Below are 288,358 nucleotides of genomic sequence, written 5' to 3' on the forward strand. Positions count from 1 at the left end.
TTGAGTTTCATTGCTTGAGCTATACAAATTTGTAACTATCTTCTTTCGCCCACACTTTATAGAACTTACGTTGCAAGCAGGGCTCTAGAAGAAAGTGGGTTTTTATTATCTTTTTCAACAGTTATCTGCATTTCGAGTCAGAATGACTCAGGAGCTTTGGACAAAGACTCCACACACTAAAACGACTGGTTTTCTGTTTGAGCACCTTCAGGCAGGAGCCTTTCACATGCATGCAATACAGACTTGTGTCCTCCAGAGTCCGCTGTGCAGCGCCCAGAGCTTTCTCAAACCTGGAGCGTCTGAAACACTTTGCAAGGACACCGAAGAGGGGGCACGTCAGCGCTCCGACTTCCTCCCGACGCCGCCTCTGATTGGCTCCTGGGCACATAAGACCCGTGAATGAGTGACAGCCCCTGGCAGAAACTTGCTGGAGGTCTTTGGGTGGCGCTGTCCTTTCCTCCTCGCAAGCCCGCTCGGCAGCCGAGCCCGAGGAGGATGAGGTCGTCCTGTGTCCTGCTCACCGCCCTGGTAGCGCTGGCTGCCTACTACGTCTACATTCCCCTGCCCAGCTCCATATCCGATCCCTGGAAGCTGATGCTGCTGGACGCGACTTTCCGGAGCGCACAGCAAGTGGTGAGACGCAACCCACTGCTGATTCTCTCTCCCTTCTCTAAGGAATATTTGCAGGGGGAAACAAAATTTCCAATGTTTGTCCCACGAGAATGCTTATTTTTCTAATACAATGAGGTGTTCGTTTTAAGGTTGGTTCATTCGGGCATTTTCAGGTTGTCGCATTCGCCTCCTTTTTCCTAACATTGGGCTAGATCCATGTTTCATCGTCTGCGTTGGGGATGGAGGAAGCGAAGTTCTTGGATAGAAATTCGTACTGGTTAATCCCTTCGTCTGTCCTAAATGCCCTCGTCTTTGTTGGTGTTCAATGTCAAAAAAACAAAAACCTTCCGTATTTTAAAAACCACCCTCCCCCATCCTCCTTCTTCTATAGGAGCCGGCTCAGAGGGAGTTAAATATTTTAGAAGGGCTGGGAAAAACAGGCTCCGATTGCGAAGACTGCATCCACCTTAAAAGCAGAAGCGGCACGGGAGATCTGCCAGTGTCCCCTGATTATGGCGCTCACCGTTCCCGGGGGCAGCAGGCAGGCTGGGCAATTCTAAGCACTTGAGGAATCACACGGTTCTCCCACTTCATCCACCGTAAGGTGGCCGGGAGGCCTGGCTGGCTCTGGAGGAAGAAGCGGCAGGGCGGGGACAGCCGGTGTTTGCAGGATGCATTTTGTTTTCTGCCTGCCCTGCAGCATTTATTTTCTGTCCCTGGCTGTCAAGGAGATAACATTTGCCTGAATCAGGCAGGGTATCCTGGCCTACTCCATAAGGGCTGCATTTCTCTACTGTATCATGGGTGTGTATTTTTTCCACTCACAGGCAGGGAAATGTAACTGTCTCCCTTGATTCCATGGTAAGTGGCATTATTTTTAATGCCAGATAATCTAAAATCTAAACCACAGTCTGCAGCCAAGGCTGAGACCTATGATTGGACAGTGTTTCTGAGCAGCCTGTTCTACCTAAACTCCTAACCCTTCCCCCCTCCTCCATCCAATAAAAGCAAAACCTAGTCTCCTTCCCTCCCCCATCTTGGGCTTTAATCTCAAGATATTTTTGTAAACTCCTTCCAGTAATGACAGCTAGAGAGACAGACAGTCAGACATCACTTTTCTGAATTGTGAAATACCAGAAAGATCATTCAGACCAGAAAGAATCATATTCTGCCCAGTAAAACAATTTGCCAGTGTTGCCTCAAATTTTCCTGGAGAAAAGGCTATGTGGTATAGCAATAAAAGCATGACTGTTAGGGTTCTTTGAATCCCATCCCAGCCTGGCCCATTGCTGGTTGTTGAAGCCAGACAGTTTACTTACCATCTCCCTGTAAAACCTTCTCCTGGCTTTTGCTGTAAAATATGGCTAATAGCATCCTTGTAGGGTTGTGCTAAGGTTTAGTAATGTATTTAAATGCCTGGTTCTTGGAAAATAGTAATTGTTGTAGTTATTCTAACCGTTTTCTCCAAGGGTCCCATAGGGATTTTGGGGGGAAAACTTCAGGATTGCCCAAATTTGTTGACACAATAAAACAAATGTAAATTGAAAGTAATTTATATCACTGAAACCTTGAGAAGTAGCATTTAAAGTTTGTTCCCCAAATAATTGTAGTTTGAGTTGATTGGCTCAATTGCAGAGGTATTTAAAACTGCTTCAGGTGATTGCATTGTCTACTACCTAACAATGGCAGTCACCTGCCTAGCATTAAGAAATGGGAATGCTGCTTCTATTCTGTTATCATTGGTAAATGCTTTCCCTCTTAGGCCTCCTTGACGTCTTTATCTTGCTCAGGTGAGTCAAATGATTGAGATTGTGTTCATCACCTTTTTATATCTTGGGGCCCTCCAGTATTACCTAAGAAGAAACTACTTAGGATCTCCCTTTAACACTCTTCTTAACCTTAGATGCTACATTAGAATCACCTGGAAAGCTTTAAAAATTGACACCCTATATTAAATTTTCATCATCCCTGGGGATGAGACCTAAGCATCAGTGTTTTTAACAGCTCCTCAGTTTATTTCAATGTGCAGCAAAATCTGAGAAATATTACTCTATAAGATAAATAGAATGCATTGCAGATGCAGATATTATATTACCAGATTTATTGCATACTTGTTGCTGGGAATGAGTCCTTTTATATTAGCATGGATTGGTTTATCAGATTAGTTGGTTGATACTTTGGCTGTGAGAGTCTAAGGGGATAAAATACTAGCTAGGCAATTTTCAGGGTGTATAGCAAAGCCCTCGTAAGACTTGAGTAATGGAAAAGTACAAACAAAAGTAGGACTGGAAAGGGCAGGGGAGCGGTTTTAGGTGGTTAGGCAGCAGAAGACTAGAGGGACAAAAGGAAGGAGTTGCGGAGGTTTTGAAGACTGATTTTAAAATGCTATGGAAGCAAAGATTTAAACATATGGTAATCTCAGTGCCAGTGAAAATACTGGGAAATGTATACTGCTGGAGGAAATGTAAATTGGAACATTTTTTGAGAACAGTTTGGCAGTATCCATCAGAAGCCTTAGAGGTGTATTCTTTGATTTTTTTGGTCTCTGGGTAGAATTTTTTTTTAAGTAAGTAATCAAGAATATAGGCAAAGCTGTAGCTGTAAAGATGGGGACATCTTATAGGATTAAAAACTTTGTTCAACTAGTCCAAGCACTGTCATCCATAAGAAATATGGGGAACACGCAACAGAGATAACCTTAGCATCCTTTCTTCCTTCTTTCTTTTTCCTATTTTTTTCAGTATAAGAGATTAAGTAAATTTTGGCAAAATTGATATTTTGGAATATTATGCAGCCAAAAATATTAGATAGTAAAATAATAATGGCCTGCAAAAGATTTCTGTTGTATGTTAGGTGGGAAAAGCTTACAAAATAGGATGTATACCATTATCCTGTTTAAGATTTTTATATATCAAAATATAAAATGGTATGTATACATATGTATGTATAGAAAAAAGCAGAAAGGTATAATTCAAAATACAGTGATTTTTTTTCTAGGTTGTAAGGTTACATCTTCAATTTTCATGTCTGTATTTTCTAGTTTTTCTACAGTGAACCTTTAATAATAAATTGTTAATTATTCTATAAAGAACATAAGATTTCTTTAAAGAGAAATCCTGGGTTACCTGTATAGTTATCTCATTGCCATGTTTCATGCTCAGTCGCTTAGACCTAACACAGATGGAAGACTTGTGTGACTCTTTGCGGAGACATTGACCCCCAAATGACCTTAAAGGAACTATAGTCTAGTAGAATGGAGGACCCTTATTACTATATGGCTATAAAAGAAGAGGTGGCAGTACCTAAGCTCATAGGAGGGAGAAGTTATGTACAATTCAGAGGGGTGATGAAGATGGTGACTAAAGGTAAAAGCAGGGTCTCACAGTTGTGTAGAGCAAGAGCCCGGCTTGTCTTAACGTCATTTCCTTGATCATCTCCTAATTTACTAGTTTCTGGAACTGTGTTTCTTTTCAATGACGTAATGTAAGAGGAAGGTTGCTGAAACTGGTATTTCTGCTGAATGTTCCACTGTTCTTTATGGGTGACAGTGCTTTTGGACTAGATGAGCAAGGTTTTTCATCCAGTAAAATATCCCCAAACTTGTTGGGATTTAAAGTGACCTCACCTGAATTCTCTGTGTGTGACATGCCTTTGGGCTGCGTGGGTGTGGTTTGAATGTCTATTCTGCTGGAAACCAGACAGGACTCTCCAGCTCATTAACCTTTTCAATAAGAGTTTTGAACTGGAATGTGTACTAATGTAAGGTAAATTTAATTTTAAAACATTGGTATTTTTGTCAAGTGCCTTCCCTGACTTGCAGTGAAACATATTTCTTTAGGTAAATTAGAGATTTCACCAGCCAAAATAATTTTTAGCTGATTTGATGGTACTTTTCTTTAAACACACTGCAGCAAAAAGGCATTAAGAATAGTTTCAGGGGCAGAATTAAATTAGTATAAATTCTGACAGGTAAGTAGTCAGAGCTGATCTCCGTATAAAAAAAACATCTCTTGTTGGATCCAGTTAAACATTAAGGTCAGATAGATTCAGCTACCAGGCATGTAAGACAATGCCTAATTTATATCTTCTGTTTTTTGGTTAGCATTTCTATACATGTATCACTGGGCATCATTATGTTCTTATTTTAATTGGACATCCTATTTCCAACATGTGGCTTGAGCTCAATCTGAAGACATTTCTGCAAGGTATGAAAGTGCAGTTAATCATTCTCAAATGTTCTATTAATATATAATCACTTCTTTTTAAAAAAGTGATCATACATTTACTTTTACTGCCAAATGAAAATGTGGGAATTGTCCACCACTTATTTTCTCCTTAATTTTATATTTATGAAGAATGAAGGAGTGTAATGGAATTCCCAAGTAGGAAACTTGTCTATATTCCCTACCTAATCTAAGACGTGTCATACTATAAACTTTTAATAGTCTATCTTTCAATAATTCCTAAAGAAAATTAAAACCCTACCACCTGGAATTCATCATGCAATCAATAAATACTAATTGAATACCAATGTTAGGAGCTGATAAAACAAAAATGCATAAGACACATACCTAATCTTGAGCAGCTTACAGTCAAGTGTGGGGGAGATAAATCAACTGACAGTTACACAGTGTACAAATGAACGACAGAAGAAGAGTTATGATAAAGGAATTTATCAGTTATGTAGAAACATAACTTTATGTTAAAGTTCACAATAAAAAATGCATTAAAAAGCTATGCAGCCATCTTAGAATTTACGTCTTAAAAACGAAGTGAAAAAAAGCTTGAATAATAATAATAACTAGCATATTAAACATATAGTGAGCATTGACTCTGTGTCAGATACGGTGCTATGTGCTTTGCATACCATACATTAATTACATACTATATTCCTATGGGGCCAGTATGCTTATTTTCCTTATGTTACAAAGGAGGAAACTGAACTGCAAAGAACAGTAACTTGCTCAAGATGACACAGCTAATGAGAGTTGGAGTCTGGATTCAACCCCATCCCATCTTACTCCAGAGCTCAAGCACTAGATTGCCTTTCCTTAGGAGCTAGCCTGGTGAGGGAGGTGGGGGAAGAGAAGAGAGGGGAGAAAGAAGGGTGGAAAGGGCATTCCAGATAGAGGGAGTGGTATGTGAAGGTTCCATTAGGATAGTATGATAAATTAAGGAACTAAAAGTGGTTTAGACTGACAGGGCATAAAGTTCAAAGGTCAAGGAGATGAGACAGGTGGAAAGCACAGGCCAGGTAATGAAGGGCTCGGAGGGCCAAGAAAGGATCCATTGAAGGAAGTCACATGGTCAGATCTGTTTTAGAACAGTACTTCTCAAGTGGCAGTGTCGAGACTGGAGTTTAAAAACAAAAACAAAGGCAAGAGACCACTTAGAAAGCAGTAATTCAGGTGAGTGGTGAGAGCACCAAGAGAGGCTGTGGAGCTGTATGGAGAAAGGCTGACCAGAGCTGCTGATGGAGGGGAGAGTGGGGAGTAAAGGAGAGCAAGGAGTCAATGATGACACCTGGGACAGACTCTGGTGGGTATCTGGTGAATGGTGATGCTGACCCTGATGTAGGAGAAGGGCCTTCACCTGAGGGTGAAGACCCAGTTTTGACGTGTCAGTGGGGCTACACCAAGGATAGCTGTTGTAAATTAGCTACCTATAAAGGCAGCAGCACAGGAGAGAGATCTGAGCTGGAGATAATGGATTTGGGAATGGTCAGTGAATGGATAGTAGTGGAAGTCATGAGAGTGAATGTTTTTTGGAGTGAGAGTAAGACTGGGTCAAAGTTAGACCTCTGGAGGATGCCATTTGTGAGAGAAAAAGGCTAGTCTTAAGATAAATGAGACCTTGAAGAACATGATTTTTGTTATACCTTACATTTACTTTAGGTTTTACAAAAGGTTTTCACATATAAGTCTCATTTTATTCTTACAGTAAGTAACTGACTAGCTTCAGTTATTTCCATTTATTTAGGAAAGGAAATTGAAGTTCAGAAAGTGTCAGTGACATGGACAAGATCACATGATTAGTTATTATGCTGGTAAAACAGGTTAGAATTGAATTTTCCAGATACTTGTTTGGGCTGTCACTGCTGGACCATGTTGAGCTAAAAATGAGGTCCTCTGTGATGGATTTGCCCCTTTTTTGTCTGCTAGTGCTCTCTAACAGGTCCTTCCTACCTTTGGCCATGCATGTGGGAATGTTCATGATATCTTTGTATCATGACTTTTTTTGAGCACCCACAGTTAAAATAAACTACACCCATGCTTCCCAATCTTTTTCATATCATAGAAGAAGATATATTTGTATGGCACAATGGGGTAAACTAGAAGAAATTTGGGGGAAATCTATATGGGCTTGAATGACAGAACTCATAAGATTTATAAAGGGAGTTATACAAATAGTTTCCAAGAAAAATGCCAACTCTGATAAATTTTGAATAGTTGTAAAAATGGTTTTAAATTTTTATCTAGAAAACCCCTAAACAGCAGTATTTTCTGGCACATCTGTAACCCATTTGTGGAGTATCTGTTGGGAAGCTCTCCATATTATATATGTTTAATATAATGAATACATGTTTATTATTATTGCTGTTAAACACAGATAGAGAGTCCCCTCACATATACCTAGGTTTGTAGCTACCAGGGCACTTTTGAGAATGAAAGGGGTTTCTATTAATAATCATGCTGAGATAACAGTTTTAAATTGAAACTATTCCCGGACAAACCTGAATGAATACTCAACCCTTACTTGCAAACATTTAGCATCATCACATCAAAGTTGTAGAAGGATCCCTGAGCTGCTTGTTCTGAGTGCTCAAATCTCACTGACTCTCCAATTCATCCCACTCTATTCCCACCCCCACCCCAGCTCTTATCCCAATAGAATAAAAGTACTAAATCCCTTAACTGGTTCTTTGGACCTGCTACAGCCTGATTGCTCTGCAGAATCCAGCCTCATGGATCCACACTGGTATCTGACACCTTTTCTCCTGCTGTCCCCTTTGCCTTGCATACCCTCTGACCCTCTTATTTTGGCCAACATCTCGCATATCTTTCAACACAACTCAAAAAACATCTCTTTTGAAAACTTCCTATTTTCCTCAGTCAACTGTAATTTCTGTCTTTATACTCTGGTACTGCTTTGTTTTTCTTTGGTTGTCTTAAGTTTTTTCCTTTATATTGATATTTCTTTATGTACAGGCTCCCTACCAAATTATAAGCTTTCTCACCTATCATAGACATAGTTACATGATTTCCCTCTTTCTTTTTGATTTCTTATTTTTTTTTTTGTTTTGGTTTGAAGATCATTCATGATAGAGAAAAGAAAATAGGAATTCAATAGCTACTTCTTTCTGTTCTGCTTTCTTTCAGTCTTCTGTGTTACTCCATCTGCCCCAAGGGTATGGCCTAACACTGCCATGTGTTTGTGACTTGCAACTTAGCAAAAAAATGGCTTTTTTGTTGTCCTTAGCAGGTTTGTTTGTTTTTTAATTCTCATTGGTTTCTGGGTTTTTAATGTCCTCGTAATATCTTTACAGATTTATGCTTATTTTTGAATTTGTAATGAATTAAGTGCCTGTTTTCAGCTAAACCTTAGTTATAATTATAGGCCATCTCCTTTAAGGAACATTGGCAAATTCCCACATTCATTTGATATCTTTCTACCTTTCCTCTTGACTGGGGTAAGTGGTGAATGGCCAATGAGAAATTAATTGGAGAGACCCTCTTCCCAGTTGCCTTTACTCTATTACTGTCCCTGGCCTGGGACACAGACTACCTTCCCTTTGAATGTCCTGTTCTACTTTTCTAAAGTGTAAGATGTGTATCTCACTGCTCCTTGGGTATGCATCAGTTCTAAGAGAGGGTCACATTGTTCCAAGGTTTACTTCACTTCCATTTCATGGCACAATCTTTCCTTGTTAGTGAAAGACAAGTCCAGAGCAGCGATTCTCCCTGTTTCCTTGACCTTAAGGGTAGAATAAGACGCTGGCAGATATCTGCCTAATAATGGATAACGTCTTCTGAATAATAATCACAACAACCTTGTGAAAATTGAAGTTAATTTCCTCATTTGACCAGAAAGGAAATAGAGGCTCAACAAGGTTAAGTAACTGGTTCACAGACATGTAACTGCCAAGTGAGGTCTCCAGGTGGACCCAGGTCTGCTGGAATCTGCTATTATGGTTGCTCAGTCTTCCCCCATCCCCTTTCCCCTCACTCCCTTCACTCTTTTTTTTTTCCCCTTCACTCTTAAATCTATTACACATTGAAAAGTGTTCCATGGTCAAATAAGATTGGGAAAGCCTACATTAATCAGAGTTAATCACGATTTCTTTCTTAACTGTAAGGCATTTCAGAATTCCTACCGTACTAACACATATTTTGAATCTTAAAGAGAGAGTAGAATATATAGTGAGTCCCAAACCTAATTGTTCACAGAGATCCCTTACTTCACAAAATGCCTCACAGAACTGATGGTATGTTTACCAGACTTTGAGGAACACTATCTTAGTGTTTAAGAACATGGACTTCAGGATCAGGGAGACATGTGTTCAAATACTGACTCTGTGCCATTCTAGCTGCGTGACCTTGAATAAAGTATTTAACCAGTGAGTTTGTTTCTTGATTTAATAAATTAGTCATATACTGAATCAAAAGTTCATTAGTATGTAAAGCACTTGGAGCAGTACCTGGCACATAAATATAGTTAATCCATAGTTGATTTTTGGCCATTGTCTACAGTATACTATAGACAAAATAGTAATATTTTGTCTTTATTCTTTTATTTTCACCACTATTCTTGCTAATATGCTACTGCTTTGAGGTTTGTGAATTTCTACACAGATGTAGATCTTTTTAACATGCACTTCTCTTTGTTACGTTACTGGATTTGAATACTGCCTTAACACTTACTAGTTGTATGACTAATTGGGCAAGCAACTTAACCTCTCTGAGCCTTAGTTTCATTATTGGTAAACGTGGGAATAATGATATAGTACCTTCCTCACGGTTTGTTATAAGGATTAAATGAGAGTGTGTATGTAAAATTCTTAGCATGGTGATAAACATATAGCAAGAACTCAAAACCTCTTCTTGTTAAAGTTTTGGAATCCCTGGGCATAGTTTGCTGATGCTCTGACTGGATATATGAGTTGTCGTGTCGTAGTCATCATCATCATCATAGCTAACTTTTGTTATTCTAAATGCTATTACATATATTAACTCATGCTTCATAGCAACTCTGGGAGATAAGTACTATTATTATTTCTTTATCATAAATAAAGAAATTGAGGTACAGGGAGATTAAGTAACTTGCCCCATCACATACCTAGGAAATGTCAGAGCCAGAATTCAAATTCAAGTAGTCCAGCTTTGGAGTCAGTGCTCTTAGAGCTGGAGAAATTGCATGTGCATTAGACTATCAGTGTCTTATAGCAAATATCTCTATCAAGCTTTGCCAGGGTATGAATTCGGTTTTTAATTTTGTGTGTCACCTGAAAAGAGTTCCTTAAAATTTAGGTACTTAAGGAAGGTACAGTTGGTGACATCTTTAAAGCACTTGATTTGTATTGTAGTCATGATGGTGGGCCAACTAGCCACAGTGTGAAGGTAATGAAGAGGTTCTGGCAAACAGAGCTGATATTTTCCTCAAAAAAGGGCTTTGTTTTTGCTCATGGGATTGCAATGTGAGGTGCCTGGAGATCTGGCTTAGGGAGGTGGTCTAGGGAGTGTGGAGAAGATGACTTGACTTCTAACATTATTGATGGCAAGTGTCTTCAGTTGAGCACCGTAACAAAAGTTTACCATGGCCTCTGTCATTCATTCATCGAGCAGCCACTATGTACCAGGCACTGAGAATATAGCAATTCACAAGAAAGACAGTGCCCAGCCCTCCTGAAAACTGGGACTCAAACAGATACTTGTACACAAGTGTTCATGACAGCTTTATTCACAATAGCCAAAAGGTGAAAACTACTCAGGTGTCCATCAATGGATGAATGGATAAACAAAAGGTGACACACACACACACACACACACACACACACACACACACACACACACACACACACACACACACACACACACACACTGGAATATTATTCAGCCATGGAAAGGAATGAAGTTCTGATTCATGCCGCAATGAAAACATTATGCTAAGTGAAATAAGTCAGACACAAATATTGTATGACTCCATTTATATGAACTATCTAGAATAGGCAAATTCATAGAGATAGAAAATGGGTTAGAAGTTACCAGGGACTGGAAGGAGGAGGAACAAGGAGTGGGAGTTATTGCTTGTGGATATGGAGTTTCTGTTTGGGATGGTGAACATTTTGGAAATAGATAGTGGTAATGGTTGTACAACATAGTGAATGCAAATAATGCCACTGAATTTTACACTTAAAACTGCTTAAAATGGCAAATTTTATGTTCTATAGAGTTACCACAATATAAATGAATGAATGAATGAAAGAAATAAGGACACATCTCCTCAGTAATTTAACTTCAAATTTATGTTGGTTGGTTCATTTATGTGGAAACATTTTAACTCTGTACTAATCCTTCCTGTCTGCTTCAAAATAAAGTTCACATCACATGAATATTAAACTTGCTCCATTGTAGATTGATAGTAGTGTAGCACTCAAATATATGTACTCTACTTTTGTCAAGGACAGTGGGTCAGTATTTTACAGGACATACTATGTGTCAGATTAATAGCCACACTGACCAAAACCAATAACTTCTCTCTTTTATTTCCTTATATAGCCAATAAAATTGCATAATTCTATAAGTTAAATGAAGAAAGATCATTTCCTGGGTAAAAGAAAAACAGAATTGTTACTGGTTATATTTACTGAAGGAATTTGTTTGAAAGTATTTTTCAATTACTCTAAACATTTTCTGTTTCTGTAAAAGCATGTTTTTAGGCAAATCACAGAATTTTACCTGCTTAAAAAGTTGAACTTTGAATTGGGTGCTATTGGTAGTAAAGATGTCTTTATGCCATCTTCCTCCTACCCTTCTTCTTTTTTTTTTCTTTTTTCCTTTTTTTCCATTTTCAGGTTTCAGATTGTTGCAAGCACCATGGGTAGCATTTCCAATGTCAACACACCTGTGATCCTTAAAGTTGTTGCACAGCTTTTTGAGTAAAGATTGATTCCTGGGTTTTATGTGCACATGCGAGAGCAGATGTATTTTCCATGTCTGTTCATACAGAACTGAAGTTACTCTTGAACATAGAGTGTTACACTCTGGTACAGCTCTTTGATTTTCTGTTCATGGAGGAAAATGATGCATTATTTGTCCTCTGTAGTGCCGATGTATCTTCAGCAGACATTTGTTGATCTCCCACAATGTGCCAGGTACTGTGGAAACCTTGAGGTGCTAACAGTCTGGTTTGGAAAAATATGCTGAGTGCTACAATTTGTGGAACATAGTGCATAGTGGGTAAGCCCAGAGGAAGGAGCCCCTTGTATGTCGGGGGACACAAGCAGAGCATCCCAGAGGAAGAGTTGGCTGAGCCAGGTCTTAAAGCATGAGAAGAAGCACATTAGATGGACGGGGCACTCAGGAAGCAAGAGCAACAAGTGCAAAAGTCTTGAGGTGGGAGAGCATGGCACAAATGGGGAACTACTTCTATTGAGTTTCTGAAGGTGATCTTTACTGAACATGTTTATCATTGAACCATGGTTGAAACAGTTTCAGTGTTGGGTTGTTAAGGTGTATTTCACTGTTTTAATTGTAGCGACTTTAAGTAAGGCTATTACTAAGATTGTGAAAGCATACAGTCAGTGTGTGAGTTAGGAATAAATACTACTTGGTGAAATAAGCTTTCAACTACTTATTAAAAATATTCTGTTACAAACCCTCAGAGTAGCATCAAATCGTGGTGAACAAATATATAACTCAATTAAAAACAATTTGTTTTTCTACTGTTGTTTGGTTTTAGTTGTTTCTTTTTTGTCTTAAAAAAGTTATTTGCCAATCTTTTTTGTTTTGTCCCTAATATATTGCTTCAGAAAGTTGTTTAAAAGTTTGAAACAAACAACCCCATTATTGGCAGCTGTGGTGCCATACTTGAGAAAAAACTTCTTGTATGTTCATCAAAAGGGTTGAGTCTATAGTTAGAGAACTTGACCTCTTGTTTTAATCACCCAGTCCAGTTTCTCTGTCATCCCTACGTTCTTCTCTCATTCCACTTTATTGATTTCCTCCATATTACTTAACTGCTCTTTGTGATTGTGTATATTGTTGAGTTCCTCCTAAACAATTTGTCTCCCTAAGTAATTCTGTCTCCCCCACCTGGCTGTAAGCTCTGTGAGGGGAGGGGTCATGTCTGTTTGGTTCACCACTCTGTACCCAGCTTCTAAAAGTACCTGGCATAAAGTAGACACTAAAATATTTGCTGAGTGAATAAACGGATGAGCCACCAAAAGTCCCCTGGCAGCTTCCAGTGCCAAGAGGGTACTGATAATATCCTGACAGGAAGTCATCCTTCTACATCTTGTTTCTCAATTCAGGCAGCTTCAGTTCAACCAGCAAAATGTGCTTGTATTTGCCCTGGATTCCTGTTTTCTGTCCGTGGAGAGCCAAGTAGGAAAATGGTAAGAGGTAAGCTGCCTACTTCTTCAGAAGTCATAAACTTAGGTGCAAGAGTAAAAGGAAACATAAGCAACAATATATTCATTCATTCAGCAATAATATTGCACACTTATTGTGTACCAGGCAGCATGCTGGACCTCGGGGAACAAAGATGAAGGAGATAGATTAAAAAACCAATAATAACAATACAACAATCTTCAAGAGTAGAAGTTTGAACCAATTACTAGAGAACATCATGGCAGGAGTGACATCTGAAGGGTGAGTTCAACAAGGTGCCCCAGAGATGGGTATTAAAGGATGAACTGGCTTTTGGTCATGAGATGAAGCCAGGAAAACATCCAGTAAAAAATTGATCCCTATAGTTCAGCCTCCTGTATCTTTGAAGAAAGTATATACTGCATGGGGAAGACAGACAAGTTATGCAGGCGAAGGTGTATACCAGGAAGTGGTGTGTGGGAATATGAGTAGATTAAGGGTGTGTTTGGTCAGAGGGTGGAGAATGTCTTTTAAATTTTATAATCCCTAGCTGTCACAGCTGCTTTTATGTTTTTCCCCATAGAGGCAGAAGTCCTTCAGTAAATTAGAAGTGAATTATTTTTTATTATAAAAGGTATATAATCATGCTTTAGAAAATTTGGGAAATAGAAAAAGTCACCCACAGTCTCACCTTAACACAACCATCATTTGCTTTTCATTGTACTTCTGTTCAGACTCTTTTTGTATATATGTGTCTTTTGTTAGAATCTGTCATACAGTCCAAACTATTTTTTTCATAACGTATTTTACTTAGCCTTATGCTTAAAGGATTTACCATGTTATATTGCATAGTATTCCCGTCTTCCTTTGTAATGGATGCAAGGAACATGTGGCATTATTAACCTAGCTGTTCCCCTATTATCAGATACTGAAAACTGCTCAGTTACTTGCCATAATAAAGAATTTTACAGTGAACATATTTATGCATATAAACTTTTTGTTTTTAGGATTTTTCCTCAAGAGTCTCCCAGAAGTAAGACTTCCAGATTAAAGGGTATAAATAATTTTGCAGGCCCTGTTACTTATTTCCAAGTTATTTTCCAGTTTTATATGGTTAACAGCAATATGTGATTGCCAGTTTTGCTATATTCTTAACAGCTTGAACTGTTGTAATTGATTAAAAAAAAAAAAACTTGTTAATTTGATAGTTTGAATGGGTACCTTGTTTAATTTGAATTTCATTGAAAACAATTGGCATACATTAGACTTTGTTCATTCCTTCAATGAATATTTATTGCACATATACTTCCTGCCAGACATCATTCAGGGGAAATAGTAGTAAACAAGTGTAATTTCTCCTCTCATACTTAAACTTAAAGAAACTTTCATTATTAAAAAAATGCTTAAGAGGTTAAATAGCATTTTCCACAAATGCACATAGCTGGTAAGTGGCTAAGAAGGGATTCCAACCTGCTTTGTCTATTTCAGTCCCATCGTCTTTCCAATCTGCTGCCTTGCCCTGAAAGGGAAATGTAGAGTCTTGTAAACAGAGTGCTTGTTTCTCCAAGGGTGTTGGTTCTATGCCTCATCTAATGATGAGGCCATTGCTAGTACTCAGCGCATATCTAAACCATGACTTTAGAAATCTTTAGGAGATACTTCGTAATGGATATAGTGGATGTAATGAGGTATGTGTGAACATCAGTCTCACTGCTTTATAGTGCCACCTTGTTTATGATCAAAATGTGATCCTTCAGCTTCACACACACCTTGTTATCGGATTACCTTTGGCTTTTCCAGAAATTAAATTCAATCTCAGGGAAGGAGGATTTTCTCTTGTTGGAAAATTACATTCCAAATTCAGGCTTTCACAAACGGCAAATTAGACAAGCCTTTTGTGAAAAACTCCCTGGTGGCCAGAATAACATGCTGTGGCCACTGCATCTTGCCCAAAACCCCCTTTCCCCAACTATATACATTCCAATCCTTAAAAAGACACTAAAAGCCACTACTCTCATTTTTCCATTGGCTCAACGCCATTCCCTCTCAAATCCCACCCTGACAGGCCCCCAGGTCCAATCATCATTTAACCCATTAGCTACATGACTGTCCATCTTTACCAACTGTCCACCCCTGGAAGCTGAGCATAAATACAGCTCTCCCTTTGTCTCGAGTGGGCTGAAGCTTTACTTCAGACACCCGCCATGCTAATGGCACTTTTCTTTCCAACCCCCACCCTGCTGCTGCTGCTCGAATAAAACTTTCCTGCCTGAAAGTCGATTAGTCTCCCTGCCATGTATGACTGCACCCCAAAATTTCTAATAGCTCTCATTACAGGTATTCCAAGGAGTGAGCCACAGCCTCTGAAAGCAATTGTAAAAATACTCGAGTTGGCAGCAGCCATGTTGCTCACGCGTGTGAACTCCATGGTGGACTCCTTTGCAAGGATTAAGATATGTACATGCTATGGAAGTTGCTTTGGTTTTCAGTTTGTGTGAGAACCATCAGCTTACACTCTTGCTTGGGTTGCAGGACCCAGCATGTCCAGGGCACTGTGGATTACCACCAAACATTTATAATATCTGTCAACCTGTCAAGGAGAAGGGCCAGTGGAAATACCCTTTAGCATTGCCCGTGACCCTTAGCACAGTACTGGGTACTTATCATTGTAACACTGAGTTATAAATAGCCCATCCTTGGTATGCTGTAGATGTAGATAGCAGCATTCTTGGTGGGAGGCGAGAAAGACAGCATTTCAGTAGCTCCAGTTTTCTTTCATATGTATCTATATGATGTATTCTCTTTAATCTGTTTCCCTTTCATTCTCTCTTCCAACTCTAACCCAGTTAATTATCTTAGAAAAATTAATCCTTGCCCCCTATTTCTTTTGTGATCCCTCAAAAGTGACCATAATTACCTCTGGCAAGAAGACTATACTCAAATCAAGGAAAAGGACATCTATATTTTGGAAAAAGAGAGAGAGAGTTTTTAAAAAGAAGCAAGCACATCATCTTCTGCAGTCCTTGAGAGGACCCATATATCCCCTTCAGATTCTCCATAATCCCTCTGTCCATTTTCATTGCTCTCTAAGCTTCTTCTGTGCATTAACAATTAAAAATATAACATAAACAACTGAAAATCAAATTATTTCTAATTTTATGTCTTGGTTTTGTTTATCATTCAGATTTGGGGATACAACACCATTAGTAATGCATATTGTTTGTATTTAAAAATGTGATCTGACTTTCAGACAACCAACTTGAGAGTCAGATGCTGGCCCGCAGATGTGTTATTTTTGACCTGCACTTATATTAAACATTTTAAAATTTATTGCCAACACTTAAAACTCAGGATATTTTATCTAACAATCTAGACTTCCTGCTTCTCTTGAAAAATCAGATCACCTGGAAACGCTGGCTGAGAATTCCCCCATCATGCCATCACCTTAGTCAGCACAGTGTTTTTCCAGTTTGCCACAAGCCTCACCATTCCTAGATGTTGCACCTGTTTTACTCATTTACATTAGTTGTCCTGGCCCCTGAAGCCACCCCCTCCCCATTAATTTATAACATAAATTCTATAGTAAATACTTACTTAATGGTTATATAATTAACAAATACTTATTGAGTAACTTTTTATCTCCCCATAAGTGTTCCAAATAGTTCCTTTACATAGCAAGTAAAATGATATAGGCATATAAGCCAGAGGTGTCAGTAGGCAGTAAGTTGTTAGGAACAGCATGCTTGGGAACTGTGAGTAGGCCTATGGCTTGGAATAAAGGAGCTGTGAAGAGGAGCACAAGACTACCTCTTGTTCCTGAAAGCTATCTGACATCTGCCCTTTTAATTCTTAGGTTGTCCATTCACATCATGAATGTTTTGGAAATGCCTAAGTAGAAAGGCCGCAAACAGTTTGTGCAAATACTGACCCACCTCTCTTTATGCAAAGCAGGTTTTCGGCTTTCCTAAAACTCCTTCTTTGTGATACTTCACCCTAGGTTCCCCTCCCCCAAGAGAAAAAAAGGAAAATGCTAGGTTAAATGATTAATACACATTTTGGTTTTTTTATTTTTATTTTTTGTACTCCTTTGTAAATAGACACTATCAAGAAAACACAAACATAAGATTTTAATAATGAATCAATGTGTGGAAGATATTATACAGGTTATACACCTTCCTTCACTGAACCCTGTTTCCCTAAATTCAGATAGTCAGAACATTTTTCGGAAGTGACAGCTTTCTGGCCTCATCAACAGCAGTGTCATGTTCTCCATTCCAACACTGTCCTCTAAAGTGTAAAACTGGTCTCTGGGTTACAAAAGCAAAGTCTTAAAGATAGCATTTTTCAAGGGTTCTGTTTTTTGTTTTGTTTTGTTTTTGTTTTTCAGCACTAGAAATTTCAGGCAGACTGAAGCAATTGATGAATTAGGCATTGCGTAGGTGTTCAACCTTGGCTTGGGTGTTCCAAGGTATACTGTGATAGTGTGGTGAATGGGTTTAAAATGACATTCTTTACTTCACTTCTCTTTTACACTCTTTATAAGCCTCAATTTTCTAATCCTCACAGAAGAGATCAAGAAAAAATAGTTCTACGTTAATTCGTCTTCAACCCCTTATTTTTGATATATTTATTGTGTTCAAAATGAAAATCAAATCTGAAACTTATGGGCTATCCAGGATCTGATAACTTCAATTTAGTATATTTTAGGAGCGTCAGAATAGGGTCACATTTTATTTTAAACCTGGGCCTTTTATTTATCTCCACCACTATTCAAAAAGATTTTAGGCATTTTTTCCTTTCATTTTCTTTCTCCTCTCCAATCTTAGCCCCCACTTATTTCTCGGTGTCATCAGGCACCTCAGAGTGGAGGTCCTCATCCTTCGACTCCTCCTCCTCCTCCAGGTCCTCAGCCGCTAAAGTCCATGCACACCCCTCCATTTCCCCGGTGAGTTCATGAATCTTGGCGAGTAAGGGTCTATAGATATCATTATATATTTTTTCCAAAGCCTGAAATTCCTTATCAAATTTGGCTTCTATCTTATCTCATTGGCTCTGCAGCTTTTTGAGGGCAAGGACTCGGCATTTCCCTGAGCTAGGCAGTCATTTCTGGGCTTTGGCGCATTGTCTGCGGGGAACGGGCTCCGCCGCCATCTGACAAGCGGCGCTGTCAGGGTCTCCACCTTGCGCAGCGGCTTCCGCGATCACATTCTCCGCAGCCGCCAGGCTTGGCTCCGTAGGTCCCTTGTTCTCAGAGTCTGCCGTAATACGGGAGAAGCGGCAAACGTCTAGGGAGGCTCCGGCCGAGGACATGCACCCGAGTTGGACCTGAAAGTACTGGCGGTTGCCGCGGCGGCAACGTCGGCCACCGCCGGGGGGAGCTGCGGGCCGAGAGCGCAGGAGAGAGGCGAGGCGGAGAGGGGCGGCCGGTGCCCTAAAGGAGGCTGCAAATCGGCCCAAAGCCCGGAAGTAGACGCCTCCTCTCTCTCCTACTGATTTTGAGCGAATTTCATCCATTCATCTTTGCGCACCAGCCGCGCGTCGGCCTCGGTGCTAGGATACCGAGATGACTCAGGTCGGGTTTCTGCCCTCAGAAAGCTCACAGGGGAGTCGGCACAAACAAAACCTCACACTGAGGTAGGAGAGGTGCAAAGACGGAGAACCGTTCAGGACACTTGTTGACTCCCTCAGTATAAAGATCAGGTCTGTGCGGAGGAAGAGGTGGTCGGGGGCCTCACAGAGGAGGTGGCTTGAAAGATAAATAGGAGTTCAGGAAAGGGTGCATTCAAGCCTGAAGGAGGACATTGAAACGTTCTACTGTAGCTTGTCATCGCTAGCCCTGCTCTTGGCATCACTGCCCCCAAAACTGTTCATCCATATTCACCCATTACCGTTGCAAGGAAAATCAGTCATGAAATAAAACTGCTCAGTGAAAAACTGTTTCACATTTTGAATTGACTAGGCCAGTGTTTCTCAGACTTTGAAGGGCGAAAGAATCACCTGGAGAGATTCCTGGGCACCCCTAGGGATTCAAATTCAGAGTTAGGGCATAAGAATTTGCATTTCAGGTGCTCCAGTCTATAGACCACCCTTTTGTGTAGCAATGAACTGGACCATTTGTTGGGAGAAATGGTGATGATAGAGGTAAAGAGATAAAAGAACTAGTTCTCAATAACCTTCTATTAAAACAGATGAATTTTAAACATTGATAATTTACCAAACTATTGGTGAGCCAAACTCCTTTTGTCCCTTCTGTTGGGAGCTGTCTCTTAATATAATCAGCCTTCTGCCTCCCTAGGTATTGTCCCAGAGTGGGGGTTGGGAGTGGGGAGTAAAAGTTCTTAAAAATTATCCCCTCAAACCAGATTCAAAATCATCGGATTAGGAGTATTTAATATACTTCTGGCAAATTGTTCTTTGTTCTTAAAGACCTACCTTGTTCAAATGTCACAATGTTGTTAGCTCCTCCAGGTGAAAACTGTTACTTCTTTCTTTATGTATGTACCCATAGTACCTATCATACTATTGCGTTTCAGTCTATACATATGCCTAAAACACTGTCAGCTTCTTAAGGATGGAGCCCATCTTTTTGTTTCCTCTTGTCTCTACATCAGTTATGGTGTCCAGCATACAATAAACACTCTCATGTTTGCTGAATGAGTGAATGAAAGATAGGTATAAACTCTTTTCCTTATAATGGAATATCTAACCTAAAAATCTTCCTCAGGAGGACTATTCAGTTATCTCATAATGTTGTACAAGTATTTTGATTGGGACTTAATATGTTAGAGATTGAACAAATTAGATTGTTCAATGCAGTTCTGAATCTAGACTAAACACTTGAGAGGAATGAAGTGTTTAATTTCTTGAATCCATTTGTTTTAGTTTCCTGGGCTGCTCAAGCAAATACCATGAAATGGGCCTGGTTAGACAATGGGAATTTATTAGCTCATAGTTTTAAGATTAAAAGAAAGACCAAATGAAGGCACCATCAACGTGCTGCTTTTCCCCGAAGACTGTGGCCTTTTGGGGCTGGCTGTAGGCAATCCTTGGTCCTTGGCAACTCTGTCACCTGGCAATGTACATGGCAGCCTCCCCTGGCCCCACAGTTCTCTTCCTGATTCTGTTGAATTTCAGCTTCTTATTCCATGGCTTTCTCTCTGTCTGCATTTCATTCTGCTTATAAAGGATCCAGTTAGAGTATTAAGACCCATCCTGACTGAGGTGGCCCACACCTTAACTGAAGTAACCTCATAAAAAATTCCTACTTACAATGGGTTCACACCCACAGGAATGGATTAATTTTTAAGAACACATTTTCCGGGGTACCTACAGCTCCAAACCACCACACCATTCATACAAGAAGCCTTTCTTGGGGTAGATGTAAAACCTCATTGTTAGGGAATATGGATTCTATCCTAACAGCTAGTGCCTTCCTTCTTGAGCCACTGGAACTGGGGGTCTCCTAATACCTCAGGCCAAGGAATGGCTGAGCTGCATTAACATGAAACTGCTGGCTGTAGAGATTCTAATTGCAGTAAGGCACCACCTTTGCTACTGATGCTAACTTTCTCATGTTGTTTCTGTAGGCAAACTGGCCGTGCTAACCAGCTGGACAGAGATAATATGCTGCGAGTAGGCTAGAGTTTGGGATACCTTTCATGACCTACTTCCCTCCCCCACCCAAATTTTAAAGCTTTTACTCTAAGTGCAGCAAAATTTGTGTGATGAGAGAGGCTTCAGCTTTAAATGATAATTTGGTTAGTGATTGTCTTCTGAGCTCTGAGTTTACATTCAGGGTGTTGGGGCAGAGCAAGTTGGGCTTTGTGGTTCTGATCCTGGCTCTGTCACTTAGAGCTTTATGATCCTGGGTAAAGAATTTAACTTCTCTGAGTCTCTAGAGTGTAAAATGAGTGTAATACCTGCTCTTCCTATTTCACAGGTCCTTGTGAGATGAAACAAGTGAAAGTTAAAGGGGTCATGCCATAAAGTTCAGTACTAAAAGGTTCATAATGCATTGTTATATGAATTAATATAACTATCTGAGTATGTACAAAAGGGTATATAATTTATTATAATCATCATCTAAATCTGGCCTTCAGACATCTGTAGGTATCTATAAAAATAATTTACAGTATATCTTTTGGGCTTACATGCCATTTAAGAAACCATTTTTTCGAAGGCCACGTCCAATTTGCTGCTTCCGGCAATTTACGTAATGTGGAAGATGATCACAACTTCTGGAATATCCAGTGTAACAAACTTGTGAAGTCAAAGCAGAGGGTGTGAGTGGGCAAGCTCTGAATCACCACAGAGCAGAAGGTAGTTTGGAAGGTTTTGTTTAGAAGTTTAAAATTCTTTTGTGCTGCCTTTAGTCAGCTGCTATTTGGAACACTCAAATGAAAACAAATGCCCTTTGTCCTGGCAATCAAGAGAGGCTCCAGCAGCTTGGGTAGCCTCATGGAGGACATTTGTTTATGACCAGTTGTACATGATACACTGGAAGAAAAAAATTGCCAAGTCCCAGATTTTGTCCAGAGAAACTCACAATCTAATTATTGATAATATAGGTGACAAAAATGGGTAAAGAAGAACTCAAATTAATTTTTAAAATCTCATTTCAGCTGTTGTGTGCATGTGTATAGAAGGCAAAGGAGAGTGAGATAGGAAAGGATAGAGAAAAGGCACTACAAGGAAAGGCTTGAAAGAGAAATGTGCTGGTGAGGAAGGGCTAGTGAAGGGGGGATGATGGGGACCCCTTCAGTCCAGAGCAGACAAGGTTAGAACTTCTTAGCCTCAGCTGCTAACCCTGGGCAAGTCATTTATCCCTTCTGGGCCTCAGTTTCCCTTTGTGTAAATATGGGAGGCTAAGTGTTCATTCCAGATGTAAAATCCCTAATTGAATGATGTAGATTCGAGAATAAACTTATTTGTGAGTGGCAGTAGAAGGTGATGATTGAGGGTATGGAGCCAGAATGCTCATATGCTGCCTGTGTGCCTTGGGCGATTCACTGGACCACTCTTAGGCTGAGGCTACTCTGCACCGAGAACGGTGAATGGCAGAGAGCAGATATCAGTATGTCAGCACTTACTCCATTTGCTATATGCCAGTAGGAGGCTTTGGGAGCTATGCCAGTACTTATGCAATATGGAAGCTACGTTTTTTTCCATGACAGTAAAAAAAAAAAATAATTTAGGAACTAGAAAGAGACAAGGTTACCTTCCCCCACCCACCCTTGCCCCCCTGGATTGAATTGCTGTCCTAGAGGTTTGCTGGGAGTGAGAGAACAAACTGAAGGTTTTAGGGTGAAGGGGTTAGGGTGTTGGGTCTTGTGTGAGCTTTTTCCTTTGTCGTCATTTAAGGTACCCTGTATCACGTGGTGGTAAGTTTCGCTGCAGGTTTGCTTTGTAGCTTGTACTGAAATCCTGGGATATTGGACTAAACAAATTTGAAATTTTGTAAGATCAAGCTTCTCAGAGAACCAGCTTACTGTTACATAATTATATCTGTCCATCAGAGGTTGGCTTAGTATTTCCCTCCAGGGCTTTGCTGTGTGGAGGGAGGGCACCTGTGCTCTGCATAGAACTCTTTTGCCTGTTCATATGTTTAGAGTGACACAAAGGTTTGTTCTACAAAACTAATGCTGAGTAAAAGAAATGAGGGAAGAAGGACAGGTATAGGAAGGGTCCCTAATTAGGAGGGATCTACCAAGAGCTTGGAGTCTGAGCAAAAGCTCCTGCCAATTCAGGGCACCCTGGGGCAGGGGCTGGGGGTGAGGACAACAACACATAATGTGATATCCTCCTCACATGCATTGCCTTCCTCTGGGAAACTGAGGCCAAGAGAATTATAGAGCTTGCCCAGGTCATACAGTTATTAAGTAAGTGACAGAGTCAGGATTCGAACCCTGATCCCTATCCAAGCTCTGTGTTCTTTCTTCTCCACCATATTCCCTTAACCCTTTCTGCCCTTGTTCAAAGGATCACAAAGCAGGATAATGAAAAGTGATTCTTTACATTCTTTTTTTTTCCCCTCAAGGAAGGTTTAAAGATGGGGTTTATGTCACTTAAAGGACTATGCTACCCAAAGTCCTTGTATAGCTCTCGGTTTAGGAACATGCATCTGGTGATTCTGTTTCCAAGCCAACATGACATTCAATTTGTTAGTTACTAGAGGTAAGCTAAGGTAGTGAGCCTTCGTTATAAAGAACATGGTGAAAATAAACATCTTGTATCTCATAATTTAGCCTGCAAAGGAAAGGCACTGTCTAGCTTCATATACTGATCTGATGATCAACTGGAACACGGCATGACAGACTGAAATGCTATGAAGAGCAGACATAAGCAAATAAAAAGAAGTAACACTCACTGAGCACTTACATGTTATGTTCCATGCCAAGTTTCCTCACAAAAGCACTATGAAGTAGGTACTATGATCACTCTGGTTTTACAGGTGAAGAAACTGAGGCAGTGACAGGTTTGGTGACTTACAAGGAGCCATCCAACTAGTTCTAAGTGTCAGAACTGGGATTGAATCTCGGCTGACTTCACAGTCCAGACCTTGGAACACTGCTGTGCTCTGAGATGAAGAGGGAAAAAAGAGGGGTGAAGTAGAGGCCATGGAGTGCTCTCTGGAGGGAGGAAAAAACCCTGATGTGGAGCATTTGCCGATTTCCATGATGTAAATAATCCCAACAAGGCCAGTTTCAAGCTATGAACCTATTATCAACAAGCTTTCAGAATTCCTGTAAATTTAACAATCAGTTTTGCAACCTAGCCAGAGCTGGTTCTAGCACACCACTGAAGGGCATTGCCACAGAGAATAGCAGATACAATAAAAAAATAAAGTTATGCTTGAGTACCCTTGACTCTAGAGGACTGGAATGTACAGAGGATGGGTGATTAGATATGAACCTGAACATAGAGTGAGATCAGATTGTAATGCCAAGTTCAAAGGGGTTTTTGTTGTTCTTGTTGTTCCCTGTAGGAAAAGGGGAGTAAACAGATGTTTTTAAGCAGCCAGGTAACATGATCAGTCTTTAAGAGTAGGGACTCTGACAGCATTATGCAGCAACTTATAGAGAAAGAGTGTTGTCCAGAATTTGTTAGGAGGCATGTGCAAGAAACCAAAGCAGAGGTGGGGGCAGGGGTGGAGATCAGGGGTAGAACTAGATTCAGAAAATGTTGGCAGGCAAAAATAATATGAATTGATGATTGATTGGAGGATGCTATGTAAGAGAAGAGAGGAGCTGAGGAAGCTACCAAGGTTTCTAGCTTTCCTGGAACCTAGATTTTGGGTCACATAATTCACTGGGAATTTAATGGAGTGAGTTGCTGTGTTGGTGGTGGAGAAGGGAGAATAGAACATGGTTTGAGGAACTTGTAGGCTAGATCCAGAAGACATTTGGAAGTATGGATCTGGAGCTTGAGAAGGCAAATCAGGGACTGGAGATGGAAATGTAGAAGTCACCAACATATGGTTAGAAGCTAAAGTCATTCAATGTAATTTAATAAGCTGCTAGTAAGGACTTCCTATTTGTTGAGCATTGTGCCATGGTGTTCCATGGGCTTGGTCAGGGAAAGCAGGAATTGTGAAAATTGAAAAAAATAATAAATGGAGCCTTGAGGAACACCATCATAAGGAACCAATCAATAAAAGAAAAAACAATGCAGAGAAGAGAGAGGGGAGAGATCCTTAGTGTGAGAAGAGAAATAAGAGACTGGAGAAGCTAAGGGGAAGAGTTTTAAGAAAGCCAATTGTTGTCAAATGCCTGTGGAGAGGCCAAGTAGGTCATTGGTGTTGGCAATAGGGCCATTGTTGCCCTAATAAGAACAGGTTCCTCTGAGGTATGGGACTGGAATTCAGATTGTAATGGGTTGCAAAGTAAATGGGATTTGGGGAAATAGAGATAGTAAATGTAGACTGGCTACTTGCACAGTTCGTGGAGATAAGGAAGGCCACAGGATAATAATCTGAGGGAAAGAGTAAAGAAATTTTTTTTTTTTTTTAAAGATGTGAGAGATTGAGCTTGCTTTTAGGGGAAAGAGCCTCTGAAGAGGAAGAGATTAAGGTTATAGAGAAGAAAAGAAATAACAAGTGAATTGAGACTCCCGAGGAGGAAGAAGATAGTTTAGAAAACAGGTGGAAAGGTTGACTTTAACAGTAAGTTAATAGGAGGCAAGGAGAAAAGTTGAGAGATTTTTTCTGTAAATAGAACTTGATTTATGTTGAGGCCAGTTCTGCCTTTATCCTAAAGAAAACAGTCTCTTTTCAGACTCCCAAATTGACTTTCTCTTCCTGGTGGAATTTACCACATGGGCTAAAAAGTTCCAGAAAAGGTGCTCAGACTGCCCTCTCCTTGATCAGAGTCAGGTTGGATTAGAGATCCAGACCTCAACAACTGAAAACATTTTAAAAAATGTTGTAACCTGGGTGGGATTAAGAAAGAGAACTTGGATGCCATGCATGCTTTCTTTCTATCCTTACTGGGGGTGGTGAGTATGTGTATGGAGGGGGTGCTGCTTAACACTTGTAAAGCAAAGCATGTGTGGTGAGTGGAAGGTTGAAGAATGGAACATCTGCCCCACAACTAGGAACATCTGTATGCCTTTCCATATACTTCTCTCCCTCAACTCAGCTGTTACATCCCCAGGTAGCTTCTTTTGACAGCCCATGTCTTTTCTGCCCCATCTGTTTTGCAGCTTCTACATCACATCATAATCATCTATTGTGTCTGGGGCGATCCCAAATTTGTGTGTTCCTAAAAAGAGGCCTTTGTGCCTTGTTTATCTTCTTTGTACCTCTAATGCTTAACACAATTATACCCAATAGGTACTTAATTAATATTGGTTGAATGAGTTTGACTTGATTTAATTAGTGATTCCCAGCCTTGCTATGCATCAGATTCACCAAGGGAGTTTAAAAATTACTCATGCCTTAGGTCACACTGCCAGAAATTATTATTTAGTTGGCATTGGATGGGACTCGGGCACTGGTAATTTGTAAAAGCTCCCAGGTGATCCTACTATGTTTCCAGGTTTGAGAACCATTGTAAAATATATATACTAGTGCCTGCTCTATGCCAGAAGTTTTCATTGAATCTTCACAGTAACTCAGCAAAAGGAGGTGGGGTTGGTTATTAACACATGAAAAAAAAAAAAATGGAGGCCCAGAATGATGTAATAACTGCACAAACCACTAAGGTGGCAGGAGGCAGAGCTAGGATCACACCAGTGTCTGTCTGACTCTTATTACTCTGCACTGCCTTCCAACTTCACAGGCAGCTTTACTCCAGTAGTAGGGAATTCATTCCGTTCTCCTGTCTATTCACTCCATGGTGCAGCATTAGCCAACTGGCTGATTTGTATAACATTTAGAGAAATGTGGTATTAATTCTATTCTACCTCCAAGAATGCAGTTGGATGGGAATCAGCCCATGAAAGAGCCTGTCTGTGTCACAACCACCTGCCTTCCACATAGGTAGGGTAATAAGGCCTAGGGCAATAAAGCCTTTTTCTTGGGGCTGGGCACTCAAATTTGCTTTCAGGTTTCTTTTCCTAGAGAATGGCCATTCCCAGTAGCATCTTGCCTTACCCTTAACACCCCTTCCAACAATCCCTGAAATGAGTCTTTCAATCTAATTTTTCTTTCCAGGTTACCTATAATTTTTTTTAAGGTTTTAATGCTAATCTTTGATGCTTATAATGTAGTTTCTCTTTCTGCAAGTTCAATAAGATGTATGTTTATTACAAAGATAACTAAAAATTTTACTTAGAGTCTTTGGAAAACTTCATAATATCCCAGGTTCACCAGAAGATATTCTGGGATTTTACAAAACTAGGATTCCAAGTTACTGACAGCCAAATCCACTTATACTAGACATAAATATTATAAAGTTTGCTCTGTGGGATATAAACAGAAGTAACACTTTTCTTTTATAATATTAATTGTCAGTTAGTGATTATAATAATAAACAGTTACAGAGTGCTTTGTATGTATCAGGCAGTGTCCTTAGTGCTTTCCATTTGTTAATTCATTTAATCTTCAGAACAACTCTTATGAGTTAAGCACTAAAATTCCCATTTTACAGATTAGGAGATTAAGGCACTTGGGACATTAACTAAGTGCACAGCTAGTAAGTGGTAGATTCAAACCCAGGCAATCTGGCTCCCTAGTCTTGTGTGTTTAACAAATGTTCTATATTTGCCAAAACGCGTAACTTGGGAATTAGGCCAGTTTTGCACATTTGATAGAGAAAGCTTGATATGCTGCTATAATCCTGTATTTCATTTAGCCTGAGCTGATGTTTTCACCATTTGGTATGAGAAACCATAAATGTGGAAATTCTCAGCAGGTTGGAATGGATGGCATGGGAAAATCTTGGGATAGCCGAAAGGTTGGCAAAGCCACTAAATCTCTTAAGGGAGCCATAAAGAGTATAGAGCTGGGGTGTCTTGCACATAGTGAACCATTTTTCATAATGACAATGTTGAAAATATTGAAATAATTGGATTATTATTATTTTATACACCGTCAAAGCACCTGAAACTCTCCGCTATTAGTGTGACTTCCTAGTTATTAAGTTAATGGCATTTTTTCAGGCTTTAGCTTCCTTAAGTGGCCAGATCAACTTTTTCTTTGAATCTCATCCAAATTTGGCTAATGTTATGATTCGCTCTTAATCTCTTGTTGCCACTGTTATCTCTCTACATTTCTCCCTCTAAATTCTTCTTTCTAACTTATAGAAGAATGTTTCTCCATGGTCTGTATCCTTGACACTGTATTTTGTCTCTCTGCTACCTCTCTTGAGTCTTCTTGTCTGAGTTGTCAACAGTTACCTCTAGGCCTGAACTCCTTGAATCTCTGATCCTGCATTTGCTATCTGCCTTCTGAACTTACCCACCTGGAAGTTCCATAAGCTTTAAGTTAATAATTCCAAAATGGAAACTATCCTGCCTTCCCTGACTGCTCTTCTTCCTTTGTTATTTATTTCTCATACCCCAAATGAAGACCCTCAAGGATCTTTGAATCCTTTCTCCATGTGCCCTGTCAGCCTACCTACCTGATCCTGGTTGCTAGCTCTCTGAGCAGTTGCCAAGGCCCATTAACTTGGCCTCAGATATCTCTCATATATGTTCCTTCCCCTGTATTCTCCTGGGACAGATCTTCATTTTCTCTCTTGTGGACAATTGCCAACTTCCTATAACTGCTGTCCTTGCCTCCAGTCTCTCTCTCACCAATCTGTAGTATGCACTGCTGCTGCATAATTCTTCCCAAAGTACAGTCTTAAAAAAAAAAAAGGTCTTCCAAAAATCTTTGTTGTTTTACCATTGACCAGTAACTAAGGTCTATACTTCAGAGTGGCATTTAATTTGCCACCACATTGCTAGCTGCACATTCAGTCAGACTTGACCATTCCCAGTATGAGAGGTTGCAAACTCATGGCCTTTGCCAGATTTGGCCTGCAGACACGTTTTCTTTGACCTGCAGTTTCTTTTTTTAATTACTCTAAGTCAATACTTTAAAATCAGAGGATCTTCCTTGAATATCAAAGTCTCAGAGGATGTTCAGAGAACTATGGAAGCTTGAAGGAGACATGGAAATTTGGAGAAGTAGAAAGAAGTCAGACAAGACAATTTCTTACCTATTTAAGTTCTCATTCCATGTTTTACCCATCTTTTTACTCTTCTAGCATATATCAAGCAAAGTGCTTTACATATAGTAGGTGCCAGATTGATATTTGCTGAATTACAGTTATATGAACTTTAGTAGTTTCTTACCACAAACATTGAGGTTCTTTGTAGAACAAAAGTTCTGTGTTAGTGTATCTCAGGTAATCTGTATAGTGGTCTCAAATGCAAGTTAAATAGAGTGCCAACAGAAAAAAAATTAAATCTTCATTTACAAGTATACTCAATCTTTACAATGTTTAAAAAAATATGACCACAAATCTTCATGCAGATAAATAGTTTTTTCCCTATAAAAGGCAAGAGAGAGCAGAATCTGGAAAGGAAAATTAAAAAGTTGTTTGACAGGATGAAGGGACTGTTACTGGAAAAGTTGGAGAACCACTCATGTAGAATAAAACCCTTTGAATATGAGAAAGGAAACAGGTAGTGAGTTGGAATAGATGCTCTAAGTATATAATGTAGTTGGTTCGCGTTGACGTTTGACCACATGCTAGGTTGTTTATGGGTGGAATTTCAGTGTACTACTGTTTTTCCCCCAACCTTCCCCCTACCTTTGATATACGCATACAAATGAACTTTTTTAGAGATAGTTATTTTACATCTTTATAACCTATAACAATTTCAGAACTTGGTAATTGATGTGGTACTAATAATAAATGGGTAGAATGGGGAAAAAAATGATAGTCTCAGCTTCCCTAGAAACATTGGAATCCCTGTCTCTGAGCTCACTTTTCCTAATGCAATGATATTCTGGATCAGAGGTGTAATAATAATAATGAGAGCCAACTCACATAGGGCTTAATTTGCGAGGCACTGCCCTACATGCTTTACCATTTTAATCTTCACAGCATTCTTTCTTTTTTTTAAAGCAGTTTTATTGAGATATATTTACATACAATATAATACTTCCAAAGTGTACAAGCAATGGCTTTTACTACAATTACAGAGTTGTGCATTCATCACCACAATCAGTTTTAGAACATTTTCATTACTCCAAAAAGAAAAACCCAATACCACTTTGCAGTCACCTCTCACTCTCTCTATCCTTCCCCAGCCCTTCATAACCACTATTCTAATTCTGTCTCTATAGATTTATGTATATTTGCATTTTATATAAATGGAATCACACAGTATATAGTACTTTGTATCTGGTTGTAGCATAATTTTTTTAATTATTGTTTTTTTTAAATTAGAATAGTTGTAGGTTTACAGAAAAGTCATGTGAAAAATACAACGTTCCCATATATCCCCTATTGACACTTTGCTTAGTGTGTTACCTTGTAACAATTGTTGAAAGACTATTAAAATTTTACTTGTAACTGTAGTGCAGTTTACATTAGGTGTATTTTTCCCATATACCATCCTATTATTAACACCTTGTAATAATGTCATATATGTGTTATAATTCATTAAAGAACATTTTTATATTTGTATTATAAACCACAGTCTATCATCCATAACAGGATTCACTGTATTATACAATCCCATGTTTATCTTCTAACTTTCCTTCTAGTAACATACATGACTCAAAACTTCCCCTTTCAACTACTTTCACAAACATAACTCAGCACTGTTAATTACACTCAAATAATGTGCTAACACCACTATCATATTCCAGACATTTACAATCAATGTAAATAGAAATTTGCCCAAATTAAGCATCAGCTTCTCATTCTCTACCTCCATTCTATCCCCTGCTAATATATATTCTAATTCTCTGAGTTTGCTTGTTATAATCAGTTCATATCAGTGAGGTCATACAATATACACCCTTTTGTGTCTGGCTTATTTTACTTAAAATAATGTCCTAAAGGTTCATGTATGTTGTTGCATGCATTCAGGACTTCATTCCTTTTTACAGCTGAATAATATTCCATTGTATGGTGTGCTGGTTTGAATGTATTATGTCTCCCAGAAAAAGCTGTGTTCTTTGATGCAATCTTGTGGGACAGACATTTTGGTGCTGATTAGATTGGAATTCTTCGGGTGTTTCCATGGAGATGTGCCCCAGCCAACTGTAGGTGATAACTCTGATTGGATAATTTCCATGGAGGTGTTGGCCCGCCCATTCAGGGTGGGTCTGAATTAAATTACTGGAGCACTATATAAGCTCAGACAGAAGGAGCAAGCTGCCACAGCCAAGAGGGACACTTTGAAGAACGCACAGGACCTGAGAGGAGCTTCAGCTTATTGAGACATTCTGGAGACAGCCTTTGAAAGCAGACTTTTGCTCTGAAGAAGCTAAGAGAGTACAAATACCCTGAGAGCAACCGAGAGTGACATTTTTGAGGAACTGCAGCCTAGAGAGTAACGTCCTGGGAGAAAGCCATTTTGAACCCAGAACTTTGGAGCAGATGCCAGCCACATGCCTTCCCAACCAACAGAGGTTTTCCAGACATCATTGGCCATCCTCCAGTGAAGGTACCCAATTGCTGATGCGTACTTTGGACATTTCATAAAGTGAAAGACTGTAACTGTGTAACCAAATAAACCTCCTTTTATAAAAGCCAATCCATCTCTGGTGTTTTGCATTCTGGCAGCATTAACAAACTAGAACATATGGATATACCACATTTTGTTTATCCATTCATCAGTTGATGGACACTTGGTTGCTTCCATCTTTTGACAACTGTAAATAAGGCCACTATGAACATTGGTGTGCAAATGTCTGAGTCCCTACTTTCAGTTCTTCTGAGTGTATACCTCGTAGCGGGATTGCTGGATCATATGCCATTTCTATACTTAGTTTTCTGAGGACCTGCTAAACAGTTTTCCACAATGGCAGCACCATTTTACATTCCCATCAGCAGGGAATGAGTGTTCCCATTTTCCCACGTCCTCTCAAACTGGTTTTCTGTTTTTTTGTTTGTTTGTTTTTAATAATGGCCTTTCTAGTAGATGTGTAATGATAGCTCACTGTGGTTTCCATTTGCATTTCCCTAATAGTTAACGATGTTGAGCATCTTTTTTGTGCTTTTTAGCCATTTGTATTTCCTCTTTGGAAAAGTGTCTGTTCAAGGATTTTGCTTTTTCTTTAATTGATTTGTTGTCTTTTTATTGTTGAGTTTTCGGAATTCTATATTCTGGATACTAAACCTTTATCAGATATGTGGTTTCCAATATTTTCTCCCATCAAATAGGTTGCCTTTTCACTTCCTTGGCAAAATCCTTTGAAGCACAAAAGTTTTTAATTTCAAGGAGATCTTATTTATCTATTTTTTCTTTTGTTGCTTGTGCATTAGGTATAAAGTCTAAGGAACCATTGCCATATTGGTCATAAATGTGAGAATCTATTTCTGAATTTTCAATTTGATTCCATTCATCAGTATCTATCCTTATGCTGGTGCCATGCTGTTCTGAGCACTGTAGCTTTATAATGTGCTTTAAAGTCAGGAAGTCTGAGTCCTCCAACTTTGTTCTTCTTTTGCAAGATGATTTTGGCTACTTGAGGCTCCTTTCCCTTCCAAATAAATTTGATAATTGGCTTTTCTGTTTCTGCAAGGTACACTGTTGGAATTTTGATTGGGTTTGTGTTGAATCTGTAAATCAGTTTGGGTAGGATTGACATCTTAACAATACTTAGTCTTCTAATCCATGAACATGGAATGTGCTTCCAATTATTTAGGACTTCTTTTTGTAGTTTGTTTTGTGGTTTTCTGTTTACATGTCCTTTACATCCTTGGTTAAAATTATTCCTGGATATTTGATTCTTTTAGTTGCTATTATAAATGGATTTTTTTTTCTTGATTTCCTCTTCGGATTGCTTATTACCTGTGTATAGAAACACTACTGATTTTTGCACCTGGATCTTTTATCCTGCTACTTTGCAGAACTTGTTTATTAGCTCTAGCAGAAGCTTTGTTGTAGATTTTTTGGGACATTCTATGTATAGATCATGTCATCTGCAAATAGTGAATGTTTTATTTCTTCCTTTCCAATCTGGATGTTTTTTATTTCTTTTTCATACCTAACTGCTCGTTAGAACTTCTAGCACAATGTTGAATACAGTGGCAACAGTGGGCATCCTTGTCTTGTTCCAGACCTTAGAGGGAAAGCTCTCAGTCTTTCACCATTGAGTATGATGTTAGTTGTGGGTTTTTCATATTTGTCCTTTATCATGTTGAGGAAGTTTCCTTCTATTCCTATCTTTCAAAGTGTTTTTATCAAGAAAGGATGCTGGATTTTGTCAGATGCCTTTTCTGCTGCAGTCAAGATGATAATGTGATTTTTCTCCTTTGATTTATTAATTTTATTTTCTTGTATTGAACCACCATTGCATTCCTGGGATAAAACCCACTTTATCATGGTGTATATTCTTTTAGTGTGCTGTTGGATTCAATTTGCAAGTATTTTGTTGGGGGTTTTTCCATCCATATTCGTAAGAGAAATTGATCTGCAGTTTTCTTTTCTGGTAGTGTCTTTGTCTGGCTTTGGTATTAAGGTGATTTTGGCCTCACAGAATGAGTTAAGTAGTGTTCCCTGCTCTACAATTTTTTGGAAGAATTTGATCAGGATTGATATTAATTCTTCTTGGAATGATTGATAGAATTCATCTATGAAGCTGTGCAGTCCAATTTTTGATGACTGATTCAATCTCTACTTTTAATTGGTCTGTTGAGGTCTTCTATTTCTTCTAGAATCAGGATAGAGTGTTCATGTGTTTCTTGGAATTTGTACATTTCATCTAAGTTGTCTAATTTTTTGGCATACTGTTGTCCATAGTATCCTCTTAATTATCTTCTTTATTTCTGTAGGGTTGGTAATAATGTCACACCCCCTCTCATTTCTGATTTTATTTATTTGCATCTTCTCTCTTTTTTCCTTTGTCAGTTTGTCAAACTTTTTGATTTTCTCAAAGAACCAACTTCTGATTTTGTTAATTCTCTCTACTCATTTTTATTCTCAATTTCATTTATTTTTGCTCTATTACTAGATATATTGTGGAGGTTGCTCCATCCCAGGATTCTTTTTCTTTTTCTTGTTTTTTTGTTGACTCCCAGATGTCTATCTACACATTCCTTACTTCATCTCCAATACTCCTTTCTCTCTTCTCCCACCACTTAGTCTGGGGAATAGTTTTCTAGTCTGGAAGTCTTCTTATTCATCGTGTAATCTTCTAAATCATTGTCTCTTCTTTTGTTCTCCAAGGGATTAGGCTTCTGAAAATCAAAGCATGTTTCTTTGCTATTTGTTCTCATATCTCTTCTCTGAAGTAACAGCTAGAGAAAGGGTTGACTACTAATTTTATCTGCTGGTAGTATGGATGGGAGGAGAGTAGTAAGAAGAGATAAGGGAAATGGTAACATTGGAGAAAAAAAGTTGGATGCTGTTCACAATTTTGTCACACCATATCAGATAGAATGTGACATCATCCCACACGGGATAGATCTCAGAGCAGCTTCCTGGACTCATGCTGATCTAAACCAATACCTCTAGGGCAATTCCTTAAAGTCCTGAAACCTTTTATGATTTCGGGAATTCAGCTTCTGCACTGCTTTGAACAAAAGATCTATTGTACATGCACTATGAAAGTCATTTTCTGGTGGCTTGCTTCTGAACTGAGGTCAATCCACATTTGAGACCTTTTTGTTTTGGTGGATTCTAGGTGGTACTGGCACCTCCCAAATGGTAACAGTAGAGCAACCAAGGAGATAATCTGTATATTGCATAGCTTGCTCTCCAATTAACAGTTGTGTCTGTTTCGGTATACCAGTCATGACAGAAGACAGAATAAAGAGCATGGGCTTTGGTGTCAGCTGAATCTGAGCATGAATGTTTTAGCTCCACCATTAGTAACTGTATATAACCTTGGGCAAGTTACTTAACCTCAAATCTTCTCTTTTCTCCTCTCTAAAAGGAGGATAAGAGTGCCTGCCTCACAGAATTGAAGCCAGAATTCAACCACCTACCCAGTAATGATCACTATTATTAATAAAAGTATAAAACTCATTAAAAGTAGGTTACTCTTTGATTCTTTCCATTTTCAAATTTTGAAACCATCTTGTTATTGACTGTAGGATAACTGTTTTCCTTTGATTCATCAGTACATCTCCAAGTCATAGCACAGCTTTTAAAATTAGCTTTCTGAGTTCTCTTCCCAGTTGCCTACCTATACTTTCTAACTCCTGTCTGCTTATCTTTTTTAACTTTCCCAATCAGCTCTTATGTTCTCTCACCCCCACCCTCTGTCAACATTATAAACAATGCAGAATGGTTGCTCAGGAATTCTGTTAATGCAAGTAAATATAAACTAATGCAGCAGAGGTGTTTCTGGAAATGTATGAGCAAATTGAATCAAGTCTGCATGCACTAAGAAAAATGATTGCATAAAGGAAATCTGAGGTGGATTCTCTTGTAAAATGAACAAGCTAATCTGTCTTGTGGGACAAATCTCCTTTTATAACTTTTCCGTAGTTGAAGAAATCCATATATAATTTTTCTCAAATATTTAATAACATCTTCATTTTACTAAGGAACATGTGTTCCAGAAAATGACCAAGCTAAATCTACATTTATTTGTGGATATTTTATTTCTTGCCTAGCAAGAAGCTTGTCGTATGAGAAGTGGAATGCACTCTCCCTGTGTGTTCTCTTTTAATTGATAATGGTGTTGACAACGGTTTCTTGTGTCTACTCAAGAAACTTTGTAAAATACAGTGATTCTTAGCTAGGCCCTAGAAAATCATGATATTCTTCAAGTTAGACTGATGTTTCACCACAGAACTGAAATGATTTCTTTTATCCAGTTTGTTGAAGAACTTAAATCAATAATTCGAATCCTCTCTCTCTTGCTCTTGCTCTCTCTTGCTCTCTCTCACTCTCACTCTCTGTATTAGTTAGGGTTCTCTAGGGAAACAGAATCAATGAGAGGTATCTATGATTATAAAATTTATAAAAGTGACTCATGCAACTGTGGGTATGTATGAGTCCAAATTCTGTAGGGCAGTCAGCAAACTGTCAACTCCAAGGAAGATGTCCGATGAACTCCTCAGGAAACGAACTGGCAACTTTGACGAACTCCTTGGGAAACGCTTCTCTGGGCAGCCGAAGAAGAAGTGAAGGTCCTCTATCTGTCTTGCTTATAAGTCTTCAACTGATTAATTGGATTAAATCCAGCCAATTGCATTCTCTTATTGTGGAAGACATGCCCTTTGCTGAGTCATCAGTCATAGCTGCAGTCAGTTGACTGATAATTTAATAAACCAGCCTGTTGGTTTATTAACCAGCCACAAATGTCCTAGCAGCAATTGTTAGGCCAGTGCTTGCTTGACCAGACAGCTGGGTACTATCACCTGGCCAAGTTGACACATGAACCTAACCATCACACTCTCCCTCATGTTTATTTATTTATTTCATATCAAGAATGTTAACCATTGTTTGACTTTTTCAGCAAATTGGGAAATTGATGTCAGGGTACATATAGAAGTTGACTCTGCTGCTGCTTATACTTGCAAGCAAATGAATATTATCAGAATAACTGAAACAGCTGTTCATGGTTAGATTTATTGCCTCTTGTTCTTGTTTTTTATCAGCACTTGTTAATTGTTTTATAATGCAGTGCTTCCCAACTCTTTTCATGGTAGGATACACACACACACACACACACACACACACATACATACATATACACACACACACGCAATGATACATATATGGGATACAGGGGTAAATGGCTCAGTAATACTGGAAAAGGGCTGCGTCCCAAGAAAAGGGGCACAGTAGAACCAGCTACCAACTCCAGCTCTTGATTGATGAACCTGGGGGGCTGGGGACTGGCTCTGAAAAAAGGTTTTCTTTCTTTTTCTTTTTTTTTTTTCTCCCATTCTAAGTAGCACATGAGAGAAAGCCTCAGCCATCTTCAGTTGTCATCAATTGTCACTACTGACCCAGTCTTTATCTTCTATCTTTCCTCTGGTGTCATACATGCCCCTAGCCTGCCTTTTTTAACCGTATTCATACTCATATGAATATATGAATACTTAAAAATTGTGTTACCATCACAGAGTATTGTGTATCTATTTCTGGGGGGCTGGGGACTGGCTCTGAAAAAGGGATTTCTTTCTTTTTTCTTTTTTTTTTTTTCCTCATTCTAAGTAGCTCATTAGAGAAAGCCTCAGGCATTTTCAATTGTCAGTACTGACCCAGGCAAAGGTGGAGGTAAGATAGAAGGATAAAGGAAGAAGTCAATTGAAGGAGATAATTCCCTAAAGGTCATATCTTCCCTAAGATAAGGGGGAGGCAGGGCCAAGCTCAAATGGCAGCCCTCCATCAGAGAATTGAGACCCCAGGGCCTGGGGCAGGGGAGGGACAGAAACACAGTAAGCTTGGCTTCTGACTCACCCTCCGTCCCTGGCAGGGACAGGATCTGCTGAGAATTAAAGGCAGTGTACCTCTTTACACCAGTGGGGAGCTGTGGGCTGACAAGTGCCACCTACTGGGCAGGAAGGAAAAACACAGATTCTAGAGGCCTCACAGGAGAGTCTGACAATCCACTGGGTCTCATCCTCAGGGAAACTTGATACTGATTACACCCTCCTCCTGAGACATGGGCCCATGTGGTCTGGGAAAATCTGATTGGGGTAATCAGGAAACCAGATACCTAGACAAGAAAAAGTTGTGAGTCACACTAGGAAAAATGAAGACATAACTCAGTCAAAGGAACAAATTTATACTTCAAATGAGATTCAGGAGTTGAAACAACTACTTAAACATGTTCAAACAAATATGCTAAATCAATTCAAAAATCAATTATTTGAGGGAAGGTATGACAAAGATGTGAAGGATAAAGAAGACATTGGGTGAACATAAGGAAGAACTCAAAACTTTGCAAAAACAATTGCAAGAACTTATGGGAAAGAAAGGTGCAATAGAAGAAATGAAAAACACAATGGATATTACAACAGCAGATTTGAAGTGGCAGAAGAATGGATCCATGCACTAGAAGACAATACATCTGAACTCCTACACACAAATGAACAGAGAGGGGAAAAAAATGGAAAAATATGAGCAGGGTCTCAGGGAATTGAATCACAACATGAAGCACACAGATATATGTGCCATGGGTGTCCCAGAAGGTGAAGAGAAAGGAAAAGGGGCAGAAAAATAATACAGGAAATAATTCACTGAAAACTTCCCAATTCCTATGAATGACATAAAATTACAGATTTAAGAAGTGCAGCCATACCCTAAATATAATAGATCTGAATAGACCTATCCAAGACACTTAACAATCAGATTATCAAATGTCAAGCAAAGAGAGAATTCTGAAAGCAGCAGGAGAAAAGCAACCCATTACATAGAAGAGAAGTTTGGTAAGACTATGTATGGATTTCTCAGTAGAAACATGGAGGCAAGAAGGCAGTGCTATGATATACTTAAGATACTGAAAGAGAAAAACTGCCAACCAAGAATTCTATATCCAGAAAAACTGTCCTTCAAAAATGTGGGGGAGTTAAAATATTTACAGACAGACACTAACAGAGTTGTGAACAAAGACCTGCCTACAAGAAATACTAAGGCAGCACTACAGGCGATAGGAAGACAGAAGAGAGAGTTTTGGAGAATGGTATAGAAATGAAGACCATCAGTAGAGAAAAAGAGAGAGAAAAAATAAAAATAGAATTAGATGTGGCATATAAAATCCAAAAGACAAAATGGTGGGCATTAGAAATTACATTGAGTGAAATTAGCCAGAAACAAAAGGACAAATACTGTTTGGTCTCACTAATATGAACTAACATTAATGAGTGAACTTTGAGAGTTAAACTTGAGAACACAGATTATAGGGGATAGAAAGAGGGTAGAGAAGAGGCATTTGATGATGAAGGAGTACAGAATGTTCATGATTGATTATCATAGGTCCAGAAATGGATAGCACAATACTGGGTGATGGTAGCACAATATTTTAAGTACTCTGAATGTGAGTATGAATATGGTTGAAAGAGGAAGGCTAGGGGCCTGTATGACACCAGAAGGAAAGATAGAAGCTAAAGACTGTGATTGTATAACTTAATAAAACCTAGGGTGTCAATGATGATGATTAAATGTACAAACATAAGAGTGTTTTTACATGAAGGAGAACCAATGAAGTCAACTTTGCAAGGTGTTGAAAATTGGATGGTTTAAGGGGAAAAATACATTCAATGCACACTAGAGTTGATAGTTAACGGTAACATTGTAATATGCTTCCATTAGTTGTATCAAAGGCAATATACCGAAGCTAAATGTCTATAAGATGGGTGTGATGGTTAGGTTCATGTTTCAACTTGGTTAGGTGATGATGCCCAGGTGTGTGGTCAAGCAAATGGCCTACTCATTACTGCAAGGACATTTGCAGCTGGTTAATAAACCAGAAGGCTGGTTTATTAACTCATCAGTCAGTTGACTGCATCTGTGACTGATTACATCAACAATGGGCATGTCTTCCACAATGAGAGAATTCAGTCAGCTGGATTTACTCCAATCAGTTGAAGACTTTTAAGGGAGAAGAGAGAACCTTCATCTTCTTCTTTGGCTAGCCAGTGTCTCCTGAGGAGTTTACTGAACACCTTTATCGGCGTTGCCAGTTCACTGCTTGCCCTATGGAATTTGGACTTGTGTATCCTGCCCTATGGAATTTGGAGTCATGCATCTTGCCCTACTGAATATGGAATTGTGCATCCCCACAATTGCATAGACACTTTTATAAAATCTTATATTTACGGATACCTCCTGTTGGTTCTGTTTCCCTAGAGAACCCTAACTAATACAAGGGGGATGTAAGGGAGTGGTATCAGAGTCTTGGTGTTGTTGTTGTCTGAACTTTTATTGTATTGTATTGTATTTTTGTTTTTTCTTCAATCTTTTATTTTTTTATTCATTTTTTTTCTTCTCTTCTTTCTCTGTGAAGGAAATGGAAATGTCTTCAGAGAGATTGTGGTGGTGAATGCATAACTATGTGATTATACCGGGAATCATTGACAGTTTACTAAGGATGGATTGTACAGTGTGTGATTAAAACTATTTAAAAAATAAAAAGAGGATACAAATGCTGGAGAAAATGTGAAGAGAGGGATGTACTCAAAGATAATGGCATTTTGGGGGACATAATACATCAAACTGGTACATTCCACCCCCTGGACCCCAAAATGACATTATCTTTCCATATACAAAATACATTCATCCCACAACAATATCATGGAAACGTAAGTCATTTCAGTAACAATAGGTAAGTACAAGATCCCATCAAAATCAATTATAGGCCTGGTCGGTCTTAAGGCATAATTCTCTTTTAGCTGTGAATCTGTGAGCTTAGAACAAGTTGTGTACTTCCAATATACAAAAGAGGGACATTCATAGGATAAACATTCCCATTGCCATAAGGAGAAACTGAAAGGAAAACAGGGTTTAAGGGACCAAAACAATTCCTAAAGCCTGCAGGGCAAACTCCATTAGATTTTGAAGTCTGAGAGTCATTTACAGAATGATGTTGCATCCTTGGGGCTTGAGAGAGCGGAAGTCTAACCCTTCCTAACGGCCTTTGCAGAACTCCTTTCCTCTCCAAATGCTGGGGTGAGTGCTCCAACATATCCATACACTGGGGAGACCACCTTCTTGGCCCCACCCTCCTCAAACATCAGGGCAGCACCTGGATTCTCTTCCATCTCCCGGGCACATGCTCAACCCCTTCAGAATAGTGGGGTGGTGGCCAGGCTCTCCCCAATTCCCTGGGAATGTGCTCCGCCCTCTTTGGGGCCTAGGGTGGCAACACCTTTCCTGAATATTGGGGTGGAAGGCCCACCCTCGACCTCTGGGGCAAACTCATCTTTTCCATGCATGTGGGCCACTCCACTCTCCCAGCTTGAGACCTCTTGACTCCAGACCTCAACCTCCATGGTTCTCTTTGAAGAAATTTTTCCTTCAGTTTGTTCCTTTGTCTCCTCCAGTCCAGACCAGCAGCAGCTCCATCTATAAAGATCTCACAAAAATTCTGTTGGCTTTGCATGAAGCACACACAGGGATCAAAGCAGTCAGACAATAGGACTTTCCACATATCCTTTCTGGATAACTCCATCTTCAATTTTGGCTTGTACTGGAATGGCAGTCAGGTTCCATGTTTGGTTAAATCCTCATGTTGAGCTGTAGCTTCTGGGGTTCTGCCCCCTGGAAGCCCAGAATTTTCCAAACGATCAGTTTCTGGTTTCTTTGTACCCAAGAGTTCAGTTCTAAGTTTATCTCTGTCCACTTTCATTTTATATAAGCTACAAGTAAATGCTAGGCTACTTCTTCTATATTTTTCTTGGAGATCTCATCTGCTAAATATTCCAGGTTGTTGCCTTCAAATTCTGCCTTCCATCCAACACCAGGACTCAATTTTGCCAATTTTCTGCCACTTTAAAACAAGGATCGCCTTCCTTCCAGTTTGCAAAAATACATTCATCATTTCTGCTCAAGACCTCATCAAAAGTAGCTTTAGAGTCCATATTTCTACCAACAGTCTCTTCAGAGCAGTCTAGGCCTTTTCTATCAAGCCCCTCACAATTCTTCCAGAGTCTTCCCCTTATCCATTTAAAAAGCTGCTCCAACATGTTTGGTGTTTGCAAATTCAGCAGCACCCCACTCCTGGTACCAAAATCTGTTCTAGTTTGTTAATGCTGCCAGAATGCAAAACACCAGAAATGGATTGGCTTTTATAAAGGGGGTTTATTTGGTTACACAGTTACAGTCTTAAGGCCATAAAGTGTCCAAGGTAATGCATCAACAATTGGGTGCCTTCACTGGAGGATGGCCAGTGGTGTCTGGAAAACCTCTGTTAGCTGGGAAGGCACATGGCTGGCGCCTGCTCTGGAGTTCTGCTTTCAAAATGGCTTCCTCCCAGGACGTTCCTCTCTAAGCTGCAGTTCCTCAAAAATGTCACTCTCAGTAGCTCTTAGGGCATTTGTCCCCTCTTAGCTTCTCCAGAGCAAGAGCCTGCTTTCAATGGCCATCTTCAAACTGTCTCATCTGCAGATACTCTCTCAGCTTCTGTGCATTCTTCAAAGTGCCCCTTTTGGCTGTAACAAGCTTGCTCCTTCTCTCTGAGCTTATATAGTGCTCCAGTAATTTAATTCAGACCCAACCTGAATGGGTGGGGCAACACCTCCATGGAAATAATCCAGCCAAAGGTCTTGTCCACGGTTGATTGAATCACATCTCCATGGAAACACCCAAAGGATTCCTAAATCTAATCAACACTAATATGTCTGCCCACACAAGATTGCATCAAAGATAATGGCATTTTGGGGGATATAATACATCGAACTGGCACAGTGGGAAAGTAGAATGGCACAGCCCAGCTGGAGGGCAGTGTGGTGGTTCCACAGGAAGTTAAGTATGAGGTTACCATATGGTCCTGCAACCCTGTTATTGGGTATATACCTAGAAGAACTGAGAGCAGGAACATGAGTGGACACATGCACACTGGTGTTTATGGTGGCAGAATTCACAATTTTCAATGGATGGAGGTGGCCTAAGGGAACATTGACTGATAAATGGAATGGAGAACTGTGGTGTATACATACAATGGAATACTGAGTGGTGGCAAGAGGAAATGAAGTTGTGATGTGGGCAACCAGGTGACTGGACCTTGAGGACAGCATATTGATATGAAATAAGCCAGAAACAAAAAGACAAATGTTATAATGCCTCGCTAATATGGACTAAGTATAATATACAAACTCTGAGAATTGAATCTGAGAGCATAGGCTATCAGGGGAAGTCTTATTGTAAATTTTCCTAGTTTATAAGCTCTTAGAGCAGTCACAGCTATTCATGAGTTGTAACGGTTATTTTAAAATTCTGAGATGCTGAGCTTTTGTGTATACCATGGTCAGCCCCTAGAACTTTCAGTATCTGTGTGACACCCTAGCCAGACTAGCGTTTGGCAGCTATGAATGTCAGCATTACCACATATAGCAAATGTTAAAGAAGTTGAAAAAGAGATCAGACTTCAGTTAGAGATATGAACAAATGGACTTAGTTAGGACTAAGGTAAATCAGACTAAAGGGTAGAGGATGATATTGACTGTGTTTTAAAACTTCTACTTCTAGGTGAGGCCAAAGGAAGAGATGTTTAGCTGGTGCAAAATCTGTATTTTCTGTAGCACACTAAGTATTTTAACTTGTATGGTCAGTTCATTCAAACACCACAATTACATGGAATTTTAAATAGAGAGTGAGATATGATTGGTTGTACAGCTTAATGTGAAGCCCTGTTACATCCCAGTGTAATTTGGGCAGAGAATAAAAATGTATTTGCAAAGCCCCCCTTGAGGGACTGGGAAAAAAATGTGGAAATATTACACTTCCCCACCTGGGGAATTCCTGATATTCTTGCATTGGGGACTACCAGTTTAGTAGGCCGAGCCCTCGATCTTGGGGCTTGCCTTATGAAGCTTGTTACTGCAAAGGAGAGGCTAAGCCTACTTATGATTTGCCTAAAATCACCCCCAGAGAACTTGTTGCTCAGATGTGCCCTCTCTTTCTAAGCTAACTCAGCAGGTAGACTTGCTGCCTTACCCCGCTATGTGGGACATGACTCCCGGGGGTGTAAATCTCCCTGGCAGTGTGGGACATGACTACCAGGGATGAACCTGGACCTGACATCATAGGATTGAGAAAATCCTCTGGACCAAAGGGAGGAAGAGAAATGAAACAAAGTTTCAGTGGCTAGGAGATTTCAAATGGAGTCAGGTCATTCTGGGGGTTATTCTTATGCATTATATAGATATACCTTTTTAATTTTTAGTGCATTAGAATAGCTAGAAGGAAATACCTGAAACTTTGAATTGCAACCCAGTATCCTTGATTCTTGAAGATGATTGTATAACTATATAGCTTATACAGTGTGACAGTGTGATTATGAAAACCTTGTGGCTCATACTCCCTGTATCCAGTGTATGGACAGATAAGTAGAAAAATGTAGACAAAAAGTAAATGAATAATGGGGGTGCAGGGGAGGACCAGTACAGGATGTTTTGGGTGTTCTTTTTTACTTTCCTTTTTATTCTTATTTTTTATTTTTTGGAGTAATGAAAATGTTCAAAAATTGATTGGGGTGATGAATGCACAAATATATGATGATACTGTGAACAATTTATTGTCCACTTTGGATGATTGTATAGTATGTGAATGTATCTCAATAAAATTGCATCAAAAAGGTATATAAAAAGTTGACATTGCTATTCCTCTTTATTCCCTCTCTCATTCTGCAGAGTAACCTGATACATTACCTGGGGCTGAGCCATCATCTGCTCGCACTGAATTTTATCATCGTTTCTTTTGGCAAGAAAAGTGCATGGTCATCTGCTCAGGTGAAAGTGACAGACACTGACTTTGACAGTGTGGAAGTCAGAGTATTTGAAGGTTTCCCAAAGCCAGAAGAGCCACTGAAGCGCAGCGTTGTTTATATCCATGGAGGAGGTTGGGCCTTGGCAAGTGCAAGTATGTCCTGGTCACCTTCAGATGGTTCGGGATTGTGGTTGGCCCTGGGGGAGATTTGTGATTGAGTTTGGTTTTCATACTGGTTAAGGAGAGGGGACCGTTTGTGTCTGTTTCCCTGAATAGACTTAGTTATCCCTGTTGACCCAACAAAATTATTAATAGTGTCCCTTTTTCACTTTCAGAAAGGTCCTCATTTGGATGATACATTATATGGTTACACTAGGTAAAGATGTATGTTTGTTTATTCAGGCAGACAGTTTTGAAAATATTTCCTGTGACTTAAATCCTAATACAGCTTTGCAGCACTCATAAATAGCTTTCTGCATCAAAACAAATTGAAGTTTCGGCGGTCTATAACCACTGAAGGGAATTATGCCAGCTTCTATTTTCAAGATATCTTTCTATGAAATAGAATATGTTAATAGAACATGTTAAGCAGCATGTTAGTTGCTTAAGAAACCAAAGATTAATACATAAAAAATATGTAGCCTTTAACAGGAAGTGATCTTTCAAAGTTTAAAAATGTTCTCTTTAGCATCTGATAACTTTCATGAGCAGAACAAATTCAAAATACTGGACAGCCAAGTGGAGCAGCTCAGGAAAAAGCCTATCAAGGAGGAAGTAACTATCATGGAGCTACTTCCTCATCTTCAGCCTCAGAGCTTGTGGCATCTCCTACATTTAAAAGGCAATGGCAGTTAGTTTTGCTCATTTTATCATCCTATGATCTTCTTTTTAAATGCAACAAAGTCATTTCAAATGGCAAAAGTAAAATATTTTCTAGTAATCCCATTTCATTTAATTCTATATTTAACATGAGCAAGCATCATTTATTCTTTCATTCACTGATTTGTTCATGCTTTCAACAGTTGCTCATTGAATACATAGGTTTGCCCAGGACTACTGGGTTTCCTGAAATATAGGGCTTGCAAAACCCCAGTTAGTCTGGGCAAACTTGATCATTCTATCATGTGCTAGGGCATGGGGATACAAAATAACTTAGACAGAGTCTCTGCCCTAGTAAAGATTGAGTCTGTAGTATTGGACACTTACACCAGAGGACAGGAAGTGTGGGTACAAGCAATGGCAAGAATTACATAAGTCAACTTGGCCTTTTCCATACAATTTTGACTGATCACTCTTGCAAGAAGGAAAGCTAGGGGTGGTGAAAGAATGTAGGTGGTTCTATAATTATTAAACTTCCAGTTCTAAGACTTCATTAGAAAGCCTATAAATAAGGAAATATCTGGCTTTCTGTTGGCACAATCCTGCTCTTAATTTATTAAGGAACATCTCAGGGATTACATTTTTACCTTTTAAAATTGTTCTGTCATTGTAGACCATTGGGGTCCTCTTTCTAAGAAATGCTAAGATTTCCTAAAATTCTTGTTTGTTAATGTGTTGGTTTATACAGAGTACCATTTTTTTTCAAATTTAGGCTTTCCTGAATTACAGCATATAAAGGTGTTAAAAGAGCAAAATTTTATTTTTAAGGGAAGGAAACTATTTACTATGATTTTTTTTTTTTTTGGAAAGGCATATATTTGAAGAGCTATGAAATCAGATTTAATTTGGTGCATTTCATATAACCTCTTATTTTAAATAAATATTTAGTTAATTTAAAGCACATTAAAAATAATTTGATATGGATTTCCTGTTTTGTTTTGTTTTTTTTCTGGTAATTCTGTTTACATCAGAACCAGATTTAATTTTTGCATTTGTACATGTAACTCTTAGGAAGACATTAGTTCACATATGCTTTTTATTATTTGCTTTTATTGTTAACTTAAATCCAAGTCCAAAAATAATCCCAAATTAGAAAAATTTAAGAATGGACAGTATTATGTTGGCCTACTTTATAATGATCTCTCCTTTGTCTCTTTTAGAAATCAGATATTATGATGAACTATGTACAGCAATGGCTGAGGAATTGAATGCTGTCATTGTCTCCATTGAGTAAGTAATTAATACTAAGTCATAGAAAATTTTCTTTATTAGAGAAATTGTGGGTTTACAGAAAAGTCATGCATAAAATACGGGATTCCCATGTACCACTCCACCACCAACACCTTGCGTTAGTGAGGAACATTTGTTACAATTGATGATAGCACATTTTTATAACTGTACTATTAGTTAAACCCCTGGTTTAACCAAGTGTTCACTGTGTATTATAGTTTCATGGATTTTTTTTTAATTTTTTGTGTTACCATATTATATGACTAACAGTTCCCCTTTTAATCATATTCAGATATATATTTCAGTGCTGTTGGTTATATTCAAAATGTTATACTACCATCACCACCATCCATTACCAAAACATTTCCATCATTCCAAACAGGATCCCTGTATATTCAAAGCCTTAACTTCATAGCTTCTAAGCCCACTCTGTCCCCTGGTGATCTATATTCTAGATTCTGAATCTATGAGTTTGCTTTTTTAAATTGGGTAATGTCGGTGAGATCAGGCAATATTTGTCCTTTTGTATATGGATTTTTTCACTCAATGTGATGTCTTCAAGGTTCAAATATACTCGCATGTATCAGGACTTCATTCCTTTTTACAGATGAATAATATCCCATTGTATGTATAGACGTCCCTTTATTTATCCATTCATCAGTTGAGGGACACTTGGATTACTTCCATCTTTTGGCAATTGTGAATAATGCCACTATGAACATCAGTGTGAAAATATCTGTTATACTCTCTGCTTTCATTTCTTTTGGGTATTTACCTAGTAGTGGAATTGCTGGCTCATATGGTAGTTCTATACTTGGCTTTCTGAGGAAACATCAAACTCTTTTCCACAGCAGCAGCACCATTTTACTTTGCTACCGGCAGTGAATGTGTGTTCTATTTCTCCACATCCTCTCCCACATTTTCCATTTTTTCATAGCAGCCATTCTAATGGGTGTGAAATGGTATCTCATTGTAGTTTTGATTTGCATTTCCCTGATGGCTGATGATGGTGAGCATATTTTCATGTGCTTTCTGGCCATTTGTACATCTTCTTTGGAGAGATGTCTATTCAAGTCTTTTGCCCATTTTTTGATTGGACTCTTTGTCTTTTTGTTGTTAAGTTGAGGGATTTCTTTATATATTCTGGGTACTAATCCTTTATCAGGTAAGTGGTTTACAAATATTTTCTCCCATTTTGTAGGCTGTTGTTTCCCCTTCATGATAAAGTCCTTTGAGGGGCAAGAGTTTTTAATTTTTGTGAGGTCCCATTTATCTGTTTTTTCTTTCATTGCCTGTGCTTTTAGTGTAAAGTCTAAGAAACCATTGCATAACACAAGGCCCTGAAGATGCTTTCCTAGGTTTTATTCTAGGAGTTTGATAGTTCTAACTCTTATATTAAGGTCTTTGATCCATTTTGAGTTGATTTTTGTATATGGTATGAGGTAGGGGTCCCTTCTGTTTTCTTTTTTGCAAATGGAAACTAAGTTTTCCCATCACCCTTTGTTGAAGGGACAGTTCTTTCCCAATTGAATGGTCTTTGCCAACCTGTCAAAAATCAGTTATCCACAAATGTAAGGATTGATTTCTGCACTCTCATTTCTATTCCATTGGTCTGTATATCTGTTCTTGTGCTGGTAACATGCTATTTGGCTTTGTATTAAGTTTTAAGATCATGAAGTGTGAGTCCTCGAACTTCATTCTTTTTCAAGATAGCTTTAGCTATTTGGGGCCCCTTATCCTTCCATATAAATTTGATGACTGTCTTTTCCATTTCTGCAAAGAAGGCTGTTGGAATTTTGATTGGGATTACACTGAATCTACCAATTGCTTTGGTTAGTGTTCCAGTTTGCTAATGTTGCCATTATGCTAAATACCAGAAATGGGTTGGCTTTTATAAAGGGGGTTTATTTGGCTACAAATTTACAGTTCTACAGCCATAAAAGTGTTCAGTTAAGGTATCAACAAGATACCATCACTGAAGAATGGCCGATGGTGTCTGGAAAACCTCTGTTAGCTAGGAAGGCACATGGCTAGCATCTGCTCCAGGATTCTGGTTTTAGAATAGCTTTTTTCAAAATGTCTCTGGGCTTGTCTCTCTTTGCTTCTCTGGAGCAAACTCTGGGGTAGCATCTCCAAAGCAGTCAGTTCCCAAGCATCTCTCCAAAAGTCTCTCAGCTGCAGCACTGAGCTCCTTCTGTCTGTGTGCTCTTATAGGACTCCAGTGATTTAATTAAGACCCACCCTGAATGGGCAGGGTCCATATCTCCACAGAAATAATTTAATCAAAGATCCCACCCACAGTTGATTGAGTCACATCTCCATGGAAACAATCAAAAGATGAATGTCTGCCCTTACAAGATTGCATTAAAGAATATGGCTTTTGGGGGACATAATATATCCAAACCAGCACAGGTAGTATTGACGTATTAATAATATTTAGTCTTCCAAACCATGAACATGGGCTATCCTTCCATTTATTGAGGTCTTCTTTAATTTCTTTTAGCAATGTTTTGCATTTTCTGTGTATGAATCCTTTACATCCTTGGTTAGATTTATTCCCAGATATTTGATTCTTTTAGTTACTATTGTGAATGGAATTCTTTTCTTGATTTCTTCTTCTGATTGTTCATTGCTTGTGTATAGAAACACCACTGATTTGGGGGAGTTGATCTTGTACTCTGCCACTTCGCTGGATTCATTTATTAGCCCTAAGACCTTGGTTGTGGATTTTTCAGGATATTCTGTATATTACGCTCATATCTTCTGCAAACAGTGAAAGTTTTACTTGTTCTTTTCCAGTTTTGGATGCCTATTTCTTTTTCTTGCCTGATTGCTCTGTCAGGAATTTCAAATACAATATTGAACAACATTGGTGACAGTGGGCATCCTTGTCTTGTTCCTGATCTTAGAAGGATAACTTTCAACCTTTCATCATTAAGTATGATGTTAGCTGTGGGCTTTTCTTAAATGCCTTTTTTCATATTAAGGAAGTTTTCTTCTATTCCTAGTATTCTAAGTATTTTTCTTAAGAAAAGTTTGTTGTATTTTGTCAGATGCCTTTTCTGCATCAATTGAGATGACCATGTGGTTTTTTCCCTTCATTCTGTTAATGTGGTACATAACATTAATTGATTTTCTTATACTGAACCTACCTTGTGTACCAGGGATAAATCCCAATTTATCATGGTGTATAATTCTTTTAATGTCCTGTTAGATTCAGTTTGCTAGTATTTTCTTGAGGATTTTGCATCTATATTCATAAAAGATAGTGATCTGTAATTTTCCTTTCTTCTAGTTTTTTTTTTTTTTTTTTTTTTTTTTTTTTTTGATCAAAAGGAGTTTTATTGTCTGGCCATGCACGGGTGGGCTAAGCCTAAGAAAATGGCGACAGCCCTGAGCCACGGCAACAATAGGCTTATAAAGGATGGTTGGTGGGAAGTTCTTTGTCCAGGGAAGGGGAGAGAGGCTGGCAGGTCTAGGTATGCATTTTCTCAGTGGCTACTTTGGGAAAAGGGTAGCTGGCAAGTATCCATTGGCCAGTTTGAAAGTGGGGGCTTGGTAGAGGGAACGTTTAAAATTTTAATGTTCAGGATTCCTAAAGGTCAGACCTGCAGACCTGCAGGGTTCCTAGGGCAGGAGCAGTGGCTTATTGCAGAGCTTCAGGGTTCCTAGAGTGGGGTGAGGGGCAGTGGCTCTATTGCAAAATTCCTAAGGGTGGGGGTAGGGTGAGGGTCCAGGGTCTGAGCCTAACATTCCAGGCTTTTTCTTTTATATTTCTAGGGAGGCTGAAGGATGCAGATTGGTGCTTCTGTATCTGCTTCCAGATGGTGGGGGGCATAGAGTTGTCCCTAAGGCCTGTTGCGGGGTTGTAGCTGGTTAAGGGTGTTTTGTTGGAGGAGTAGCTTGGTTTGTCACAGCTGGAACAGTTCTGCAAATAAACCTGTTTAGAAGTTGTAAGAAAAAAGGTCCCAGAATGAACACAGAGGAAATGAGAAGTAGGATAGGAGAGAGCTAAGCTAGAATGTGTTGTTAGCAGCATTTTCTTTAGCTTGTAAAGTTTTTAAGCTTTCAATTATTAAGCAAAATACAGGTTTTTCCCAATTTGACAAGGGAGAGGTGGGGTAAAGGCTTGAGCTTAAGATTTTTATCTACTCCCACTGTAACAGGTTTTAGAGGAGAGAGGGTGGGAGTGAGAGGTTAAGACAGAATAGGTGGCTCCCATATTAATTTAAAAAAATTGACAGTCTTACTCGCCACATCAAGAGACACCCAAAGCTTGACAATCTCGATGTTCTTTGGTGAGACCCAGGGAGTCATTTGCCCCAGGCCCCTTTAGTCCTGGTCAGGGGTGCCAACAGGGCCTTCCCCCTTGGAGGCTCAATGCACTCTTGGGCCCAGTGTTCTGGCTTCCTGCACCATGGACAGGGCTGTGGAGGCTCTCTGTTCTCAGGGCTCCTTTCATCCTTGGGAGCACTCTCCTTTCCAGTGCTCTGTGTCACTGTATTGATGACAGGTTCCTGGTGTCTTCTGCCCCTGAGTGACCTTGAGATGGCTAATTATTATTTATAGCTAAAGCTATGAGCCTTGCTTTATTCCAGTCTCTTCTTGCTCTCTCCTCCTCTGCAGTCTGGTCCCAATTATTAAAGACAGAATGCGCAGTATTTCTAAGGTCATTCATAGGTGTTTGAGGTCCTGAGACTGTCCTATAAAGTACATTTTTAACATGACTTGTTTTTACCTTCTATTAGGCAAGTAATTATACGGTTCTTTGCTTTCAGGTTTTATTGTCCCCTCTGATAGTTCTAGACAGGGTCTGTGATAGGGACAGTTTCAGTCCCAGCCCTATACCATGTGGGCTGTTTCTCTTGCAGTTTATTTGCATGTCTTTGGGCTACTCTTCAGATCCTCCATTTTTTCTCAGGAGTGAAACAGGAGGAAATAATAACTTGAATGTTCCCCCAAGTAAACTCATAAGTTAAGACTAGATTTTGAACTCCTTCATAAATTTGGAGGGGTTTTCAGAAAATTTTTCCAATTTTCTTTTACACTGTGCTAGATCTGTCATAGAAGAAGGGACATGGATGCTTTTAGTTCCCATATTCCCATTTGCTGTAGGTCTGGTGGGCTCAGAGGCTAGGTTTAGGGGATTTTTATTCCTGAGTCTTTTTGATGCTTTTAGTTGTGGAGTTTGACTACCTGAGATAAAAGGATTTATTTTTTATTTGACCTTTGAGATAACATACTTTACGAGCTTTCTTCATGGTCCTGTCCTGATAGAGGATTATAAAATTTGGACATACAGAACTCTAGAATATTTCCCTTTTTTCTTTTAATTGGTGTATAGTGTTGGAGCAATGTGGTGATGTTCAGTACAGAGGGTGAGAAGTCATGTTGAGCAGGTTATAAGGGTTTATGACAAAGACATTACTAAGGGTGGGAGAGCATAGACAAGGGAATAGGGTTCTGTGACATGAGGGTGATGCAGGAAGGAGAGGAGAATTATAGGATGGGGCTTTGTAGGTAACCTCCAGAGTGATAACATGTGGGAACCAGGAAGCAGGTGAACTAGATTAACATTTGATCGTAGGAGTTCTGGAGTACATTTACATCTTGCTCTTTTGTAAAATCAAGAGTTTTTCAGTTCCTGCTTACTTCCCATTTCATGTTTTAAAGTTGTATTTTAAGGTTAATTTACCATCATCTCTTTACTGGCTTACAAAGATGATAGGTTAAGCATTAGCTGCCTAGGTTATCCAGACTGCTGTGCGCTAAGCTCTGCAGGCCTGTTTTGCTCAGGCCAGGGGCTGCCACAATTTACCCCCACACAACAGTTTGCATTGACTATAGGACAGACTTTGCATTTATAATCTACAGCAGTAATGTAATAAATAACAAAGTACAGGTAACTAGTACATATGGACAGGAGTTCTATTAATAAGTGGCACTATAGCCAAGTTAGTGAGTGCTACTATTTAAACAAAGGATTATCAGATAAATGATTAATACTTTGCATGTGATTTTGCATATGATTAAGAGCATGGGTTTCATTTTGTTGTGAATTATTAGGCACATACACACATCAAATATTAATTAGAGCACAAGTACTGCCATGGGTGGCAGTTAGAATATTTAAATGCCATTCTGTTTTGCAGAACTACTTCTTAAGTTGTGAGGTTTTATTATTAAGCAGTGATATCACTAGTTTTTACCATTCTCTAACTTTGGCCACAGAAATAAACTTCCCTTTTCACAAACTTTTTGCAACTTTCTGTATTTATTTTAGGTTTTGTTTCACATCTTTAAATAAACTACTTTCTTTTTCCTTTTAATAAAACATCTTTCATACCCTATACATTTAAGTTATTAAAACAAACTTGGAGACTGTTCTTAAGCAAGCATTTTATAACATACTATTACCATTAAAATTAAACTTGTTAGAATAATGCTAAATACTTAAAACACTTTAGTTAATGCATTATTGAAACAGGAATACATAATTTTTTTAACAGGATAGGGTGAGACATCTTGGGATTATTAAGAAGGAGTGAGAAAAGGGTATACTATGGAAGGCATAAGGTAGTGGAGGGTTTGTAGGGGCTTAGAGATTATACCACTTATTCCCATAATAGAGACTGAGAAGCAGGTTAGTGGCCTGGAGAATAAAGGAATGAAATAGTTTTACCTGTGAGTGACAGATAGCGTTACCCGTGGTTTCGTCAGCGTGATGGTGGTGACTGGAGCCTGAGAGTAGTCAAACTTTCAGGGACTTCACTGTTTGCAAAGCAGACAGGGCTTGAGGATTTTTTTCTTTAAGTTTAGTAATTGACACACCCGCTTTTTAGAGTTAGTCTTGGCTTTTGTTTTCTCCGGCTCCTGCTGAAAGCGCTCCAGGTTTCTATTATTAAACATCTTGAAGGCTAGGTTTTTGGAGTTTGGGGATTAGGTTTTAACATTTGGAGTTTGTGGGGTATATCAGAAGTGGCTTGAGAAATGAAGTGCATAGTAGGGTAGCCTCAGGTTTGTGAGGCTAGAGATTAGCATAGCACCGGAAGACATTTCTGAGATAGGAGAGAAAAAAAGGGCAGAGTTGGGTTTTTTTTTAATTTATTTATTTTTATTGAGATTGTTCAGATACCATACAACTCTCCAAAGATCCAAAGTGTACAACTGCCCAAGGCACCACCATACAGCTGTGCATCCATCAACACAATTATTTTTTTTTTTCAATTTTTAGAACATTTTCACTACTCCAGAAAAGAAACAAAGACTTAGAAAAGGAAACTCACATCCTCCCATACCCCTAACCATGCCCCCCCTTCCATTATTGATTCATTGTTTTGGTATAGTACATTTGTTACTGTTGATGGAAGAATGTTAAAATACTACTAAACTGTAGTATATAGTTTGCAATAGGTGTATATTTTTCCCTATATGCCTCTCTATTATTAACCTCTAGTTATAGTGACATACATTTGTTCTAATTCATGAGAGAGATTTCTAATATTTGTATAGTTAATCACGGACATTGTCCACCACAAGATTCACTGTTTTATACATTCCCAACTTTTAACCTCCAACTTTCCTTCTGGTGACATGCATGACTCTGAGCTTACCCTTTCCACCACCTTCACACACCTTTTAGCACTGTTAGTTATTCTCATTACATGCTGCCATCACCCCTATCCATTTCCAAATATTTCAGTTCACCCTAATTAAACATTCTGCTCATAATAAACAACCGCTCCCCATTCTTTAGCCTCATTCTATATCCTGGTAACTTATATTTCATGTCTATGAGTTTACATATTATAATTAGTTCCTATCAGTGAGTCCCTGCAATATTTGCCTTTATGTGTCTATCTTATTTCACTCAATATAGTGCCCTCAAGTTTTCTTCATCAACCCATTTCTTTTAAGATGGTTTTGTTCAAACACTATACATTCTGTCCTAAGTAAACAGTTGTTGGTTCCCGTATAGTCACGTATTTATGTATTCAGCACCATTGCCACTCTCTATATAAGGACATTTCTTCCACAAAGACAGAGGAAGAGTCAAGGAAGACAGAGGGCAAAAGAAAAAGGCAAGAGAAAGAGAGAAAAACAAACAAACAAACAAACAAAAAAACTTGATAGCTAGAGGGTGACAAAAGGAAAGATACCATTAACCTAAAGTAGAATAAAGAGTCAGACAACATCACCTAAGGAGGGGGTACTTCTCTAGGAAGAAAAGAAAGGTTGAGACCCTGAGGTGGAATCTAGAGACTGGGGGAGGGCTTTTTACTGGCTGTGGTTTAACAGCAGTTTCAGCTTGGCTAGGAGGGGCTGCGTAAGGAGGAGGAGGAAGGGAATTGCAGAGGCTGCAGCTACAGCCTTGGCAGGGGTGGGGAGTGGCAGCAGCAGTGGCAAAGAGCTCCTGCAGGGCTGGGTGGGCACCAAGCACAGCAAAGGCTGGGGGATGAATCCAGGTGGGGAGCTCAAGGAGAATTGAGGAGAAGGTTTTAGAAGCACTGGAGAAAGAGTTGGGAGGAGGAGGAGGAGAAGGATTTGATGAGTGGAACAAGTCTGGCAGAAAGAGGGGTAGAGAGAGAGGGAGAGAGGAGGGGCACCTGCATGGGTTGTGAAAGGCCTGGACATGTAGGACTTCACTCCACTTGCCGAGATGCTGACAGTAATTGTCAAGGTTAAAAGAACTTGGGGATCAAGGGTTCCATTTTTGGCCAAGTGGATATTGTGGCCAGGCAGAATTAAAATAGAAAATGAGCTTGTTAGGTTTCAGATCTATCCTGCTTTGAGGTTTATAGGGTAAGGAGAAATCCCAGCTCTTAAGCTTAGGAACAATCAAGAGGGCATCCCCTCTTGAGAGTTTCCAAGCTCCAGTGCAGTGATAGGGGAGTGGATGGAGGCATCCCACCATCCTACTCACCCCTAGGGTCCCGGACCCGACAGAAGCAGCTCTCACCTAGTGCTAGGATTCCCGTGAATGTTGTCCCAGACAACACAGAAATAGAGTGCCGGAGAGAGAGAGACCATGCTTTCTCCTTACCCTAAGGTGATTTGCCAGTGGTGGGTGTTAGAGTCAGGCAAGTGGTTCTGACCCATCTGATAGAGATTTAATCTCTTTTCTTGGTCCTGGGTTTTGATACCAATAATGTTAGGGTTTTCAATTAAGAAGAGGAGATGAAAACTCGATCAGAAGGAGTTTTATTGTCCAGCTGTGCACAGGCAGGCTGAAGCTTAAGAAAATGGTGACAGCCTCTTCTGGTATCTTTATCTGTCTTTGGTATGAGGGTGATGTTGGCCTTATAGAATGGGAGAGGGTTCCTTCCTCTTCAATTTTTTTGGAAGAGTTTGCATGGAATTGGAGTTAAATTCTTCTTAAAATGTTTGATAGAATTCCTCTGTGAAGCCACCTGGTCCTGGACTTTTCTTTGTTAAGAAGTATTTTTTGTTTTTGTTTTTGTTTTTTAAATATAATTTATTGAGATATATCCAGACACCATAAAATGAATCCAAAGTATATAATCACTGGCTCTCAGTGGAGTCATATAAAAGAGCTGAAAAACAGAAGGAACTCAGTGCTGCTGTAGCCGAGAGAGTCATTTTAGAGACGGCCATTGAAAGTAGACTTTTGCTAGTCTGGAATTTGCCTGGAAGAAACTAAGAGAATTCCTCCAGATGCCTAAAGAGAAAAGCCTTGGGAGAAAGCCATCTTGTAACCAGAACCCTGGAGCAGACACCAGCCATGTGCCCGTGCCTTCCCAGGTAACAAAGGTTTTTCGGATGTCAATGGCCTTTCTCCAGTGAAGGTACCCTACTATTGATGCTTTGGCTTGGACACTTTTATAGCCTTAAGACTGTAACTTTGTAACCAAATCAGCCCCCTTTATAGAAGCCAATCCATTTCTGGTATTTTTTACATGGCATTAGCAAACCGGAACACACCCGAAGAGCAACATTTTGAAGAAATCACAGGAGCTGAGAGAGGTGTGGAACACAACCTGGAATCAGCAGATGCCAGCCACGTGCCTTCCCAGCTAACAGGTTTTCTGGATGCCATTGACCTTCCTTCAGTGAACGTGTACTCATGTTGATGCCTTAATTTGGACATTTTCATGACCTTCAGACTGTAAATTCATAACCAAATAAACCCCCTTTATATAAGCCAATTCATTTCTGGTGTTTTGCATAATGGCAGCATTAGCAAACTGAACCACGTCCCATAGCTGTTTTTGGCTATTTTTACTTTTAATATTTCTTTTTACTTTCTGCTCATCAATCTGAGTCATTTCAATTGTCTCCTCAAGTTCACTGATTCTTTCTTCTGCCAGCTGCAATCTTCTCTTGAAACCCTCCTGGGTATTTTTCATTTCAATTATTGTGGTCTTCAACTCCAGTAGTTTGGTTCCTTTTAAAAATTTCTCTCTCTTACTAAGACTCTCATATTGTTCATTCATTGTTTTCCTGATATCCTTTAGTTCTTTCTCTGTCCTTTCCCTCATCTCCTTGAACATTTTTAAGATCATTTTTTTAAATGCTTTGTTAAATTTGTCCACATTCTCATCTTCTTCGAAGGTGTCATAATCTCAATTATATTTTTTTAATTAGAGAAGTTGTGGGTTTACAGAAGAATCATGCATAAAATACTGGATTTCCACCAACCACCCTATCATTGCCACTTTGCATTTATTTGTGTGGTACATTTGTTGCAATTGATGATAGCACATTTTTATAACTGTATTATTAACCATAGCCCATGGTTTAACTTAGGGTTCTCAGTGCAATTTTGTAACACAGGAACCTTCAAGAAAATGATTGCATCACTTGGTCTGGGTGACTGGCCAGAGGAAAGCAGGCGCTGTTTAAGCAGCTGCCGCCCTATTATGGGCAAAGCCCTATAGCTCAGTGCTAGGGAACCAGCTTCTGGGCCCCTTCAGTGGTTGTCACTGTAGCCTCAGCCTCTTGGAGGCCTGCGAAAAAGAGGAACGGTGGGCTTGCTTTACTTGGCACTCACCCACCCAGGCCTTACCCTCTAGGACTTAAATATCAGCAGTCGACAACACACCCTAACCTCTTCCTACATTCCCTTTCCTCCTGTTAGCATCTGTCTCAAGTAAAACCAGTTAGGTGTTCTTTGAAGTCTAGGTTTATGTTAAAACACAGTGAGGTAGATAAGATGTTTTTAAGAGGACTTTTTCACAGAAGAACTAAACCATAAAATGGACTGCTTTCGTCTTAACCTTCCATTTTGCCTAATCTATACAGTGTAGCAACCAGAGGTTTATCAACTAGGAGGCCTCTCTGTCAAGTACCATTGCTCATGGATCATGTGACCTCAGGCAAGTCATTCAACCTCATGTGGAAAATGGGGTTGGGAAACCTTCTTTTGTGTCCAGAATGTGAGCTACTGGGAACAGAAATCATGTCTTATTTCCTTTAGGTTCCCAGCACTCAGTGCAAGGCGTAGTATGCTAAGTAAATATACTTTGAGTTGGACTGATGACTTCAGAGAGTTGTCACAAGAATCAGTTAAGTCTAGAGAATTGGTGTTCTATCCCATAAAACAAAAGGTTCAGCATACGAGTTTATTTATCAACATGTGTTTGGAAATTACAGCACTTTTCTTTGCAGAAATAATGAGGTGAGATGGTTAGGATTCCAGGGCAGCCTATAAAGAACGATGTAACCTGTACTCCAGTTAAGATAAAGCAACATCAGATGTTAATGATGTTTCTCTTGAAAAGTACATTTAGATCTACCTTGGAAACATTATGTGGCGGTGACTGTATTAAATTCTGGTGACATAACAGTGTGGGTAAGACAGATATGACTCCTGCCTCCAGGGAATTTGCAATCTAGATAAGAAAACAAACCTTGAAAGGATTATGTGTTTGTTAAGTGATGTGAAGTAGAAGGGTAAGTGAAAATGAAGGCATTTAATTGGTAGTATCTTATATAGTTTGAAGGGTGAAAAAAGGCCTCTTAAAGAAAGTTGCATTTGAACTGAGACCCTAAGGATGACCAGAACTTCATTCAACAAAGTGAGTTAATCATGAAAGTTCAATGCAGTGTAATGAGAAGGTTGTGGAGGGAAAGGAAGAGGCCTAGGACCTTAAGGTAATGAAGTATGATAGAAGACAAATGGAAGGACTTAATGCTTCTGGTGATGACTGAGGAAAACAGAAATAAAGTAGGATCCTGAGGGTCTTCAGGATGGTGGACCTGTGGGTCTTCTGGAATTCCATCTCAGAGAGGCTGTATGAGGCCAGCTGGGTCACAGTCCTCAAGGCTCACAGAAGTTCACGTGGATTCTGGCTTTAGGAAAGGTTATGTTCCAAGGAGGATGGTAGGCAAAGATTGGAGCCAGCCCTGTTAATGGAATCACCTCACATGAGGCAAGAACGAGGAATTGGAATCCTCAGTTCATGTCACTGGTGCTGGTTTAAAGGTCTGGAGACAGACCCAACAAATGAGGTAGATAAAGGCCTCTGATTATAGGTAAGAATCATGACTACTACACAGTAGCTTCTCCAACACTGTACTATTTTTACATATGTCGGAAATAAAGTGGTACCTGTAAGGGAATAAACGCTCTCTCGGTTCTGGAGGAGAAAAGAATTTATTTACGATCTTGCAAGATGGGGCGTCCAGCCAAACACGCGGAAGGCTGGCGCACCAGAGGAAGAGAATGGCGATGTTTAAATCTCCTACTCCTAATTCGCAAGTCCCTCCCCTGTTTCCCCATTGACTGGGTACTACAGAGGTTACAGCCTATCCGAGAACACTAATTCATCTTTTGAGATTTTAATTTGTACAGCCAATCCCAGAGAGCCAACTAGCTCATTATTGAGATTTTGAACTGATTAGCCAATCCCCCCCCAAATTTTTATTTTTTTTGCTGTGAGTTCCCGCCTCTGATACTACCTCATGTCTCTTTACATCAGGCAGATTCTCTCTTCTCTTTGTCTGGGGCTTGTTTAAACTGGTTTTGCCTCCATTTCCCTCCCTTATTCCATGCTGTATCTATGTGAAAACGAAACTTATTCCTTTCTTACAGATTCCCTCCTCTTTCTTTTTAAACACTTTTAGTTTTCACATTTTAGATTCTCAAATTTGCTAAGGGCTTTTTCACATTCCTCATCATAGGGATCTTTCTTATTTTTGATTCTAGTGGTTTTGATGGGTTTTTTGAACTAGCCTTTGAGCACACAGGATTATGTAGCACCCAGCTGTTATAAACATTTTGGCTGGAATGATAAGGAAAATTAAAATAGATGTTGCAATTCCTTTCCATTTCTCGAACCAATTTTTCAACCATTCTATGAGTGGGTTGTTAATGCTAGAATTCTTTTCTAGTTTCTGAAATAAGGCTGTTAAGCCTTGTAGGGCTTTGGTGATAGTTTCATTAGGTGCGGTATTATTGGGGATGAATGTGCGACAATTTTCCCCAACTATAGCACAGACGCCTTCTTTTTCAGCTAGCATCATGTCTAGGGCCATTCTGTTTTCCCATGCCATTCGGCTAGTGGCATCTAACTGTTCTGCTATTTCTTTAATGACATTCCTGGTATAGTTGATAAATTTTAGCTGATGATTGACATTTTTATTGATGGTGACCCACCAGAATAAGGACGATTTAAATTCTGCAGCTAATTGATTTTTAGCTTTAAACTCATTAGGAACTTTCTGGGGAACCCCTATACTATCTACAAACATTTTTTTATTGAAGGAACTAGGTACACTTTGTACATTTTTCTTTTCTCCTTTGCCTTGGGTTGGTACTTTCTTATTACTTTCAAATGCCAGGGTAAATGAGATAGCCAATTGAACCAGAGCACAGGTTTCTCCCCACCTTTCAGGTAGTGTTGGCCAGAGGATGCCCTTCCCACAGTACCACCAGAGGTCTGCTCGGGGTATAGTTAGGCTGGAGAAGTTGCCAGTACTATCCTTGCTCACATTCCACACCTGTGTACACAAAGCCATGGTACCAAGATCCTGGAGCCCTTCTTCCCATCTGGAGAGACAGGCAGAGTGGTTTTCGGGACCAAGGTGAGACGCTGGTATGGCTTTGACACTTCCCTTCTGGACTGGAGGGAAAAGGGAGGACAACGTACTACAACTTTCACCAGGAGTAGCATTTTGAAAGAGGAGTGTTATACATTTAAACTCCCTTTCATGCTTTTTCATCCCCAAGGGGAAGGGCATAATCTGAACAGTGGGTTGTTTGGTTGTACAAGCATAACAGTCACTTCTGTTTAGACTCTGGATGGTATGTTTGCCCCATTCTACCCAGGCATTTGTATTTCCATAACCTGTCTCTATTTCTGTGGTTTGCTTTAAGCCTTTGGCCTTAAGTATTCTAATGACCTTGGGGTCAATTTGTACTGGAGAGTTAAATTCCAGCCAAGTTTCCCTTAATGGTTTTTCCTCCAACCTGGGTAAGACCCATCCCTCATACTGTGTGGTCCACCAAGCAGTGTTTCAAGAATAACAGGGGTTAGGTGTCTCATAAGTTATACTCTCAAATGTTCGCCCCCCAACAATCTTGCTTTCTATTTGAACAGTCTCCTTACATAAATGCTTATATTCCTCCCTCAGTTGTTGCTGATGTTTTAGATTTTTACAGCTCATTACTTGACAGACATCAAATTGTACAGTTTGAGACTTTAAGCCTTTGACTACACTTATAACCAGCTTAGCAGAACCTGTTACTCCTTGAATATAGAACATTATGATCAGTATAAGCAATTTCATCATTAAGCTATACACAGAGCACAATGCAAACATAGGGTTTAATCCAGCCCTTCCTCCCTCCTAGTATGTTCTTTCAACTGTTGCCTATTTAAAGTGATCCTTAGGGGATCTGAGGTAGGAGTCACTTTCCAGGATTCAGGTTGAGTTGCTGGATACTTATCGTCTGGTTCAGGCACCGGTCCCTTCACTCGTGTGTAATGAGTCCAGCCTCTTTCTGCTGTTCGGACTGCCGTCTCAGTTGTCAGCAAGACTTGATAGGGTCCTTCCCAGATCGGTTGAAGTTTGGATTCTTTCCACGACTGGATCAGAACCCAGCTGCCAGGCTGATGTCGATGGGCAGCAAATTCAAGAGGCGGGGTCTGAGCCAGCAGTCCACGGTGCCTGAGAGATGATAAAGTAGAAGACAAGGCCAGTATATAATTCTTAAAAAAAAGATCCTTTGTGTCTAGGGAGGGGAGCTCTCCAGTCCTCCTGGGGAAAGGCAAACCAAAAACCAAAGGCCTACACCTTGTAATTGCCTAAGTACTAAATTACACATGGCTTGCACCCCTCTAATGACTCCCCTAGTGTAAAACTGCTAATACCTGCTTTAGGTACAGACACTCCTGAAGTCATGTGCATGAAGAGCAGCAAGAACTTACCAACATTTCAGGCTAGAACAATTAGACTAAAGGACAACAATAATTTACAATAACCTAAGATAAAAAGGCTTACCACTCTTAAATGCTAACTTAAAATTCAGTTTTTAGTACACCTAGTTTAGTGATGCTTGAATATACGTGATTCACATATATGCATACCCTGAACATACACACAAGTTTTGCTGTTAGATGAGTAAAAACCCACTCTCCAGGGAGAGGAGGACAAGCCTTGGTGTGTAGTATTTGACAATATATGTGGTGTCTTTATTCCTATTAGACTTAATGTTAAGATAGCAACCTGGCATTACCAAATGGAGACCTGGGAAGAGATATGAACCATTCACTGTTCTAAGTTTGTTTAATTCAGCTTTAGTGAACCTTAAACCCTTTTTACTTGCACTTTGAGTACGGACCTTTTGCTTTTGCCCAAAATATATCAGAAAAATTATTCTGCTTTTTACAAGAATACACAGTCTCATATATCTGGAATACAGACACATATAACTTATATACACACTCATAACCATACGAAACAGACATACATTCCCATTTACAAGCATGTATAGCCAATACACTACTGTTACACATACATAGAAAACTTTTACACAGTTTTTCTCACTTTTTTTTTTTCATTTTTCACACTATTGTGAAACTGCACACAATTGCCCAGCTTTAGAGTACACACAAACTAGTATATGCTATAAAGACACAAAGAAATAGCTTCAGTTTACTATAGATGAGTACACAGGAAATTTCCCACATTCCTGTGTAAACATACAACTTAAACTCCCATTAGATTCATGAAGTTTTAACTCTCAGAATGCATCCAAATACAGTCCTAAAAAATGTGCATATAACTTCCTGTATACCCTGATACACACATTAAGGGACTTTAAATGTAGCTTCCACATGCCTTAGACTTAATTACACAGCACACTAAAATATGTAAATGTATTTATTAATACCTGTTTAGCCCCACATAAGTATATGAATAGAGAATCACACAAACCCCATGCTACAAATTTCCTTCCTCTTTTTTTTTTTTTTTTTTTTTTTTTAAACTGCTCCAATTACTTCTCTATCTCACTTTTGTCTGTTTCCTCCCTGGCTTGTTGACTCTCTGAATATTTCCTCTAATGGCTTATTCAGCCATTCATCGATTTTTGGATCTTCTCTGAATATTAGGCTAAAATTCCTTTATATAGCTGACCTTTTAAAGTCTGAGTTATTAACAGAATGACATTGTATTCTTGGGGCTTGAGGGAGTGGGAGCTTTTTAGAGGATTTTGTGGCAGCCCTTTTCTTTTTAAAGTCTGGGGTGATGTTGGGGAGATTACCTTTTTGGCCCCACCCTTCTTAAACATCGGGGTGCCACCCAGACTCTGCCTCTTCGGGGTAAAGGCTCTACCTTCTCTGAACAGTGGGGTGGCAGCCAGGCTTTTCCCATTCCCCTGGGAATGTGCTCCACCCTCTGGGTCCTGAGGCGGCAAAACTTTTCTAGAGCATTGAGGCGGAAGGCCCACCCTCAACCCCCAGGGCAAACTCACCGTTTTCATGCATGTGGGCCACTCCACTCTCCCAGCCTGAGACCACTTGACTTCAGACCTCAACTTTCATCGTTCTTTGGGGATATGGGTACAGCCAATTTTATTTTAGGTGGATGCAGTCTCTCTCTTTCTCTCATAGCCACCCTCTTTCCCATTTCCCTTTCTTCTCCCAAGAAAGGGATATTTACATAAACCAGAGTTTAAGAATGGTGGGTTGTAATTACTGGAGCAGTCAGCATTAACTGGCTCTCCAATTGCCTGGGGGCATAGACTGCTTCCACCAAAACCTCAGGCTTTAATGGTTCCCGCCCCAGTGGGGGAGAGGAAACCATAAGGTGGGGGAATGCTTATCCCAGGTTTTAGTTTCTTTTTTTCCCTGCAGCCACCACATGGCACAGTTCAATTCTGCCTTGGAAAAAGGTTTATTTTTATTAACATGACACACGAGGTCAGCACAAAGCCAACTCTTATCTGCCTTATATTTTGGCCAGAATATATTTGGCAGCAAAATGCCTTTTTTTTTTTTTTTTTTTTTTTTTTGTCTAAACATAACAATAATATTTGATCATTTTCTTTTACCCATTCCCTTGGTCCAATTACTTTTAGCCCAATGTTTTAACATGTTTCCCAATGGATTATTTATAGGAATGTTCCCCGGGGACCCTAAAGGTACCCCCTTCCCTTTATTCCCGGCCGGCTGACTGCCTCTATTCCCCATTCTGAGTCTTGCCTGAGCATCTTTCCCTTAGGATCAGCTCTAGGCTCATCAGAATGTCCCCATTCTGAGTCTTGTTTGGGCATCTTTCCCTCAGGATCAGCCCCAGACTCTCAGAATGCTTTAACCACCAAGGTAATATAATATTTCTTTCCTTACCTTGGTCCGTGCACGGAGTTGCCTGGTTAACCAGAGGCAGGCCTTTTCTTTTCCCCCTTTGCTCATCCACAACCGGCAGATCCAAGCATCTGGTCTCGGGCCCTTTAGCTGCCGGAGATGAGCCCCCAATGGCGGAGTCCGAGACCGCTCAATCAGCGGGGCGCGCCTTCCCTTTGTCCACCTCGGGGGTCCCCCTCCGAAGCTTTGGATCCCGGACGAGCCCCCAAGTTGTCGGAAATAAAGTGGTACCTGTAAGGGAATAAACGCTCTCTCGGTTCTGGAGGAGAAAAGAATTTATTTACGATCTTGCAAGATGGGGCGTCCAGCCAAACACGCGGAAGGCTGGCGCGCCAGAGGAAGAGAATGGCGATCTTTAAATTTCCTACTCCTAATTCGCAAGTCCTCCCCTGTTTCCCCATTGACTGGGTACTACAGAGGTTACAGCCTATCTGAGAACACTAACTAATTCATCTTTTGAGATTTTAATTTGTACAGCCAATCCCAGAGAGCCAACTAGCTCATTATTGAGATTTTGAACTGATTAGCCAATCCCCCCCCAAATTTTTATTTTTTTTGCTGTGAGTTCCCGCCTCTGATACTACCTCATGTCTCTTTACATCAGGCAGATTCTCTCTTCTCTTTGTCTGGGGCTTGTTTAAACTGGTTTTGCCTCCATTTCCCTCCCTTATTCCATGCTGTCTCTATGTGAAAACGAAACTTATTCCTTTCTTACACATATTAGTTGCACAGTAAGTACATATTAGTTGTACAATAAGTATTTGTTCAAATAATGAAAAAATGATTTGTCATACATAAGATACATGGGTATATCCTTATTTCTGTAATTTAGGGAGGTCTTGTTTTATATTCATAAACTTCAATGCAGTTTATTTATAACATGGTAACTTTTTACCTCTAGTTTACATAATTAAACATAATACTAGAACCTTAAGTCATAAGGGAATAGGAAAATTTAATTTCCTTTTTTAAGGTAAAATGCAAGATAATAACAAATTAGGTATGTTGGATATTATTAAATTGTACGTGGGATATACATTGTATTTGTGCGTGTGGGAAACTATTTCAAGAAGTGATTTGCTCTCAATTAGATCTCTACTGCACTCATAAACTCTCCATTTTATGTAGGTGAGTTACACCTATTCCCATTCCACCAAATGTCAGGTGGTGCTATGCATAGAGATCTTAAAACTTGACGGAGATGTAAAGAAGAACATTGCAAATGTAGACAATCAAGAAGCTGGAGAGCGTACCTTAGTTTGCTGTTGAAGAGTTATAACTGGAGGAACTTTTATGCCTCCATTTTTTTCATTCATAAAATTAGATGAGTGCAAGCTGAAACAACTCCACAGTGCTTGTGTGAGGCAAAATACAACTCACATTTTGATAAATAGTTGTAAATATAAGATACTCTCAAGAGTGCGTAGCGACCATGGCCTGGCTATGACTTTCCCTTTGTGCCTTTTCCTGATCTTTCTCAGAAATCCTCACTCATCACCCCCATCCTGGCAGCCCTGGAAGGTTAGTAGACTAACTTCTTCAGGACTTCCCTCCAAAAAACAAAATTTGCTCAAAACTTGCCTTTTACTCAGTTCAGGCACTAATATGAAGGCCAGCATCACAAATCACTTAATACTACAGAAAGTATTGTGGCTTCTTTTAAGAAGTAGATTGTTTTATTTTCTTCACTCTAATTAACTAATGAATTGCTCCTTTTAGACCTATTTAAGTACTATTTTCTTGGCTTCCTTTTCTACTGACATAAATTCATCGACATCTTCCCTGTGGTTTATGAGCTTTTAGAATTTCTGGAGAGAAATTGGAGTTTTACAAGAAGCTGTTATGGAACAAAAGTGGGAGGTTTCTCTGCTGGATGTGCTTAAATAACCAACTGCTGTGGCACCGCGGTTTCAAAGAGAGAAAGTTTATCGATAAGCACAAAGCAGGAGAGCAGATGGTCTATGGGCCAAAAAATCTGCCCTCCAGAGTCTAAGGAGTTTAGGGTTTTTTTTGGATTCATACAAGGGAAGGTGGAGTGGTTACTGTCATAACAGCAAGTATAAACAAGGGCTGGGACTAGGTTAGAATAACCATCACAATAGTTAAGTATATATAAGGGCTGGGACAAGTTCAGCCAATTTCTGTAAATTCAGGTATTAACTTCTGGCTATTCTACAATATACTAGAAGTTCTAAAAAAAGGGGGGGGGTCTATATAATGATTCAGTAATCATAATAATTTGTTAATTCTTAACTCTTGGGTTACAAAGCCTCGGCTATAGCTACAGAACACTGCTACAAACCACTGTGAGATACTGTAGCCTCCTCCCACCCACACCTGAACCCCAGGGACCTATTTTTAGCTTCTGAAAGGAGACCAAAACACGTGGGAGTGCCCTGGCTTTCTGTTCCCTGGAGGTCAAAAGCCAGGTTTGCATCTGAATGGGAGCAGTTTAGATGAAACAGATTCTGGAGAGCTTCCTATTTACATAGATGTCTCTGAAGTCCTAAACTCTGAAGGGAGCACTGAGTATCACATCATTTAAATAGATTGCAATTGCCAACCCAATTGCTCTATCCCCTAGAACTTTAATGACATATCCTGGCATCTGCAGTTCTTTTGAACATCATTCTTGTCTGATCAGCCAAGCCTTTGCTAATTTTGGCTCTGCCTGGCTGAGTGCCCGGTGGTCAAAGCTATCTCAAGAGCCATTTTTCAAAGTAGAAGCAGAAAGAAGAGCCTCCCCAAACCTTTATGCACAAACCACATTTTAAAAACTAAAAGAAAACAAAGGGGGAAATTTTAGTAGTATATATGTTACTTAAAAAAAAAAAAAAAAAAACTAAAAGGAAAACCATTTACAATCCTTCAAATGCAACTTTATTCTATTTTCTTTTGGTAGAAAGTTTCTTCTACCTGTTAGAAAAGTAAATAGATGTTTCCTCTGGAGTTGTCTCCCTGAAATAGAGAGCACAACATGGATTTAACTATCACTCTGATTCAGATCCCCCTTCCTGAAGATATGGGAAATATTAATCTATTTATGTTCCCGAGATGGAACTATCGAGCTCTTCTCAGGAGATGGTAAAAGGAAAAATAAAGCTAAAAAAGAGGTAAGGCTTTATCATCTCTCCCACTGAATCTAATAGGAGTATAATTTCATTACAGAATATCACACGGTTACCTTTCACCTAATTGGCATTGTATGAGAACTCATTGTCTTTGTCCTCAGCAGAAGGTTTCCAGGTTAGGTTATTTGAGTCAGAGTGCATATTACAACACTCTTAAAGCACTAATGTCATTCAGGGCTTGACTCCATTTGTTTAGAGCAACTCATGCTTGCCTAAGCTCGGTACTTGTGTATAGTATCTGTCTTTGACTTAAGGAACAATTTGTCAGTCTTTCTGAGCATTGCTCCATCTCCTTGGTCACTGGTAATAAACTAGGCAATAAAGTAATAATAGATCACAGAAATGGGCTGCTTATTTCAGGCAGATGTAAACCATAGCTCTTTGGTGTATAGATATGTCTTCCCATCTATTTCTAGAAAAAGTTGAGGTGTCTATGTTAGGACCTTTTGTTGGAGAGCCTTTGAGGGCTCCAACGAAATAGTTACCTTTGTTTGGGGGCTCAGAAGCTTTCATGGAAGAAGTGACATTTGAGATGAGACTTAAAGGATGGGGATGTTTGAAGAAGTGTCAGGGGAAAGGCATAACAATGGAGAGAGGCACAGTACATGGGAAGAGGGAAACGGGAGATGTGCTCAGAGAGGAGTGAGAATTTGACTGGACTCAGTGCTATCTGAACCTGGCTGTACATTAGTTATCTGGGGAATTTTTCTTTTATATAACAGATGTTGGTTCCACCCCAGACCAAGTGAATTGAAATATTCTGTAAAGGGACTCAAACCTCAGTGTTTTTTCGCAGCGCTCCAAAGAGTATTCTAATCTGCATACAGAGTTGAGAATCACTGAGCTAGTGCATAGACTATGAGTTGTGGAGCCCTTGGAGATGGGATTGAAAGGTAGGTGATTAGGAACACATTCCTTTTTTATATTTTTAAAGCCATATGACCACCACAGATTGTACTGTATCATCTATTTTTATTTGTAAATGGTATAATAAGCCTTTAAAATTGTGCTTGGAAGGAAGGAAAGTGTGCATTAGAGATATACTATGTGCCACACAGTATGCTAGGTGATTTCTTTTGAGAATATTGTAAAGTCATTGAAATTATGAGACACATTGGGATGTCAGAAATCTACAGTTTTGTGATTGTACTGCTCTGGTGAGGTAATCAGAAAAAAATATGTTAATATTTTAAAAGACCCATGGGTTTTGAAGTCAGTTGTGAAGTCAGATCCTGGCTTTGCCACTAACTAGCTATTGTAGTCAAGTACCCAATAGCTTGAGCCGATGTTCTCCTTAAACCCACAGGTTTGCTCTGAGATTTGATTGAAACACATTTGTAAAGTACCTGGTGAGATGTCTCACTCAGTGGGAATACAATAATTTTTATAAAGTGTACACATTTATTCAATTGATTAAACCTCATGCTTGAGTTTACACCAAATTTTGCTCTTCTAGTAGGAGGTATGCCCAGTAATAATCTAGCAGGCATTTCAGAGTGTTCTCTCCCTGAATTGAGTTGGACAAACTGAAATTATATTTGGTATCAATTCATCAGGCAGTTTAACTCAAGATCTACAATTTTTAAATTTAAAAAAATTGAAACACTCTCTCAGTACTTTGCAGGAACCTAGCTTTAAACACAAGCAGCAGGCAGCAAATATATTAATGCATACTTTCTTTAGCCATACTCCCCAGGAGTTTCCTCCTGATGCTCAGTTTTCACAGAGATATTATCTCATGTGGAGATATTATGCAATTTTTATTTTACTTCTCAGGTCAATTTCAAGCTGCTTTGAACGATCATCTTAAACCAGTTGACCTAATAAATATCTGGTTTACTGTATTCTCCAGGCTACAAAAATAGTGTTCTATCTTATTGAGTAAAACTAGAGAATGTTTCCAACTTGAACAAAATAGGGAGAGGGGCGGGATATGGATCTTTAAGGGCACCGGGAAGACTCTTGTATCATAAGCATTTTTACTCTGCAATCTGAGCCAGGTATTGACTAATAAGATTTGAGGCAAGAGGGTGTACTTCAGATTACCAGTTTTCCTTGTTCAAAGTCACTGAGACCTTTTCTGAAACATCTGAAAACTCAATTTAATACACATATGTGTGCACGTAGGAACGTGTTCTGGTCTCCTGGGCAATCCGGGAAAACAGTCTATTGTGGTATGTGAGGATGTTGCTAAGATAATGAAAATAGCCTTTGTTTTCACAATTTGAGTCATGAAGTGCATTTGTTTTTATTTCATTGAGACAATTAACAATTCTACTTGGTAAAAATCAGAAATACTGAAGTTAAAAAATCCAGTCTTCTGTCTTCCAACAACAGGGGCAAATAGAAACATGTGAGATGGCCCCACCTCGTGGACAAAATGGTGTAATCCCACTCTTTTCACCCATTATTAATGAACTTAATAGTAGTAAAGAAGCAGTTTTACAATTCAGTGAAAATCAACTGGAAAAATAAAAAAATTTTTGAATGATTAATTGATCACCAAAGATGAGAAAATAAGAAAAAATTTAGAAAGTTTATTTTATCTGCTATAAGGCAGACCACTAAAGGAATTTTTTGTTGCATTTACAATTTTTGATGTAATGATTCCTGAATTATCATGCCTACATTCACTACTTATCAAAGTATTTCACAAATATTTGTTCATTTGATTGTATCTGCACTGCGTGTCACTATGTTTATTAGCTATGTTTATCAGCTAGCTAGTTTTGTATAAAGTGGCTTAGAAAAAAAAATTGGCTTCTGGTAGCAAATATGCTTATTATAAGATAGAAATCCAAAGACCTAAGACTTAACTATTGTTAGATTTTAATTAAGTAATTAGTTTCTTTCCTACCTTGTTTTGATGTGTTTTACTTATTTTGCAACTCAAGTAATTTTTCTGTGTCTCAGTTTCTTAATCTCCAAAAATGAGAGTAGGTTAATACTCATTAAAGGTTTATTGATTGGATGATTATGTGCCCAGCACATTGGTAGATACTGGGAACACAATGATGAATAAAATAGTCCCAACTATCAAAGAACACCGTCTTTAGAGGAAATACATGGAGCAATAATTTTAATAGGAGACGATAAGTGCAGTGATATACCACAATACACAGAAGTATCCAGGAATGACAGCCAGCTTAGCCACAGCAGGGAAGGGGCATTATAATCAAGGAAGGCTGCCTGGAGGAGGCCAAACCCTCAAGGCTTAAAGGATGAATGAGAATTAATAAAATACGGGAGGAGAGTAGAGACTGAGAGGACATGCCAAACCTAGACTGTCAACATGGATATATGAGGTGATATTATGGGTGGGGAATTTGACAAAACCAGAGTTGTTTGAGACTCTAAAGAGAGTACCCACTAGGTGTACAGAGTAGGATCCCAAAGGACTCTGATCCCACAAACTGGCACAGTAGGAGGAGCCCCAGAAGTGTTCTGGAAGACCTGCGCTAGGCCATCTGGCAGACTTGGCTTTCCTTTTACTGGTTAACAACTGATCTTTTAGTTCCCATCTTCTAGTGAGTGAATACATTGCTTGGGTTTAATGTGAGACTGGCATCAACATCTTCAGTGCAGTACAATTTTACTATATTTATCAAACAAATTATGAAGCATATCATATGGAAAAAGTGGTTAGTGCTGCTTAGTCACTTCTGACCCAGAGGTGTTCTGAACGGAACAATGACTTCCAGAAATAAAATTCCAGAGCCTGCTGTGGTTCTTAATTACATCTTAAAAACCAGTGTCTCACTCTAACTTAGAAGTTTTTATTATTTTGCTGTTGGCAGTGGTGGGTGTTTTGGGGTTTTGTTTGCTTGGTTTTGTTTTGTTTTATTTTGTTTTGTGGCTGATGATTTATTTTAAAAAAAGGATTATTGATAATACAAAAATCATTACATTTTAAATCAAGTATTTGGATTGCTATAAAATAAATGGTTTATTTGGATGTTTAATTCCATACCTGTTTATTTCTGGCTTTAAAAAATCATGTTCCTCCTAAAGTTTTAACTTCAAATGGCCTATAAAGATATGGTGAAGTACTTACATGAATAAAACTTTTGTCTTTGCAGATACAGGCTGGTCCCAAAGGTTTATTTTCCTGAGCAAATTCATGATGTGGTACGTGCCACAAAGTATTTCCTGCAACCGGAAGTCTTGCAGAAGTATTCGGTTGACCCAGGCAGAATTGCCATTTCTGGTGACAGTGCTGGTGGGAATTTGGCGGCTGCCCTGGGACAACAGGTAACACCACTGTCCTGAGGTGGTGGTGGTGGGAGGGGTGTATGATAGTGTCCAACAGACCAACACATTCTCCATCACTGTATGGTAAAGGTTTAGCTGGGAGGGCTGGTCACCAGGTGATTACATCTGGAGATCTCTGAGATCTTTTTGAATTAGGAAGACAGGTCATTGAAGGAAGTGTCATCTCTGAATCTTTGAAAAGGCCCTGATTAGAATCCGTGTTAAGAGGAGGGCTAACATTTTAGAGGGCTCCTTTGCTCCTCAGGGATATACGTGGAAATTAAGTGTCCCCTGCTTTTTTTCCATCTCTTGCTTGCAAAATGGGTCATTTTTGCTTAATTCCCTCCCAGTTACTAAGATTGTTTACTTAGAACTTTGAGCCAAATTAAAACTTCTAATGTTTCCCAAAGTTTTTACTTTAACATAAAAGAAAAAAAATTAAATGGTTTAGTCATTTTAAATGTTATGTTACAAATTAATCTGAGCTTTAGATGGCTAAATTTTTTGAAAACCGTCTCTAGCCCTAATGACACCCAAATTCTTTGGCAGCGCTATAAGATTCACATTTGGCACAACATTTTCTTCCTCTTTTGGATTAAGTAACTTAAGAATAGTATCTGTATCTCCTCTTTCTCCTTTGCTCGAAATCAAGAACCCGATTTTCCACTTCAGATGAGCAAGTGTGCTCTCCATACATCCAAATGTGGTAAAGAAGAAAGTCCTGCTGCAGTGGAGAGAGCGTCATGGGCTTTAAAACCATTCAGACCTGGGGTCAAATCCTGCCCTACCTTTTGAGAGCTAGAGGGCTTTGAGCAAGCCCTTTAACCTCTCTAAGCTTCAGGAAATTGAGGGTCATGTCATCTGACTATAGGATTGTTGCGAGGATTTAATGAGATGATGTGTAAACAATTCTTCGTACATATTAATACTGTGATTTACTTATCATTTCCTCTTGCTTTTACGGTGCAGTTACATCTCACTTGGGGACGGGGTTCTAAAGTCTGAGTATGAAAGAAAATTGTATAGCTAAAGTTAACTTGAAGATCATATGATTGCCTATGAAGGACAGTGACCTAGTTAGCTGCCTCTCAGATGTGACATGAAAAATAGATAATTTTAGACACTGGAATTACAAAATGAGGCAATATGTTCACACTGAGAGTAGGCATTGGGGAACTGAGATCTGCTGATGTGGAGGATTCGCTTTCCCATTTCAACTTCACTTTGAGGCACGTGCTCGTTCATCAGAACGGAGAGTGCATTGCCAGTACTTTTTAGATTTTCATTCCTTCTCCATGTTTGAAGGTTAAATGCAAATCAGAAGGAATACTCTGAGGTCCTACTAAACACCCCTGGAGTCCCATCATGTGTTCATTTATCTTTTCCTACCCTTCTCCTCTGGAAGAGGCAGATTAGTTTTTCTCACTAGGATGCGATTGCCTTTTTCGGCATTGTAAGGACTATAAAACTGAGTAAGTTCACACTTCCCCCATAAAACCCAGCAAGATGTGCTATGTGCCACAAGATAGATATAAGTGAAGTGTTCTTAGGGAGGTTCAAAGATCATTGTGTGTACTTTTTAAGGTTTCACTCAAAATTATGAGTTGCAAACATTGTACCTTTCTTAATAAATATCCAGAAGCTCAATATAGTGTTGGGGGTAGGGGGGTGGGCAACTATTTTTAAAACTTTATTACTTAATATGATGCTTGGTGGAAATATAACACTTGTGCCCTCGACTGATTCAAAGTAACACATTCAGCTACTTTATTGGGTGTGATTTCTGTAAAAGGAGTCATGCAAAATGAAATAAATATGTTTCTCCTTCTCCAGTTTAGTCAAGATGCCAACCTAAGAAACAAGGTCAAACTGCAAGCTTTAATTTATCCGGTTCTCCAAGCTTTAGATTTTAACACACCCTCTTATCAGCAAAATGTGAATACCCCAATCCTGCCACGATATGTCATGGTGAAGTATTGGGTGGACTACTTCAAAGGCAGCTATGACTTTATCCAGGCAATGATCGTTAACAATCACACCTCACTTGATGTTGGAGAGGCTGCTGCCCTCAGAACCCGTCTAAATTGGACATCCCTCTTGCCTGCGTCCATCACAAAGAGCTACAAGCCTGTCGTGCAGACCACGGGCAATACGAGAATTGTCCAAGAGATCCCTCAACTGCTGGATGCTCGTTCTGCCCCACTCATAGCAGACCAAGAAGTCCTACAGCACCTTCCAAAGACCTATATTCTGACGTGCGAACATGATGTCCTGAGAGACGATGGGATCATGTATGCAAAGCGTTTGGAGAGGGCAGGAGTGGAGGTGACCCTCGATCACTTTGAGGATGGCTTCCATGGATGCATGATTTTCACCAGCTGGCCCACCAACTTCTCAGTGGGAATCCGGACTAGGAATAGCTATATCAAGTGGCTAGATCAAAACCTGTAAAGGAGTAAAGTTTCTGAAAGTGTCTCAGTCTCCTGCACCTGCTTTGGAAAAATATGCACTTTTTAATCCCCCTACCTACACCCATCCCCAGTTACTCTGAGCTAGGGTATCTCTATTCCTTGCAGATTTTATGATAATTTAATTTTTAAAAATAAACTTGACTAATTTAAAGTGCAAAACATCTGAGTCTGGTTCCCAAAGTGGGCCAGTCTGTCTGTTCTTGTTGTTCAGCCAAACAACTTCAAATGCCTGCAGCTGCAGAAAGGAGTAGGAACTAGAAATAGTTTTGGGTCCTGGTTCTGTCAAGATATTCTTTTCAGAAGAAATTCTTTCAGCTGTGGATGTTATAGTGACCTTTAATGACTTAAGAAAATATGGTTTCTTTTTCAACTTGTTAGAATTTACTTCAGGTTCAAGGAGTATTAAGAACGTGCACTTTAAGCTTAGTGCTGAGTACTGAGTGCCCTCCCTTCTTTGTGGATGGACGGTTGCTTTTGTTTCCTACAGTTGCATCAAAGGCTTTCTAGCAAGGACAAGTTTCTCAAATGATTTTATTCCTCTAGAGTGTTAATTTTATGAGATAGCTACCGGGAGTCCAGATGGATTATGATGATACTTGAAAGTTATTTTCCACCACTATTATTGAAAAATATGAGGTTGCATGCACTGGATGTCTGTACATAGTTAAGTTTTTGTTTTTTTGTTGTTGTTGTTTTGTTTTTGGTAATGCCTCCTCTCGGGGAGACCTTTTGGGAGCAAAGTTATGTAGATTTAGAATAAATTTTTCAACACTGAACAAGTAAAAACAAAAATAAAACAACCATTAACAAATGCTTCTGACATAAATTACCAATTGACATAGAAAATACATTTCATCTTAGTTTAAAGCTATGAAAATTACCTTTAGAAGGCCTATTCTTGAAAACACAACTTTTTTCACTTATATGGCTTTAGAATGGAGCTATTTTGGTATATATAATGTACTGTTTATTTTTTTAAGTTATTTAATGTTAATATATGTAGTTAGACAGGATTTTTCAAAATAATGTCTGTAATAAATATTAGAAATAGTGATATTTTTGAAAAAAACTACCTTAGGGTAAAAAATTACCTTAGAATTATATCCACATGTAATTTTATGGAAAGAGATAAAATAGCTATTAATACTGTTATATATTAAGCCTAAATATTTTGTTGTTCATATGCATATACAAATTAGAATAATTAGAAATGTGACTGCACATAGTAAAGTTGTCTAAGTTTGTAGTGTAATAGTTTAGGCAAGACTCAGACTGCTGAGCTCTGCTCTTTATGGTCAGAGGATCACTAGCTCATACCCTTCTGGGTGAAGGGCATATATTGGCTCGTCCCCTCATTATCTCCTTCCAACCCATCTAGAAGTTCCAACAGCCTAAGTTTAACTGTATGTAAAGCTTTCACTGCCAGTGGAAACATCTTTGGCACAGCAAGAAATTCTGGTTCTGATTTGATGCCTGTGCCTTGGCCCTCCTTCCTGCCATCCTTATTTCTGCCGCAGTCCTCACTTCTTTTAGGGACTGAGAGAGAGGCAGTATAGCTGTGTCAGTGGAAAGAAAGTAGAACCTTCTCTCTCATTTGAAGGATGGGTGTTTTCCCACTTCTGGCAATGGAACAAAAAATGAAAACTTGCATACTTATTTTTCATTATATGGGCCAATAGCATTTCATGTACAAAAACAGAAGTAAAAGCAACAGTGGGCATATGTGTATGTATAAAAATAATCATATAAGCTAACTTGGTAGTGTACTCAGGCAAGTTATTTGCCATATCTGGACCTCTTCTTCCTTTCCTCTAAAACCAGAGAGTTGGATTACTTGATCTATGAGGTCTCTTCCAACTATAAATTCTAACCATTTTGTCAGACCAGCAAATTATATTGGCCTTTTCTTCTTTGATGATTTTTTGTAGGTCATAATTCCATATACACAGACACATGCTTCAGCAAAGATTTTACTTTCTAGACAACTGGGATTTTAGTCCTCACTCTATAATAGCTACCCTCTTCATATAATGCTATTCTTTTTGACAAAATTTGAAGGAACCAAAGTTTGGACCTCATTTTGGGGTACATCTACCTCTAAGAAAGCAGAGAAAATAATACATGGACAGAGTTCCTTAAAGTGACATTTCCCCCATAATTGTGAACCAAATCCTATAGTGATTACAGGCAGAAGATTACAGATCTCTAAAGGGCTGTCTCAGATGAGTGCAAGAAAAAAAGGGAGCAACCACTATTTCTGATGAAATCCTTGAGTTTCATTAAAAATTTTAAATATGTGAATAATTTGGCTAATGATTTGCACTGTATCCCACCTTGGAACTTGTTAAAGTGAAATTCTCCTTAGAATGACAGTTGGGAATCATGACACATGAAAATTATTAGATATAAGAGAAACTAAAACAACCAAAAAGTTGTATGCTAAAAATTGTAGGATGCCTACAGTGTTTATGTTAAAGATACTTTGGTTTGGGGTGGGCTCGTTGTTTCAGTTATTCTTATAGAAAAAAATGTTTATTCTCTGCAGATTGGATGTTTTTTAGTATTATGCCTTTGTTTTGTTTTGCTATTTTATGAAAAAGTTGATAATCTTTTTGTAATATTGTTCTCTGTGAAATATAAACATGAACATGTGAAGAAAAAATGAAGTGCTGCAAAATACAGTGAAGTATAAATTAGTTTTAATGTTTTCTTGTTTATTTGTGAGGAATTTATTACATAAATCTTGGTGGATATTATATTTTATGCATGGTCTTCTAACCTTTGACTTTTTGCTTATTTCCCAGTGCAAAGGGGAAGGCAGATTTTATGAAGAATTTTAGTAGCAAATATATTTTATAAAAGGAAAATCTGGAGATAGGAAAGCATTTATTGTTTTGAATCATGTTTGGAAATAAAATGGCTCCATCTGGGAATGTGCCTCTTTGATTTCCCCTCTTTCATTTTCTGGTTCATATATGAGACAGCACTCTCTCTTTCTCTGTATCCCAAAGTGGTAGCCACAATCCTGCCCAAATCTTTTGCCCACTGGAGTACTCTCAGTGCCTTCCAATCACTGGGAAGAGGCTCAGAGTTCTCCCTGATCAAATTCATTTCATGGCTGGACACAATATATGCTGGTGTGTTGGGGAAACCTGCCTTGGACTAACCAAGAGCCAGGCAGGCACTGGGACTATTTTGGGACCTTCAAAACAAGCCAAGTAACTACATATTTTAAGAAGGGACAACCAGAATACAAATGAGTTTGGGCTTGAACCAGTTCAGCCAAAGAAGTATCAACATTTTTGAAGGCAAGCTCTCAAACTGATCCTGTCATGACAAGCAAACCTTTATTATGAGTTTATTATGCTTATTCTGCGTCAGAATCATAGAAGTTTACAAAACTTTGGCATTGGTTCTAAATGGTCACACACAAGTAAGTTAGATTTTCCTAGTCAATATTAGTTACCTTTTATCTTCTCCAACAAAACCTCTGGTATATGGCTCTATTTTGCTGGAGAGCTCCACTAACTCTTCCAGCATGTCCCTGGGGGCATTTAAAATATATGAAATATGTTTTCGTAATGTTTTTCTTGTGATTTTCATTTTTTATCCCTCTTGTTTTTTATAGTGTCCCATATTTTCTAATGGACTCCCTATTTAAACATCCAGAAGATACTGATATCTGTACTAGATTCCCCAAATCTCAAAGAATTGGAAATGTAATTTCTAGTGGGTACATATGGATTGCTCAGCCCTGTCATTCAGCAAAAGCATTTTGTGTCATTAGACAGAGAGGGGCTAGTGACATCTTGTGCATGTGTTTTCTCATTTGGAAGGCTCTTCCTGCATATATTCTCATGACTAGTTCACTGTTGACACTCAAGATTCAGATTAAATGTCCCCTCCTTGGAGAGCCCCACCTTCTTGGACAGATGTTCTGCTCAATTACTCCCAATGTCGCCAGTCACCACCCTGCTCTCCAGCCCTAACTGCTCTCCATCTGATCACCTTGTTTATTGTTGCTGTTTTCCATCTCACTCCTCTGTTTGAAATGTCTATTCGTTTGTCTACGTGGTTGATCTCTGTCTTCTCCTGCTTAAACGTAAGCTCCATCTGGACGGGGACTTTACCTGTTTTGTCTATTCCTGTTTACCCAACACTTAGAACAAAGCGCATAGTCAACTTTCAGAAAATGCTTTTGAATAAATAAATCCTGACAGAAAACTTAACCTTGGAAGAATTACAATATTATTTTTCATGTGTTTCTTCTAAAAATAATTTATGTAAAGCAAAAAAAGTTACTTAAGACAAAAAACTAAATATTTTCAAGTAAAATTAAATAATTCAAAGTCCTTTAAGCCCCACAACAAGATTCAGGTTTATACACTCACCCTCCTTCTAGATTCCTTTTCTGGGCCATCCTATAGTACCCCACCCGACCCCCTGCAAACAGAATGTATTTACATTCTCCCTTTGTACCGGCAGCCTCTTCTATAGTCCCTGTTTCACTTGATTGTACCACCTTCTGTCCAGTTACTCAAGCCAGGATTGTGACAGTTGTCCTTAGCAACTCAAGTTCTCCAACTTTCAATCAATCACCAAGTCCCATCAATTTTACTTCCTAAAATTTCTCAAATCCATTCCCTTCTATTCATCCCTGGACATGCTGTTCTAATTGAGTCCTTCTTTACTTCTTGCCCAAACAATTTCAGTAACTGCCAAACGAAGTTTGCTTTCCACAATGTATAGAATTATGCCTCATGCTATGATGTATAATATATTTATTTAAATTCTTAAGATAAAATCTCTGAGGCTTTTTTCTCCTCCAGATGTTTTCTTTCTAATAAAACTTTAAAAGCCTCATTTGGTCCAAGAATGAAACTTCGAAGCCTACAATGGAATTTTGAATTCAAGGCAATTGCCAGCAGAGGGCACTCTTGGAAGACGATGCAATCAGCCGTCCTGCTCACTGTTTATGTTTCATCTGGAATTAAAAAAGAAATAAAGGTTACTGAATAGTTTTCTTTAATTTTTTTATAAAAGGTAAATAAAAAGCCAAATATTTTGAAATATTTCAAAATATCAAAATTCTTTGATATTTCATGAAAGAATACACCAAAATGGGAGATTTTTCTTTATATATGGAGACTTAAAAAATCTCCTAAGTGTCTGACAGAAAATTAATTCTCAGAACAATGTAAAATAAAACAAAAAGGAATCACCTTAGTCATTTGTTAAAACATGACTCACCTCTCTGCCCACCAAAGTGTTTTTTCGCTCTCTTCTTTATCATGTTTTTATTCAAGCTAGATATTTGTCATCTATTTGGGAAAACACTGACAGAAAAATAGTATTCCACATTTTTGAAGGACCATTTAGTGAAGCAGGAAACATCGTACCTTCATTTTTTGTTGTGCCTGATGGCAAACCCCAAGCACCCAGCCCTGCATTGTGTATCTTTAGGCATGAATAAACTGCCTGTGAGAGCAGTAAGCAAGGCAAGGCTATTTGGCCTTCAAAAGCTAAAGCACATATTCAAGTCAAATGACATTCAGCTGTGACATTTGCAGTCTTGCCATACTTTAAAAAACAGATAAAATATATTCCATAGTTCTGGGGAAAAAAGCTCACCACTCAGCTCAGTGGAACAGAGAAAACTGCATGAACTAGAATTTAGGAAACCACAATACCAGTTCTCGCTTGTCAGCAAATATCTCAGTGAATTTTGGCAAATCTTCATTGGTGACTTGGTTTTCCTATTTTAAAAGTTATGTTAAACTAAACCTTCTGCCTATTTCCACAAAAATACTTGAAGCAGTTCATAAAAGACAAGGAAAAGAAAATATTCCAATTAGAAAAATCAGTTGCTGTGATTGAACTTGCTGTGACTGAGCATCCTGGGAGTCAAGGCAAAAAGTCAAAATCATGATCAGGGATTTAGCCTCAATTTCAGAAATGAGGGAGCAATCTAATTCTTCAAAGGAGATGGTCTTTCCCTAGCACTGAATTCTAAAAGAAAATTCCCACATGAGACTTCATGGATCTCTTCAATTATTTAAAACAAATACAGTGAGAAATTTTACATAACTATTTAATGAAAACTGAGGGTATAACTTTAAACCTCAGTATATCCATATTTTAAATCAATGAAAGCAATAGTGCTTGCCCTACTGCCTGCCTCAAAGGGCTGTTTTGAAAATAAAATAAAATAATGGAAGAGCATTTTTTTAAGTGTATTGATAAAAGGTTATTGGTAAGATGATTTTCATTCTTTGTTTATTGGTGCTAAGAAAAAAAAATGGGGGATTATATGTGCATAGGGGACTTGTTGAAGGTTATATAAGAAACTGTTAACTGACTAACTCTCAGGAACAGGAATAGCAGGTGCTAGGGAAAGAAAGATCTTTTTCTCTACTTTGCTCCCCCTCTGAAAATTTTGAATTTTTAATAATGATAAAGTATTATATTAATATTTTTAAACAAGAAAGAAAAGCCAATTTTCCTATATATAATACCCTGTACAAGGCCTGCAAAATGACCCAAATAGCCATTTTAATTCTCTCAAAGATTTAGTCAATCTTTTTGCAATTCATCTATTACAAGAAACAGACCCCTCTCAAGATAGCTTAAGTAAAAAGAGAGTTTTATTGTAAAGACACAACCAGATCTGGATATCCTAGATGAAAACTGAAGGACAGCCTGCCCTCATGGAGTTTTGTACTGAAAATTCAAGAATTCAGGCTACTTCCTTCTTCTCTCAGGGTATCTAGTTTCTGTTTCTTTCTTACCTTCCCCATTTTCCAAGGTCTCTCAGCAGGTAGTCTTTTTTCTTAGCTTGCTTGACAGACTTTATATGATCAAAAATGACCACCAGTTCAGGGTAGGGTTAAAGCCCCCACTACTAAATAAGACGTCTCTATTTCTTAGGCCAGCGCTCCTCAGACTCTGCATATAGATCCCAGGGGATCTTGTTAGACTGCAGATTCTAATTCAGTAGGTCTAGGTGGGGCCTACAGACTCGACCTTTCTAACAAGCTCCCAGGTGATGCCCTGATGCTGTTGGTGAGCAGACCACACTTTGGGTACCAAGGCCACAGCACATGTATATATATATATATTTTTTTTAATGCAATTTTATTGAGATATATTCACATAGCATGGAAACCACTCAAAATATACAATCACTGGCTGACAGTTATCATCACATAGTTGTGCATACAGCCTCATGATCAAATTGAGAACATTTTCATTACTCCAGAAAAGAAAAAAAATAAATAAAAAAGAAAACTCTAATCCTCTCATACTCCTAATCCTCCCCCCATATTATTGACCCACAGTATTGGTGTGGTACATTTGTTACTGTTGATGAAAGAGTATTAAAATATAACTGTTAACTATAGTCCATAGTTTGTGATAGGTACTTGTTTCCCACGTACCACTCTATTATTAACTCCTTATAATAGTGTCATACATCTGCTCTAGTTCATGAAAGAACTTTTTTATACTTGTACAGTTAATAAGGGCATTGTCCACCACACAATTCACTGTGTTATTACATTCCCACATTTTAACCTCCAACTTTCCTCTGGTGACCTACATGACTCTAAACTTCCCCTTCCCCCTCACTTACACACCATTCAGCACTGTTAGTTATTCTCACAATAATGTGCTACCATCACCTCTGTCCATTTCCAAACATTTCAGTTCATCCTAGTTAGACATTCTGCACATAGTAAGCAACCACTCTCCGTTCTTTAGCCTCAGTCTATATCCTGGTAACCTGTATTCTATATTTTATGTCTAGGAGCTTACATATTATTATTAATTCACATCAGTGAGATCATACAATATTTATCCCTTTGGTCCTACTTATTTCACTTAACATAATGTCCTCAAGACTCATCCATGTTGTCACATGCTTCAGAACTTCATTTGTTCTGACTGCTGAATAGTATCCATTGTATATGTATACCACAATTGTTTACCCATTCATCTGTTGATGGACACTTGGGTTGTCTCCATCTTTTGATGATTGTGGATAATGCTGCTATGAACATGGGTGTGCAAATGTCTGTTCTCATCCCTGCTTTCAGATCTTCTGGGTATATCCAGAGTAGTGGGGTTGCTGGGTCTTAAGGCATCTCTGTACTTAGCTCCCTGAGGAATAGCCAAACTGTCTTCCACAGTGGCTGTACCAGTTTACATTTCCACTAGCAGGGAATAAGTAGCACATATTTTTGAAAAAGGATCGGCTTGGATGCAATCGTCTGTGTCCCGGGGTAGTTGTATCATTGTTCTAGTTTGCTAATGCTGGAGAATGCAAAACACCAGAGATGGATAGGCTTTTATAAAACGGGGGTTTATTTCACTACACAGTTACAGTCTTAAGGCCACAAAGCGTCCAAGGTAACACCTCAGCAGTCGGGTACTTTCACCGGAGGATGGCCAATGGCGTCCTCTAAACCTCTGTTAGCTAGGAAGGCAGCTGGCGTCTGCTCCAAAACTCTGGCCTCAAAACGGCTTTCTCCCAGGACGTTCCTCTCCAGCAAGCTTGCTCCTCTTAAAAACATCACTCCCAGCTGCACTCAGTTTCCTCTCTTTGAGTCAGCTCATTTATATAGCCCCACTTATCAAGGCCCACCCTGAATGGGCGGGGCCATGCCTCCATGGGAACATCTCATCAAAATCATCTCCCACAGCTGGGTGGGGCACATTCCAAGCAAATCCAACCAGCACCAAAAACGTCTGCCCCACACAAGACCACAAAGATAATGGCATTTGGGGGACACAATACATTCAAACTGGCACAATCATGTAACCACTTGAGGAACTATGGATGGGAGTAGAGTCTCTGAGAAAGAGAGATACGGGTGAGCAGACACCCCAAATCATGCATCATACATTCTACTCTTCTTTGTCTGTGTTCAAAGCTGCCACAAATATGATCCAGCAATATACAAAGAAAACCCTCTCTCCCTGTTTCCAGTAGGCAGTAACCCAGTCAGGTCCAAAGGTGACTCCAATTCCCCGAGAGCCCACAACTTCCAGGTGATGTACATTCTTTCTTCAGATTTGTTGCTTTCTATTCCAGGTATGTTTTCTCGCAATCTGGATCTAATTTCATGACCAGTGGTTCTCAAATTTGGGATGCTACCCCTAGATATTCTGATTCGGTGAGTCCACTGTGGAACCTGGGCATTGGGATTCTGAACAGGCACCACAGGTCATTCTGATGCCCTCTACTTTGAGAACCACTGGGCTAAAAGGAAAATTAAAAAAAATAATAATAATTCCTCTGTGGTGGGTGCTTCCTCATATTAAAATGTATCTATAGTCATATGTTACATAAGGGGTTTTTTAAGTTTAGTATGCATTAGAATCCTCCGGTAATGTTAAAACACATTACTGGCCCACCCCAAAGTCAGAAGGTCTGGGATGGGACCCAATAGTTTGCATTTAACAAGATCCCAGTTCCCAGGTCCCTGGTGATGCAGCTGCTGGTGCTGCTTTTATTGAACTACTGGTGATCACTGACCTCACAAACAAGATTGGTTAAAGTAATGTATGTGAATATGTATGAAATAATTTAGAGAAATAAAGACATCAAATAGTAATCAATGAATTACTCAGAGAAATGGATTAAAATTGGTTTGTACTTTGCCTTTGCTATTTTTTAAGGGTCTAAGATAGACAGGCCAACTTCCAGATGCATTATTCTCTCTGAACACAAGGCTTATCTATCAGTCAGGGTCCTGGCGGGAAGGAGATGGCATACTCAAACCGGTTGGTTTGTGGAGCATTCAGCAAAAGTACTCTATGCAAAAAATGTCGGCAGGGTTTACGAAAACCAAGAGGGAGCACTGTACTCTGGAGCTTGTAGCAACAGGGAGCTGTTATCTTGTCTAGGCCTGATAAGAAAAAGGAAGGGAGTTATTCCCAGATGGAAGAGAGGGCAGCTGCTGGAAGCCAGACATCAGCTATTTCTTTGGGAAGATCAGCTGGGCAGGCGCCAGGGGAAAAATGTCCCAAACTGCACTTTCCTTCTGCCCTTCATTCTCTTGCCTGTGCCTCGCATGTTCTGAAGTGGCAGTAAGGAAGCCCATTCATGCAGTTCACATCAGAGGGTAGAGAAGGTTGGAGAGTGGATCTGGAGGAACAAATGAAAGACACCCAGCACAAAGGGCCTGAAGACTGAAGCCATCTGGTGCTTTTGTAGCCTGGGGTTTAGCAGCAGGGATAATAAGGGGAGGTGGATGTTTTTCAAGTCCATTTCACATAGGCAAATTTTAGCTCTTTATGCTCTCTGAAGTAATTACACTTAAAAATTTATAGAAGTGATATTTAATTTAGGATTGCACTTGGAAATAATAGGTATAGCTGTATTATGACATCTAGGTCTAGTGGTTATCCCGGCTGAAAATTTCAAAAAAAATTTTTTATAAAAAATAGCACATTTATTGAATAGCTACAGATGAAAACAGGTAATGGCCTAAACCAAGCTGGGTTTGTTTTTGTCATGAATGAACTCCAGCACACAACCTGTTTGGACTCTTCTACAAATCAGAAATACACCAAAAACGTGAGAAAATCAAGGCACTCAGCCACACATTTACTAGCCTCTCCTTTTATGTATGAGTTTTAGGATCAAATGATCTTGCCTGCTTACTCTGGAGCACTAATTTTGGCTTATGGTGGGCAAAAAGTTACATCATAAACTATAATTCCTACATGTGTAGGGATGAAAACTCCACATAAACTGTCAATTTATCTGGTCAAGGCAAGAAAGAAAATTGTGTTTTTCTACGGTCAATGAGGACTGTCCAGTCAGAGAAAGGACACAAAGATGTTATATTCAGCAAAATACAGGACCCCCAAATACCTCCTGGACTGTCACTTGTACATTTATTCATGCACTTAATAAATGTTGCAACTTTACTAAAGCCCCACCCAGTGCCAGTCCCTGGGCATCCTGATGAACCAGGCACAATTCATGCCCTCAAGGAGCTTACAGTCCTGTGAGGGAAATGGAACATTTAATAATATTGATCTAATTATGAAGAACACTAAAAATGTTTTTAAAAATCCACAGTTTACCAAAACATTTTTTTAACAGATGTCTTATTTGATCCTCACTGAATACTGTCCTGATTTTACAGATAAGGAAGCTGAGGCTCAGAAAAGTTAAGTATTGACTAACATTTGGTAGAGATAGGAAAGAAAGTCAAGTCATGGAGCAGACAACTTTGTGTTAGACATCGCTTATAACTGCTATATCAGAAAGGGTTAACTTTAGCTTTCACATAAAGGCAACACGAAATAGGGAAAATGTTGGCAGAACTGGCTTAAACAGTCTCCGTGATAAAGGGAAGGAGAGAGAGAAAGCCATGCAGTAAGCCTAGAATCAGCGCCAGCTCCTATCTGGGAAAAATAACCAGGGTTACTGGAATGTAAAGGGATGTGGGGTATAATCAAAGGCAGGAACTCTCAGCAGGAAATTTAAATTAGTTAACTCTCTCTAATAGGCTGTACAATTCAAAATCTCAAAGGCGGGATAGTTAGCTCTCTCGGATAGGCTATAACCTCTGGAGTACCCAGCCAATGGGGAAACATGGGAGGGACCTGCATATTAGGGATAGCATATAACTATTACCATGTTCTTTTTTTTGGCACACCTGCCATGTGTCTGGCTGTGAGTCTGTTCTTGCAACATCATGAATAAATTCTTTTCTCCACAATCTGGTGAGCATTTTAAGGTATAATGCTTGTTTCTAACATGCTACCTTCACGAAAAACCCAAATACACCTGGAAGGGCAAAATGCTGAGCCAGTTAACTCCAGTATTTAAATCAGCTTTAACTGTGACAGGAATAGAGCACTTTGAGAGAGCACAGAAAAGGAGGGACGTATGTAATGAAAGTTGGCCTGCAAGGAGGAAAGTGGTAAAAATAGGAGATGAAGGTCACTCACGGGCAGCATTCACCTGCTTCACAACTTCACTTGGGTGTGGCCCCATTGCCTCCATGATTCTGTGTCTGCTACACCCAAGATTCATTTCTAGGGTTAAGTCCATAGGCAGGTCAATTATAATCAAACCTGGATTATTTGTTCTAGCTTTGTCCAGAGGGGCTGGGATAGCAGGATACTGTGATAAACAATGTTCGTTCTGCCCTCATGGTCAACATTTGTTCTTTCATGTTTCACTGGGGCCATAATGAATTTGTGCTCCAAACAGCACATGAAGTTCAAATTAAAATGCCCTCTAAGTAGTCCCGACACCATGTTTTGTTTTGTTTTGTTTTGTTTTCATTCTCCAAATTGGCATGACCTAATAGAGAAAGAGTGTAGTAAACAAGAGGGAATGCATTACTGTCTGTTAATGGAGAGACATGCCCTATTTCCTCCTTGGCTTAGCTCACCAAGTTTGTTACACCAGAGACCCAGGCAAGATTCAGGATGTCTCAAAATAAAAGCACATAAAAGAGGAAAATAGAGTATGTAAAGTATTAATATCATTATTTGGTTTAATTTTCAAAATTTTCCTTGAAGTTGTAGATACAGTCAGTGATATTAAAAGAACCCTGAATATATCTTTAAAAATATTACATTCAATCTACTTAGGCTTGTCTTCCATTCATAAATTGTTTTCTGTTATCTAAAGTACTAAGTGCAAAATAATGATTCTTTGGAACAATGCTTTATAAATCCCAAGGGAAACATTAACAATGATATTTATGATGTACTGAATGCTTACATATGTGACCGGCACGTCACACATATTTTTCCTAGCAATTTGCAATATTTTGGGTTTTGTGGTTGAGGATTTTGAGAGGTTAATTTACTTATTCAAGATCACATGGTTGGAAAGTAGCTAAAATGGTATTTGAACCCAGATCAAATTACCTCCAAAGTCCATGGTCTTTCATTAAACTATTCCACTCCAAAAGACTTGTTTTCTTGCACCAAGCTCCAGCTTTAAGGGCTGCATTGATTGCTTTGGGCCCTGGGGGAGATCCTGTTAAAACAACTCTTCTCAGCAAGTATTCTGAGCTTAGCCAACAATTAAGTCTTATCAGGCCATCTCCAAGTCTCCTGTGATAACATTCTGAATAACTCTGATAACATTCTGGAAAATCCCACTATCCTTCTCCGTCAGCATAATTCATACCCAGTTGCTCTGGTGTTACTAAAACTTTCAGGAAATAGAAAGTGATTCATCATCTCCCCAAAGCTGAGGCCTTTTAATTATCTTAAATTAAAAATTTTAAGCATAAACTTTTTATTTTAAAAGCACAGGTTCTCTGGCTCAAAGTACATAGTTATTTTTGTATTTTTGGTTTGCATACTCAGTTCAAGATTTCTTAACAGATAAAATAAAATACACTGCATAAACTACCAAGTATATCTCAAGCTATATGAAACCCATAGGACAATCCATAGGACAGAAAAGGAGAGCATTAAAAAATTGAAATGCATGAAAGTTAAATTGCATAGTTCACCCAAATTCTAGAACCACAATGTGCATTAGATAATATAATCACCTATGCCATAGCTGAGAGGATTTTTTCAACCACTCTCCCAACTCATATCTGCGGGCCTGTGAACCCAACCTGCTGAATATGACTGCTGCCCATGCAGGAGCACCCTGACCTACCCAGGGAAAGTTTGGCTATGCACCTGCCACCAAATGGGCTCTGCCCCTCACTCTCTGATCTATTAGGCATTCAGGAAATTCTCTGTGAATGTGCATCTCCATGGCCTATAGCAGATAATGTGCCCTCAAAGGACAGCAAATTCATTTCCAATGCATTAATGAGATCAAACCCAAGGACAATTGAGCAAGAATCCTATTTTTAAAACCTCAAAATATTTTCATGAAATGAATCTGCAAGTCATTTGCTACATTCAAAAATCCAGGCAAAGGGAAGTATAACTGCCTATTATGATATGCATCCCCAAACTTGTTTCACAAATATTTATTAAAAATATGTACTTATTTGCCTCTGTATTATTAACTCATTCATTCATTCAATACTTCTCCATTAAACATTTCCTATTTTTAATGCACTATGCTATGTAGCATAAGAGATTTTAAGATAAATAATTGACATGTAAGGGGAAGACAAGTACCCAAATAACCAAAATGAAAAACAGAGAATTCTAAGTGCTGAGTAAGAGGAAAAATAAAGGGTTATTAACATGCAAAAGAGGCTAAAATTAAACAGAGCACTGCATGCAGTAAATTAGAAAATTCTTTACAAAGGACGAAGAATGCAATTTTAGTTTTGAAGGATTGTAGGCATTCTGGCAAAGGGCCAATGTGAGCACAAGTGTGCAAATGGGAAACACAGTTTGGTTGATGGGAAGAGTGTGGAGACTGTGGGAGATTAGAGCGGTGGGTGGGCACAGCTTAGACCAAAGGAGAAACCAGAGAGGCCACAGAGGAACTAAAGAGAAAGCTCAAGCAGAAGGAAATGCCCTGTGCATACTGTGGCCAGGCACTGACACGACTGTAACTCAGATGACCTATCCTCTATTCTGGGCAATTCTGAGTCTTCTGGGGAGTCCATTTAATCTCTCTGGGCCTCAGTGTCCATGCACATAAAATGGAAACACTGCTCTGCCAACTTCATGGAGTAGTTACAAGGATTAGATAATGCAGACTAGTACTGATTTCCAACGTAGAGTGGGTAGATAAACTGGTTTGAGCTATGCTACTAAACTTTTTGAGAGCTCAGAACACCAAATAATTTTTAATGTAAAATATCCTTTAAAAATCTCTTTAAACAATGTTGTTAGGGAAACAGAGCAAAACAAAGTTAATTCAAATATTGTAGCAATAACAAAAAAAAACTGCTTATAATTTTTATGAACCTTTTCATTCATGGATGCTATTTTAACTCCTAATTCAGAGGAAACTGAAAATTAAGGAGGCTAAATCAATTGCCTACAAATCATGAACTAGAAGATGGCAGAGCTGTGTCTGTGAACTCAAGCAGTCAGACATAAACCTTAACTGTCAGGCAATACTGCTTTTAGATAATGCAAGGAAGATGCAATCTTTTTCCTTTGTCTTTGGAAAGAGCAGGATTTTTTTTTAATTATTATTTTTTTTTATTAGAGAAGTTTGGGTGTACAGAACAATTATGCATAAAATACAGGACTCCCATACCCTACCTGACCACCAACATCTTGCATTGGTGTGGAACATTTGTTACAATTGTTGATAGCACTTTTTAATAATTGTACTTTTTTTTAATGGTAGTTACATTTGTTACAATTGATGAAAGATTATTGAAATAGTGTTATTAACTATCATCCATAGTTTACATTAGGTTTATTTTTCCTCTATATACCTCCCTATCATTAACACCTCGTATTAGTGTCATACTAATTAGTGTTTCTAGGAATTTGTCCATTTCATCCAAGTTGTATAATTTGTTAACATATTGCTATTCACAGTATCCTTTTATGATCCTTTTTATTTCTGTGACGTCAGTATTAATGCCCCCCCCCCCGCTTATTTCTGCTTTTATTTATTTGCATTTTCTCTCTTTTTTCAATCAGTCTAGCTAAGGGTTTGTCAAGTTTATTGATCTTCCTAAAGAGCTAACTTTTGGGTTCGTTAATTCTCTTTATTGTTTTTTTTTTTTTTTTTTTTTTTAATCATCATTTTATTGAGATATATTCACATACACCACGCAGTCATACAAAACAAATTGTACTTTCGATTGTTTACAGTACCATTACATAGTTGTACATTCATCACCTAAATCAATCCCTGACACCTTCATTAGCCCACACACAAAAATAACAAGAATAATAATTAGAGTGAAAAAGAGCAATTGAAGTAAAAAAGAACACTGGGTACCTTTCTCTGTTTGTTTCCTTCCCCTACTTTTCTACACATCCATCCATAAACTAGACAAAGTGGAGTTTGGTCCTTATGGCATTCCCAATCCCATTGTCACCCCTCATAAGCTACATTTTTATGCAACTGTTTTCGAGATTCATGGGTTCTGGGTTGTAGTTTAATAGTTTCAGGTATCCACCACCAGCTACCCCAATTCTTTAGAACCTAAAAAGGGTTGTCTAAAGTGTGCGTAAGAGTGCCCACCAGAGTGATCTCTCGGCTCGTTTTGGAATCTCTCTGCCACTGAAGCTTATTTCATTTCCTTTCACATCCCCCTTTTGGTCAAGAAGATGTTCTCCATCCCACGATGCCGGGTCTACATTCCTCTCCGGGAGTCATATTCCACGTTGCCAGGGAGATTCACTCCCCTGGGTGTCTGGTCCCACGTAGGGGGGAGGGCAGTGATTTCACCTTTCAAGTTGGCTTAGCCAGAGAGAGAGGGCCACATCTGAGCAACAAAGAGGCATTCAGGAGGAGACTCTTAGGCACAAATATAGGGAGGCCTAGCCTCTCCTTTGCAGCAACCGTCTTCCCAAGGGTAAAACTTATGGTAGAGGGCTCAACCCATCAAACCACCAGTCCCCTATGTCTGTGGTCTTGTTAGCAACCATGGAGGTGGGGTAGGCGAATACCCCTGCATTCTCCACAGGCTCCTCAAGGGGGCACTACATCTTTTTTTTTTTTTTTTTCCTTGTTTGTCTTTTTTCTTTTCTTTTTTTTTTTTTTTTTAACTTTCCCTTCTTTTTTAAATCAACTGTATGAAAAAAAAAGTTAAAAAGAAAACAAACATACAATAAAAGAACATTTCAAAGAGACCATAACAAGGGAGTAAGAAAAAGACAACTAACCTGAGATAACTGCTTAACTTCCAACATGTTCCTACTTTACCCCAAGAAAGTTACATAATATAGCAACATTTCAGTGAACTTGTTCCTACTACATCCATCAGAAATTAACAGACCATAGTCATTTCTGGGCATCCCCAGAACGTTAAATAGCTTATCTGTTCTTGGATTATTGTTCCCCCTTCCTTAATTGCTCTCTACTGCTAGTTCCCCTACATTCTACATTATAAACCATTTGTTTTACATTTTTCAAAGTTCACATTAGTGGTAGCATATAATATTTCTCTTTTTGTGCCTGGCTTATTTCGCTCAGCATTATGTCTTCAAGGTTCATCCATGTTGTCATATGTTTCACCAGATCGTTCCTTCTTACTGCCGCGTAGTATTCCATCGTGTGTATATACCACATTTTATTTATCCACTCATCTGTTGAAGGACATTTGGGTTGTTTCCATCTCTTGGCAATTGTGAATAATGCTGCTATGAACATTGGCATGCAGATATCTGTTCGTGTCACTGCTTTCCGACCTTCCGGGTATATACCGAGAAGTGCAATCGCTGGATCGAATGGTAGCTCTATATCTAGTTTTCTAAGGAACTGCCAGACTGACTTCCAGAGTGGCTGAACCATTATACAGTCCCACCAACAATGAATAAGTGTTCCAATTTCTCCACATCCCCTCCAGCATTTGTAGTTTCCTGTTTGTTTAATGGCAGCCATTCTAACCGGTGTTAGATGGTATCTCATTGTGGTCTTAATTTGCATCTCTCTAATAGCTAGTGAAGCTGAACATTTTTTCATGTGTTTCTTGGCCATTTGTATTTCCTCTTCAGAGAACTGTCTTTTCATATCTTTTGCCCATTTTATAATTGGGCCGTCAGTACTATTGTCATTGAGTTGTAGGATTTCTTTGTATATGCAAGATATCAGTCTTTTGTCAGATACATGGTTTCCAAAAATTTTTTCCCATTGAGTTGGCTGCCTCTTTACCTTTTTGAGAAATTCCTTTGAGGTGCAGAAACTTCTAAGCTTGAGGAGTTCCCATTTATCTATTTTCTCTTTTGTTGCTTGTGCTTTGGGTGTAAAGTCTAGGAAGTGGCCTCCTAATACAAGGTCTTGAAGATGTTTTCCTACATTATCTTCTAGGAGTTTTATGGTACTTTCTTTTATATTGAGATCTTTGGTCCATTTTGAGTTAATTTTTGTGTAGGGGGTGAGGTAGGGGTCCTCTTTCATTCTTTTGGATATGGATATCCAACTCTCCCAGCCCCATTTGTTGAAAAGACCATTATGGCTCAGTTCGGTGGCTTTGGGGGCCTTATCAAAGATCAGTCGGCCATAGATCTGAGGGTCTATCTCTGAATTCTCAATTCGATTCCATTGATCTATATGTCTATCTTTGTGCCAGTACCATGCTGTTTTGGCAACTGTGGCTTTATAATAAGCTTCAAAGTCAGGGAGTGTAAGTCCTCCCACTTCGTTTTTCTTTTTTAGAGTGTCTTTAGCAATTCGAGGCATCTTCCCTTTCCAAATAAATTTGATAACTAGCTTTTCCAAGTCTGCAAAGTAGGTTGTTGGGATTTTGATTGGGATTGCATTGAATCTGTAGATGAGTTTGGGTAGAATTGACATCTTAATGACATTTAGCCTTCCTATCCATGAACATGGAATATTTTTCCATCTTTTAAGGTCCCCTTCTATTTCTTTTAGTAGAGTTATGTAGTTTTCTTTGTATAGGTCTTTTACATCTTTGGTTAAGTTGATTCCTAGGTACTTGATTTTTTTAGTTGCTATTGAAAATGGTATCTTTTTCTTGAGTGTCACTTCCGTTTGTTCATTTCTAGCATATAGAAACATTACTGACTTATGTGCATTAATCTTGTATCCCGCTACTTTGCTAAATTTGTTTATTAGCTCTAGTAGGTGTATCGTTGATTTCTCAGGGTTTTCTAGATATAAGATCATATCATCTGCAAACAATGACAGTTTTACTTCTTCTTTTCCAATTTGGATGCCTTTTATTTCTTTGTCTTGCCGGATTGCCCTGGCTAGCACTTCCAGCACAATGTTGAATAACAGTGGTGACAGCGGGCATCCTTGTCTTGTTCCTGATCTTAGAGGGAAGGCTTTCAGTCTCTCACCATTGAGTACTATGCTGGCTGTGGGTTTTTCATATATGCTCTTTATCATGTTGAGGAAGTTTCCTTCAATTCCTACCTTTTGAAGTGTTTTTATCAAAAAGGGATGTTGGATTTTGTCAAATGCTTTTTCAGCATCTATTGCGATGATCAATTGATTTTTCCCTTTTGACTTGTTAATGTGTTGTAATACATTGATTGTTTTTCTTATGTTGAACCATCCTTGCATGCCTGGAATGAACCCCACTTGGTCATGGTGTATGATTTTTTTAATGTGTCTTTGGATTCGATTTGCAAGTATTTTGTTGAGGATTTTTGCATCTATATTCATTTCTTTATTGTTTTTTAATTCTCAATTTCATTTATTTCTGCTCTAATCTTTGTTATTTCTTTCCTTCTGCTTGCTTTGGGATTACCTTTTGCTTGATTTTGGGATTGCTTCAGTTCGCTGTTCTTTTTCCAGTTCCCCCAGGTGTGCAGTGATTTTAGCTCCTCTTTTTTAATGTAGACATTTAGGGCTATAAATTTCCTTCCTAGCACTGCCTTCACTGCATCCCATCAGTTTTGATATGTTGGGTTCTCATTTTTATTCATCTTGAGATATTTACTACTCTTGTAATTTCTTCTTTGATCCACTGATTGTGTAAAAGTAAGTTGTTTAACTTCCATGTATTTGTGAATTTTCCAAGTCTCAGCCTGTTATTTATTTCCATATTCTTTCCATTATGATCAGAGAAAGTGCTTTGTATAATTTCAATCTTTTTAAATTTACTGAGACTTGTTTTGTGATCCAATATGTCTTTCCTGGAGAATGATCCACGAGCACTCAAGAAGAATGTATATCCTGCTGTTTGGGGTGCAATGTTCTATATATCTTTGTTAGGTCTAGTTCCTTTATCATATATTCAATATCTGTTTCCTTATCAATCCTCTTTCTAGATGTTCTATCTACTGATGAGAGTGGTGTATTGAAGTCTCCAACTATTATTGTAGAAATATCTATTACTCTTCAGTTTTGTCAATGTTTGCCACATTTATTTTGGGGCACCCTGGTTAGGTGCATAAATATTTATGATTGTTATTTCTTCTTGATGGATTGTACCTTTTATTAATACATAGTGTCCCTCTTTGACTCTTGTTCTAGTTTGCTAATGCTGCTGGAATGCAAAACACCAGAGATGGACTGGCTTTTATAAAAGGGGGTTTATTTGGTTACACAGTTATAGTCTTAAGGCCATAAAGTATCCAAGGTAACACATCAGCAATCAGGTACCTTCACTGGAGAATGGCCAATGGGATCTGGAAAACCTCTGTTAGCTGGGAAGGCACGTGGCTGGCGTCTGCTCCAAAGTTCTGGTTTCAAAATGGCTTTCTCCCAGGACATTCCTCTCTAGGCTGTAGTTCCTCAAAAATGTCACTCTCAGTTGCTCTTGGGGTGTTTGTCCTCTCTTAGCTTCTCTGGAGCAAGAGTCTGCTTTCAACGGCCATCTTCAAACTGTCTCTCATCTGCAGCTACTCTCTCAACTTCTGTGCATTTTTCAAAGTCTCCCTCTTGGCTGTAGCTCCTCTTCAAAATGTCACTCTCAGCTGCACTGAGTTCTTTCTGTTTGTCAGCTCATTTATATGGCTCCAGTGATCTAATTTAGACCCACCCTGAATGGGTGCGGTAACACCTCCATGGTAATTATCCAATCAGAGTCATCACCCACAGTTGGGTGGGGTGCATTTCCATGGAAACAACGTAATCCAAATGTTCCAACTTAATCCCCACTAATGTCTGCCCCACAAGATTGCATCAAAGAATATGGCTTTTTCTGGGAGACATAATACATTCAAACTGGCACAACTCTTATAACAGTTTTGCATTTAAAGTCTATTTTATCCAGTATTAGTATAGCCACCCCAGCTCTTTTTTTGGTTACTATTTGCAAGGAATATATTTTTTCAGTCTTTCATTTTCAACCTATTTGTGTCTTTGGGTCTGAGGTGAGCCTCCTGTAAACAGTGTATAGTTGGATCATACTTTTTTTTATCCATTCTGCCCATCTGTGTCTTTTGATTGGGGAGTTTAATCCATTAACATTCGATGTTATTACTGTAAAGGCAATACTTCAGCCATTTTATCCTTTGGTTTTTATATATCGTATCTTTTATTTATTATTATTTTTGTCTTTTTACCTTTTCATTGCCCTTAATGATAATCTTCAATTCTATACTCTACTCCAAACCTCTCTCTGTTGTCTTTTCCTTTCAGCCCACAGAACTCACAGTAGCATTTCTTGTAGGGCATATACCTTCTTGACAAACTCAGTTTTTGTTTATCTATGAATATTTTAAACTCTCCCTCATTTTTGAAGGACAGCTTTGCTGGATAAAAAATTCTTGGTTGGCAGTTTTTCTCTTTCAATACCTTAAATATATCATACTGTTGCCTTCTCATCTCCATAGTTTCTGGTGAGAAATTGACCCATATTCTTATTGTGTTTCCCTTGTATTGATGAATTGCTTTTCTTTGCTACTTTCAGGATTCTCTCCATATCTTTGGCATTTGACATTTTGATTAGTATGTGTCTTGGAGTAGGCCTCTTAGAATTTATTCTGTTTGGAGTACATTCCAATCTTAAACATGTATATTTATGTCTTTCATAGAAGTTGGGAATTTTTCAGCCATTATTTCCTCACATATTCCTTCTGCCCCCTTCCCCTTTCCTGCTGTGTCACCCACAATGCATATGTTTGTATAATTCATGCTGTCACTCAAATCCCTGAGACACTTCTCAGTTTTTCCTATTCTTTTCTCTGTCTGTTTTCTGTCTGTAAGATTTTGGTTGTCCTGTCTTCCAGTTCACTGATTCTTTCTTCTGTCTTTTCAAATCTGCTGTTGTATGCTTCTAGTGCATTTTTAATTACTTCTATTGTGCACTTCATCCCCATCATTTCTGTTATGTCTAATTTTATACTTTCAAATTCTTTATGCTCACATAGTGTCTTCTTAATATCTTTTATCTCTTTTGACATAGTTCCCTTCATCTCCTTGAGCTGATTTGGGAGATTTGTTTGAACATCTTTGATTAGTTGGTCCAAATTTGGTGTTTCCTCTGAAGTTTTCATTTGTTCCTTTGACTGAGCCATATCTTACTGTTTCCTAGTATGACTCGTAATTCTTTGTTTATGTCTAGGAATCTCATTTCTTGATGAGTTTACTCTGGAGATAAGTTTCTCTCTCCTGCCTAGGATTTTATTGGTGTATGCCTTTGTGTTAAGGCTCTTCTTTGACACTTGATTCAATTTATTCTAGTCCTTTAGAATAGCCCATGTTTAACTGATCAGATTTTTTTCACCTTTTCTTCATCTGATTCTTGCCCTGGATATACAGTACAATTTTGAAGTTGTACTATATATGCAATCATTTCACCCCCAAGAAAAAGTTTCCTTTCTTCTGTTCTTTCTTTGGGCATGTTGATCTGTTCATTTGTTTTTTATTTGACTTTTATAGTTTTTAACACTCATTTATTTGTCTCTAGCTGCTTTTGCCTGGAGCAAATTCTGGATGGAGAGTCACCAAGGAGAGGACTTTCCCATGTCCCTATTTCCCAGTCAAAACATGGTCAAGGACCCATATAGGAGGCATAGCCCGGTTCCAACGTGCCCTGGGGAGGAGACCAGGAAGGACACCAAATGTCTGCCCTAAATTGCATGGCACTGGCCTATGCAATCTTGTGTATGGTTTTAATACTACATATATGTATATACTTTCAGTGTTTATTACCCTAAACAGTATTAGCTTAAGAGATATAATTTTCAATTCTTTCTTTTATTAAAAAGTATACAAAATACATAAATATTTAATATTAATGTTTTAAATCAATGAACTCAAATTAAAATGAGAGACTATTTTCAGTTAGCATTTTAACAGATACTTAGAAGTTTTGTTTCCATAATTTTTTATTATAAACTAAGTCAAGCTCATCACAGAAAATGGGAAAATATTGAATAGTATCAAGATAGTAAGCACTATCCACAGTCCCATTACTAACATTAAAGGTCTTACCTTTTTATTTTTTATCAAAGGTTAATATTTTTAGGTTTTTCTACTCCCAGTGGAATATGCTACCTTGTTAAGAATTGAAAATATTTACATTTCAAGGTATCGATTCCTCAGCAATAGATTTTTCATTTGCTGCTTGCTTTTTATTACTTTATTATTGAGATGTAATTTTCATGCAAAGTATACAAATCTTAATAAAGCTCAACTAATTTTTACATGCACTCACATCACCACCATTCAGATCAAGATATAAAAGATTTCCAACACTCCAGAAGTCTTACTTGTGTCACTTCCCAGTCAATACCACCCCCCCTTAGGGTAACTATAGTTTCCATTTCTATTGCTATTGTTTAGTTTTGTCTGTTTTTGAACTTCATGTAAATCATGTATTATATATACTTGGCATCTGTTTTCTTTACTGCATTGGTGCATAGATCAGTTGTTTGTTCATTTTCATTTCTATGTAGTATTCCTTACAGGTGCTACAGCTAGCCAACTGCAAAGTTAGCACAGCGCACACAAGACTACCCTCACTTCTGACACCAATCCCAATTTGGGGGGTTCCCAAAACCACCCTTAGGTTTGATAATTTGCTAAAAGGATCCACAGAACTCACTGAAAATTGTTATACTCACAGTTATGGTTTATTACAGGAAAAGGACACATTAAATGAGCCAAGGGAAGACGTGCATAAAGCAGAATGCAGGGAAATGTGGAGCTTCTGTTGTCCTCTTCCCATGGAATCAGGGCAATGTTACTTACTTGGCATCAGTGTGTGACAATTTCCCAACAGGGAAGCTCCTGTGAGCCCTGAGTGCAGACTCTTTGTCAGGGCTCCATCAGGGAGGCATGATTGATTGATTGTCCATATGGCTGATCTCTCAGTCTCCATCACCTCTGGAAGTCACTGTTGGTCTTTCTGGTGTGACCACTCACTCCTCCTCTACAGAATGACCCAAGGCCCCCAGGCAAGCCAAGACACTCCTATCAGGCAAGACTCTCCAAGGGCTTAGAGATTACCTTCTAGAAGCTAAGGGTAAAGACCAGACGTCGTTTTAGGTAAGGTTAAATTCTTTACTACTCAGTATGAATATAATTTATTCATCCATTCTGCTGTGCTGAGTTGTTTCCAGTATGGGGCTATTATTAATAAAGAAGTTTTAAACATTCTTGTATCTATCTTATTGGTAAACATAAGCACTTATTTCTGTTGGGTATATATTCAGGTATAGAGTTTCTGGGTCATAGGGTATACAGATATATGAGTCACTTAAACTCCATTCTATCCTATTCTCCTTATAAACATGCTGCAAACATATGGAAGAATGATTTTCTATTTTATTTAAAACCGTCAGTAGTTTGATGTCAAACAAAACTGAAAAGTGATGATTCGTGAATTTATTGCTTCCACCAGTAAAGAATACTTTATAATTTGTCTGGTAAAAATCCAATCGTTTTATCAAAAGGAACCACTAAGAAAGTGAAAGACTGGGAGAAGACATTTACAGCATATATATATCCAACAAAGGACATATATCCAGACTTCAGCTAATTTTTTAAAAATGTGCAAGACTTTAACAGGCACCTCATTAAAGAAGATAGCCAAATAACCAGTAGACATGTGAAAAGGTGCTCATCATCATTAGTCATTAAGGAAATGCAAATTAAAATCTAAATGAGATACCATTACACCTGTTCCAGAATACCCAAAATTAAGTTATTTAAGATGTGGAGCAACTGGAACTTTCACGATTGCTGTTAAGAGTATAAATTATCTAATCACATTAGAATACTGCTTAACAGTATCTGCTAAAGCTTTAGTTAAAGAGATGGTGATTTAGATCACCAGGTTAATGAAACTGATCCTATTAGGCAAAGTTAGAAATCCCTAAACCCAGGCTGAGAACTGACAAGTTATGTGCATGAATGGACACAGAAGGAAATTCTTCCTTAGAAAGCAATTCTTCCTTAAATAAAGGGGCATTACCAGGGAGTTCTTATCACATTTTCATTATTCAAATTCCTTTAGGACATGGTTATTACAGGAAGAAAAAGTTTGTAATTACATGAAAATATTCACTAATGAATTCAATTCTTATAAAATTGTTTCCCTTTCACACAAGCCTTCTTGCTTAGCTTACATCACTATCACTGATCAACCAATCAAAATCTTTTTCAGTCTTTCTCTGTGTGTTGGATATTGTAAACATCTGGCAATACAAAGCAAATAGATGGCAAAATGAAGTTGCAATTCTTGCAAAAGATGCAGAATTTCATGAAACTGATGAAAAAATGGAAAGAACACATGCTCCACAACATGTGTTGGGAGATTAGGTAAAAATTGAAAAAGAAAAAAATAGACAAGGCATCATACAAATTAACACTAAAGAAGAGAAAATGGGTAAGGATATGACATAATAAACATTTCCAAAAGGTCCTGGCTTAAATATCAAAAGATTTTTAAAATTCCTTTGAAAAATTGATAAAAACCCTTGATTTAAATTTTGTGTGTGTGTGAAAATGATCCTCCTTTGATGGTGCTGCATAAGGGCAAGATGAACTAAAAGATGTCACATTGTGCCACCCTACAATTTCAACTGAGAAAATGTGTGTCCTTTCCATGCCAAATCAACTCCCCAATATTCTTTCGGCTAAGAATTAGTACACTGTTGGAATTAATCATATGTATTTCATTGATTTCCATTCAATAAAATTAATAATTATTAAGTTTAAGATAATTATTTTCATTTTTACCTTGAAATTTGATCCCTATTGTTATAGGGATGAATTCACTTTGGCCTTGTGCTGGTACCACTCATCCTCAGATAAGAATGTATCTTGTAACTCTGTTCTCTGTGAAGAACATTAGAGATGGAATTTACAGTGTGCACACTGTATCAGGCATTTTGCGAAGAGGTTCCTCATTTTGAAGACAGCATAATAGAAGCATAGAGCAGGTAAGTAATCTACAAAGGTTACAGGGACAGTATTTGAATATATGTCTCTCTGACTCCAGTCTATTCACTTAAGTCTCAGAATGCTTCCCAAGACCTTAAAATCAGAGACAGACAAAATCCAGGGTGATTCCTTTTACTCTCTTTACTCCTCGGTCGTTTGAGCGGGAAAATGTCGTCTGCATTCTTACTCTTTATTAGGCAAATACTACTAATAATGCATCATTTCTGCGTAGGGTACAGGTGGAAAACACCTTCACAAACGCCTCATTTGGTCCTCACTATCACCCTAGGAGGTGGCAGAAAAGTAGGCAAGCAGGAATCAGAGGCTCAGAGAGCCAAAATGTCTAAGGACCCACAGCCCAAAAGAGGCAGAGCTGCGCTGTAACTATCTCCCTCAAACTACAGTGCAGTGTTATTTTCTTACACCTCTCTATCACCTGGCATGAAAAGGGGGGAGGGAAGGTTAGAAGAGAAATTCATTAACAAAGTTAACATCTAAATAGCATCTCCACCTAATAATACGTAGACCTCTTACGGTGACATTCTCCAAGTGAAAATCTTTGATGTGCCTTCCTTCTGAGAGTAGTGCCCACCACACCAGAAGAGTAAGGCATTGAGGTCAGTACTCTCAATGGAGGAGGCTGAAGGACTTCCTGGCTTACGAACTATTTGTTAGTAAGAAAACCAGCAAAACGACCCCCTCATAGTTCTCCGTCGCATCGAGTGCCCTACCTCAGCGCAGCCGACAGAGGGCAGTTACCGAATACAGATCGTGTGTTGTTTTCTTTCAATCTGCTTCCGCAGTTTCACTTCCCATTTCTGGAATTAACGTCTCCTTGTCCGTCTGTTGTCAGAGGAATTCTGAGGCCAAAGCAACACCACAGCCAGGACTGACAAATTCTGCTTAGCCCTTATTTATCACAGAACTCTTGGTTCTTCAAACCTTTAGCATTTATTATAATAAACCTTGAAATTGATTGGATTTACCCCCCACCTTCCCCATCCCCCACACCTCACTTGGCGACAACATACATACCCCTTCTCCCTCCTAATTTACAGCGTAGCCACCCAAAAAGAGACAGGGTCAAATATAGACTCAACAATTGCAGGGCGGGAAATCACCAAACCCGTTGATCTTGCACGATTGATGAGGAGAAGCAGCAACTTGAAATAAAATCAAACTATTTCAAGCCCTTAAATAAATATTCCGAGCCAAACTGAGTGGAAAGCCAGTTTTTTTTTTTTTGTTTTGTTTTTTTTTACCCTCTCTGTTATAAACATAATAGGCTTCATTTGGTCCTATATAACATAATAGGAAAGAAAATTAGGATTTTCTTTCCGTGCAGGGATCGGTTTTGTTTTGAAATTAATGACACTTTTTCTCAGTTTAGTAGTCCAAAATGGGTGTGTATTATAATATAATCTTGAACTCAATTCAACATTTATCTAAAGTACTCCACCCAAGTCCCTGGGAAATTCCATATTAAAATCCTGTCAGTTCTACTTAAGTCAATAATTGTATTAACCTCTCATGCATATAGTTTATAGATAATCAAACTTAGCTTAATTCAAATGCCTGGGTATCCCCCTGAGTTGACACACACATCCCTTGAGTTGGCACCCCAGGAATAAAATCTGAAGAGAAGCTACTGTTTCCATCTAGGAGAACAACACCGTAAAAGACATTTCTGCAGCTTTAAGGATACAGACATGCAAATGAGTATGCATTCATTTTATACAGAAACAAATATATACTAGGTTTAATATATGTATGTATTATAATATATGCTATAAATAATATATAAGTATATAATAGCCTTTACCTTGGTAGCTCATTGTTAAAATAATAATAATTCCTTCTCTGAAGAACACAAAGTCTAGTTGCAGCTGTTACTTTCCTGTTTACTTTGTCCTTGGGAAGGAGGGAGGGAAAGAAGATGGGAAAGAAGGAAGGAAGACAGAGGGAGAAATCAAAACAGTTGTTCACTCTGGGTCACTTGGTGAATTGGGCCAAGCTTGAATAGGAAATCCTGCTTTTGTTTGACTTCGAGGCTTTACAGAAAAACATACACAGTGGAACTATACAAGGGCTGTTGGGGATTGAATCATGTCCCCCACAAAGGCATGTTCAAGTTCCATCCCCCAGTCCTGTGGACGTGAACCAATTTGTAAATAGGATCTCTGAAGATGTTATTAAAGGCCAAACTGAATCAGGGTGGGTGTGGTATGGGACTGTCCTAGTGTGACTTGGTGCCTTTCCCTGGGACCCACAAATTTTTTCTGTGCTCAGTGTCAGCCTGGGGGGATAAAACACAATCCCCTGTTAGATAAGGTGTTGCTGGCACATTCCTTCCCCTGCTGTCCCGAGCAGATGTAAACATTCACTGGAGACAGTCTGATTAAAGTGGGCATGTTGTATGGCATCCAGCTCACACCCTGGTGGCATTTTTGTCTCTTGTAGGGAGGCAGTGGGGCTCCCCCACCACTGGACACACACATAACAAAGGGGTGCTGTGTGTAGAACATCTCTGTGCATCTGATTGAAACCCACTGGCAGTGGGGAACCAATGTTCACTAGTGAAGCTGACTTTCCTCTGTCTATTCTCTATGTGAATAAAACGCTGTTCCATCCAATGCTGGGTGAGTCATGCTTCTCTTGGGACCCCGACGCCTGCAAGTGGTGAAGTGAGGTGGCTCCCCTAGGACTGACTTCCTGGTGGCAGGAATTTTTACATTCTTGCCACCCTCCACGTGCTGAGATTCCACCCCTGGGGGTGGTAATAGGTGCCTTTGTTCCCAACTAACAGTGGGTCTTAATCCAGTACGACTGTGGTCCTTACAAGCAGAGGAAATTTGGACACAGAGTAGAAGACAGACAGGGAGAGAGGTGACCACATGACAGAGGTAGAAACTGAGTTATGGACTGCAGCAAGCCACCACCAGAATGTGATAGAAAGCATGGCCCTGCCAACACCTTGATTTTGGACTTGTAGCCTCCAAAACTGGGAGATAATACATTCCTGTCATTCAAGCCAACCAGTCTGTGATACTTGTCACAGCAACCCTGGCAAACTAAGACTGCCTTAAATGATTTCAAGTGGATTTGAAGGAGAAACAAATTCTTCCTTGGTCTTTGCTGTGCTTAGAACAAAGCCAGCACCATAATCACATTCCCAGGGAGCTCCCTGGAGACTGCCTCTCGGAGCTTCAGAATCATCCTACCTTAGCCCACATCACCATACAGACAATGACTCAGAGCCATGACTGCCAGAGGCCACACATTGCTAGGTACAAAAGGGAGCAGAAACAACCTTTCTCGAGCTTCTAGTCCTCTGCCAGTTTTTCTACATGGTGCCCCAAACTAGGAAAAGCAAAGGCTTTAAAGAAAATTCCCCAACTGAGGCCCCAGTGTGTGAGGAAGCCCACGGGGAGATTTAGCAAAGGATACTTGATGTTTCCTTTCCTTTCATAATTCACTCTTAGAACTTCAAAAAGTTTGTTCAGAAGGGAAAACTGCAGGGAGCTACTGCTGCTGCTCAGTTTACTTCCTGTGGTTGGAGGTCGGTGAGCCAGAGCCCTGCGCCCCACCAGAGGTGGGTACGAATGGCAGCTCGACCAAGGAAAAGGAATAAGCATGGACAGACTCCCATTATCGCACTTTGGCAAATGGAAAAAATAACAAGTCTTCTTATAATTATTAATTTTTTAATGACTATTACATTCTTTTAAATGTTTTGTTCCTTATAACAAACACATTAAAGAAGTAGTTTCCTTATCCTCAGACATAAATCTTTTTCCTTTTTGTTTTCTACTTCTTTTCTCTCCTCTCCTCATCTTGTCTTTTCTTTCCTTAATTTTGTTTTTGCAGATAGAATCAGGAAGAAAAAAGAAAGAAAAAAGCTAGGCATGTACTGACAACTCTTGTTAAGAACTTCCAGGAAGTATTTATATTGGAGTAGACAAATACAGAAAGATATATCTTGGGTGTGTCTAGATTCACTGATAAAACAACAGCTTAAAGTAGAATCAATGTGCCAAAGGTCCAGCTCCCAGAAGGAAAAAAAAATGCCTGTAATACTGCCACATGCTAAGTTCATGTATATCTCACTGTGTTTACATGAAACAAGGTGATTTTACAAGACGTTTTATTCATTGCAGGTATGTCCATTAGGGTGTGTGTACCAAGGAGTGTTCAAGTGTTTATTCAGTCCACATTTCCTTGCCAAATTTTGAGTGCATGCCTGATTTCCGAGAATTATCCACATTTACAAGTATCACGTTTCGTTTCACCAAGCTCTTTCACTTTTGTTTCACCTTTTACCAAATGAGACATAGGAATTTAGAGCTTGAAGGAATGCTAATATTTTTCTATTCTAATACCTTCGCTTTACATATGTAGAATATCGGGACTAATGGCTTGCTCAAGTCCTCCTAAGACCCTATAAGTGCTCTTTTTACCACTTTATTCTGGTTTTAAACATCAGGTAAAAATCCACACTCTCCCGTTATTTGATTAAAGTTTGGATTTCTAATACCCTTGAAGCCATCTGGGAGTCAATTAACTAAGATGCTTGTCCATTAACAAAAAATATATCAAAAGACAGCCTAGACCAGTGTTTCCTTTCCAATTAGAGATGACATTCAAAATATTTAACAACTGGCAGAGCACAGGTACTGGCCTATTAGCTTGGACACCAGCTGTAACCACCTGATGCTAATGAAATATGTCAGGGAAATGACAAATCTGCTTCCAACCTTCCCCAGAAAATTAAGAATTTGATGAAATGAATCCGACTTGGGTACCCAAAAGACCTGACAGAACGACAAGGAAGAGTGAGTATGTGCTTGGAGATAGGGTGTCCAGTATTCTATTAAATAGACAATAACTACTACTGTCAGTCTAATGTGACTATGTCAACTAGGACAGACATCCAACTCGAAATTGCTTGAGTTGTGTGAATGTAATTAACACCACTGAATTGTATATTTGAAAGTGGTTAACATGGGAAATTTTAGGTTGTATATAAATCAGAAGAAAAAAAATATCCGTAGAACTGTACAACACAAAGAGTGAACCCTATTGTAAACTATGGGCAATGTTTAATAGTATAATTATAAAAATATTGTTTCATCAATTGTAACAAAGTACCACACTAATGCAAAATACTAATAACAGGGAAAACTGTGCATGTGTGTGGGGGGGTATATATGAACTCTGTACTTTTTGTATGATTGTTCTGTAAACTTACAACTGCTCTAATTAAAAAAAAAAAAATACCTTAGGCTAAAGAGAGAATGTATTGCTTTACATACCAGAAAAATCCAGTGAGGGTCTTCAGGTATATTCAATCCAGATAATCAAGGTATAAAGTCAGGGAAGCTTCTGGACCACAAACAATTTGCATTTCTCTGTATTGGCTTCATTCTCAGCAGACTTTTCCGATGTGGGAGTAAGATTGCCACTAGGTGGTCCAGGTTTATAGTCCACCATGCTAGCAAGTCATGGGAAAAGAAAGGATCTTTCCTGACTCTAACAAATATTCTAGGACTGACTCTTTCTCATTGGGCCAATTTCAATTACATTCCCATCCCTAAACCAGTAACAGTGGCCACTTGCTCCTGTCTAGACCTGGGGATGGAATTAGTCCAACTGAAACTTCGTCAATGAAATTGGGTCAGGGCAGTTCCTCAAAAATAAGTCAAGGTGTAAATAGCAAAAGGAAAAATGGATCCTAGACAGATCAAAACTATAGATAACTACAATAGTACCACTCATCTGCCCAATATTCCCTTTTCCTTATATAAATAATTTTAAAAATACCCCCACTAATAAAATTCACCAATCCCACATAAAAAAAAAAAAAAAAAAAAAAAAAAACACAGACAGTTCCACTTCTAAAAAAGGAGACAACTTAAAATTGCACCCAGTCCTTGCATTGAAGGTCCAGGATCTCTGAGAGATGGCCTTCTGGACTAAATGACAAATGTATCCATCCCCAAAACCCACAGTATAAAATAATGGAGGGAAAACAGCATAACCATAAAAAGAAAAAATCCCCTTTGGAAATGGAAACAGATACAAAGATCACTGGTTCAGGGGCATCAACTAAACCTGCTAGACAGGGATAGCAAATACGCCCTGCCAAGGTAGTAGCGTGAGTTTCTGAATTAATCAGTTTGGATCTCCCCAGTCCTGTCCTCTATCACTCTGGCCTTGGCTGAGACAGGCACTGAGGAGAATTCCCTTTCTGGGAAACGCACTACATTAGTTTATTTCCACTTGGTTAGGATTGTGAGACTTGGGGGTTGCATCAGGGGCAGAGATTTTTCAGGCTTCGGTTTCTTGGGTAACAGGCTTGGGGTTTTCTGGCAACACGTCTCTTTTAAAGTTTCTTAGTTTCTGATGATTTATATTTGTTCAAACTCCACAGATCATGAATAGTTATAGTCCTTGGATCAGGAACTACAACTGGTGGATTCTGCCAGGTAGCAACAAGTTCTGGAGCTTCATTCATTCTCTAAGTTCTCAGCCTCCAACCTGACCCACTGCCTCTTGACAGTGCAGTACAGTACTCCAGTTGGGGAATAACAATTCAGCTGCTCCTTACCCCATGTTACAATGAGGATAATTGTCACCTTTTTCATAAAAGAGCCCAAAAGGATGTGTTGGGTACTGCAGTATCAGTCTTCTCCAGGTTCCAATCATATGTCTGACCATGTTTCCCCGTATTTACTTCTGACTTGAGCTTGATGCAGAGAATCCAGCTTTTTAACCCTGCAAAGATCAAGCCTATCTGCCAGTCAACCACATTGGACTTCTGGCCACAGGCGGAATGTATCTTTTCTGAGAAAAGCTGTATTTTCCTCCTCAAATTTAATAGAATCTTTATCCCTTATAGGACTTTACTCAAAGTTGTAGGAAGTAGTCAACACACACTACTAGCCTGATATTTTCCCAACAAGTATTCCCAAATCAAGCCTCAGCACAAGGATGTGGTTTGTGTTTATTATAAAATGAGTGACAGTTTTGCCAGCTTCTTTGCTATCACTTACCAGGAATCTTCCCTTCTCAGTCAGGATAGAATTTTCACTTTTTCACAATAAATCTTGTCTTAGAAAAGTGCATACTTATATGGTAACTCATAAGGCAGCGTTTGAAATGAAGTCATCTGGTAGTTTCACATTATATATTACAGTTGATAAATTAAAGATTCACTCCTGAGGAATGTGAAACCTATTCACATTAACAATCATGTAGCACGTAGGGGAATTTGGATTAATCAGTAATATAACCCCTTGAATGTATTTTGGAAATCTTTACCCTACTTTAGAAGAAAAAGTGTCATTTCAGTAAAGTGTAAAATTAAATATACAATTGGCTCATCCACAGTTAAATTCCTTGTCAACTAAAATTATGTAACTTTCATTTCTTTTGTTTGTTTTTTTTTCTTTTTCTTTTATTAGAGAAGTTGTTGGTTTACAAAAAAAAAATCATGCATAAAATACAGAGTTCCCATAAACCACCCTATTATTAACACCTTGCATTAGCCTGCTGCATTTGTTATGATTCATGAAAGTACATTTAAATAATTGTACTATTGACTATAGTCCATCACTTACAATAGTGTTCACTGTTTATGATGTATAATGCTATGCTTCTTATTTTTAATTTTTTCCATAATTCTAATAAGTAACATAATTACAACCTGAAATTTCCCTTTTTAACCACATTCAAATACCGAATTTAGTGTTGTTAATTACATTCACAATGTTGTAAACATCTGTTACTAAAACTTGTCCATCAACTCAAATAGAAACCCTGTGCAATTTAAGCATTAGCCCCCTCATTTTCTACTACCATCCTGGACCCTGGTAATGTGTATTCTAGTTTCTGACTATATGAATTTGCTTATTCTAATTATTTCATATCAGTGAGATCATACAATATTTGTCCTTTTGTGACTGGCTTATTTCACTCAACATGATGTCTTCAAGGTTCATCCATTTTGCTACATGTTTCAGAACTTCACTCTTTTTAACAGCTGAATAATATTCCATAGTATGTATAGACAACATTTTATGTATCCATTCATTGGTTAATAGACACCTGGGTTGCTTTCCATCATTAGGAATCTGTGAATAATGCCAATAGAATTGTCCAGATATCTGTTTGAGTCTCTGCTTTTGATTCTTTTGGGTATAAACCTACAAGCAAGATTACTGGGCCATATGGTAATTCTATATTTAACTTTTTGAGGAACTGCCAAATGGTCTTCCACAGTGCCTGCACCATTTTACATTCCTAAAAATGTTCCTATTTCTCCATTTCTTCTCCAACACTCACAATTTTGTGTTTTGTTTTTTATAAATAATAGCCATTCTAATGGATATGCAATGGTATCACTTTGTGGTTTTGATTTGTATTTTCCTAATTGCCAGTCATGTTGAGCTTCTTTTCATGTGCTTTTAGCCATTTGTACATCCTCTTTAGAGAAATGTCTATTCAAGTCTTTTGCCCATTTTTTTAATCTTCATTTTATTGAGATATATTCACATACCACACAGTCATACAAAACAAATCGTACATTCGATTGTTCACAGTGCCATTACATAGTTGTACATTCATCACCTAAATCAATCCCTGACACCTTCATTAGCACACACACAAAAATAACAAGAATAATAATTAAAGTGAAAAAGAGCAATTAAAGTAAAAAAGAACACTGGGTACCTTTGTCTGTTTGTTTGTTTCCTTCCCCTATTTTTCTACTCATCCATCCATAAACTAGACAAAGTGGAGTGTGGTCCTTATGGCTTTCCCAATCCCATTGTCACCCCTCAGAAGCTACATTTTTATACAATTGTCTTCGAGATTCATGGGTTCTGGGTTGTAGTTTGATAGTTTCAGGTATCCACCACCAACTACCCCAATTCTTTAGAACCTAAAAAGGGTTGTCTAAATTGTGCATAAGAGTGCCCACCAGAGTGACCTCTTGACTCCTTTTGGAATCTCTCTGCCACTGAAGCTTATTTCATTTCCTTTCACATCCCCCTTTTGGTCAAGAACATGTTCTCCATCCCACGATGCCGGGTCTACATTCCTCCCCGGGAGTCATATTCCACATTGCCAGGGAGATTCACTCCCCTAGGTGTCTGATCCCACGTAGGGGGGAGGGCAGTGATTTCACTTTTCAAGTTGGCTTAGCTAGAGAGAGAGTCTTTTGTCCATTTTTAAATTGGGTTGTTTGTCGTTTTATTGTTGGGTTGTAGGATTTCTTTATATATTCTGGATATTAAACTCTTATCAAATATATGATTCCCAAATATTTTCTCCCATTGATTAGACTGTCTTTTACTTTCATGATAAAGTCCTTTGATGCACAAAAGTTTTTAATTTTGATGCAGTCCCATTTATGTATTTTTTTCTTTTGTTACTTGTGCTTTGAGTGTAAAGTCTAAGAAACCATTGCCTAACACACAGTCCTGAAGATGCTTCCCTATGTTTTCTTCTGGTTCTTGTATCTAGGCCTTTGATCCATTTTGAGTTGATTTTTATATGTTGTGAGGCAGGGGTCCACTTTCATTCTTTTGCATAAAGATATCTAGTTCTCCCATCACCATTTGTTGAAGAGACTATTCTTTCTCTATTGAGTAGACTTGGCACCCTTGTTGAAAATCAGTTGGCTATAAATGTAAGGGTGAATTTTTGAGCTCTCAATTAGATTCCACTGCCCTGTATGTCTGTCCTGCAAGTACCATCCTGTTTTGATTGCTATGGCTTTGCAGTAAGTTTTAAGACAGGTAAATATGTGTCCTCCAACTTTTTTCTTCTTTTTCAAGATGACTTTGGCTACTCAGGGTCCCTTATCCATCCATATAAATTTGATGATTGGCTTTTCCATTTCTGCAAAGAAGGCTGTTGGAATTTTGATTGGGATTGCACTGAATCTGTAAATTGATTTGGGTAGAATTGACATCTTATCAATATTTAGTCTATCATTCCATGAACACAGAATGTCCTTCTATTTATTTAGGTCTTCTATGATTTATATTAATGATGTTTTGTAATTTTCTGGTTACAAGTCCTTTACATCCTTGGTTAGAGTTATTCATAGATATTTGATTGTTTTGTTGCTATTGTAAATGGAATTTTTTCTTGTTTTTTTTCTTTAGGTTGTTCAGTACTAGTATATAGAAACACTACTGATTTTTGTGTGTGTTGATCTTGTACCCCACCACTTTGCTGATTAGTTTGTTAGTTCCAGTAGATTTGTTGTGGAATTTTCAGAATTTTCTGTATAGAGGATCATGTCATCTGCAAATAGGAAACATTTCACTTCTTCCAACCAATTTTTCTTTTTTACAAAAAGATATCACTTTTTTATTCATCAAAGAAGTGCAAATGAAAACAACAAACTGCATTACATTGCACCTGTCAGATTGGCAAAGATGTTAAAAGCTGATAATGGCCAGGGTTGGTGAAGATGTGGGGAAATAGGTAAGTTTATGCCTTGAAGAGAGAGTAGAAGTCTGTAAACTTTCAGAGGCTTAACTTGTAATTGCATAGTTTAATAGTGAACAGTTTAAATATGCATATCCTTAGACTGCTGAAACTCTTTCTGTAAATTTATCCTAAGGAAATTATGGACAAGTGTACAAAAATATATATACAAAAATGGTCACTGTAGTATAGTTTATAACAGCAAAGAAGATGAAAATAATCTACATGTCCTTCAAGAGGGGATTGATTAAATAAATTACAGTATATCCATACAATATATACTAGACAGATCTGAAGAAGGATCTATGTACTACATGAAAAGAGAAAAGGGATTATGTTATGTGAAAAAAATAGGTTACTAAAATTACACATAGTACTAACCCATTGGTATAAAAACTTGATATTTATGTGTGTGTTTACTTGCATTAAAACTCTGGAAGTTTATACATCATATTTAAAGCAGTACCCTTTTTTCTAGAGCACAGAAGGTGTTTGCTTTTTACCTTATACAATTCTGTATAGTTTGACTTTTTATTACTAGCATATTTCTTTTGCAATAAAAAATAAGATACTTTTACTTTGGTAAAGAGAATACCAATAAGACTTAATATAAAGGTTTTCATAGTCAAAGTCTTTCCAAATGGTTTGGCAAATAAATTAATAAATATATTAACTGGGGAGAAATCTATGCTTGTGAAGAGTTGGTAGCCACACAGAAAAATGCTTAAATGGTAACTTTAAATGAAAATTCCAAGACACAAAATGAGATCAGCTAGATAAGAAACGTACATAGATCATTGACTTAAGCTTCACTGTAGAATGGACCAGCTGGGCTGTTTGTTGGACTACCCCAATGTCAGCATGTTTAAGTTCTTTTTTCTTGGGCAGTTAGATTCTCCAGAGAAAACCCTTCCATTTCCTGCCTGGAAATTTGAGCACTTATTTTAGTTTACATTGCACATTCATTCACCTGATTAAGTGCTTAAAACCAGTGTCCCCCACACGACTGTAGGCTTCTGAGAGTAGCAATACTATGTCCATCATGTGTCTCCAGCATCGAGCACATAGTATGTGCTCAATGAACAATTATTTCTACAAATGAATGAATGAACTTTTTTTCCAATATCTCATCAAATTCTTCCAATCCTCATGCTTTACTACTATTTCATTATATTCCATACATACACTGAATTATATAGACTAACACCATGATCATCCATGTACTCAACGCCTTGCATAAGAAATAAGCATCACAGTCACTAGTGAAGATACCTGCATAACCCTCCATGATCTCATCCTGTCCCTTCCCACCCCAGTGTAACAGCCTTCCTGAATTTGGTGTTCTTCCCTCTCATGAATGTTGTGTTTTTGTGTGTGTATATATTTCATTCTTTTGAAAGTATATAAATTGTTTCAAGCTCTGTGTATACTTCTGTAATTTGATCCTTTTTTTTTTTTGAACCCACATTATATTTTTGAAGTTTATCCAGGTTCACACATGTAGCCATATTTCCATCAAGTTACCCTATTATTCCATTATAGGAATAAACCAAAAATTACTTATTCTTTCTCATGGATAACCATATAGATTATTTCCAATTTTTTTGTCTCTGTTACAAATGATGTTGCTGCAAGCTTTATTGAACTTGTCTCCTTGTGTACGTACATGAGAGATTCTCTGGGATATATTCCCAGGAGTAAAATTGCTGGGAGTGGCAGTAGGTAGGGTATGTCACCTCAGCTTTGCTAGATAAAACCAAATTGCTCTCTGAAGTGGTCTGTGATTTATATTCCCACCAGCCGCAGATGGGTTCTTGTTTCCCCTCATCTTTGCCTATCCTGGTTATTATCAGAATTTCTCATTTTTTCAAATTAAATGAGTTTTCTTCATTTTTAAAAACAAACTTTTAAAAATTGAAGAAAAAAAAAGTACATAGAGAAAAATAACTAGAACAAAATATACCAAAATGTTAAGAGTGGCTGTTTCTTGACATTGAGTGGATGAATCCCAACAAATTTTTTTCCCCTAAATTTAAATATTTTTGAAGTTTTACACAATGAATATTTTTTTTCTTTCTTTTTCTCTTTTTTCAATTCAACAGTGTTCTAGTCTGCTAATGCTGCCAGAATGCAAAACACCAGAAATGGATTGGCTTTTATAAAGGGGGGTTTATTTGGTTACACAGTTACAGTCTTAAGGACATAAAGTGTCCATCAACAAAGGGTACCTTCACTGGAGAAAGCCCATTGGCATCCAGAAAACCTCTGTTAGCTGGGAAGGCACCTGGCTGGCGTCTGCTTGCTCCTAGGTTGGGTTTCAAAATGGCGTTCTCCAAAATGTCTGCATCAGCTTCCAATGGCCATCTTCAAAATCTCTGTCTCAGCTCCAGCTCAGCGCCTTCTGTCTGAGCTTATATAATGCTCCAGTAAACTAAACAAGGCCCACACTGAATGGGCAGGGCCACGCCTCCTTGGAAATTATCCAATCAGAGTTATCACCACAGTTGGGTGGGGCATATCTCCATGGACACTGAACCAATAGGTTCCAACCCAAGCCACGCTAATACATCTGCCCCCACAAGAATGCATTAAAGAATATGGCTTTTTCTGGGGGACATAAATATACAAACTGGCATAGCTTGGTAATAAATTTGTGTTAATTATCTGTGGCTGCAAAAATATTATCCCCAAAGCATTTATTAAGCTCACGTTCTTGTGGGTCAGGAATCTGGGAGCAGCTTAGCTGGGTGGTGCTGGCTCAGGGTCTCTCATGAGGCTGCGGTCAAGATGCTGGTCCTGTCTGCATCATCCAAAGGCCTGACCGGGGCTGGGCGATCTGATTCCGAGATGGATCACTGAATATGGGGAGGGCCCCAGCCCCAGGCCACGTGGGCATCTCCACAGGGCTGCTTGAGTGTCCTCAGGTCATGGCAGCCACCTTTCCCCAGAGTGAACGATACAAAATAGAGAGCATGGAAGAAGCCACATGGCTTTATATCCTAATGCCAGATCTCTCACATCAGTGCTTTTGTAACATTATATTAGTTAGAAGTAAGTCTACTAAATACAGTTCACAATTAAAGGGGGAATGGGGGCTGGGCTCCTCCTTTGGAAGGGAAGTGTATCAAAGAATTTGTGGACATATTTTAAAACTACAAGCCTTTTAGATATCTTCCTGTCTCCAAATTTCCCTCCTGTGGTCCATCCACAACACGGAAACCCCTTAATCTTCCCAAAACATAACTCTGTTCATGTCATCTTCCAGCTCAGAAACCTCCCCTGGCTGCCCACAGCCCAGGGAACTCCTTAACTAGGCTTCTAAGGCCCACTCACCACTTTGCCCTCCAGCTTCAGCTCAACATAAATCCATCATGCTCCTCATGCATGCTCCATACTCACTGGTCTTGGAGCTTTTCCATGGCCCCCAAATCCTCCTCCACTTCCATCTCTTTCTCATCTCTTGGCTCTTGCACTTGCTATTTCCACTGCATGGAACATTCTTCCCCCAGATGGAAAGATGCATGAATGGCTCTTTTTCATTATCAGGTGATCTGAACTCAACCGCCATCCCCAACATCTTCTCTGTTCCTGTCGCTGATTCTCCAACATCTTGTTTAATTTTCTTCATAGAACTCACCACTATCAGAAATTATCATATTTGTTTAGTTGTTGTGGGTTTTTTTTGTTGTTGTTGCTCCCAACTACTTCCTGGGAAAAAGGACATTGTCTTAGTCACTGCTGTAACCCAATAACCCCATTTTCAAGTATAGTGTGTGGCACACAGTAGATGCTCAATACATATTTATTGAATTCAATGTACCCTCTTCCATGAGGTTGTCTTAGAAAGAATCATGCCCTGAATAAATGTCTAAGGCCTGGAAGGCCACCCAGCTCAGGACCCTTGGCTGGCAGGTGGAAGGTGAGGTGCCCCCAGCCTCTTCATCCACTGAGTTAGGGAGAGAGGGTTTGGACTTTGAACAAAGGATTCGAGTCCTGGTCTGTGTGCTCAGTGTTCCAAATCTGGAAAGTGGGAGTCACATTCCCTTCTTTCTCAGGATTCTTGTGGCACATTCTCTCCCACTGTCCATTGGGCCCAAGCACCCCGCTCCCTTCCATCTAATTTTGATGCCTTAGATTTCTTTCTCTTGCCCAATTGCTCCACCTAGAACTACCAATATAATGTTGAATAACAGTGGTTACAGTGCACACCCTTGTCTTGATCCTGATCTTAGAGGGAAAGCTTTTAGTCTTTCCCCATTGAGTATGATGTTAGCTGTGGGTTTTTCATATATACTCTTTATCATGTTGAGGAACTTTCCTTCTATTTCTGGTATTCCAACTGTTTTTGTCAAGAAGGAGTGCCAAATGCCTTTTCTGCTCCAGTTGAGATATGTGGTTTTGTCTTTCATTCTGTTAATGTGGTGTATTACATTAATTGATTTTCTTGTGTTGAGCACCATTGCAGACCTGGGATAAATCCCAGTTGATTTGGTACATAATTCTTTTGATGTGCTGTTGGATTTGGTTTGCTAGTACTTTTTTGTGAGGGTTTTTGCATATATATTCTGGAGATATGGGTCTGTAATTTTATTTTCTTCTGGTATCTTTATCTGGTTTTGGTATGAGGATGTTGTTGGCTTTCTAGAATGAATTAGGAAATGTTCCCTCCTCTTCAACTTTTTGGAAGACTTTGAGCAGAACTGGTGTTAATTATTCTTGGAATGTTTGGTAAAATTTACCTGGGAAGCCCTCTGGTTCTGTGCTTTTCTTTGTTGAGAGGTTTTTTATTATTGATTCAATCTCTTTAGTAGTTATTGGTTTGTTGAGATCTTCTATTTCTTCATGAGTCACTGTAGGTAGTTTGTGTGTTTCTAGGAATTTGTCCATTTCATCTAGGTTATCTAAATTGTTGGTGAACACAGTATCCTTTTGTAGTCCTTTTTATTTCTGTAGGATTGGTTGTTTAATTTCCACATATTTGTTGAATTTTCCATTTCTCCCTCTGTTATTGATTTCTAGCTTCATTCCTTATGGTCAGAGAAGACACATTGTATGGTTTCAATGTATTTTTGAAATTTATTGAGACTTATTTTGTGACCTCAGATATGGTCTGTCCTGGAGAATGATCCATGTGCACTAGAGAAGAATGTATATTCTGTTGCTGTTGGGTGAAGTTTTCTATATATGACTCCTAGGTCTAGCTTATTTAGAGCATCATGCAATTCTTCTATTTCCTTATTGATCTTCTATATAGATCTTCTATCCATTATTGAAAGTGATGTATTAAATTCTCCTACTATTAATGTAGAACTATTTTTCCCTTCAAATCTGTCAGTATTTGCTTCAAAATTTGGGGGCTCTGCTCCTAGGTGAATATATTTATAATTCTAATGTCTTCTTGTTGAATTGACCCTTTTAACATATATAATGACCATCTTTGTCACTCATAACCATTTTTGACTTGAAATCTCTTTTATCTGATGTTAGTACGGTTACTGCAGCTCTCATACTATTTGCATGGTATATCTTTCCCATCCTTTTATTTTCAACCTATTATGTCTTTGAATTTAAGATGAGCAATTTGTAAATAGCATATAGTTGGGTCATGCTTTTTCATGCTTTCTGCCAATATCTGCCTTTTTGCTGGAGAGTTTAATCCATTTACATTTACAGTAACTACTAATGTAGAACTTTCTTCTGCCATATTTACTATTTAGCTTTTGTAAGTCATGTCTTTTTTGCCCTTCGATTTTTCAGTTAATGCCTACTTTCATATTCTTTTTTTATATTGTACCATATTGAATTCCTTCTCTTTTCTTTCTGAATATATTTTTCATATATTTTCTTTGTGGTTTAACAACCTAAATATATTTGATTTGATACCAACTTAACTTCAATAGCATACACATATACTGTTCCTATACCCTGTCTTCCCTTACCTTATTTTTTTTACTCGTTTCAAGTTGTATCTTTGTAATTGCACAGGTGCCACCTTCTCATAGCACTGGGATGGCAGTACTCTTCCTGACCAACAGGGCAGAAGACCTTCCCTCTCCAAGTGCAGACTCATACCTTCCACATTCATAGGTAGGCCCTCTATCTTTGTTCAAGAGGATGTCTTCAGTCCAGAACTCAGCTTCCATGGTTCTGCCTCTGGAGTGATTTTTTTTCTTCAATATGTCCCTTTCCTGTCCATTTTAGTTCATGCTGGCAGTGGTTCCTTTCATGCAGGTCTCGCAAAAAAACTTGTTGGTTTTTGCATGTAATACACAGGGGTCCAGCCCATCAGACAGTGGGAGTTTCCACAGATCCTTCCTGGATAACTGCACTTTTAATCCTGACTTGCATTGAATGGCTGACTGGATCCATGTTCAGTTAAACTCACATGGTGCACTATTCCCTGGGGACTCACTTTCCAGAAGTTCAGAATTTTCCAAACCATCAATTTTCTGGTTTCCTTGTGCCAAGGAATTCAATTCTCAGCTTACCTCTCGTCTCTCACATTTTTCTATAAGCTGTAGGGAGAAACCAGGCTGCACTTTTCACATTTAGCTTGGAAATCTCCTCAGCTAAATATCCAAGTTTATCACTCTCAAGATCTGTCCTCCATCCAACATCAGAACTCAATATTGCCAAGTTCTCTGCCACTTTAAAACAAGGATCACCTTTTCTCCAATTTCCGATAACAAATTCATCATTTTCATCAATGGCTTCATTGGAAGTACTTTTATCACCCATATTTCTACCAACAGTCTCTTCAAAGCAATCTTGGCCTTTTCTATCAAACAGTTCACAATACTTCCAGCCTCTACCCCAAAACCAGCTCCCATGTCATTTCCCCATTTTTTGGTATTTGCAATAGCAGCCCCCCAGTTTCCTTGTATCCACATCTGTTTAGTTTCCTAGGCTGCTCAAGCAAATACCACGAAATGGTACAGCTTAAACAAGGGGAATTTATTCACTCATGTTTCTGAGGTGTGGAAAATGCCCAAATTAAAGCATCATAAAGGCAATGCTTTCTCCCTGAAGAATGTGGCATTCTAGGGCTGGCTCCCAGTCATCCTTGGCTCCTTTATCCCATGGCAAGGCATGAGGGGGTGTCTCCTGGTCTCTTCCTTCTCTTCCAGGTTCCATTTTAGCTTCTTGCTTCCTGTGGCTTTCTCTTTCATGTCTGACTTGATACCATGTATAAAGGACTCCATTAATGGGATGAAGATCCATCCTGGTTGAGATGGGCCACACCTTAACTGAAGTATCCTCATCAAAAGGTCCTACTTACAATGGGTTCACACCCACAGAAATGGATTACATTTAAGAGTATGTTTTTCTGGGGTACATACAGCTTCAAATCACCATAAGCTCCAGGTGAGGGTTTAACTGAACCTGGATCTTCAGTGCAAGTCAGGATTTCAAATGCAGTTATATAGGAAATATCTGTGAAAAGTTCTATTGTCTGAGGGTTTAGACTTTATGAACTACATGCAAAGCTGATAATTTTTTTTTTTTGCAAGATTTCTACAAGCAGAAACACTGGCAGCCTAGTCAGAAAAGGGCAGAGAAGGGATGAACCAAAGGAAGAATGACTTCAAGGGCAGAATCATGGAAGTCAAGGTCTAGACAGAAGAGAATTCTCCGGCCAAGTGAGCGAGCCCACCCACATGTGTAGAAAAGGTAGGTGCGTCCCTGTGCTTGCTTGGAGGAGGCAAGTCATCTGCCCTGGCACTTGAAGGGGGTGGGCTTTCCACCCCAGTGATCAGGGAGTATTGCAACCCCATTTAAGCAATGATTATACTTCTACAATTTTCCAGGAACAATAATTTCTTCTTATGGCAATAATGACTTTTTCTGAAGAAAAGGTTAGCCTCTGCTTTTTCACCTGATTTTGTCGGGTATAATAACCACATTAAAGTAGCATACACCTGTCCCGGCCCGCGGGACGTTCAACGGAGGCTCCGAGTCCTGTGAGGGAGGAATGGTATGGGACAAGAGACGCGAAGAACGACAGCAAGACAGGTTTCTGATCAAGCTGCAAAACTTTATTGAAGAGGCAGGGTATATATGCCCTGGAGGGAGAGGGGGTGGCTAATAAGGACAGGTAGCGGTCTGGGATTGGTGATTGCTGTTGCTAGGGTGGATGGCAGATGTAGGGTTAGCATTTTTGGCGCGAACTAGCACTTTTGGCGCGAACTACTTCCGTAAAGAAGGCTGAGGGTAACTTAAGCTATTGTTGTATCAGCCCTGGCGGCCATGTTGCACATCTCCGGCATAGCTGAAGGTGGGCTTCATGCATGCTACCTTAATCACCCTCTACATACACCCAAAGCCAAATGCCCTATAACCTCTGATGAAGGATAACATCTGCTTTTCTGAAAGTCTTATTATCTCAGCTCCTTCACTCATGTGTTGGATAAATTTACTTATTGTTTCTGAGTTATTATTTCTTATATAAAATATATAGAGACAGAGACAAAAAAGACAGAGAGGAAACCACCAATCTGCATTTAGCAACATTTTTCATAAAGTTAATGTGGAAAAAAAGGCAAATTACTGTGGAAGTGGCCCCCATCAGTACACCCTGTGGGTCTGCTTGAGGTAGGCATGATAAACATTTGTCATAATACTCATATTAGATATGGTAACTGCCTCCAAGATCACATAAATGTAGTCACAACTGGGCTGGTACCTGACTTCGAGTCCCTACTTTATCGCTCCTTCTTCTACATTATTGCCAGAAGCTTCTGTTTTTGTAACCAAGAAGTTAGGATTTAAGGGATGATTATGATTACTGAATCATTACATAGCTATTCCTTTTTACTTTCTGGTATATTAGAGTAGACAGAAGGAAATACTTGAAATCTCTGAGCTGTAATCCAGCAGCCTTGATGTCTGATAATGATCGTATGACTTTTATCTTGTGCCCTTGTGATTGTAAAAACCTTGTGCCTGACCCTCATTTGTCCCCCATTTTATCTGGTTTTTGGACTTTGGAGTCTTGTGATCACTAAAGACAGCCCCTAATGTTTAATGAAGGGCCTTGAGTCAGCCCAAAACTAACCCACCCCAGGTCCAAAGTTATCTTGATAACCAAAGCTTGATCTAACCAAAATGGGCCCACCTGACATGCACAGTAGCTTCGACTTTAACCTGTAAGTAGCCTATACCTCATTATAATACTAAAAATCATGCCCATCATCACATTAAGGCCACTGTTTTCTTACATATGTTCTGTGATTAAGCATGTAACCAGTCTGCACATGCTCAATAATTAGATTACATCTAATTACATCATCTGGAGCCATTTTGCTCATTATTCTAAAATCTGTCCATCTTTTAATACTATAAATTTATCAAAATTACTGCAGCTTGGGGAGACAGATTTTTGGTCCTATAAGCCATCTGTTCTCCTGCTTCGTGCCTAGCAATAAATTCTTTCTTTCTTTGAAACTCCGGGGTCTCAGGAATTGGTCATTTGAGCATATCGGGCAAAGAATGAACCACCTTGGTCGGGTAGCATTTTCTGCTTGAAGAACTCTTTTCATATTTAAATGCAGATACAGTTTTTTTTTTTTTACATTTTTCATAGATTCCACTCAGATAAAAATGTGACCCTGTAAAAGGTAATAAATGCTTCTATTTAATACCAATTAAATCATTTTATTCCCTTATCTCTAGTGTTTAAAAACTTTTTTCCAACAACATGAAAGGTGACCTGATTATAACTACAAAACAAAGTCATATATCAGTGTTGTAGGCACCAGCAATAAACATTCTCTAATCTAAATTCAGGGAAATTCCTACCAATCAGTCAGGCAGAATATAAAGCAATATTTCTTTCTTCCAGTATAACTACCACTTGACCGGTAATCACAAAACATATATGATTTATTCAACTGAAAATATATCACCTTGAAAAGCCCCATCAAGAGACCAATGAGTCCGTTTCTGTGGCGTTCAGTTTTCTAAGCGCAACTTCACTTCTTCCAGGTTGTTACTCACATCTAGACCTCAACCTTGATGAAATGTGAAGCAAAAATTATTGGTTTTCCTTGCTTTGTCATTTTCTTTGGTTAGGTGTTACACAATCCAGGAATCAAAGGAAATGAGACCATTGTTAAATGTTTACAGACTTAATTGCCTGATAATTTGTGAAAAGGACAGAATTAATAGGAAACCATGCTACTAGGAGTTCCCATTCCTGGAACTTCCCTGATCTCAAGGAACCCACAGCAGGGTAATGAAACTACTCAAGCAGAAATACCCTCCCCTCCCTCTCCCCCAGCGCCCATCTTTTCTCTGCTTTCTGTTTCCTGATTCATACCTTTCATGGAAGCAATTTCAAAATAGTTTCAAAAATGAAAGCTGCATGCTAACTAATATTGAAACAACTTTTGAGAAGAAATCTCTTTGTCCTTTCTCTTGTATGCAAATGTAGATGACACAGTGGTTATTTTTTAATTCTTTAGCAAAACAAGACCGCTGTTGCCAGGATTCTGGATTCTCTCATACTGACTTGGTGTTCATTACCAGAGCCAGCTTGAGGCCAAATTGTAAAATGGGTAAAGTTTGCTTCATGAGTAACTCTAAAAAAAATGTTTTTATTTTTTCCCATTTTCCTTTTAATGACTTTGTGCTTTCAGATTGTGTACGTTTTTCTGTCAATAATGAAAGCACTCTGACAACCCCACACATTCACGCCAGATATGGGGGATTTATAAATTAAATTTGTAATTTAAGAGGCTATATTAAAATATAGCTAAATAGTCACAGATTTAAAGATATGGGGGAAGGGAAAATGTACTACATAAGCCTTAGAAAAAGCTCTGGAAGGATACCAAGACATTAACAGAGGTTGCTTCTGCACTTTAGGGTTTGTGGGGTGTTGTGGATCGATCTGTTCAAGTCCTAACCTTGGTCCCACGAGCGTGATCATATTTGGAAACAGGGTCTTTGAAGATGTTATTAGTTAAGACGAGGCCAAATTGGATTAGCGTAGGTGCTGATCCAGATGACTAAGAGCTTTTGGATCTCATAAGAAGAGGAAATTGGATACAGTTAGTAGGAGACATAGTAGAGATGATTTTTGTTGGAGGAAGAGCTTGAGGTCACAGACTGCCAGCAAGCCACCGCCAGACCCCTACAGACTTCAGAGAAAGGGTGGTCCTGTGACACCTTGATTTCAGATTCCTAACCTTCAAAACTATGAGATAATAAGTCTTTAGTGTTTAGAGCCATACAGTTTGTGGCACTTTCTTATAATAGCTCCAGCAAATTAAGACATGGGGTTTTTATTTCCTCCTTTGTACTTTTCTGTGTATTATCCAAATTTTCAACAGTAAGAATGTAATAGATTCTACATTAGGAAAAGAAATAATATATTAACTAAAAACAGAGGGAAGAGAGAAATGTTACAGCCATGAGGCTAACAACTTATTTTAAAACCTCTCTGGAACAAATTCTTTCTTCATTCATTCAGTCAATCAGTCATTCAACAAGTGTTTGTTGATTGGTTAGAATGTGCTAGACATCTGGCTAGGCTCTGAGGATAAAAGGTGAGCAAAGCAGTTATTTCTCTGCCCTTATTTACATTGGTAGCTGTAGGAGAACTACAGGGTACTATGGCAAGACAGGACTAATTTGGGGGAGAATAAATAATACATGAGCATGAATGAATAAATGAATAAACAGTTATTAACAAGTTCATCTTAAAAATTGTAGGACAAAAATCTCCCATGAGTAATAATGCTAACCAAAAAAAATAATAATTTTTATGCTTATTGTATACCAGGCATTTGTATTATCACATTCAATCCTCCCAATAACCCTTAGTTAGGTAGTCTGGTTATACCCACCGAATAGGTGAGGAAGCTGAAGTTTTCTCTCCAATGACAGGAAAACAATGGGCCTGGACTTCAAAGCATGTGTTTTCAGACACTGCACTTGATTTCCTGCACGAGACTATAGTTCATGGATTTTTTTTTTTTTTTGTGTGTGTGTGTCATAAATCTTCCTTTAATTTTTTTTTATCTTCATTTTATTGAGATATATTCACATACCAAGCAGTCATACAAAACAAATTGTACTTTCGATTGTTTACAGTACCATTAGTTCATGGATTTTTAAAAAATTTTTTGTGAGGCTTGCTCTTATTTTAAATAAGTTGAATCATTGTTTTTTGTCATTCATTGTGTCTCTGGTTTTGATCTGCAAATTATCATCATCCTGTTTACATGCTTGTTTCACTGGCTTCTTTAAAGTGACAGTGGTTAATACCTCTTCTCAATATTAGCTTTTTTTAGATATTTCAACTAGTTTATTGTAGCTCCTGCCAAATAATCATAAACACTGTTTTCAGGGTTTATGCTTTCTCACCTTCCTGAGATGACAAAAAAGCAAATATTGAGTTAAACTTCATTCCTTCAGGGGCAGGGCAAAGGTTATTAAGTTGATCTTGTAAGGACAAGCATCTCAAACCAGATGTGCAGATTATCTGTTCATGGGTCTGTGTTTTAAACAGATAATTGAGAACATCTGGACAGCTAAGAAATGCTTTCCAGAATCTAGGATGGTGGACAGAGCAGTTCCCCACCTTTGAGCTAGAGGAACTCATTGCTGAGCACTGACTCACTCTGTGACCTTAGCAGGACCCTTATTCTCTCTGGACTCTGATTTCCACATCTGCAAATGACTGGTTGGACAGATGGTATGAAACTCCCATCTGTTTTTATGTACAACTATTCTAGAATTGTCATTGATTTTTATATGACAGATTTTATCATGAGAGGATGATCACTAGAATGGATATTCATGTGATCAATTGTGCTTTTGATTTTCAGCTAACTTCTCTTTGTCCCTCATCTCTAAAAGACAGCAGTGGGGTCATAATTAGTCACGGACATCTAAAATCCTGCAACATCCCTAAGTGCTCACCTCCTACGTAACAAAGTGTCTCAGAGGCTTCTCCAGGGGTAGCCCTTGCCATTGTCTGCTTCACACCCACAAGTTCATCCTGGGTTCTTGCACCTGCTGTCCTATGCCTTTTACCAGGTGTTGGTCTCTTACAGCTCCTGAGAGGACCACAATTTGGATGATCTGTTTGATACTCAACTTCAGCTTCCTTTGGAGGCTACGACGGTGGAGCTGCATAGTTTCCCAGCCTCCCCTGGATCTGTAGTCATCAGCCCATGGACCTAACCATTCTCAAGCTCATCCAGGCCAAGAACCCCAGTCTGAGTCAAAGCCCTAGATCATTCAATTCACCTGAGTGGGCAGTATGAACAGAGAAACTCACAGATCCTCAGGTAGTAGATAAAAAACAGCAATAAGCAGCCATAGAAAAAAAAGGCAAATAAGCTAAAGAGTAAACAGACAAAATACCACCTCATTTATAAAAATGTTCATTTTATCCTGCTGCTGCACCCCATCTCCTTCCCAGCAGGCTGCTTTCATGCTCTCAGAAGCTCAGATGTTAGGGAGTTCTGCAGGTTGGCAGCAGCATCCTGGCTTTCATAAACAGAGAAGAAATGTCACCCAGGACCAGATGAGATGACCAATTCACATTCTCTCAACCTTTTGGAAACCTTTGTTTGAGAAATATTTCACTCCACTGGGAAAGCAATTTTCATTTGTCATTTAAGGATGTAGGTGCACAGAAGGACAAGAACTAAATAACATATAAAGATGATGATTAATTTTTAAAAACATTGACCTCTACAGAGATGCCCTTTTCCTGCATTTTGTTTTCTGTTGGTGCACAATATACCAAAGCACAATTAGAATTGGCATTTTCTGGAACCAGCATCGAGGTTATCATGGTAAGAGCAATTTTTTTAATAGTTACCTAGGGACATAATAAAGTACCAGAAACATGTACGGTTTGTTAGGTTCTAAACACAAGCATGAGGATGTCTTTCTTTTTCTAAAAATGAGAAATAATTGGAAAATAAAACCTTTTATCCTAGACTATGCCTAAGCTCCTTTTTCCCCTGACTGTTAGATGCTACCTCTCTTTCATGCTGAGCAAAGCTAGACTCACAGCTTAAGGCCTCTTTGAAGTTCCTAAAGAGAATTCACTTGCACTAAAGTATTGTAGGCTTTCAGAAGATGTCCGATAGGAAATTAAAGACGATAGGTTTGCATTGTACATCCCACTCTCCCTCAGTTTAAAAAAAAAATCCCAATTATGCATTTCTGTTCTCTAATGTCTCTTCTTTGGCTGTTTTTGCTGCCAGAGACTTCTCCCTTGGACCCTTTCCTTTTATGAGCCCAGGCTTACAGGCTATTCTTCCTCTCTCTCTCCTGAATTCCTTCTTGCCATTTTCCCTCCTTTCCTCTATTTTGCAGGACAACTTGGTTCTGCCTTTAATCTGACTCCAAAAGTTGCACAATCCAAGCCATCATGAGATCTAGCAAAAGTTCTCTGTTACATAAGGGTTAGAAACAGTGGCAAAAGTCAATCAAAGACAATGAATAAAAGATAGAAGGGATACTTACATGTTCAAAAGGAAAACTATCTTATAAAACAGAGAAAATCTTAGTTGTACCAACTATAGAGCAATGACATGAACTCCACAGGATATTGCGTGATTCACTAACTTGTCATAGATTTCAAGCACCAGGCACGTCCTTGCTTTCCTTACTGTCCTCATCTGCTAATTCAGCCTCCATCTTCCTCTCTTCATCCTCTTTCTAGATAAGGCTGAGTGTTCGCTCAGCTACTATACCTCTAAAGATCAGGGTTCTTTAATGACAAGGCTCACCCTTCTTGGTTCAGACCTCTCTCTGTTGCCACATGTATCTCGGTCTATGACCCTAGACTCTTCTCATAGACATTTCTGACCAAGATTTACCCTTGGCTCTGCGTCCTCAAACTCCAACTCCACCTCTGGTATGGACCCTCCAACCTGGAAGTTTCTCTCTCTCCCCAATCTCTAATTACTCTCTTCTGGTTTTTTTTTGGTGGTTCCCATGAGCTGCTTATACACACTATCTGTCACTCTCATTCAACACACTCTGAGTCAGTTCCTCTTTCCATTTGAGTTTCCAGAATTCATGACAGGACTAAGTTCTTTCACTGCTCTTTATTCTTTACCAATCCCCTCATCAATTGCTTAGCTCACAACTCTGTTTTGGCCTCTCTCCTGCCCTACCCTCACCGGGAAGCACCTGGAAGAACACAAGCTTACATCTTTAAGGTTCAGATTTAACACATAGTAACTGATATTCTGGGATTAATCCTGCGCTTACAACACTGGTGGAAACTTTACAACTTAACTACATCCAAGACCTCTTTCTCCATCCTGATTATATTTTTTTTAACTAAATTCAGTTTTATTGAGATATATTCACATACCATACAGTCATCCATGATGTACAATCAACTGTTCACAGTACCATCATATAGTTATGCATTCATCACCCCAATCTATTTTTTGAACATTTTCCTTACACCTGATTATATTTTAAAGCCCTTTCAGAATCAAGACAGAAATCCTAAAGTGAAAGAGGGGATATGAGGAAGCTCTGATGTCAACAGTTTTTTCAATTTTGATCCAACTGTTTAGCAGGTGTTTCCTTTCTCTCTTTTATTAGTCAGGGTTCTCTAGGGAAACAGAACACGAGATATATGTAAACATTATGAGATTTTTATAAGAATTTTCTCACTTAACTGTGGGGATGGGCAAGTCCAAATTTCACAGGGCAGGCCACAAGCTTGGAACGCTGATGAAGTTTTTTGATGAATTCCACAGGAGGAGCTGGCTGGTTGAAATAGAGATGGAAACTATCTCTTCTGACGCTGAAATCATCACTTCTCCTTTTAGACCCTTCAAATGCTTGAATGAGACTTCTCTCACTGTTGAAGGCAATCAATTGTAGATGTAATCAGCCATTGTTGCAATCAATTTACTGATAGTTTAAGTCCATGCAATGTCCTCACAGTGACAGTCAGATAAATGCTTGTTTAACCAAACAACTGGGCATCACCACCTGTCCAAGATGACACATGAATTTAACCATCACATCCCTCCTGCTCAGTGTTTTCCAAGTATATCGCTCTCAAAACTTTTAACTCACTGTTGAAGACTGCCTTCTGAGATAGATGAAGGAGTAGTTTTTGCTGGGGTGTGGTGACATGGAATGGGAACAAATCAGAAACCAACTGATACCCAGAGGACTCATAGCAGGACACACCCACATCTTTCTGGGGCAATGACACAGAAATCCCTGCAGAAGCAAACCTGGGAGTACTCAGAATGAAAGAACCCTATGTGTACATTTCTATGTCCATCAGTGCCTAGCCCAGTGCTTTACACATAGGAGGCATGTAATAAATGACTATGGAATTGAGGCCATGATTCCTTGTGCATCCTGGGTTGCTGTTACACTCTGCTCAGTACCTCCACCATGCCCCAACCCAAATTTCCCAAGCTAATGCTCTTTTCAAGATGAAACGGCCCAAAGTTCCCAATAAGATTGGTTAGCAAGGAGTTTTCAGTTTTATCTTAAACTTGTTTGGAATTCTTACCTCAAATATTTCCTTCTACTCATATATTTTGTACTCTTCAACACAAAAAGCCAATTTTTAGAAAAATTTAATATTTTGTTGCACACAAACCTCAGACACCTTGGGCATGCTCAACTCTTAAAGGATTTTTTTCAGTAGATAATGGCAGTTACTGGAAAACTTTTGAGGTAGGTGAGGTACTTTGAGGTACTTCCCACAACCTTACTACCAAGTTATAAAGAAAGCAAGTTTCGGACCAAATTTTTACAAATACAGATACTCATTAAACAAACATTCATTTGCAAGTACAAAATGCTTCACACATTCTGTTCTGAAAAGATTGATGAAGTCCAAGCTCTTTGTCATTTAGGTGCTAGATTCACGTGAGGTGGATGTGACAACCTTCTGTTTGCCCTTATGGTGGCACCAGACAGCCAGAAATCCTAAAGGTTGATACATGACTATTGAGATCAAGACCAAGACACCTATGGATAAAGGCTAAAGGACTTGCTAGGTTCATATACCCTTTTCATGTAAGGGTGATATCAGGAAAATACTGGATTTTAGCCAATGTACATATCTTAAATATCTTCATTTTCACCAATGAGAACTCATTTATTTCATTCATTATGGAAAATAAAAGGCCATTATTTTCTCCAGTAAAAATAACATTTCTAACACTTATCATGCCAATTAACAAATTTTGGGGTATTATTTGAGGTACAAATAAGAGAAAAATTTGAAATAACGACTTCTGGAGTTTAGGATGCTAGCTAACCTGAACTGTGCATTTCCCTTTGGAGTCACAGGATTAGTCCATGCTGAAGTTACTTTAAAGTAAATTATAGATTTCTTAACATAATTTCAGATCCAATCATAAATATTTCCACTGAAAAAATTATCTAGCATTGAACAAAGCTAAATAAGTGTGGGGCTTCTGAAAACCTTTAATTTGCTAATGTGCTTTAAATTTCTAGTGGGAAAAGTGGTAGTAGATACAGTATGCAGGATTTCCCAAAGTTAGTTGATTATGGAACCCTTTTTTGGTAGTGCAGTTCATGGGACTAGTGTTCCTTAGAAATCATTTTGGAAATTATCTGTTGTGCTGGTTTGAATCTGTTATATACCCCATAAAAAGCAATGTACTTTAATGCAGTTTTCTGGGGGCAGACCTATTGTGAATGGACCTTTTGATTAGGATGCTTCCGTGGAGATGTGACCCACCTTATTGAGGGTGGGACCTTTTGATTAGATTATTTCCATGGAGGTATGACCCTGTCCATTCAAGGTGGGTCTTAATTAGTTTACTGGTGTCATCTATGAGAGGATAAAAGGCAGAGACATTTTGAAGAGAGCAGAGATAGACGCTTAGAGAGAAAATGCCCAGAGACATTTTGGAAACAGCGGTTGAAACCAGACGTTTGGTGTTGCTAAGCTAAGAGATGAAACCCAGAGTTTGCCCTAGAGAAGCTAAGTGACGCTTAAAGAGAAGGTCACTGGAATCAGAAGCTGAAAGCAATGTACCAGGGAGCAAAAGATCAGCAGACACCAGCCACATGCCTTTCCAGCTGACAAAGGTGTTCCAGAAACCATCAGTCTTTCCTCAGTGAAGGTACCCTCTTGTTGATGCCTTACATTGGACACTTTTAAGGCCTTAGAACAGTAAATTTGTAACCTAATAAATCTCCATTATAAAAGTCAATCTATTTCTAGTATTTTGCATTCCGGCAGCTTTAGCAACCCAGAACACCTGTCTAGCTGAATTATGTAAACAGATTTCAAGGGAAAAGGCCTAATGACAGGTAGACTGAGTATGGTGCTACAATAGATATGGAATAATAAGAACCTAAGGGAGGGAAAGTGAGAAATCATGGAAAATCCAATTGGACATTTCAAAGATAGAAATGAAATGACCTAGAACATTAGTATAGCTTTAGTACTTTAACTGTAGAGACAGACAAAGCCTTCAGAGATATGCATAATCCAATTTGATGTAATCTGAGTGTCTGTAAGTGATCTAGCCAGACAGGAATAATATGAATTAATATGAAAAGAGTTCAGTATAGAATCCAGCATAAACAAATTAGTTAGATTCAATCAAGTGGTGAAGCTATCAGTATGTGATTGTGTGAGCATATGTATGTGTGTGTGTCGTGTGTGTGTGTAAGAAAGGTTGGTGTAAGAGGGGATAAGCTACAGATTCAGGTCAGGTGGGAAAAGATAATCTATTTCTAACCTCCTTGTCCAACCTCTTGTGAAGGGCATGGATTTGAAGCCCCCATTGGCAACTCTGAAAAAAGGTTTGATATATCAGTGGCAATTGAAAACTTGCCCTGGATGTTTGCAGCCCCGGACTTGGCATGCAAACCAAATATCTCTGCATGATAAACCACCTCAATCTACTATGAGGATAACTTCAATTTACTTGAAGTGACATCCCTAATGGGTTTGAGAAGGTAAAGCTTTTCTATTAGTGAGTATCTTTTAACACTGGGAAGTAAAATATTACTATGTTTAGGTTGAGGTTAGGAATAAGTTTTTGTAATCCTTGAGGCAATCTTTGGTCTGTATACTATCTGTGATATTTAGGATAATTTGACACATTACGATTTCTAACATACCAGCTGTTGCTTAATAATCCACTGAATTTGTCTAGTGAATTCATTCGCACTTTTCTAGACCCCTATTCATACCGTCTACTCTCTCTGCAAACCCCCGCTGCTACTTCTTACTCCTCACTTTCAGTGTTGAAATTATTTTTCATTTCATTGAGAATACAAAAACAATCAAAGAAATAGTCCCTATATTCCCACTAACAATTCAACCAGTTTACCTTCATGGCTCCCTATACACTTTATCTTCTTTGTTACAATGGAGAGCTATCGTTGCTCCTTCCTAAGAACAACTTCTCCAGCTGTACATTGGATCCCTTCTTTGTTCCTTAGATGATTTACCTTTCTCCTACGTTATCAATTTTCTCCTCTCTAGGGAATGCTAGAAGGAAATATACTAAAGACCAGCAAATATTGGTCTGAAACAAAGAGGAATATATTTCTTGCCTGGCAAAGGAGAGCTGTGTCTCTCATGGGGGAATTCAGTGTGTTTCTCCAAGTTCAAATTTGGTAAAGCTATTGTAAGGCAAAAAGGAGTAAGTACACCAAGTAAGACAAAAGTCTGTGTTCAAGTCTCTGGTAGGTTCACAAGCTACATTGAAAACTCTTCTTTGCAACTCTTTGCTTTCAGGTCTCATATCAGTGTTGCCAGGAAGCCTGGCATCAAACAGGTCCAGAATGGGTGAAATAAGCTTCCAGAGAGCTTAGCATCCTTTAGCTTATGTGCTTACTTGCATGCTCATAGCTGGCAAGATTTTTCTTTAAAAGTGCTAATTTTCATCCACCTACACACTGTGGGGACCCAGGGCCAGGAGTCCCCCTCCTTAATGGAGAATGAGGCCCCACAGCACATGGCAGCCTGCTTGACCAGGACAGAAGTTGAAGGTCATCAGACCTCCTCAAAGAAGAAAGTATGTACAGATGGTATCATAAACAAAGCATTGAAACTCCCCTCCCCGATCACTGTTGATAATAAACCTCTAGACCCCTGTGTCATGAGACTCTGCTAAAACTCTGTTCTCATACCCTATGGAATGTCTTTGTCCTAAACTCTTATAAGCTGCCCTTTGCATACCCCACCCTTTGAAGAGTGCTAACTTCCATTTTCTGGCTGGCAGCTGCCAGGAAGAATTCTCTCCTGTCTGTAAGTCCTAATAAACCCATGTCTCATTCTGTGCCTGGCGTGTTCTTTGATCTCAGAGCTGTGCCAAACCAAGCCCTCCAAGAGCTGGGTTGGAACACACACATAATGTAATATCTTTCATTTTAAAAACAAATCACTTGACCCCATATCCCTTTCCAATCTTGTCAAGGTCACCAATGGCCTTTAAATTGCCAAGTGCACTACATGATTTTTAGTCCTCTCAGCAATCTGAGAAAGATAACTTCTCCTTCTCTGTTACCTCTTATGTTTTCCAAGGTGGTTGTACCAATTTATACTCTTATCAGCATTTTATAAGAATTCTTGTTGCTTCACGTAATTTTCTTGATCACTTAAGGGTTTATCAGCTATTCATAGGAAGGGCTTGTTCATGACTTTTGTCCATTTTTCTATTACTTATTAATTTAGATGAGTTCTTTTTTCTGAATACTTGTCTACTATTTGTTACATGTTTTAGAAACATTCCCCACTGTATGGATTCCTTTTCAGTCTTTGATTAACAGAAGCTCTTTATTTTAATTTAGTAGAATTTATCAATATTTTCCTTTATAGTTTATGCATTTATTGCATGTTTAAGAAATTTTAATGGCTTTCATGGTACAGCTTTTTCCATCTTTTTCCATTCCACCTTTTTGTATTCTTGATGTTTTGTTGTGTCTCTTCCAAAAGCATATAGTCTGGATTCTGTTATATGTTTTAATCCTAGTTAGACAGTAATCACTTTTTAACTGGGGCATTTAGTAATTTATATATAACGTAATTATTCCATTTATATTTAATGCTCTTACATTGCATTTATTTAAATCTACCTTATTTTATGCTTTCTATTTGTCCTCCTGTCCTATGTTTCTCTTACATTACTTTCCTGCCTTGTTTGGGAAAATATTCTTTCATTATATTTTTACCTTTATTATTTAAAAGTTATACACTCAGTTCCTATTCTTAATATAGTTACTCTAGACACCACAGCAATGGATATTTAATTTATCAATGTCTAAAGTTAATGTCTTTACCTTCTTGCTAGAAAATACAAAGACTTTCTTCACTTTAACTCCATTTGTTCCTGTCCTGACATATGTGTTATTGCTATTATACATTTTAATTCCATCTTTTTTAAGCTTATAAGACATCTTTGTTATTGTTTTGTAGGTCAATGTTTAATTAAAGTTACCTACTTTTTTCTCACTTTATTTACTCTTCATTTCTTCTTGCATCTCAGACTCCCATCTGGGATCACCTTTCATCCATCTAAAGTGTATCCTTCAGAATTATTTAACAAGGTTTTACTAGTGGAAAATTCTCTCCATTTTTGTTGGTCTGGAAAAATGCTTTTATTTTGTCCTAATTCCTGAAAGATATGAAATAAATAGAAACATTATTTATTATCTAGGTTACATATGAAGTTGCTCTAACAACGATACCCCAACATGCATTGGCTTAAAGCAGAGAGAAGTGCATTTCTCCCTTAGGGATGTAGGTCCCTTTTATCTTGTTGCTTTACCATCTGCTTCAATACTGTCTTTTTCTTCCTGATTAAATGACCCATTAATACTATATTCACAATCTATCTTTAAGAAGGGAGAAAAGAGTAAGGAGAATGCAAGCAATTTCCTTGTAAAAAAACATTTACAGAATTTGTACATATTGCTTTCATGTATATTCCATTGGGCACAATCTAGTCACATAGACAAGTCCCACTCCAAAGGAAATGTAGTGTCTAGATGGGTGGCTATGTGCCCTGGTAGCATTTAAAGAAGGGGAGAACAGACATAGGGATAAGTAGTAGTCTCTGCCACCATTTAGAATTCCAGTTGGTAATTTTTTTCTCTCAGCCCACTGAAGATACTACTTGCGGAATGAGTTGCTGCAGTGCATCATGGAGATGCAGGTTTAGGCATGATAAAGATTCTCAACAAATGACCCCTTTATTACTTCCTCAGCACAAAGGTTCCTAAAGAGCAGGGGAAGAGGTCCCATCATGACCGGTCCCCTGGAGAGGCCAACTGCTTTGGTTGGGGTTGGTAGATGGCAGCTCCACATGCTCCACTTTGAGTCAGAGGGGAGGGATCCAGTCCTGTCCAGGAGCTAGGCGTTTATGCATCCAGGGGAAGGGGAACCTACTACTGAGCAAAAAGCATACCTGTTTGCAGAGTTTCCACTCTGACAAGCAGCTAGAACTTCTTGTTTCTGGTTTTACATTCAAGGTATGGTCAGGCCATTCCGTTAGACCTAAAGTCTGCCACTGGGGCTGCAGAATGGAAACATATTGACACATCTGCACACAAAGAAAAGGAGGCAGATAGATGAGGGCCGGGAGATGGCTATTGAATGTGCCCCTGACTTCTCCAGCAGTCCACTCAACCAGCCTAACCTACTCCTCCACCTTAGCGTTTGCAACATAAGCTCACCTCTCACCTTGGAGATGAAGGCAGAGCAGCTTGTGCCTTCCATCCTGGGGTTCTCAACAATGTTGACAATGAAAGTTTGAGAACACCAGTGGCTGCAGCACATTAAGAGGATTTTGATGTTTCTATGTGTTCCGTTACTCCAAGCATGGTGATCAGGCCTGTCTGGAGTAGTGATCACATCCATGTCCCCAACCCCCAGGAGGTTTCACATACAATGGGTTTGTACACTTTGCAGCCAGTGGGCTTGCCGTTGGATTTTAGTCACCTCCTTTTCCACTTCCCCTGAGGTATTAAACCACGTGTAGCAGGAGGTATTAACAATAACACATATGCCTCCTTGTTGGGCTAGGAGGAAGTCTAAGGCAATGCAATTATCAATTACTCCTTTGGCTACAGAGCCTAATGATTTTTGTTGAGCCTGAGGGCTCGTGCTGTGAACCCATCAATGTCAGTCAAGGGGCTTACAGATTGCATTATCAGGTATTCACTGGTGCTTACCTCCAGCCAGGGAGATAATGATCTGCTGAAAGAAGTGAATTCAGAATCAAGGACTGTCGCCCCCACCCCGCCCCAGGCAAATCATGTTTGCTTAGGATACTGAATTGGGAAGATCACTGAGCCACTTGCCAGTTTCCATATATCAGGAGTTGTTGCATCCCAACAAGTTGCCCAGGGGTGTGGGGAAGAAGGGTGCACAACAAGCGGCTGTGCATTATCCTTGTCACAGACACTTCCTGATGTTAGTATAAATGTGAGGCTGAGGAAATCAGCTCCTTGAGTGGCCATCTGGACTTGGCAAAGAGGGGAAAGGCAGCAAGAGGTCAGATGGCAGATCCAGCAGTCGGTCAGATTCCCTGCCACTGCAATGACCCAGGTTAGCCAGACAGCAGTGCTTTTCTTTCCAGGTGGCCTCCGGGCCAAATCTGCAGAAAACAGGAAGGGTAAGGAGTAACTAGCCCTCAACAGGATGGCTGTGCATCCACCTCCTATGGGAAACACTTTTCTCAGCTTATTTGCAGTTACTTATCTTTTCCCTCTAAGGTCACTCCATCTGTCATTGCCTTGAGCTGTAATCTCAATCCTTTCCTATCGACTGGAGGGCCTTATCCAGATCTTCTGGCCTACTTCTTCCCCTTCTGGATAGATGGGAGTTGTCAGGACTCTGCAAAGCTGTCCCATGACTGTTCCCAAGGGACTGGTGGACCAACCAGGGGTAGGCATCACCCACTAACCTCTAGTATGCGTGTGTGAGGTCCCAAGGTCCAGCCCACTGGATTGCCACCCCATGTGTATTAAGAACTTGTAGGCCCACCTCCATCATCCCCCCCAACCCCCACCTAGTGGCCCTAACCTCTCACCATCCTGGGAATCATGTGGAGGGTATAGTGGGGTAAAAAGTAGGATGATCCCCTGACAGTTGCTCAAAAGGAGCATCCCAAGTGGTGTGTCCTTGATACCACTTTTGGGCCAATTCATCTTGAGGGTATAGAGGCAGCCACACAGCAAAGCCTGGGTCCCTCCCCAAGTCTCATCCCCTCCCTGTGCTGGGAAGCAGGATAAGGCCATTTTTCCATTCTGGAGAATTCTGAGTTCAGCCTCCAGAGGGCCCCAGTAAGGTGGACAGTCCATCCAGTAAGAGTTCTCAGGGTATAGACATGGAAGCTCCTTTTTCAGGCAGCCATTAATGTTCTCCACAATGCTAGCAGCCTTGGGTGATGGATGACGTGGAAGGTCCATCTAATTCTGTGAGTCTAGGCCCAATGCTGAGTGAACCGTGTGGTAAAATGGGATCATTGGTCAGAGAAGATATCATCTTTATATTCGAAAGAGTGGCAGAGCCACTTTTTCAAGGTATCCCATGTGTGTACCATATCTGCACAATGAACTGAATAGGTGTCTACGTGACTGAAGTATGGACATACCTTGGGATGGTGGGAGATGGCTGATATAGTCCACTTGCCATAAGTGACCTGGTACAGCCTATCTGGGAATATCCCTAAATGCCCTTTTTGGGCTCTGGCTTGTATGTGACATCTCTCACACTGGTAAATGGAAGATTGGACCTCTTTTATCAAGAAAAGTACCCAGTGTTTCTAGGTCCATAAGGGCGTGGGTACAGGGAGAGAGGACTATTTGTGATCATTTTTTTTTTAATTCAGTTTTATTGAGATATATTCACATACCATGCAATCATCCATGGTGTACAATCAGCTGTTCACAGTACCATCATATAGTTGGGCATTCACCCCAATCTATTTTTGAACATTTTCCTTACACCAGAACAAATAAAAATAGGAATAAAAAATAAAAGTAAAAAAAAACACCCAAATCATTCCCCATCCCACCCTATTTTTCATTTAGTTTTTCTCCCCATTTTTCTACTTACCTGTCCATACACTAGATAAAGGGAGTGTGATCCACAAGGTTTTCACAATCACACATGTCATACTTTTCCCTGGATTCTTTTTAGCATTTCCAGCACTATCACTTGCACAACTTTAGTTAATAATTGGTGGTTTAGACTATTTACCAAAGCACCAAATAAGAAAAAGAGGTTACAGCTGAATAAACTGCACTCATTGCAGAAATCAAGAGCTCAGGGTACCATGCCAAAGTGCTCATTGGCTGAAAGTCTTTGTGTTCAGAGCTAAAACTCATTGGCCAAGAGTATAAAGAACTTATCATTTTCATTGCCTGAAATGTACCACAGTGTTCAAAACATGGAAACATAAATGTTAACTGTTAAATAAAGTTGATACAATAACATGGAGAGACACACATATTTTTCAACAAAATTATTTCACAGATAAGTAGTAGTATAACAAATCAGGACTTCCCAGGTAGCATATAATGGGGTATGTTTCTATATTTAAAAGACAGGAACAAATATACTTATAAGACAAAATTTCTGAGAACTCAGTAATTTGGATAGTATCCAGACATTGGATAGGACCTGATAAGTTTACCTGAGTAGTTTTTCTCTTTGCAATTTACTTTTGTGAAATTAATAAGTACAAGGCATTGACGTCTGCAGTTAGGTATTGTAGACGTTAATAACTTCTTATAATTTCCTCTGGTAAAATGCGGCAATATCTGCTAACTGGTTGTAGGATACTACATACCCAGTTCTCCACTTATTGAGCTGCTCCTTCTAGGTTTTCCCTGGAAATAATGTAACCATTTGTAGGAGGCACGTGAGGATGACAAAGCTCTTCTGTGCTGGGCTCCAGGTGACAATTGTGACTAGAGCCAACTTGTCCTTTAGACACAATGGGCACAGTGTCTGGGGCCCACAGTACTTTTAGGGGCCCATGAAAATGTTCTAATTTCTTTTAAGATCAGAAGAAAAGAAATTAACTTTTAAGTTAAATAAAATGTTTCAATATTTAATATTAATATTTTCATCTTTATACCAATGCAATAGTAAAATACAATTTTTATTAATTTTTTTAATGAAGGAAGGTGCCCATAAGGCAAAAGTGCATAGGACCCATGCAGGTCATAATGTGGCCCTGCCTGTGGCTCTTGGGGAAACAGTTCTTTGATCTGACTGCAAAGTTTTGAACTAGAAGACAGTACTGCAGGGAGATGGCCTCTTTGGGTTCCCCCATGGCAAAGGGAGGAGCCAGCTCTTCAAAAAACACACCACCCCACCACCTGCAATAAATTGATTCTTCCTACTGCAAATCACAGGGAACATGTATAACTTGAAACAAGTTGAGCCATTCCTGCTCAGGGAGGCAGCATGACTCCAACCAGGGAGTCAGCGTGGTTTGGGTGAAGTATGGAGTGTGCAAAGGCAAAAGGAAAGCTCAAGACAGATGTTGTACCAGCAACATTATCAAACTTTCATAAAAAGAGGCAAACCTATGACAATAATAATTTGACACAGGGGCAATCTGAGAACTGTTCTGTCAAGGACCAGGAGGTCAGCAAGGAAATAGCTTAGGTTATTACAGATGAGAACAGTAAGATGCAGAAGAGTGTCTCTGGATGAGACACTGGATGAGAGTTTTGCAAAGCCAGGGAGCTCAGTAGAAAGTCTAATATCCACTACCACCACCCCTGGGGGAATTTTCGATACTCTCCCTTTAAAAATCTCTACCACAATAAGCTACTATTATTGATGAGATATATTTTATTTCTCAGTGTGATGGATCAGGAAAAAGTCTCTGATAACTGTTGATGTAGAAGACAGGAATCTTGAGAACCAACACTTACCTAGCATTTACTATGTCCAGACACTGAAGTGCTGTACATATTTTAACTCATTTTGTCTACACAATAATCCTACAAGGAAGTTACTATTACTATCCCCATTTTAAAGATAGAGAAACTAAGGCACAGAGAGATTAAGTAACTTGACTAAGATCACACAGCTAGCAAGTGACAGACTGGGATTCAAGTCCCTGCAGCCTGGAGCTTGAGGTGGTACTGTTACTAGTCTCTGAGGAGAGAAATCAGTAGTTAAAATGAAACCCACATACATTATAATATCTGTCCCAGTGAAATATTTAGTAAATCTGTATGTTTTACTCATATCATTTGGGTTTTTCTCAAATAGCTCCTTGTTTTATAAAGCCGTAGGAAAGAACCCCATTCATTTATCATTGTACAGGAATTCTTAAATCCTGGATGGATCCAGCAGTTCATCTGGAGATGCTTATCAAAAGACTATCTTCTCTCAAGAAAAGCCTGCCAAATTATGAAGTCACTAACTTTGTACTTTATTAGAGATGCACATGTGCTGAGATAAGTCTGGACTTGCCAATTTTTGAAAATCATTTACTCTAATGTTTCAACATGCTTTGACTCTCGCTAGACAGAGGATTATGGAATCCAGTTGGAATTGATCTATCAACAATTGGATCTGAACACAAACACTCAGAAGAACATCAAGAACTTTCTCTAACCACATACACCCCAATGTAAAAATGTATTAGAAACCCATTGCATTTATTTTTATTGTCTTATTTTTCAATTACTCTATTGTGAAGTAGAGTAGGCCTGCAGTGGCCCCAACTCCCCCTTTCTTCAGCCATCACCGCCCTGCCCCACAAACCTGTTGACACACTGCTTTGGGGTGCTCAGCCTTTGTGTGCTATACCCTCACTCTTCCCCCAACCCTAAGGAGAACTTTACCTCTCAGTGAAGAAAGCAGTCCTTTTGAAAGCTTTGTACTCTGCTAAAGGTATTTCAGTCATCTGGCAAGCATAAGGAATATTTTTTCCAAAGGCACACATTCCAAATTAACTGTCAACATAAAGCCAACCTTGATTTAAGGATGGATAATAAATTGTTTTGCATCCACAATGATCTCCAAATTTCAGGTAATAAATGAACCCATAACAAGAATTTTGGAAAGCTTTGAGGGGAAGCAAAATGCTTTTTCTGAAGAGCTATAATGGCACAAGTATACTCCACCATTTCTCTTTACTGAGTGGTGTGCATGTATTACCTTTTGCATTTTTATGACTGCAAAAATAATACAAAATTATCAAAGCTATTTGGAAACTACAGAAGAGGACAAAGGTGAACACAAAATAATCCATAGTCCCACAGCCAGAAATTATATGTTAATCATGTTTATATGTACATATATATCCATGCAATCATTAAAATAAGTACATGTTCTATTCACTCTTTTATTATATGATTATTTTTCCTCTAACCAATGTATGGTGATTTTTTTCTGCATCATTAAATATTCTTCTACAAGATTGTTCATTGATATATTTGGTTCATAAAATGGATACAACCACATAAAACTGCCATTTTGTAGGTCAAATATCAGCAATTTTATGTTTTACCTAATATTTTCCTATTGCTGCATTGTTAGCTTATTTCCAATTTTTTTTTAATATAAATAGTGATGCAATGAACATTTTGCACATAAATCTCTTTGCAAAACTCTGATTATTTTCCAAGGATAAATTCCTAGTAGTGCAATTGCTGAGTCAAGGAGAATGGACATTCTTATGGCCTTTGATACATGTTGTCAATGTTCCTTCTAGTGCTGATTTATAATCTCTTTGGCATCTTTTAAGTCCATTATTTTGTTTAGGTAACCCTCATATTAATATCATGAAACTACGTCACTGTTGATTGCCATCCCACCATAGTCTTCCTTCCAAGTTAAAATGCATTAAATAATATTTTTGCCAGCCCAGAGCCTTTGTAAAACCTTAGTTAATGTAGACATGAGGATAAGGTTTATAAACCCAGGTACATAACTTTTTAGTGCTTGACAGCCTCGTTAAAGGACTAGAAGGGCTGTGCTACATTTCCCCTCAAGCTACTTCCTCTAGACTGCGTTATTGGGTATGAATATAAGCACAGTCTCCAATACCTAATTTATGGCGGTCAAGCAAACCTCAGCCAGAAAAAAAAGAAGCCACTATATTGGTCTGTTTCTAGGTTGTTGTAGATGGAGAGATGTGATATAGAAAAGAAAAGCCAGGAGAGGGGGCATGGTGTGTGTACACGTGCACATTTGTATATGTGTAGGAGTGTATATTAGGAAGTCCTGAAGTTCACTCTTCTACAGGTAATGATTGGATGCAAATGAAAAATGTTAGCACCTGCCATTCTTCCCTCTCTAAAGTACCAAGTTGTAAAAAATAATGTGAAACAAGTATAATGAGTCAAAAGCTTGAGGGGCAAAGCCTATGTCTGAAGGTTTTCTTGCTTTAAAATGTCATTGTGCTTTGGAAATTATAGCAAGAGACTTTGGGGACATGGTTGCCTCTTGACTTGAAAAATGTTACCCAAAATGTTTTTACTATTTGGGCGTCCAGACAATTTAGAATCAACATCTTTGCAAAGAAAGGAAACCAAAAGCAATTTCTCTTCACATGTTGTCTGGGTCAACGGGTACTTCAGTTGCTAGTCTCTGAGTTTTCTGAAATCCTTTGCTGCACAAATCATATAACTTATCAGCCCCAAAGGTCTAATTTTGACAGTGGACTTTAGTAATTGCTAGTTTTATAGCTTTCAATTGCTTTGGGGAAATTGCTTTCTGGAGACAAGAAAAAGCTGTTATGATCTTTAGACTAAGATTAAACTACCTAACTTTGATAGAGAGTCTTGCAATAGAAAGTTTACAACCTGATAGAAGATATATCTATATAATGTGCCTTTACAGAAAATAGAAAACATGCACCAGAGGTTACTGATTCATATTAAGAAATTATAGTCAATTTAGTTTTTCTCCTACCCTGAAACAGACTAACTCATATTAGACATTTTCCTGATAAAGAAACATATTTCAAAAATCGTCTGTACCTCTCCCCTACCAAGCTGTGCCTTTGCAAATCTGAAATAACAAATAAGTGACTGTTCTTATTACCAAAACAGGAATAGAGTTGATGACTTAAACACTTGTTAAAACAGCACAAATAATAATCATCAAATCATTGAAGATTTTTTTCAACTACAATATCTCAGAATGTTGGTATTCTTATAAGTGCCGGTGAGAGTGTGAAAGGGTATAACCTTTTTGAAAACAACTTAACTTTAATTATGCTTGAATAAACTTGAAATTTTTTGTATCTTTTAATCTGGTAGTTCTGCTAAAGTAAGGGTGTAATTAAGTATGTGGGAAAAGATTTGTGGACAAAGAAGCATTCACAAGCTTCTAGAATTTGGAAGCAATATAATTGCTGTTAAGAGAATGGGTAAAAAAAAAGATATCTTTGATAGTGTATGGTATAGCCATTAAAATGCTATCATTTTTATAAAAACCTAAATGAAAATGTTAAGTGGGAAAAGCAGGGTATATGAAATATATATTGTATGTACCTAAATTTTTTCTGACAGTACTAATTTCTAAGCACAATTTCATTAACATGCACTTAAATGAACAGAAAAAAGTCTTGAAGGAAACATTAAAAAATCTGTGGCATGTATGATTATTGGTGATTATTACTTTCTATTTTACATTTTTTTGCCTGTCCTGATTCTGTTAAAATGAATATACATTAACTTTCATAAAATATAAGTTATTGTGAAAGAGAAAAATGAAGACTGGAGGAAAGAAGGAAGGAAGGAAGGAAGCAAGGAAGGAAGAATGGAAGGAGGGAGGGAGGGAGGAAAGAAAAATTCAAAGTGGTTTAGAAGTAAATTCTCTTGTCTTCAAAAGAAATTATTATTCTGGAAAAGAAAACAAGAATATTTTGATTGGACTACAGAATATGGGGTACAGATACAATTATTTCCCCTTTTCAGACTTTCCATGGTATGAAGAGCACATGAATTGACAGAGAATTGATGGTTCACATTTGGTGGGCTTCATTCATGGAGTTTATAAGCAAAAGACAATGGGGTTAAATATGGTGCCAGGTTTGTTTGGTAACAAGTAACTGTGGGTTTCATGCCACCACCCTGCACATAGTTCAAGTCCCTCCCCTTTAGTGAGGCCCTTCCCTGACTGGCCTAGTTATCAGGCCTTCTCTAAATGCCTGTCACATGGATTCATCTGATACTCCACTTACTCTATCTTGATCTTGTATTTACCTTTCTTGGGGTTATATCTTTCTGTGTCTGTTACCTAGCACTACCTATCATGCCAGTTGCTTGATTAATATTAACAAACGAACATACATTAGTCCAGGTTCCTGATTGCAAAAACTGAAACTGACTCTGGTTAACTTAGGTAGAGAAGGAAATTATCGGAAGAGTCTTGGGCTGCTGACAGAATCAGTGGGAAGGTTAGAGAAACAGCTCTCAGCAGAAAACATGCAAAACAAGACCCTTTCACAGAAACAGTCTCTTAGGGTATCATCATTGATGCTGTCACCATGGATACTCACAGCTGCCACCTTGGATCTGCTGTTGCTGTGCTCCAGGACCCTTCCACCCCTGGACATTGGAATCTTGACTCCATGGCTGCAACTGCAGGAACTAATAGCTGACTTAACTGACTCTGAAAGTCAAAAACTGGTAGAGGAATCTGTTCAGCTGCTCTAGCTGCCAGGGGCAGCAGAAATGTAATAACCATCTCCCTTTGCTTCTATGGCAGGAGTTGAAGTCTAACCTCTCACTACTGTTGGGAGTCTCCTCAAACAAAAAGGATGTTTGGATGGTGTGCCAGTTTGAATGTATTATGTCCCCCCAAACGCCACTATCTCTGAAGTAATCTTGTGTGGGCAGATGTATCAGAGTTGATTAGATTGTAATTCTTTGAGTGTTTCCATGGAGATGTGACTGTGGGTGATGACTCTGATTGGATAGTTTCCATGGAGGTGTGACCCCACCCATTCAGGGTGGGTCTGAATTAGTTCACTGGGGCACTATATAAGCTCAGACAGAAGGAGGGAGCTTGCTACAGCCAAGTAGGACACTTTGAAGAACACCCAGGAGCTGAGAGAGGAGCTGCAGATGAGAGACAGTTTGAAGACGGCCATTGAAAGCAGACTCTTGCTCTGGAGAAGCTAAGAGAGGACAAATTCCCCAAGAGCAACTGAGAGTGACATTTTTGAGGAACTGCAGCCTAGAGAGGAACATCCTGGGAGAAAGCCATTTTGAAACCAGAACTTTGGAGCAGACACCAGCCATGTGCCTTCCCAGCTAACAGAGGTTTTCTGGACACCATTAGCCATCCTCCAGTGAAGGTACCCAATTACTGATGTGTTACCTTGGACACTTTATGGTCTTAAGACTGTAACTGTAACCAAATAAACCCCCTTTATAAAAGCCATTTCGTTTCTGGTGTTTTGCATTCCGGCAGCATTAGCAAACTAGAACAGGTGGTGGGCAGCCAAAACCTCAAATATCCATTATAAATAGTGATGATAAAACACAGACCTTAGGTTTTGCCTGTGTAAAATAAAATTGCCTGATTTATTTAATGCAGTTTCAAATGAAAACATGAGGATGTGGTGGCTGGAACATCAGAATATTAGAAAGACAGTGGAAAATGGAAATCGTCCTGATGGACAAAGATCTAATACTGCACCCAGTCATGAACTCTGTGTGAGGAGAGAGAGTTAAGGATATGCACAGATCATCTGGAAATTTCAAATGGCTTCACTGGTTGTCAGGAGCCTGAACGGAGAAAGATTATAAAATTGAGTTTAAAGAGATCCAGGGAAAAAGCACATGGATGGACCTATAGGAGGATGGGAATTTTGTATCACATGTTAATGCCCACCAGAGAGCATCCATCACAGAAGAGGCACTAAACAGACAAGTAGACGGGATGACCTGGCCAGTAAATGTCAGCCAGTAACTGTCGTGGCCACCCCAATGCTATGCCAGGGACACCTGAATGGAGTAACCATGGCGGCAGAGAGGGAGGCTATGCATGAGCCCAACCACATGGGGAGCCTTTCCTCAAGGCTGATATAGCTGTTGCCACTGATGAACAGCCATTTCTTCAGCACAGAGATGAATGCTGGGCCCCTGACATGGCACCATTCCTCAAAGACACACACTAGCCAGTTGGTGACAAGTTGATTATATCAGATCCCTTCCACACTAGAAAGAGCAATGTTTCTTCCTGACTAGGTAAGGGTTGCCTTTCTTGCCTGTAGTGCCTGCACCAACATGGAAGCCCATATAATCACCTCAGACCAAGGAGCTCCCTTTACAGCATAGGAGATGAGTAGGTAGAACATTGACAATGGGATCCACTGACCCTACCACATAGTGCACTATCCAGAAGCTGCTTACTACTAACAGAGTGGTAGAATGGCTCCTGAGGTGAAGCTGAGGCACTAGCTCAGAGGTAACACCCCATGGTGATGGGCCCTAAACTTCAAGATGCACCATACACTTTAACCCAGTGGCTAATATATGGTGCTGAACTCAGTAGGTGGAATATATGAGTCTGGAAAACAAGAGGTTGAAGCAGGAAGGGTCCCAATTACCATCAGTCTTGTGACTCACTTTGGGGAATTTATTCTCCCTATTCCCACAACTTTAGGCTCTGTGGGTCTGAATGTCCTGGTTCCCCAAAGGGGGTCAATCATGCTAGGGTACATTATAAGAGTATCACTAAATTTAAAGCTACCACTGCCCCCTGGTCATTTTGGGCTCCATGTGCCAATAGACCAGAAGGCACAAAAGGAGTTAGTATTCTGGAAGGGGTAATTGACTCTGATCATCATGAGTAGGTAGATCTACTATTATATAATGAGGTGGGGTATATTTGACTCTCAGGTGATCCACTAAGCATGTATCAGCATAATTCTAACCATACAATGACCAGTACAGCAACCACAGTGGGTTAATTACAGGCTAACTGGTGCTTCAGACTACCTGGGTTAAAGGTCTGGGTCCTTTAATCAGGCAAGCCACCTAGACCAGCAAAAGTGCTAACTGAAAGAGACACTAATCAAAAATGAGTGATGAGGAAGAAGATATTGAGCATCAGTTACCACACCAAAGCATTCTTTATAAGTTTCCCCAGAAATTATGACCAATGAGAATCCACATGGAGTGGACTTAATATAAGAAGCAGGTGAATCTGAATGCTACACGGGGAGGACTCTAGTGGATGCTAGTGATGCCTTCCCTCTACTGAGCTGGTGTACCCATTACTACCCAACTGTTGTGCTGACTGCTCCTTCTCCAAAGAGTTGCCTTCAGTCAACAGGAAGTGCCTCATCAAGAGGTTGTACCTCACTTCTACCCATGCACACACACACACATGAGGGCAGCCTGAAGCCAATGATGACTGGCACAGGAGTATAAAAGAATAGCCCCCTTGACTCAGGGTAAGACCAAACATGTGGTGCAATTGGTGCTCCAGAACTCACTGTGGGATCAATCTGAAGCTAGGCTTCCATGGGCCTCACCCTTGGTTTAGCTTTTGTCCCCTGCTCTATTCTGCTTCCCTTGACCACCCTGTCCTGAGGGTACTCCCTCAATAAATCACTTTCACAAGAATCCCTATCTCAGGCACTCTTTCTAGACTGACCCAAGATAGTCACCATCAATTTTTTTTAGATTCAACATAATTCCAGTCAAAATTCCAGCAGAAATGGGAAAAAGTCAGTTGTGAAATTCATAAGGAAGAGTAAGGGGTCCCAAATAGTCCCAAATAGCCAAAAACATCTTGATAAAGAAAAACAAACTTGGAGGACTCACACTTTCTCATTTCAAACCTAATTATAAAACTACAGTAATAAAAACAGGATGGTACTGGCCCAAGGACAGGAATAGAGACCAACAGAATAGAATTGAGAGTTCCAAAATAAACCCTCATATCTATGGTTGATTAATTTTTGAGTAAGTTTCCAAGACCACTCAATGGGGAATGGAAAGACACTTCAACAATTGGTGCTGGGAAAACTGGATATCCACATGCAAAAGAAAGTGGACCCTTACCTCACACCATACACAAAAATTAACTCAATGTGGATTAAAAACTAAATATAAGAACTGAAACTATAAAACTCTCAGAAGAAAATAAAGGGAAATATCTTCAAGACCTTGTATTAGGCAATGAATTCTTTGTTAGATTTTACACCAAAAGCACAAGTAACAAAAGAAAAGCTAGATAAATCAGACTCCATCAAAATTTTAAAACTTTTGTGCATCAAAGAACATTATCAAGAAAATGAAAATACAATCTACAGAATGGGAGAAAATATTTGGAAACTACATATCTGATAAGGGTTTAATATGCAGAATAGAAAAAGAATTCCTACAACTCAACAACAAAAAAGACAAACAACTCAAATAATAAATGGGCCATGGACTTGAATGGATATTTCTCCAAAGAAGATATACAGATGGCCAAAAAAGCACATGAAAAGATAATTGATATCATTATCTGTTAGGGCAATGCAAATCAAAACCACAATGAGGTACTTCTTCATTTCATACCCACTAGAATGGCTATTACTAAAAAAAAAAAAAAAAAGAAAGAAAGAAAAAAATAGCAAGTGTCAACAAGAATACAAAGAAATAGGAACCCTCATGCATTGATGCATTGTTGGGAATGTAAAATGGTGCAGCAACTGTGGTAAACACTTCGGTGCTTCCTCAAAATGTCAAACATAGAACTATCATATGACCTGGCAATCTGACTTCAGGGTATTTGTCCCAAATAATTGAAAGCAGGGACTCAAGCAGGTATTTGCACATTGTTGTCCATAGCAGCATTATTCACAATGGCTAAAAGATGGAAGCAACCCAAGTGTCCAACAATGAATGAATGGATAAACAAAATATAGTATATACATATTGTGTAATATTATTCGTCCAAAAAAAGGAATGAAGTACTGAATACATGAATGAAGCTTGAAGACATCATGTTGAGTGCCAGATGCAGAAGGATAAATATCTTATGATCCCACTCATAGGAAATAACTAGAATATGCAAATTCATAGATACAGTAAGTAAATAACAGGTCACCAGGGGTACGGGTGAAGGTGAGCCATTGGTAGTTAATACTTAATGAGTACAGAGTTGTTTGGGGTGATGAAACAAATTTAGTAATGGATAGTAGTGATAGCAGCACAACTTTGGGAATTTAATTAACACCACTCAATTGTATACTCAAAAGTGGTTAAAATGGGAAACATTATGCAGTATTTATGATGTCACAATAAAAATTTTAATTCTTTTTAAAGAAAAAATTAATAAGAAGTTGATATCTCAGAAGGCATTTTAATCATCCTTTTGTTAAAAGGTCCTTCTCACCAATTAGAACAGATATACGTGGGTCATTTTTCTCCAGCTTTTAAGGTTTTCCAGAGCATGGTTTTTGAAAAACAAGTTTTTCAAGATAATCCACCACTACAAAAATAAATAAATAAATAAAATAAAGTTTTGTGCTAAATGCTTCGAGAAACACAGAATTATGCATGCTGTTTTTGGAGATTCCTCATGCAGATTAGCACATCAAAGAATCTGAGGTAGTCTGAGGCGGTCAAATGCCCCTGGCAGACCTGTGTTCGAATTCTAGCTCAGCCAGTCACCATTAGTTGGGACAATAACTTAACTTTTCTGATCCTAAGTTTCTTATCTATGAAATAGATTTGCACACACCTCACAATTATAACTTAAGAATTAAATGATATAAATGCATAAAAAGCACTTAGCCTAGTGCCAGGCACATAGTAATCTTTCATAAAATTGTAACAAGTAGAAGTAAATAAATAAAAAAAGTTCCTTAATTTTATTGACTACAGAATATTTTTTTCTTTTATATAACACTCATGGAAACACCAAAGGATGCATTTTACAAAATGTTGTTTTACTGAAATTGAACCATTCTTATTCATCACAAACTACAATGTATTATCTAAAGAATTTGAGCTGGGTAAAAAAATCGAGCAAAGTAACTTTAGGCAAAATGCCCCTCACTGACAATCCAGAGATCTCTGTAGAAAAATGAAGTTATTATTTTAATTCTAAGAAAATAAGCACATGCTTTGCCCCTGTTTTCCAAATCATCAATTTTCCTCTTTGGTTAAATGATACTCTGAATATTGATAAATGTCAATACTCTTGACATTTGTTCACTTTATAACCTGCTATGTGTCCTGCCTCTCAGGTCTTAGTGACCTTGCTCATTTAGCAACTGCATTATTCGTGAGACCAGTCCCAGTGAGCACAAGGCTCTACTCTCTGGGGGAATGTTGGGCCCAGCAGTCATCTCACCTCAGGAAGGAGAGCAGCCAGAGCGGAGAGCAGCCAGGCTAAGGCGTCTGTGCTCTGTTAACTAGAGAGAGGAGGCACATACAGTACTTTGTACAGAATCAACACACTAAAAAGTCCAGAAGAATGAGAACTTCCCAGAAAAAAGTTTCGATAATTAATAATATGGATCATGAACAACTGCCATAAATTCTACCTCCTGAAAAATAATTTTTTTCTATTTAACTCAAACAGTGAAAGAGTTGTGCCTATGAATATTTACTTCTGTGGTGTGCTACAAGACATGTTTCCCCTCTCCTCACTCCTAGCTTAATGCCATCTGCATTGGGAATGATAGTTTTAGAATCATTTAATCATTTTGGAAAGAGTGGATCTTCTCTCTCACAGACTGGTCCCACAAAGGCTGCAGGGGTCAGATTCAGACATTTCTATGGGAGGTGGGAAGGTGGGGAGGTGGGAAAAAATTCTGGTCTGGAAACCAGGATCTAGTCTTGGTATTATCTCTATCTAGTTAGGTAAACTGAGGAAAGTTACCTTACCTTCTTAGGGCAAGACAAAATTCTACCCTGTAGCATTCACCTCAATAAACAGATTACCTTTCAACTTTTTCTCACTTTAGGTTCAAACTGTGTCCAAAGATCATTGGTCCTTCATTATTTTCATTCAGTTCTGTATATATATATATATATATATATATATATATATATATATATATATATACACACACACAGATATATATATTCCATTTATATATATATATAATGGAATTATATATATATATAATTCCATTTAATATCACAAAACCAGAATAGGAAAATCAATAGGCAGAAAATAAATTAGCGTTTGGGTTGAAGGGAGAATGGAGAGTAACTGCTAATGGATAAGTCACTCAGTTCTTTTGTATCAATGTCTAACATTCAGATGGCATACACTGTAGCAAATAGATTTCAATGGCCAGAGCCTTCCTCTGCTACCCAAACAAGATAAACAAGACAATAGAAACATATATCTTCACAATAGAAACTCTCTGATTTCACTGGAGGGCTTATGGGGAGGTATGGAAAAGTAACACAAAGGAAATTTATTTCCTCATTGGCACAAGTTTTGTGGTTTTCTTTTCCCTTCCAATGAAAATGTTTCTTCAAAAGTGCCTCTTCGAAGTTTTTGTTCGTTCTTGGTTATTATGAATCATCTTGTTTTTGTAACCGAGCAAGTGGGCTCATGACCCAATATGCATAAAAGCTGATAGTATGACACCAGGATTTCAAGAAAAGAAAGAGTTTATATATTGCAAGGCCAGGCAAGAAGACAGAAGATAAGGTTCAAATCTGCCTTCCCTGAGTTGAGGAAGTTTATGTTATTTATGTGATTTGGAAAGGGCTGGCCTAGGGGAGTGGCTCACATGGGGTGAGATGAGGCAGGTCAGGAGCAGTATTAAGCAGAACATGTGCAGTTACAAATCATGCCTGTTCATACATTACATGTTAAAAAAATGGTGGCCTTGACATGACAAGGAGTATTTTTTAGTATTAAGCATAGGTAACTTTAGGTCAAAGTTTTGTACTTTTGCACATGCTCTGGTCTCCAGATCTCGCTGGAACTGGTCTTGACTAGTTTTTACAGGGGAAAAAGGATACAGGAATTAGACTTTTGGTGAAACAAGTCACTGATTAATAAACATGAGTAGGTGAACCCCAAGCAAGTAAGGGAGGGGTTAGAAAGTGGACTTGCTAGCAGCCAGTTTCATTTTGATGGCTTCAATATGCACAGGGAACAGAAAGGGGTGTTGGATTGCATTTCATCAAATGTTAGAGCCAAAAGAGACCTTAGGTCAACCCAGTGTAACCCAGCATACAAGCCTTTCATTTTTATGAAAATTGAGATCTAGCAAATAAGCTGACCAAATCCAGGTATAGTCAGAGGCAGCACTGGGTTGCTGTCATATCTCCCTACTTCAAATATGTGTTCTTTCAGATCAGAAATGGTATATTATGCCTCCTTACATCTCCTTTTGCCCCCGGAAGACTTATGGGCATGTGTAATTCTCTATAAATATTTGTTTATCAACATTATCATTATCTTAAAATGGAGGTAGAGGCTAAAAGCATTGTACAGATTAATTTCATGTGTCAACTTGGCTAGGTTATGGTGTCAAGTTCTTTGGTCAAGCAAACACTGGTCTGATTGTTACTGTAAGGGTATTTCATAGATGGAGTTATCTATAATCAACAAAGAAAATTTCCCTCAGCAATGAGGGGAGTCTCTTTATTCAATCAGTTGTAGATCTTAAAGCCTGAACTGAAGAGGATTGTGGGAAGACAGTGGAGTAGGAAACTCCACGAATCAGTCCCTTCACCAAAACAACCAGTGAATGGGCAAGAATGTCTGAATAAACTACTTTGAAACTCCCATGTTTAGTGGTACACCGTGCAGCATCCAAGGAGGTGCAGGAGGAAGAGGCCGGTAAATTGTAATAAATACTGGTGAGTTTCACCCTTCCTGCAGTGGCTACCATTCCCCTTCCCCTAGCTTTATGACAGGCAGCAGTGGGGTCTAGAGCTTTGGCTTCTGGCATAGTTTGCTGGTGCCAGGGTGGGTCATAAAGACCTAGTCCTCTAAACTCCAGGGGTGTGTGTTCTGATCCTGGATCTCTACCTTTGATCAGCTAATTCAGGTACATGGGAGCTGGCTCTGAGGGTGGCCAGCATTCCAACCCCCTAAGGCAAAAGTTGCAGCGGAATCTTAAAGACGGTGTTCTGGTTTGACGATGGTGCCAGAATGCAAAACACCAGAAAAGGATTGACTTTTATGAAGGGGGTTATTTTGTTACACAGTTATAGTCTTCAAGTCATAAAGTGTCCAAGGTAATGCCTCAATAGAGTACCTTCACTGAAGGATGGCCAATGGCATCCGGAAAACCTCTGTTAGCTGGGAAGGCATGTGGCTGGCATCTGCTCCAAGTTCTGGTTTCAAAATGGCTTTCTCCCAGGACGTTCCTCTCTAGGCTGCAGTTCCTCAAAAATGTCACTCTTAGTTGCTTTTGGGGCATTTGTCCTCTCTTAGCTTCTCCAGAGTAAGAGTCTGCTTTCAATGGCCATCTTCAAACTGTCTCTCATCTGCAGCTACTCTCACAGCTTCTGTGCATTCTTCAAAGTGTCCCTCTTGGCTGTAGCAAGCTTGCTCCTTCTGTCTGAGCTTATGTAGTGCTCCAGTGAGCTAATCAAGGCCCACGCTGAATGGTCAGGGCTACACCTCCATGGTAATCATCCCATCAGAGTTATCACTCACAGTTGGGTGGGATGCATTTCCACGGAAACAACCTAATCCAAATGTTGTAACTTAATCCCCACTAATATGTCTGCCCCGACAAGATTGAATCAAAGAACATGGTTTTTTCTGGGGGACATAATATATACAAACCGGTACAACAGAGTTCTGGTTTGCTAATGCCGCTCTTACGTAAAATATCAGAAATGGATTGGCTTTTATAAATGGTTTTATTTGGTTACAAAGTTACAGTCTTAAGGCCATAAAAGTGTCCAAGCTAAGGCATTAACAATAGGGTAACTTCACAGAAGACTGGCCATTGGCATCTGGAACACCTCTGTTGTCTGGGAAGGCACATGGCTGGTGTCTTCCTCCTTTGCTCCCAGATTGTGTTTCAAAATGGCGATCTCCAAAATGTCTCTCTTAGCTGCAGCGAGTGTCTGGGCCTGTGTGGCTCTTTTTAAAGTACTCTAGTAAATTAATCAAGACCCATGCTGAATAGGTGGGGCCACACCTCCATGGAAATTACTTATTCAAAGGTATTACCCACAGTTGGGTGGGTCACATCTCCATGAAAACAACCTAATCCAAAGATTCCAACCTAATCAACATTCATACATCTGCTCCCACAAGACTGCATTAAAGAACGTGGTGTTTTGGGGGACATAATACATCCAAACTGGCACAGACAGTAACCTTCCTCAAAACTACATAAAACAGTTAAAGGGTTGCATTTACCCATCAAGTGCTGAAATAAGAAAATGAAGCTTCAAAAACCATGAACAAGCTTCTTCTGGCCCCTCCCCTATCTCTCCACAACATAGGCTGGAGCCAGCTTGCACCCACTGTTGGTCATTGGCCCTGTTCCAAAGGGAGCTGAGTAGTCCCTGTGTGCATTCTGGGATGCCTGTATGTCAGTGCCAATCTATCGGTGGAAGTCTGAGAAACAGAGAAGGGAAAATGTCTCTACTTGTCCTTCCAGAGTTTGTCCTGAGGGCAGAGATACCACTTGCAGAAAACTGGGACACTTTTAAGAAACAATTGAGTTGAAGCAATCTGGGGCATAGGAATACCTGCAATAAGTCACTCAAGAGTACCCAGGTGCAGGAGGAAGTCTATTTCAAAGGGAATAAAGAGAGTATTCTTTGGAACTCCTATAAACCATAAACAAGGAATTCTTAAGGCCTCTAAGCAAGCACAAGCCCAGAAAAAGAAGCAGGATCACTGGCTCTTGATTCCCACAGGCTCAGATAAGACAGAGAGGACCCTGCACTTCCCATTTGCCTCAAGCTCTTGTTCTTAATGGGAGACCTCAAGTCTGAAGGAGACTACCAGCCAAAGCATGCAAATTTGTAATGACAGAGAAAAGTGCTTTTTGCCTTGATTTGTTTGTTTTGATTAGCTCCTGGCATTCAAGAAAATCTCTGTCATATAGTGAGCTGGATAAAAATTCAAGGGACAGCTCAGGATCAAATTACAGAGTTAACACTTCAAAATATTAAAATGGACAGTGTGCAACAAAAGATTACAAGACAAACAAAGAAATAGGAAATGATGGCCCACCCATAGAAATCCAGAAACCATCAACAAAGAGAACCAGATTTTGGATGTACCAGACTGAAACTAGATGGAAGATCAATAAGGAAATAGAAGACTTGAACAATGCTCTAAACCAGCTAGACCTGAGAGTATTTAGAGAATACTTCCCCAACAGCAGCAAAATACACACTCTTCTCTAGTGCACATTGTTCATTTTCCAGGATAGACTATATGTTAGGCCACAAAACAAGTCTCAATGAATTAAAAAATATTGAAATCATACAATATCTCTTCTCCAACCACAATGGAACAAAGCTGGATATCAATAACAGAGGGGAAAATGGAAAATTTAACAAAGATGTGGAAATTAAATGAAGTACTCTTAAACAACCAATGGATCAAAAAAGAAATCACAGAGGAAATTAGGAACAATTTGGAAGTGAATAAAAATAAAAACCGATATACTAAAACTTGTGGGGTGCAGCAAAGGCAGTGCTGAGAGGGAAATTTATAGCTCTAAACGCTTATATTAAAAAAGAAGAAAGATTTCAAGTCAGAGACCTAATCTCAAAACTAGAGGACTTGGAAGAAGAAGAGTAAACTAAACCCAAAGTGAGCAGAAGGAAGAAAATAAAAAAGATTAGAATGAAGATAAATGAAATAGAGAGAATCAACAAAACCAAAAGTTGATTCTTTGGAAAGATCAATAATATTAACAAATCTTTAGCTAACACTAACAAAGAAAAAAGAGAGAGAAAGAAAAATAACTAAAATCAGAATTGAAAAGGGGGACACTACTCACTCCACAGATATAAAAAGGACTTTACAAGGATACTGTGAAGAACAGTACTCCAACAAACTAGATAACCTAGATGAAATGGACAAATTCCTACACACAAACACCTATATTTACTCAAGAAGAAACAGAAGATCTCAACAAGCCAATAACTAGTAGAGATTGATACAGTAATCAAAAACCTCCCTACAAAGAAAAGTCCATGACCAGAAGGTTTCACAGGTGAATTTTACCAAACATTTCAAGAATAATTAACACCAAATCCTGCTCAAAGTCTTCCAAAAAATTTAAGAGGAGAGTACACTCCCTAACTCAGTCTATGAGGGTACAATCATCCTCATTTCAAAGCGAGGAAAAGATGCCACCAGAAACAAAAACTACAAACCAATATCCCATATGAATATGGATACAAAAAGCCTCAAAAGAAAAAAAATTCTAGCAAACCAAATCCAAAGTAAATTGAAAGAATTATATGCCAAGATCAACTGGGATTTATCCCAGGTATGCCATGGTGGTTCAACATAAGAAATCAATTAGTGTCATACACCACATTAATAAAATGAAGGACAAAACCACATGATCATCTCAACTGGAGCAGAAAAGGCATTTGACAAAATCCAGCACCCCTTCTTGAAAAAAACTTGTAGAAAACTAGGAATGGAAGGAAACATCTACAAACAGGATAAAAGGCATATATGAAAAACCCACAGCTAACATCATTCTTAACGGTGAAAGAAAGAAAGCTTTCCCTCTAAGATGAGGAACAAGACAAGGATGTCCACAGCCACCACTGTTATTCAACATTACACTGGAAGTTCTAACTAGAGCAATTGGGCAAGAGAAAGAAATAAAATCATCAAAATTGGAAAGAAAAAAGTGAAATTTCCTATTTGCAGATGACATGATCCTCTATACAGGAAATTCTGAAAAATCTACAACAAAGCTTTTTGAACTAATGAATGAATTCAGCAAAGTGATGGGGCACAAGAGCAACATGCAAAAATCAGCAGTGTTTCTGTACACTAATAATGAACAACATGAAGAAGAAATCAGGAAAAAAATTCCATTTACCATAACAACTAAAAGAATCAAGTAACTAGGAATAAATCTAACCAGGGATATAAAAGATGTATACACAGAAAATTACAAAGCACTGCTAAAATAAATCTAAGAAGACCTAAATAAATGGAAGGATATTCTGTGTTATGGATTTACAGACTAAATATTGTTAAGATGTCTATTCTAGACAAAGCAATTTACAGATTCAACACAATCCCAATCAAAATTCCAACAGCCTTCTTTCCATAAATGGAAGTCAATCATCACATTTACCCCAAATAGCCAAATCATCTTGAAAAAGAAGAATGAAGTTGGAGGACTCATACATCGCCATCTTAAAACTCATTACCAACCCACAATAATAAAAAAGGCATGGTACTGGCACAAGGACAGACATGTAGATCAATGGAATCAAACTGAGAATTCAGAAAACAACCCTCATGTTTACGGACAACTGATTTTAGACAATAGTACAAAGTGCACTCAATTGGGAAATAATAGTCTCTTCAACAAATGGTGCTAGGAAAACTGGTTGTTCATATGCCAAAGAATGAAGGTGGGCCCCCTACCTCAAAGCATATAAGAAAATCAACTCAAAATGGATCAAAGATTTAAATATAAAAGCCAAAAATGTAAGGAAGAATCTTCAAGATCTTGTGGTAGGAGACGTTTGCTTAGACCTTACACCCGAAGCACGAGCAATGAAAGGAAAAACAGATAAATGGGACCTCCTCAAAGTTGAATAATTTTATGCTTTGGGACTTTGTCAAGAGGATGAAAAGGCAGCCTTCACGATGGGAGAAAATATTTGGAAACCACATACCTGCTAAGGGTTTAATAACCAGAATATTTAAAGAGATCCTACAACTCAACGATAAAAAGACAACCCAATTTAAAAATGGGCAAAAGACTTGAATAGACATTTTTCCAAAGAAAATAGACAAATGGCCAAAAAGCACATGAAAAGATGTTCATCATCTCTAACAATTAGGGAAATGCAAATCAAAACTACAACAAAACATCACTTCACACCTACTAGAATGGCCACTGTTAAAAAAACTGAATACTACAAGTGTTGGAGAGTATGTGGAAAAAATAGGAAGACTTCTTCACTGCTGGTGGGAGGTAGCCACTGTGGAAGGCAGTTTGGTGGTTCCTCAGGAAGCTAAATATAGAACTGCCGTATGATCCAGCAATTCAACTAATAGGTATACACTCAAAAGAAATGAAGGCAGGGGCACGAACAGACAATTGTACACCAATGTTCATATTGGCATTACTCACAATTGTCAAAAGATGGAAACAACCCAGGTGTCCATTAAGTGATGAATGGATAAACAAAACGTGGTATATACATATGATGGAATATTATTCAGCACTAAGAAGAAAGGAAGTCTTGACACATGTGACAACATGGATGAACCCTGAGGGAATTATGTTGAGTGAAATAAGTCAGACACCAAAGGACAAGTATTGTATGATCTCACTGATATGAATTAATTATAACTAGCAAACTCAGGGTGTTAATATCTAAAACATAGTTCAACAGAATATAGAATAAGGGCAGAGAATGGTGATCTGATGCTTAATTTGTGCAGAATTTTTTTATGACAAGGTTGATTGTAAATGGAAATGGATAGAAGTGATGCCAACACATTATAGTAAGTGTAATTAGCAGCAATGAAATATGGATGTGATTGTGGTTGAAAGTGAAAGATTAGGTGCATGTATGTCACTAGAAGGAAAGCCAGAGGATGAAACATGGGATCATATAACATTGTGAACCCTCTTGTGGGTGAAAATGTTTTAGAATTGATTGTGATTATCAAAGCACAACTGTGTGAATATACTGGAAGACATTACTTGTACACTTCAGATAGAGCGTATGGTATGTGAATTTATTTCAATAAAACTGCTAAAAATTGATTGAAGACCTAAATATAAGAACTAGAACCATAAAACTCCTAGAAGAACACATAAGGAAGAATATTAGTGTTAGGCAATGGTTTCTTAGACTTTACACCCAAAGGACAAAGAACAAAAGAAAAAATTGTTAAATGGGACCTCATCAAAATTAAAATATTTTGTGTATCAAAGGATTTTATTGTGAAAGTAAAATGGCAACTTATTCAATTGGAGAAAATACTTGGAAACCGCATACCCAATAAGAGTTTAATAACCAGGATATATAAAGAGAGCCTACAACTCAACGATATAAAGACAACCCAATTTAAAAATGGGCAAAAGACTTGAACAGACATTTTTAAAGAAGATATACAAATGGCCAAAAAGCACATGATTAGCTATAAGGGAAATGCAAATCAAAACCAGAATGTGATACCAGAATGTGATATCATTTCACACCTGCTAGAATGGCTACTATTTAAAAAGTGAAAAATTGTAAGTTTTGGAGAGGAAGTAGAGAAATAGAAACACTTATTCACTACTGGTGGGAATGTAAAATGGTGCAGGCACTGTGGGAGACTATTTGGCAGTTCCTCAGAAAGGTAAGTATAGAATTACTGTATGATCCAGCAATCTAACTTCTAGGTATATACCCCCAAAGAATTGAGAGCAGGGACGCAAACAAATGCTTGCACTGTGGCATTATTCACAATTGCCAAAAGAGGGAAACCACACAAGTGTCCATCAACCAATGAATGGATAAACAAAACGTGCTATTTACATACAAGGGAATATTATTCAGCCTGAAAAGCACTGAATGAAGTTCTGATACATGAGACAACATGGATGAACCTTGAAGACATCATGTTGATTGAAATAAGACAGAAACAAAAGGACAAATATTGCATGATCTCACTGATATGAAACAATTAGAACAAGCAAATTTATTGAATCAGAAACTAGAAATTAGGTTTCAATCTAGGGTTGGGGTAGGCAATGAGGAGTTAATGCTTAAATTGCAGTTTCTATTTGGGTTGATAGAAAACTTTTGGTAATGTATGGTGGTGATGGTAGTACAATACTGTCAATGTAATTAACAGCACTGAATTGCATATTTGAATGTAGTTAAAAGGGGGAAATGTAGGTTGAATATATGTTACTGAAATAAAAATTTAGAAAACAATAAATAGGACTGTACAACACACACCATGAACCATAATGTAAATGATTAATAGTTCAATCATAAAATTGTTCTTTCATGAATTGTAACAAATGTACCACAGTAATGTAAGGCTTAATAATAGGATGTTACATGAGAACTCTGTATTTTATGCATGATTTCTTATAAAACTACAACTTCTCTAGTTTTAAAAAAATGCTATAACTGAGATTTTAGAAATCAGAAAGAAGAATTTTTATTTCAACTTCAGCCAGTTCACTTTTCTTGGGAAATTGTCACCTTTATTGGAGTTCCTGTTTTTTGCCCTGCTGTTTTAGTTTCCTTAGGTGCTCAAGCAAATACCATGCAATGGGATGGCTTAAACAATGGAAATTTATTGGCTTATGGTTTTGAGGTTAGAAAGAAAGTCTAAATGAAGGCATCATTAAGGTGACGCTTTCTTCCCAAAGACTGGCGTTCTGGGGCTGACTGCTGGCGAGCCTTAGTCCTGGGTGTCTCTGCCACATGGCAATGCATTTGGCAGCCTCTCCTGGCCTCTCCCTTCTCCTCTGGGTTCTGTTGGTGTTCAAATGGTGGCTGCTCCCTCTGTGGCTTTCTCTATCTCTATCTGAGTTTCATTCTGCTTATAAAGAACTCCAAAAACAGGATTTAAGACCCATCCTGAGCCACACCTTAACTGAAGTAAGCTCATCAAAAGTCCCACTTACAATGTGTTCACACCCACAGGAATAGATTAAGTTTAAGAACATTTTTTTCTGGGGTTCATACAGCTCCAAACCACCACACCTGCCTTATGCAATTCAGACTTGCCAAATTGGCCTCATGAGCCAATTCCTTCAATAAATGTGTTAATATATATATGTACAACTGTTAATTCTGCTTCTCTGGAATAATCTGACCAATATAAGCATTAAAACCCCCAAAAAAGGGATGGGGGTGAGCATTAATTCAATCATCCCAGATCCACAAAAATTTATTTTGAAAGACTAATATATTTCGGGAAAATAATTCCTGAATTTGGTAGTATCATCAAAGAAATCCACCATGCGATTATACAACATGCACATGTGGAATAGAATGGAATCAACCTTTTAGAACTGGAGAGAATCATAAATATTATCTAGTACCAATGTCTAATTTTGAAGATAAGAAACAAGAAAAGACAGGAGTATGCAAGACTGTGCTGAAAAAGATAGTGAGAGGGCCACTATCTGTGCTTCAGTCACACTGGCCATCTTTTAGTTCCCTGTGACAAGCCACGCTCCCCATGCCTTCCCTGCTCCCCCCACCCCCCAGCACGGTGCCTTTGCCCATGGTCTTCTTCATGCCTGGAGAACTCCTACCCCCCACCATACATGGCACAACCACCTAGTTACCACCTGCTTATCCTTCAGACCTCACCTCCAGCATCATTTCCTCAGAGCCTGACCATGTCCCGTTGTTAGACGCTGACATAGAATCATGCTCTGCATACATACATATATATATGCATATGAATTCAGTCAACTGCATTCATTTTTTTTAAAAAAAAGAAAGTGAGGGGGCTTTTTAATGTAAGACAGTGTGGTAATTGACAAGACAACAGGCAAATAGATCAATGGATAGAACAGGGAATTGAGAAAAAGACCCATGCATATATGGACAAATAATGATGGGCAGGAAAAGGGTGGATTTATCAGTAAAAGGTTCTGGGGAAGTTGGCTATCCTTATGTGGGAAAAATAACCTGGGACATACTATCTCACCCCGTTCCCTCCACCACCACCTGCCTCCCGTCAATTCCAGGTAGATTAAAAGCAAGAATGTTAAGATGTAAACACAGAGATATATAGCATGTTGATGACTTGAAGTAGGAAAAACATAGAAAGCACAAACAATAAAGGAGTAGATTTATAAATTTGACTACATTAAAATTAAGAATGCCTGTTTATCAAAATATATCATTCAGAGAGTGCAAAGAAAATCCACAAAAATAACAGAAGATATTTCCAACAAATATAAACAACAAAGGATTAGTATCCAGAATACAAGCAGAATTTCAATGGATCTTTAAGAATAAAATAATCCAGTAGAAGAAAATGTTTTTTAAAAAACCTAAAACTTTACCAGGTACTGTACAGAAGATGGAACCCTAAGTGGAGAAAAAAATATATCAAAAGATGCACAGCCTCATTATAAGGAAATGTAAACTAAAACCACAATTACTTCCCATTATACATCAAAATGGGCAAAACTTCCTACAATACCAAGTGTTGGTGGGTATGTGTGCAGAAACTCTTTTACTGCAGATAGAGTACAAATTGATGCTAGCGCTTGGAAACTTTATCTAGTAAAGTGACATGAGCACATAACCTGCAACCCAGGACAATGCACATGTGCATCAGGTATGTTGATGCAGCACGAACCAGCCAAAAGTCCATAGACATTAACAGTAAAGTGAATAAATTGTAGGATATTTATACAAGGAAATATTAAAGAGTAATGAAAATTTTAACAAACTACAGCTCCATACATCCACAAGGATGAATCTTGCAATGAATAAGGTTGAGGAGAAGAAGTAAGTCACAAAAGAATATTTACCTTTTTAAAAAGCCAGAAAATAATTATCACAAAACTCAAGATAGCAATTTTTTCTGGGAACGATGTGATGAATGGGGATAGATCAGGAAATGGGAACAAGGAGTGTCCAAGTTACTGGTAAGGTTCTATTTATAACTGGGTGATTGTTTCATGGCTTTATGATTATTGCTTAAATTATGCATATATATGTTTTATATTATCTTCTGTATGTATGATATATTTTACAATCACAAAAACAGTTTTAAAAGGGAAAAAGACAAGAAACTCAATGGCCTAAGAAATATAGTAGAAAGAGTTCTGGACTTGGAGCTAGAAGGTGAAACAATATTCAAATGTTAAAAAGGAAAGGTTCTCAGCAAACATTACAATGTCACTCAACTGTTCAGCAATGGAACGAGTGTTGTGGGGCAAGGGGAAATAGAGTAGCGGATAGTCTTTTTGTATTCTCTGGATAATATCCCTGCATATTTTTGAAGTCTGGGAATTCTTAAGTATCACTACACTGATTCAAAGCACAAGATTCATCACATGCATCATTTCATGTTATCTTCACAACACATCTATCAAGTCTGCATTATTATACCAGTCTCACAAACAAGAAACCTGAGGATCAGAGAGGTTAAGTGCCTTGCCCAAATTAATACTGTCAGAAAGGGGAATAGTAAAGACCAGAGCTTCTCCAAATTTACTGTGCTTGTGAATCCCAAGGCAGATTCTGATTCAGGAGGTCTGCGTGGGACCTGCGAATCTGCACTCCTAACAGGTTCCCAGGCACTGCCAGGGTTGCTGATCCAAGGACCTACTTTGAGGACCGTGGCTTCTGGAGTCACACAGCCTGGATCTGAGCCATGATGCCACCACTGTGTAGCTTTATATCATAGGATAGTTACTTTACTTTTCTCCATGTTATAAAATAAAATACATAGGGTTGTGGCGAAGTTTAAAAGGATGTAGAACAGTGCCTAGAACTGGGTAGACACTCAATAAATATTAGTTATTTTAAGTAACACAGCTACACCTCTAATGGGAATTTGACTATTACTAAAAGGTGCTAATAAATTATAACAGAAAACTTTCAGCAGAAACATGGGGAAAACTGCCAACGAGTGAATCAAAAGGAACTCAGCCATTCTGACTCCTTACATTCTACTCAGATATCTTGCCTGAGCTTGTTCTTTCATGTAACTTTATAGAAAAATGCTTGATTCCCATTAAACTTACTTATACATCTGTCAACAAATGAGCTGCACTGCGTGAGAAGAGACAAACTTTTCTGGTAAACCAGCTAAGGCTGTGAATCCATTCAGTTATTTAAAACCATCCATCAAATCCAGACTGGCAAACACTGTGTTTTTAACCATATATCATATGGAAGTTAAAATAGTATGGCATTAAACAGAATCATCGGCTAAAGATATTATGGCGGGAAATGTAAATGAGAAATATTATTAATACCAAGTCCTCTTCCCCAACACCCTGCTATGATATCACTGTCTCTGAGATTAAAACTAGGGCTGGTCTTTGCTCATTCCTTTTCTTTATCTCTTGCTTTTTCCATTAGTCAACCTTCAAAAGAAAATTCAGTAAGTTAGAGAGGGCATTTAACACCACCAATAACCATTGTCTTTTGTCAATGGAGAAATAAGCTGATTAGTTCAGTTGTGAATACACTTTTCAAAAAAAAACAATACGTCCTGATTGCTTTTTGAGCAGAAATTTTATGTTTCATAAAATATAAAGTTTTATGAAACTGAATTTTAAATAAAATAATTTAGTAAAGTGGACATGATCAAGTCTAAAAGTCAATTTGGATAAAATATGGACTTTTAATCTACTTTTAAAAAGAAATTAATATTAATGTATTCATTAGTGAAAGCAAAATATAGTAAAAACTTGGTATGTTTCACTCCCCAACACAAATCATATAAACATAATTTTCCTCCACTAAACCCAAAGGATAAATTAACATTTCTATCTTTCCAGAAAATGCATTATTCAGTAAAAGTATTGGCACAGTTCCAATACACCCAAAAGAAAAGCATTTTTAATCATACTTGGAGCTATTTTTATTATAAATCTAGAAATTAATTTTACAATTACTGCTTTATTCACATAGATGATGTGTTCATCATCCTCCAGTAGTACAGGAAAGCTACATAACTCTTTTTGAAGGGACTTATTGGGCTATTATTAAATGGAGTTAGCTGAAAAATAATAAAAATCGTATTCAGCCATTGCAGAAACATAAGACTCCAACTGCTGTCACTGAGAAAATAAATACAACTATGTCACCCAAGTACTCAATTACAATCTTGACAATTTGTTTTCACCTCTGCTACTACTATTGAAGCTCCTACTGCTACTTACAATCATTATCACTAATAGCCTAAGCCACAATATGACTTTCACGGGTCCTAGGCATTTTTCTTCCTGCTCCCCTTCCACAAAAAGAGTATCAACAATTATATTTTATGACTGCATTGGTAAAAAGACAAATATAATCCAGGCAGGATGCATCACTATATATTCATTATTATTATATTCATTTATTTCTTCTGACTTTAAAAGAAACTAAAAATTAAAACATTTCCATGGGCCCCTAAAAGTCTCTGTCTTAGGCACTGTGTCTAAGGAGCCACACCAGGAAGTCAGCCATTCTAACAGCAGCTAACTTTTGCTGAGCCCTTGTAAGCAGCAGGCATTGTGTTAACCTGTTTATGTGCATCATCTTATTTAATATCCACACAATTCTTGTGACATAAATATAAATATTATTCTCTTGTTACAGATGAGAAAACTGCAGCCTAAAGAAGTCACAGAGGCAGTAACCACAGCCCCAGAATCAAATCCAGGCCCTCCTGATTTCAAAGCCCATGATTACCCTGGATTAGCTTCTAGGAACTGAAAGCTCAGCAAGTCCCTAACCCTGAGAGTGACCCGAGTACCAGCCCAGACTTACAGCTGAGGCATCAGGCCGGCCACTCCGACTTCTGAGTTACAAAACTCCCTCACCAGCTATGAAACCTACAATATAACAAAACGTAGTTTGACTGCCGGGAATGCAGATATTGGACATGACAGAAGTGCAGTCTACCTGACTAGATACATACTAGAAGTCTTCTTTAGAAATAAAATCTAGAGTTGCTAGAATTTTTATTAATAAAGTCCAGAATCCTTTAGTGTCTTATAAATTAGTACTCTTCAGAATATTTCTTAAGTTAAATTCACGTTGAAGAATGAAGATATTTTCAACGTGTAGTCCTCATTTTCTGGGCACCCTCCTCCCGCTCCTCCCGTTTAAATTCTCTGCATCGTGTCTTGTGTTGTGCAATTCTAGGAAGCAAGTATCAGAGATTGTCCAGATGACAGCAAAGCCCATGACTGTGCAGAGCAGTTGAGGTATCTTGCAGGAACTATCAAGGAAAGGGAAAATGTAAGAAAATGCAAGAAATTCTTGGGAAATAATAAAATGTTTGCTATAGCCCAGAAGAATAGGGACGGCTATCCAATTCAGTCAAGGGAGAAGCAAAACAATTTAGCCTGGGTCTCCACAGGTACAACTGTCAGAATGACTAACCACAATCCCAACCAGGCACGGTGACCTCCATTAGTTAGATAATGGAGGTGCAAACAGATTGTGTGCCTTGATTTACTGGTCAATTACACAGCCCTATTTTCCTGTGTTCAACAGCAGTGGCCTAAAAGCTTTTGAGGCACTAGTCATCAAGGTGTCTAGACGCAACAACCCTTCAAAAATTGTGTTGTTACATTTCTTCATAGGAAAGACGTTCTTCAGCCAAGGGGTGCTGTTTTTGCACTAGAGGAAGAGCAGATTGTTTAGGAGTACTCTTTAGTAGGAAGGAAAAGAAAATTAATGTGCTTGCTGGCATTGAGCAGTTAGACTTCCTTTCTCAGACAATAAACAACTTAGTCCATTGTCTGAAGCTGAGGGTGAAGATATTGTAGGAGCTTCTCACCATGAACTCTATCTACATTTGGCCTCTGTAACTTTATGATCTTTTTTTTCTTAACTCCTTTTCCCTATCCCTCCCACCCCCACCCCATTCCCTGGTAACCTATACCCTTAGGTTATAAGAATATAATTCTTATAATATTCTTATTATATAATAATATATATTATATATTATATTCCTAATATATAATAAGATATTATATATTATATTCTTATATAATAAGAACATATTCTTATATTATTGAGTTGGCTTATTCTAATTATTTCATATCAGTGACATCATACAGTGTTTACCCTTTTATGTCTGGCTTAGTTCACTTAATATGATGTCCTCAAGGTTTATCTATGTTGTTTTATGTATCATAACTTCATTCCTTTATAATGGCTGATCAATATTCCATTATATGCATATACCACATTTGGTTTGTCCATTCATTCATTGATGGACACTTGGGCTGCTTCCATTTTTTAGCAATTGCGAATAATGCTGCTGTGAACATCAGTGTGCAAATATCTGTTTGCATCTCTGCTTTCAACTCTCGTGGGTATATACCTAGTAAAGGGATTGCCGGGTCATATGGTAATTCTGAACGTAACTTTCTGATGAACTGCCAAACTGTCTTCCACAGTGGCTGCACCATTTTTAATTCCCACTAGCAATGAATGAGTGTTCTTATTTCTCCACATCCTTTCCAACACTTGAAAATTTGTTTTTTGTTTTTTTTTAATAATAGCCATTCTAGTGGGTGTGAAATGGTATCTTATTGTGGTTTTGATTTGTGTTTCCCTAATAGCTAATGATTTTGAACATCTTTTTCATGTGCTTTTTTTGTCACTTGTATATCTTCTTTGGAGAAATGTCTATTCAATTCTTTTGCCCATTTTTAAATTGGGTTTTTGCCTTTTTGTTGCTGAGTTGAAGGAGTTCTTTGTATATTCTGGATATTAAACCCTTAGTAGTTTCCAAATATTTTCTCCCATTGATTAGGCTGTCATTTTACTTTCATGATAAAGCCCTTTGAGGCATGAAAGTTTTTAATTTTGTTGAAGTCCCATTTATCTATTTTTTTCTCTTGTTGCTTGTGCTTTGGGTGTTAAAGGTTTATGAATTGGAAAATAACACAGAACTTGTCATGTGGTTTGTGTTTTTAGTTAAAATTTTGTTTTTTAGTTAAAATTCTAACTGTGATTAGATGTCCCAGGAAGACAAGAGGGAATGGGGTGACGTAGTTCTCCCCAGAAAAGGTTGCAAAAAACTGCATTTGTTCACAAATACTAAGGAAGAACATTCATGAATTTGACAAATGTGAGAAATAGTTGACAAATATTTATTAAGCAGCGGGTTAATACTGAGATGCTGAGTTTTGCTGAGACAAGGTCTCTGCCCTCTAGCATCTCACACCCAGACGCTCAAGGCTTGGTTCTGCCCTTCCTGTCACAACACAGGAGAGAAACAGCATGATTCAGCCCTGGGATTAATTTGTGGAGAAGCCAGATTAGGTCCAGACAGTTTACCACACTGTTACGCATACGACCAGCTGTAACAAAGGAAAAAGATCCTCCTGATACCAGATCCTCCCCCAGATTTGCCTGGGACGCTGCCCAGACAAGCAGTCGGGATAGACAGGTCCAGAGGATGCTGAACTGTCAAATAGGCTGGAGTTGGAGAAACTCCTCACCTTCCCTGGCACCATCCCCGTTCCCTCACTCAGACGTCTCAGGCCTGCCCTCTGCCAATGGGGCAACACCCTGCAGGAAGCCCTCTCACCATCCACTCATAGCCACCCCCTCCCACCCCACTACTGCCTGGGGCTCCTGCCAGGCCCCTTTCCCTCTCTCCCTCCACCCCTACCTTCCCAAGCACCTACCGATTACCTACTAAGTGACAGGAACTCCTAGCACGGGGAATCAAAGACTTAGGCCAGTTAGGGGTCCTCTGGGTCAGTCAACTTCTAATAAAATGTAAATACAATAAAGTGTCACAGTTTTCTCGAAAACAAAAGGACAAGGTACAAAGGGGGTAGAAAGGAGGGAGTTGTGTACTTCGGTGTGGGGAGAATGAGAGGGAAGGGTTCTCTGAAGAGGTTACACTTGAATTACTTTCTTCCTCCTCCCACCAAAGTAGACTTCCTGGTTCGTTGTTCACTCAAGGTTAAAGTCATTGAACCTTCTAAATTTAACAGCCCTCTGGGCTGAAGTGCAAATGGCAGATGTCCTGGAGGAAGTGGAAGAAAAGTCACTCATCTCAATTGCATCCTCAGCCCACATAGCTGCTAGTATCCAATTTTACAGAAGAGAAATTAGGGATCAGAGAAATTAGGGGTCAGAGAAGTTAGCTCGTCTGCCTAAGAGCACACAGCTCATAGGATCTCCTTCTGAAATGGGCGACCAGATGCACTTAAGCAGTCTTAAGTAACTACTTGATCTTTTCCTGCTCTCAGATTCTGTGGCTTTTCTGCTCTGCCCCTGACGACCATGTGGAAAAGACCAGTTAGGGAAGAGAAGAGGGTTGCAGCCAGTGGAGCAGGGGCATGGCCAGGAGAGAGCCTGCAGCTCTCTGGGGTCCAGGACAGGGGCCTGCACTCTGTGGGGGTGGGGAAAGTCAAACAACAAACTACTTTCTCAAATGGTTTTGCATTCACACTGCCACTTACATTTTTTGGTTACAGTTTGATCAGCATCACGTTACCTTAAAATGAACGCAAAGGTGTGAAGTCATTGTTCTTCTGGCTCCTTGATGCCCTCTCCTTTCTGAGTTTATTTCAAGCTCTGCTCTGTGCAAAGGAGATGGAGCTCAGCAGGGCTAACTAGGTCACCTGGAGCACTGACTTTTGGCATAACCCTCTAACTGCGGTGGCCTGAAGAGCTGGTGCTGGACTTGTGGGATTGTCCCAGCTCCTTCACACCCCACCCCTAACCATCACAAAAAAAGCAAATCTTATTAAAAACAGTATTTGCTATGCAACTGCAGCTTCGAAATAATTACTCTAAATGCTCTGTCTTTTCCCATCAAATGACCACACAAGCCACTCCTTCACAGAAATTCTGAAGCTACCCATGACCTCAATGCCACAGCTTTGTCACCTTTAACGAGGCCTTTCTTCCTGGCTGAAATACCAGTTGCTAGCATCTTCAGGTGTTTTCAGTTATTATTTCCACTGAAAAAGAAACATCCTTCATTCATCCACGCATCTATCCACCCAAGATTTATTGACAGGGAAAGCGTCCTTCCCAGTTTGTCCAGAACAGTCATTAATGTCACCTTTTTTTTAAATATCCAAAGCAACCCAGTTTGGGAGATAAATTATTTGGTCATCCTATTTATTGAAAACATACTATGCGGCAGTCATTGATAGATCCTAATGATTCAGTGATACAGAAAACAAGGTCCCTTCCTTTGAGGAGCTCAAAAACTCAGGAACTCTCTAGATTGTATGGAGATCACTAAGCAGATATTAACTTTGACAGCTTACCCCAACCTTGCTTTCCCTTCTTGATGCACCAATTCTAGTTAATCAGTGTCTCTGTGGCATTGCCTCAACCCCTTGGCTGGTCCTCTCTCCTTAATGCCCCACAAGGATCCATGTGCCCCTTCAGTGCCCCTTGTAGATGCATATTTCCTTTCAGCATCTCAAAGTTACATTCCTGTGTGCCTCTCCATTGTCCCACATAGGATGTCCTTATCTGCTCCATCAATGCCCCATGTGAACAATCTCATGTGCCCCTCAGTATCCAATGGACCAATGTTTTCCTTCTGTGTCTCATGTGGATGCTACTGTGTACCAATCCATTGCCACATATTCCTGTGTGCTCTTTCAGCACTGCATGTGGACTGTGTACCCCTTCAGTGATGCAGACTCCACCACTGGTCCCCAATTTGAAGGCTATAGGCCCCTGGAGGTTTACAGAGTAGCAAGGAGTCCTTAGGTACATTTGTGGATAGAGGAAATTTTGTGTGTGGTTAAAAGAGCTCCCCTTATTTGAAAAGATTCTGCCTCTGAGCCATCTGGTATACATGTTAAAAAGCTGATTCCTGGGCCTCGTGATAAACCTACGGGATCTGAATTATCAGATGTAAAGTCTAAGTATTTTCATTTTAAACGAGTTCCATGGGGGCTTTTTGTTCACACTCAAATTTGATGATACTTATTGTATAACCAAATTTCCTGGAGACCTTTCTTATAATCCTTTAATTTTTACAAGATCAGGGGTAATGTCTCCCTATTCATTTCAGATTTTAGTTTTCATCTTTTCTTTTTTCCTTTGTCAGTGTAGCTAAAGGATTGTCAATGTTTCTGCTCTTTTCAAAGAATCAACTTTTGATTTCATTGAGTCTCTTGATTATTTTCCTGTTCTCTATTTCATTTAACTCTGATCTAATCTTTATTATTTCTTTTCTTCTACTTACTTTACATTTAGTTTGCTCTATTCTTTGTAGTTCCTCCAGATATGAAGTTAGATTATTGATTTGAGCTCTTCCTTCCTTTTAATTGTGGACAGTCATAGCTAAAAATTTCCCTCTGAGCACTGCCTTTGCTGCACCCCATAAGTTTGGTATATTGTGCTTCCATTTTCATTTGTTTCAAGATATTTCCTGATTTCCTTTGTGATTCCTTCCTTGATCTATTGCCTGTTTAAGAGTGTGCTTAATTTCTACATAGGTGTAAAATTTCTAGTTTTCCTTGTTTCATTGTCTCCTGGCTTCACTCCATTGTGGTCAGAGAAGATGATTAGCATAATTTCATTCTTATAAAATGTATTGAGACTTGTTTTGTGACCTAACATGTGGTCTATTCTGGAAAATGATCCCTGAGCACATGAGAAGAATGTATTCTACTGCTGTTGCATTGTTCTGTATATGTCTATTATGTCTAGTTCATTTATAGTATTGTTCAAATCCTCTGTTTCCTTATTGATCTTCTATCTAGATGTTCTATCCATTAAAAAAGGGGGCATATTGAAGTCTCTAACTATTATCATAGAAGAATCTATTTCTCCCTTCAGTTTTGTCAATGTTTCCCTCTTATGTTTTGGGCTTTATATTTAGGTATGCATGTGTTTGTGTATTGTTACAAAATTTTGGTGGATTGATCCTTTAATTAAAATATAGCATCCTTCTTTGTCTCTTGTAACAGTTTTTAAGTTTCTGACTTAAATTCTATTTTGTCCAATATTAGTATAGCCGCTGCAGTCCTCTTTTGATTACTGTTTGCATGAGATATTTTTTCATCCTTTTGTTTTCAACCTATTTGTGTCTTTAGATCTAAGGTGAGTCTCTGGTAAACAACATATAGTTGGATCATGCTTTTTTTTTAATCCATTTTTCCAATCTGTCTTTGGATTGGAGAGTTTAATCCATTTCCATTCAGAGTAATTACTGATAAGGTGGGACTTCAGTAATTTTGTCCTCATTTCTTGTACATCTTATGCATTTTTTGTCTGTCTTTTCATTCATTACAGGCTTCCTTCATGTATGGTTGATCTTTTGGTATGGAACAGACTGATCCATTTCTCATTTCCATTTCTGTATTTACTTTAAATACTTTCTTTGTGGTTATCATGGGCTTTCTATTTAACAACCTAAATCTATAACCAACTAGTTTGAAATAATTCCAATGTAACTTCAATAGCATCCACAGTCTCTGCTCCTATATGACTTCATACCCCCTCATTATGTTTTTTGGGGGGTCACATTATCTCTTTGTAGTTTGCATGCCCATAACTTAGAAACATGATTATATCTCATTCAATTGTATTCAAAATCTTATAAGAAATAAGAAGTAGAGTTACATACTGAGGATACAATATTTGCCATTTGTTTTTACCTATAGGTAACCTAACTGGGGATCTTTATTTCTTCCTTTCCTTTCAACCTGGAGTACTCCCTTTGGCATTTCTTTTAGGGTAGATCTCTTGGTGACCAATTCCCTTATCTCTTGCTTATCTGTGAATGTCTTTAATTGTCCTTCATTTTAAATGCCATATATAGAATCTTTGGCTAGCAGTTTTTCTCTTTCAGTACTTTAAATGTGTCATAACACTGTGTGCTGATTTGGATGTATTATGTCCCCCAAAACTCCATATTCTTTGATGCAAACTTGTTTGGGCAGACGTATTAGTGTTGATTAAGTTGGAACCTTTGGATTAGGTGTTTCCCTGGAAACGTGACCCACTGGAGTCACCGGAGTATATACAGTTCCAAACCACCACAGACCTCCTCACCATTCATATTTTAGACTTTTTTAATTTCCCCTTGCCCTAGATATATATTTATCACTTTGCTTCATTGATATTTCCTGCTTTTAACATGCAACGTAACCACAATGTTTCGATCTCTGTATCATGACAAAGGTGTTAGGACAGCTTTTCTTTGTTTTTCTTTTCACCTCTCTTTCTTTGTCATTTCCTATCTTTGGCTTCTTTTCTGCTTCATTATGAGTCTTGTCCAGTCATCCCACTCATTTTCTCCTGTTTTAAAAACTCATTTACACCAGGACTTAGAGTGCACATATGTTTAAAAAGTGTTAGATTCACTTAATATCTAAAACTTTTAGTAAGAAAAAATACTACTTTGCTAATTCACCATTTTTAGAAATTTTTCAGAGGCAAAACTCAGGTTTGAAAAGTAACTCATTAATGTAGACTGCTGATTCCATTTAGAGCTGGAAGGCCAGGGCCAAGAGTGATAGATCAACAGTGACCAGCGGGGCAGTAGCTAGGGTTCACTCTGTACCAGGTTCCAAAGGATCTCTAGGAATGCTTGCTAAGAATGCCAAGTCCTAGGCCCACTGGTAGAAACTCTCATTCAGTGACTGGTCTATAATGGAGTCAGGTAATGTTGAACAAGACTTTGGGACTAAATATAGCCAGATCAGCATGTAGCACCTAATAGTTGGAAGATCTGGGGCTGGGATCTGATTCTGAAGGTAATTGACTGTGTGTATTGGGGGTGGGTGGGTGAGTGGGGTGTAGAGCAAATGTCTTCCCTAAGCTTCAGTTCCCCTCCTCTGTAAAAGAGAGACAATAACAATGAGTCTGATGGGTCAGTATTTTGGAAAACATTAATGTGCTCTTCTCCTTTGCCCTTCTGAGTATGTTTACTCCCTACCTCTCTGGCCTGATATGCATTGCCTTGTTGGGGGTGGAGGAGATTAAAATTTGTTTCAGATGGTTTGCAAAGGAAAGAAGAAATTGATTTTCAGATTCTGAAATTCAAAATAGGATCATGCAGCAAGACAATAACTATAAGAAAGTATTTCTGCTTTCCTTTATCCACTACCTATATCCACCTCCTTCCCATACCCCAGAGTTGTATATAAAAAGTCAAGTTTGGAAGTTTCAGATGACAAAAATTGTCATATAATTTAGCAGCTAGGGGCCATGAAACTTAGAGCTGTATGGTAGAATGAGGGAAAAAAAAAGAAAATCAGAACTGTCTTTGAGGTGATTATAGAAAGAAGGAGAACAAGAAAGAGAAGAGAGCAAGTGGGCCAAGGTGAGGCACAGGAGGGGAAACCCTCATGAGAACAAATAGATTGGTTATGGGCAAAATAGAAAATTTTTCTCAGAATGCCTGACGTAGGGTTGAGTTTGTCACACCTAACAGAATTTAAGTACTTGAAAATTGTGAAGCACTCTCCACCAGAAATTTTTGTTGTCATAGTCAAGTTGCTGTCCATAGTGGAAAACTGATTCTTTTCTGGATCAGACTTCAGAAATTTAGAATAGACAGAAAAACAAAAACAGATTAAGGTTTTAGCTAAAATGACTACAGCAGAGTTGAATGTTGCCTCTCTACTAAAATACACTAGATTTCTTCCCTAATTTCCCTGATCAAAGTAAGATGAGCCAATCAAACAAAATCCTTTGTTAAAGTAGCTGTTCTCTAGTTTCCTCCAAATTCTGGAAGGCTTTGCTTCTGGGCTTGGAAGTGGCAGAATGGGGTGGAGTTTAACACTGGGCTTTGAAGTCAGATTGAGTGAGGTTAGAGTCCTGTGTCTGCCATTTACCAACTGTGTGAGCTGGAAAAGAGGTATAATTCTTCTAATTCTCAGGCTTCTCATGAGTAAAATGGGGATAATTATAGAATCTCCCATCCCAGGGTTTTTTGTGAGGGAAGACAATCTGTATGATATGCTCTGCACTTGGGGAAAACAGTTATTAGATAGGTTGATTTAAGAATTTTAGTTGCATTCTCAAAAGCAGAGAGGCCGAGGCCCTGTCTACATCTACTGGATAAGAATTCCCAGAGATGTATTTTAAAAAGCAAAACAGGAGGTTTCTGTGTACACAAATTAAGGATTATTCTACAGCAGTGGTTCTCAAACATGAGATGCATCAGCATCACCCGGAGAGCTTGTTAGAAGAGCTGACTGCACCCATACCCAGAGTTTCCTACACATTAGGGCTGGGGTGGGGCCTGAGATTTTGCATTTCTAATAAGCTCCCAGGTGATGCTGATCCTGCTGGTGACACACTTTGAGATTCACTGCCCTAGAGCAGAGGTCGGCCAACTAGACCCTCAGGACACATGTGACCCACTGCTTGTTTTTGAAAATATAGTTTTATTGGGACACAACCATTCTTGTTTGTTTATGTATTGTCTATGGCTGCTTCTGCCGTACAACAGCAGAACTGAGTCATTGTGACAGAGATCGGATGACCTGCAAAGCTAAAAATATTTATTATCTAGTCCTTTACAGAAAACATTTACCAATCTCTGTTCTAGAATCAAGGAGCTCAGAGAATTTGGGGGAGGATACACTAGTCTTGGGAAAACCCCAAAGCTAGATTAAATTAATCAAGTCTTGATAAAAGGTGAGGTTTACTAGGGAATGTGGGTGTCCAGTACTTAAGTGTTATAGTCCCTCAAATCTTGCACTAGTTCTATTTTAGATTGCATAGTTACCTAGCTGGCACTTCAATTTTAATAAATAATTATATGAAATATAAATATTATTGATTATATAGTCTACTTTATTTTACCAGTTGTAGTTGTTTATACCTGATATTAGCTTAACTACCTGTTATGATGTCAATAATTTCATTCAAAAAGTTTTGTCTTAGTTTTCCAGTCTGTTATGATAAATACCACACAATGGGTTGGTTGAAATAACAAGAATTTATTGGCTTATGATTTTAGAGGATAGAAGAGGTACAAAATCAAGATATCAACCCGACTTGCTTTCTGCTGAAATCTGTATTGTTCTGGCGCTAGCTGCCAGCAACCCTTGGGGTTCCTCGGCCTCCCAACACATGGCAACCTCTTCTCTTCCAGGTTCTGCTGACTTTTTGATTCTCCCCCTGGCGTTCTCTGACTCTGGCTTCCAATTTCTTCCTTTTATAAGGCTCACTGTAACGCAGATTAGAGCCTACCCTGATTCAGTTTGGCACAGTTTAACTAAAGGTAACATCTTCAAAAGGTCATATTTATGATGTATTCACATCCACAGGAATGCAGATTAAGAACACATGTGTGTGTGTGTGTGTGTGTGTGTGTGTGTGTGTGTGTGTGCTGGAGTATGTCATTCAATCTACCACAGCCTTCATCACAGAACTTTGGGTCTCAACCCTCACATGTAGGAGTTACCTGGAGAGATTTTAAAATACATACATGCCAATGTCTGGGTTCTACCCCCAGAATTTCTGATTTAAAAGGTGTGAGGTGGAAGATAGGCATGTATGTTTTTAAAAATTTCTAGATGATTCTAGCGGGCAGCCAGGATTGAGAACCACTCACAGTGTGATTTTTTTGTGTGTGTATTAGGAGGTTTAAATAATCCCTTAGGTCCCATCAGTCTCCCTAATTAGGCCTTGACACCCCACAGGTGGTCTTCTAGCATTCTAATTAGAAAGCTCACATTCCAGAGGAGGTGACAACCCCTCTTTCTATTATCCATGTGCATCCATACCAGCTGCTTTGGTAATTAGCATGATGAATGTTAGAAATTGGTTTTCATTGGTGCATTAGTTTCCTCAGGCTGCTGAAACAAATATCCACAAACTTGGTGCCTTAAAATAAGAAAAATTTATTCCTTTATAGTTGTGGAGGCCAGAAATCTGAAATCAAGGTATTGGCATGACTGTGCTCCCTCTGGAAAGCTCTAGGGAAAAATCCTTCCTTCCAGCTTCTGGTGGCTCCAGGCTTTCCTTGGCTTGTGGCCACATAACCCCAATCTCTGTCTCCATCTTCAGGTGGCCTTCTCCTCTGTGTGTCTCCATTCTGTGTATGGGGACACTTGTCATTGGATTTAAGGCCCACCCAGATAATCCGAGATGATCCCGTCTCAGCATCATTATCTTAATTACATCTGCAAAGACCCTTTTTCCAAATAAGGTCACATGTATATGTTCCTGGGCTTAGGACATGGATATATTTGCAGTGGTGGGGTAGGAGGTATCATTCAATCCACAATAATTGGTAAAATTAGTGACTTGTTAATAATGAATATTAGAAATGGGCTTTCTGTTGAAATCAATGATATTTAAGGCACGTAAATTGGCTGAAATATTTTTAAAGCCCTTATCTTGCTTCTGTGATGAGGATAAAAGAATCTATTAGTGAAATATCTAGGCCAGAGTTTGGCAAACTTTTTCTGTAAAGGGCCAAATAATGAAAATTTTAGGCTTTGTAGGCAAAAAAGCTGAATCACTTCACAACTATACCACTGAGATTTGTAGTGCTAAGCAATAGTGCAAAGTGTTGAGGGCACCACATGCAGTCTGTCACAACTACTCAGCTCTGCCTGCTGTAGTGCAAAAGCAGCCATAGCCAACAAGTTAACAAATGAGCATGGCTGGGTTCCAATAAAACTTTATGTACTGAAACTTTATGTGTGTGTATATATACATATATATGTATATATATATATATATCTCTATATATATAGTGGGGTGTTGGAATAGCTGGAAGGAGGCAAATGACATGATGGAACTGTAGCCTATAACAAATTTTTGAAATTTGCTCTATAGCTACTCATTGAATTGTGCTTTGAAAGTCTTCACCTTTCTGTATATACCCTATATTTCATAATAAGAAAAGAACTGAAACTGTGGGACTGTAATCCATAACAATTTTAGAAATTACCTGTATAACTGCTTGTTGAGCTGTACATCGAAAGTTAACACCTTTCTGTATGTATGTTTTACAATAATGGAAAGAGCTGAAGTTGTGGAACTGTGACCCATGACATTCTTTGAAATTTGCTCACTAACTACTTATTAAATTGTACTTTGAAAGTTATCACTGTTATGTATATATGTTAAAGTTCACAATAAAGAATGCATTAAAAATACTTTATGGACATCAGAATTTGGGTTTCACATAATTTTCATGTGTTATGAAATGTTTCTTCTCTTTTGACTTTTAAAAAATCATTTAAAAATGCAAAAACCATTCTTAGCTTGTGGGTCATACAAAAAAGTGGCAGTGGGCCAGGTTTTGCCTCCTGCAAGTGTAGTTTGCCAACCCATGCTCTAGACTGAATCCTTAAGGATGACAGCCTAGGCTAAATTCCTAACCTGTCCCACATACAGCAGAGAATTAAGAGGATCCTGATTGCCTGTGTTAAATGCACGGATAATAGGATCCAGTCAATGAAATTCAGTCACATCTGCCTTCGTGAACCTTTCATGCAAGTGACAGTCCAAAACCTTACATATAGGTCAGTTCTCAACTTAAGCTGCACATTGGAATCATCTGAGGATATTAAAAATCTTCCAGGCAGGGCAAGATGGCAGAGTGGTGAAGTGTACATTTTAGTTACTACCCCACGGAAGTAGGTAGAAAGCCAGGAACTGCATGGACTGGACACTGCAGAGCAATCTGACTTTGGGCATACTTCATACAACACTCATGAACACATGGAACTGCTGAGATCAGCAAAATCTGTAAGTTTTTGCAGCCACAGGACCCGTGCCCCTCCCTGCCAGGCTCAGTCCCGTGAGAGGAGGGGCTGTCAGCGCCGGGAAGGAGAAGGGAGAACTGCAGTGGCCGCTCTTATCAGAAACTCATTCTACTGATCCAGACTCCAATCATAGAGAGACTGAGATGAGACACCAGAGAATCCGGAAGCAGCCAGCCCAGCGAAGAGGAGACAGAGATAGCAAAAACAGCAAGGAAAATCCAAAAATAAAAACGGAGGCTTTTTGGAGTTCTGGTGAACATAGAAAGGGGAAGGGCAGAGCTCAGGCAGAGTCACGCTCATATGGAAATCCAAAAGAAAAACCAGTTTCTTTGCCTCCTGGACCTTTCCTTAATGGCCGTAATTGCTTTGTCTCTTAGCATGTCAATAACCCATTAGAAGGGCCTTTTTTTCTTCTTCTTCTTTTTCTCTTTTTCTAAAACAATCACTCTAAGAAGCCCAATACAGAAAGCTTCAAAGACTTGCAATTTGGGCAGGTCAAGACAAGAGCAGAACTAAGAGAGCTCTGAGACAAAAGGCAATAATCCAGTGGCTGAGAAAATTCACTGGGCAACACAACTTCCCAAGAAAGGGGGGGCATCCCCTCACAGCCATCGTCCTGGTGGACAGGGAACACACCCGCCCGTCGTTGGCCCCACAGTCCACAGCTGCCCCAGACAACCCAGTGTGACAAAAGTGCTTCCAATAACACACGCATGCACCACAAACTTGGGCATGGACATTAGCTTTCCCTGCACCCTCAGCTGGTTGTCCCAGAGTTGGGAAGGCAGAGCAATGTGAATTAACACGCCCCTTTCAGCCATCCTTTCAGCAGACTGGGAGCCTCCCTACACAGCCCTGCAGCCCAGAACTGCCCTGGGGAGACAGCACTCACCTGTGACATAGCACAGTCATCCTTCAACAGAGGACCTGGAGGTGCAAGGCCTGAAGAGGAACCCACTTGCAAGTCTCAGGAGCCATATGCCAATACCAAGGACTTGTGGGTCAGAGGCAGAGACAAACCGTGGTGGGACTGAACTGAAGGATTAGACTATTGCAGCAGCTTTAAAACTCCAGGAACACTGGGAGATTTGATTGTTAGAGCTGCCCCCCCTCCCTGACTGCCCAGACACATGCCCCATATAAAGGGCGGGCAACACCAACTACACACGCAAGCTTGGTACACCAATTGGACCTCACAAGACTCACTCCTCCACTCACCACAAAGACAAAGTTGGGGAGAACTGGCTTGAGGGGAACAGGTGGCTCGTGGATGCCACCTGCTGGTTAGTTAGAGAAAGTATACTCCACAAAGCTGTAGATCTGACAAATTAGAGATAAGGATTTCAATCGATCTACAAATCCTAAAAGAACCCTATCAAGTTAAGCAAATGCCAAGAGGCCAAAAACAAAATAAAATTTTAAAGCATATGAAAAAAAACAGATGATATGGATAACCCAAGCCCAAGCACCCAAATCAAAAGATCAGAGGAGACACAGTACCTGGAGAAATTAATCAAAGAACTAATGACGAAAAATGAGACCATGGCACAGGATATAAAGGACATGAAGAAGAGCATGGCACAGGATATAAAGGACACCAAGAAGACCCTAGAAGAGCATAAAGAAGATATTGCAAGAGTAAATAAAAAAATAGATGATCTTATGGAAACTAAAGAAACTGTTGACCAAATTAAAAAGATTCTGGATACTCATAGTACAAGACTAGAGGAAGTTGAACAATGAATCAGTGACCTGGAAGATGACAGAATGGAAAATGAAAGAACAAAAGAAAGAATGGGGAAAAAAATTGAAAAAATCAAAATGGACCTCAGGGATATGAGAGATAATATAAAACATCCAAATATAAGACTCACTGGTGTTCCAGAAGGGGAGGAGAAGGGTAAAGGTCTAGGAAGAGTATTCAAAGAAATTGTTGGAGAAAACTTCCCAAATCTTCTAAACAACATAAGTACACAAATCATAAATGCCCAGTGAACTCCAAATAGAATAAATCCAAATAAACACACTCTGAGATATATTCTGATCACATTCAAATACAGAAGAGAAGGAGCAAGTTCTGAAAGCAGCAAGAGGAAAGCAATTCACCACATACAAAGGAAACAGCATCAGACTAAGTAGTGACTACTCAGCAGCCACCATGGAGGCAAGAAGGCAGTGGCATGACATATTTAAAATTCTGAGTGAGAAAAATTTCCAACCAAGAATACTTTATCCAGCAAAACTCACCTTCAAATTTGAGAGAGAGCTTAAATTTTTTACAGACAAACAAATGCTGAGAGAATTTGCTAACAAGAGCCCTGCCCTACTGGAGATACTAAAGGGAGCCCTACCAAAAGAGAAACAAAGGAAGGAGAGAGAGACATGGAGAAAGGTCCAGTACTAAAGAGATTCAGTATGGGTACATTACAGGATATTAATAGAGAGAGGGAAAAAATATATATGACAAACATAAACCAAAGGATAAGATGGCTGATTCAAGAAATGCCTTCATTGTTATAACGTTGAAAGTAAATGGGTTAAACTCCCCAATTAAAAGATACAGATTCACAGAATGGATAAAATAAAAATGAACCATCAATATGTTGCATACAAGAGACTCATCTTAGACACAGGGACACAAAGAAATTGAAAGTGCAAGGTTGGAAAAAAATATTTCATGCAAGCTACAGCCAAAAGAAAGCAGGAGCAGCAATATTAATCTCAAATAAAATAGACTTTAAATGCAAGGATGTTATGAGAGACAAAGAAGGCCACTACATACTAATAAAAGGGGCAATTCAACAAGAAGAAATAACAATCATAAATGTTTGTGCACCCAATCAAGGTGCCACAAAATACATGAGAGAAGCACTGGCAAAACTAAAGAAAGCAATTGATGTTTCCACAATAATTGTGGGAGACGTCAACACATCACTCTCTCCTACAGATAGATCAACCAGACAGAAGACCAATAAGGAAACTGAAAACCCAAACAAACTGATAAATGAATTGGCTTTAACAGACATATATAGAACATTACATCCCAAATCACCAGGATACACATTCTCTAGTGCTCACGGAACTTTCTCCAGAATAGATCATATGCTAGGACATAAAACAAGCCTCAATAAATTTAAAAAAATTGAAATTATTCAAAGCACATTCTCTGACCACCGTGGAATACAATTAGAAGTCAATAACCATCAGAGACGTAGAAAATTCACAAATACCTGGAGGTTAAACAACATGCTCCTAAACAATCAGTGGGTTAAAGAAGAACTGGCAAGAGAAATTGATAAATATATAGCAATGAATGAAAATGAGAACACAACATACCAAAATCTATGGGATGCAGCAAAAGTGGTACTGAGGGGAAATTTATAGCACTAAATGCATATATTAAAAAGGAAGAAAAAGCCAAAATCAAAGAACTAATGGATCAACTGAAGAAGCTAGAAAATGAACAGCAAACCAATCCTAAACCAAGTAGAAGAAAAGAAATAACAAGGATTAAAGCAGAAATAAATGAACAACAACAAAAAAATCAGAACAAAAAAAAAAAATAGAGAGGATTAGTAACACCAAAAGTTGGTTCTTTGAGAAGATCAACAAGATTGACAAGCCCCTAGCTAGACTGACAAAATCAAAAACAGAGAAGACCCAGATAAACAAAATAATGAATGAGAAAGGTGACATTACTGTGGATCCCAAAGAAATTAAAAAAATTATAAGAGGATACTATGAACAACTATATGGCAACAAACTGGATAATGTAGAGGACATGGACAATTTCCTGGAAACATATGAACAACCTAGACTGACCAGAGAAGAAACAGAAGACCTCAACCAACCAATCAGAAGCAGAGATCTAATCAGTCATCAAAAAGCTTCCCACATATAAATGCCCAAGGCCAGGTTTCACAGAGCAATTCTACCAAACTTTCCAAAAAGAACTGACACCAATCTTACGTAAACCCTTTCAAAACATCAAAGAAAATGGAACACTACCTAACTCATTTTATGAAGCTAACATCAATCTAATACCAAAACCAGGCAAAGATGCTACAAAAAAGGAAACTACCGGCCAATCTCCCTAATGAATATAGATGCAAAAATCCTCAACAAAATACTTGCAAATCGAATCCAAAGAGACATTAAAAAAAAAAATCATACACCATGACCAAGTGGGGTTCATTCCAGGCATGCAAGGATGGTTCAACATAAGAAAATCAATCAATGTATTACAACACATTAACAAATCAAAAGAGAAAAATCAAATGATCATCTCAATAGATGCTGAAAAAGCATTTGACAAAATCCAACAACCCTTTTTGATAAAAACACTTCAAAAGGTAGGAATCGAAGGAAACTTCCTCAATATGATAAAGAACATATATGAAAAACCCACAGCCAGCACAGTACTCAATGGTGAGAGACTGAAAGCCTTCCCTCTAAGATCAGGAACAAGACAAGGATGCCCGCTATCACCACTGTTATTCAACATTGTGCTGGAAGTGCTAGCCAGGGCAATCCGGCAAGACAAAGAAATAAAAGGCATCCAAATTGGAAAGAAGGAAGTAAAACTGTCCTTGTTTGCAGATGATATGATCTTATATCTGGAAAACCCCGAGAAATCGATGATACAGCTACTAGAGCTAATAAACAAATTTAGCAAAGTAGCAGGATACAAGATTAATGCACATAAGTCAGTAATGTTTCTATATGCTAGAAATGAACAAACTAAAGAGACACTCAAGAAAAAGATACCATTTTCCATAGCAACTAAAAATTCAAGTACCTAGGAATAAACTTAACCAAAGATGGAAAAGATCTATGCAAAGAAAACTACATAACTCTACTAAAAGAAATAGAAGGGGACCTTAAAAGATAGAAAAATATTCCATGTTCATGGATAGCAAGGCTAAATGTCATTAAGAAGTCAATTCTACCCAAACTCATCTACAGATTCAATGCAATCTCAATCAAAATTCCAACAACCTACTTTGCAGACTTGGAAAAACTAGAAATCAAATTTATTTGGAAAGGAAAGATGCCTCGAATTGCTAAAAACACTCTCAAAAATAAAAACAAAGTGGGAGGACTTATACTCCCTGACTTTGAAGGTTATTATAAAGCCACAGTTGTCAAAACAGCATGGTACTGGCACAAACATAGACATATTGATCAATGGAATTGAATTGAGAATTCGGAGATTGACCTCCAGATCTACGGCCGACTGATCTTTGACAAGGCCCCCAAAGTCACTGAACTGGGTCATAATGATCTTTTCAACAAATGGGGCTGGGAGAGTTGGATATCCATATCCAAAAGAATGAAAGAGGACCCCTACCTCACACCCTACACAAAAATTAACTCAAAATTGATCAAAGATCTCAATATAAAAGAAAGCACCAAAAAACTCCTAGAAGATAATGTAGGGAAACATCTTCAAGACCTTGTATTAGGTGGCCACTTCCTAGACTTTACACCCAAAGCACAAGCAACAAAAGAAAAAATAGATAAATGGGAACTCCTCAAGCTTAGAAATTTCTGTACCTCAAAGGAATTTCTCAAAAAGGTAAAGAGGCAGCCAACTCAATGGGAAAAAATTTTTGGAAACCATGCATCTGATAAAAGACTGATATCTTCCATATATAAAGAAATCCTACAACTCAATGATGATAGTACAGACAGCCCAATTATAAAATGGGCAAAAGATATGAAAAGACAGTTCTCTGAAGAGGAAATACAAATGGCCAAGAAACACATGAGAAAATGTTCAGCTTCACCAGCTATTAAAGAGATGCAAATTAAGACCACAAAGAGATACCATCTCACACCAATTAGAATGGCTGCCATTAAACAAACAGGAAACTACAAATGCTGGAGGGGATGTGGAGAAATTGGAACTCTTATTCATTGTTGGTGGGACTGTATAATGGTTCAGCCACTCTTGAAGTCAGTCTGGCAGTTCCTTAGGAAACTAGATATAGAATTACCCTTTGATCCAGCAATTGCACTTCTCAGTATATACCTGGAAGATCAGAAAGCAGTGACAGGAACAGATATCTGCACGCCAATGTTTCTCGCAGCATTATTCACAACTGCCAAGAGATGGAAACAACCCAAATGTCCTTCAACAGATAAGTGGATAAATAAAATGTGGTATACACATACAATGGAATACTATGCAGCAGTAAGGAGGAACGATGTCGTGAAACATATGACAACATGGATGAACCTTGAAGACATAATGCTGAGCAAAATAAGCCAGGCACAAAAAGAGGAATATTATATGCTACCACTAATGTGAACTTTGAAAAATGTAAAACAAATGGTTTATAATGTAGAATGTAGAGGAACTAGTGATAGAGAGAAATTAAGGAAGGGGGGACGATAATCCAATAAGAACAGATAAGCTATCATAGGTAAATTCAACGTTCTGGGAATGCCCAGGAATGACTATAGTCTGTTAATTTCTGATGGGTATAGTAGAAACAAGTTCACAGAAATGTTGATATATTAGGTTACTTTCTTGGGGTAGAGTAGGAACACGTTGGAAGTAAAGTAGTTATCTTAGGTTAGTTGTCTTTTTCTTACTCCCTTGTTATGGTCTGTTTGAAATGTTCTTTTATTGTACGTTTTTTTAAATTAAAAAAACTTTTTTTTAAATTTTTTATACAGTTGATTTAAAAAAAAAGTTAATAAAAAAAAAAAAGGAAAAAAATATGCAGAGCCCCCTTGAGGAGCTGGTGGAGAATGCAGGGGTATTGGCCTGCCCCACCTCGATGGTTGCTAAAGTGTTCACAGACACAGGGGACTGGTGGTTTGATGGGTTGAGCCCTCTACCACAGGACTTGCCCTTGGGAAGACTCTTGCTGCAAAGGAGAGGCTAGGCCTGCTTATAATTCTGCCTAAGAGCCTCCTCCTGCATGCCTCTCTGTTGCTCAGATGTGGCCCTCTGTCTCTAGCTAAGCCAACTTGGCAGGTGAAATCACTGCCCTCCCCCCCAACGTGGGATCAAACACTCAGGGGAGTAATCTTCCTGGCAACGTGGAATATGACTCCTGGGGAGGAATGTAGACCTGGCATCGTGGGATTGAGAACATCTTCTTGACCAAAAGGGGGAAATGAAAGGAAATGAAATAAGCTTCAGTGGCAGAGAGATTCCAAAAGGAGCCGAGAGGTCACTCTGGTGGGCACTCTTATGCACAATATAGACAACCCTTTTTAGGTTCTAATGAATTGGGGTAGCTGGAGGTAGATACCTGAAACTATCAAACTACAACCCAGAATCCATGAAACTTGAAGACGATTGTATAAAAATGTAGCAATGGGACAATGGGATTGGGAAAGCCATAAGGACCACACTCCCCTTTGTCTAGTTTATGGATGGATGAGAAGAAAAATGGGGGAAGGAAACAAACAAACAAACATAGGCACCCAGTGTTCTTTTTTTACTTTAATTGCTCTTTTTCACTTTAATTATTATTCTTGTTATTTTTGTGTTTGTGGTAATGAAGGTGTCAGGGATTGATTTGGGTGATGAATGCACAACTATGTAATGGTACTGTGAACAATCAAATGTACAATTTATTTTGTATGACTGCATGGTATGTGAATATATCTGAATAAAATGAATATTAAAAAAAAAAAATCTTCCATACCCAGACTGTATTCCAGAGCAATAGCTGGAGACTACTGCACACTTTTTAAATCAGAAGGATCCAGACGCTGGTATTTTTTTAAAAGCTCTCCTTGGTGACCCTTAGATGTCAGGGTTGAGAACCAGGAATCTGTATTTAAAAAAAATCTCCCCAGATGATTTCAGTGTGCAGACAAGGCTGAGAACCACAGACCTCCAAAGGATGAAGAACTCAAACTTTACCAAATCCAGAGTATGTAATATGGCTGTTTCTATTTGGTAATAAATGTTTAATATTTCCATGTGTGGAAGAAATTGCTCTGACTATTACTTTCATTTTAACATGATGACGAGGTTGCTGGGAAAGTAACACATGCCTCAATTATTCCATGGCTACTTCTATCTGCCTAAAAGTACTCAAAAATTGTATATAACCAAAGTGGTTAGCTCCGTTTGTAATTACATGATAATTCCATTCATCTAGAGGTAGCTACAAGCCCTTCAAGCACAGAACTAGAAGGAAATTAAAAACCTGTGCTGCACATGTCATGTAGGAACTTGGCATGTTAGATTACTTGAATACATACACATTTTGAAAGAGAAAATCCTCTCTTCAATCCCTTATCCCTCACCCCCAAAAGGGAGTGCTGTTTGCACAATACAAATAAGAGTGGAATTCCAGGATAAGTGTGGATATTTTGTGCACTAGTGAAGTGTTTCTCAGAGACTCTAAAATCTAGGCACACAAGAGTTGACTTACTTGGTTAGCATGTAAACTGGTCCTGCAATTAAACTACACTGAAGAGATCTTTGGCCTGTGCTGGTCCAGTGTGGTAGCTACTAGTCCTATGTGGCTATTGGATGCTTGAAATGTGGCTAGTCCAACTGAAGAACTGAATTTCTGATTTTATTTGATTTTAATTAATTTAAATTTTAAAACTGATATTTGATTCAGTTATTGGAAGATTTTGAAGCATGTTTGGAACAACTTGGATATGAGAATCTACTTTTTCAACTGTAAATTTTGTGAAATGTAAATACAGTTCAAGTATTTCTGATGAAAATTTAACATCCCAATTGAGGTATGCTGAGAGTAGAAAGCACACATCAAACTCCAAAAACTTAATGTTAATTAAAAAAAGAATGTCAAAAATCTCATTTTAAAAAAACATTATTTACGCATTGAAGTGATGATTGCTTGGATATATGTATTCTATAAAATACAATATGAAAATTTATTTTATCTGTTTCCTTTTACTTTTCCCTGACCTTAGCATTTGCTGTCTTTTACTGAGGGCTTTCTGCAAATCAGAGACTATGCTGAATGCTTAAATTTCTTTTTTCATGAATCCTTGGGAATGGGTGTAGCTTGTTTAAACCATTTAGATGTGTTTCTTGGTCTTTCTGGATGACATTTTCTAGAATTCCATGTCTATCACTGTCAATAAAATCTTCCTTATGGTTAAATAGGATATAGTTCTAAGTTAAGGACCAGGCTGTGGCCCCACCCTCTTGTCCACTCCCTATTTTTATAGCTGGAAAGTTATAGCCTGTATTTACCGAGCTCATCGTGTATGCCAGGCACTGCTAAGCATGTTGCTTGTGTAACTCATTAAATCTCCCAACAATCCCATGGGATAGATACTATTTTACTCCCACTTCATAGATGCTGATGTTTAGGAACAGGGCTTTTTAGAAACCAGCCAGGGTGGCACGTTAGGAAGCAGCAGGGTCAGGTTCGGAACTCAGGCCAAGTCAAAGCTCCTGAGGCTGTTTGCTTAACCAGCCATGCCCCCTTCCCCATCACACCCACCAGGCCACTGAGCTGCTGCGTGGGAGCCAAAGGACCCGTTTCCAGCTGCAGCCAGCATCTCCAGACGGGAGTGGTCTCAGGCCATGGTCAGATCCCTGATCTATTACCAGGGACGGGCTGCTGGGGTGACATGTCTTGTGGGAGCCCGAAAATCCTACAGTTGCTGGACTACAACATATCCCCTGGGGCCTGGAAGGCCTGAGCACTGGGGAGGGAGCTGTTTGGCTTCAGCTTCACACAGCCCTTTTGATTTTGAAGTTTTTCAATTTTTCAATTGTTTACTTTTTCGGCCCCTGAGGGAAACAGGAGAACTTCCTGGAGTTTGTTATTGCTCTCATTTCTTCAATAGGCGCTTTGACTTTCATTTTCTATTCTAGTAAAAGAACTAGTACTATGTAAGCTCCACCCTGATCGTCCTTCACAATCCTGCTGCTGCCTGCAGACTGTGGCAGTCCCAGCCCGTCAGGAATATGGCCATGCAAGCTCCAAGCCCCGCGGGCCCCAGCCCCGGACAGACCTGCGTGCTCGTCCTCATCTTCACCGTGCTGCTGCAGGCTCTGTGCGTGGCCGTGACCTACGTGTACTTCACGAACGAGCTGAAGCAGGTCAGTGTAACGCAGCCGGCCGGGAGGCTCTCGGCGACCGTGCTGGCTGCTTCTGCTTGCCTTCGCCTCGTCACATGCTCCTCTTGGAAGGTTTCACAGTGGAAGAAAATGCTACTTTCTCTGTCCCGTGGACCCTAATTGCTATACAAGTCGTTACTTTGTAAAAGCGTAAGTTCAAGGGATTGAGTAAAGAAAGTGCAGTTACAAAATTGGCTCTAACAGTTACTGGTATTTTTTTTTTACTTGGTATAAAAATACATGGGTTTTTTTTTTTTTTTTTACTTAAAAATATACGTATTTTATAATATTAGCAATCACTACCATTCATTGAGTGCTTTCTGTTGCATGTTTTCTAGTTCTTTTCTCATTTATCTTTGGGAGGGAGTGTAGCTGCATAAGGGCAGGGGCTGAGTCTGCTTTCACACAGTATAGTCAGCTTTATTTGTAGGACGTACGTGGAAGGGCCTGTATACATGTAAGAAAAAAAATCAGGGTAACCACAGTCAGGTCTAAAGTTCTAAATCTGTAAGAGAAGATGGAATACCATTGTGTTTACCCATTTGGAGCCAGCACATTCTAACCTTTGTTAACTTTGCAGCATAAACACAGAGGGAGGTCATCTGTCTGCCACAAGTGCTCCATCAATTTGCTTACATTACCAGTTAGCCTAACTGTAAGACTGAATTAACTGGTTCTTCACTGAACTGATTCATGGAATTGTCTGTGTATGTAGTAAGTTTTCTTTGAATTCTTCTACTATAAAAATGAAAGTTTCATATAAAGCTAAATACCCCCACATTTATACACATTTTTCTTGATTACATATTTACATATATATACATGATATATGTAAGTATAGACATGCAGAAGAATACACTGAGGGTGCTAAAAAGGGAGAATTAACAGATATTGAGCACCTATTGTGTACTGGGAACTTTGCTAAGTGTTGTCCCTGTTTCATCCTCATAGCAACCCTATGTTATAGAGGAACAAACTAAAGCTCAGGGAAGTTAGGAGACTTGTCCAAGATTACACAACTAGTAAAAGGTAAAGCACTATTTTGAATTCCAGCATTAAATAGGGGTTCAATAAATTTTAGCCATTGGAATTACTGTTGAGAAGCCTCTTGAAGGTATCACCCTCCTCATAGTAGTTTTTGCAAGAGAAAATAAATCTGAATCTCCTTGGGTGTTTGGAAAAGCATGTACAACATAAGTATTCTTTTCCCAAAACAGATTACAGGTTCTTCCTTGGCTGGTGGAAATTTGCAGAAGATACAGTGAGCAAGGAGGGTAGAGTATGGGTTAAGGAGAGCTAGAAACATTGCATTAGATCTTCAAAAATAAGCCTGTAGACCAGTAAGCATGACCAACAAATGTGGACTCAGTCTCTAAAAATCTGTGTCCCCCTGAGAAAGTTTTATGACAAAGGAACTGCCTATCACTGTGACATCACAGATAGGGAGAAAGGGGAGAATGGGACCCTTCTCCACAGATCTATATAAATGATCCTTTATGCTATTTTGGTCTGCAGAAAATGATTGTCAGAGACTAATGCCTAGGCAGCAGAGAGGGTCAGTGCTGCCATCTCAAGGTCTTGGAACCAGCAATGGAGTTCACCCTGCTGACTTCAGGTGCTCCCAAGAACTGGTTGGCCCTGGCTCTGACAACGGCCATGTCTGCCATGGCACTAACAGCAGTCACTATGGAAATCCATTTCTAAGAACCAAGGACTCTTGGGGCAGAAAAGTAGGCACCCAATGCACAAGCTGTTTCTCCCTCCCAAGGACTGCAAATGAAAATGGCAATATCACCCCCACCCCCACCCCGCCTCATATCCAGAGATGTGGTTAGTGAGAGAATAGCCCCCAGACTGTGATGTGCTGCAGGAAATATACACTTTGATGTGGAAAGGATGTGAAAGGCAGATAAATCATACTAGTTATTCTCGGAATAACCACACACCCCCACTCCCTTTGTGTCTAGTCACCAGCATTAGTCAAGGTCTGTGGAAGCAGCTAACACATATGAGAATGGAAAAATGGCTGGGGTGGGGAGGGTAATAGGGTCTTGTCTGGGCTTCTAGTTATGCATAAAAAATATCTAGAAGGGCAAATACCAAAATGTTGATAATAATGATCTCTAGATGATAGGATATGGGTGACTTTTTCTTTTTCTTTTTCTATATTTTCTAAATTTTCCATAGTAAGTGTCATAAAAATGTCTGTGCTCATTCATGATTTTGGGAGGAACCAACTATATACAAAATTGCTTATAAGTCTGATCTCATGTATATGAGATATGTGTAGAAGGAAGGAGATCATCCAAAGTTAACTGGAGGTTCTCTGGGAGGTGAGCAATGGGTGACTTAAGCATTTCTGTATTTTCCAGGTTGCCTGTGTATCCTGAAGGTATCAAGGTTTCATTAACTTTTGGGTAATAATGGGGTCACATTAGCTTATCACCTCCCTACCCACATATACCTGGGACTTTATAAAATTTTCAAAGGTTCCCCTCTTACCTTCTGAAAGTGTTTCTGGAAAATCCCAGAGTGTATCAACACATACCAGCCAGCAGTCAGCATTAGCTTAGTCTGGTACTTGCTGAAGCTCCACTTTTACCCCTCTCAGGCTCCTCTAGCTCACAGGTTGTTGCCAGCTACCCTTGCTGCTTGACCCTGGGTAGCTCTCAACTCTGCTTTTCCTGCCTGCAGCCCTGGCCTCCCATGCTCTGAACTCTTGCAGACTGAGATAGCTTCCAACTGCTGTAAAGTAAGAAGGCAGATCGCTCCCTCCCCTCTATGTCATGCACATCTTTTTTCCCCAACAAGTAAGAGGTTAGCGAGCCTGCTTGTTGAGTTTCCTCTAAACCCACAGCTGTCTAAGACACATTCATGCTGCCACTGTGGCTGGGCAGGGACAGAGTCCACTCAACATTTGCTCGCTCCCCCTGGAACCAACTCCAGTCCATGTGGCTGAATCCAGCCCTCCCTCTCTTCCCGCATGATCCTCCCCCCAGTTTGCATGTGTGCTCAGATATTTCTGAACCATATGTGATTGAGTTCTTTCCTTAAAAAGTTTTCTCAGCTTCCAAGTAAATTGGACATGTAAATAGATTTCTAGAGTAGACGAGTAAGGGGTGGGCAAAGGCAAGGAAATGCTGTTTAATTCCATTGCCTGTCATATCTCAACTTGGGTGGCTCCAGTTGTCACCTCAACTACGGTACAAGGAGAAATGTTTTTCTCTTGTAATTAAAAAAAGAAAGAAAGAAAATAAAGAAACTTTTGTTTTGTAACTGAATGTCCTATGCCAGGATCTTTGGAAGTAATTAATTCACTCCAGCTTGTGCTTTTGCACTTGATGGACCTTGATCAAATATCCTCTTTTCAGTAGCCCAAAGAATACCTGGCTGAGTACAGACCCGTGTCTCTGACTGGGATTTCTTGTAAATGGTTGTTATTGTCATTTGGAATGAGATTGCCTTTCTGTAGGAATTAGCAGATCATTTGTAAGTTTGATCCATCCTTCATTCTCTGGAGTTCAAATGACAGATAAAAATGGTTTTTTTCCCCCATTTATTTTCTGTGAGAAAGGCAATTCCACAGATTTCCACAGGGAAATAACATCTCCTCAATCTCAGTTCTTAAAAAAAAAACAAAAGCAAAACTAAATCAAACAGGAAGAAGACCATATCTTCTGGTCTTATGTGGTTTGCTGTTTTTCTTTGCAAGATAAAAGCAAACTTGTAATTATTTATTGGCCTGAAGGGTTCAGGATGGTTTGGTGTGCACACATGCATGTGTACGTGAAGCAAGGGCTTTGTTGTCAAAGACACAGAGTTTGTTGACCTTAATTTGGCTATTGTGAATATTTCCTCTCTTTATCTGAAGTAGGGAGCAAACCTTCAAATAGTGTTCAAAGTCTCTGCAGATAAATTTTCACCAGTGTGGACGTTTAACGAGGCACATTCAAATGTCTAATGGCAATGTGGTCCAAATTCTGCCATCCAGAAGAGTAGAAATCACAAGAACTGGGATCTACTCAGACAGCCAAAGCAAGAGACCACTATTCGTGTGCTCCTGCACATTACCCTGTGGCTAAATTTTAATTTATGATTCTGGAATTTAAACTTACTCCACTGCCTACCTAGTATCAAGATGGGTTCTCAAGCTTTAGAATGGGATCTGCAGCATGTCAGAGCCTGAAGGCAGTCATCCTGGTGAACCTCCTCAAAACTCACGTGGAGAGCTGACCCAGAAGAGGGGAAGCCACCTGCCCAGGGACACCCCAAAGTTAGTGGTGGGAAAGGTACTGTGACTCAGGATGCTTGAGCCACATGTGTATCCTTTCCACCAGATCCAACTGCTTACCTTTATTCAAAGGGCAAAGGACAGCATGCTTACTATTATTCCAGCTCATGAACTTACCTAAGATGCCAACACTTCTCTGAATTAGTCATCAGTCTCTGTTGTTTTAACTTGGAGTCAACAAACCTAGAAAGCACTTGTCCACAATGTTGTGTCACACTCTATTCCAACCTAGCTGCAGGACAAGTACTCCAGAAGTGGCATTGCTTGCTTCTTAAATGAAGAGGACAGCTCATGGGACCCCAGTGATGAAGAAAGTATGAACAACCCTTGCTGGCAAATAAAGTGGCAACTACGTCAGCTCGTGAGAAAGGTAGGTACACTGCCAGGTAACCTTATCAGCAGGAGAGAAGGTCAGAGGGGAAGGAATATTTAAGATCATTGAGTCTAGACCCCTCATTTTGTGAATGAGGAAGGTCCAGAGCATTTAAGTCATTTTCCCCAAATTCATAAAACTAGGAAAGGGTAGAACAGCACCCAGCATTGCGTCCCAGCTGGCTCCTGGTCATTCTTCTATTCCAGACATTCTCCTCATCTAGTCTAACTGCTTTATCTTACCATGTGGAAACTGAGGCACAGATAGGCCAATAGATATAGCTTCAAGATCACACAACAAGCAAGCATATGTGTGATTATTTTTTTAATTCAGAAGACACAGAAGGCCAAATAATAGTGTTTTGTATTTTTCCCTAATTGTTGATATATATTTATTTTTTGTATGCATGTAGAGATGAAGAAAAAAGAGAAAGGAAGAGGAAAGAGATACTTTGAGAAATTGAAGATGATGACATCTCAATTAACAGTCAGTAAATGACTAATTACAAAAAATCATTTTCTGTTTATAGAAGCTGCTTAAATAGGAATTCTAGTAGAAATGTTCATGTTAGCTAATCATTTTTTATACTAAATATAATTAACTAATTTTACTTTTAGAAAAGTCACTTAGGTCAGATCAAGTTTCTTCCCTTGGGCTGTTCCTCCTTTGTAAGATGACATTTAGTATTTGCCATCTGAAAAGGTCAGATGAGAACGCCGATGTAAAAATACTCTGTAAACTATGAAGTATTTAAAAAACAAAAAATACTGGGGAAATTCCCAGGGTAAAAGGAGAATGTGTTTCAACAAGATGCTGGTAAGTCCGTTGTTTGGCGCTCAGTATCCATTTATCCATAAAAGCAGCATTGTGTGGGTGGTTAGTTCCTGTTTATAAACCTAAGCAGGATTTACAGCAGACCCAGACAGCAGCTGTGACACTCTTTCTCTAGGAAATGAAATCTGTCTTCCACCTGGGAGTCTTAGGAGCACAAAGGCTCAGTAGCAGCCCTAGTCGGGGATGCCCTGCTCCTCGGGAGTTGTCCTAAAGCAGCTGTGACTCCAGTTATGGTGATTGTTGAAGGGGTGAGGACCTGGAAAAGCCTGGGGCTGAGGATGGCTTCTGAAGAACCTGAGTAATGAGATTCCTGATTCAGTGGGGCTGGAAGGGACCTGGATCCAGCAGATGACAGGAGAGAGAAACTCAGAAGTAGAGTAGAAGTCTGGAGACCAAAGGTTGGGAGTCAGGAAGAGAAGCAGTGTGGAAGGATTTATATATCTCTTTCCTGTTATCCTTTCTCCCTGCCAATCTCACATCCTGCCACCAACTACAATGGAGAGAAGCTGGGCATAAGTGAGAGTGTGGTGGGGGAAAGAATTCCCCATTTTTTCCAGGCACCATCAATTGAACAGACTATTTCCAGTAAACATCGTATGCTCATTACCTACTTTACTGCATTTAATCTTCACAATTTCCCAAAGAGGAAGCAATTTATTATTATCCTCTTATTGTTTTAAAACAGATGAAGAAATCAATAAAGTAACATAACAAGTTCTTGCAGAGCTAGTAGTTGACAGGTTTGACCCAGACCATCTATCTGATTATGCATTTAATCATTCTTTTATTCTGCCTTTCATACTGTAAGGATTACCCTTCTCTCCTTCCTGCTGCTCCTCTTCCTTCCTTTCTTCCTTTTCCAGAGAGAGAAAGAAAACAACACACACAGGCGCAGAGAGACAGACACACACACACACACAAAAGCCCCCTCTCACTATCCTTTCACATAGGCCGGTGCCCGTTGAACTGCAGTCCCTCCCCCATTATCTGGGATCAGGGCTTGAGGCGTGGGAGTAGCCAAAATTCTCAGAGCAGGAGAATTTCTGGCAGTTGCGAAATTATGGTGATGGGAAAAGTTGGACAGTGCTGGGTGAGGCCCTCAGGTTTGACAGAGCTGAACAGAGGGGAGTTTGGAAGCCATGGATGAGCCAGGTCAGGGTCTGACTGTTTAGTAGAAAAGCTCAGCTTTTGCTGTTTTATACTGGTTTTCTTCCCTGTTAGCACAGAGAGGGGGGTTTACTAGATGTTTAGGAAAGATAGGACTTTGGCAAAGTATCTCCATGTTGAGAATGCCTCAGTCACATTATCAAAAATAAGAGAATGCCTCAGCGCAGCGTGACCACCCCTACTCTGGTGGCCTGCCGAGGTCTGCACACACATGCATGCACACGCTGCACACCACACATACAAAGTGAGGGGACTTGGCTGCCACATCCGTCGGCCACATTGGGGTGTGGGAAACATCAGGCAGACTGAGCTTTGCAGGATGACTCCTTCCCTCACTGCTTCAGATGTGGCCTTTTGAAGACTTCATCCAGAAACAGAACTTTCCCAGCCAGAGGACCATCCCCAGTAGTCACCCTAGCTCCCACCACACAAACACTGTTCTTGAACAATTTAAAGCTCCTTGAAATTGATAGCTTATGTAGAAACTTCCTATAAGGCATTAGCGATAAGAGCCTTAGACTTCTACAGTCAGTTTAAAATTTTAGGGAAATTAACAAGCTTTATTCAATACTATTTGCAGATGATTTTGAGAAACTTTGAGGAAACCATTCCTGCAGTTCAAGGTAGTATTTTTTTGTTATTGTTATTTTAATTGCCTACTGTCAATTCTGTGAAGAGCCCTTCATTTTTCATTTCTCTTCTCCCATCCACACTCCCACCTCTGAACATGCTTCTCATTGAGCCAAGCCATTTGCTGATTCCATTATTTCCTTCTATGTATTGGCTGCGAGGAAGCTCAGAACCAAACCTGTGCCACACCGCCCCCCCAAGATCTGATCTTTATTTCTCATTAATCTTATTTTTCCTACATGTATGTTCCTTTCTCCTAAATTTCTTCAATTTTTTTTTTTTCTAATGTATTATGATCTTATATCCTTTCTGGGACATGGAAGGGAATAGAATAAATAAGGTCAACAAAGTTATCCATCCTCTCCATTCTGACCACCACCAGGCTCTATGCCTTTCTTCACGTGTAAGCCCCCTGCTCTATCCTCTTTTTTCCCAAGTCTTTCTACCCACCGACAGTCCTCATCCTGTGATCTCAACACCATGGCCGTCTCCCTGGTCATGGTCACAGCCTTCTCCTGACCCACTTCTCCTCCTCCCTATTGCCCAGGCTGGTTTCTTTAGTTCTCTATCTTGGCTCTTTCTGTTCTTGGCTTTTCCCATGACCAACTCCTCATCCTTCATGTCTCATCACCTCTTCAGAGGCCTTTCTTGACCACCTTTCTAAGTAGGTTCCCCTGTACCCCATTATTTCTATCACGCTTACCTTGTTCACTTCCTTTTATTTGTACTTTTATATATTTTTAAATTTGTGCCTCTCACACTGCTTCCCTCCTAGATTAAAGGACCAGAAAGAGAAAACATGTCTGTTTCTCTCACCTCTCTATACCCAGCATCTAACTCTATTCCTCAAGCTCTCAAATAATGAATGAATAAATAAAATTACTGAATCTAATTTGCTATTGATTGGCATTGGATCACCATTTTCCCATTTTCCCATATTAATGGGCATACAAGTCTGAACACATATACTAGAGACTTAGTCCTGGGTGCACCAGCCTGACAGAGAAGAAACAATTTTTAATATATACATTGCTAACGTTGTCTTCTTACTTTTCAGCTATCCTTATCTAATGCAATAAACTTGTTCAGCATTTGACAACCCCCCCATTCCTTTATTCATTATGCTATAGAAGGACAAGACCTAATCCAGGGATTCAAGCATTCTTTCTGTTCCTTTCCCCTAGGCGAAAGCAATAGTCAGGAATTTGAATACTTCACCTGTTTTGGTGAGGCACACCCAGTGCATGGTCTAATATGAACTACCTTCAGTGTTGGAAAAGTAATATTCTTTTTTATTTGTTTCACTGAGGTATAGAAATCATGTACTTCTCCATATACCAGGATATACATGACACCCAAAAATACAAGTTTCTTTTCTGGGTGGTGTTTGCTGTGGTCAGTAGGAAATTTCCTTTCTTTAAAATTTGCTTTCAAATCAAGGCTTTCCCATATCCTTGCAATGACCTCTAATACAAGATATTTATAATTGGATTCAGTTATTGAATATTTAAAAGAAAAGTGCAAAGGTCTAGGGGCAGGCAAGGCATTATGCATTATGTAACAATGGAGGTTAAAGGTAAATGGACACATCAACCTTGACAGCTGAGTGTTCTGAGAGTAATAAGTAATTGACTATGCATATCCATGCCATGTTTGGTCTTCAGCATCATGTAAATGTCCACCCATCCTCAATCAGTAACAAATAATACCAAATAGATGGAAGAGATTCTCATTTTCCATTCATTCCTCCTCTGTGGAATTTTGTCACCTCCTTTTTGTTCTTTCTGCAACTAACTTAGATTAAAGCCATATTTCCTCAGTTCTGATCAATTGCAGCATAATAGTCTTGTAACTTGACTGCTAACATCCAGCTCTCTCACCTTCTATCCATCACCTTCTGTCCATCAAACCTTACTGTGAGATAGGTTGACCTAAAGGACAGCCCATACCTTTTCACTTTCCTGATCAACACCTTTCACAGCCTGCCCCTGTCCTGTTAAGTCCAAGCTTCCTAGCCTAATATTCAAATCCTCTGAAATTTGACTCATCATGCAAGCCTGAAGGGAAACTCCTCCCACGCCTGCCCCCCAGGCGTGCTTTGGGAATCTACCTCGTGCCTCTGATTCAGCTGTCTGAGAAAGCTTTTCTTCCATCTGAGGGCCCAAATTCAGCCCATCCTCACTCTGCTCAGACATTTATCCTTGCACCTCAAACTCTTTCTTGCATTCATTTGTTTATCGTTCTTTCTCTTTGTCCCTAGAGGAGTGCCTGACACAGAAGTGATGGGTACTTTGGTTTGTTAGAAGAGAGTGAAAGAGCCTTAGCAGCATCTTCTCCATAAATGCTCCCTTGACCTCAGCTCTCCAATAAATAGGAATCTTTCCCACCTCTAAACACTATTACCCTTTATTTTTATTTCTTATAGGTAACCTTTTGCTTTCCAGCTTATAGTTCCCCTAAAAGACTGTAATTCCTTTAAGGGCTCAGTCACTGTAATCAATGTCTGCTTAATCGTTGTAGCCCCTGGAGGACTTAGTGTAGCGACTTCTCCCTAGCAGTGTTTGCTGAATGAACAAATATAATTTATCTTACAACCAACATAAAAACACTGAGGGAGTTTGAGTTGATTTTTCAAAGAGAGTAGTTTATTGAATTTATATATTTTAGGCTGTCTAAAGTACTTTGAGCTGTGGTCAATAAATGTTAATTATTTACTATGATTTAGTGAATCAGCAATATATGTGTTCAGCTGCATGTGATTAGCATGTCAATTCATTTTCCTTTGGCATGGGGGGTAATAAGTGTTGAATATCAGTTTCAGCATCTATAGGTAATTGTTATCATTGCCACTCTTTTAGAATCAGTAGTCATTACTAAAGAGAAAAAATAATTGAAATGACAAAAAATTGGTACCACTCTGATTGTGTTATATATAACTCAAAGTAGAAATTTGCCAGTAACTGGTTATTTGAGCCCTTCAATCACTCAGCAGGTTAATTACAAGCCCACAGTTTTGTTTTGTTTTTTTATTTGTTTGTTTTTTGTTTTCTGTTTTATTGGAAAGAGGTCAGAATCTTCACTTTGTTTTATTCTATCTGGATCTTATCTCTGAGATGCTGAGAAATTATAATCCAAGTTACTGTTTGCCCCTGCCATCTAAAGTATTTTGAAATTAAACATAAACTGGAGTAGATCAATCATTGTACTACTATGTTTTTATGAAAACCCATGGAATCAACTTGGGAAGACCAGTGAGCTTACACTGCCTGACTGACAACAGAGCTGTGAGCAGCAATGTATTTGAGAAATAGTTTGACAGGTGCTGATGATTTTTTGTGTCATTTCTCTTTTAGAAAAGCAGCAACATATTCCTTACCTAGGAAGAGAAAAAGGTCCTCAGAGAGTAGCAGCTCACATCACTGGGAACAGTCAGAAAAGAAGCATCTTTCCATCTCCAAGTAAGAGAACCAATGAATATATGATTTAAAAGAAAGGAATGGAAGGATTGTTCCAAATAATTTATTTTTTGTTAGTTTTATCTGAAATGTTTATATGGCAATACACAAAATGCCTAGTAGTAATCTGGGTCTCAGAGTAACTTTTTCAAGAGCAAGATTACAGACAAATAGCTCAATTACTGCCATGGTATATCTGGTCTCAAGAAAATTATGAAGTGGGAGAATTTTGCCTTTGAATTTCCCATGTTCCAATTTTTGCTTCTTTAAAATAGTTTTTCTCTCCATGATTACTTCTCTTCTTTACCCCACCCCCTGTCAAATTGTCCTCCTTCTCAAAGGATATAAATCAGTCATTTACTTTCACTGTGAATCACTAAGCTATAGATCCTAATGGTATCTGTATCAGGTTGCACTATAGGAAATTGCCAATGTTTGACCATTTCTCACTTACGGAAATGACAGTTTCATACAGTTTAACCAAATATGTTACACCTAATTTTACGCATAGTACAGAAGTCAATATGGTACTGTAGTTAAATGCATGGGTTTCACAGTCCAAATACTCACATTGGAATCCCAGTTCCTCCTCACCTACATATACATTTGGATCAAATCATTTCACTAAATCAAGTTTCAGTTTCTTGATTTGTGAAAGTGTAAAAAGTGTAAAAAATCTTTAACTCAAAAAATGGTGAAGATTAATCATAACAGATGCAAAGTGGTCTATCATAAGCACTCAATAAATAGTCACTTTTATTATTATAAATTTTTTTCTCTCAAGTTAAGTAAATTTCAACTATCACTTAGTTGAAGAAAAGTTGTTTTTTTTTTTTTTCCTTTTTCTGAGCTGTCGTCTTCCTGGCATTCCTGAATTCACGTTTTATAAATGATTAACATGTCCTGCCTATGAAAGAGATCATTATTATTATTAAAATGTTACTGTTTAACACTTATTAACAAATATGCTAGTAGTTTTAAGCTTTTGAAAAGCTAAATTTTGTGCCAATTACAGAAAAGGAGCTGAAGTTTAAAGGAATTTCATTTTTGGTAGGAGCCTTTTTCATTCAAAGTCTTTAGTAGTTAAAGATTCACGGATCTGGAGATCTTTAAATCTGGTCTCTCTTTATCAAACATTCATATTTTGAACCAGGGATGCCTCCTGCTTGGAAAGTGCCTTGGACTCTGGAGACTGGAGCAGGACTGAGGAGGGACCCAAAGGAATAGCAGGAAGCTCTAAGCTATAGTTTAAGGAAATAGGTGTTTCTTTTGGTTTTCTTCTAGATTATCCATTTGAGTTCACCAGCGCAAGAAGGAAGGCAGGGGTTCAGGACAAAAATTTTATCTAGGAGTAAAGATTGTGCATCTGGGTGGACCATCCCCAGTGCTACCGTTCAGAGCTGATTGTGATAGATGTGGCATAGTGGTGGACAAGATACAGAAAGGCATAGGACTTCCAACAGATTGCAATGATACAGGAGTACCCAATAGAATATGAGTATATTTAGAATTCACATAAAATTGAAGGAGGAAGAAGTTTTATATCAGATCAAAATTCTTTGTAATCCTAGCAAAAACTACTGGCCACAGCTGCTGGCTAAGCTACTTGGTTTGCTACAAACTCCCTTTTGTTAACACAGTCCTCTCTTTCTCTCTGACCATCGTCCAGGCTCCAAGAATGAAAAGGCTTTGGGCCAGAAAATTAATTCCTGGGAGTCATCAAGGAAAGGACATTCATTCCTAAACAATTTACACTTGAGGAATGGAGAGCTGGTTATCCATCAAACGGGGTTTTATTACATTTATTCCCAAACATACTTTCGATTTCAGGAACCTGAAGAAACTGCAGGAGCAGTTTCGATAGAACAAAACAAAAAGAAAAGCAAACAAATGGTACAATATATTTACAAATGCACAAGTTACCCTGATCCTATATTGCTGATGAAAAGTGCCAGAAATAGTTGTTGGTCTAAAGATTCAGAATATGGACTTTACTCCATCTATCAAGGGGGAATATTTGAGCTTCAGGAAAACGACAGAATTTTCGTTTCTGTAACTAATGAGCAGTTGATTGACATGGACCAAGAAGCCAGTTTTTTCGGGGCTTTTTTGATTGGCTAAATGATCTGCAAGGAAAAAACGATCTCCCAAAAGTGACCATTCACTCTACAGGTTGACATACTGTGAAAGAAAATGTTCTAACAGATCTGACGAAGACAGACAGACTAAGCAGAGCAGCCTCTAACAAAATAATCTGCACCGTAAACTTCTCAATGACTCTGAAAAGTGACCCACTTGTTTCAAGAAAGTGAAATTGCCAAAAGGCATTTCAGGGTTCCACATGACATCAGTTTTCTTGTAGAAATCTTGAAGATTCTCAGCTTCAAAATAATTTTACAGTGGTGATCATCTCTTTTTATCATCTACTCCTTGCGAAGATTCCAGAAGAAAGAGCAACAATTCATCTCTTGTTCCATAAACTTCCACGGTGCTAGCTTCCAGTTTGCCTTAACAGATAACTTTTCCCAAAGTTAAAAGATCAAGTGGCCCCACTAAAAGGCCATGACCTTGGGAGGCAATCTGCAAGATATGCAATGTGCAAAGGGAATTTGCACCGTAGAAGACTCTGCAGGAGTTGGTGCATACACCTAGATTTGGTGAAAATAAGAAATTTTGACTCAGAATACCATCATTTTGTAATAAAAATCTTTCAAATAATGTTCTGTTCAGCAAACAGGGAACTAGCTTCAAGTGGTTTTTGCTTTTCACTATGGAAAAGTAAGGTGGCCAAGAGCACTGAAATATTTTTGATAAAGGACTCTAAATTACTGGACAGTAAATCAGACATCAGGGAATTTGGTCGCACAGAGCAGGAGCAGAATTGCAAAAGTGAAAATTACAAACATAGGCAAATCATCAGAAATGAGACAAATTGAAAGTTTGCCCCAAATGCCAATCTCTGGTATATATCTGCTCACATATGTGTCATTTATTTTGCCCCTCCAAAAGAACAACAATTACTTTTATCTTCCAAAATCAGAACAAAAATATTTCATTTCACCATTTTATCTAGCCAGTTGGGGAAAAAAATTACTTGGCATATTTGTCCAATCTCCTGTAATTGTTATTCCTAAATACAGCATAGCTTATACTCTTTTGACTATATGTTCAAATGTTCATTTAAATGTGTTCTAACCAAATAGATCCTTTTCTAAAAAAGAAAAAAGATGGCCAATTTAAAGCCTTTATAAAACTTTTAAAAGTTTCTAATTATCCATTTAGTGAATTATTAATGGTCCTTTCACCTAGAACCTGAATAATTTCTTACCATCTTATCAGTCCCTTTAGAGGTACTCAGGAAATGCAAACCCACTTATCCATTCTTGCCAAAGTACTATATAAATACAAATATTTCACTATTGCTTGCTATTCTAACCACTCTAGTATGGATATTGCCAGCTGTGGTGGTTTGGAGCTGTATGTACCCCAGAAAACCATGCTCTTGAACTTGGTCCTTTCCTGTGGGTGTAAACCCATTGTAGGTAGGACCTTTTGATGGGGTTACTTCAGTTAAGATGTGACCCAGGATGGGTCCTTTATAAGCAGAATGAAATTAGGACAAAAGGAGAGGGCCACAGAAGGACCAGCCAGAGGTTGGGCATCAACAGTGCCCAGAAGAGAAGGGAGAAGACAGCAGATGCCACTGTGTGCCTTGTTATGATGAACTAGGGACTGGGGATCACCAGTGGCCTGACCCAGGGTGCCAGTCTGGGGGGTGGGGTGGTGTCACATTGAGGATGCCTTAATTTGGACTTTCTTTTGGCCCCAGAACTGTGAGCCAATGGACTTCTATTATGTGACCCAACCCACGTCATGGTATTTGCTAGAACAGCCCTGGAAACTAAAACAGATTTTGGTACCAAGAAAGTGGGGTCTTGTGATTGCAAATACCAAAAATGTGGAAATGGCTTTGGAACTGGATAATGAGTAGAGGCTGGAAGAATTGTGAGGTGCTTGATAGAAAAAGCCTGAATTGCTTTGAAGACACTGTTGGATCTTAGAAACATGGATGCTAAAGGTACTGCCAATGAGGCCTTAGAAAGAAATGATGAATGTGTTGTTGGTAACTGTAAGAAAGGTGATCCTTGTTTTAAATTGGCAGAGAACTTGGCAAAATTGTGGTCTGACATCGGATGGAAGGCAGAACTTGAAAGTGATGCACTTGAATATTGAGCTGAAGAGATTTCCAAACTAAATGTGGAAAGTGCAGTCTGGTTTCTTCTTGTAGCTTATACTGAAATGAGAGAAGAAAGGGATAAGCTGAGAACTGAACTCCTGGGCACAAGAAATGAGAACTTGATGGTTTGGACCCCTGTGAACTACATGCAAAGCAAACAAGTTTTTTTGCAAGATTTTTGTGAGCAGACAGCTGTCAGTCTGGACTAGGGGAAACAGAGAGGGATAGGTTGGGGAAGAATTGGTTTCAGGGGCAGAGCCATGGAGGACAGGGTCTGGATTGAGGGAATCTCTTCAGGGTGGGAGAGCAGGCCAATCCACATGTATGGAGGGCAGGGGTCTGCCTCAGTGCTTGCAGGGGGCAGGCCTTCTGCCCCATAGTTCAGGAAGAGTGCTGCCACCATGATGCTTGGAGACAGTGGGGTCAGTGTCCAGGGTTTTTCAAGGAGCATGACCACCACCCCAGTGCTTGGAGAGCATGGGGCCTTTGCCCCAGTGTTGAGGGAGAGCATGGCCACTGCACAAGCACCTGGAAGGGGTGGGGCTGCTGCTTTATCGGGACTGGAGGATGAAATGTCATTCCATAGGTGACTTTCAGACCTTGAAACCTAATGGAGTTTGCCCTGCTGAATTTCGGAATTGTTTGGGCCCATGACCTGTTTTCCTTCTAATTTCTCCTTATTGGAATGGGGATGCTTGTCTTATGCCTGCCCCTCCATTGTATATTGGAAGCAGATAACTTGTTTTCTAGATTTCACAAGTCTACAGACAGAGGGGAATTGTGCCCAGGACAGACTGCACTCATAACTGATTTTGATGAGACTTTGTACTTAGCATTGTTACTAAAGTGACTTGTCTTTTGGCATGCTGTAATGGAATGAATGTATTTTACATGTGAAAAGAATATGACTTTGGGGGGTCTGAAGGGTAAAGTGGTGGTTTGGAGCTGTATGTACCCCAATGTTCTTAAATGTGGTGCATTCCTATGGGTTGACCCCTCTGTAGGTATGACTTTTGATGGGATTTTTTTAGTTAAGGTGTGGGCAAGGATGAGTCTTAATCTTATTGCTGGAGTCCTTTATAAGCAGAATGAAATTCAGATATAAGAGGGCTACAGAGGGATCAGCCAGAAGCTGAACATCAGTGGGCCCAGAGGAAAAGGGAGAGGCCAGGGGATGCTGCCATGTGCCTTGCCATGTGACAAGCTGGGGACTGGGGATTGCCAGCAGCTAGCTCCAGGGCGCTGGTCTTGGAGAGGTAGGCATCACCTTGATGACTCCTTGATTTGGACTTTCTTTTGGCCTTGGAACCATGAGCTAATGGATTCCCATTGTTTTACCCAGCCTATCTCATGGTGTTCTCTTGAGCAGCCAAGGAAACTAGCTGACACTATCTTTTGCTTGGGCTACTGAACAAGCCGTTTTCAGAGACAGTGTGCAATGGAGTTTCAACAAAATTAAACCATGAACTATAAAATATGCAATATCATCTATAAATATGAAATCATTTAAAAACTATTTTTAGGGCAATGTAAAATTTAAATATATTTTACAGATTTTCAAGAAAGGATATAAAAGAGAATTTGAATAAATTAAAAGATATTCTTTGTTTTTTTGAAAGGAAAGCTCAGTGATATTAAGTTGCCATTTTTTTTCCTAAATTTATCTTTAATTTAATATAATCATTTAAAAAAAGAACAGAATTTTTGTATCCAGACATACTGATTCTGTGTACATGGAAAAATAGATATGTAGGGATGGTCAATAAAATTCTGAAAAGGAAGAGTCATGGAGGTTGATGGGCTCTACCTAATGTTATATGTTTGTTACTGGTGGATAAATAGTGAAATAAATGACATAGAATAAAATATTCAGAATTATAGTCAAAAACAAGAATTCAATATATGATTCAAGTAGCATTTCAAATCAATAGGGGAAGGACAAAGTATCCAATGAATGCATATTGGAACAGCTAGTGTTAATTAATGTTTCTAAAACCTAAATAAGATCAGAATGTTCTTCTCCTGATACCTGTAAGGCTCACTAACATTTAAATTTACCACATGCTCAGATATCTGGCACCTCTAACCCCTACCCTGTTACCCTGCTCCATTTTTTCCATAACGCTAATCAAGTTCTTAAACACAGTCAGAGTAACTGATTTGTTATGCTGTTGTTTAAAGCCTGTGTCCACTTTCTAGATTGTAGCAGAGACCATTTAGCCTTACTGACAACTCTATTCCCAGTACCTAGAACAATGCCTGAACCTAGTGTCCACACAAGATCTATTTGCTACTAAATAAATGCATGAATACCTACTATATGGAAAACAAAACAAAACAAACAAAAAAAAAAACAAACCAAAGTATTCCTACCTCATCCCTTGCATCAAAATGACTCTGAAGAATCTTAAAATTTTGAAATTTAAATTTCATTTAAATTTCAAAATTTTAAAATGAGGAAGACTTTTTTAGCCAAGATTTAAAACCAAAGAAAAAAACTGATATGTTTGACTATGTATGTAACTTTGGGATGGAAAGTGAAATTGATTTTCATTCTCCCTATTTTTGTATTCAATTTCTATGTTTTGCTTTTTCAATAAAAATGACATCAAATTTATATGTTTTACTTTTTCAATAAAAATGACATTTTGTTAAAGTATGTAGTTTTTGTTTGTCTGCTGGTCATATTTGTTTTATAGCATATAGGTTACTAAAAATGGAGAAAAGCACTTCTGATCTCTCTTTCCTGATACCTTTTATCTCACACATATTAGAGAAGAAAGGAATAAATTGTTCACTTTTAATTTAATGTTAAAATATTTCAATTCTTTCATTTATGATTTGTGCTTATTATAGATTGAATTCTATCTCCCAAAACAATCTATTCAACTCCTAACCCCCAGTCCCATGAATGTGATTTTATTTGGAAATATGATGATTTTAGGTAGTATTAGTTAAATTAAAGTGAGATCATTCATGAGTAGGGCAGGCCCCTAATCTAATTTGACTAGTATCCCTATAAGAAGAGGACAAGAGATAGATGCAAAGAGGAGAACACCACGTGATGATGGAAGCAGAGATTGAAGTGTTGCAGCCACAAGGCAAAGAACATCAAGGATTGCTGGTAATTCACTAGTATCTAGGAAGAGGCAAGGAAAGATTTTCCCCTATATATTTCAGAGGGAACATGACCTCACCAGTACCTTGATTTTTTTCTTCTACCTTCCAGAACTGTCAAACAATACATTTCTATTGTTTTAAAGCCACCAGGTTTGTAGTACTTCGTTATGAGAGCTCTAGAGAACTAAGACAGAGCTTTTCATATCTTGTTCAAGAAAGCTTTCTCTACTGATATCATAAAGATATTGCCACATTTTTTCTAAGATTTTTAGTTTGGCATTTCATAGTTTGATAGTGTCATTTGGTTGTAATTTAATTTGTGATAGACAAATAGGATATTATATATTGATAAAAGGGTTAATTTATCAAAAAGACATAACAATTATAAACATATATGCACCAAATAGAGCCCCCCAAAATATAAACAAATGTTCACAGAACTGAAGGAACACACTGACAGTTTTACAATAATAATTGGAAATGTCAATACCCCACTTTTAACAATGGGGAAAACATCTACACAGTTCAGTAAGGAAATAGAGGACTTGAACAACAGTAAATCCTTGAACAGCAATAAAGCCAACTAGATCTAACAGATATATATGGAACACTTCACCCAACAACAGCAGAATAGACATTCTTCTAGAATGCACATGGATCATTTTCCCGGGATAGACTATATGTTAGGCCACAAAACAAGTCTCAATAAATGTAAAAACATTGAAATAATACAAAATATCTTTAACAACCACAAAGGAATGGAGCTAGAAATCAATAAAAGAAGGAAAACTGGAAAATTCACAACTATGTGGAAAACAAACTGCACACCCTTAACAACCAGTGGGTGATAGAAAAATCACTAAGGAAATTAGAAAATACTTTGAGATGAATGAAAATGTAAACAGAATATACAACTTATGAAATACAGCAAAAGCTATACTTTGAGGGAAAATTGTAGTTGTAAGAGCCATGGAGAAGAAAGATCTAAAGTCAACAACCTAAATTTATACCTTAAGGAACCAGAAAAAGAAGAACAAACTAAATCCAAAGTCAGCAGAAGGAAAAAATAAATAAATATTAGAGCAGAGATAAATTAAATAAAGAACAGAAAGATAACAGAGAGTATCCATGACACCAAAAGTTTGTTCTTTGAAAAGATTAAAAAAAAAAAAATGGACAAGTCATTAGCTAGACTGACAAAAAAAGAAAAAATATTCAAATAACTAAAATCAGAAATGAAATTTGGGACATAACTACCAACTTTACAGGAATTCAAAGGATTATAAAAGAATACTTTGATCAATTTGTAGACCCAACAAATTAGATACCTTAGATGAAATGGAAAATTTCTAGAAATATACAAATTACTAAAACTGACTCAAGAAGAAATACAAAATCTCAATAGACATATAACAAGTAAATTGATTGAACCAATAATCAAAAATCTCTCAGAGAAAATCCAGGACCAGATTTCTTTACTGGTGAATTCTACCAAATAGTTAAATAAGATTGAACAGTAATCCTTCTCAAACTCTTCCAAGAAAATTGAAGAGGAGGGACCACTTCATAACACATTTATCAGGTCAACACTACCCTGATACCAAAGTCAAAGACAACCACAAAAAAACAACACAGACCAATATCTGTTATGAATATAACACAAATATCCTCAACAAAATACTTAGCAAACCAAATCCAACAGCATAGCGAAAGGATTAAATACTATGACCAGGTGGGATTTATTCCAGAAATGTCAGGGTAGTTCAACATAAGAAACTAAATCACAGTAACACATCACATGAATAGAATGATGGAAAAAACCCATGTGATCTTGTCAATAAATGAAGAAGAGCATTTAACAAAATTCAACAACTCTTCATGATAAAAACACTTAGCAAACTAGGAAACAACCTAAATTTCCATCATCCAATTCATAGATAAAATGTGTGGTGTATGTAAACACAATGTAATATTATTTGATCATAAAAGGAATGTAGAATGTACATACTACGTACTACATACTGCAACATAGATGAACCCCCCAAATTATGCTAGGTTAAAGAAGTCAGACCAAAAGGTCACATCTTGTACGTATGGTTGTATGATTTGGGTGATATATCTACAATAGGTAAATCCATAGAGACAGAACAAAGATTAGAAATTACAATGGGATAGGGAATGAGGGGAATTTGGGGAGTGATTACTTAATGGATCTGGAGTGTTTTTTGAGGTGATGAGAAAGTTTTGAAACTAGAGAGAGCTGATGGTTGCACATTGTGAATAGCCTAAACAGTACAGAATTGTACACTTTAAAATGGTGAATTGTATGTCTTGTGAATTTCACCTCATTAATAAAATTTTTAAAATAAAAATCTGGATCTGGATGAACAGAGTTTGAATTCTAGCTCTGTCATTTACTAGGACAAGATAGTAAATGCTCTGTGCCTCAGTTTCCAACTCTGTAAAATGGGGGTAGTTCCAGTAGCTCTGTCATAGGATTGATGTGTGGATTAATGAAGTTTACAAATAAAGTTTTTAGCACAGTGTCAGGTAGGTAGTTAGTGCAAAAAAAATTATTATTTTTTGGTTTATACCCAGAAGCCTTCCCTTACTAATTATAATAGTTTAAAGATTATACCAGGCAGTACGAGGTGAGAGAAACAGAACCCATTCTATTATATTTCAAAGAGAAGGGAATGGAATACAGAGACTTGTTTTCAAAAGTAATGAAACAGCTAGAGGACCTAAAAGGGAACTTTGGAGTTACCTAGAAATTATTAACTTCAGGAAGATGTTATTCCTATAATTAGAGGAATAAAAGGGGGAAGTAGAATCACCCAGAGCCCATGAACCAAAATTGGTGCTGCTATAGCACTGCTGCCACCAAGCAGAAGCCCAGGGGCCTGCACGTCCACTGACCACTGAAACCACTGCAGCTACTGGTGTAATTGCCACTACTGCTGAGCAAGAATTCAGAGCTTGCACATTCCGGCTGCCTTGCATTCATCCAGGAGCTTGCATTCCTACTGATACTGCTGCCAGAAGAAAAATGGTGCTACTTTCTTCCTGCCACTGAAAGAACCTAACTGGAATCCAGCTGACAAGGAAGGCTGGGAAATGAAGTTCCAGGCTTCTAGCCTCCATGGTACAGAGAACATTATAGAAAAACTGATAGAGGCCTGAGTACTCATGAAAAACAAAGAACAGAGAGATTCTCTTGTATATTCTATGTAAACAATCATATTATCTATAAAAAGTGAAAAATTTATCTCTTTCTTTCCAATTCTTATTTTTCTTACTTCTCTTTCTTTATCATGCCAGCTGGGAATATGACATTTAGTTAAATGTTTAGTACAATGCTTGATAGAAGTCATGATAGGAGGTATTTTTATCTTGTTCCTTATTTAAAGGAGAAGTCTCTAATGTTAATAAAGTATTTTCCATAAGCTTTTAGAAGGGGGTTAGTTTGTTGTCACTGATGATAACGATGGTTTTGAATTTTTAACGTTATCTAAGTCCTTAGTTTTCACCTGATATCCTTTTTCTGTTCCAGTAGCCCATCCAGAATACATTACATTTAGTATTTATGTTGCCTTAGACTCCTATAGTCTGTGACAATTTCTCACTCTCCTCATTTTTGATGATCTTCACAGTTTTGAAAAGCAGGATTTTCGTATGTTCCATTTTATAAGTTAAGGAAGTTACTTTCTATTCCTAATTTGCTGAGTGTTCATATGCATAGGTTAATGAATGCTTTGTCTGATCTAATAAAATAATTACATGACTTTTACCCACTAACCTGTTAATGGAGTAAATACATCAATAGATTTTCTAATATTAAATCATTTTCATAATCTTGGGACAAACCTAATAGGTCATAAGTTATTTGTTGTATATCTTAGTGAATTAAGTTTGCAATTTTTTATTTAAGGATTTTACTTTTATGTTCATTAATGAGATTATCTTAGAAATTTTCTTCCTCATAAGGTCTTTATCCTATAATCCTTAACTGTACTAGCTTCATAAAATAAGTCAGGGCACTTTTCCTTTTACTAAAGAGGACAATTTTGATAACTGGCTCAATTTCTTTAATGATTACAGGTATACTCACATGCATATTTTTTCTTGTATTAGTTTTTGTTAATTCATATCTTTCCTAGAAAAATATTCAAATTATCTGTTCAAAAAACTTATTAGCGTTAAATTGAAGATAATTTGTGCATAATAAAAAGAACAATTCACCATTGAGCATATCTTGATTTAAAAAAAAATCTTGGTTTTTAATTCAGAAACTCTGTAAAACATAAGTATTTTCAGGCAAAATTTATAAGGAAAAAATTTACATTTGTATCTACAAAACTCAATTCAATAGTTTAAACAAAACAGTATTTTGAAAAAAGTCTCAATTTACATCCCCAATACAACCAATACAATGTCATAACCACATATAGACATTGTAAACAGTACAACAAAAGACCAACGAAGGGACTATGCTTCTTAGATGTTAGTAGCACTAGGAGAGGCAACAGAGGATCACACCAACTGTGAAAGAAACCAAGCCCACAGATTGAGGCCAATTTCAAAAGCTGTAAGGAGGTATTTGATACCACAACAAAATAGCTGCTCTTGCAAAGGAGGCTGGCTTTGCAGAAATAGATAAAAATATATTGAAAAGTTTTTGAAGTCTCAGGCTGAAGAATGACAGCTCTCAACATTCTTCAGCTGGACATGCAATATCATTCTGAAGAAGAGGATGCTGATAACAAATCAAAAGTGCAGCCAACCAAACCATTAGATGCCACTCGCTTAAAAGAATTTATAGGCGATGGAGATGCAAAGATAAAGAAAATCTTTGAATGTGATGGCAACAGGACAAAAAGCCTTTCTTTCAAAAATGGTCCAATGTCTCCTGTAAAACCATGCAAAGAAACAAATAGAAGTAAACTAGAAAAGCATAAGCAAAGCTCCATTTTGCAATTTTTTCATCTAAACACCAATCTTTGCCCCTGAAGGTTTTTCAGAGCCTTTCTGTTCAGGAATCAATATATTAACATAAAAATGATGGAGAATGTCTGTCAGGTCCTGACGTTGACCTGTTACCTAATGCCTCCACCCCATCCCTTCCATACTTATGGCAAACAGTGACAGTTTCAACTATCCTCTCCATGTCTTTTTCCAACTTACTTCTATCTTCCATCTCCTCTTTATTTGGTGACTATAAGCTGCCTTGTATGTATCGTATATTTCTGTATTTTCTCAAGCAATTTTATTTTATGTGTAGTATTTGCTGAACTATAGTGAAAATACAATTTTAAGTTCAGTGTACAAAATGTATGTGTTTTTTACACATAAATTCATTATTCGTCAACAACCAAGTTAATTGTTTTGTGATCTGTGTTTTAAGTTACATTTTAACCTTTTTTTTTTAACCTGTTAACCAACAGTATGAGGAACATGAAATGGTAATGTGGTAGTCTAAACTTCCAACTCTGTGGAACCATTATTGTGCCCCCTGGTGGAAACATTTCTCTTTTCAGCACCAAAACCAAACTACTGCTTCTCAAAGTTTAGCAATATCAGAATCACCTGGAGAACTTGTTAAAACACAGATTGCTCGGCTCCATCTCCAGAGTTTTTGGTTCAGTGGGTCGGGGATATGGCCAGAAAACCTGCATTTCTAACAAACTCCCAAATGATGTTGATGCTGCTGGTCCACAGATCACACTTTGAATAAATAATAATAACAGAACCCTGTAAATCGCTGTTAGAGGGATAGGAAGTGAGACATTTGAGAGCAGCTCATTAGGTGTAATCACAAGTTGCCTGAGCTCCATCCTCGTCATTCTCAGAAATGCATTCAGCGCACTCTGGTGGTCTCCCACACAGCATTGCCTCCAACGGAGAAGCATTAGAAGTAAAGCGAAAAGAGATTTCTGGTCTTATCACATATCCAATTATTCAGAGCTACTGGGTCATGGAAAGGAGGAACAGCTTGTGGAAGAACCAACTATGGAGCAAACTGAGAGGCAACTCCTTCTTAAGATGGGTTTCTTACTGGATGCAGTATCTGCTCTGAATCAGTGACCAATATATGATGTAGTGTTTCCTATATGTGGTGTGGAGGTGTTATTTCAGATATAGGCACTAGGAAAGAAGGGAGGGAGGGAGGAAGGAAACAGGGAGGGAGCGAGGAAAGAAAAGCTCATGAATTCACTGGTGAATATGACCAAATATTTAAAGAAGAATTAACACCAATCCTTTTTAAATACTTCCAAAAATATAGAAGAGGAAGGAATACTTCCTCACACATTCTATGGGCCAACATTATCCTGATATTAAAGCCAGACAAAGACACCACAAGAAAAGAAAACTACAGACCAATATTCCTTATGAATATAAGTGCAAAAAATCCTCAAAACCAAATCCAACAGCACATTAAAAAGATATACATCATGACCCAGTGAGATTTATCCCAGGAATATAAGGGTGGTTATACATAAGAAAATCAATCAACGCAATATACCACATTTTAATAGAATGAAGGGGGAAAAATACATCGTCATCTAAATTGCATTTGAAAAAGCATTTGGCAAAATCCAACACCTTTCATGATAAAAATACTCAGCAAGCTACAAATATAGGGTAATTTACTTAACAAGGTAAAGGGCATTTATGAAAAACCCACAGCTCACATCATATCCAAAAGTGAAAGACTAAATGCTTTCCCTTAAGATTAAGAACAAGATAAGGCTGCCTGTTTAACCCCGGCTAATCAACATCGTATTGGGCTCAAAGCCAAAGTCCTTATTTGAAGTACAAGGACCTTCCTGATGCATTATCATTTCCTTATGTCTCTCACCTCATCTCCAGCAACTTTGAATTCCTTGTTATTTCACCTTCAAGGCATTCTCCTTTCTCACTTGAAGCACTTGCCCTTCTCTCTACTAGAGACGCTTTTCCTCCTGTTATCTGTGATCACTCCCTCAATTCCTTTTGGTTTTTGCTCAAAAGTCAGCTTCTCAATGAGGACTTCCCTGGCCAGCTTATCTATAACTGCAAATTTTCCTCAACCTTATTTCTTGCTTTTTTAATTTTCTGTAACACATCACTGTTTAATATTTTAAGTATTCATCTTATTTATGGTCTGTCTCCCCTATTAGAAAGTTTAGTGAGAGAATAGACTTTTGTCTATTTTATTTAATGCCACATCCTCTGTCCTCAGAACCATGCCTGGCATTGTTGAATGAATGAATAAGTGAATAAAATATTTAGAAGTCTTATACGCAAGTGTTTGTGAGAGTATGTCACATCAGATTCCTCAGAGAGTAGAGTAAATTGGTACAATCACTTTAGAGAACTATTGGTATTGGTATTACTTAATGAACTTGAGCATCTACATGTCCCCAACCTATTGATGCCTCTCCTGAATATATCTACTAGAGAAGCTCTTGCACATGAGCAATAGAAATCATGAGCAAGAATGTCCATTGCAGTGATGTTTTAAAAAGGGGAAAAAAAATAGTAGCAAACTTAATAGCAAAATGATAAATAAAATGTGGAATATTCACCCACAGAATAGTATACAGCAGAAAAAAAAGTGAAACGACAGCTACACATATCAGTATGAAAGAATGCCAGGATCATAAAATCAAATTTCCAAAGAATATGTGTAAGATGACTTCATTTATGGAAAATTCAGAGACATTAAAAAATTACCAGTATATTGTTTAGGGATGCATATGTGTGGTGAATCTATAAAGAAAGGCAAGACTATCACGAACACATAATTCCCAGGGTGAAGGGAAGAGATGTGAGTGGGGAGGACCTCATGGGATTATCAAAAGAACTAATAACGTTCCGTTCCGTTTCTTAATCTTGGGAGCATACATGGCTCTTTGATCCACCAACCTGTTTATTTGTTTAAAAACAAAACCTTTATCAGATCTTTTAAATTGCAAAAGAAATACGTGGTGTTTGTGATGAGTCAAATGTAGAAATACAGGGAGAAAAAATTAAAAACCAAGAATCCTCCCACATGTAAGAACCAATGTTAACTAAAACATTGCTGTCTTTTCTCATCTTTCTTCCCACACAAGCACATATAACCAATATTACAAGTTTAATAATTGTTTTCTTTTCCCTTTATAAATGCAGGTATATATATTATACACACATATGTAAAACTCATCAACTCATTGTTTTCATTTAATATTATATAGAGAGACCTCTTTCCAGGTCAGGAATACAGGTCTAATTCATTCTTTTTTAATACCTCACAATATTTCATTCAATGAATAGATCATAATTTATTTTACCATTAGAATTGCCAGTTGTTTGACACTGCAAATAATACAACAATAAACCTCTTTGTCATTGATCGGTATATACTGGGGGCTAATTTAGGGTTGCTGAGCCCAAGGTCATACATATATTTTAGATTTTATCAGGATCTCTAGGTGAGTGTTTAAAAATGCTGCTGCCTGGGCTTCACCATAGACCTACTGAGTCAGAATCTTTGGAGTGTGACCCAGGAATCATTTTGTTTGTTTCTGTTTTAATTTGTGCAAATTAAAACAGCTGGTTGGGCACATAGCCATGGACTGGCATGTGGAAATCATTGAATAGAGCCTATCTGGACTGGAGAATCCTCAATTAGAAAAACCATGACATACGAATTAAATATTTAAGAAAACAATGCACACAGATAATCAAAATAAACCAAAAATTCAATTTACATGCAACATTTCAATTCCAGGCTATATCTATATGTTCCTTCCTCTGCTTTAGAAATAAAACACAAGATATAGGAGGCAACTATGGAGTGGATATTTAGAATGACAATTTTCTGGCCAACTGTGAATCCCCTTTTAAAGGGCATGAGTACTGAATATCTGATCTCTTTGAAAAAGAAAGTCAGGGGTGTTCTAGTCTATTGTTGCAGGGCTCTGGCTCATCAAACCGCCTCACTTGAGGAAAAAGAGTGCTATTCCAGTTTTTAACAGTATGGAACTGGGTAGAGCAAGGAGTTTTAAAAGACAGTGACTCCTGGGCAAAGGCCAGCTCAGCTGTTTGAGAGGTGCTTCGGCAGGCTAAGCAAGCAGCAAGGCTACTGTTATCTCTTCTCTCTTGGAGACCAGAAAGGGACCGCCTTATGCGCATACGCTGTGAACAGCCACCAGGGGGCGAGATTCCCTTACATTCCTGAAAGTCCTAAGTACTTCAAAAACAAGAGAGAATAAATGACTTCAAAATCACTATTTGGTTAGAACAAAAGTGAAGGGGAATGACTTTCACTTGGGTCATAAGTAACCAGGGATCCTGATGGAGGGTAACCACCGCGCCACTGTTGAGGTCCCCGTGTAGGGGCCTGAGTGCATGGCTTCGCACAGTTCCCTCACGGCCTCTCTGTGCGTCAGTGTCTTTGTCATTAAAATGGAGATGATAGCAGAACCCACCAGGCAGTAGGGTTAGCAGGAAATGATTAATGCATGTAAAATGCTGAGGCACTGCCTGGCAAGCTCTAGACACTCAAGCTTTTTTTAAAATGAAGCTAATATCCTTTTAGGTTATAAAGAAATTCATTAAATTGCAATAAGATGGCGATGAGAGAATTTATTTCTGGAAGCCTCTCTTCATGTCATTAAAAAATTGTATTGGCGTGACATATGTATACGTGTGTGTATATATATATATAACATAAAATTTCTCATTTCAACCCTTTTTAAGTGAAAAATGCTAGGGGAAAGGGGGTAGGGGAAATAGGAAGTACTTAACAGGTCCATGCATTTCTTCTAGGTGATGGAAATGTTTGAAGCTAGAGGCAGTGGTTGCACAAACTGTGGCTGTGCTAAATGTCACTGAATTGTATACTTTAAAATGGTTAGCTTTATGTTATGTGAATTTTACCTCTAAATAAAGAAAAAGAATATGGTGCTGGGGGGATGGTATGAAAGCTGAAATTAAGAAAACCTCTAGTATTACAACCTCATTTTAATTGATTTTATGTTCTATTTCAGATTCCACTTTATTCTTAAAATCCGTTAGAAAGTCATATCTATGTCAAAACTGAAAATGAGCTAGTTAAAATAGATACATAAGTAGAAAATAGGGCTCAAGTACTCCCTGTTTTTAGAAAAATCAATGTACAAAATTTCCAAGTCACAAGACAGATAAATTTGAGAGACTGCAAAAGAATCTTCATTTTAAAAAAAGAGTTAACCTTGACTTCCTTAAAAAGTAAGTTTCCTTTCCACATTAAGAATTTGATCATCTGATTAAATCCAGTTTGCTCCCAATTGCTATGTGAAGTAAGATCAAGGTATCCTAGGATAAATTGTGAAGCTGATAACTTGGCTTCTGCATCTTATTTTTCTCCTTTTTGTAGATTTCCCCCTTCCTTAACATTTCCCCATGCTACCCACTTCAGTCCAACCTCCCAATCCCCAATCCCTTCTAGGATGGGTCCAGGCAATGGATGAAAATTGAGAGGAAATATAATACATTACAATTAATGGGCAGAAGGCATTGAGGAGAATCCACCCCTGCCTCCCCTTCCCCCAGGAAGCTAATATTGGGCCTGGGAAGCTTTAGAGAGACGTGAGTATGATGTCGTTTGCACTTGGGCAGCTTTCCACTTATTGAATACTTTTTCTATTCCAGGTACTCTTGCTTGCATGTTCACTTAATCTTCACCAAAAAAACCCTATGCCCTATGAAGTAGGTCTGGGGATAATCATCCATTTACATAGGAAGAAACTGAAGTCACAGAGTTAATAGATGAAAGAGTCATGATTTGACCTTAGGTTTGTCTGATTCCAAAGCTCAAGTGTTGAACCTCTCCAGGAAAGGAATATGTCAGAACAGAAGCAAGGGGTTAAGGGAGATGAACATTGTCAACATAATTCTGAAAGAAAAAAGTGTGTTACCATAAACTCTACTAGATCAGCTATGAACATAACCTACCTTGGTGAGACTTGTTCTCCTAATCAAAAATGAAGCCTTTATACCAGGAAGACAAAATAGGAACAAATGAGATTTTCAGAAAGGATAGTCATCATACAAAGGAACTAAAAAGAAATACTGGAGTTCAAGACCACAATAGCTGAAATTTAAAAAAAAATTCCCTAGAGGGATTCAACAGCATACTGGAGCTGGCAGAAAAAAAGAATTAGTAAACTTGATGATAAAATACTTGAAATTATTCAGTCTGAGGATCAGGAAGAGAAAAGAATGAAGAAAAGTAAACAAAGCTGAAGAGACCTGGTGGAAACCATCAAGCACACCAGCATATACATTTTAGGAGTCTCAGAAGGAGAAGAAAGAGAGAAAGAGGCAGAAAGAATATTCAAAGAAGTGATAGATGAAAACTTTCCAAATTTAATGACAGACATGAATCTACATATCCAAGAAGTTCAACTAATTTTGAACAGGATAAACTCAAAGATACCTACACCCAGACATGTATAATCAAACTGCTCAATGCCAAGGACAAAGAAAGAAACCTGAAAGCTACAAGAGAGAAGCAACACATCACATACAAGGGAACTTCAATAAGATTAAGTGCCTATTTCTTGTCAGAAATCATGGAAGCAAGAAGGCAATGGGACAATACAATATATTCAAAGTGCTGATAGGAAAAAAATGTCAACCAGGAATTCTGTATCTGGCAAAACTCTCCTTCAAAAATAAAGGAAAAGAGTTAGTCTCCTAGAGCAACTAGTAAATAGCTAGGAATAACTAGAAAATAGTCTGGAACAACTGTTGGGTGGACATCTGTGACTGGACACACATTGTACACCAGTTTAGAATAGGTGGAGTGGCTGAGATCACAATATAGAACTGTAAGTAAAGCTGGTGCCCCTCCCCCACCAACACAGCAGGCTGAGTTGGAACACTTCCCTGTGGGAAAAAGAAGTGATATTGCTGGGAGCAAGAGAAGGTAGCTCAACCAAGCTCCAATTGAAGTTTTAATTAACAAATTTGGACTATTGAATACAAGCTATGAGCACAGATAAACCTGGAACAAGCAGGAAAGGAACCCTGAGGTCTCTCTGGGCAGGGGGGACGGGGGACGGGGAAGGACGGGGCTGATGGAAAAATAAATAAATAAATAAATAAAAACAGAGGCTTTTGGAGTAGGCTGAGCTCAGAATACTGGAAAAACACTGTGTCCCAAGAAAAGGGGCACATAGAACTGGATACCAACTCCAGTCAACTGGCAAAACTGGTGGGTTGGGACTGGCTCTGAAAAAGGGATTTCTTTCTTTTTCCTTTTTTTTTTTTCTCTCATTCTAAGTAGCTCATTAAAGAAAGCCTCAGGCATTTACAATTGTCCATGCTGACCCAGGCAAGGCTGGAGTTAAGATAGGTAGAGAGACAAAGGAAGAAGTCAAGTGAAGGAGACAATAAAAACAGAAACAGCTTAAGCTTGGTTTCTAACCAACCTCATTCCAAATAGGGACACATTCTGCTGAGAATTAAAGGAACCTTACCTCTTTACTCCAGTGGAGAGCTGCAGGCTGACAAGCACCACCTTCTGGGCGGACAGGAAAAGCACAGAGTCTAGAGCCCTCACAGGAAAGTCTGACAGTCTTCTGGGTCTCATCCTCAGGGAAGCTTGATACTGATTACACCCTCCTCCTGGGACATAGGCCTGTCTGGTCTAGGAGAGTCTATTTGGAGTAATCAGGGAAGCCAGATGCCTAGACAACAAAAAATTATGATTCACACAAAGAAAAATGAAGATATGGCCCAGTCAAGGGAACAGACTTGCACTTTGGGTAAGATATAGGAGTTGAAAAAATTGATTAGAGATGTTCAAATCTTCTAAATCAAATCAATGAACTGAAGAACAATGTGGCAAAAGAGATGAAGGATATAAAGAAGACACTGGATAACCATAAAGAAGAATTTGTGGGCTTGAGGAAACAAATGACAGAACCTGTGGGAATGGGGGGCAAAAATGGAGGAGATGGAGAACACAATGAAGATGTGCAACAGCAGATTTGAGAAGGCAGAAGAAAGGATTCATGAGCTGGAGGGTGAGACATTGGAAATCCTACACACAGAAGAACAGATAGGGAGAGGAATGGAGGAATATGGGCAGTCTCAGGGAATTGAAGAACAACATGAAGCACATGAGTATGTATTTCATGGGTGTCCCAGAGGGAGAGGAGAGGGAAAGGGGGACAGAAAGAGTAATGGAGGAATTAATCACTGAAGATTTCCCGTCTCTTGTGAAAGATATAAAACTGCAGATCCAGGAAGCACAGCTTACCCTGAACAGAATGGATCCAAGTGGATCTAATCAAAGACACTAAGTAATCAGATTATCAAGTTTCAAGGATGAGGAGAGAGTTCTTAAGGCAGGGAGATACTCAATGAGACTGTGAGCAGGTTTCTTGGTGAAGGCCATGGAGGTGAGAGGGCAGTGGTGGGACATAATTAAGACACTGAAGGAGAAAGGCTGCTGGCTGGGAATTCTACATCCATTGGGACTGTCCTTCAGAAATGAGGGAGAGTTTGAGATATTTTTGGACAGGCAAATATTGAGAGAGTTTGTGAACAGGATGCCTGTTCTATGAGATATACTGCAGGGAGCACTGCAGGAAGATGGGGAAAGCAGGGGGAGGGAGGTTTAGAAAGGAGTGTGGAGGGGAGGGCTATCAGTGGGGGTGGAGAAAGGGAGAGAGGAAGAGAAGAATGAGATTCAATGTGACATGTAGAGTCCAGAGGACAGGATGGTGGAACAGCAGACATTGCATTGAATGGAATTGGCCAGAAACAGGGGGACAGATGTTGTGTGGTCTCACTAATATGAACTAGTATTGATGGGCAAACATTGAGAGTCGGGATTGGAAATGCAGGTAATCAGGAGGTGGAGGGAGTTTGGAGATCTGGCAATGCGGGAGGTTCAACAGGAACCCTCCCTTCCACACTCCTTTCTAAACCTCCCTCCCCCTGCCTTCCCCATCTGTCTGCAGTGCTCCCTGCAGTATATCCCATAGAGCAGGCATCCTATTCACAAATTCTCTCAATATTTGCCTGTCCGAAAATACCTCAAACTCTCCCTCATTTCTGATTGATCATATGGATCCAGAGATGGATGGTGCATTGCTGTGTGATGGTAGCACAATATTGTGGGTACTCTGGGCAGGGATGGGTGTGAGTGTGGTTGGGGGAGGGGGGCTGGGAGCATGTGTGATGCTACGGGGAGGGGTGGAGGATAAAGACTGGGATTGTTTAGCTTGGTGGAACTTAGGGTGGTTGAAGATGGTGATTAAATATACAAATATAAAGATGTTTTTACAGAGAAGAGAATGGATGAATGTCAACATTGTAAGGTGTAGAGGACTGGACAGTATAGGGGGAGGGAATGCAGTCAATGCAAACTGGAATCTGTGGCTAGCAGTGGCATCCTAACTGTTAACTTCCATTAACTGTAGCAAAGGCAGTATGCTGGGGCTGAATATCTGTAGGAGGGGGATATGGGGTGGTATGGGATTCTTGGTGGTGATGTTGTTGTCTGACCTTTTCATTGTATTATGTTTTATTTTATTTTTGTTTTCCTTCTGTCTTTTTTTTTTATTCTTCATTTTTTCCCTCCTCTTCCTCTTTCTTTGTGGAAGAAGTAGAAGTGTCCTCATGTGGACTGTGGTGGTGAATCCATGTCTTTGTGATTGTACCAGGGATCATTGATTGTTTGCTTGGGATGGATTGTATGGTGCATGAATAAAACCATTTGGAAAATTAACAGAGGGATGCAGGTACTAGGGAGAATGTGGAGAGAGGTATGTGCCCATTCCCTGTTGGTGGGTAGGTGGAGTGGTGCAGCCCATCCGGAAGGCAGTGTGGTGGTTCCACAGGAGGCTAGGAATGGGGTTGCCGTATGTTCCTGCAACCCTGTTATTGAGTATATACTTGGAAGAACTGAGAGCAGGGACATGAATGGACATTTGCACACCAGTGTTTATCGCAGCAGTATTCACGATTTTCAATGGATGGAGGTGGCCTAAGTTTACACTGATAAATGGAATGGTGAACTGTGGTGTATACATACAATGGATTATTGAGCCGCAAGAAGGAATGAAGTTGTGAGGGGTGCAACTGGGTGAATGGACCTTGAGGACTGTATATTGCGTGAAATAAACCAGGATCAAGGGGACAAACATTATAATGCCTCACTAGTGTGGACTAACCATGATGTGCAAACTGTGAGAGTTGAATCTGAGAGTGTGAGTTGTCAGAGGAGGGCTTATTGTGAAGGTTCCTAGATTGTTGGCTCTTGTTGCAGTTGCATCCATTTATGAATTGTAGTGGTTGTTTCTGGGTTCTGGGATGCTGGGCTGTTTGTGTGTGGCCTTGTCAATCCCTGTGGCTTTGGGTGTCTGTGTGGCACCTGGGACTTGGAGCCAGGGTTCGCCAGCTATGAATGTCGGCATTGCCCCATGAAGCAACTGTTAAAAAGGCTGAGGAAGAGATTAGACTTCAGTTAGAGATGTGAATGAGGTGGACTTGGTTGGGACTAAGGTGGATCAGATGGGGAGGTAAAGGATGATGTTGACAGTGTTTTGAAACTTCAGCTTCTGTGTGGGACTGTGGAAGGAGATGTTTATTTGGTGCAAAATCTATGTTTTCTGTAGCACACTATATAATTTGATTTGTGTGGTCAGTGGTCAATTTTATTCAAACACTGTGATTCCATGGAGCCTTGAGTAGGAAGTGAGATCTGGTATGTTTGTGTGGGTTGGCATGGAGCCCTGGTGCATCCCAGAGTGATTTGGGCAGACGGAAAAGTGTTTGCAGGGCCCCCTTGAGGGACTGGGGGAAAATGTGGTAATATTGAACTTCTCCACCTGGTTAATTCCTGATATTCTCACAAGCATTGGGAACTACCAGTTTAGTAGGCCAAGCCCTCGATCTTGGGGCTTGCCCTTATGAAGCTTGCTACTGCAAGGGAGAGGCTAAGCCTACTTTTGGTTGTGCCTAAGAGTCTCCCCCAGAGAGTGCCTCTTTGTTGCTCAGATGTGGCCCTCTAACTCTAGCTAACGCAATTTGGCAGGTGAATTCACTGCCCTCCCTCCTATGTTGGACCTGACTTCTATGGGTGTAAATCTCCCTGGCAACACAAGATATAATTCCCAGGGATGAGCCTGGACCCAGCATCATGGGATTGAGAACATCTTCTTGACCAAAAGGGAGGAAATGAAATGAAACAAAATAAAGTTTCAGTGTCTAAGAGATTTCAAATGGAGTCAAGAGGTCACTCTGGAGGGCATTCTTATGCACTATATAGATATCCCTTTTTAGGTTTTAGTGTATTGGAATAGCTAGAGGTAAATAACTGAAACTGTCAAGCTGCAAACCAGTAGCCATGATTCTTGAAAATGATTGTATAACTATGTAGCTTACATGGAGTGACAGTATGATTGTGAAAACCATGTGGCTCACACTCCCTTTATCCAGTGTATGGATGGATGAGTAGGAAAATGGGGACAAAAGCTAAATGAAAAATAGGGTGGGATGGAGGGGATGATTTGGGTGTTCTTTTTTACTTTTATTTTTTATTCTTTTTCGTATTCTTTCTGGTGTAAAGAAAATGTTCAAAAATTGATTGGGGTGATGAATGTACAACTATATGATGGTACTGTGAACAGTTGATTGTACGCCATGGATGACTGTATGGTATGTGACTATCTCTCAATAAAACTGAATTTTAAAAAAGTAATGGTAAATCTATTATATTGGACACATATATATAATGATGCAATTGATAACAAGAGAAACAAAAAGGTGGAAGGGCAGAGGGGTATAGGAACATAGTTTGTATATGCTATTGAATTTAAATTGGTAGCAAATCAAGTGAGATTGTTATAGATTTAGGATGTTAAATTTAAGCCCTATGATAACCACAAAGAAAATATCTAAGAAATACACACAGAGGAAATGAGAAGACATTCGAAATGATTCACTACAAAAATCATTATGATTCACTAAGTACAAAAATAGGGAATAAGAAAAGAATTGAGATATAGAAAAGGTATAAGACTTACAAGATATAGATAGAAAAATGGCAGAAATAAATCCTGCATATCAGCAGTTACTTTAAATGTATGTGGACTAAACTTTCCAGTCAAAAGATAAAGATTGGCAAAATGGATTTTAAAAAAAAGAAGCATGACCCAACTCTATACCACTTATAAGACACACCTTAAATTCAAAGACACAAGTAGGTTGAAAGTGAAAGGATGGAAAAAAATATATTCCGTGCAAATATTCACCAAAACATAGCTGGAGTGGCTATACTAACATCAGATAAAATAGATCTTAAGTCAAAAACTGTTAAAGGGAACAAAGAAGGGCATTGTATATTGATAAAAGGGTCAATTCATCAAGAAGATATGATTTTAAACACATATTCTCCTAACTGCAGAGCACCAAAATACATGAGCAAACATTGACAGATTTGAAGGGAGAAATAGACAGTTCTATACTAATAATATGAGATTCCAATACATGATTTTCAATTCTGGGTAGAACATCTAGAGAGAAGATCAGCAAGGAAATAGAGGACTTGAACAATACTATAAACGAAGTAGACCTACAGACAATTACAGAACATTGTACCCAACAAGAGCAGAATACACATTCATCTCAAGTGCACATGGACCATTCTCTGGGATAGATCATATATTAGATCTCAAAGCAATCTCAAATTTAAAACAATTGAGAGCATACAAAGTATCTTCTCAGTCCACAATGCAATAAGCTAGACATCAATAACATAAGAAGAACTGGAAAATTCACAAATACGTAGAAATTAAACATACACTGAACAACCAGTGGGTCAAAAAAACAAGGGAAATTAGGATACATCTTGAGGTGAACAAAACAAGAACACAAATTACCAAAACTTACAGGATTCAGCAAAGGCAGTCTCAGAGGGAAATGTATAGGTGTAAATGCTTACACTAAAAAAGAAGAAAGGTCTCCAGTCAGTAACTTAATCTCACACCTGAAGGAACCAGAAAAAGAAGAGCAAATTAAACTCATAGTGAGAAGAAGGAAGGAAATTCATGTAAAAAGTGAAGGGGAAGGAACACTCCCTAACTCATTCAGTGGGCTAAAAATCACCCGAATACTAAAGCCAGATAAAGATATCACAAGAAAAGAAAATTACAGACCAAATATTCCCTATTAATAGATGCAAAATCCTCAACAAAATGCTAGCAAATCAAATCCAACAGCACATTGTAAGGATTATACACCATAGCCAAGTGGGATTTATACCAGGAATGCAAGGGTGGTTCAATCAATGTAAAAAAAATCAATTAATGCAATATACCACATTAACAGAATGAAAGACAAAACTCAACTTGATCATCTCAATTGATGCAGAAAAGGCATTTGACAAAATCTAGCACCCATTCTTGATAAAAACACTTAGAAATCTAGAAATAGAAAGAAGCATCCTCAACATGATAAAGGGCATATATGAAAAACCCACAGCTAACATCACATTCAATGGCAAAAGACTGAAAGCTTTCTCTCTAAGATCAGGAACAAGACCATATATCTGATAAATGTTTAATACGCAGAATAGATAAAGCACTCCTACAACTCAACCACAAGAAGCTAACCCAATTTAAAAATGGGCCAAGGACTTGAATAGACATTTCTCCTAAGAAGACATACAAATGGCCAATGAGTACATGAAAGGATGCATAACATCTTTAGATAATAGGAAATGAAAATCAAAACCACAATAAGATCCCATTTCACACCCACTAGAATGACTATTATTTTGAAAATTGAAAATAAGAAGTGTTGGAGAGGATGCAGAAAAATGGGAACCCTCATGAACTGTTGGTGGAATGTAAAATGAATAGTGCAGATGCTGTGAAAAACAGTTTGGTGGTTCCTCAGAAAGTTGAATATAGAATTACCATATGACCCAGAAATCCCACTTCTTCTTCGTATGTATTCAAAAGAACTGAAAGCAGGAACTCAAACAGATATTTTTACACCAATGTTCATAGCAGCATTATTCGCAATACCAAAAGGTAGAAGCAACACAAGTACACAACAACAGATGAATAGATAAGCTAAATTGAATATTATTCAGCCATAAAAAGGAATGGTGGTAGATTGAATGATGTACCCCAATTTAGTTATGCCCTTGATCTTAATCTGGATTACTGGAGGCCTTATAAACAGCAAGAAGCTGGAATCAGCGAAAAACTGGAAAGTCAGAAGAAAGGACATCTGACTTCTGGCCTCTGAAACCATGTCTGAATAAATGCTTGTTGTTTGACCTAACCTGTTGTGTGGTCATGTGATCCATATAGCATCTCCTATCTGACCAAGGATTGACCTTGCCTCTACCCAACCTCCCAAGCATCCTTCCTTGAAACTCTTTAGCTGCTGTAACCTTGAAAACTACTCATCCTGAGTGCATCTTTTTTTGAGAAAAGTACACATATTCAGATGTTCTCCCAACACTTGTGCTCAAGCCTCTCACATTCAGCCACCCATGTTTCCCATCCCTGTAAAACCTAAAAAGCAGTTGCTGTAGTGCAGACATGCTTGGGTGAACTTCTTGCTGTCTTGCTGTCTGTCTCAGGGTAGCCAGTGCTCTCTATAAGCAAGTTCCTCCCCAAAATGCTTAAGGACTGATCACCTTGTCGTGTACTGCCTCTTACTATGGACTCTCAACAGGCCCCATTAGAAGGGAGTTTTGGGCAGTCCTGGCTGGGTTTCCCCCTATTTCATCTTTCAAGGTTTGAGGTGAGTCCTGCTACTGGTCTCCTGGGTGGCAACAATGGTTTTTCTTTTTTCTTTTTTTTCTTTTTTTGCCTGTTTTACTGTGTGATAGCAGATCGGGCAAACTAAGGGAGTTATAAAGTTCTGATTCACACCATAACGTGGATGAACCATGAAAACACTGCAGTGAGTGAAATAAGCTAGACACCAAAGGACAAATATTGTATGATTTCACTCATATGAAATAACTAGAATATGAAAATTTGTTGAGACAGAAAGAAGATTACAGCTTATGGATGGTGAAGTGGGAGGAGGGGGAATGGGAAGTTATTGTTTACAGAAAAAGTGTTTCTGTTTGCGGTGATGGAAAAAAGATTTGGTGATGGATATGGGTGATGGTAGCACAACATTGTGTATATAATTTACACCACTGAATTGTAAATTTGAAAGTGGCTGAAATGAGAAATTTTATATTCTATATGTAATTTTGTAAAAGAAAACAACCTATAGAACTACACGACACAAGAAGTGAAACGTAATGTGAACTACAGATTTTAGATAATATAATCCTGATAATATTGGTTCATCAATTGAAAGAAGTGAACCAAATGTACCAAAACTTTGTGTGGGAAGGCTGAGGTGGGGGGTAGTATATGGGAACTCTGTGCTTTCTATGTAATTTTTGTGTACAACCACAACTGCTGTAAGAAATAAAGTCTATTTAAAACAAAAACAAAAACAAAAACAAAAATGAAGACCTTTAGCCTTTCTCTCTCTGAAAAGAAGCAGTTTAGTGCAATGTACTAGTATATTCTTCGACAGAAACATCTGGGTCAGGAACTCATGTCACCACTTAAAGTATTTGTGATTGGTAAAAATCACTGCATCTTTCTGTGCCTCAATTTCTTCATCCATAAAAAGAGAATAATAATTATCTATTTCTTTGAATTGTTGTGAGGATTAAATGACCTAATGTATGCAACTCAAAATTTGCATCAGGGGCCTCGTGGCCCAATCGCAGGTTCAAGTCCTGTTCAAATAAATACAATCCAATAACCAAAAGTAAGCAAAAGTAATTCCACTCTTTACACTTGTCTCTCACAGAATACTCTGAGAACCATGGCAACCTCTCTTCAAATAATTCTTCTGTTCTTTTTGTTCTGTCTCTCTCCCATTCCATAGCTCCCCCAAAGCATTACTCCCATTCCCAAAACAAAATCTCCCTGAAAACCTGAGATTTTTTGCCCTCATATCCTTTGTTCCAGTTTGCTAGTGCTGCCATTGTTCAAAATAACAGAAATGGATTGGCTTTTATAAAGAGGGTTTATTTGGTTACAAAGTTACAGTCCTAAGGCCATAAAAATGTCCAAACTAAGGCATCAACAAGAAGAAACCTTCACTGAAGAATGGCCAATGACATTCAGAACACCTCTGTCAGCTGGGAAGGCACGTGGCTGGCGTCTGCTGTTCCCGGGTTGCATTTCAAAATGGCATCCTCCAAACTGTCTGCGGGCTTGTGTCTCTTAGCCTGTTTACCTCCTATGCATTTAACTTTCTGGGAGTCCTCTCTTAGTTTCTCTGGAGCAAACTCTGGGCTAGTATCTCTTAGCATTTCCAAAAGTCCTTCTGTCCACATCTCCAAGCTTCAGCTTTCAAAAGCCTTCTCCAAAATGTCTCTCTCTTACAGGACTCCAGTGATTTAATTAAAACCCACACTGAATGGGCAGGGACCATATCTCCATGGAGATAATTTAATTGAAGGTCTATCCCATAGTTAATTGAGTCAGATCTCCATGGAAACAATCAAAAGATTAATCAGAAAGATTAATAAATCTGCCCCCACAAGATTGCGTTAAAGAATGTGGCTTCTTCTGGGGGGACATAATATATCCAAACTGACACATCCTTCCATCTCTATTCATTATTCTCTATCCTGAGGAAAATTGGACCAATTTGACCACATGTCCATCTCCAGTTCCATCTCTTTCTACTCTTTGCTGTGATTCTGCTCACAAAAGCCAGCAAAGTGGGTAAAAGGGGTGGGGAAGGGGTAAGGTATAATATCATTTAAAATTTATCATACACTTGCAAAAATACTTGCATTCCATTTAGTATAAGAGCAAGAGCACAAGTTAATATAATCTTCCTTTCCTTCTATAATAACTGACTTATAAATTTTGGGTACTCCTCTCTCAGCAAGCTACCTCTAGCCTTCAATCCACAATGCCATCATATTCCTTCATGATATGGTCCAGAATTAAACAAAGGAACTTGTGGGCAAGCCACTAACTTGTCCTCAAAGGGGATCTGTCAGCATATTGGGCAGGCAGTTCTTGGTCGTGTAGTATTTTTCCTCTCACTGCAAAATGTTTCGCATCCCTAGCCCCCAGACACTACTAAATATCTGTTGCTATTGCTTATTAGATGAATCTGTTCACTAACAGTGGATTTTGTCCACCATTATCCACTTGTGTTGTTGAATAATTTAAGGATTTCTTTCTATACTACAGCTGTTACTCTTTGGAATGTTTCTTATTTTAGTGACTGCCTTATTTTCTTAAATAACAACAAATATCATGGGTTTTTGTTAAAAGTTGAAAATATAATCTCAGAAACAAGGACTAGATATAGAGAGCCTTGGTGAAAATCTCTCGTATATGAAACTTTGTTTACTCACAAAGCACATAACCAGACTCTGAAGTCCTGAGACTTATAAACTTTTATTATTAACTAAATATTCAAGGGTCAGTGTATTGAAACACAGGGTAAAGATCACAATATCTCGGGAGGTGTAGAGAAAAAAACGTTTTTGATGACTTAGCAAAATTTATCATTGTAATTCTTGTCTATACATACATTTAGAATCAGAGCCAATAAAAATAAGCTACTCTTTCTCCAAAGACATACATATTTTTGAAATGCCTTGATTTTAGAATAGCAGAAACACATGAGATCCTATACTCCAAATAATTTTCTCATTTGTGCTGTACCATCAAATGAACCTTCCAAATTTCTGTTTGGAAATTTTGAATATGGTAGTACTTCCAAAAAATTTAAACATAGTTAGTGTTTTTAAAATTATGCTAAATACTTACATATTGTAAGAAATTTGGGTTAAAAACAATCAGCATATTTTTGACATAATGAATAATATTGCATTTTGAATTTTTCAATGATTTATCTTTATAGAATTGCATTCAAAGTCATGGCTTATAAAAGGAAAGTCAAATTGTTTAGACTCTAAAAATGTGAAACTGCAATTCATATTTAATTAATGTTTATCATTCTTTCATTTCTTCTTTTTTATGAGCCTAACAACTTATTTTTACAATAATAGAATGCATTAAGATGGTAGACTATCCTGCATTAACTCCAAGAGAAGAAAATGCACTCTTGCTAGCAGTATATGGAGTGAAAAGAATAGGGTATTAGAAGTGAGAAGTCAGGAGTCAAAAATTTGTGACAGCATTCATCAACTGTACGAGCTTCAGTGTTTATTCCTCTGTAAAATGGGAACATACTTATCTTAGTCTCAGTTCTGTAGAAAACAGATCCTGAGGCAAAAGCTTATACAGTTTATCAAGGGATGCAGTCCCTGGGAGACAGGAGCAAGATGAAAAGAAAAGGCTGACAGAAAAGAAATAAGAACGTTGTGACAGTGGGTGGCTGAACTGGTGATAGTAAGTGCAGCCAGTTCCTTCACCTTGCAAAATATCTTCAGAAAGCCTACTATATTCTGGAACAGTTTAGAGTGAGGTGAGGGGTATAATAAAAAAGAACAATGTACCTGCTTGTTCTTCTCTATTCCTCCCTTCCACCCCCACTCCCACCCCCTGCCAAAGTCAAAGGTGAGAGGCAGAGGATGGGGGAAAAGGGTCAAGGGGATCGGGAGCAGAGCATACAGAGTGCAGGACTGTGCTAAAATCTGTTTGCTTTTTTAAAGCCTTCTAGTATCCAGAATGGAATAGAGCATACTCTGAAGTTCTTGACAGGCTACCATCAATGGGTACTAGGCCCTCTTTGGTTTCATTTTGTTTCATTATTTTTCCCTTTCGTCTCCATTCCTTATCTCATATCCTTCTCTACCCATTGGCCCTCACCCTAAAATCTCCTTCCAATCCTCCTACTATTCAGTTATTTACATATATTTTTACTCATAAAAGTGCACATATTTCATTTTACATAAATGATAGTACACAGTAAATCTCATTCTGGTCTTATCTTTTCATTTTAACACATGTAGTTGAGATCTAGCCACGTTGCTATTTGTAAATTGAGTCCATTACTTCTATCTTATGCATGGTAAGTTATCAAATGCATTATACCATATTTTATTTATCTTTCCATCAAATGATAGATAGAGAGTATGATTCTAACTCCTTGCCACCATAAACAATGTTATGATAGATATCCTCATGCATGTCCCCTTTCAGTTCTGTGTCAGTATTTTTTTTGTAGTGGAAACTCCAGATCTTAGGTTTATGTAATCTTAGTGTCAATAGGCATAGCCAGATAAATCTCCAAATTAACCGTATCAGTTTATTCCCCCAAAAAGGGACATTAGAGTTTTCATCCTTGTTTTCCTTCTGACCTTAAAAAAGAATGCATTTAAATTTCTCCATGCTGAAATTTCATACCCTTTTCAGATATTTTATATCTGCAAAATTTTTTTTCATTTTCTCTAGGTATGATTATGTATTGTTCTTTTTAAATTCATGAATGTGACTCACATTGACAGGTTTTGTTATTTTGAGTCATCCTTGTGTTCCTGGGTTAACCCTTCTTAATCATAATGTATTTTTTTCATGACTAGATTTGATTTACTAACATTTTATTATGGATTTTTGCCCCTACACTTATAAGTGAAATTGGTCTATATATTTTTCCAAATATTTTTCTTTTCCCATATGAGATCTCAAGGTTACTCCAGCTTCAGAAAAGACGTTGGCAAGCTTTCTCACATTTTAGAATTTCAGTGGAAAACTTCATATATAATAGAGATTATTTGCCTTTGATGGTTTTGTAGGACTCATTTGTAAAAGTCTATTATTCCAAGACATTTTTGGAGAATGAGGTGGAATAGGGAAAAGGGCCAATAACCATTCCAAACAATTTTAACAGTTCTTTATCTCTTTTGTGTTCCTTCTTGGGTCTATTATGGTATATAAACACCATAATATATTTTTCAGAAATTCAACCGTTTCATCTAGATTTTGAAATTTATTGGTATATACTTTAACAAAATATCTTTGTATTTTAAAAATTGCTGTTATAATTATTGCCCCTTTAAAATTTTTTTTATTTGCATCTTCAATCATTGTACTTTGTTTTCTTTTCTAACAGGTGTATCTATCTCAATCTTTTCTAAGAACAAAATATTGGTTCTATGAATCACTTTATTTTTTTTCCTATACTCTTTTTCATTGTTTTCTTCCCTTATCTATATTTTTTTTATCTTTTTTTCCTGTGGCTTTTTCAATCTTCTCAGATTGAATATTTAGCTCATTTGTTTTCAATCTTACTTTTTTTTGGTAGGTCAATTCAATCCTGTAATTTTTTTCTAAGTATTAATTTAACAATTTACCGAACATTTTGACATATTATACCTTTGTTATTGCTGAGTTCTAAATTTTATATAACCTGCTTTATGATTTACTCTTGAAACTAAGAGTTACATAGGAGTTTTTATGGTTATGATACATATGAAATTTTAAGACTCTTTTGTTATTGATTTCTAAATTGATTGCATAGAAGTCAGAAAACATATTTTCTATGATACTGATAATTTCAAATTTATTGATGTCTCTTTTCTGGGCTTTATAGGGTTGAATTTTGTGGATGTTCAAGTGTACTTAAAAAGTATGTGTGTTCATTATACATTTTTGATCTCTTTTTTCCTTTAATCACCACATAACTATATACTACTCTATTTTTCCCTTACATTCTCTTTTGTTTGATAAGATGGATGCCTCAAGATTTCTTTATTTCATATTTTCCTGGTATTTTTTCCATTCCCTTAATTTCAACCTTTCTTTACATCTTTGTTTTAAATATCTTTCTTCTAAGTTATATATTGCTGAAACTTGTTTTGCTATCAATTGAAGAATCTCTGCTTTTGATTGGTGAGTTTAACCCTTTTACATTTGTTGTGATTACTATCATATTGGGACTTATTTCTCTGTACCTTAACTTCTTGGTTTCTTTTATTATCCTAACAGCCATTGGAGAGTTTGAACTTTTTCTAATAGTTTCAGTTATAAACTCTTTTTTTAAAAAACGTCTGGTGGTTAACTCCAACTTATAATACCAATAGTTATGTTTCTTTTCTCAATCTCTATCTAAATGCTGTTAAACTCTGAATCTTACCCATCCATCCACCTCCTCCCCCCCCATAGTTAAGAATTTTAGCAGGAGTTTCACATTTCCCACTGCACCATTTTCCGGGTGATGTTGGTGCCATCTGGAGTTTTAGTACAATAATATACTTTGATTTTTTTGTTGTTGTTATTGTTGGGCCACTGTCCAGTTAGAAATTAAGAAACTTTAATAAATTATTTATTTCTGCTAACCAGAGCACTGGTTTCTTCAGTCAGACTCCTGCTCTGGCTGCCTTTGGCTGACACTGCTGATTTCTTGCTCTGCAGTAATGTGGGAAAGACCATGCACCTGTGAGAGAGCTCTCTTACAATTCATTCCTAACTCTGGTCACTGGCTCCTTCCTGTTCCAGGACAAATTCCTTGCTACTATTCACCCACCTCAGGTCCCAGTCACCTCTAATCACTGTAAGAGATTTTCATATTCTTAATGTTGATTTCTGAGCATGGCTGATATCCATTAATATCCCTATTATCCCTGTGACATCGCTGTGTTGTGGTGAGAAGGGAATCAGAAGGGTCAGATGTCCTATGCTAGTTGCTATCATATCTGAAACTACACGTTTTAAATCTGTTTTATGGTCTTCACAGGGTTATTAGTGAACTCAAAAGAGATATGCATGAAATTCCTTCAAAACTGTGTTATATATATATTCACTATGTATTATTGAGTGGTGTTTTTTTCTCTCAAATTTTGAATAGACAAGGAGCTTAGAAGAAAAGAGATAACTAGCTCATTATGACAATTTTGCACTATTTTCAGCTGGCAGACTTTGAAGTGTGTGGCATATTCATGATTGGAATACTAGAGAAAGGCTTTTCACTTCCTTTCTTCCTTACTTAAAATTCTTACCTGAAATAAAGCACAACGGACTAAAAAATATGGTGCTTGAGGGGATGGGGACTAGTGGAAGGGTCAGTACTCAATGAAAGCTCATTTTACTGGCCCATATTGCATTGACAACAAACTTCAAAAGAGAAAATTAGTATGGACATTGCTTGTAACTGAAGGTGAATATTGACTTTATTAGGAAGATGATAGCTAAGCCCAACTGTCATTATTTTGTTGATATTTTCTAGAAGTATTTTTCTTTAAAGCTAAAAATACAAGGCAAGGGAGGTGGTACAATTCTTGTAATAATGAATTATTCTACTTAACTTTAAAAGAATATGTTATGATAATTGTTTACATTTGAGAGTGATGCTGATTGTAAAACTAAGTGAAGATAATGTAAGAAACTGACTTTATCTTGGGATAGAATATATATTAAGTGAAATTAAGGGCCCACTACTTAATAAATCAGGTCCTCAACTTGAGGCTTGCTCTTTTGAAACTTAGGGCTATAAATGGGAAGCTGAGCCTTCCTATAATTATGCCTAAGAGGTGCCTCCAGGGAACCTCTTTTGCTGCTCAGAAGTGGCCTTTCTCTCTCTAAGCCCAACTTGGCAAATAAATTCATTAACCTCCCCCCAAGGAGGGACATGACTCCCAGGAGAATGAAACTCCCTGGCGACTGGAACATGACTCCCAGGAATGAGCCTGGCCCTGGCAGTGAGCTATTGAAAAATGCCTATTTGACCAAAGGGAGAAAAAGAAAGGTAACAAGCTGAGGTTACAGTGGCTGAAAGATCCCAAATAGAGTCAAGAGGCTATACTGGAGGTTTCTCTTATGCAAGCTCCCACTTGACATCCCAAACGGCCACAGTATGCCATGCCCTTACTAAAAGTTAAGTCCCCAAATACCTAGGTCTCCAACTGAAATTCTATAAAAGATTCACTCACTAAGTTTTATCTCTCAGAAACTTAAATCCACCAGAGTATTCCTATGCCAGACAAGTCCTAAAGTCCAGAGGCAACAGCCTCTTTAAGAACAACAATCAGATGCAGCCCCTTTCCTTATATTGTCAACACCCCCTTTCAATATGAATGAGTTAGGGTGGTCACTGCCTAGACACCACTGAAGATGGAGAAAGAAATTGAGAGGAAGGGGTAGCAACAAACAAGATAAGATTTAACAAAGGTCAATAAATACTGAAACTTTATATAAATATATATATTTTTAGGTGCTGGGGTGTTGGAATAGCTAAAAAAAAAGCATGTAAGTACTCTTTGCTATTCTATAGACTATTTCTCTAAAGAACTAAATCAAATAAATATAAGAACATACCATATTTTCTTTACTTTTCCATGAAATATCACTAAAAAAAAAGTTTACAATTCACCATTCCTTAGAGTAGTATACAGGGTAATAATTTTCCTTTTTTTTATACTAATAAAAGAATATTTTTATTATTCTTTATAATAATGCATATAAAGTCATAATCACCATATTTGAGGGCTTCAAAATGTGTCCAAATACAAAAGAATAAAAACAAGACTCTGACTTTCAATGATAAAAGACAGAAAAACAGAGCATCAGAGAAGAGGCTCTTTTAAAAGTTTTTAAATATTTTCCACTGGCGAAGATGGGTCCATGAGAACAAAATTGCTTCACCTAAAACTGTTTTGCATTGGTAATTAAAGGAAAAACTACCCGAAAATCTGAGTGAATAACAACAAACAGCAAACTACCTAAAAATCTGAGTGAAATAATGACAAAAACTTGATTTATCTCAAACATTTTTTTTCTAATTTTAAAGTGATTTATCTAACAGCATGTGTTCCAAAGTATATACAAATTTTAGTGTGTCCAAGATGCAAAAAACAACCCAGATTATTTGTTAGGCTTATTATTAAAGAAGTCTATAGTCATACTGTCTTCATAGATTTCCTTAAAATCATTTACCAGTTCATAATATACATCTCACAGAGAGATGAGTACAGTAGGAACATTGTGCTATTTCTTCTTAACCTGTTCTGACAAGTGGAAGAACTCATATGAAATCAGCCCACAGCGAATTGCTAGTGAGTGCTCCATTAGTATGAATCCAGCAGCATTTAACAGAAAAGCCAACTCAATGGGCATCAAAAACATAAAGAAGTGGGGTGACCCTGGGCTTGGGGACCCATGAAATGCTGAAACTGCCTTCAGGAAGCTAATTGGGGAGTCAACTCACAGGTATAAAATCACAGAAACAATGCATAACTAGGAAGTAAACTGAGAAGTTCAAACTCTGAGTGCCATAAGGAATAGAGAGTGGGAAATCAGTCACTACTCCAAAGTTAGGATTTAGGGAGAGGACAGAGACTGGATGTGGCAAGAGGCACCATCTTACTCAAGGCACAAGGCTGGACATTCATGCTGTGTGTTCCCAGGACAGTGAGGGGCCCATGAAGCAGAAATGGCATGTTGGGGGGAAGAACAAATATTATTGGAAATGCTGGATAAGGCCAAATTATAAGGACTTGAGAAGGCCAGAGTCAAAAAAAATTGATGTGAGATTAAAGAATTATCATAAAAGAATATTTAATAGGAAGGTATTGGGGATTGAATCAGGTCACCCACAAAAGGCATGTTCGTGCCCCAACCCCTGGTCCTATGGGTGTGAACTCATTTGTGAGTAGGGCCTTTGAAGGTGGTGTTAATTAATGTGTGCCCAACCTGAATGAGGGTGGCCTTATCCAATATGCCATGAAAAGCAGCCAGAAGCTGGAAGTCAGTGGAACCTGGAAGAGAAAGGAGAAGGCCACCATGTGCATTATCTGTGACAGAAAAGCCAAGCACCAAGGATCACTGGCACCTAGCCAGAACCAGCGCCAGTTTTCAGGGAGAAGGCGTCACCTTGCTGAAACCTGGATTTTGGACTTCTCCTAGTCAAAAGCGTGAGTCAAATTGCCATTGTTTAAGCCAACCCATTGTAAGTTACTTGTTTTAGCAGCCAGGAAACTAAGGTAGAGGGACATACGTTGAAAGCAAAATTTAAAGATGTTCATTTGGCCAGGCTTTTGTGGCTCATTAGACCAGGAAGAACTTGCTGTCTGTGCTGCTGTTGACTGAGGCACAGGACTTAAGTGTTGGCAATTAGGAATGGAGGGGAAGGGTGGATAATAGAGACATCCTATGGTTTGGAGATGATGACTTGTGCTTTAGACATACAACATTGAGCTTAAAATGATAAGTTCTCCAGTAATAAACATTCAGTAGGAAAGTAGATTGGATGATATTATTTTTATTCCTCTGCATTCTTTCTAATCCCAGTTGTCTTTCCTCATTAGTTTTCCCAAAAGGAATGTTCCATGTTCGTATGAAGAAAAAATTCTGCTTTCTAAAACACTTGGCAAGATTTGCAGATTGAAATATTTTGACACATTCTTTTATTCTCATATTAAAAATATTTTGCCATAATAAAATTGAATTGCCCAATAAAATAAAATAGTATAATAATATAGATGTGTCTATATTCTTTACCTGTTTTGATAAGGGACACTGATTTTTAGAAAATCTGCCAATAGAATTTTGAGAACTTTAAGTAGATTTCTATTTTAGTAAACTTGGTGAGATTAAAAATAATATATATAACTTTGATTAAAGTTAATAGATATTGCAATCTAGAGCAAAAGAGCTTCATCGTGTATTGTTCATTTTTATAAAGAAGCTCATGCACACGTTCCATTTGCAAATCTTTACTGTTGTCACCTTTCATTTTGCCTTTTTGTCAGAGAAAAAAATATTCTTTATGCCTCCATCTTCCTATCCCCCAACTCCCCTGAAATAGACTACCACCAAGTACCAATATAATAGTTTATTAAAAATCTCAAATTTCAAAGAAACAAATGCACCACAAATGACAAACAACAAAAAAAGCAATGTTTTTGCTACAGAGATTAGCTTCAGAAAGGACAACTGTTGAAGGCATCTGCTAAGTAGGATTTTTAATTTAATGGAATTTGTTGTAACTTTATCAGAAAAATGCAATTGGCCTGCACTGTTTTTTTGAGGTTTTGAAACAGCTTTGCTTATATAGAACTGGTTGTAACAATTGTGTCCATTAAAATGAAATGTTATTTTTTACTAACTTTTCTTCTTTCTTATTTTCCGATGCTTTCAGAATCATTTGAATGTGAGTTGGCAAGAAAAAAACATGATCTCAACAGTCAATGGGACCAAAGTAGTATGATGACTGGAAGAACCTAATTAATGGTTTAAATAGAGCCAAATTAATTGACTTGTGCAATACTATGCACTATACCTCATCAGAGATTGGGCCTCCAGTGTCCTTCATGCTGCAGTGAGTGTTGATACAGATGGATTATGGTGTGAAAGGCTGGAAGCAAGGAAGGAGGAGGGTCATTCAGGTTGGTTCAGAGGGTAGGGCTGTGGGAATGTCTTCCCGAGAAGGATCCCTTATTTTTCTGCCAGATAGGGCCCAGAAAGTGATTCAAAGAAATAGCTAAGGCACCTGTGCCTTTCTTCCCTTGCTGCATTCTGGAAAAGGGACCAAGGATCTTGGGCATGAGTCTTTTGGAGTCTTCACTGTGATAATCTAGAAGAAAAATAAAATTTTCTGTTCCTAACACTGATTGTCTCTCACAGTACAGTTTCAGCTCCTCTTCCCACAAGGGGTAGACATGGGAAAGAACAAAGGACTGAAGAGGAGCCCAGAGAACTTTGTCTAGACACACATATGTGTGTGTTTTTACATATAAATACATGTATATATATAATGAATGATAAATACACAAAAGTAATTGAGGTCATATTGTGCATAAATTTCTATACCATGTTTTTTAAAATTGAATATTATAGTCTATGTTATTAAGCAATACTCAAAAATATTTAAATGGTTGCATATTATTTTTTTAATTATTTAATCATTCCCTATTGTTATTTGTTTTTTTGTTTTTTTTGTTTTGTTTTGTTTTTTAGCTATGTACTATCCAAAATACAGTCCATATTTGAAGAATTCCCTCTCATCCGAATTTTGGTGGGGAGAAAAGCAGTCCTCCCAGCTTGGAAGTCCCAAAATCCAAATTCTTGCTTACCAGCCTCCTTGCAGTTAGAGTATGGGCAAATGACAAAGCCTTGATGAATGAGACGTACCTTCTCCAGAGTATACATCAGGAATTTGTGACTACTAGAAGCTGTGATGCAGGAGTACCACTCTGGCCATGGCAGAAGGAGTGACAGCCACACCAGTTTCCAGGGGCAGCCCCAGTGGTTGGCTGCTGCTATCAACAGTGCCCTCCGGTGCCCTGTGTTCCATGAAAGCTGCAGCTGGGCACACACAAACCAGGTTCAGTAAGTTCTTTTTGGGCTTGCATCAGCCACAGTCACTTTCTTTTGCTCGCAACTAAGAATGCTGCCTGACAGAGATTTTCATGTGTTTTTTGAATTCATATAAATCATCATAATGGTCATCTTTGCACATAAACTAATTTTTTTTTGATCATACTGTGACCACCATTAAGCAAAATTGGAATAATAGTATCAACTGACTTGACAAGACAGCACAAGTACACAAATGATTTAGAACTATTTGGGTATTCCAATTTATATTATTTTAAATGAACTAGTGCTTAGGAATTAAAAGCTGTTGGATTTGAAAGTGATCATATATTAAATGGCAAAAGGGATCGGCTTCACACTCATGTGAAAATATAGTCTAAAATTGCAAAAGTCTAAAATTCTCATAAAGATTCTCTTAAAAAATATTCTCACAAAAATTTAATTCTATTTTTCCTGATATCCTGTCAGTGTGGTTAAAGAATAAATCATCATTCTTCTTAAAATTTAAACTATTCACATTGCATTTATAAGAAAAAATGTATATACCACTCATTCATTCAACAAACATGTATTGAGCCTTTACTATGTATTAGGCACTTTCAGAAGCTAAGAAAGCAACAGGTACAAATGAAATATTGTCATTAATTAAAGAACTACATAAATAAAATGGTATCTTTAAAAAGTACATACTTGGGAGGAATTGACCCAAACAGTAAGTGAAGTCTTCATTGAGGAAGTGGTGACCCAGGTGAGATCTGAGTGATAGGGAGGTGTTAACCTGGTAGAGCAATGGGGGATTGGGATAGGACTTTCCAGAAAAAAGAAATATCTTGGGACAGAGCCAAGGACAGAAGAAAACATGGTACTTTCAAGGAACTGAATGGTGAGCATGCTGTGTGCAATGAGGCCAGAAATATAAGAAGAGACCAAAACAGTGACCTTATAGGTTATCTTGAGATTTTGTTGTTTTGCCTAAAAGCAGTAGAGAACCTCTGAAGGGTTTTGGGGGAGGGGGGGAGGTAGGGTGGATGGCATGATCATATTTGCCTATTGCAAAGATCACTCTGCCTGCAATGTGGAGAATGGATTATTGGGCTTCAGAGTGGTTGTGCGGGACCAGTTAGAAGGTTTTGGTGATAAACTGGATATAAACAGTAGAGAAGAGGGAGAGGGAGGTATAAAAGATGACTCAGTCTTTAGCTTGCACAGCTGGCTGGATGTTAGTACCATCACTGAGGTAGGGAACACATTGTAAGATCATAGTGTAGTTTGGAATATGGTGATTTTATGATCCACCTGTATCATAAATTCAGTTTGAGATATGTTGATTTTAGGTGCCTTTGAAACATCCACATAAAGATGGTAAATAGTTTGTGTATTGATTTAGAACTCAGAAGAGACATAAATTTGAGGCTTATCTGTAGAGAAGTAGTAAGAGAAATCAAAGGCATGGATGAGATCACCTGGTAGGGGATTTTAGGAGAAAGAAAAGAAGACTTGGGATGGAGTCATAAGGAACTCCGACATTTAAAGGCTGAATGGGAAAAAAAAATGAGCCTTTAAAAGAAGAGTGAAGGATTAACCAGAGACTTAGGAAATTTAAAAAGTAAACAACAACAGCAACAAAATACAGAACAGTGCCGTCTCACAAAAACCAAAAGTATTTCAGACAGGAAGACGTGGTCCAGTTTTGAATGCTGCTGAGGAGTGAAGTGAGATGAGGACTGAAAAAATTGACATAAAGGTCACTGGTGACTTGAGCAAGAGTCCTTTGGCCAATGGTCACATACAGAAGCCAGCTTAGAATGGGCTGAAGTTTGAGTAAATTTAGCAATGAGACGGAAGAGACAAGAGAAGTAGAATAGATGTGGGATTGAAGAAGGGAGAAGGGATTTTGTTTGTTTGTTTTCTAACTGGGTAGTCTTGCACATAATTAAAAGCAAAAGGGAAGGATCCAGGTGAGAGAGTTCAGGTGTACAAGAGAAGGCATAAAGAGCAATGTAAGGTTTCTGAAGAGTGGGAGAGGATGGGTTCCAAACAACAGTAAGGGAATTGCTCTCAAAAAGGAAAAGAGACAGAACCTCTAGCGAAGGGAGAGGGAGAGAGGATAGAATAGAGGTACCTGTAACTAACTGGGTTTCAGAAGTTGAGCGAGTTCACAGCTGATGGATTCTATTTTCTGAAAGTAACAGGTTAAGTGTTCTGCCGATTATGAAGGTGGGTTGGAAGTGTGAGATATGTGAAGATCTTTTAAAACGGTTGTTGAGAATGAGAGAGAATGAATTGGTCAGGAAAATGCAATAAGATTTCTAAATAGTATTAAGGCCCTACTGGAGATCAGTAATTATGAATTTAGGGAGGAACCAATCTGTCCTCTTTTGGAATGTTCTCCAACAGCCCTAGCCTGCTTTTATAAAAGCACAGGCAGAAGAGATTTCTGGGCTCATTCAAGAAAGCACAGGCAAACATCAGAGATGTGCAGTGTCCAATATCCTCTGTATTATACAGGAAATGCATTTTGCCAGAGGGATGAGAGGAAAAGATAAAGGGCCAGGAATTTTAGGATATCGATGAGTGTGTTACTGAAATAATGAAGCATGAAATCCAGCTGCAAAAGGAGGGAAATGAGGAGAGAAAAAGTATGGTGGATTAGGAGAAAGGGGAGAGGTCAGTGGAGGGGAAATATCAGAAGTAAGATAACATGTAAATCAAAATATTATAAATGAAATTCAAATGATACGCTAAAAATATATTTGCAAAAGTTTAGGAAAACTAATGAAACAAAATTTGCAGAATATTGATAACAGTTGACATTGTGGGATGGATACATGGGGTTTCATTATCCTGAAAAAGAAAATCTTGGAGGAAACAGAGACAGTATAGAGAAAAAAAGAAAATTTTCAAAAAACTGTAATTAATATTACCAGAGCAGTAGGAGATGATATTGCATTCACAAAATAAGGATAAGAACCAGAAAGAGAAAAACAGAGGATTTGTTAGAGGTCCAATATGTGAATAATAGGAGTTTCAAAGAGAGAAGACAGAGAAAGTTGGGGGTGGGGGGTTTGTTTAGGGTTCTCCAGAAAAACAAAACTGACAGGCTATATATACGCATGTTATATATTTACATATATATATGTTTGTAAATATTAAAAGATTTATTATAGGAATTGGCTCATGCTACCACAGGGATTGGCAAGTCTGAATTCTATAGGGCAGGTTGCAAGTTGGGAACTCCTATGAAGGTTTTGATGAATTCCCCAGGAGAAACTGGCTGGTTAAACAAGAGATAGAAATTCTTTCTGACTGTAGAAATGATCAGTTTTCCCATTAATACCTTCAACTGATTGTATGAGACTTCTCTCATTGCTGAAAGTCATCTCCTTTGCTGATTATAGACGTAATCAGCCACAGAAGCAATCAACTGACTAATGATTTAAATCCATGAAACACCCTCACCATAACAATCAGGCCAGTGCTTGTTTGACCAAACTAGTGGATACCACAACCTAGCCAATTTGTCAAATAAACTTAACCATCACTGGGAGGAAGTAAACAAAGAACTAATTCAATAAAATTTCCCAGAACTGAAGGACATGAATTGAAAAGCCCAAATAGCATCAAGCACAGTGGATGGGAAAAATACCCACAGCAACACATACATCTTAGGCAATTTTGGACACTGGAAACAAGGAGAAGATCTTTTCTCTTTCCCTTAGTCTCTTCATGTCCTACCTATTCTCCTTATTCAGTTTGAACTCAGTGGTCAATAATTATAATGATAATTATGATCCCAACAATCTAGCCCATCTGTGCTTCCTTATCTTCTCTGAGAAAAATCACAACCCTGGTTAAATTCAATTTTCCTTCCACTCCATTTCTGCAGCTGAACATCAAGAGGGGGGAATAAACAACCACACTTACTGGTGTCATTTAAAATTCATGATCATTAACTCAAGAGGGCCCTTACTGCTGCCCAGCAATCATGTTATATTACCTCTTTTGTTCAATCTCCTACTCTCCTGGATAACTGTTTCATACTTGTACCTCTCCCCCAACCTTCACTACCCCCAACTCTCAGTTGTCAGCTTTGCTTTCTCTTCTGCTAAGGAAAACAGAAGATGTCAAAGAAGAATTCCTACCAGCCCCTCCACACTTACCCATTTGCCTACATCTGTGGCCGCATGCTCTTCATTCTCTCCCATCCCCAAGTGTGAGTTCTCCTGGTTCTCCTTCTATCCCACTGACAATTTTGGGATTGTTCATTCTCATATTTCTGACCTCTAGATGTTACAGGGTCCTAAAATTTCAAAGACCTTGGACATCTTCTCTTTTCTAGCTACATTCCATGGATTACTTCAACTGGCATCGTGATTTTAAATAATACTTATTGCTTGCTGCTTCCAAATTTTTAACTCCAGTGTGAACTCCATACCAGTTACCCAACTGCCTACTCAACTTTTCTATTAGATTTCTAGTAGGTGCTGGCTCTGAAGACAGCAGAGCAGGAAGTTGGGAAGAAAAACATACATAAAATGGGGAGATCAAGGATAATAGAGGACCCTTGAGGAGGAGCTGGGAATATATGAAGCTGGAGTCTGCATGTCTCTCTCCAGGCCCATGACCATCTATCACCACCTCCAAACTCCAGCTTTGATGCTACAGGTGACCTGCAAGAGAAGCTGCTGCCCTTATTCATGGAGCTAAACAGGTGCCAGCCCAGGAAATGGAGAAATTAAAGGAGGACATCCATCAGGATCCGGAAAAGTTGTAGTCCTGGCTGCTGCCCCATGTCAACAAAGGTAAGCTAGTAGCATCATGATAATTTCATGAGCTGCAACAGCACCTGACCCTACATCAATCTTTTGAGAATAAAACTGGCTACCACCTCACTTCTACCTTGCCAAATTCGGGCAAATTTCTCTTGTGACCAACCCTGGCCAAGAACCACATATGTAAGCTATTTGGAATTAGCGTTGCTAAGGAAACAGTTCAAAGCCTCCATATCTCCCTCAAAGACTTTGTACCTTGCTATTGTCTCTGTCTGGAATGCTATTCTGCTCCTCCTCCTCCCCCATATCCACTTGTCTTTACTCGAAAGTCGTCTTCCCTGGCCACCCTATCTAAAATTTCAATCCACTCAGATTTTTCACATAACCCTTCCCTGCTTTATTTTTCTCCTTAGTATTTATCACTATCTAACATACTATATATTTTACTTATTTATCTTTTGTATTATCTTTTCCCTACTAAAAAATAAGAGCCAAAAGGACAGGAATTTTGTGGCTTGCATTTACTTCTGTTTCCCGAGTGCCTAGAATAGTGCTTGCAGAATGGTAGGTGCTCAACAAATGCTATCGAATAAGTTAATGAATCATGATTGCCTTCAGAGAAAAAAATAGAACATAAATAAGGAATCAGGAATTAGATTAGTATTGCATTTGAGAAATTCCATGGAGCAAATCCTTTGAAATTCTGAGGGAAAATAATGTCTGGTCTAAACTTCCATGTACAACCCCTCCATAAATGGTTATGGTAAAGACAGTTTAGATATACAAGGTCCCCCAAAAAACATACCTCCCATGCACCTTTCCTCAGGAAGCTACTGGAGAATGTGTTCCTTTCAAAAGAAAGCCAACCAAGAAAGAGGCCCCTTGGATCTAAGAAACAGGTGATCTGATCTGTCCATGTAAAGGAGCAGGAAAAGGAAATACCCAGGATAAAGATACAGAACGAGGACAACAACCTGTGCAGCAGGCCCAGAGAGCTTTAGAACACAGTGCAGCAGGAGAGTGGAGGGCTCCAGAAGCGATGTTCCCAAGAAGCAGATGAAACTCGTAAGATAGGTGTGTTTGGATATATTGAGAGGATAAATTAATGATGGTTACACAGGAACTAGGCAAATTGTTAAAGGGTGGTTGTAACACTAAGGAAAATAAAAAGTGTTTCAAGAAAAGAGAATGCTATCACAGTGTATACATGCTTTGGCTTTACTAATATTACATCAGCAGTAAATGTGCACATGTGTGTGCCTACGTGCATGCAGGTGATGCATGGGGTGAGAATATAAAAGAGCTAAGTACTCTTTTTTCAAAACAGTATGTCATAGATAATAATGTGTTAACCAGGGTGAACATACTTTAACAGGCCTTGTATAACTATTTGAAATTATAAACCTGTATATAACTTTGATAATGTTAAAAGTTAAATTCTGGTATTAATTAGATTTGAAATAACTAGGTTAAAAGTAATAACACTTGACATCAGATATAAAACTGGTTGTCTGAGTACCATTAGAAATATGGAAAGTCCCACTGGAATACCTGTGTGGAAAAGTCAAGAAGAGTTGTATATCTATGATTTTCTAACATATTTAAGTTTTTAAGAAACATGTTACTTCAATAAGCAGAAAACCATGAAGATTTTTGAGTGAATTTCTAAACTAAATAATTATTTACTTGTTCATAGTGATCACTCATGGTAGCATGTCTAATCTGCAAATCAGAAAATGGTTTTTCAGGTGCCTAAATGCTAAGAGCAAATTTTTTTCCAAAAATACAAACTTTCTATTCTTCTCTTGATATAATTGATACCAACTTTGGATTCTTGCAGCTTTCTGGTTTGGAAAGAATGATGTGTATTTCTTACTTTGAAATATATATATGATATTATTTAAATGAGGCCGCATGATGTGGTTGAAAGAGTATGAGTGAGGAAGCCAAATACATTAGTACATTATGTACAAAGACTAAATGGAACATCAAAATAAATTACACACTTTATTAAGAAGGCATAATTTCACACTTAAATTTACTTCAGAGTCTTATGTGTCCTATGTTTATATTTGTGATTTTAAATGAAATATAAAATTAATCAAATAAGAAAATGTTCATTTCAGAGGTTCTTCTACCTGCAAAACACTGTACTAGGATTTATGGGTTATTTAAAGAAAAATATATATATTTACTCTCAAATTGTCTGGAGAAACATGGCAGAAGCTAGAAATTGTAGATTTACTCAAATCTGGAACTCTGGGACTGGTAGTGTACCCTGCTATAAAAGTCTATTTCCCTGACTCCCATGAAAATGGGATTGGCCAATATGATGTAAGCAAGAGTTTTTGTTTGTTTTTGTTTTTGTTTTTGTAAAATTTATTTTTAAAGGTAATTGTGCCAGTTTGAATATACTGTGTCCCCCAAATGCCATTATCTTTGATGTAATCTTGTGTAGGCAGACCTTATCAGTTTTGATTAGATTTCTTTGAGTGTTTCTTTGGAGATGCGCCCCCACCCAGCTGTGGGTGATGACTCTGATTGGATATTCCATGCAGGTGTGGCCCCACCCATTTAGGGTGGGCCTTGATCAGTGAAGCCATATAAATGAGCTGACAGGCAGAGGGAAATCAGTGCAGCTGTGAGTGATGTTTTGAAGAGGAGCTACAGCCAAGAGGGACACGTTGAAGAAAGCACAGGAGCTGCAGATGAGAGACAGTTTGAAGACGGCCGTTGAAAGCAGACTCTTGTTCCAGAGAAGCTGAAAGAGGACAAATATCCCAAGTGCAACCAAGAGTGACATTTTTGAGGAACTGCAGCCTAGAGAGGAATGTCCTGGGAGAAAGCCATTTTGAAACCAGAACTTTGGAACAGATGCCAGCGACGTGCCTTCCCAGCTAACAGAGGTTTTCTGGGCACCATTGGCCATCCTCCAGTGAAGGTACCCAATTGCTGATGTGTTACCTTGGACACTTTATGGCCTTAAGACTGTAACTGTGTAACCAAATAAACCCCCTGTTATAAAAGCCAATCCATCTCTGGTGTTTTGCATTCTGGCAGCATTAGCAAACTAGAACAGTAATAAATGCACAAAGAAACATTTTTGAACAGTACAAGAGGGTGCACAGTAAATAGTAATCCTTCGGTACCCTTTCTTCTAATTGTCCTTCTAAGATAAACTATCTCTATATAGTCTTCTCTGCTAATAGCTCTTATATATAGCCTTTTCTTTTCTTTTTTTTTTAACTCAGTTTTATTGAGATATATTCACATACCAGACAATCATCCATTATGTACAATCAACTGTTCACAGTACCGTCATATAGTTGTGCATTCATCACCCAATCTGTTTTTGAACATTTTTCTTATACCAGAAAGAATAAAAATAAGAGCAAAAGATAACAGTAAAAAAGTACACCCAAATCATCTCCCCCCATTCCATCCTATTTTTCATTTATTTTTTGTCCCCATTTTTCTACTCATCCATTCATACACTGTATAAAGGGAGTGTGACCCATAAGGTTTTCACAATCACACTGTCACCCCTTATAAGCTACATGTTTGTACAATCATCTTCAAGAGTCAAGGCCACTGGGTTGGCATTTGACAGTTTCGGGTATTTACCTCTGGCCATCACAACACATCAAAACCCAAAAAGGGCTATCTATATAGTGCGTAAGAATGTCCACCAGAGTGACGTCTCAACTCCCTCTGAAATCTCTCAGCCACTGAAACTCCACTTCATTTCATCTCACATCTCCCTCTTTGTCAAGAAGATGTTCTCAATCCCATGATGCTGTGTCCAGGTTCATCCCCAGGAGTTATATCCTGCATTGCCAGGGAGATTTACACCCCTGGGAGTCAGGTCCCATGTAGTGGGGAGGACAGTGAGTTCACCCGCCTAGTTGGCTTAGCTAGAGAGAGAGGGCCACATCTGAGCAACAAAGAGGCACTCTTAGGCACAATTATAAGCACAATTATAAGCAGGTTTAGCCTCTACTTTGCAGTAACAAGCTTCACAAGGGCAAGCCCCAAGATAGAGGGCTCGGCATACCAAACAGTCAGTCCTCAATGTTTGTAAGAATATCAGCAACAACCCAGGTAAGGAAGTCCAACACCTCTGCATTTTCCCCCAGCTCCTCAGGGGGGAGCTGCATATATATTTTTATTCTCTGCCCAAATTACTTGGGATGTGTCACTATTTCACACTAAACTGTATAAACCTACCAGATGTCACTTCCTATTCAAAGTTCCATATAATTATGGTTTTTGAACAAACTGACTGTAGAAGTCAAATTGTTTAGAAAATACAGATCCTGCACCAAATAAACATCTCTTGCCTTGGTCTCACATGGGAGTTGAAGTTTTAAAACACAGCCAGTATTGTCCTTTACCTTTGGCCCGATTTGCCCTAGTCCTAACCAGATCTGCTTCACTCATGTCTCTAATTGAAGTCTGGACTCTTTTCCAGCTTTTTTTTTTTTTTTAACAGTTGCTGTATGTGCTAATACTGACATTCGTATCTTCTGAGCTCTAGCTCTGAGTTTCAGGTGTCACACAGATACCCAAAGTTCCAGAGACCAATCAGGTTATACACAAAGGGATCAGTATCTCAGAATTTGGAGACAGCCATTACAATTCAGGAATAGATGTGACTGGTGTAAAACCTTACAATCTAGGGACCATTACAATAAGCATTCCCCTGAAAAGCTGTGCTTTAAGATTCGATTCTGAGTTTATACATTGTAGTCAGTCCATATTGGTGAGGCATTATAACATTTGTCTTTGTTTCTGGCATACTTGTAGTCAGTCCATATTGGTGAGGCATTATAACGTTTGTCTTTGTTTCTGGCATACTGCACTCAAAATTCTGGATCATACTCCCTTTATCTAGTGTGTGGATGGATGAGTAGAAAAATGGGGATAAAAACTAAATGAAAAATAGAGTGGGATGGGGGAGATGATTTGGCTGTTCTTTTTTACTTTTGTTTTTTATTCTTATTCTGATTCTTTCTGAAGTAAGGAAAATTTTCAGAAAGAGATTGTGGTGATGAATGCGTAACTATATGATGGTAGTGTGAACAGTTGATTGTACACCATGGATGATTGTATGGTATGCGAATCTATTTCGATAAAACTGAATTTAATTTTAAAAAATGCTGTCTACAGGATCCATTCACCTTGTTGTGTGTCTCACAGCTTCATTCCTTGTAGCATTTGCTCAATATTCCATTGTATGCATACAGCTCAGTTCACCATTCTGTTCCTCAGTCGAAGTATACCCTTAGACCACTTCCACCCATTGCAAATCGTGAATACTGCCTCTATAAACACCAGTGCACAAATGTCCATTCATGTCCCTGCTCTTAGATCTTCCAAGTATATACCCCATAATGAGATTGCAGGACCTTATGGCCCCCACATACTTAGCTTCTTGTGGAACCACCACACTGTCCTCCAGATAGGCTACACTACCCTCCTCACTAACAGTAAATAGGTATATCCCTCTCTCCATGTTTTCTCCAGCACTTTTATCCCTATTTATATTTTTCCTACAATTTTATAGAGATATATTCACATACCATACACTTATCCACAGTATACAATCAGTTGTTCATGGTATCATCATATAGTTGTGCATTTATCACCACAGTCATCACTTGAACATATTGGTTACTACCAAAAAAAATTTTTTTAAGAATAATAAAAAAGATAATAAGAAGAAAAATAAAATATCATACAATACAATATAATAGTAAGGTCAGACAAGAACACCACTACCAAGAATCCCATATCCCTCCCTTATATCCCCCTCTCATAAGCATTTAAATTTGGGATACTGCCTTTGCTACACTTAATGGAAGCATTCCACAATGTTACTGTTGACCATAGACTCCAGTTTTAAGCAAGAGTTTTAAGCTGGACTTCTAGGAAAGCCCTTCTCCCTTCCTCTTCTGCTGCTTCTTGCCTGGAGCTCATTTGGATGAAAAGAGCTTGAGCAGTGAAGTGACCTTGAGATTGAAAGCTACTCACAAAGGATGATAGAGCAGAAATGTTCAAGGGGTTTGAGTTCTTGATGAGACCATACCAGTGCTGGACATCCTATAATTAGATTTCTTTTAGAATAAAAGTAAATCTAAAAACTTTAATCTTATTTTGGTATCCTTTTTAGATTTCATGATGTGTGTCTCCAATCCTACTCCTAAGAATATAAGAAATAAGATACAAAGAATAATATAAAAATAAAATTACACTTTAATAAAAGTAGAAATGGCTCATGGCAGTATTCAATTCACTGAATGGAATACATAAAGTACAGAGAAGCAGTATATAGTGTCTAAGTGTCGTGTCTGGGCTCTGGAAATGCATATAGAAATTTAGTAAGAAATTAGTAACAGAAAGGGAGCATCTCAACTTATTAGGGAAAAGGTGGATTTTATAAATGATGAAACAGTTGGATAACTATTGGGAAAAAGACAAAATTGGATCCATGTATCACTCCATATACCCATATATTGAAAATGGATCTATGAAAAAATAAAACCAGAAAATAATAGGAAAAAGCATGGATGCATTTCTTCATTACTTGGCAATGGGTAAAACTTTTGCATGTCAAATAAAACACAAGCAAAGTGAAAAAGACAAATGAATAGCCGGGAAAAATATTTTCAATGTATATTATTACAAAGGGATATCTCCTCAATACAAAAAGAATTCCTCGGAATTAATTTTAAAAGGTAGACCAATGACCTCATGGGAAAAATGTGAAAAAGGCATACATAGCCTAACAATTTACACAAAAAGATATTTTAAATAATTTAATGCATACTGTAAGATAAATAATTATATTTATTAGTTATTTATTTGAAAAGATGTTTAGTATAAATATAAAATCAAAGAAGTTACATAAATAATTGAAAATTGAATTCTAAATATATGAACTTATGACTTCTTGGAGTTTTCATTTAGAAATAATTTGCAAATAATTTTTTACAGAAAAGTTACAAGAATAGTACAGGGAAATCAGTTTACCATTTTCCCAGATTCATCCATTATTAACATTTTGCCCATTTGCTTTATTATTTGCTCTATTTCTTTATATACACACATGCACATGTATGTACATGATTAGTTTTGAACCAGTTGAGAGTAAGTTGCATACATCATGATTCAGTATGTATTTCCTATTCTTTTTCATACAATATCAACAGCTATCAACTCCAATAAACTGAACACTGATTCAATACTTATATCTAAGTATTCTATACTTATATCTACTTATATTTTATATCTAATATGAATACCATTCATATTCTAAGTTTGTCAATTGACCCAATAATGTTCTTTATAGCAGATTTTTTCCCCTCCAATTTATGATCCAGTCTAGGATCAAGTCATAGATTTAGTTTTATGTGTCTTTGGTCTTCTTTAATGTGGAACATTTCTTCAGTCTTTCTTTGTCTTATATAACGTTGACATTTACTGACGTCTTTTTAAAAACAAAAATATTCCTCACGTGAGTTTGTCAGATGTTACCTTGTGAGATCAAGATTGTGCCTTCCTAGCTGGAATATTATAACAGTGACACTGGGTTTGTTGAGCCAAGGTTTTCGCTATCACCAGGGGTGAAGGTCCACCACACAGAGAACAGCAAAGATATGCTGGTTACCAAGAATAGGAGTCCAGACTCCTCCTCCATGGAACTGGTATTGCAGTCACCAATGAAGACACAACATACACAAGCACTGGCTGGAATAGCACTTTATTCACATACAGAAGAGATGGAGCAAAGTCAACTTCAGTGGTGGGATTTGGTAGTGGTCAGTTCCCCCTGGCCAATGGGTCCTCCTGACAGCTGACCCCAGTTAACCCCTTGTGTTGCAGTAGGAAAGATCCTGTTCCCTCTGTACCAGGAACAGATATACTAGTGGAGTTGGCCAGGTGTCATATGACCCACATATTTAAGCAGGACAAAGTTCACTGTGCACCCGAACAGGGGAGGATTACCCTATATGGAAGGACCTGGGCTGAGCATAAGCACATTTCCCAACCTTCAAATAAGGGAATGTTCCAGGCTCGGGGCTCTGATTAGAGCAAAACTGGAGTGGGGTGGCGGGTCATGTGATGGTTGCTTCCCCAACAGTCAACCCTCCAACCCTTAATGGCCTGACAGAAAGAAAGTTTCAATAGCATGCCACATTCAGTAGGAACAGCAGCTACCTAGAATTTAAGGGCAGAGGTGGGTCTAATGTGGTCCATCAATAGTCCAGATGGTAGTGAATCATTTTCAGAGTCTTTCTGCCAAGTTGTCACATTTAACCAGGGCCATTAGGAGAGCCACTTCCCAGAGGATGATCAGGCCTTCTTGGAGGAGCATTCTCAATCAAGAGATCTAGGCACCAGGGTTAAGTCAGCTAAAGAAATCAAAGAAAGAGTTCAAGTGGGATTGCAGCTGTACAGTCAACAGCCAACCCACTTGAACATGTATCCTTTTCATTTCAGTTTCAATTTTTCTTGAATTATATATGTAGATACACTATGATGTGTTGTCAATAATACAGACATCCCCCTTGTTCTGCCAGTGGATAATCAAGGGCTATCAGTTAAGCACCACCATCTTGGTTAGAGAATTTAATGAGTCCTGTTGGTCTTGAATTGCTTGGCTTGGCAGCATTCGATATTTTCAACATTGTCAGAGACAAGCTGCATACCATCTGTCTTACGGCATGCATACCTATCCCCAGTATGAACACCTGGACCACAGAATGGAACCAGCTGTCCAGTTACCCTGCTGGGAGTGTCTTGGGCCATGCTATGATGGGTGAGCAGGGAGAGGCCCTTGTAACCCTCTGTATGATTGTTCATGTGGGCAATGGGTCCTAATCTTCCAAGGCAGCAAGAGCTCTCTCCTGGTGGGAGGCACTCCATCCCAATGAGTGCTACAAAGGAAAACACATCTTGGCAGGGCATGTGTGACACCCACTAGGGACTTGTTATTATAACGTGCACTAGTCCTGTTAGTCTGTTTGGTTTGAGTTTTTCATGAAATGACTGTGAATTAGTGATTGCAACCATCACCTAATCCAAGGTGCCAATATGGGTCAGTGACCCCAGTTCCTATGTGAGAGTACCTTCCACACATGTAAGTGATGTTGAAGCAGGGAGTGCTGGGATGGATTTGCAGCTGAACACATGTCAGTGGAGTTGCCTGGCAATTTGGCCTATTGATTGCGTGAGGGAGGTTAGTATCATTGTGTACTGGTCAGCCAAGCCACCAAGATAGAGGCCTGTCCTGAGAGAGATCTTAATCTGGAGTAGCAGATCCAGCATTGCTTTAAATTGCCTCTTGTTGCCACTGTCATGCTGGCCTTTACTAGGAAGTTGCCAATCCAGTTACAACCAGGATTTCTGAGGAAACAGAGAGAGGGGTTAGCTTTCCTACCCCACCTCTACCTGCCCAAAGCTGGATATGCTCCAGTCCTATTTGAAGTGAGCATTGCCCAGGTATTGAGATCCAGTCTGTCTGTCCAAGTACTGAGGCTACAACCTCAGTGGAGACCCATTTCAATCACATTCCAGGGGCAAATAACCACACCTACTGTCCAAATTTAGGTCTCTTCATGCTCTTCTCCACTACAAGGTACCAGGGGTTCTTGGAGAAACAATTGTTTCCATGTCTAGATGTGCCAGTTTGAATGTATTATGTCCCCCCAAACACCATTATCTTTGATGTAAACTTGTGTGGGCAGACCTATCAATGTTAACTAGATTGTAATTCTTTGAGTGTTCCATGGAGATGTGCCCCACCCAACTGTGTCTGATGCCTCTGACTGGATAATTTCCATGGAGGTGTTGGCCCACCCATTGGGTGGGTCTGAATTAAAGTACTGGCACACTATATAAGATCAGACAGAAGGAGCAAGCTTGCTACAGCCAAGAGGGACACTTTGAAGAAAGCACAGGAGCCACAGATGAGAGAGAGTTTGAAGATGGCCACTGAAAGTAGACTCTTGCTCCAGAGAAGCTGAGAGAGGACAAATACCCCAAGTGCAACTAAGAGTGACATTTTTGAAGAACTGCAGCCTAGAGAGGAACGTCCTGGGAGAAAGCCATTTTGAAAACAGAACTTTGGAGCAGACGCCAGCCACATGCCTTCCCAGCTAACAGAGGTTTTCTGGACACCATTGGCCATCCTCCAGTGAAGGTACCCAATTGCTGATGTGTTACCTTGAACACGTTATGTCTTAAGACTGTAACTGTGTAACCAAATAAACCTCATTTTATAAAATCCAATCCATCTCTGGTGTTTTGCATTCCTGCAGCATTAGCAAACCACAACACTAGAGTAGGGAACATACAAAGCAAGCCCAGGACATCTTATTGGGCCTCAAAGCAAGGAAGTTCTCAAAAGCTAAGTGAGTCACATCAAAAGGACTCTGGAACCAGCTTGAAGGGGATTCCATTGTCCAAAAATGGGACAGTTTGAGCGTCAAAAAGAAAAAAATAACCATAATTGATTGATATGAATTAACTATATAAAAACTTATAATGGGTCATAATAACACTCCTTACACCATACATAGGACAGGATATGCTAGGATCTTTTGCTCCAATGAGCTTTTCTCCTTGTTTGGACAGTTGGGCATATTTTGCTTCATCTGAAAGAACTCATCTTTCAAGATCCAGCTCACATGCCACTTCCTCTGAGAAGCCTTCCCTAAAGCCTCTATCTAGTTTATTGTTCCTTTATCTGTATTCCAGTAGAGGTCATTTTTCATGCCTCTTTAAAGGTACTTATCGTACAGTATTGGAATTGTTTGTTTAATTGTATTTCTTTCTTTACTGTATGCTTGTAAATACAGGACCTGTATGTGTCTTATTTATGTTGGTATCACCTAGTATCTGGCACATACTATGTGCTTAAAGACAGTTATACATATTATATAGTTGTATTATGTATTGTGAATGAATGGATCAATTTCAATAGTCCTCTCTGTTTCTTCTTGATTACACAATACAGATTTGTCTATATTTTAGAAACTGATTGAGTGCCATTAAATAATTGGCTATTTTAGCCAACATATCAAAATTTTTATCACAATAGATCTAAAACAATTTTTTCATCTTTCAGCCATTGCTTTAGCACCATTTAGACTAGAAATGTTCCCACAATCTTTTCCTGATTCTTATTCTTAGACAATAACTTCCTACAATATTTTGATGCAGCCCTATATTCTCCCCCTAAAGACCCATTCACACACATAAACCTTCTTTTAACAATAGGATGGGAGTGTTAAATTATATCAAATTATTGACTGTTTTATAAAAACAGTAATTGGGGGTTTGGCTTAGTAGTAATATTAAAAAAATAGTTTGAAATAAAAAATTTTAAAAGTCAATGTGATAATGTGGTCCAACATCTGTAATACACCAGCTACAACTAAGCCATTCTGTAGCATATATACCAGTAATTTGTTTTTATCAAACCTTACTCAAGCTGTCTCTCACTACATATGGAATCTTTTATGCACATGTTCACACATCCAGCCTTAAGTCTTTGTGGACTTTTAAGCGTTAACAATTTAGATGGCAGAGATGGTGTAAATCACCTGTCAAAGATCGTAGGAATGCACTCAAGTGCAGTGAAACCCTCCCTCACACACAGTTAATGGATTCTCATTTAGGACCTTGGCTAGTGAGCCTGATGTGTGAGGTTAAGGCAGAGGCTGAACGCGTGTAGTGCTTCCGGGGAGTCTCCCCTGCTCTCTCGTGGGGGTGGGACAGAAGTGTTGGAGGAGCAAGGGGAAAAGGGACTAGGGACTGGGCCGCGGCCGCTACTGCGGCCGTGGCTTGCGGAGCGAAGAGGCATTGAATGACCGCTGGCTGGAGGCGCTGGCCGGGGTGCTGAACCCGCGCCAGGGACGGCCTGGGTATTGGCGGGCTGGAGGGGGTTTGTATCGACTCCCAGCGAATGTAGGGGAGGTACTCTGACCCATTCCACCGGGCGCCCCTCATCAGCAGCCGCAATAACAGTAATGCGGCCAGTATTTATATATTGAGCACCTACTCTGTCCCCGAAACCTGAAATCCTCTTTCAGTGGTCCTCACACGAGTCTAGCAATTCAAATCAGAAAGAAGTGAAGCTCGGAAGATCATCGAATGCTTTGGCCAAGGGAACACAGATACTAAATGGCTGATCTCTCTCAACCATTCCTCAAAAGCTGTTTACTGTGCACCCTCGACGTGCCAGCTACACGGACTCTGCTCCTCTTCCATTGCCCACTCCATCCCTCCTCCAAGGTACGCCTCTTTCCTTTTGCTCCTCACTGCCCCCACCCTGCCACCCCGATTAGGTCAAAGTAATATTCCAGTCAGCATATCCCCACGACCACCAAGGTGGGTGGGTGGGGGGGTGTACCAAAGGACTGGGATTCAGGACAGGGTTCATTCACACATCAGACTACTGCCCTGCACTCTCAGAAGCCTCAAACCAGGTGGGTGATGGAAGTCTGGTCTCTGAGCCCCCATCTGTGTGTGACCTAGGACAAGTGTCCTCATGTCTCTAGGTCTGTTTCTCTCTGCCAAGACGAGGATAGACTCTAGGACCGCGTGAGGCTCTTCCCAGGTGCAGCCAGTACCCTCTACGGTCTGAACAAAAGCACTAGATCCTTTCAATTTGTTTTTCTTCCTACCCGCCTTTCCTCAGGCCGGGTCGGGCACATTCGCTTCTCCCGATTAGGTCCATAGCCAACTCTTTCGCTGGTGGAGGAAGAATGCAGATCCCGGCTGCTGATGCCGTTCTCCTCGCCGCCGCCAGCGTCCTCCACTCCCACCCCGGGTGTGACCTGCCCTTCCGGACCACATTAGGCCCGCATTGCCCCAAGGCTCAGGAAAGAGCTCATCGCGCTCCGCGCTTCCCAGCGCCAGATATCTGCGCTCCCCACTCCCGGGGGAGATTTGAGAAGTGCGAGATGGAGCTGGATCGAGAATGCAAAAGGGAGATCTGGCTGGTGGGGCTGCTCCGGTGACAGGTTCGTGTGGGGGGGCCGGCCGGAAGCTGCGTTGGGAGAGAGGCGCTTTGGGGAGAGGACGGGGGTGAAGGGAGGTGCCAGAGAGGGCGGTGGCGGCCGCTGGGTCACTTTCTCTGTCCCTGTCTCAACCAGTCCCTCTCTCCATCGATCCCTCTCCCTCTTTCTCTCTGCCTCTTTCTACTTTTACACTTCCTGTCGTTCTCTGTCTGTTTCACCTCTCCCTCGGCTTCTGCCTCTCACTTCCCTCTCCCAAGCATCGCCCCTGAGCGCCCGCTCCTTCCTCGCACTCTCCCGCTCCTGAGGGGACCTCCTCCAGCTCGTCTCCTAGCACAGTCGCATCCTACAGCCCCGCGCCGGGCGAGCAGAGGTGACCGCATGTGGAACGCGACGCCGAACGAGGAGCCGGGAACCAACTTCACGTTGACCGACTTGGGCTGGAACTCAGCCCCCGGCAATGGCTCTTTCGACGACGATCTGGGGCAGCTCTTCCCCGCGCCGCTGCTGGCCGGCGTCACCGCCACCTGCGTGGCGCTCTTCGCGGTGGGTGTCGCCGGCAACCTGCTCACCATGCTGGTGGTGTCTCGCTTCCGCGAGATGCGCACCACCACCAACCTCTACCTGTCCAGCATGGCCTTCTCCGACCTGCTCATTTTTCTCTGCATGCCGCTAGACCTCGTCCGACTCTGGCAGTACAGGCCCTGGAACTTCGGCGACCTGCTCTGCAAACTCTTCCAGTTCGTCAGCGAGTGCTGCACCTATGCCACCGTGCTCACCATCACCGCGCTCAGCGTCGAGCGCTACTTCGCCATCTGCTTCCCGCTGCGGGCCAAGGTGGTGGTCACCAAGGGCCGGGTGAAGCTGATCATCCTGGTCATCTGGGCTTTGGCTTTCTGCAGCGCGGGGCCGATCTTCGTGCTGGTGGGCGTGGAGCATGAGAACGGCACCGACCCACGGGACACCAGGGAGTGCCGCGCCACTGAATTCGCCGTGCGCTCGGGGCTGCTCACAGTCATGGTGTGGGTGTCCAGCATCTTCTTCTTCCTGCCTGTCTTCTGCCTCACTGTGCTCTACAGCCTCATCGGCAGGAAGTTGTGGCGGAGGAGGCGCGGCGACGCAGCCGTGGGTGCCTCATTCAAGGACCAGAACCACAAACAAACCGTGAAAATGCTGGGTGGGTCTCCGCGCGCCCTCGGGCTCCCTCGGGTCCTCTCCCCTCCCTCCCCTTCACAGTCCCTACTTTTTCTCCCTGAGTTTCGGCCTCTCTTTCCTGTCTCTCTCTGTATGTATCTTTCTGTATGCCTCTCTTAATCTTAACTATTCTCTCTCTCCGTTTCTCTCTTGAGTTCTTTTTTTTTTTTTTTTTTTTTTTGGTCTCTTAGTATCCCTGTCTCTATGTGCGTGTGTGTCTTTCTCTCTTCCCTTTCTTCCTTTTTTGCCCCCTCTCTCTTTCCCTTGCTCCCCACTCCCTCCCTCCCTTCTTCCTCCCACCCCTCTCCCCCACTGTCTCTTTCCTGTCTCTCTTGCACTCTCTACCTGTGTGTTTCTCTCTGCATCTCGGTATTTCTCTCACTGGCTTGACTCTGTCTTCAGTTTCTCTCCTTCCTCTCTCTCCTTTGGACTGTGTGTTATGTGTGTGTGCTTTTCTCACCACTTTGTCTCTCTCCTATTTCTCTGCACCCCTTCCTCTCACTGTCTTGTTTCTATCTCTTTGTGTCTCTTTCTCCCTGTCTCTCTTTTCTCTCTATCATGGAAAAATATCCCACTTTTGTTTTTCCCTAAAATGAGTTTTATATATGCCCAGAAACTTTTTTTTTCAAACCTGAGACATTTCATAAAAGTCTCTTGTAGTCTTTAAATGTTTCAGGGGAGATTAAGGCTTCCTGCCTCAAATAGAATTTGTTGATATCTAAGTTACATTAAGAAAAGCAGGCAGAGGATCTAGAAAGTATTCAGTGGTAAATTTAACCAAAGACAATCAATTTGGGTAATACTGTCAGAGACAACTCATTTTTCTTTCAATATTGCAGCTTGTCTTCTGCCTTGCATTTTTTCCCCAGATAATTATATCAATTCCATTTACCCTGCTACTATTTATACCTGTCTCTCCAGGTAGGATAGGCTAGGATAAGCTAGGATAGCCAGGTCTCCAATACAAGAAAAGGAGATTTTGTGGAAGCCAATAGTATTTACTGCCCCCTCTTCAAATGACCCTCAGAGAACATTCAGGTGCAGTGTAACAATTGGAGTGTGCCTGATATTTATTGCATGACTCCATCTTCTTTAGTGTATGTGTTTGGTACAAGTGACTAATACAAAATGTGTCCATATTCACGCAAAGTATTAATTGTATTTGCTTTTTCAAAACCAGAGTTTGTCATTTTATTATTTGGACATTATAGTAGATACTTTGTACTTATTTGCACACTCAATGCTTCTTAGAAGTCATTCCAGGATTATTTCCTATCTGTAACTTAAAAATTCCTGGAATCCTGCATACCAAAATATAGTTTATTCAAGTAATGTCAAAGATTTTCATTTTCTAGACCAGTGATTCTCAGGATATGACTCATGGACTGTAAACCTGCCAGGCTCCTCTAGAGGACTCTAAGCTCCCACCTATGAGATTCATGTTGCTACTAAGACAGTCAAGTTCAAGTGCTGCTATGAAACTTAGTTTTGAGAATAAGTATAAAATTTCCTCCAGTTTTATTTTTATATTGCTAACCATCCTCATTGGTGTCTCAATACCAATGTTAATTTTATTTTGCCCTGACAAACAATTTGAAGGAGATTGCTAAAGTGGTCTGAGGGCTAAAATATTATTTTCTGATATTTTCCCTCTGATTCTGAATTTTAAAAATTTAATCTAGAAATTTAGGGGTCTTGCAAAATTAGCTGAAGTGGGCAAAATGAAGACTTGGATGAACTGGTAATTAATATTACTTGGGTTTGTGGCCTTTCATACCTCACTAATGTTTATCAAAGGGGCATAGAATCATCCATCTCAGGTTCTCAATCCTGGCTGCACACTCAGGCCTCTGTGAAATTTTGAAAAGAAAAAAAAGAAGGAAAAAAAATGTTCTCGGATCTCCCTAGAGACTTTAATTTAGTGAATCTATATGGCATCCAGGGAATCTGCATTTTTTAAAAAGTACCTCAGCAAACTCTGAGAACAGCCACTTTACCTCCTATGTTTGGTTGTTTCTAAAATGTTTAAAATGTTGAACTGTCATGAGTAAATTGTCTAGTCAGTCAAGCCAATCAATATATTAACTTTCATTAACTTGGTTATGAGATCACTCGAATAGGTGTTAAATAGAAATGACTGGCCAGCCGAGCAAAAATGGTTGAACTGTTGGTCCAGACAGACTCACTCTGGTTAAAATGCAGGAATGGGGAAGAGCAGAAGATGTGTTTCTTTGAAGTCAATGATCATATTATAAATAATCAAAATAATACTATGTCTTAAAAATAGCATGTGATTTGCTATAACATTGCTTGAACTGACACTCTGTCTCCTCTTGTCCTTTTAGCTGTAGTGGTGTTTGCTTTCATCCTCTGCTGGCTGCCCTACCATGTAGGGCGATACTTATTTTCCAAGTCCTTTGAGGCTGGCTCCCTGGAGCTTGCTCAGATCAGCCAATATTGCAACCTGGTATCCTTTGTCCTCTTCTACCTCAGTGCTGCCATCAACCCCATCCTGTACAACATCATGTCCAAGAAGTACCGGGTGGCAGTGTTCAGACTGCTGGGATTCAAAGCCTTCTCTCAGAGGAAGCTCTCCACTCTAAAGGATGAAAGTTCTCGGGTCTGGACAGAATCTAGTATTAATACATGACCGAACACACTGCTGAGCAAAGTCATTGCTTTTTATTCTAAACTGGAAGCCATAACATCACAGAAGTTGGGAGGCAGTTGAAGGTTACATTTATAATTAGGGACACAAAGATCTGGAATCAATTTGGGCAAAAGAAATGATAGGATTTAGAGGGTGTGGGCAGTTTGATTGCACAGTCATCAGTGCTCTCATTATTTCTACCTAGTCACTGCCTATGATTTTGCATTCTGCTAGTGGGGCTGGCAAGGGGTTTGCAAGTCAGAGAGAGGAAAAGGTTCAGAGGGGGCAATTTGGGCACTTTTCGATGGGTAAATACTAAATCTGATTTACTTTTTCATAATGATAAAAATTATTTGCGTAAAAGAATGACATTAAAATAAAAATTTTAGAACATGACGTTTAAAACCAACAATTTTCATATAGCTCTAGATCAGTGCTATCCAAGAGAAATATAATGCAAGCCACGAAAGTATTCAATATAAAAATTATTGAGATATTTTATCATACTGAGTCTGAAATTTGGTATGTTTTTTACACAGATAACCCAACTCAATTTGGACATTAAAAAATCATCAGTAATACCTGATATATTTAGATTTCATAAAGTTTAGAGATAAAAAAGTAGAATCATGTAGCCAAGTTGTCCAAAAACACTTAAAAATTTTCCAATAAATAAAATAACTGTAAGTTTTTTAAGCTAATTAAAATTAGAAATTTAGTTCTTTAGTCATCCTAGCCACATTTCGAGTGTTTAGTAGCCAAATGTGGCTAGTGGCTACCATATTGGATAGTGCAACTCCAGACTATATGCAAAATTATTATTTAATCATATCAAAATGTTTAAAAATAAACACCGTTTCCCTGAAATGCTTTTATAACAAAATTAGCATAATATAGTTTTAGAGAGATGATTCCTAAAAGTCACACCTAAATGTCCTATTCTTCATGTTTGGCAGAAAATGGATATGAACTATAAGATACATTTTAAAATCAAGTTGAATTGCATATATTAATATTCAAGAAATGAAACCTTAATAAAATCATAGCTTATCAAAAATTGCCTTATATGGCTTAACAAAAATATTTAAGTCAACCATAAGGGTTTGATTTGTGAATAAGGCAAGTAACTGTGTATAATTTATGTTATTCTGGGAAGCTCATAGGAACTTAATGAACATAGAAATTTTTCAAATTCTTGAAGGCAATCCCATGTGAAAAATTCAGAATCCCTTAAAGGCTACTGCTTATTGATATTCAAAACTGTTTTTAGTCTTGTAGCCATTTATTTCAAAATGTCTATGTCCTGTTCTGTCTCCAAATTAGTTTTGCTGTTAAAATCTCACTGCTTATCTGATAGATATGTTTACATCGATTTCTAGTCTCCTTCTTACTCATAATTACGAATGATTAGATACCTTCAACTAAATATTTTACATTTTGGTTACAAATCTAAAATTTTCATTTATATTGACATTGTTCTCTGTGTAGTCAACCTTAAGTATATTAAATATATTATTCCAAAAATGATTTCTTCATAATCTCTTGCAATGCTAAGTCATATAAGTGATTTCTACATGAAATTATTGGTTCAACTATGAAACTGATTGAGCTATTTGGGAAAATTGCTGCCATGATTGAATTGTCCCCTACCAAAAGGAAAGATTATTGTGTTGAAATTGATTGACTTTATTTTGGAAACATGGAAACACAGTCATAATTAGAATTATTTCTCCAGAGAAATATTTCTGAAATCCATTTTGACACTAAAACTGCACCATCGATTTAGTCTAAATGCATAACTTAGCAAATTGATTATTCAGTTAATTCTTGGGAGTACACCAATAATTTTTTAAAGTACACTGACTTATTTAAGTCCACAGGATACTAATTAAGGCATCCAACATTATTGTCCTAAATAGTGCTCAGTAAATCCTAAAAAGGTAAATCAACTTCCTGAACTGTAGAGTTTTCATCTAAAAATATAAACAACTTGAGAAGACTCAAACAGAAAGAAGCTTGACTTCCATCACACTGTTGATTGTTTTGTAGACAAACAAACCTAACTTCTAATTGATTACTTAACCTATTCAATGATTTACCTTCTCAGGTGTCTATGTTTGTAGGCATGGGCTAACTCATTTCCAGGGAACAGTTTACACAGCAAGAATCACCATTGTCTTTCACTGGTGTCAATCTAGGATCTTGGAGGAAATGTTAGAGAAAGGAATGTTTAATTTGTCTTCTTATACCAATGTGTTTTGTTGTTTGTAACTTCTTTATATCATCACACTCCAAAAATTGTTTAAGACTGAGGGAAAAGAGGAACTGTCACTGGGGAAAATTGTTTCAGTCTCTCACAACATCTCTTATGCAGCTGGTATGTGCTAAACTCCAGGAATTAAAAAACGTGGGTTTTGACCTCAATGAGCTCACCTTCACTTGTGTGCCACCTTGTAATGGGTTACTGATAAAATATCTTTTATAAGTCTGTGTAGTAAACATCTCCAGTTGATACTGGATCAAGTTCCTCCCCAGCATCTAAAGAGGCTGTTCATCCCTCTGTATTATTGTATATTTGGTCCAAAATATGTTCAGAATGGGCTGGTTCTACACAAACCAGTCAAACTTGTGGTAATTATGCTCACAGCGCTCTTCATCAATGTAAGGAAAGGAAAAGAATTATTTTTTTTTTTTTTTTTTTTTTTTTTTGACTGTGTTTCCATTTTCCTAGTTATCCAGAAATGAGGTTTCTGTCACCAGACCTTACACTGTGTCACAAAATGAAGGTTTGGGTCATTTTCTTTTTAGAAAGTGACTATTAGATTTGCCAGAACTTTTAAATAATGGTTTTAAAGAAAACATTCCTTGCCTTGAGTCATTTAAAGCTGGAAATGGTGTGGTAATGAGACTTAGATACATTTCCAGTGTGTGGCCATACCTTGAAAACCATTTCTTTATGGTCAATTTTTTATTGCAATGAAAGTTGTTATGATGGAATTTGACATGAAATTCCAGTTTTCTCACTCCAATGCCTTTTATTAAGTACCTGAAATCACTGCAAGACATTTACAGTTTCTAGTTTAACTTTGACAATTTTAGCTATAATTGTTTGGTTTTTTTTTTTCCTCGCTGCTTTTCATCTATCCATATACTTGAATTTAACATTAAAAAGACAACTGTGAGACTTTTTTGCAAGACTGGTGCCTGAAAACACTTCTTTGTATTATAAAAAACAGTGTGTAGATGTTTATAATGTGACATATATGGTTACATCTATCAAAATTTCACATATCTAAGTCAATGTTTATAATGTGACATATATAATTACATCTATCAAAATTTCACAAATCTAAGTCAATAGAATAGCATTTTTTGCTTTCAGAAACACTGTATCTACTGTAAATAATGTCCTCAAGATATAAAGTATAAACCATGGCTAACGTGGTTCATTATCTAATGATTCTCCCATGATTTCTTTGCAATTTAAATTACAACACGAAGCAGGATAAATACAATTGTAATTTAACTGGGTGATTAGTGATCAACATTAATTCAGAGAAATGATAATACAAATCATTTTTATCCAGAGAATGAACTGCAAATCAAAATCAACAGAAGCCAATGTGCTGGTAACAGGAGGTAAATGCTTTAAACATAGTTCAATTAAATTAATTCAGTCATGTTAATTCTTGACAATAATCTAAGTTTGAAGCAGGTAAAGAGGAAAGGCTTGGATGAGATGTGTTTTTGTATTTTAACTTTTGAATTAAGACTTGTAGGATGCTGGAGGCTAGCAGTTTTTATTAACAGAATATCATCATCCAAAAAAAGCTGTCATGCCTTATGTCCCTCTCAATTGCCTGGATAGCTGCCAGATATCCAATTAATATTTTGTGGTGTGACACAGTACATACCTTTGCTCAAAGGACTACTGGCTACAAAACTGGCAAACCATTGAATTCTTCGCAAAGCTTTCTTCAAGTAAATGCTTAGAAAGTTCTGCTAAACTCTACAAATGTTCTTTCTAGAAGAACCTAGACCTTCAGTACCAGAGAAAACATTGGAGAAGAATAGTTTGAAAGATTTTTCTGTGGTTTTAACATCTCGAATCCAAAACATTGCTTTGGCTGAAAGAACAAAAGCATTTATGTCTCTTTAAGTCTCTTTCTATTTTTCACTTTCACTACTATATTTTACTATTTCAGAGAATACTTGCTCATCTGAATATATCCAAACAGCATAGTATCCTGTTTCACCAATATATGATGTATTCTTGGTCTGTATGAACTTTAGTATTGTCGATTTGTGTTGTGATATGTCATAAATGTCACTAATGATATTTTGATTTGTGATTCTTTTTATTTAAGGCTTTTGTAAATGTGAAAGAAAAGTTTACTATAGCTCTCATTTACCTGTCTTAGGTAGCTGAAATTAGACATTGGTTTTTCTTTCTTTGGATGTTCTTAACCAAACAATTGCCTAATAAATATCTTTTTAAAGTATGTAGCTCATTTCATCCACTCACTGCTATAAGCTGTGGTTTCTGGGATATTTTACCTCTACTTCCATCCTAGATTCAGTTCTATTGGGTTCTTTTAATTTCTGAAAGATGTACTTTGCAGCTATGAGGAGGTGTTTGTTATAGTGAATTTTAATTCCCCAAGGACTCCCATATTTTAAAAAGAGCTAAAACAATTCTTGTAAGCATTAAGAAGAGTCAGGGACCCTGTTATGGATGGTGATCGCCATGTTTTCTCCACCTCTCTGAACCCTTGCAGCCCATCCCCCTCATAGCTAATATTCCCTGCATGGTTTTGCACTTACATGTGCCCCACAAACTACAAGCTCTTTGAGAAAGGAAAGGATTCCTGTTCACTTTACACTCAGCAGCCCCTTACTAAATGCTGGTTGGGGAGATGAAGGCTAAAAGATTGAATTATGTATGACTAGACATCAGCTTCCAGACATATGGATTCCAGGGACCAATAAACTTTAAAGCTAACATTGGAGAAGCAATAAAAGTGGCCAACATTTATTTGTCAATTAAAGGACTTTGAAAATATCCTATCACCCCATTATCACTATCATTTCTACTTAAAAAGAACATTAAGGAGAGGCGGGGCAAGATGGTGGACTGATGAGCTGTATGTTTTAGTTACTCCTCCAGGAAAGTAGGTAGAAAGCCAGGAACTGCGTGGACTGGACACCACAGAGCAATCGGACTTTGGGCATACTTCATACAACACTCATGAAAATGTGGAACTGCTGAGATCAGTGAAATCTGTAAGTTTTTGTGGCCAGGGGACCCGCACCCCTCCCAGCCAGGCTCAGTCCCGTGGGAGGAGGGGCTGTCAGCTCCGGGAAGGAGAAGGGAGAACTGCAGTGGCAGCCCTTATCGGAAACTCATTCTACTGATCCAAACTCCAACCATAGATAGACTGAGACTAGACACCAGTGAATCTGAAAGCAGCCAGCCCAGCAGAGAGGAGACAGATATAGAAAAAAACAGCACGAAAAACTCCAAAATAAAAGCGGAGGATTTTTGGAGTTATGGTGAACATAGAAAGGGGAAGGGCAGAGCTCAGGCCCTGAGGCTTATATGCAAATCCCGAAGAAAAGCTGATCTCTCTCTCCTGTGGACCTGTCCTTAATGGCCCTAATTGCTTTGTCTCTTAGCATTTCAATAACCCATTAGATCTGTGAGGAGGGCCCTTTTTGTTTTGTTTTGTTTTGTTTTTAATCCTTTTTTCTTTTTCTAAAACACTTACTCTAAGAAGCCCAATACAGAAAGCTTCAAAGACTTGCAATTTGGGCAGGTCAAGACAAGAGCAGAACTAAGAGAGCTCTGAGACAAAAGGCAATAATCCAGTGGCTGAGAAAATTCACTAAACACCACAACTTCCCAAGAAAAGGGGGGTCCGCTCACAGCAATCATCCTGGTGGACAGGAAACACTTCTGCCCATCGCCAGCCCCATAGCCCAGAGCTGCCCCAGACAACCCAGTGTGACGGAAGTGCTTCAAATAACAGGCACACACCACAAAACTGGGCATGGACATTAGCCTTCCCTGCAACCTCAGCTGATTGTCTCAGAGTTGGGAAGGTGGAGCAGTGTGAATTAACAAAACCCCATTCAGCCATCATTTCAGCAGACTAGGAGCCTCCGTACACAGCCCAGCAGCCCAGAACCACCCTGAGGGGATGGCACTCACCTGTGACATAGCATAGTCATCCCTCAACAGAGGACCAGGGGGTGCACGGCCTGGAAGAGGGACCCACTTGCAAGTCTCAGGAGCCATACAACAATACCAAGGACTTGTGGGTCAGTGGCAGAGACAAACTGTGGCAGGACTGAACTGAAGGATTAGACTATTGCAGCAGCTTTAAAACTCCAGGATCACCAGGGAGATTTGATTGTTAGAGCCACCCCCTCTCCCTGACTGCCCAGAAACACGCCCCATATACAGGGCAGGCAACACCAACTACACACGCAAGCTTGGTACACCAATTGGACCCCACGAGACTCACTCCCCCACTCACCACAAAGGCAAAGCAGGGGAGAACTGGCTTGTGGAGAACAGGTGGCTCGTGGATGCCACCTGCTGTTTAGTTAGAGAAAGTGTACTCCACAAAGCTGTAGATCTGATAAATTAGAGATAAGGACTTCAACTGGTCTACAAATCTTAAAAGAACCCTATCAAGTTCAGCAAATGCCAAGAGGCCAAAAACAACAGAAAATTATAAAGCATATAAAAAAACCAGACGATATGGATAACCCAAGCCCAAGAACCCAAATCGAAAGATCAGAAGAGACACAGCACCTAGAGCAGCTACTCAAAGAACTAAAGATGAACAATGAGACCATAGTACAGGATACAAAAGATATCAAGAAGACCCTAGAAGAGCATAGAGAAGACATTGCAATACTAAATAAAAAAAAATAGATGATCTTATGGAAATTAAAGAAACTGTTGACCAAATTAAAAAGATTCTGGACACACATAGTACAAGAGTAGAGGAAGTTGAACAACGAATCAGTGACCTGGAAGATGACAGAATGGAAAATGAAAGCATAAAATAAAGAATGGGGGAAAAAATGGAAAAAATCAAAACAGACCTCAGGGATATGAGAGATAATATAAAACATCTGAATATAAGACTCATTGGTGTTCCAGAAGGGAAAGAAAAGGGTAAAGGTCTAGGAAGAGTGTTCAAAGAAATTGTTGGGGAAAACTTCCCAAATCTTCTAAACAACATAAATACACAAATCATAAATGCCCAGCGAACTCCAAATAGAATAAATCCAAATAAACCCACTCTGAGACATATTCTGATCACACTGTCAAACACAGAAGACAAGGAGCAAGTTCTGAAAGCAGCAAGAGAAAAGCAATTCACCACATACAAAGGAAGCAGCATAAGGCTAAGTAGTGACTACTCAGCAGCCACCATGGAGGCGAGAAGGCAGTGGCACAACATATTTAAAATTCTGAGTGAGAAAAATTTCCAACCAAGAATACTTTATCCAGCAAAGCTCTCCTTCAAATTTGAGGGAGAGCTTAAATTTTTCGCAGACTAACAAATGCTGAGAGAATTTGCTAACAAGAGACCTGCCCTCCTGGAGATACTAAAGGGAGCCCTACCAACAGAGAAACAAAGAAAGGACAGAGAAACTTGGACAAAGGTTCAGTACTAAAGAGATTCGGTATGGGTACAATAAAGGATATTAATAGAGAGAGGGGAAAAATATATATGACAAACATGAACCAAAGGATAAGATGGCTGATTCAAGAAATGCCTTCACAGTTACAACGTTGAATGTAAATGGATTAAACTCCCCAATTAAAAGATACAGATTCGCAGAATGGATCAAAAAAATGAACCATCAATATGTTGCATACAAGAGACTCATCTTAGACACAGGGACACAAAGAAATTGAAAGTGAAAGGATGGAAAAAATTATTTCATGCAAGCTACAGCCAAAAGAAAGCAGGTGTAGCAATATTTATCTCAGATAAAATAGACTTTAAATGTAGGGATGTTTTGAGAGATAAAGAAGGCCACTACATACTAATAAAAGGGGCAATTCAACAAGAAGAAATAACAATCATAAATGTCTATGCACCCAATAAAGGTGCCACAAAATACATGAGAGAAACACTGGCAAAACTAAAGGAAGCAATTGATGTTTCCACAATAATTGTGGGAGACTTCAACACATCACTCTCTCCTATAGATAGATCAACCAGACAGAAGACCAAAAAGGAAATTGAAAACCTAAACAATCTGATTAATGAATTAGATTTAACAGACATATACACAACATTACATCCCAAATCACCAGGATACACATACTTTTCTAGTGCTCATGGAACTTTCTCCAGAATAGATCATATGCTGGGACATAAATCAAGCCTCAGTAAATTTAAAAAGATTGAAATTATTCAAAGCACATTCTCTGACCACAATGGAATACAATTAGAAGTCAATAACCATCAGAGACTTGGAAAATTCACAAATACCTGGAGGTTAAACAACACACTCCTAAACAATCAGTGGGTTAAAGAAGAAATAGCAAGAGAAATTGCTAAATATATAGAGACAAATGAAAATGAGAACACAACATACCAAAACCTATGGGATGCAGCAAAAGCAGTACTGGGGGAAATTTATAGCACTAAATGCATATATTAAAAAGGAAGAAAGAGCCAAAATCAAAGAACTAATGGATCAACTGAAGAAGCTAGAAAATGAACAGCAAACCAATCCTAAACCAAGTAGAAGAAAAGAAATAACAAGGATTAAAGCAGAAATAAATGACATAGAAAACAAAAAAAACAGTACAGAGGATAAATATCACCAAAAGTTGGTTCTTTGAGAAGATCAACAAGATTGACAAGCCCCTAGCTAGACTGACAAAATCAAAAAGAGAGAAGACCCAGATAAACAAAATAATGAATGAAGAAGGTGACATAACTGCAGATCCTGAAGAAATTAAAAAAATTATAAGAGGATACTATGAACAACTGTATGGCAACAAACTGGACAATGTAGAAGAAATGGACAATTTCCTGGAAACATATGAACAACCTAGACTGACCAGAGAAGAAATAGAAGACCTCAACCAACCCATCACAAGCAAAGAGATCCAATCAGTCATCAAAAATCTTCCCACAAATAAATGCCCAGGGCCAGATGGTTTCACAGGGGAATTCTACCAAACTTTCCAGAAAGAACTGACACCAATCTTACTCAAACTCTTTCAAAACATTGAAGAAAATGGAACACTACCTAACTCATTTTATGAAGCTAACATTAATCTAATACCAAAACCAGGCAAAGATGCTACAAAAAAGGAAAACTACCAGCCAATCTCCCTAATGAATATAGATGCAAAAATCCTCAACAAAATACTTGCAAATCAAATCCAAAGACACATTAAAAAAATCATACACCATGACCAAGTGGGGTTCATTCCAGGTATGCAAGGATGGTTCAACATAAGAAAATCAATGTATTACAACACATTAAAAATTCGAAAGGGAAAAATCAGATGATCATCTCAATAGATGCTGAAAAAGCATTTGACAAGATCCAACATCCCTTTTTGTTAAAAACACTTCAAAAGGTAGGAATTGAAGGAAATTTCCTCAATATGATAAAGAGCATATATGAAAAACCCACAGCCAGCATCGTACTCAATGGTGAGAGACTGAAAGCCTTCCCTCTAAGATCAGGAACAAGACAAGGATGCCCACTGTCACCACTGTTATTCAACATTGTGCTGGAAGTGCTAGCCAGGGCAATCCGGCAAGACAAAGAAATAAAAGGCATCCAAATTGGAAAAGAAAAAGTAAAACTGTCATTGTTTGCATGTGATATGATCTTATATCTGGAAAACCCTGAGAAATCAACGATACAGCTACTAGAGCTAATAAACAAATTTAGCAAAGTAGCGGGATACAAGATTAATGCACATAAGTCAGTAATGTTTCTACATGCTAGAAATGAACAAACTGAAGAGACACTCAAGAAAAAGATACCATTTTCAATAGCAACTAAAAAAATCAAGTACCTAGGAATAAACTTAACCAAAGATGTAAAAGACCTATACAAAGAAAACTATATAACTCTACTAAAAGAAATAGAAGGGGACCTTAAAAGATGGAAAAATATTCCATGTTCATGGATAGCAAGGCTAAATGTCATTAAGATGTCAATTCTACCCAAACTCATCTACAGATTCAATGCAATCCCAATCAAAATTCTAACAACCTACTCTGCAGACTTGGAAAAGCTAGTTATCAAATTTATTTGGAAAGGGAAGATGCCTCGAATTGCTAAAGACACTCTAAAAAAGAAAAACGAAGTGGGAGGACTTACACTCCCTGACTTTGAAGCTTATTATAAAGCCACAGTTCTCAAAACAGCATGGTACTGGCACAAAGATAGACATATAGATCAATGGAATCGAATTGAGAATTCGGAGATAGACCCTCAGATCTATGGCCGACTGATCTTTGATAAGGCCCCCAAACTCACTGAACTGAGTCATAATGGTCTTTTCAACAAATGGGGCTGGGAGAGTTGGATATCCATATCCAAGAGAATGAAAGAGGACCCCTACCTCACACCCTACACAAAAATTAACTCAAAATGGATGAAAGATCTCAATATAAAAGAAAGTACCATAAAACTCCTAGAAGATAATGTAGGAAAACATCTTCAAGACCTTGTATTAGGCGGCCACTTCCTAGACTTTACACCCAAAGCACAAGCAACAAAAGAAAAAATAGATAAATGGGAACTCCTCAAGCTTAGAAGTTTCTGCACCTCAAAGGAATTTCTCAAAAAGGTAAAGAGGCAGCCAACTCGATGGGAAAAAAATTTTGGAAACCATGCATCTGACAGAAGACTGATATCTTGCATATATAAAGAAATCGTACAACTCAATGACAATAGTACAGACAGCCCAATTATAAAATGGGCAAAAGACATGAAAAGACAATTCTCTGAAGAGGAAATACAAATGGCCAAGAAACACATGAAAAAATGTTCAGCTTCACTAGCTATTAGAGAGATGCAAATTAAGACCACAATGAGATACGATCTAACACCGATTAGAGTGGCTGCCATTAAACAAACAGGAAACTACAAATGCTGGAGGGGTTGTGGAGAAATTGGAACTCTTATTCATTGTTGATGGGACTCTATAATGGTTCAGCCACTCTGGAAGTCAGTCTGGCAGTTCCTTAGGAAACTAGATATAGAGTTACCCTTCAATCCAGCGATTGCACTTCTCGGTATATACCCAGAAGATCTGAAAGCAGTGACACAATCAGATGTCTGCATGCCAATGTTCATAGCAGCATTATTCACAATTGCCAAGAGATGGAAACAACCCAAATGTCCTTCAACAGATGAGTGTATAAATAAAATGTGTTATATACACACAATAGAATACTAAGCGGCAGAAAGAAGGAACGATATCGTGAAAAATATGACAACATGGATGAACCTTGAAGACATAATGCTGAGCAAAATAAGCCAGGCACAAAAAGAGAAATATTATATGCTACCACTAATGTGAACATTGAAAAATGTAAAACAAATGGTTTATAATGTAGAATGTAGGGGAACTAGTGATAGAGAGCAATTAAGGAAGGGGGAACAATAATCCAATAAGAACAGATAAGCTATCGTGGGTAAATTTAACATTCTGGGAATACCCAGGAATGACTATGGTCTGTTAATTTCTAGTGAGTATAGTAGGAACAAGTTCACAGAAATGTTGCTATACTGTTACTTTCGTGGGGTAGAGTAGGAACATGTTGAAAATAAAGTAGTTATCTTAGGTTAGTTGTCTTTTTCTTAGTCCCTTGTTATGGTTTGTTAGAAATGTTTTTTGATTGTATGTGTTTTTTAATTTTTTTTTGTTGATATAATTGATTAAAAAAAAGAGTTAATTAAAAAAAATTAAAAAAAATATGCAGAGCCCCCCTGAGGAGCTGGTGGAGAATGCAGGGGTATTGGGCTCCCCACCTCAATGGTTGCTGATGTGCTCACAGACATAGGGGACTGGTGGTTTGATGGGCTGAGCCCTCTACCACGGGACTTGCCCTTGGGAAGACCTTTGCTGCAAAGGAGAGGCTAGTCCTCCCTATGGTTGTGCCTAAGAGCCTCCTCCCGAATGCCTCTTTGTTGCTCAGATGTGGCCCTCTCTCTCTAGCTAAGCCAGTTTGGCAGGTGAAATCACTGTCCTCCCCCCTACGTGGGATCAAACACCCAGAGGATTGAATCTCCCTGGCAACATGGAATATGACTCCTGGGGAGGAATGTAGGCCTGGCATCATGGGATGGAAAACATCTTCTTGACAAAAAGGGGGATGTGAAAGGAAATGAAATAAGCTTCAGTGGCAGAGAGATTCCAAAAGAGCCAAGAGATCACTCTGGTGGGCACCCTTACGCACAATATAGACAACCCTTTTTAGTTTCTAGTGAATTGGAGTAGCTAGCAGTAAATACCTGAAACTATCAAACTACAACCCAGAACCCATAAATCTTGAAGACAATTGTATAAAAATGTAGCTTATGAGGGGTGACAATGTGATTGGGAAAGCCATATGGACGACACTCCCCTTTGGTAGTTTATGGATGGATGAGTAAAAAAATGGGGGAAGAAAACAAACAAAGGCATCCAGTGTTCTTTTTTAGTTTAGTTGCTCTTTTTCACTTTAATTATTATTCTTGTTCTTTTTGTGTGTGTGGTAATGAAGGTGTCAGGGATTGATTTTGGTGACAAATCCACAACTATGTAACGGTACTGTGAACAATCAAATGTATGCTTTGTTTTGTATGACTGCATGGTATGTGAGTATATCTCAGTAAAATGAATTTTAAAAAAATGCTTAACAAAAATTAGTAAAATATTAAAGCAATCCAAGGACGTAAACAATCGGATTTGTTTTTAGTGCTCTGCTGAGGCCCTTTCCAATATCTTCTGACCCCTTCCCTCTGCCTCTCCTTTGGTTGAGTGCTGGCCAGTGCTCATCAGTTCTTTTAGACCCACCCCAAGGTAGGCCCAAATCTAACTCTGAGATTTAAAGAGGAGAGAAAGGCCAGTAGGCCTGCCCAGGACTCAGCAAGTCTTACATTCTGGAGTCAGCTTACAACTACTGGTTGCTCCCGGTTTCCTAACTCATAACTTGTAGTAAATTCCTGATTTCATAACCAGTTTCCTTCCAAGGGCCATCACATTAATTATATATCATCAATACATAGCTCCTGGAGAATAGTTTGATAACACACATCAAATGCTGAAAAGTTTTGCATACCCTTCGATCCAGTAATTTCACTGGATAATCATTATTTATAATTGTGAAAATCTGAAAAACCCAAGTCTCTGCAAAAAGAAGATTAAATATTATAGTAAATGAGTAAAATTTACTATAATTATTATAAGATTATTTATATTAATAGTAAATGTTATAGTGTGGTATATTAATGTACCACTGTGCCTAAGGCTTTCTATATAAGCATATAATCTTCCAAACACACTGTGGTGGACTGAATTATGTACTCCAATTTAGACATGTTCTTAATCTTAATCTGCATTCCTTTGTGTGTGATCCCATTGTAAATATGACCTGTTGAAGATGTTATTTTAAGTTAAGATGTGCTTCAACTGAATGAGGGTAGGTCTTAATCCTATTACTGGAGGCTTTATAAAGAGAACCAGGAAGTCACAGGAGCCAGAAAGGAGAGGACTTTGCCATGTGACAGGGAGCAGAGATACAAGCCAAAGACCCCAAGGATTGCTGAAAGCCAGAACCAGAATGCTGCAGACTCCAGGAAAAAAACAAGCCTTGCTGATAACTAGATTTTGGATTTTTTCTAGTCTCAAAATCATGAGCCAATAAATTCCTGTTGTTTAAGCCAAAACCAGTTTGTGGTATTTGTGCTAGCAGCTCAGGCAAATTAATACAAACACCGAGGAGGAGGTATTGTTGTGATCGCTGCTGGTGGGTAACTGGGGACAATCTAAATGAGAGGCTTTGTCACATGGTCAGTCAATGGCAGAGTTGGAAATTGAACCCAGACTTGTTACAGCACCAAGCAGTAATTAAAAATGGTATTGTAAGGAAATGTCTTAGTTTGCCAGAACTGCTGATAAATTCCACATGATGGGTTGTCTTAAACAACAAGTACTTTATTTTCCACAGGTTGAAGACTGGAAGTCCAAAATCAAGATGTCAGCAAAGCCGTGCTTTTCCCCGGGTGGGTAGCGTTCTGATGATGGCAGTGCCACGACTGTCACACAGCGATCTCTCTCTCTGTCATCTCTGGCTGCTTCTGACTTCTGGCTTCTGCTGACAGACTGCATCAAAACTTCCCATCTTTATAGGGCCTCCAGTCAAATGGATTAAGGCCCAACCTGATTCAATTTGTCTTCTTCTAAGTTGGATTGCTGAAGATCCTATTCACAAATAAGCCTACACCTTTAATAATAACATCTTCCAGGGTCCTATTTACAAATGGGTAAAGATACCCACAGGCATGCAGGTTAAAACTTGAACATATCTTTTATGAGGGACACAATTTAAACTGCAACAGAGAAGTTTAATACATGGGAAAATGTTTACCCAATATTAATAAGTGGAAAAGCAAATTGTCCCAACTTGCAAAGAAAAAAAAAACATGTTTACAGAGCAAAAAGCTTGAAAAGATATAGTATACTAAAGAACAATATTTCTCTAGATAGCAGGAGTATTTTCTTTTCTTTTCTTTTTTTTCTTTCTATTTTTCTCTTCAAAGGACTTGTATTATCCTTGTAGTAAGGCAAAACAAGTTACTACACTACAGAGACTGGCTTCCCTCCTGACCCTGCTCCAGGCTCCCCCTCTCCTCTCTGCCTTTGACTGCTTCTTGGATTTTGTATTTGCCTGGCTTCTGTGAGGAGCACACCCTGGCTCAGGCAATGGGTTAACAGCAGGGTCCTCAGGTGACAGTCTCAGTACCCACCCCTAACTTGGACATCCGGGCCTCTGCAGCAACTCCTTGCACACCATCCATCTCTTGGGTTGATCCTCAGGACCATAGCTGTATGGTGCCACTTGATCTGCTCTTACTTGGCAGCAATGGTTTCAGGGATGAAAGCAGCAAGAAAATGAAGCCATCCAGTACAGTTCTGCTGCTGTTAACTGTGCAACATCTTACAGGTTCCTTAAACCCCCTCCATGTAGTCTCAAGTACCTAGTAGGTGCTAATCAAATGGGCACTATTTCCTTTGGTCACTTGGCAAAATATGAAGCAGCCCCAATTTGTGCCTTCCCTCCTTCAGGCTCTGCAGCCTGAAATCCTTCTCCTCACCTTTCTGTCTGGAGACCCAGCCAGGGAGAGGTCTCCCAGGAACTATATCAATCATTTAGGCTTTTAGAGAGGCTGATAAAAGCAGCTGCAAATTTAGCAATGCTTGGCACTTGCTCCAACCACTGTGTTAACAAGGCACTCTCATGTTTTTCAGAATGCAGCAAGCATACTTCAGAGTGAAGCCCTGGACCCTCTCCCAGGATACATTTGCATGTCTATTTGAGGAACGAAAAAATAATTCAGGTTCAGTCAGCAGGAGGCAGAATAAGATTGGTGGGGAAGGAAGGTAGAGAGAGAGCTTGGAGATACTTTGGCTTTCCTTCAACTATGCCTCTATTTGTGGTTACTTGTTCACTATCTGGGCCTGTTTAACACTGCTTCAAAACCTTTATTGAACAACTTCTTCAGTTCAAAATTTACCCTCTAGAAACAAAACACACGAAGCTGAGCATGCAGAGGCTTTGGAGCCAATCGGGTGAGGAATTTACTCCTGATGAACAATTTCCCAGCAGTGGAACACTGGGCAGTCACCTAACATTAACTTCTCTAGATCTCAGTACATTTAGTAATACAATGGGAATCATAAAATACCTGCTTTAGCAGCTGTTGACAAGGGTCAATGACATAATACACATAAAGGGGGCAGCATCTGTCATGAGGAAGAGCTCAATCCATGTTAACTCTTTTTATGACCAGCATTTATGAGGTTGTTTACAATCTGTGATTCCCAGTTTGAGTCTCTTTAAAATGGAGCAAGAACCTAAGACACATGTGAAGAAAGCCAAATGAAGAATCCTATAATTTTAGCATCTCTCCCCACCCCAATTTTGACAGTAATCTCACCCACATTTAATTTAGTGAGTCTTTTAGAGAGTTGCCTTTGTTGTTTCCAAAGAATTCAGTGTAGTTTTCAAAGAAACAGCAATTCCCTTTTTGCAGTCACACTTCACCCGTTTACATAATTTTTAGTTAAGTAATTATAGTAACATGCGCATTGGCACAGGCAGATTTGAGAACAGACAAATAATAGTTCATGGGAACAGAAGTGAAGGGATGTGCTAGAGTGTGCTGTGATCTTGTCTAGTAGTGCCTGAGATGCATGTTCAGTGATCAAGAGTTCTTTCTTTACCCCCTGGTAAAACTGAAAGAGGGCAAGCTATAACTTGTTTATTTCCAAAGCTTGCCTGGGATAATTTAACTAAGTCCTCTCTTTCAAGAATAGCATGCAAAACACTTGCTCATAAAACAAAGTAGGCTCTGACACATGCTGGTAGGGAAAGCTACCTCCTTCCTGTATTAGGTAGTGGTAGAAGTATTGGGAGTTAGGGGCTTTGGCAGCTCTTTGAAGTACTTTCCAGTTGTGCCATGGCCACACCATGCTTCCAGACAGCAAGGTCGGTGGGAAATGTGAAGAAGTATAGATTAGGTACACGTGCAGTAAGTGCAGAGAGGTTGAGCAGTCCTCTGGTAGAGGGTGATTTGAGCACTCTTGTTACAATGGTAACAAGCTTTTAATTTTGCTATAAATCTACTCAAGTTAGTGAATATTTTAAGAAAACTGTGCCCAAAGATGAGGATTTGGCACATGGCCCTGCAGAGGGTGCATTTACATTTCAGTATGCAAAGCATGACTTTTCATTTAAATCAAACAATTGTTCTAAATTAATTTTATTCATTTTGGGTTTTACACTTTCTTGCATGTGCACAAAAAGTTCATGACAGCTGTACAGTTGTTATTGTGTTGGCTACATTGTCAGAAGATCTTGGCACACAGTTGAATTATGCCAATTTTATATCAATGCCATCAGACAATTTAAATAAAAGATCAGATCACTTAATCTCATTCACTCATGAATGACTTTTTTCATTCAATTCATGGGATTGAGGTATACCTTTGAAGTCATTCTGTCAAAGTGAAACATTTTACATTATTGGGAATGTAATTACAATTTCAGTTAAAGAGTTCAATACTGAAGTTAAATGTATTCACTTTGTGGTGACAAAAGAAATACCAATTTTATTGGGCATAGTGTAATGGTAAAAAAAAAAAGTTCTTACTAAACTATTAACCCTATGGAATAGGCAGCAGAACTCAGAATTGGTTGAAGTACTGTACTTTATATGAAGGTTGCAATGAGTTCAATAACTTCTGACACCAACTGCAAATACTGCAATAACTTCAAATACCTTCAACACTGACTCAATTCAATACAACTCGATTCTGACTCTCCCAAGAGCTAGGCCAGACTCCACAGTTACAGACAGTCCACTACAAATTACCTTCAGATACCAGTCACAGATTTAGGACACCAGGCCACCAGTACTTCTGACCAAGTGGCTACAAATTTGGGAGCTCCTACCACCCCCTTGGGTTCAATAATTCACTACAATGACTATCAGAACTCACTGAAAGTGCTATTCTTACACTTATAGTTTTATTATACTAAAAGGATACAAATAAGATGAAGCTAAAAGAAGGGCTACACAGGGTGAGGTCTAGGAGGGTTACAAACACAAGCTTCCATATCCTCTCCACCACATCACTTTCCGGGCACAAAGGTATATCTTATCAGTCATGAAAGCTTACTGGAGCTTTGAGTGTCCAGAGTTTTTATGGGTTTTCATCACACAGATAAGATTGGTGTAATAACTGCCCACGTGGTTGAACTCAGCCTCTGGCTCCCTCCCATTCCAGAGTTTGAGCAGGTTGGCCCAACAATATGGCTGAAAGCCCCAACCCCTAATCTCAAGATTGGTCTTTCTGGTGTGGCCAGCACCCCCCTAAGACTTCTGGTGTGGCTGGTCCCACAGTAAGTCATCGCATTAACTTATGAACTATCAGACGTGGCCCCAGGCCCAGGAATAATAGAACCACTTCTAACAACGGAAATTCCGAAGATTTAGAGGGCCTCTCCCTGGAACCGTGGACAAAGACCAGCTAAGTTATTTACTATATACCATATAATTCATAATTCATCCAAAGAAGTTGCAATATTCTACTTATTAATATAGAAGATATATTGCTAAAATCTACCAAAAAAGAAATATATATACGTATATATGTACTCACACACACACAGACACACCCACACACATACAGAGCAACTGAAATCTAATATGTTGAAACATTCAAAGGGCATAGATTTAGCTTATTTGACAACTTTTGTCTTGTAAAAATATTTGTCCAAGAAAGGTACTTTGAATGGTGACAAAGTGATAGATTCTGTAAAAATATTTGGGCTGAAATGAAACATTTCAATAAGAAAAAAAATACAGAAAAAAATGTCCTCCATTTTAGCAGAAATTTCTATGCTCTTACTAGAAGGAGCAATCAAAAGTGTTAAGAATTTCAGATTTATTAATCATAATAAAACCAGTTGGTTAGTCATAAATAAATGTTTCAATAATTATCCACTCTATTTTTAGTATCTCCTTTCACTCCTCAGTGTCCTGGTTTGGACAATGAATTTTGTGATCACCTTAATTTGAAAGCTGTGTCTGGCCCTTGCAGTGAAAAGTGCCATGACCTCTTAGTGATGTCTGCTGCCGGTGAGGGAGATGGTGGGCATTTACAAATCTTGGAGATTCTTGCTAGAGAACAATAATTATTGTCTATTAATCCCAACTTTTCCTCTATGAAGGAAAATTCCTTATGTTGCAGTGCTGGCAGTGACAGGTCCTAAAGAAGGATTTTCCTGAAAGTCTCCCACAAAATAATTGTTGTAGGGCAATAATTTCCATTTAGGTTTGGGGGCTAGGAGCAAGAGAGTTATCAGATAAATGTCAATGTCACTGGCATCTTGTGATCTCAGTAGTGTGAGTGATACCTCTTTATCTGTTTCCTGTTTCCTCAGTCTCTTTCCATCTTTATATCTGTCCTAAAGAGCTTCAAGATGCTACAGTTGATAGGTAAGAGAGAGAAAGGAATGAAGAGAAAGACCACCCATTTCTCCTGATTCCCGTGATTACTGGCATGGGGAAGCATTGCTATGGCACAGGGAGCCCTCCTGGAGGGAAATACCTTGTTAAGACCGAATTCTGTAAAAGAGGCTGCTTACCAGGTTGGCCCGTTATAAACACTAGACAATTGACTCTAATAAATTGATCTCCAATTCTTGGTCACTCAATTTCTAGAACCTTTATAGTCTATGTAAGCCACTCACACCTACAGTCCCAAGCTGGACTGTGGCATCACTCGGAATGCTACTTTTCTGAAATCTTGTATCAGATTACATTCTTTTCTGTGACCATGACTTCCATTCCAGGTCTCACAGGTGTTATTCCCTCCACCCAGAAATTCTTCAACTTGTTTATTTTCTCCAGGTCACTCTGGCCCTCCTATCTCCATGATCCTAATTCAATCCATGGCCCCTCACACATCAGTCGCTGTCTGGCTAATGTTCTTAGTTCCATGCCTGCATTCCATCCATGTCGCCAGCCCTAGAACAGACCACCTATCTTCCTTCCCCACCTCATATGCTAGCTGCTGAATGATGATGGAGAAATATCTCATAGCCAAACACTCAGCTCCTCCAAAAATTCAAGGTTAACAAACCGTCCTGGTCCATCAATACTTGGTGGCAATATCTCCCTAGTCAACTTGCTTTCTTTTTCTCCACAGACTCTATTTCAAACCTTCTCCATTCTCCTCAAACCACTCCAGCCTCTCAGCAGATACCATTACCTCCTACCTCAAAAAGGTAAAAGAAGTCATCAGCTGAGAACTCTGTTAGCTCTTTGCCACTACGTGGACAAGGTCCCCTGGGGCTGCACACGCCCTTTGCTCCTCATCTCATGTCGCAGAGGGAGCAGTGTCTTCCCACCTAAACAAAGCCATTTCCCCCATCATTGCTCTGCTTCCTTTCTCTCCCCACCTCCTGTGACTTAGCCCCTCCCCACCCCAAGCTTCATCCTCCCCTTTTCTACCAACATCTACCTATTAGCATTTAGGCCTGCTTACGACTTCCCACCATAAAAATTCTGCCCATAACTCCAGAGTGCCCTCCTAGGTCTCTTCTCCTCTTTACAGCTAAATTTGTTGAAGCATAGTCAGTCTCCACTTTCATCCTGCTCATTCACTGTTCCACTGACATCAGAGGTTAACAATAGCTTTGAAAAAGAAAGTTTAAGTAGGGTGACACAGGCCAGCACAGTGGTAGGACAGGCTTGGGTCTGTTCAATGGGGAAAACAAACATTGAACAAATTATTGCTCAATAATTATTTAACTATAATTAAGTTATATACTATGTAGAGAAGTTCTGGTTGGATAGTGTGAGAGCCCATTACATTTACCAGTTTGGTCTGCGGCACAAGACTGAGGAACATTTCTCTAAGGTGGTAACATTTATACCATGACTTCAGGGATGGGTGGGAGCTGATCAGATTGCTGAACAGAGGTATGTGATTCCAGGCATATGGAACAGCATGGAAAAGACCTTAGTTAGGAAGGAACCTGACATAATTGAGAAGCTAAAAGAAGGTCAGAGAACCAGAGCAGAGTGGGCAAGGAGGAGAGTGGCCTAAGGTGGACACTGATCAAGACATAGGCAAGGCCATGACCTTGAAGGCCCTGCCAGGGACTTTGATCATCATCCTAAGAGCAATATAGAGCCAAGTAGAAGGTTTTGAAAGGGAGAGTGAAAATGTAGCATTTGCATTTAGAGAAGTCCACTCTATCTGTGGATGGGGATGGGTTGAATATCAGGAAACCTGTCTTCAATAATAACTAAGCACTTTTCAAAGAGAGAAACACCTGTCAAGACAATGGTGCAGTATTTTTTTCACACATGGTAAGATCAAAGGGTGAGTCAATGGAGCCAATTCAGTGGTCTGTTCTTGCCCGCACAAGGCCTCAGTGTCAAAAGTGCAAAGTCCTACTGTTGCTAAAGACAGACTATCAGAAAGAAGATTCCTCTTGACCGCAGGGGTATAAATCTATCTTGAGTTGGCATATGTGAGTCTCCGGCTTCCTGGGCCATTCATTTTCCATCCCCACCATGGCAGCCACCATGGGAATCAGCGCAGCAGATGGTGGCACAAATTGGAAAGGGAAATAGAAGCATTTTCACTTTGTTTTCTGAGCCTCCATCAACCAGCAAGTGAATGTCAAGCCCTGGAGCTTTAGCTGACTTGAAATTCTCCATCAATTAGGAGCCCCAAAAGAGATTTTGGAATGTCTTTTTTACTTGTGGAAAGTATTTTCTTTGTTTTTCTTTTTTTTGTAATGAGAGATGGAGAAGGATACCCTTTGGGCTGTGGACTGGTGCCAAATCATATCATCCCTCCTGTAACCCCTCATCTCAGTGAACACTGGCTACCTATTGCCTGCATGATTAAGTCCGAAGTTGTACACTGGTTTTCAAGGTCCTGCCCAAATCAGATCTGCTCACACATCTCCATCTCCCTTCCTCCCCTGCATGTCTCTGAACTCCAGCAATCTGAGCTATTATTATCTGGTCCCTGTGCAGCTCCCTATTTGCTTTCTTGTTTTGCTAATTCATTAATTCCCTCACAAAATATTTAAATTGAGCACCTACCATGTGCCTGGGAAGTAGGGAGAAAATAGAGAACAAAGCAAAGACCTTACCCTCATAGAGTTCACATTCTAGTTATAAAGACAATAAATATCATTTAGTCATCTTTATTTTTGTGTATGTTAAAAAAATTTTTTTAATTCTCTTTAAATTGTACCATTCAAGAACCTACCACTTATATGGAAACCCTGTATTTTATTCATGATCTGTAAACCCACAGCTTCTCTAACAACAACAAAAAAAAAAAAAAAAAAAAAAAGGAAAAGAAAAGAAAAGGAAAAAGAAACCATCATTGTGTTTTCTATGTGAACATCCTTCCCATTTTTCTTGCATACACTGCCACACAGACACACACACACAGACACTTTTACATCAATAGGATAAAACTATACACTTGCTTGTTTTAACGTAAGAAAATATTAAGGAAATATTTCCATATCATTGAGTACTAACAGGGATCACTTTTTTAAATGTCTGTATAGTATACTATTAAATGTATTAACTGTAATTTGCTTAACCCTCTCTGATGGGCCTTTATGTTATTTTTAGTCCTCCAGTTTTCTAGCCTGAAATGCTCTTTCATTCCTTAACATTCCTGTGATGATTTGCAGGCTTCATGGATTCCAGGAGATTGTGTTCTTAAAGCTAATCTATTCCTGGTGGTGTAGGTCTGCCCCAGGTATGTCTGAATTCTCTTACTGGGGTCCTTTAAAAGAGAATTAAATTCAAAGCAAGAGACAAAGAGAAAGCCCCAGGAGCCAGAAGCTGAAATCAAGGAAACCCAAAAGAGAAGGTAGAGACCAGCAGACATCTCCATGTACCCTGCCATGTGACAGAGGAGTCAATCTCCGGCAGTCGGTCTTCAGAAGAAGGTATCATCCTGATGATGCTAGATTTGGACATTTTCATGGCTTCAGAACTTTAAGTTTGTAAACTAATAAATCCCCATTGTTAAAAGCAAGCCCATTTTATGGTATCTGCATTTCAGCAGCTTTAACAAACTAAAACAACAAATGTCCACATGGCTGGATCCCTCAGTTGCTTCAGCTTTCTGTTCAAATACTAATCTCTCAGAAAAGTCTTCCCTGAGCAGCCTATGTAAGATAACATGTCCTTATCCCCCTTACCCTGTTCCATTTTCGTTCTAAGCAGAGACATGAAAGAACCAAGGGTTCAAGCCATATGAATATCTGTTAATGAATGAAAGAGCAATTCAGACCGGAAAAATACAGAAGGAAAATATGAAGGCCACAGAGCTGTTTGTGGAGGAGTTTGCTTAGAGAGCAGAGCTTCTGACTCTTAGTCCAGGGTTTCTTCTGCCATAAACAAATCCCCTTTTTAAAAAGGGGATTAATATTTTGCTGTCTCCCTCTCAGGACTTATCTCAAGTTTTAATGTACATACAAATCACCTGGGAATTTCATTAAATTGCAACATCCCATTCTGTCTGAGATGAGGTCTGAGATTCTGCAGGTCTAACAAGAACTCAGGTGTTGCTAATGCTGCCAGTCCAAGGACCACTTTTAGGGTACCAAGACCTCAAAGTTCCTAGATGGCTGAAGTTTTAGAAAGATTCCTCAAATTCCAGCTGATTTCCTTGGGCCAATGATTTGTTCTTCCATCAAACTCTACCAATCAAAATTCCCTTCACTTTCCATTGCTCTCCCGTCCTCCAATACAGAGCTTTGCATGTGTGTGGAACTTTTTGTCTTTACCTTCCCATTGCTTCTTGGACTGTTTCAACCTGTTCTACTTCCAAACCCTCTCTTCCCATTAAAGTATTCCCTGGACTTCTAGCTCTGGGTCAGGCTGTCCTCTCCAAATGTGCTAATCTACAACCATAGTTCTTAATCCTGGCATTACATTAGAATCACCTGGGGACATTGCAAAAAAGACTGATGCCAGAGACATATGCTACTCCAATTAAATAAAACTTTCAAGGAGGAGAGCCCAGGCATAAATATTTTTAACATTGCCCAATGATCCCATATAGCTAGGATTAAGAACCACTAAGTTCTAGACAGATTCTAAATACCACCGGTAGCTGAGAACCCTTACCTGAGTGCCCTACATGAAAAATCTCTACTACCGCTACTTCTGTTTCTGCTTCTCTTTCCTTTTTAAACAGCTTTACTGAGGTATAAGTGATGCATAAGAAACTATCCATATTAAAAAATTTTTTTTAAATTAGTGAAGTTGCAAGTTTACAGGAAAATCATGTAGAAAATACAGCAGTCCTAGGTACCCCTTCCCCACATTATTAACACTTTGCATTAACGTGGTACCTTTGTTACAACTGATGAAAGAATAGGGTGTATTTTTCCCCATATATCACCGTTATTATCACCTTGCATTAGGATTAGTGTGGTACATTTGCTATAATTCATGAAAGAACAATGTTATAATTGTACTATTAACTATAGTCCATCATTTACAATAGGGTTCACTATGTTGTATAGTCCTATGTTTTGTCTTTGAATGTTTACTCTAGTAACATATATATGACCTAAAATTTCCCCTCTTTTAACCACATTCATATGTATAATTCAGTGCTGTTAATTATACTCACGAAGTTGTGCTACCATACATTTCCAAAACTTTATAATCAACCCAAATAGAAATTCTGGACAATTTAAGCATTAATTCCCTGTTCTATACCCCCAACCCAGCCGCTGGTAACCTATATTGAAGAGTCTAACACTATGAATTTGCTTATTCTAATTATTTCATATCTGTGAGATTATACAATCTTTGTCCTTTCATGTCTGGCTTATTTCACTCAACATAAGTCTTCAAGGTTCATTTATGTTGTGCATGAATCAGAAGTTCATTTCTTTTTAATAATGAATAGTATTCTATTGTATGTATATACAACGTTTTGCTTTTCCCTTCATCGGTTGATGGACACTTGGGTTGCTTCCATCTTTTAGCAATTGTGAATAATGCCACCATAAATATCAGTGTGCAATTATCTGTTTGAGTCCCTGCTTTCAATTCTTTGGGGTACATACCTTGTAGAGTGATTACTAGGTCATATGATAATTCTATACTTAGCTTTCTCAGGACTTGTCAGCTGTCTTCCAGAGTTTGCACTGTACGATTTTGCATTCCCACTGACAATGAATGAGTGTTCTTATTTCTCTACATCTTCTCTGACACTTATAATTTTCTGTGTTTTTAATAATAGCCATTCTAGTGGGTGTAAAATGGTACCTCGGTATGGTTTTGTTTGCATTTCTTTAATAGCCAATGATGTTGAGCTTCTTTTTATGTGCTTTTCAGCCATTTGTGTATCCTCTTTGGAGAAATGTCTATTTAAGTCTTTTGCCCATTTTTAGATTGCATTATTTATCTCTTTATTGTGGAACTGTAGGATTTCTTTATATATTCTAGATATTAAACCCTTATCAGATATGTGGTTTCCAAATATTTTCTCCCATTGATTTTCACTTTCCTAATAAAATCTTTTGCACAAGTTTTTAATTTTAAGGAGGCTCCATTAATCTAATTTTCCTTTCATTGCTTGTGCTTTGATTATAAAGACTAAGAAACCCTTGCTTAACTAGAGATCCTGAAGATGCTTCCCTAGATTTTCTTCTAAGAATTTTATGGTCCTGGTTCTTATATTTAGGTCTTTGATACATTTTGAGTTAATTTTTTTGTGATGTGATATAGAAGTCCTCCTTCATTCTTTTATATATGGATATCCAGTTCTCCCAATACCATTTGTTGAAGAGACTATCCTTTCCTAATTGAGTGGATGTGGCAGCCTTGTCAAAAATCAATTGACTATCGATGTTAAGGTCTATTTCTGAACTCTCAATTTGATTCCACTGATCTATTTATCTATCTTTGTGCTGCTACTAGGCTGTTTTAACCACTGTAACTTTGTAAGAAGCTTTAAAGTCAGGAAGGGTGTGTCCTCTGAGTTTGTTCTTCCTTTACAAGACAGTTTGGGCTATTTGGGGCCCCTGAACCTTCTAAATAAATTTAACTACTGGTTTTTCCATTTCTGAAAAGAAGGCTGTTGGAATTTTGATTGGGATTACATTGAATCTGTAAATCATTTTTGGTAGAAATTAAATCTTAATAATGTTTAGTCTGTCAATCCATGAGCATGGAATGTCCTTCCATTTATTTAGATCTACTTTGATTTCTTTTAGCAAAGTTTTGTAGTTTTCCATGTCAAGTCCTTTACATCCTCAGTTAAATTTATTCTTAGATATTTGATTCTTTTAGATGCTATTGTAAATGGAATTTTTTTCTTGATTTCTTCCTCAGATTGCTCATTACTAGTGTATGGAAACAGTACAGATTTCTGCATGTTGATCTTCTACCCTGCTGCTTTGCTGAATTTGTTTGTTAGCTGTAGAAGCTTTTTTAATGCAATTTTATTGATGTAGTCACACATCAGACAGTCAAAAGTGTACAATCATTGGTTCACAGTATCATCATACAGTTGTGCATTCATAACCACAATCAATCCTTGAACATTTCATCACTCCAAAACAACTTAAAATAAGAATAAAAAGAAAAAGAAAAAAAAAGAACACCCAAAACATCCCAAACCTCTTGTGATGGTTAGGTTCATGTGTCAACTTGGCCAGGTGATGGTACCCAGCTGTCTGGTCAAGCAAGCACTGGCCTAACCATTGCTGCGAGGATGTTTGTGGCTGGTTAATAAACCAACAGGCTGGTTTATTAAATCATCAGTCAATTGGCTGCAGCTGTGACTGATGACTGAACAAAGGGTGTATCTTCCACAATGAGAAAATGCAGTTGGCTGGATTTAATCCAATCAATCAGTTGAAGACTTTTAAGCAAGACAGATAGAGGACCTTCACTTCTTCTTTGGCTGCCCAGCGAAGCATTTCCTGAGGAGTTCGTCGAAGTTGCCAGTTCGTTTCCTGAGGAGTTCATCGAACATCTTCATTGGAGTTGCCAGTTTGCTGACTGCCCTATGGAATTTGGACTCGTGCATACCCACAGTTGCATGAGTCACTTTTATAAATCTTATATTCATAGATAATCTCTCATTGATTCTGTTTCCCTAGAGAACCCTAACTAATACACCCCTTATCCCCCACTATCATTTATTTATTTATTGTCTTTGTTTTTTTACTCATCTGTCCATACACTGGATAAAGAGAGTGACAGTCAGAAGATTTTTACAATTTCACACCATAAAAGCTTTATAGTTATACAATCATCTTCAAGAATCAAGGCTACCAGATCACAGCTCAACAGTTTCAGGTATTTCCTTCTAGTTATTCCAACACACTAAAAACTAAAAAGGGATATCTATATAATGCATAAGAATAACTCCCAGAATGACCCCTCAACTCTACCCAAAATCTCTTAGCCATTGAAACTCTAACTTGTTTCACTTCTCTTCATCCTTTTGGTCCAAGAAGGCTTTCTCAGTCTTACAATGCCAGGGCCAGACTCACCCCCAGGAGTCATGTCCCATATTCCAAGAGAGATTTACACTCCTGGGAGTCATGTCCCACATAGGGGGCAGGACAGGGAGTTTACCTGCAGAGATGGATTACAGAGACAGGCCACATCTGAGCAACAAACTCTTTTCTCTGGGGTGACTCTCAGGCATGATTATAAGTAGGCTTAGCTTCACCTTTGCAGAAATAAGTTTCAAAAGGGTAAGCCAAAAGATCAAGGGATTGGCCTATTAAATTGGTTGTCCCCAGTGCTTGCAAGAATATCGGTAATTTCCCAGGTGGGTAAGTTTAATGTTTCCACATTTTCCCCTGTCCCTCAAAGGGCCCTGTATATACTTTTTTACTCTCTGCCCAAATTACTCTGGGATGCATTGGGGCATCACACTAACCTATACAAACCAACCAGATCTCACTCCCTGTTCAAGTTTCCATGTAATTATGGTGTTTGAATAAACTGACCATACAAGTTGAATTAGATATTGTGCTACAGAAAATATAGATTTTGCACCACATAAATATCTGTTCCTTTGGTCTCACACAGATGTTGAGGTTTTAAAACACAGCCAATATTGCCCTTTACCTTTTAGTCTGATTTGCCTTAGTCCTAACCAGATCAGATTCACTCATATCTCTAGATATGAATTCTAGCTCTGCATCTCAGGTGTCACATAGATACCCAAAGTTCCAGAGAATGACCAGAATATACACAAAGGGCTCAGGATCTCAGAATTTAGAAATAACCATAATAACTCAGGAATAGAAGTGACTGCTAAAAAAATTTACAATCTAGGAATCTTTACAATAAGCCTTGTTCATTAATGTTAGTTCATATTAGCAAGATCATAAAATATTTGTCCTTTTGTTTCTGGCTAATTTCACTCAGCATAATGTCCTCAAGTTTCATCCATGTTGTTGCATGCACCATGACTTTATTCCATCTTATGGCTGCATAATATTCCATTATAAGTATATACCACAGTCTGTTTATCCATTCATCAGTTGATGGACATTTGGGCTATTTCCATCTTTTGGCAGTCATGAATATTGCCACTATAATAATTGGTGTGCAAATGTCCTTTTGTATCCCTGCTTTCAGTTCCTCCAAATATATACCTAGTAAGGGGATTGCAGGATCATATGGCAATTCTATACTTAGCTTCCTGAAGAACCACCACACTGCCTTCCAGAGTGGTTGCAACATTCTACATTCCTACCAACAGTGAATAAATGTGCCTCTTTCTCCACATCGTCTGCAGCACTTGTAGTTTTCTGTTTTGTTTTGTTTTTGATAAATGCCATTTTGATAGGTGTCAGATGATATCTAATTGTGGTTTTGATTTGCACTTTCCTAATAGCTAGTGATGTTGAGCATCTTTTTATGTTTTTGATCCATTTGTATCTCCTCTTCAGAAAAGTATCTGTCCATGTTTTTTGCCCATTTTTTAATTGGGTTGTTTTTGTTGTTGAGTTGTAGGATCTCTTTATATATTCTGGATATTAAACCTTTATCCAATATGTGGTTTCCAAATATTGTCTCCCATTGCATAGGCTGCCTTTATACTTTTCTAACAAAGTCCTTTGATGCACAAAAGTGTTCAGTTTTGAGGAGATCCCATTTATCTATTTGTTCTTTCATTGCTCGTGCTTTGGGTATAAAGATAGAAACTACCTCCTATCACAAGGTCCTTAAGATATTTCCCTATATTTTCTTTTAAAAGTTTTAATGGTCTTAGCTCTAATGTTTTGGTCTTTGGTCCATTTTGAGTTAATTTTTGTATAAGGTGTGAGATAGGGGTCTTCTTTCATTCTTTTGAATATGGATATCCAGTTCTCCAAGCACCATATAGTAAAGAGGCTGCTCTGACCCAGTTGAGTTTATTTGACTGCCTTTTCAAAGATCAGTTGTCCATAGATGAGAGGATCTGTTTCTGAACAAGCAATTCAATTCCATTTGTCAGTATATCTATCTTTATGCCAGTAGCATGCTGTTTTGACCACTGTAGCTTTGTAGTAGTATGATTTAAAGTCAGGCAGTGTGAGACCTCCCACTTCATTCCTCTTTCTCAAGATATTTTTAGCTATTTGAGGCACGCTGCCCTTCCAAATAAATTTGGTTATTGGTTTTCTATTTCTGTAAAGTAAGTTTTTGGGATTTTAATTGGTATTGCATTGAAACTATAAATCAATTTGGGTAGAATTGACATCTTAATTATATTTAGTCTTCCAATCTATGAACACAGTATGTCCTTCCATTTATTTAGGCCTTCTTTGATTTATTTTAGCACATTTTTGTAGTTTTCTTTGTATAGGTTTTTTATATCCTTGGTTAAATTTATTTGTAGGTATTTGATTCTTTTGGTTGCTGTATTAGAGTTCTCTAGAGAAACAGAATCAGTAAGAGATAAATATAAATATAAGATTTACAAAAGTGTCTCACACAACTGTGGGTATGCATGAGTCCAAATTCTGTAGGGCAGGCAGCAAACTGGCAACTCCAATGAAGATGTTTGATGAACTCCTCAGGAAATGAACTGGCAACTTCGATGAATGTGTTCGATGAACTCTTCAGGAAACAAACTGGCAACTTTGACAAACTCCTCAGGAAACACTTCACTGGTCAGCCAAAGAAGTAAAGGTCCTCTATCCGTCTCGATTAAAAGTCTTCAACTGATTGGGGGGGGAGCAGATTTAAGATGGTGATATAGAGAGGAGTGGAAGCTAGTTAGTCCCCCTGGAACAACTGAAAAACCAACCAGGAACAACTAGTAAATAATCTGGAATAACTGCAGGGACACAAATGTGACTGTCTCCTCTCATCATACACCAACCTGAATTGGGAGGAACGCCCAAGATTGCAGCATAAAATTTGTAAGTAAAAACTGCAGATCCAAGCTGGGACCCTCCTCCCCTTGCAGCCCAAGCTGCAAGGCCTCGTGGTGCTAGAGAGAAGCTCTCTCCCAGCAAGCAAATATAGCTCAGCTGAA

The 288,358-nt window shown here is 38.7% G+C and overlaps 5 protein-coding genes and 1 long non-coding RNA gene across 7 annotated transcripts; 3 read left to right on the plus strand and 3 right to left on the minus strand.

Moving 5' to 3' along the window:
• The first annotated feature begins 423 nt into the window (after positions 1–423).
• On the plus strand, positions 424–76,918 carry NCEH1 (neutral cholesterol ester hydrolase 1). The gene is made up of 5 exons (XM_037840561.1): positions 424–633; positions 44,117–44,345; positions 46,232–46,301; positions 71,343–71,514; positions 73,348–76,918. The coding sequence occupies exons 1-5, from the start codon at positions 496–498 to the stop codon at positions 73,963–73,965; spliced, it is 1,227 nt and encodes a 408-aa protein (XP_037696489.1). The 5' UTR covers positions 424–495; the 3' UTR covers positions 73,966–76,918.
• NAP1L5 (nucleosome assembly protein 1 like 5) lies at positions 18,033–18,538 on the minus strand. The gene is given in 3 exon segments (XM_037803920.1): positions 18,033–18,298; positions 18,301–18,335; positions 18,337–18,538. Coding segments are annotated over 3 exon segments (474 nt in total). The 5' UTR covers positions 18,510–18,538.
• Positions 76,919–77,313: 395 nt separating the features above from the next.
• On the minus strand, positions 77,314–126,032 carry LOC119537937. 2 transcript variants are annotated; one of them, XR_005217486.1, is made up of 6 exons: positions 123,763–126,032; positions 122,235–122,340; positions 120,291–120,395; positions 100,617–100,745; positions 99,682–99,780; positions 77,314–78,969 (listed from the first exon to the last, which is right to left on the minus strand). It is a non-coding gene; the product is annotated as an uncharacterized LOC119537937 (long non-coding RNA). The 2 variants fall into 2 exon arrangements; XR_005217487.1 differs by lacking the exon at positions 122,235–122,340.
• Positions 126,033–126,175: 143 nt separating this feature from the next.
• On the minus strand, positions 126,176–193,759 carry LOC119522394. Its single transcript, XM_037820908.1, has 6 exons — positions 193,710–193,759; positions 185,859–186,028; positions 133,696–133,991; positions 132,801–132,935; positions 131,836–132,008; positions 126,176–126,235 (listed from the first exon to the last, which is right to left on the minus strand). The coding sequence occupies exons 1-5, from the start codon at positions 193,757–193,759 to the stop codon at positions 131,901–131,903; spliced, it is 759 nt and encodes a 252-aa protein (XP_037676836.1). The 3' UTR covers positions 126,176–126,235; positions 131,836–131,900.
• On the plus strand, positions 185,358–200,729 carry TNFSF10 (TNF superfamily member 10). Its single transcript, XM_037840586.1, has 5 exons — positions 185,358–185,946; positions 190,488–190,625; positions 193,210–193,252; positions 196,613–196,717; positions 198,384–200,729. Exons 1-5 carry the CDS (start codon positions 185,812–185,814, stop codon positions 198,833–198,835), a joined length of 873 nt encoding a protein of 290 aa, XP_037696514.1. The 5' UTR covers positions 185,358–185,811; the 3' UTR covers positions 198,836–200,729.
• Positions 200,730–254,539: 53,810 nt separating this feature from the next.
• GHSR (growth hormone secretagogue receptor) lies at positions 254,540–258,334 on the plus strand. The gene is made up of 2 exons (XM_037826827.1): positions 254,540–255,348; positions 257,711–258,334. Exons 1-2 carry the CDS (start codon positions 254,553–254,555, stop codon positions 258,013–258,015), a joined length of 1,101 nt encoding a protein of 366 aa, XP_037682755.1. The 5' UTR covers positions 254,540–254,552; the 3' UTR covers positions 258,016–258,334.
• Positions 258,335–288,358: the final 30,024 nt, after the last annotated feature.

This window comes from Choloepus didactylus, chromosome 1 (assembly GCF_015220235.1).
Source record: "Choloepus didactylus isolate mChoDid1 chromosome 1, mChoDid1.pri, whole genome shotgun sequence".
NCBI lineage: Eukaryota > Metazoa > Chordata > Mammalia > Pilosa > Megalonychidae > Choloepus > Choloepus didactylus.

Coding starts and splice junctions, on each gene's coding strand:
- GHSR (XM_037826827.1), top strand. CDS start 254,553: ATGTGGAACGCGACGCCGAACGAGGAGCCGGGAACCAACTTCACGTTG. Junction 255,349..257,710: donor ACAAACCGTGAAAATGCTGG/GTGGGTCTCCGC, acceptor TTGTCCTTTTAG/CTGTAGTGGTGTTTGCTTTC.
- LOC119522394 (XM_037820908.1), bottom strand. CDS start 193,759: ATGACCAGGGAGACGGCCATGGTGTTGAGATCACAGGATGAGGACTGT. Junction 186,029..193,709: donor TCACAGGATGAGGACTGTCG/GTGGGTAGAAAG, acceptor AAACCTTCCAAG/AGGAGCATGTGACGAGGCGA. Junction 132,009..132,800: donor AGTGGAAACTCTGCAAACAG/GTATGCTTTTTG, acceptor CATATCTTTCAG/GAATTAGGACAAAATAAAAG.
- TNFSF10 (XM_037840586.1), top strand. CDS start 185,812: ATGGCCATGCAAGCTCCAAGCCCCGCGGGCCCCAGCCCCGGACAGACC. Junction 193,253..196,612: donor AACCATTCCTGCAGTTCAAG/GTAGTATTTTTT, acceptor TTTCTCTTTTAG/AAAAGCAGCAACATATTCCT. Junction 196,718..198,383: donor AAGCATCTTTCCATCTCCAA/GTAAGAGAACCA, acceptor ACCATCGTCCAG/GCTCCAAGAATGAAAAGGCT.
- NCEH1 (XM_037840561.1), top strand. CDS start 496: ATGAGGTCGTCCTGTGTCCTGCTCACCGCCCTGGTAGCGCTGGCTGCC. Junction 46,302..71,342: donor GCTGTCATTGTCTCCATTGA/GTAAGTAATTAA, acceptor TTGTCTTTGCAG/ATACAGGCTGGTCCCAAAGG. Junction 71,515..73,347: donor CGGCTGCCCTGGGACAACAG/GTAACACCACTG, acceptor CTCCTTCTCCAG/TTTAGTCAAGATGCCAACCT.